General features: G+C 33.2%; 30 protein-coding genes and 2 long non-coding RNA genes across 58 annotated transcripts in view; 16 read left to right on the top strand and 16 right to left on the bottom strand.

Moving 5' to 3' along the window:
• Window positions 1-2407: 2407 nt before the first annotated feature.
• Window positions 2408-4263, bottom strand: LOC124957827 (protein atonal). The gene has a single exon (XM_047515205.1). It carries the CDS (start codon window positions 3605-3607, stop codon window positions 2804-2806), a length of 804 nt encoding a protein of 267 aa, XP_047371161.1. The 5' UTR covers window positions 3608-4263; the 3' UTR covers window positions 2408-2803.
• A 22232-nt stretch (window positions 4264-26495) lies between these two features.
• Window positions 26496-29406, bottom strand: LOC124946940 (WD40 repeat-containing protein SMU1). Of its 4 annotated transcripts, none has more exons than XM_047488399.1 (8): window positions 28553-29406; window positions 28413-28479; window positions 28193-28336; window positions 28017-28131; window positions 27285-27927; window positions 27091-27192; window positions 26676-27012; window positions 26496-26597 (listed from the first exon to the last, which is right to left on the bottom strand). In XM_047488399.1, the coding sequence occupies exons 1-8, from the start codon at window positions 28576-28578 to the stop codon at window positions 26499-26501; spliced, it is 1533 nt and encodes a 510-aa protein (XP_047344355.1). In that variant the 5' UTR covers window positions 28579-29406; the 3' UTR covers window positions 26496-26498. The 4 variants fall into 4 exon arrangements, with proteins under 4 accessions (XP_047344355.1, XP_047344356.1, XP_047344357.1 ...); XM_047488400.1 differs by having other exon boundaries at window positions 29190-29405; XM_047488401.1 differs by lacking the exon at window positions 28413-28479 and having other exon boundaries at window positions 29190-29404.
• Window positions 29125-34953, top strand: LOC124946939 (insulin-degrading enzyme). Of its 3 annotated transcripts, none has more exons than XM_047488395.1 (14): window positions 29125-29365; window positions 30075-30271; window positions 30333-30833; window positions 31199-31401; window positions 31475-31723; window positions 31806-32198; window positions 32290-32399; window positions 32492-32636; window positions 33274-33384; window positions 33452-33572; window positions 33685-33891; window positions 33962-34254; window positions 34363-34572; window positions 34632-34953. In XM_047488395.1, exons 1-14 carry the CDS (start codon window positions 29298-29300, stop codon window positions 34875-34877), a joined length of 3054 nt encoding a protein of 1017 aa, XP_047344351.1. In that variant the 5' UTR covers window positions 29125-29297; the 3' UTR covers window positions 34878-34953. The 3 variants fall into 3 exon arrangements, with proteins under 3 accessions (XP_047344351.1, XP_047344353.1, XP_047344352.1); XM_047488397.1 differs by having other exon boundaries at window positions 29131-29582; XM_047488396.1 differs by lacking the exon at window positions 29125-29365 and adding an exon at window positions 29629-29939.
• Window positions 34954-35838: 885 nt separating this feature from the next.
• LOC124946942 (protein krasavietz) lies at window positions 35839-38549 on the top strand. 2 transcript variants are annotated; one of them, XM_047488405.1, is made up of 7 exons: window positions 35839-35992; window positions 36621-36692; window positions 36914-37194; window positions 37281-37585; window positions 37746-37989; window positions 38072-38291; window positions 38392-38549. In XM_047488405.1, the coding sequence occupies exons 2-7, from the start codon at window positions 36632-36634 to the stop codon at window positions 38538-38540; spliced, it is 1260 nt and encodes a 419-aa protein (XP_047344361.1). In that variant the 5' UTR covers window positions 35839-35992; window positions 36621-36631; the 3' UTR covers window positions 38541-38549. The 2 variants fall into 2 exon arrangements, with proteins under 2 accessions (XP_047344361.1, XP_047344362.1); XM_047488406.1 differs by lacking the exon at window positions 35839-35992 and adding an exon at window positions 36079-36260.
• A 593-nt stretch (window positions 38550-39142) lies between these two features.
• LOC124946941 (serine--tRNA ligase, mitochondrial) lies at window positions 39143-41205 on the bottom strand. 2 transcript variants are annotated; one of them, XM_047488404.1, is made up of 5 exons: window positions 40916-41205; window positions 40334-40730; window positions 40000-40228; window positions 39718-39885; window positions 39143-39616 (listed from the first exon to the last, which is right to left on the bottom strand). In XM_047488404.1, exons 1-5 carry the CDS (start codon window positions 40991-40993, stop codon window positions 39310-39312), a joined length of 1179 nt encoding a protein of 392 aa, XP_047344360.1. In that variant the 5' UTR covers window positions 40994-41205; the 3' UTR covers window positions 39143-39309. The 2 variants fall into 2 exon arrangements, with proteins under 2 accessions (XP_047344360.1, XP_047344359.1); XM_047488403.1 differs by having other exon boundaries at window positions 40000-40730; window positions 40916-41053; window positions 41167-41185.
• A 155-nt stretch (window positions 41206-41360) lies between these two features.
• On the top strand, window positions 41361-43645 carry LOC124946943 (oxygen-dependent coproporphyrinogen-III oxidase). Of its 2 annotated transcripts, XM_047488409.1 has the most exons (3): window positions 41361-41705; window positions 41835-42140; window positions 42198-43645. In XM_047488409.1, the coding sequence occupies exons 2-3, from the start codon at window positions 41858-41860 to the stop codon at window positions 43025-43027; spliced, it is 1113 nt and encodes a 370-aa protein (XP_047344365.1). In that variant the 5' UTR covers window positions 41361-41705; window positions 41835-41857; the 3' UTR covers window positions 43028-43645. The 2 variants fall into 2 exon arrangements, with proteins under 2 accessions (XP_047344365.1, XP_047344364.1); XM_047488408.1 differs by having other exon boundaries at window positions 41835-43645.
• LOC124946937 (adhesion G protein-coupled receptor A3) lies at window positions 43338-50047 on the bottom strand. 4 transcript variants are annotated; one of them, XM_047488393.1, is made up of 14 exons: window positions 49905-50047; window positions 49379-49589; window positions 49151-49294; window positions 49008-49079; window positions 48858-48929; window positions 48595-48666; window positions 48422-48505; window positions 48009-48338; window positions 47785-47921; window positions 46864-47715; window positions 46519-46765; window positions 46161-46454; window positions 44356-46065; window positions 43761-43924 (listed from the first exon to the last, which is right to left on the bottom strand). In XM_047488393.1, the coding sequence occupies exons 2-14, from the start codon at window positions 49564-49566 to the stop codon at window positions 43909-43911; spliced, it is 4218 nt and encodes a 1405-aa protein (XP_047344349.1). In that variant the 5' UTR covers window positions 49567-49589; window positions 49905-50047; the 3' UTR covers window positions 43761-43908. The 4 variants fall into 4 exon arrangements, with proteins under 4 accessions (XP_047344346.1, XP_047344347.1, XP_047344348.1 ...); XM_047488390.1 differs by having other exon boundaries at window positions 43338-46065; XM_047488391.1 differs by lacking the exon at window positions 48858-48929 and having other exon boundaries at window positions 43338-46065.
• Window positions 49905-56965, bottom strand: LOC124946938 (DNA-directed RNA polymerase II subunit RPB2). Its single transcript, XM_047488394.1, has 10 exons — window positions 56765-56965; window positions 56221-56622; window positions 55986-56140; window positions 55738-55896; window positions 54432-55651; window positions 54135-54357; window positions 53597-54058; window positions 53178-53520; window positions 52821-53079; window positions 49905-52715 (listed from the first exon to the last, which is right to left on the bottom strand). Exons 1-10 carry the CDS (start codon window positions 56781-56783, stop codon window positions 52430-52432), a joined length of 3528 nt encoding a protein of 1175 aa, XP_047344350.1. The 5' UTR covers window positions 56784-56965; the 3' UTR covers window positions 49905-52429.
• On the top strand, window positions 50216-52806 carry LOC124946944 (E3 ubiquitin-protein ligase TM129). 2 transcript variants are annotated; one of them, XM_047488410.1, is made up of 6 exons: window positions 50216-50659; window positions 50729-50978; window positions 51072-51261; window positions 51330-51524; window positions 51593-51741; window positions 51834-52806. In XM_047488410.1, the coding sequence occupies exons 1-6, from the start codon at window positions 50428-50430 to the stop codon at window positions 51955-51957; spliced, it is 1140 nt and encodes a 379-aa protein (XP_047344366.1). In that variant the 5' UTR covers window positions 50216-50427; the 3' UTR covers window positions 51958-52806. The 2 variants fall into 2 exon arrangements, with proteins under 2 accessions (XP_047344366.1, XP_047344367.1); XM_047488411.1 differs by having other exon boundaries at window positions 50226-50629.
• A 227-nt stretch (window positions 56966-57192) lies between the features above and the next one.
• On the top strand, window positions 57193-60087 carry LOC124946945 (uncharacterized protein C3orf18-like). 2 transcript variants are annotated; one of them, XM_047488414.1, is made up of 4 exons: window positions 57193-57436; window positions 57875-58214; window positions 58872-59015; window positions 59069-60087. In XM_047488414.1, the coding sequence occupies exons 1-4, from the start codon at window positions 57423-57425 to the stop codon at window positions 59072-59074; spliced, it is 504 nt and encodes a 167-aa protein (XP_047344370.1). In that variant the 5' UTR covers window positions 57193-57422; the 3' UTR covers window positions 59075-60087. The 2 variants fall into 2 exon arrangements, with proteins under 2 accessions (XP_047344370.1, XP_047344369.1); XM_047488413.1 differs by having other exon boundaries at window positions 57194-57436; window positions 59083-60068.
• Window positions 60088-60168: 81 nt separating this feature from the next.
• Window positions 60169-62565, bottom strand: LOC124946946 (ABC transporter F family member 4). The gene is made up of 3 exons (XM_047488415.1): window positions 62199-62565; window positions 60971-61210; window positions 60169-60883 (listed from the first exon to the last, which is right to left on the bottom strand). Exons 2-3 carry the CDS (start codon window positions 61190-61192, stop codon window positions 60752-60754), a joined length of 354 nt encoding a protein of 117 aa, XP_047344371.1. The 5' UTR covers window positions 61193-61210; window positions 62199-62565; the 3' UTR covers window positions 60169-60751.
• A 1295-nt stretch (window positions 62566-63860) lies between these two features.
• On the top strand, window positions 63861-69740 carry LOC124946980 (E3 ubiquitin-protein ligase COP1). Its single transcript, XM_047488508.1, has 7 exons — window positions 63861-64194; window positions 64281-64552; window positions 64993-65316; window positions 65426-65725; window positions 66481-66544; window positions 66894-66933; window positions 67594-69740. Exons 1-7 carry the CDS (start codon window positions 63967-63969, stop codon window positions 69678-69680), a joined length of 3315 nt encoding a protein of 1104 aa, XP_047344464.1. The 5' UTR covers window positions 63861-63966; the 3' UTR covers window positions 69681-69740.
• A 212-nt stretch (window positions 69741-69952) lies between these two features.
• On the top strand, window positions 69953-73209 carry LOC124946981 (cytosol aminopeptidase-like). Its single transcript, XM_047488509.1, has 7 exons — window positions 69953-69956; window positions 71441-71599; window positions 71708-71882; window positions 71966-72290; window positions 72356-72624; window positions 72700-72878; window positions 72974-73209. Exons 1-7 carry the CDS (start codon window positions 69953-69955, stop codon window positions 73207-73209), a joined length of 1347 nt encoding a protein of 448 aa, XP_047344465.1.
• A 1008-nt stretch (window positions 73210-74217) lies between these two features.
• LOC124957890 (mediator of RNA polymerase II transcription subunit 28-like) lies at window positions 74218-78150 on the bottom strand. Its single transcript, XM_047515384.1, has 4 exons — window positions 77586-78150; window positions 77052-77403; window positions 76808-76992; window positions 74218-74746 (listed from the first exon to the last, which is right to left on the bottom strand). Exons 1-4 carry the CDS (start codon window positions 77643-77645, stop codon window positions 74525-74527), a joined length of 819 nt encoding a protein of 272 aa, XP_047371340.1. The 5' UTR covers window positions 77646-78150; the 3' UTR covers window positions 74218-74524.
• Window positions 78151-78677: 527 nt separating this feature from the next.
• LOC124946611 (putative pre-mRNA-splicing factor ATP-dependent RNA helicase PRP1) lies at window positions 78678-83187 on the top strand. Of its 2 annotated transcripts, XM_047487497.1 has the most exons (10): window positions 78678-78826; window positions 78949-79190; window positions 79303-79655; window positions 79739-80433; window positions 80510-80740; window positions 80828-81047; window positions 81273-81395; window positions 81483-81673; window positions 81750-81912; window positions 82003-83187. In XM_047487497.1, exons 3-10 carry the CDS (start codon window positions 79460-79462, stop codon window positions 82128-82130), a joined length of 1947 nt encoding a protein of 648 aa, XP_047343453.1. In that variant the 5' UTR covers window positions 78678-78826; window positions 78949-79190; window positions 79303-79459; the 3' UTR covers window positions 82131-83187. The 2 variants fall into 2 exon arrangements, with proteins under 2 accessions (XP_047343453.1, XP_047343452.1); XM_047487496.1 differs by lacking the exon at window positions 78949-79190.
• A 962-nt stretch (window positions 83188-84149) lies between these two features.
• Window positions 84150-86490, top strand: LOC124946616 (grpE protein homolog 1, mitochondrial). 2 transcript variants are annotated; one of them, XM_047487508.1, is made up of 4 exons: window positions 84150-84327; window positions 84764-85190; window positions 85271-85354; window positions 85465-86490. In XM_047487508.1, the coding sequence occupies exons 1-4, from the start codon at window positions 84239-84241 to the stop codon at window positions 85570-85572; spliced, it is 708 nt and encodes a 235-aa protein (XP_047343464.1). In that variant the 5' UTR covers window positions 84150-84238; the 3' UTR covers window positions 85573-86490. The 2 variants fall into 2 exon arrangements, with proteins under 2 accessions (XP_047343464.1, XP_047343465.1); XM_047487509.1 differs by lacking the exon at window positions 84150-84327 and adding an exon at window positions 84583-84620.
• On the bottom strand, window positions 85729-92861 carry LOC124946610 (DNA mismatch repair protein Mlh1). The gene is made up of 10 exons (XM_047487494.1): window positions 90388-92861; window positions 89267-89526; window positions 89138-89201; window positions 88868-89067; window positions 88562-88790; window positions 88267-88468; window positions 86974-88189; window positions 86825-86888; window positions 86528-86726; window positions 85729-86461 (listed from the first exon to the last, which is right to left on the bottom strand). The coding sequence occupies exons 2-10, from the start codon at window positions 89377-89379 to the stop codon at window positions 86169-86171; spliced, it is 2580 nt and encodes an 859-aa protein (XP_047343450.1). The 5' UTR covers window positions 89380-89526; window positions 90388-92861; the 3' UTR covers window positions 85729-86168.
• On the top strand, window positions 90370-94196 carry LOC124946612 (heat shock 70 kDa protein cognate 4-like). 2 transcript variants are annotated; one of them, XM_047487498.1, is made up of 5 exons: window positions 90371-90705; window positions 91178-91276; window positions 91349-91569; window positions 92094-93338; window positions 93463-94196. In XM_047487498.1, the coding sequence occupies exons 3-5, from the start codon at window positions 91365-91367 to the stop codon at window positions 93942-93944; spliced, it is 1932 nt and encodes a 643-aa protein (XP_047343454.1). In that variant the 5' UTR covers window positions 90371-90705; window positions 91178-91276; window positions 91349-91364; the 3' UTR covers window positions 93945-94196. The 2 variants fall into 2 exon arrangements, with proteins under 2 accessions (XP_047343455.1, XP_047343454.1); XM_047487499.1 differs by lacking the exon at window positions 91178-91276 and having other exon boundaries at window positions 90370-90705.
• LOC124946615 lies at window positions 93157-95915 on the bottom strand. The gene is made up of 3 exons (XM_047487507.1): window positions 95079-95915; window positions 94456-95009; window positions 93157-94363 (listed from the first exon to the last, which is right to left on the bottom strand). The coding sequence occupies exons 1-3, from the start codon at window positions 95770-95772 to the stop codon at window positions 94298-94300; spliced, it is 1314 nt and encodes a 437-aa protein (XP_047343463.1). The 5' UTR covers window positions 95773-95915; the 3' UTR covers window positions 93157-94297.
• A 658-nt stretch (window positions 95916-96573) lies between these two features.
• On the bottom strand, window positions 96574-109398 carry LOC124946613. 4 transcript variants are annotated; one of them, XM_047487501.1, is made up of 7 exons: window positions 107998-109398; window positions 105158-105301; window positions 104855-105016; window positions 104503-104679; window positions 103616-103876; window positions 100308-100594; window positions 96574-98628 (listed from the first exon to the last, which is right to left on the bottom strand). In XM_047487501.1, exons 1-7 carry the CDS (start codon window positions 108275-108277, stop codon window positions 98467-98469), a joined length of 1473 nt encoding a protein of 490 aa, XP_047343457.1. In that variant the 5' UTR covers window positions 108278-109398; the 3' UTR covers window positions 96574-98466. The 4 variants fall into 4 exon arrangements, with proteins under 4 accessions (XP_047343457.1, XP_047343456.1, XP_047343458.1 ...); XM_047487500.1 differs by having other exon boundaries at window positions 96574-98631; window positions 107998-109397; XM_047487502.1 differs by having other exon boundaries at window positions 96574-98631; window positions 103733-103876; window positions 107998-109396.
• LOC124946617 lies at window positions 101556-104039 on the top strand. Its single transcript, XR_007100139.1, has 3 exons — window positions 101556-102413; window positions 103002-103054; window positions 103150-104039. It is a non-coding gene; the product is annotated as an uncharacterized LOC124946617 (long non-coding RNA).
• Window positions 109399-110545: 1147 nt separating the features above from the next.
• LOC124946982 lies at window positions 110546-120018 on the bottom strand. Its single transcript, XM_047488511.1, has 18 exons — window positions 119802-120018; window positions 119300-119381; window positions 118775-119214; window positions 118060-118693; window positions 117827-117951; window positions 117195-117419; window positions 117028-117127; window positions 116057-116956; window positions 114924-115978; window positions 114581-114747; window positions 114378-114504; window positions 113540-113731; window positions 113278-113422; window positions 112276-113196; window positions 111453-112180; window positions 111022-111185; window positions 110779-110934; window positions 110546-110699 (listed from the first exon to the last, which is right to left on the bottom strand). The coding sequence occupies exons 1-18, from the start codon at window positions 119960-119962 to the stop codon at window positions 110608-110610; spliced, it is 6414 nt and encodes a 2137-aa protein (XP_047344467.1). The 5' UTR covers window positions 119963-120018; the 3' UTR covers window positions 110546-110607.
• A 1551-nt stretch (window positions 120019-121569) lies between these two features.
• Window positions 121570-134521, bottom strand: LOC124946614 (multiple epidermal growth factor-like domains protein 11). Of its 2 annotated transcripts, XM_047487505.1 has the most exons (11): window positions 133894-134515; window positions 132796-133691; window positions 131824-132010; window positions 131436-131562; window positions 127081-127261; window positions 123489-123615; window positions 123139-123374; window positions 122559-122867; window positions 122258-122497; window positions 121790-121934; window positions 121570-121701 (listed from the first exon to the last, which is right to left on the bottom strand). In XM_047487505.1, the coding sequence occupies exons 3-10, from the start codon at window positions 131913-131915 to the stop codon at window positions 121894-121896; spliced, it is 1353 nt and encodes a 450-aa protein (XP_047343461.1). In that variant the 5' UTR covers window positions 131916-132010; window positions 132796-133691; window positions 133894-134515; the 3' UTR covers window positions 121570-121701; window positions 121790-121893. The 2 variants fall into 2 exon arrangements, with proteins under 2 accessions (XP_047343461.1, XP_047343462.1); XM_047487506.1 differs by lacking the exons at window positions 121570-121701; window positions 121790-121934 and having other exon boundaries at window positions 122284-122424; window positions 133894-134521.
• A 3439-nt stretch (window positions 134522-137960) lies between these two features.
• LOC124957766 (angiotensin-converting enzyme) lies at window positions 137961-170653 on the bottom strand. 3 transcript variants are annotated; one of them, XM_047515055.1, is made up of 13 exons: window positions 170431-170650; window positions 170122-170332; window positions 169058-169285; window positions 167081-167239; window positions 166896-166992; window positions 166143-166286; window positions 165883-166074; window positions 165706-165803; window positions 165316-165610; window positions 164074-164416; window positions 147092-147232; window positions 141822-141988; window positions 137961-139682 (listed from the first exon to the last, which is right to left on the bottom strand). In XM_047515055.1, exons 2-13 carry the CDS (start codon window positions 170155-170157, stop codon window positions 139537-139539), a joined length of 2046 nt encoding a protein of 681 aa, XP_047371011.1. In that variant the 5' UTR covers window positions 170158-170332; window positions 170431-170650; the 3' UTR covers window positions 137961-139536. The 3 variants fall into 3 exon arrangements, with proteins under 3 accessions (XP_047371011.1, XP_047371013.1, XP_047371012.1); XM_047515057.1 differs by lacking the exon at window positions 141822-141988 and having other exon boundaries at window positions 170431-170653; XM_047515056.1 differs by having other exon boundaries at window positions 170122-170650.
• LOC124957768 (proline-rich protein 4-like) lies at window positions 141433-152347 on the top strand. 2 transcript variants are annotated; one of them, XM_047515063.1, is made up of 2 exons: window positions 141433-141487; window positions 150776-152347. In XM_047515063.1, the coding sequence occupies exons 1-2, from the start codon at window positions 141479-141481 to the stop codon at window positions 151892-151894; spliced, it is 1128 nt and encodes a 375-aa protein (XP_047371019.1). In that variant the 5' UTR covers window positions 141433-141478; the 3' UTR covers window positions 151895-152347. The 2 variants fall into 2 exon arrangements, with proteins under 2 accessions (XP_047371019.1, XP_047371018.1); XM_047515062.1 differs by lacking the exon at window positions 141433-141487 and adding an exon at window positions 149906-150462.
• On the top strand, window positions 155304-157203 carry LOC124957767 (proline-rich protein 4-like). 2 transcript variants are annotated; one of them, XM_047515061.1, is made up of 3 exons: window positions 155304-155633; window positions 155746-156004; window positions 156091-157203. In XM_047515061.1, exons 1-3 carry the CDS (start codon window positions 155622-155624, stop codon window positions 157062-157064), a joined length of 1245 nt encoding a protein of 414 aa, XP_047371017.1. In that variant the 5' UTR covers window positions 155304-155621; the 3' UTR covers window positions 157065-157203. The 2 variants fall into 2 exon arrangements, with proteins under 2 accessions (XP_047371017.1, XP_047371014.1); XM_047515058.1 differs by lacking the exon at window positions 155304-155633 and having other exon boundaries at window positions 155688-156004.
• LOC124957967 (tetra-peptide repeat homeobox protein 1-like) lies at window positions 158863-160252 on the top strand. The gene is made up of 2 exons (XM_047515592.1): window positions 158863-158874; window positions 158957-160252. The coding sequence occupies exons 1-2, from the start codon at window positions 158863-158865 to the stop codon at window positions 160250-160252; spliced, it is 1308 nt and encodes a 435-aa protein (XP_047371548.1).
• LOC124946627 (repetitive proline-rich cell wall protein 2-like) lies at window positions 161777-163403 on the top strand. The gene is made up of 2 exons (XM_047487535.1): window positions 161777-161788; window positions 161912-163403. Exons 1-2 carry the CDS (start codon window positions 161777-161779, stop codon window positions 163037-163039), a joined length of 1140 nt encoding a protein of 379 aa, XP_047343491.1. The 3' UTR covers window positions 163040-163403.
• LOC124957769 lies at window positions 170328-195329 on the top strand. Of its 3 annotated transcripts, none has more exons than XM_047515064.1 (4): window positions 170328-170537; window positions 188545-188674; window positions 191953-192051; window positions 195132-195329. In XM_047515064.1, the coding sequence occupies exons 1-4, from the start codon at window positions 170343-170345 to the stop codon at window positions 195155-195157; spliced, it is 450 nt and encodes a 149-aa protein (XP_047371020.1). In that variant the 5' UTR covers window positions 170328-170342; the 3' UTR covers window positions 195158-195329. The 3 variants fall into 3 exon arrangements, with proteins under 3 accessions (XP_047371020.1, XP_047371021.1, XP_047371022.1); XM_047515065.1 differs by lacking the exon at window positions 170328-170537 and adding an exon at window positions 180151-180663; XM_047515066.1 differs by lacking the exon at window positions 170328-170537 and adding an exon at window positions 180688-180833.
• Window positions 195330-202721: 7392 nt separating this feature from the next.
• Window positions 202722-203658, bottom strand: LOC124957770. The gene is made up of 3 exons (XR_007103730.1): window positions 203519-203658; window positions 203018-203134; window positions 202722-202843 (listed from the first exon to the last, which is right to left on the bottom strand). It is a non-coding gene; the product is annotated as an uncharacterized LOC124957770 (long non-coding RNA).
• Window positions 203659-240394: 36736 nt separating this feature from the next.
• LOC124957805 (trypsin-2-like) lies at window positions 240395-242962 on the bottom strand. The gene is made up of 7 exons (XM_047515143.1): window positions 242776-242962; window positions 242176-242279; window positions 241988-242082; window positions 241751-241910; window positions 241398-241508; window positions 241180-241329; window positions 240395-240697 (listed from the first exon to the last, which is right to left on the bottom strand). The coding sequence occupies exons 1-7, from the start codon at window positions 242864-242866 to the stop codon at window positions 240431-240433; spliced, it is 978 nt and encodes a 325-aa protein (XP_047371099.1). The 5' UTR covers window positions 242867-242962; the 3' UTR covers window positions 240395-240430.
• Window positions 242963-270201: 27239 nt separating this feature from the next.
• The window catches only part of LOC124946489 (headcase protein), a 134053-nt gene continuing 117120 nt past the window's right edge, over window positions 270202-287134 (bottom strand). Inside the window, exon 6 of the mRNA XM_047487237.1 lies at window positions 270202-287134. This exon is cut by the window's right edge and continues 766 nt beyond it. The gene's annotated coding sequence lies outside the window, so the exon portion shown is untranslated.

Genomic DNA, 287134 nt, shown 5'->3' on the forward strand with positions numbered 1-287134 from the left:
TGTAAATATCTCCAGCGAACAATTAATTATTTAAGGATGTAAGGAGCTTCATCACGATATCGCTTTGCAAAAAAGAACGGTAGTTGCTCGTCCAAGCAAATGACCAGATCGCCAATGTCAAAATACTTCCGTCGATAGAGGGTGGTTTAGCGAGAATAAGAGAGAAAGAGAAGAGACGAAAAGGATTGGAGAGAGAAGGACGAGAGGACAAACGACGCCGCATCGTTGTCTGATCGTGGAGATTGCTTTATTTGAGAAGCGGTTTAACTTAAGCACGCTGCACGAGTAGCCCTAAACTCTCCGCAAATACCTAACGTCGTCTCGTCTCGAAGGAGGAGACCGCATTAAGGCGTAACGCATTAAGCATCGGAATAATGTAATCTTGTGGTTGGAATCAAGCGATAAATATAATCGGTCCGTTGAAATTTGTCGGTAGCGCGCATTCAGCCGAATCCCTATCTCCATCACTGCACCTGTGTGTGTGTTCTCTCTTCCTCTTTCTTATTCACCTCTTTAGGAACGCCGGATGTATCTGGTTTTATCGGATGAAGTCGATCAAAAATTTTGATCTCACTTTGCGATATCCGTCTTGCATTTTTAATTCTACACGATAGGAGTTTTTTTTTCTGTTATCGTCAAGAAAAGTCTTTCGAAGATCAATTCAAAGAAGAAGAAATATAATGGTTCTCACAAAAAACGAGTTATGAACTCATGATCACTAATAGAGATTTAAAATAAAATTTTTCAATTTTCTAATTTTCTAATTCAAAATAGTTCCCATTCGATTTCAGCTCGGGTCGCACAAAATTTCATTTCACAGTAAACAAGAACAGACAAATCTATAAAGGAAAGAAATGAAGAAAAAAATAAAATGTAAAGAGGAGTCGAGCGAAACGATGCGCATCCACTTATACGTTCGGCCGAGTATTACAAAGCGACCGATTCGGTGCACATATAAATCAGTCGACTTCCGACGAGGACGTACAACAAGCCGCTATTCTCTCGCGCGACAAACTCGCGCAGGAGTTGCAGAATATCTTTCTCTTTCTCTCTCTTTCCCTCTCTTTCTCCTTCTCTCTCTCTCTCTCTCTCCCTTTCTCTTTCCCTCTCTCTCTCTCTCTCTCTTTCTTTCTCTCCTGTGGGGTAAGATCGATCGTTCAATTTGAAGCTCACGGCTGTGGGATCGTTGCTAGGCAGGGTGGTCCGATATTCCTGTCGAATGTTTGACGGTCACATCGAATAGCCCGCTTTATCGGAATATCCACGTTTCAACCTTTGAAGTCAAGTGTAGACTTTCTACGAAAGATCTTTTTGCGATCACTCGCTTGTTCTTTTACAATGAAAGTATGTATAGATTTTCCTAAAATTAGTTATAATTTCTTGCGAAAACTTGTCTCGTAAATACTCATAAATTATTTACGATATAATTCTGATTTTCCAAAGATAATTATTGGATATTCTTGTATCGGAGATATTATAATTTACTTCTTACTCTAAAAATTCCTTCAAAAAAAGAAAAGAACAGCGGTAGTTCTATGTAAAAGCAGAATACCAACAACTTCCCGTGTAGTAACTCATTTGGATGGTAATTTTCAATGCTTTTCAAAATCACGGGACTATCATTTCGTTTAATTTATATCTTCTGTCGTGTAAAGATACTCATTGAGTTCCTAGTGTCGTAAATTTTATTAATACCGTTATCGTTAACCGATGCATTTTGAATTGTAAGAAGAATAATTATTACATAATTCTATTAATGTTAAATTATTAATTAATCAAAATTAGATATTATCGAGATAAATAAGAAACCATTTTTGATTGCATTTTTAAAACAATGAGAAATTTACTTCGTTCCTAGATATTCTACATTTTTTTAGATAGATATCCTAGAATATCCGCTTAATATAATTTGTTGGAATCACGTAAAGTCATGTTACGAGATCACCCTGAAGCTTTTTAAAAGAAGAATGTAACTTCATAGATTCACTTATACGATAGACACAAGTGATATTTTGAAAATTTAAATATTTTGAGAAAAAGAGAGCTTCTTTGCTAGAGGATACAAAGAGAGTAGGAAAAAAAGACGGGAGAGAGAGAGAGAGAAAGAGTGAAAAAGGAGTCATCGTCATCGTCATAGGAAGAGAATACTGCAGGTTCTCAAATTGCGATGAAACCGGGCACCAAAGTGTCGCGCTGGTTTCGTATGACGGCCGGACCACCGATGACGATGATGTTCCTTCTTGATCGAACATTCTTTAACTTTCCTGAAACTCATTAATTTATACCTGTAAATTTGTTGGAAATTGATTTTCTTCGCAGAACTCAGAACTTTGTATTGTGAAATTTTCTTCTAAAATTATTAGGAGAGAAAAGGGAAAGTTTTACAAGATGAAATTAATTTATCTGCAAAAATTTTATTCACAAAAATATCACTTTGTTCTTCTTTGTCACTTATCTCAATTACAATAAATTATATGTTATGCTATATAATACAACGTTTAATTAGTTTTATTTATCGCTTAATTAGTCAGACTATCGTACAAAATATACAAGTTATCGGTGGGTGATAGTATATACAGAGGATATGATTGATATCTGTAGAAAGGTTGTACGCGTAATGTTGCCTGCGTGATCTCGTTTTTAAAAACAATTCATTATCATTCGATACCCTATTGTTCAAGATAATACTGATATTTTCGTTTGTCACAAAGTATATCGATTAATTCGATTGATATTATAGATATCTGATTTGTTAAAAATTCGAAAAGAGATTCAAGATGAAGCAACTCTTATCAAATGATCGTTATTGTAAAAGATCGTAAAGCGCCGTGATGTAAGATTGTGCCATTTGAAGAGTTTCATATTTGGATAACTGCCTATCATTTCCAAGCGAAGGTAGATAAGCTCTCAACCTATCGAAAGCTTTGTTAAGATTCTGCATCCGTCTTCTCTCTCTGGCATTGGCAGCTAGTCTTCGTTTCCTAACCGTTGTAGAGCTAACATATTTGCCTCGTCTCCTTGTATCTCGTCCAGAAGAAGTAGGATTACCGGCTGAATCAGGACCATCGCTTGTCTCTTCATTGTCTTCGCTATCAGCATCCATTGTTCTGTCCGAAAGACCACTAGAGTTGCTGATGACGCTTCCACGACAGGATTGAGCTTTATCGTGTTCAGCTTCCCCATCAGCGTCCACATCCAATTCTTCTCCAAGATCTACGGTGTCCAAACGCGAGGATCGTGTTTTTCCAACCACGACACAACCAGTACTATTAGCCATTCTCTTGGTTGTATATCTTTGGTCTTCCGCTGCCCCGGATAAAAGACGATAGGAGGGACCTCCGATTATATTAATTTCTGGTTCCGAAGAAATCGAGAGTGTCGTAGCAGGACTGACGGATCGTACACTCGCCGTAGGACTTGGAGTGTGCCAGCCGTCGCTTCTGTTACTTTCATATAACACGCAACGAGGTACAGTCAAAGTGCTCACTGGAGGCAAGCCAGACTTTGTTTTGGTATAATTCGGTAATTCCAAGTACGTACATGTTTCGACTTCATCCTCGCGTGGTGGAAACATATAGCCGTAACGAAACATTTCCTGAAGTTCCATAGTACGAGAATCAGTATGATATCACACTGAAAGCTCCTCTTCTCTTTGATCTTGATCGTTTGCACTGACCTTAGATCTTCTATCAATAAATGATTCAGTCTAATTGAGAGACAAAAAATTTAAAGCTCTTCTTTTTTATTACACTACTTGAAAAAATAGTACCATACACGAGATCAAAAGCCTTTCCGATAATCTTAAACGCGTACACACCGAGTCGGCCCTCGGGGTGATTCTGAAGTCTTGTGAAAGCGCGCCAGAGACTTTATGCATTCGAGGAGCAGGCACCCTTGTGGAGCACGTGCCGCCGAACCAATCGGAGAACGTCCAACATCCCCACCACATTTTTAGTTAACTCTTAAGTGCGGACCAGGCCCTGTACGCATTCGGATACCGCAACAGGTGGCCCGGCGCCTACGATGGCTACACGAGAAGGGAGGAAAAAGAAAGAGAGATCGTCAATGTAGGCTTTGCGTTCTCTCGGAAAGTCTCACTCTCTCTCTCTTCTCTCTTTCTCTCTCTTCTCTCTCTCTCTCTCTTTCTCTCTCTCTCTCTTTCTGTGTTAGAGTGCCATCTTCTTTGGGATATTCGTTACTCGTTGCATAGATCGTGTGACTCCCGATGAAATTCTTCGCGTGAAATTCTCACGGTCTATCGATCGTTTTCTCACTTCAATACAGACGAATCAAATCCTTTGCTTTCATCAAAAGATAGTAGCTAGAATTGTTTAATATTAATATCGATAAAATAATAAAGAGTAGATGGTACTGATAGGCTAAAAATTATAGTGCTTTCAATATGTGATTAACTTTACTATGTCAATTTTTAATCAGACTTTAGTTCAAGTTTGCCTAAAGAAAAAGAATAACTTACAAATTTCATATTTTTATAAATAAAAGGATTAACAAGATATCCATTATTAGTTTTACGGAAAATCTTAGTGTAACTACTTAGCTCTGGTAGCGTAAAAAAGAAAGAATGCTTATAAATTGGTTAAAATCTACCTCCGAAGAATTCGGTGCTCACAGGCTGCGACGGCTCGGACCGAGCCACAGAGTACAGGTCCATCTCTTGCGTTCACCGAGCTCAGAAAAGAAACGAGGATCGTATCTTGCAAAAAGGGTGCAAATACCTTAGGGACGTAAGGTCCAGTTACATCTTTACTCGCTCAATTAGCGAAAACAGGTAGGATAAAGTTTGTGGCGAGCATGAAGGTGGTCTCGAGGCAACCCGATCTCTCTGTCATTCCCCTTCGAGGGACACAGCCGTCTTGGATTTCGAGATCGTCCGAACGCCGTCCTAAAATTCTTCTTAAGTAGCGGAACGATAATCCTCTACTTAAAAACCTTTCGTACTTTTTCGTACACCTTCAACGAGAGCGCGTGAAGGAGCGCAAGCAACAGCCACGAGCTTCCTAAGAAAAGCCTATGCGATTTGTCCACGATAACTGTTCCTTGCTTTTTCTTTTCTTTCTTGTTTTACCTTTCTTCGCGAATTCATGATTCTTCCTTGTTCCTTGTCGACTTGGAAGGAGTAAACCTATACAGGTGGTAAGAAAGATGCTTCTTAAAAGAAAAAAATTGACCGGCCGATTTTATGAACTTTCTTCTCTCATATCGATCGTCGCGTAGCTTCGCGAGATCTATTTTTTTGCTTAGACAGGCGTGATACGAAAATCGATCGGTTTCATTTAATATCATCTCGTTTTGGAATAGAATCGTGGCGGAACCAATAATTAGGACCACAAGACGTAAGTCCCACCGCTTGCCCTTGCCCCGTACAGCTATAACTTCACCCACCTTTCTCGTCTACCTGCGTGCTTTCAGACCGAAACATTCGCTCAACCCGCTCCATTCTGACATGCCGTCGATTTAGCTCGGTCGAATTCATCGGAAGGATCCAACATTTTCAACATAGACCCTCGGTGCAACCTCTCTAATGTAAGAACAATAACAACCGGGATGTACATCGGAATAGCATTTTTTTGGAAGCTACAAATGAGCCTTTTAGAAATTAGAAGAGTACAATAGAAGCAAAAAGGGGGTCTTTTAGAAATCGTAGGAGTATGATTCTTAAGAAGAATTTATAAAATATACAATAGCTAGATAACAAGATACAGTCAGTAAGTTTCATATTTATTCAGTTTGTAAATGTTTTCAAATTTGTTATCTTTATAAATTTTATTCATTATAATCTGTGATAAATATAAAGTAAACAAGTATTTAAAGAGGAAAAACATATTTTACGCAAGGCTTATAATCAAGATTATAAAAAAAATTTTACTTTCTTAAATTTCGGTCAGAATTGCGAGGAAAAATATAAAGTAAGAAAGGAAGAAAGAAGCCATACGAGATGGGAATGGAAAGATGCTGGAAGAGAAAAGGATGAGAAAATACTGTCGGAGGCGGCTCGAAACAAGGTGGGTCCAGCCACGGTGATACGCCCTGGGCGTGAGTCCAGTAATTAAATACAAAGTGAACTCATTTGTGGAGCTCGGTGGCAAATAACATGTTAGCCGCCAAGTAGAGCTAATTTATGAGTGCGCCGTATGACGCACCAGCTCTTGGCCCTCCACGAAGTCAATCTTTGCCATTTATATGTTATAAGATCTACATTTTGTTCCATAAATATGCATTCGACCAATAGAGATGTAATGGCCATCGCGGAAAAATTCTAAATCAGAACGGACTGCCTGGAATTTCAAAGATTAACATTTATTTCTACTTTTCTTTCGTTCTTTGTTTTCCTCCTCCTTTTTCTGCTTTCGATCTTTCTTTCTTCTTGACGAATTTACCCATCTCATCAATAATTCATCAAGAGAAACATGCCGATATGGCCCTGAAATACGTGATTTTAAAAACATACGAACACGTCCGACGAGAAATCAAGAAGAATAAGATCAATAGTTCGTGATCGAAGAGGGCTCTCGATTGTTTTTTTCAATCGACAATAAAAATTTTATAAAAACTAGCATACATAGATAATAAGATTTATCAATCCATAAACATCTTTTTAAAAACTATGTAAAATATTTTATATCAAATTTAATTCTTTATTCTTTAATTTACAAGTATCAGCGAGTCATACATTTAAGGAATAAATTTCGTGTTATCAAAGATAGCAAAATAGATGAGGTATGTTGTCAGACACGAGAACAAACCGATTCTCGTTTCATCGGGCAGTTATAGTTTCTTTCTTGCCGTGTCTACCATCGTGTCAGACGGTCGAAGAAGAAGAGGACGGAGACTCGTAGAGGCCCTGTTAAGGAGAATGCGTGCCGCGCTGATTCTCGGAATACAATTATCGCATTATCCGGTTCCGCTTTGAAATTCCTCATTTTGTCGTTCGAGGTGCGGTTCGCCGTCGCGGGAGCCATCGTTATACGTTGTTAAAGATCAACAAGCGTGCTACTATGCGATGTTTTCGAATTATCTTTCATCGAAAATGGGAAGAAGAAGAAGAAGAAAAAGAAGGAAATGAAGAAGAAGAAGAAGGAAGAAATGAAGAAGAAGAAGAAGGAAGAATGAAGAAGAAGGAAGAAATGAAGAAGAAGAAGAAGAAGGAGGAAGAAAAAGAAGGAAGAAATAAAGAAGAAAAAGAAGGAGGAAGAAAAAGAAGGAAGAAATGAAGAAGAAGAAGAAGGAGGAAGAAAAAGAAGGAAGAAATGAAGAAGAAGAAGAAGGAGGAAGAAAAAGAAGGAAGAAATGAAGAAGAAGAAGAAGGAAGAAATGAAGAAGAAAAAGAAGGAAGAAGGAAGAAGAAGAAGAAGGAAGAAATGTAGAAGAAGAAGAAGAAGGAAGAAGAAGAAGAAGAAGGAAGAAATATAGAAGAAGAAGCGTAGGGTCAGTTTTCGTTCTCCAAGTTTCTTTTATCCATGTCTTGTGATGTGAACCTAGTAATAACGGCACGGATAGTAAATAATAAACGAGAGACGCATATAACCAACTGAGATTGATAAATAACAGAGAAGCGAAAGGAAATCTTATTTTCGGCACGAGATACATTCAAAATGTGTCTAGTTTCGTTTTCAGGCCAATATCCCAGTCGCGATTTCGACGTGTCATTTCAAGACACTACATATGTATCTTTCCTGCGTGTTTCGCAGAACCATAGTTAGACTAACTATGATAATAACAGACACTTTCGACAGGTGGAGATATATTTCGCGACTATTTTGTGAAAAGGAATTTGTCGATCCTTTTAAATGAGTTACTTTTAAATAGCTAGGTAGATATATTTTCTCTTTACCTATGTAACAAGATACAAATTTGTTGGACTAAACACCTTGACTTATTAACCTTGTTAGATAATTTAGGAATAGTTAAGATGATATATGCATATTTCTTTTCTTCCCTTCAACGTCTCACTACATACATAGTATTTTTATTGTCAATGATATTTAGATTTAAGATCATAGATTTTTTAGTTTAGAATTCTCAAAAAGTTCTCGTTTTTTTCGTTAAACAATTCTCAAACATATTTTTCACACAGTCATGCTTGTCTAGCTATAAGATGATAGCCCAATGTGTCTTTGACATACGATCATCTTACCAACCATGTTTCGATGTTGATCGTAAAAAGTCAGTCTTGCGGTTTCGAAAGAGAGCCACACGCATTCGTCGAAATCATAAAAACCAACAACATTAGGAAACAACGAATCGTTTGTCGGTTGGTAGGGGTGGTCGATTCGGGACAGAAAAGTCGTAACCTCTTTTAAAGTAGGATAGCTAGTTTGTGAGCTGCTGCTCCATTTCCCTGAAAGCTTCGGACGATTAGCGATTACTACCAGCCTGAAAATGGCATATCGGTATGTGCTCAAATCACTAGGCGGCGACGTGATGCGATCAGACGCGGAGAATGGTGGACAACAATGGACGAAGAGAAAAGAAAATAGTTTCACCGTGAAATAAAGTTATTGTCCATAATCGGTCGCCCTAGCCGGATAAGAGGCGCCGACGGCGATGCGAAGCATTCACTTCGGTGGTCACCACCGGACGTGCTCGCGTTTGGAGACACCAATAGACCTCAATTTTTGGTAATGTACATCTGTCTTTTAACAGCTACCAGGATATTTTTTGCGCTTCTTCTAAAGAACTTACTTTTTATGTTTACTTCTAATTCACAGTACGAAATATTTTTATGATTAGAAAAATAATGTAATTAAGAAAACAGATATTTAACTACAGAGAAACAAAATAGAATCCAGTTGTCATAGGAAGCTATTTAAACAAAGAAGCAGGACCAATTACACACGACGCGTGGCCACACAAGGCCCGGTGATTTAACATTACAAAAAAAGAAGGTAAAAAAGAACTTCAGTGTCGTTACGGACGTAATATATGTATTGTAATATAGTAACGATCTTCGTTGGTTAGAACCGCAGAAGGTAGTCGTAATTAACTTAAGCCTAATAGAGCGTTTAGCGTAGGTTAGTTTGAGGTAGGTTCGTCGTATTAGCATAAATCATGGAGTCAAATTCCTGGCGGTAGAAGGAGTGGTAGTTTATCATAGTTTAGAAATGAAGGGGTTACCGCTCTGATACACGTCGCTCGTTATTATGATAGTGCTCGAGTCAAATGGGTTTTCCAAGATGATCCAACCGACGTTAAAGTCTCTGACGAGACTGCATATATCTAAACAGTTGAATGTTTCTCAATGGCGCGGAAGCAGCATGGTTAACATGGTATTGAAATCTAGACATTCTTATATTATTACAATGGTCTAATGGAATGCGGTTTTTTTATTCTATTAGATTGAACTATTTAGGGTGAAGTAATTGATAGTAAATGACAATTGTTGCAGAAGTTTCAATGTCAAAAAATTGACTAATACTCAATTATTACATATGTTTATTTTTGAAATTATTGAATGATTCTACGGATTTTTAAGCTTTAAGAATAGAATAAACTCCAATGAACAAAAAAATCGTTATTTCTGAGGAGTAACGTAATCAAGAATGCACATTAATATGATAACCATAAAATACTCCGCGAACGTTATCGATCTCGAAATAGCGGGCAACAGGATGCGAAGACTGCTTAATATTCAATATATAACACAAAAATTGAATATAACGTTACCGGTTGATTGTTCGCGAATTCTGCATGCAAAATTTAATGCGCGTGCAAGCGACTTGTGTGGTCCCGCATAATATACAAAGAACTTCGTTCGTTCGTTTAGACCTTAATCTTTCAAAAGAACAATTCAATTACAAAACGAGAAGCACGATAGAATAAAAAAAAAAGATAAAAAAGAGAAAATGTTCTTCTTATTTCAAAAATTCGCTGCGCGCCATTGAGAAAAAAAATTTCACCAATATATACTGTGAGAAAAAGATCTACTCGTATCGTTTCCACGCCCACTGAGAATGTTTCCGAACTCAAAAGAATGGGTCGCGCGTGCTCGCGACAGAAGAAGAAAAGGAAGCTGGAGAAAATCGAAAAATGAAAATAATTTTTCGACTTTTCGATCGGTCAAGCGCTTGGCATCCATGCGCACGATTAAAGAAGGTTCTGCCGGAAAAGGGTTTCCAATCGGCGAGAAAACGCATAAGGTCGTATCCCAGAATCCCAGGTCGTATCCCAGGATGATGGTACTCTCGCCCAAAACCCATAAAAACGCCCATCCTCTTCTGATTAACGCCGCTTTAGCGTCACGCAGAATTTTCTTTTTTCGTTTCTTCGAAAAATCAAGAGAGGGATAATTAAAAGAATACATGTTTCACTTTTTTTCTTGGATCCTGACGTAGCTTTTATTTTATTACTATATTCACCAAATCTTAAGTAATTATCATGTATACTTATGAAAACTATTGTAAGGAACTTATAGAAGGATCACTTCTATTCCACATGACAGATCACATCACTCGAGTTTCGATCCACTCACAATCAGCAGAAAACGAGTCTTATTAGCAGCGGAGACGGAATAAACGGAACTAAACGTTCTAAACGATACTCGCACAACACAATGCAACAACAGCGATCTCGCACGAATGCAACGAAGAAATATTTTCGAGTTTCTCATTGGCAAAAACGCCGAGTAGCCAGCAATTCGGACTGGCCATAGAAATGCTAACGCACCTTAGAAACTATCAAAGGGACCGCTTTTGAACCAATGATCGATCGTGTCCGAATGGAAGAAACGTTGTATAGTTGGAGCTCGCGTGCCGATGCCGCTCATTGATCCGCGGCATGAGAAAGTTCCAAATTAGTACTATAACGTTTTTACCGTACCTCTCGTTTCCTTCCTTCCTTTCATTCTTCTTCTCCCTTATTTCCCCCAAGAATTCGGAGAATTGACAATATAAGAAGTCTAAAAACAAATTATGTGTTAAAAGCTGATGCGAGTTGTGCCGTTGTACCATAAGCAAGAATACTTGAATTATTTTCTCTTGATAGAATGTGAGGATCGATTAAGAGATTTCGCGCGAATATCTTTTTTATCCTATACATATTACCGTTAAAAATCGGATATCAATTTTGATAAGTCTTCTTACGTAGATATTGTCATATAATTATTTTGCTTTAATATAAAATTTGTTAAATAATGTACTAATCAATAACGTCCAAGTGTGTACATGAGTTACTTCAATATTAGAAACTGAATAAATTAGATTGCTTATCTGAAACTCATTACTTTCAAATAAAGAACGTACATAATTTGTCAATTATCACTCATGGTTTCACGGACGTCTGAAACAGTTTACGCGCGAGCCGCAACATTCATTAGCATAATCTTCGAAAACGTCAAGTGTTCGTACCACGGTCAGCCGTCAGCTTATAATAACAGGTGGTTCGATTGTTAGGAATTAAATTATCGCCTGGGGTCGGCACGCATACAGTAAAAATCGATAATCGATAACTTGGTAGCCGAATGAACGAACGTCTGCACGTAAATCACAAGGGACGAACCATCATAATAGTTTAGCTTCCATGTTGCACATTCCTAGATCGTGAAAAAATATCCATAAATTTTTATTGCGTTCACTTTATCGTTAATTTACAAGAAATTTTATCTATTTTATTCCATAAATTGTCTGTTAATTTTCAAATTATTCGCCGAAAGATCATTGTCTTTAAAATATCCTTCCCTGCAGGGAGAGACTTTAAGTCATTTCGTATTAACATAATTACCAGCGAATTAGAAACAAGCAAATGTTTCACACCTTACATAAATCATCTAAAAAACGAAAAGTTAAGAAAGTCACGACAGAAAAAAAATTAGGAATTATTTAGAAGAAATTATTAAAAGATTCATACTGAATTTCATAATTTCGAATTAATTTTATCCTGAAGTCGATAAATAAAACTTACTTCACATGACTTAACGCATACGATCAACTTCGAACGTCGATTGAAGAAGAAGAAGAAGAAAAAAGGCATAGAAGATGACAGACAGAACACAAGTGTCAAGTAGAGGGGGATAAGATAAAGAGAGAGCGGGACAGAGGTGTGTGCCATAGCTCGCGTGTTCTCAAAGCGTGACCGAAGAAGAAGAAGAGGAGTCCGACGGTTCGGTCGAAGAAGAAGCAACGATCGGAAGCAAGTTAAGGGCGGGGAATCGGAATCGAGGACTGGCAGCACGCGCCAGCCACACGCCTCGAGTCCTCCGGCCGGTCGAGCAGCCCTTCTTCGTTCTCTCTTCGCCCTCCTCTTCCTCCACCTCCTCCACCTCCTCCTCTTCCTCCTCCTCTTCCTCCTCCTTCTCCTCCTCCTCCTTCTCCTCCTCCTTCTCCCCTTCCTCCTCTACTCTACGTTCTTCGTTCTTCCTTGCGAACGCATACACCTGGGACAGTTGGCAGGCGAGAGACAAGAGTCCGAATCGTCTACTAGACCGTGTCTTCTTTTCCTTCGCTTCGTACGAGAGAAGTGATGAAGAGAGAAGCAAAGAAAGAGAAAGAAATAGGGAGGGACGTACGAATCAAAAAGTTACGTGCGAGAGAAAGGTGTCAGAGAAAAAGAAAGAAGACACAAAGAAGAGTGAGAGAGAGAAATAAAAAGAGAGAGAGAGAGATATTCCCTAATCGTCGACCTAATCGTACCACCAGCATACCCTTCGAATCGATCCCTAGATTACCGTCTTTCTACGCACGTGCGTTTGATCGAAACTTTTTTCTGTATCTTTCTTTCTCTTTCTCCCTCTCTCTCTCTCTTTCTCTCTCATCGAAAAAAGGGAAACGTACTACGTACGTAACATAAAGACGTTAATGGCGGAAAGGAAGTCGCGGCGAAGAAGTTTGGTAGATACCTGATTTCCTTGGACGGTAGTTTGCCCGGTCGGTAGATTAAACCCTCAAGGGAGAGCGGGTGCAGCCTGCTGCTAGCCGTATGCTCTCCATATGGCCCGGTCCTCCCTCAAAAAAGCAACCCGTGCAGCTCGAGCTCGCGAGTGCCTTCCATTCACCCTATCGCTTATTAGACTACCTTTGAATCCCTTTGTGACACCTCATCGATCGCTACTCCGTAAAGAAATCGCGAAGATCGAACGTCATTGATCTTTTTAGTATAATAATTAGCCTCAATATCTCGAGATAGATTAGTAGAATTGACCTGGGCGAACTATGTCTTGTAAATAATAAATAGCAAATAGCTTCTTTTATTTTCTAATCTAATCCGAATGTTAAAATTGAAACGAAATATTAATTTAGTTCTACAGCAATGAGAATTATAATTTTGTTTGGTATATTCGTTATTTCGTATGTTTATTTTTTCGTCGTTGGAATTGAAATTGATAAAAAAGACAAATTCGTTAAGTTCTCACGAAGTTTTAACGATAAAACAGGGGCCTAAACGCCGTGCGAAGAAGGCGGAGAGAGAAAGAGAAAAATACAGAGATAACGAGAGAACCGAATATATCGGAGCCGCCCACATCCGGAGGTTGCAACGGCATTACATCGAACACCTTCGGTATCATGGCACAAAGAGTTTGTTGGTTTTACTCATACGGCTAACTACGCATTTATCCTGCTCAATCTGGCATTCTATCATAAATTGAGCGGCAGCCATAAATTCACCAAGCCGTCGGCCAATTTCGGATAAACGTGGCCATGCTCCTCAATATGGGAAAGAGGAACCAAATTAACGGTTCTCTTTTCGATCCTTTATCAATCTCCATATGAAAGAGAACGTCATTTCATCAGATCAATTGAATTTTCACTTTGTCTTTGTTTTTTACAATATTAGATAGTAATAAAGGAATGAAATCAGAAAATAAAAACACATATCTAAACACATATATATCTAGACACAAGTGATTAGAAATCATTTAAATCAAATAAAACTAAAACGATTTTTAAAATCTAAAAATTATATCGATATCCATAAAAATCCATCTTTCTGTTTTATATCTCAAGAGAAAGATACGACATCCTCTTCTGAAGGATTTTTCAAAATTAATATTAGGAAACTATATAATAAACGAGTTTCCTTTCCGGTACCTAATCGTCAACCCTAAAAGAGAACCACGATTTACATTCGAGCAAGTTTGAAAAGAAGAATTGACTTTCTCGTGAACGTTTTGCTCGTCCTTTTTTAGATAAATAAAAAAAAAAAGGAAAACATGAAGATTTACCCTGTCTTGAGAACACGAAGATCGATGTCTTATCGTTCTCGAGATCCAGATACGGAGGCGACATAGTAAAGGACGACAAGAAGGAGAAAACAAAAGACTGAGATCTTCGTGAAATGGTACCATAAAATTTCTAGCATTTAGGAACGACGCAGACCGATCCGATCCGATGATAGGAATGCCTCTACGCGTTGAAATAGGTGCGAAGAAGGTCTTTCGAAACGGCGACATCCAAGATCATCTCCTCTTTTTCTTTTTTGTCCGCTCCTTTTCTCTCTTTTCTACTCTTACACAAAAAATTTACCTGACTCTCTTCATCTGTGGACAGTGTACGATCAGATTACGAACGAAAGGGGGACTTTGAGAGAAAAGAGAAATTTACAGATCCTACTTCGTTTAACAGACCATCGACTCTACCGGCACCTTTGCGATCCGCGGATCCTTCGTCCTTTTTTTTTCCTTTTTGTTACTCCCTGAAACATTATACATAATCAATGAGACGATGAGATAAACGACAAGAAACATGCTTGTTCGTTAGGTTATTCGCTGTTAACGACTTCCTGTTCGTTGGAAAAAAGAAAAACAAGAGATTTTTTTTTTAAGAACTTAAGAGATGGATTGATCACTATCGACAAGTAAAACACGAAGTAGTTGTGTCGAGGGTAATCACTTGATATATTAAACTCGTTTCTTGATTCATTGGAATCTTGTACCGATATACTTTTACATTAGCTTTCTTGATAATTAATCATCTGTTTATAGTCACACTTCAGTCATTAACTATAACATGATTTGTTTTTGATTTGTTTTTTTGTCTATTAAAGTTACTTGAAATGAATGGTTTATTATTTTATCCATCGAAAGGACACAAATTATATATATGAATAAAAAATAACAATGATATTATGTTTAAACGATTAGTACAATCGTTGATATGCTAATATAGTAAATTTTCGAAGAGAACCGCTCATTTGTTCTAACTAATATTAGTGGGCGGTTGAGAGCCGTGGGCGGGCAACATGGTTTTATCACTCTTTCGAAAGGCTTTGTCTTATTGCCGATGGTCAAGACCACCCCGCATTTTAAATTTGCCTTCCAATCTTCCATGGAAGACAATACCTATATACACTTTCCCTTTTTTCATTTTTAGTCGTCCGTTATACAAACAATTTTAATGATATCAGTTCAGAAAAATATCCTAAATCAGCGAAAAGTTTGTTAGAATCAAGCTATAGGAAAAGTCGTTAAACTTTTATCATTAGTTTATTACCGTAATTCATGTAAATGAATCTATTGTAATAGTTGAGAGGTATACATGGGCAGTGATCACGTTAGAACGCAAAATAGATTAAGATTTTTAGGATATTAGCGTTTATTTTGTTTCGCTTAATTAATGCTGACAAATGGAAAATACAAAAAAAAAATGAGAATCAAACTATAGCGCGTGTTGTAGATCTTCCCTCATTAGGACAAAACTTGCTCTAGTTATCCGTTTACGATTGTGTGGACCATCCACAGATTTGATCGCGAAATCTTAATGCGATACTAATAAAAATTATCTTAAATGTAAATAGCTTAATTTTCACAATACACAAGTTATTTATCCAATAAGTAAAGTATTTAGTTATGGTTTAAAGAAATATAAAAAGATTGAATTAAGGAGAGAAAGATATCACTGAGTCTGTTCGATCGGACATTAATTTGCTTGTTATCGAAAGAATGAAATCTACGATAGAATCCTCACAGCCGGAGAACGCAGATCTATCGGAGGCAGAGATCTATCGGTGGGTTGAATATTCGATCTTATGATACTTAAGAAGCTTGTACGGAACCCATTTGATTAAAAAAAGAAACGATTGGAATTTTCGTTTATCTTCATGCGAAACAGGTGGATCCTTTAAAGAAAAAAAGATATGCACTGGCATATTCGAAAATGCATCCTCGTTGAAAATTAGTTTCGTCAAAGGAGCGTCTTATTTTTCAGGAGGCATAAAAGGGGAGCCACGAACTCACGATGCGTATAATTCGTTCGGTTCTCTTGCGTTATATGCGGACGATTTCACAGCAGTCATTTGCCCTTTCTTTTATGAAAAGTGGTGCAGAGAACTTTTTTCCCGTTTATAGGAGGGTGATCATCTCGAAAAAGAAAAAGAAAGATCGTATAGAGATAGGTGGGATCATCGAAGGACCACCCTGATATGTACACTGATGAGAGGAACCATAATGAAAACGGTGTCCGATGTCTCATCGGGAACATTGACACCTGTAAATGTCGTTAATGTATTGGGCATCAGTAGCAGTAAACATCGTTCTTGCGACTAAACATATTCTGAAACACTGTCTTATTTGATTATTAACAATACAAGATCTTTGTAAACTGTTGGTTGTATCTCCAAAAAAAAAAAGCATAGTATCTAGCTCATAAATAATTTCTTTATCATAAAAAATATCTATATCATGATTAGGATCAAAATGAAAATAAAACAAGTAGTAAATAGAAAATATCGAATCAAATGCCATACAGCGAAAGACCTATTCAGTCTGTGTAAAAATATTGACGTTTAAAGACACGAAATAAGTGCCAGTGCTCGACGTAAAATACATTGAAACGTTTTTACCGGTTGCATTTAACTTGTCGAAACGATGAGCTTCTTCACGTACCGCACGTACGAAATCATTCGTTTTGTAGATCGTTTAGTGTCATACTTTCACGAGTACGATCACGCGCGCATTGAGCCATCAAAACAGATATATTGAGGAAGAGGCGGAACAGTTATTACAGACGAATGGTTCTTCTCTTTTTCTCGGTTACAAATCAAATAACACTTTACCTTGACCGACAGCACAAACACATGGCCGCAAACGCAACGCACAAGGTGAATGCACGCGCCGTACCAACAATAAATGTAATTTAGTTTTTCATAAAGACTTTCATGGGAAAACATATATTTTTTATTTTTACATGATATTGGGGATATTACATCTACATATGTCGTTCTATATAGATAATATAATAAGATATTACATATATACATGTTTGTATATTATGTGTATATATAACTAATCACGATTTGATATAACGCAAACGATGTATTACGAATCATGTCTGACAAGCGACCGGAGGAAGATCTGAGAAAGGGAGAAAATTATCCCGTCAAGATATTAAGACGAAAATAGCAGAGCAACGTCCGCCCACGCTCGCAACTCATTATAAGCTCGAAGGTGTGCGTCTACGACTTCTTTGACCCCGTGATCCTGTTTTAACACCTTTCGGTATCGTTACATTGTAATCCGGTAATTGCCGACCGGCAGGGGATTGTCATAATGTTAACTGGACTGGTCTCGGTCTATACGAAAAAGAGCGAACTTTTTCTTCATCCTCTTCTTCCACGCATCGTCGATCGTCCGAAAAGAGGCAGAGAAGGAGAGAAAGTGAGATGTTTGTGGTAGCAAGTATCATAACTAGCGTGATTATTATCCCGAAGTATGTAATCTCAAGAAGCGTCGATATAGTCAATAAAATCTGTAATATTACCGATAGATTTTTACTAAGCCATTGAAAATGAAGCAAAATATTTCCTCCAAAAATAAATTCTTTTTAACTTTTAGACAAAGAATATATTTAAATAGAGAATTATTTAAAATAATAACACTCTGATCAAATGATATTAGGAAACACTTTACGAATAAGAAATCGCAGAAAATTCTTATGAAAAATGATGAATACGTTGTGAAATTAAATTTTATAAAGAAAGAAAAATATTCCATTTTGACGATAACTTCCGTTAACGATATCGAAGGAAACGACGCATTGTAAGTGTTCTTTTGATCGATTAATTTGCAATTAAGTTTCGCCACGTGTCTCCCATAGCTAGAAGCGGAAAGAACGCATGCACATTGAGCACACGTGAGCCGCAACACGTGTATGTGGTAACACAGCTGCGAGGATTCACCTCGGAAATGATCCTTTCGCGTATCTTCTTTCACGATGCGTAGCTGAGAAAACAAAGTGGCAATTGCAAAGAAATAAAAACTGTAGAGCTTCCCTTTTGCTACAAATTTAACTTACTACTCGATCTATGAAGGCTTATGTAATTTCTATAATAATTTGAAGAAGAAAAGAGAACAGGGCAAGATTTTTTGAAATAAATTCGATCTCGAAACTCGATCGAGGCCGTAAATTTCTTCCTCTCCGGATCTCATCAGCGTTTTAAAACAAACAGCTCCACCCTTTTCGACGAACCATAAGACGCGGCCAATTCGATAATCAAATAACGCCGATTCGATCGAACTTTTGGCTCCATATAATTAAAGGAGATATAATTAAGGTAGACTCTTTTCGAAGAGAGAAAAAGAGAGTGAATGTATTAAGCTATTATTGGTTATTAGCCGCTTTATTAGATTAGGCTATCGAAAGAAGGGATGGTACCACGAAGGAAAAAAGGAAATACGTCATCAAGCGTGTTAAATTTTGTAAGGATTACTCATGAATGAATCATCTGATGAGATAAAATAGTTCTTTATGTCTCGACTTAAGGATGAAATGATTTAAATGAAATGTGTAACATAAAATCGTAAATATATTTATTGACTGTATCTAAAAAAAAATGAAAATCATTGAATCGAGAATAGCAACGAAAAAGAATTCTATTCATCTGAAGAATCGGACTTATATGTATATCGAAAAAACGATTGTGGAATATTGTTGAATGGGTCGAGTAAAAAATAAACGTTTGTAATAGAACGCAACCCGCGAGAAAGTCTTGCCGCGCTCTACCTTAAGACGCCGATCAGGATCCCTTCGTCAAGATCGATCCTCCGTTGAACAGAGAGCCCAGGACCCTTTCTCGCGCTGCTTTTCCTTCGTGAAACGTCCACACGAAATGTCTCGTGAAAGGAGGCCCTATAAAAATGCCCTCGTCGTTGTCGGCGTGTTAGAGAAAGAGAGAGAGGGAGCTGGGCCACGAGGCCGTGACTCGAAGCACAACACTCGAGTCGCGACGAGAGATCGATCGATTCTCCTTCGAACTAGAAAGAAGCATACGACCACCTATATATTTAGCATATCCCCTATAACTGACAGCATGTTATTTCACCAACAAATAATACGCAAGGACCATTGTGAATCCGAGCCGAATAAGTGTGTGTAAGAAAAAGAGAGAGAGTGAGCACTCGAGACTGAGAGAGCACCCTTAAACGCTTTTAAATACGCGCGGACGCTGCTTCAGGAGCGAAGAGGAAGAGGAGAAGAGAAAGAGGAGGTGGGCCAAGGAAAAGGTCGATCGGCTGCAATGGCTACGTCAATCTTCTCTCTCTCTCTCTTTCTCTCTCTTTCTCTTTCTCTCTCTCTCTCTCTCTCTCTCTCTCTCTCTCTCTCTCTCTCTCTCTCTCTCTCTCTCCATCTCTTTCTTTCTTCTTTCTGTTCCTTTGCTACCTGCTAAATTACTATAGCGTCGAGAGACGACGATCGTTCGAGGAATACTTTTCTCTTTGGAGGCTCCAATTATCGCACGGCGTCGATGAGCACACCCGTATCGCGTTGAAGATACGTCGTACATAGGAGAATGGCACCCGGACCTATTCTTGCCGTCATTCTCCGAAGCTTCTCTACTTTTTCTTTTTCATTTTTTATAGCCTGTGCTTCTGCCGACTATTAAGTGTTAATCGTTCCGACGGTCAGATCGGGAAGAATTCATCAGTTAGGTAAAGATATTCGTTTTATACAAAATATATATTTGTATTTTTCTTTTCATTATTCATTAAAGTATTCTTCTTTTATATCCCTTCCTCTCTTTTCTCTTCGTCGTAAATAGGATGATTCGTTCATTCGAATTCACGCGACGCTATCGATCAGATTAAGAACAATAGTATGTTGGTTAAATCGCATTGTAAACAAACTGCCATCTACATTAAAGGGTGAGAAAGAGAGAGAAAAAGAGGACTATTGAAGGTGAGGAGAGTAGAAAGAGGGTCATTATCCCTCTCAAATTTCTGCTGCATGCGATGGACCAGAAGGAGAAGAGTTTAGCCATCGTTCAACCGTCCCTCACCCTTGCCGTCCATTTGCCCTCTCACCGTCCCTTCCTTCCTTCCTTTCTTTCTGTCTTCCTTTCTTCCTCTCATCCTTCTTCTCTTTCTCCTCCTTCTCTTCCTTTACCTGCGCCCGTCCTGTCCTCAATCTCGCCGCAATCTGCAATTCCCACGATTTCTAACTCGAGACATCCATACGGAATGAGTGCGTGTATTATATGCAAATCCTTAAATATACGAGCATATACATTAGTAATAAATATATATTATATCTGTAAAATAAATAAAGTTTACTTATATTTTGTAGCTATACATACTGTGTAAATATTTTACATCGTGAAAAAATTGTATTTATTTTCAAAAAAACGAACGTAAGTCAATCGACGGAGTTTAGAAAGATTGAGAACTTAAATAACAAAACTTTCTAAAAAGATGCACCGTAGGAAAGTTCATTGATATGTAAAGATATAATGTTTAATCAATAGAAACGATATTGCTCTATAACCTATGATATCTCGTGGAACACTAGATATTCAGCTAAACGATCTTCTGATATTCTAATCCTTTGAAGGATGCTGGTCCCACGCAAAAAGATGCTGTTTCGCGTCACAGCAAACAGGATTACTATTAGTTCCATTTAGCGAATATTTAAAATCGTCAGACACTCGTAATATACTTTAATCCGATCTCTTTTGCAACATCCCGGCTCATTATTCAGTCGTATATCTCACGAGATTAGGAGAATCGAAATGAACTCGGCACCTATTCGTAGTTGAAAACGATTCCCGGACTCTCTTATTGTGATCCAACGATCGTCGATTTTCGTTTTTGTATATATTTAAATCACCGGCTAACAGTAAAAAAAATAGAAAAAGAAAGAGGCAAAAATGAGAAGATGGGCAAACCAGAGTCGACTCGGTTGTCCTGGATCAGGTCAATCGAATACGCGTAAGCCGATTATTACTGAGAAGAGTAGAGGAAGAAACGAGAGGGGAAATGGAAATGGAGACCTCCTTCGACAAAATGTCGCGTCGACGCGTTCGTAAATGTGCACCCGTTCGATAGGTCGTTTGGTTCTCTTAATGCTAGATCTTGTTGTTGTTGAAATAAACCTAGATCGTCACGAATTGTATTACCAAAAAAAAACGATATATAGATTTTCAAATGATTTTGACTATAAAGTAATATATTGACTATTTATTATTTAGAACATATATCTATGTATTTCACGAAAGTTTGTAAACGAAGAAAAAAATTAACATCGACGCATCACTCTTATATCTATTGGAATTATACCGCACTGACTAATTGCTTGAAGGAAAATAAATCCAGTCACCTTCTTTTCGAAGGGATTAACGAGGAGGAGTCACGGGACTTGAACGTCCAAGAAAGGATCACGACCCAAATTTGAAATTTGTATTAGTTGGGTGAAGAAGAAGCGATTAGTGGCTCAAAACCACCGCACATTCAAGTCCGACCTACGTCGAAGACAGAGAGTTCGTCAGAAACTCGAGCTAATTGACGCCAAAGTGGAAAAATTGATTTCCAGGACGCTCTTCGGCGCATAGAACGGCTACCGGGAATTGTTTTCGATGGTCCAGATTTTTCCTCCAGAGTTATTCGTTTTAAGTATCTAAAGTCTAATTTTATCTCGTGGTGCTTGTGAACTCCCACGGTATGAAAAAACTAACAAAAAAAAATAAAATGACTTCTAAATAAACCACTTATCGTGAACAATGCCCAAAAACAAAATTTGTTTTCATACTTCAACTTCCTTTTCAATTTTCAATGGCATAATTTCGAGAAAATTATATTTGAGCTATGTTTGAAAATAAGAACAGATTTGGATATAAAAATTTTTTTAACAAATCCCATGTAATAATAAAAATATTCTTATATAACATGATACATTATTCTTATATAACATTCAATAATGAATATTTAATGAAAATGTGTATAATGAAATAATGAATGTTTATGTGAAAGGGGTGATTACGAATAGATGAATCTTTAATGTAAGAGTACGGAACGACCGGAAATGTCGGCGTCATGACATTCGTTAGAAATCGAACTCACCGTTCGTAGTTACACAGCAAAAAAGCAGGAATGATTTTTCTTAGGAAGATGTGGGGGATCTTGTTTCCGAAAATTAATATTAGACGATGGAACGACGGTACCCTAGTTATTAGGACCTACGAAGTGCCTTTTGAAACGAGGGGGTGGCGCCCGTGATTCGGGGTTGTAACAAACTTTCCACGTTCAATGTTCCGCTTTCTGTAGCTTTCACATGTCAAACCAAAAGACATATAAATGGTAAATGTAATTTTACTATATATTCACATATGTATATTTACACGTAATAATTACAAGTATAATTATTACATTTCTTAGAACGCTAATAAATTCTATATTTGTAGCTTCCACACACTTATAAAAAAGACGTAGTATATTATCCATTTTTAAGGATTAATTCTCACCAAATGAATGTTTTCTACCAAACCGATTGTTCACGGTCAGATTTTTACATTAATTTAGCCTATAGGCCTTAAAAAAGAATCTGTTGCAATTCTGGCAGCGATCAGAGGCCGTCGGCAATTTGTCTGACACCAAAGAGAATAGAAGGGAAACAATCGTGCGCTCTTTTCGAAAACAATTCGTGTATTGAAATCGGCAATACAATGGACTTTTTGGTGGTGAGCACCAGGGAGCGCCCGATGAAATAACGAACCAAGAGAGAAAGCGAGAGAGAGAAAGAGAGACAGTGGTGGTTATAAAATAACAATGCGGCACCCTCCTGTGTGACCGACAGGATCCTTTCGATCGGCAATAAGATCCATTTTCTCAGCGTTGAACCAATTTCGTGCCGCTTGATTCTTCCATAATGAAACATAATTGAAATAAAGAATCTAGGAGAAAAATGTAGGATACATATAAAATGTTCAAGTATTTATTTTCCAATAATATTTTTAAACTATCGAGATCAACGAAATTCATGAATTCGAAGCGAAGTCCTCGATTGAAACAACCGGTAGACCGAGCGCAAAAAGCACGTACTTTTACCGAAAACCTAAAATTACACAGTGCATCGAAGAGGCGCCCCACATTCTGACGCTTGCCAAATTTCAGCGGGCCATGAACGTACCTCCGTGATCCCCAGTGATTATCCACTTAAATCGTGAAGTCGCGAGCAATTATGTGGGGGTGCTAGGGTTAATTCGATAATTGCGAGTAATTACCACCTATCCGCGAATGCAAATCCCTTGAGATCTCACCGCGGTACTGAATTTAGGTATGTTTGAAACTTTCCATATTATCCTCCCACGAAAAAGGCACCAATATGCTTACACTACATGACTGTGAATTATAAAAAGAAAACCTTTACTTCTGTTTTAGTTTTCAACTCTACAAGTTGAATCAGAGAATAAATAATTTCACAATAAAACTGTATCTATTATGATTATTAAATAATCTAATAATTTAATTTTTCTTAATTAAATAAACAATCTAGCTTTAAATATCCATTTTAAAAGTAATAAAATATCAAGATTACGTGAGCTAACAAAGAGTTAATAGAACGCTTCTTCGTTGCGTACGCGAAGCCCACTAAATTCTCTTTTAGCGGACACGTGGCTATAAGGTTTTAGTGTCGAGTCACGAATCGTTCTTCTAGAATGAAGACACTAGTCCCAAAATGTTTTCTATGAAATTTCCGAGGTAAATTCGGTTAAACTTTGATAAAACTGATTTCTAAGCATATCATTCTCATTATCATCACCATTGATTAACTGCGATAATGACATCATTTATACTCATAAACGAAAGATTAACCAGAAATGTTTGATGAAAATAAGTTAGAAAAAGAGAAAGAATCGAGTCAAGTTCATTCGGTCGGGCGCTCAGACGAAGGCTAAAGAGGGGAGAAGCACGCGTCGGCCACGCTCCCCGTGCACACACCTGGGGCCAGTTGGCTAGCGAGAGGAGAGACGAGACTCCCTTTCCACTCTAGGCACAACCAATGTCCAATTATTAACAAATTATGATCGCGAAATTGGACATCTTCCGGAAATACGGGAACGAGCTCAAAGCATCCTGATCGTGTCGGAAACTTGCTCTGTCGGTAAAGAACGAAGAAAAGAGTAAAAGGAAAGCACGAGCGGGAAATTTGTTAGCGTGAAACGAATGGAATGATGACACGCGACCGATATTTTGAGAAAACAATCAAATTTCGAGAAAAGAACAAAATTTCACGTTAATTCTCATCGCGATTTTAATGAAACGTGTCGGTCAAAAATGTATCGTTTTATTCGAGAAATTATGATGCATAAGGTTTAAAAAAACTTGTATAATATTAAAAAGAGGAAGTTGAGAGAAAATCAGTCAAGCGAATGTCCTTCCAATAGATTCTGAATTCGGTCGGACGCAGTTCCTCTCATATGATGGGCTTCGCTAGTATTGTGATCATTTTGCAACGTGACTTTTGTTTTACAAAGATCGATGAACGAGAGAAGATCAATAATAATTTGTCTTTTTAACTATAAACAATGCCGACAGGAAAGGAAGCGAACTGAGCATTCCATGTCAAGCATTAAAGTCGCATTAACTGAAGTCAAACAGGAAAAAAAACGGTCTTCCGGTCCTTTAGTTATGTGCTGTTACACCTTACAACACGGAAATCACACGGGAAAGCCCAATTTTTCTTACGTTCCCAATTTTGCGCCTTTCAATTATAGACAATCGCTTTCGAAAATTCATTGTCATTTAGAAATTCACTAAATTATATACTAAAATATGATTACAAATAAATAGAGGAGAGAATACATCAGTAATTTTCACTATGGATTTAACTTTTTGATTTAGATGCATTTAGAGATGAAGATTAAATATTTCAATAACAATCATTTCAATGCGTCGATTTTAATAAAGAAAAAAAGAATAACGTTTTTGTTTGAAGGATCAATCGCATTGTCGATGAATATGAGTAAAAAAATAAAGAAAAAGAACGGATGGGATCTCTTATATGAAGAAATTAACGAGTTCTCGTTTAGTCTCGCCATAAAACGTGCAAAAAAAAGGAGTAACGAATCGGTGCCGGTTTTGGCGCTCTCTAAGACGCCTGAATTCGGCGATCGTGCGCCTGATAACCCGGTTAACCCTACCAGCCCGTTATTATAATATTTGCCGAACCGAAATATAGTAATTGCTTATTTGTTCGAGCCCAATTACCGCGTGGCCCGCGCACGCCCATGGATTCTCTACGCGGTACCTAGTATCTTTACGTGTTTTCTTCAGCTATACAGGGTGAGTCTGATTGAACTGAGACAAACGGGCTATAATTCTTTTCTAAACGAAAAAATAAATATTGCGCGATTTTATGAAATCTAATTTTCTGTACAACTATCATTTACTTAGAATCAATATACTTATCGAATGCAATTATATCTGATTTTTGAACACAATTATATTTTTTTTAATTCGATTGATTCTTTTCATTATTTTATGTGTAAAAATATTAAGATAAATTTGTCAAAAAATGAATATTTGGTAATATATTCGAAGTTTTATGTTAAAAATCTATTTTATATTTATATTATATTATATACCATTAATTTTATGTAATCATTAAAAGCACCCTATATATCTGATACTTGATCAATTCAACCACCACCCACTTCTACAACTTGCACCTATATATTCCTTCTTTCTTTCCATCCTTTTTTCTTTTCTTATTTTTCATCCACCTACCTACCTGTCCGTTTACTCCCGCCCTCGCCGACGACTTGCCGTAACGATTAGGTTCAAACAATCAGATACAGCCGGATCGGCACGTAATGTCTATTATTGCGTTCGACATCAAAATAACGACACGTTAGTTTGAATGTTTCAAAGATATTCGACGTTTCCTCTACGGCAGAACGTGCTTACGTTTATTTTTTTGCGAATTACTGGTTTCATCAGAAGAAAGAAAGAAATCGAAATTTACAGGCAGAGTAATTTTTTTACTTTTTCAAAAAATTCGTTTTTTATTAAACGATCCATGACACTTATAAAACTGCTATATCTTCGGTTCTTTTTTCTCTTTCACGGACACAATTTATACATTCATATACATTATTTATTATTCATTGATCATTGACTGTATTTATAATATAAAAATTAATAAGATACAGTAATACTATTGGATCATAATCCTTTAAAAGAAATGAACCTGCGTTCACTAAACTTTGAAACATATTGTGATCTCACATTACAAAGATAGATTTAATCCAGGAAAAATCAAAAATGCTTACATTCATTCTGTTCATGGCTTCCATAACTTTAATAATCCATCTTCACTGTATGAACATAACAAATTCTGATGAGGATGATGCGCTAAACCGATTACGTCCTTATCATGTACCTATGATCATAAAAAATAAAAAAAAAAGCATTAAAACGGAATTTATAAATGAACTTTCATTAATAATAGATTACTTACATTAAGAGTTCTCTCTAATTTGCCAGATGATGTGGAAAAACAATAAAGTACGAGATCTTCGCCAACACAATAAATGAATTCACCGCGTGGACTTACAACCGTACATACAAAGTCTCCACCTTCTCGTTTACCACTCGAAAATGACCTTACTATCTGTCCTTGCATATTCATAATAACTACAGTATTTGATCGATTACAAACAACAAAATGTTCTGGATTTCGTGGAAGAGGATGTACACTGTTTACTGTTAAATCGGCAGCACCCAAAGATTTATAAGTTCCTATGCACTCTGTTGTTTTTAAACTCCAAACCTTTACAGTACCATCTGAGGAAGCACTATGAAATAAAAGATAATAAATTTGTATATATGTATAATAAATACCAACAAAATTGTATTGGCAATTATTTTAGTACCTAATAATATTATGACCGTCAGGTGCAAATACAACCTCATTGACAAATGAAGTGTGCCCTCGAAATTCCTTAAGAGTTTTACCAGACTTCAATCCGTGTATTCTAAAAATATAGGAAATAAAATAAAAAGATAGTATATCTAATGTGAAACAAGTGCTAATATAAATTTTTATTATAAATTTGCTTTTATCTACCTTATAGTGGTGTCAAATGAAGCTGACAAAATTTGACTATTATCTCTACTAAATTGTAAACAAGTAACGCCTTTTGAATGTGCTTTTTCAAATCTCCTTAGACATTGACCACTTTGTACTCTCCATACTTTCATTTTTCCATCTTGCCCACCTCCTGCTAACATTTCACTATCACGACTAAAAGACATTGATAAAACAGCTTGTTCCATCATCATAAAATTATCTTGAGCTTGATATTTCAAATCTTTTCTTATTTTCCCTGTTGTGAAATTCCAAACTTCGATAAAACCATCTACAGATCCAGTGACCAAATATTGACCATCTGGTGAAAAACGAGCACATTCTACATGTGATTTTTGTCCAAATTTGATTTGCTTCGATAACTGTGTAGGGTATTTTTCATCCTCTTGATCTCTCACTGCTGCTTTTCCTCTAAATAAATCTATCGTTGTTCCTGGTGGCAATAAACCTTGATGTTGTTGCCATTTTAATGCTTGACCCAAAAGAGCAAGCAATCTGCTAGAAGGTACTACAGAAACTTCTCCTGCAAGTGCAGTTGCTATATAAGCTCTTCTTTTCTCTTTTGTACTTCCATCTGGATAAGCTTCACGTGGATCAAAATATGAACGAGCAAGCAGATTCTCTATATAATTAAATAAAAAATGTTATTTGTAGGAATTAATATATAAAAGAAGATGAAAATATATATAAATAAATATATTATCACTTTACCCAGATGTATGTATCTTTCAGGTTCTTGCTGTTTCATCATAATCATAGGATCTGTTTGCCTTAACAAAGAACGTGCTGCTCCCAATTCTCTCAATTCAATTAATTCTAAAACAACCTTTTATACGAAAACAAGTGAGATAATTAAATTATTTTATATATTTCCAGAAACTACTTACCTGCTCATATAAATCTATCAGTTTTTTATCAGGTAACTTCAAAGATTGTATAGCTTTAAGCACTGTGTCCCAGTGACCATTATTTATATCAGCCACAAATCCATCTACACTATCCACTGTATTAAGTGATACTCCTGTTTCCTCCTGTCTCATTACAATCGTATATAAATAAATAAAATAAATAAATATAAAATATAAATAAATACAATACGTCAAGTACCTGTAAAGTTTGTAATGTTTTTACAAGATTAGATTCTTTCAAATATTGTTGTATCAAACGAATCACACTGAAAACAAATAATTTGATATAATATTCACTCTTATGATAACAAATAATATCGACATAAATATATTACTTACTCAGCAGATTCTATTTCAATAGACATTGTATATTTGAAAAATAATTTACATTAAAACAGATTGTTAATTCGGTTATGTTGTGTCAATAAAATACAGAATACATTCAATCATAAATATATTCTATAAAACGAAACGATATAACAAGGTAAAATTGAATGAGCTAAACTATCGGTTAAAAGTCTATTCTGATTGGATTATACCGCTCATGAATAACCAATGAGAATACAACCGTGTTATGCTAAACATACTATACATAAAGTTATCATTTTCAATGTGCGTAAAAGTAATATTTGTAAATCATTGTAAATATATCTTCATCAAATAAAATCATTTCTATAAATGATGATTTTAGCATTCATAATTCTATAAATTCTATTAAAATCTATATAATATCGATAAAATTTTATAAATAAAAATTATTTTTAATACACTATACTTTTTATCCATCTCTGCGACAAATTCGATATCTCAACATTGTATTCTACCACAAGTAAAAAATAATATTTTTAAATTAAGAATTCTTATTTAAATTCTATAAAAAAAATAAAATTTTAGAATCCATATAAAAGTTATTTAACCTTAAAAAGACGTATTCGATAGATCCAGAAATCAAATAACATAAGATATTGCAACTTACTTCATGCATTGACTAGCATTAGATATATACGTTATGTATCATCAGAACGCACTTAGGCTTTTCTCAATAACTTTTTAATGATTGTTCCAATTAAATTCTTTTTGTCAAATGTTTTTCACGCGTATATTTAAATGTCGTTTACTTTATGTATCTGCTCAATCTTTAATATTCTTCAGGTACGATACTACATGACATACAACATACATACATACATACATACATGCATGCATAAACAACATACATCCGCGTATCTTTACCTTGTAACTACCAACGTCGTTATTCAAATATAACCTATATAAATTATCCTTAAGTTGTGTTGTCGATCATACATGCTTTCCTTGTTATAATTATTCGTGTTAATATTTTTGAGTGGATATAAATATACAACTTAAAGTAAATATTTAAGAGAACTTAGAATTTATCGATTATATAAACAATACTAAATAATTATAACCAATCGTTTTGTTACATATTGTTGAAAAAATTAAAATCACAAAGATACATTTTTAACATAACATGACATTGATTATTTTTCATTATCAAGTATATTCAAATAGAATTATCAAAAGAAACTATTTTAAATGGTAGTTTATTTATAATTTTTATACGATTATTTCAAATAAATTATTATTATTATTAATCTTTAAATAACTACTTGCTTTTTATAATCTACTTTTTATTAATAATTATAATAATGTCATCTCTTCAACAAAATGAAGAAACTTCACACACGGAATTTATTATTGTTAAGTAAGAATTTACATATAATGATATAATAATTAATGTTATTATATGTGAAAATATATATGAATGCAATAATACAATATTTAACTTCTTTGCGTTTACTTTACATTTTATGTACTTTAAATATATCATAATTTTTAGACGTAGTTCTCCAGAAAAAAAAGCATCATTTGCAAACATGCCAGTTCGTGATTATATTGAAAAACGATATGAAATTATCAAGTCACCAAATGATAAAAGATTATATAGAGGCTTATTACTTTCTAATAAAATGAAAGTATTATTAATAAGTGATTCAACAACCGATAAAAGTGCTGCAGCTATGGATGTTAATATTGGTAGTTATCATAACTCACGAATTCATTATATATATATGTATAACATATTTTTTATTTTAAGGTTACATGAGTGATCCAGATGATCTACCAGGTCTAGCTCATTTTTGTGAACATATGTTATTTTTGGGTACAGAGAAATATCCTCAAGAAAATGATTATAATATGTTCTTATCTCAAAATGGTGGTACAAGTAATGCAGTGACTTATATGGATCAGACTAATTATTATTTTGATGTTACTCCAGACAAATTAGAAAATGCTTTAGATCGTTTTGCTCAATTCTTTTTAAAACCATTATTTACTGAATCACTAACAGAATTAGAATTAAATGCTATAAATTCTGAGCATGAAAAAAATATAACAAATGATTCATGGCGCCTTCGCCAAGTGGATAAATCATCATCCAATTCTAATCATCCATTTTCAAAATTTGGTACTGGTAATAGAGAAACATTAGATATTATACCAAAACAGAAAGGTATAAGCGTTAGAGAAAAATTACTTGAGTTTCATGAGAAATATTATTCTGCCAATATTATGGCTTTATGTGTTCTTGGAAAAGGCAAGTAATAATAATGTGATATTCTTTCCTAGAATTAGACTATTTGCTTATTAACACCATAGATACTATAGTAGTTTTCCACTAAAAATGAAGAACCATTATAGTGACTATATAAAAATATAACTTATTCAATTATTACTTTATAGTAACGTAGATAGGAATAAATATATAATTGAAAACATCAAAATACTTCGATCGTGTTAATAATATACTTAATACACACTCCGTGGTACTAACATAGTTAAAATACACTTAGCGGTAGAGCTGTCTATACAGTGATATAGCTACAAAGCCAGCTCAGGCGTAGCAAAAGTATTAAGATATATATTTTTCAATATCAATATAATTTTACTTCCATTAATTAGAGAGCTTGGACGAACTTGAAAAGATAGTAGTGAATCTGTTTTCTGAAGTAAAAAACAAAGAAGTAGAAGTACCAGTCTGGCCTGAACACCCTTTTGACAAGGAACATTTCCAAACTAAATGGTACATTGTACCGATAAAAGATTTACGAAACTTAAATATGATATTTCCTATTCCTGATATGCAAAAATATTATAATGCTGTGGTAATCAAAAGGATTATTAAAATATATTTATGTTTTTATGATCATATTTTTCTAATTTATATTTATTCTTCAGCCAACACATTATATATCACACTTGTTGGGACATGAAGGAGAAGGTTCATTACTTTCAGCCCTTAAAGCAAGAAATTGGTGCAATTCTTTGGTAGCAGGTAGACCAGCATCTCCTAGAGGTTTTAGTTTCCTGCATGTTTTTGTTGATTTAACTGAAGAAGGTATTAATCATATTGATGATATTATCATGCTAACATTTGCATATATTAATATGCTTAAGAAAGAAGGACCAGTTGAATGGATTTATAAGGTATAAAAATAATTTACATTTATTTATATTATGTTTTATATATTACTTGTAACTTTACTATAAAATATATTCTGATTTGTAGGAATATCGAGATATTGCAACAATGAATTTTCAGTTTAAAGAAAAAATTTCACCACAAACATATGTGAGTTCAGTAGTACAGGCATTACAGGAGTATCCTATGGAAGAAGTCTTAACTGCAGAACGTCTTTTCCCAGAATGGAAACCTGAGTTAATTAATTGGGTAATGGAATATCTCATACCACAAAATATTAGGGTACAAATAGTTGGAAAAATATTTGAAAATATAGCTGATGAGACAGAAAAATGGTATGGAACCAAATTTAAAAAAGAAAAGATACCATCAGAAATAATTGATAAATGGGCAACTTCTAATTTTAATTCAGATTTACATTTACCACTTAAAAATGAGTTTATACCAACCAAATTTGATATGAAACAATTACAACCTGATGTACGTAAATAATATTAATTTTTTCTTTGTTTCACGTGAGTAAATATGAATATACATATTGTATTATGTAATAATTCGTTTTTACTTTTAGTTAGACAAATTCCCTGTAATTATAAAGGATACTCCATTATTAAGAGTGTGGTTTAAACAGGATGATGAATTTTTAATACCTAAAGCTAATCTGATTTTTAATTTTGTGAGGTACAATATACATTCTTTCAAAATGATATGCGAATACAAATTCATATTTATAAAATGACACTTTTTTCTTATAATTTTCTGTATTTCCACAGTCCACTTGCATACATAGATCCTATTAATTGTAACTTATTATACATGTTCGTACAATTGGTTCGTGATTCTCTGACTGAGTATGCATATGCTGCACATTTAGCTGGTTTAAAATGGGAAATAACCAATAGTAAATACGGAATTACGGTAAGCTAACTTATTCATTAATTACATATTGTTTGAAATATATTATTAGTAATACTTACATTCATTCATTTAAACTTTATAACAATCTAATTTCTTGTTAGTATATAGTTATATATAATCATACAAAAGTATATATTTTTCTAAAAGTGTCACAAAAGTAGCTAGTAATTTTATATATTTTGATTTTAAATGCATTAGTAGTATAAAACATTATATTTCTAATCCGTTTTACATAAAATAATACAAATTATCCATGTTTCTTCTGTAATGAGCAAATAAATATTTAGTAAAAATAAGATAAAAACTTTTATTAATATGTAAAAAAAATATATATATTAAATTCAAAAATAGCTTTCATTATTTATATAATATATCCATATATCCAATATGTACAAAATATATCCATAGAATAATATTTTATACTATGGTCTTTTTTTTCTGTATTTTACTCTAGTTCAGAAACAAAAAATATATATCCTGTTTGAAATATTTTTACTATATGGGTTCTTACAGAAGAAACGAGGAATTTAGAACAGTATATTTTTGAGTGGTAAAAATAAATAGCTTCATCCATCATTGACTTTTAAAAGAATAAAAATATAGACTCAACCAGAGTCATTATTAACTATGCCCTCAGCTATTGATTGGAGGCTATGATCACAAGCAAAGTGTGCTGCTAGAGAAGATCATGGATAGAATAGTCAACTTTAAAATTCAACCGAAACGATTTGAAATTTTGAAAGAAAATGTATGTATAATTGCATATATTCTAATAACATTAACTACAATATATTAATATAATATCAAAATTTCAGTATATTCGAGGATTAAAAAATTTTGGAACTGAACAGCCATATCAGCATGCAGTATATTATCTTGCTATTTTATTAGCAGATCAAGTATGGATAAAAAATGAATTACTAGAAGCAAGTTCTCGTAAGTGTACATTTAATAATTATTCTGTTATAAATCTGTCAAAATTAATTCTAAATTTGTATATATCTTAATTTATTTTGTATTATATCTATATGTATGTATATTTTCACAGATCTAACAGCTGAAAGAGTATTAGAATTCATACCACAGTTTTTAAGTAAAATACATATAGAGAGTTTAGTACATGGTAATATGACAATGTCAGAAGCCATTGACATGGTTCACATAGTGGAATCAAAATTAATTACAACCATACCACATATGGTACCACTTTTACCAAAACAAATGGTACTCAAGCGTGAAATTAAATTAGAAGATGGTAATATGTAATATACTTATAATATCTGATTTAATAATATTAATTTTATCACACTTAATTCAATTTATAGGGTGTCACTTTTTATTTGAAGCAGAAAATCAATTTCATAAAAGTTCTTGTACTGAAGTATATTACCAAAGTGGTCTACAATCAACAGAATCAAACATGTTACTTGAACTTCTAACACAAATAATTTCAGAACCATGTTTTAATATCCTAAGAACAAAAGAACAGCTGGGATATATTGTATTTAGTGGTATAAGAAGAACAAATGGTGTACAGGGCTTAAGAGTTATCATTCAAAGTGATAAACATCCAAAACACGTAGAAAAAAGAATCGACGAATTCATGAATACTATGTTGGTAAGTTCAAATTTCAATAATGATATTTTTCATCTATAATTTCTCTTAACTATTTCATCTAATGCTTCAATAATTTCTTTAAATTTTTCTATTTTTAATGAAATATAGAATCATATATCAACTATGTCAGAGGAGGAATTTAATAAACACAAAGAATCATTAGCGGCGCAACGTTTAGAAAAACCTAAAATGTTAACTTCTTTGACTACTGATTTTTGGAATGAAATATCATCGCAACAGTATAATTTTGACCGTGCAAATATTGAAGTTGCTTATTTAAAGACTATAACACAAGAGCAAATTCTACAATTTTTTAAGGTATATATAATTATTAAAGAAATTATCTATTATTACTATTTCATAATCTATGTTTACAGGAAGTTGTTTTTAATGAAACACGACATAAGTTGAGTATTTACGTAATTTCCATGACAGAGGATGGTGCAGGATCAATAACAGAAGAAATTAATGAGAAAAAAGATGAAACTTTAAGTAATGCAACTATTACATCAGTTAAAACAATTGATGACATTATGTCATTTAAAATTAGCCAACATTTATACCCGCTATTAAAACCTTTTTGTAATATACCTAGAAAGGGTACATGCTCTTCTAAATTATAAAAATGTTAATTAAAATAAATTAATATATGTATACTTAATACATTAAATCAATACAATTGGTTAAAATGAGTATTAATATTTGCATTTTTCATTAAATTTTGTTTCATTTTCTTTTTAATGTAATGGATCAATAGCAATATAGTCTACAAACATTGTCTTTTTAAAAATTATGCTAAATCCTTAAGTAAATCTTCTTGATCTGAATGAAGTAAATAAATGAATGATAAAAATTTCTTTTTTTCTTTTGTTTTAAGTTTTAAGTACAATTTTCAAGAGATTTGTCAAAGGCAAATCAAGGTCCACTGGCCAACTTCGATTAACCTTAATCGACATATATGTAGTACTATATATATGTTAATTAATGATTAACTCTGTAGCAAACAATAAAGCCATATATCGTTTTTAATCTATATTTTCATAATATAAATAACTATTTAAAAATTGTATACATAGTATGAAACAAACAGAATATTAATTAAAATAAATTAAGAAAATATATATATTTCCATACTACCTATACAACTTTTAAGTGGTTATTAAAATCATGAGAATATAGGTTAAGAAATATGAGAGTTAGGTTAAAAAAATAAATAAGAACAGTTAAAAATCTGCTATTGGCTACATTAATAATCGAATTAATCGTTGATTGAAGTTATTCGAATCAGTCGAAATGTGCCTAATCGAGGATTTGTATTGTTTGACACATTTGCACAGGTTAAGCAGTAATCAGATTATATTGAGGATTAGACAATACGAATAATAATCAATTAGACTCGCATATAATGTGATGAATATGTGATTATTAATCGATTCAAATATCATTTTATATTATTTTCTATGGCTTAAATTGCACCAATCAGTGATTGTTCTTTGGAAAGAATTACATCCTATTTTCGATCATATTTGTTCCCTTGAACACTATAGATGGCGCAGAAGATATGTGATGGCAAGTTTGTAAGTATTGTTTCCTTATTTCTAATTTGCTAACTATAGCTTCTTCCCTGACTGATTCTCTTTGGTTTCGCTGACCTCGAGTGTCCAGAGTCCTCCTTGAAGCACCTCATATCACTCATACGCCTGTAAAAGAGTGGTTCTACGGTTGTACGTGCTTTAATGTAAGCAAAATTTAAAAATAATCTTCTTTAAGGCGTATCGTGTATTCACCGTACAATTCGTACATTCCACAAGGTTAAAGGATTTTCAGAGATTTCGGCCATCGTGATCTGTCTGCGCGACCTTAACCTCAGACTTACAATACTCCGATATTTATACGTGCTATGTTATATTTTTATAATTAATGAATGTTATTGTCGTGTGTGATTTTAACAAGTTAAGTACAGAGAATTAAAAACATTAGTACACGCAATTTCTTGAAATATACAGGTAATAACTTGGAAGTTGAATATTACAGTTATACACGGTCATTAGAGCGTCGTTTGTGACTTCTAACAACTCGTGTGACAATGTCTGTACTCATCTATAGAATAATTTTTTTCTTCGCCAAACAATAATACAAATATAAAAAGTAATATACACGCATTAAATTGTATAAATGAAAGAATGTTCTCTTAATTTTTTAATACTTTGTTTTTCTTTATGAAAATAATAAAATAAAAATAAGATAACACTGAAAGTATAAGTATTTCATATATAAAAATTGATTACAATTTTTAGTATTATTTGAAACTTTTGCAAAAGAAATCATATAACGTCTTTGAATAATAATATTATTTATTATTTCAGAAGGGTATTGTATGAGTCAAAAAATAGAAAAACCAATACTATCTGGTCAGCGCATAAAGACCAGAAAAAGAGGTAAAATCTATTTATATATTTTTCATACATTTGAAACAAACAATGTTTGTTCTTAAATAATTTCTCTATTAAGAAAAAATGACATGCTACATGTAAATATTAAGTAGTAAATCATATATTAATCAATAACAAATATTTAGTGATAAATGTGTGAATTGATCACTGAATATTTAATGAAGTAAAATAACAATATCATCATTATATTGTTTTATATTGAACAGATGAAAGAGAAAAGTATGATCCAACGGGTTTCCGAGATGCAATTTTACTTGGTTTGGAGAAAACTGGTAACGATTTAGAAGCAATTTCTAAGTATTTAGATTCAGCTGGCTCCAAGTTAGACTATCGTCGATACGGAGAGGCTTTATTTGACATCTTAATAGCTGGTGGCCTCCTTGTACCAGGAGGTTCTATAGCTCAAGATGGCGACAAGCCTGTTAAAACAACTGCCTGTGTTTTTGAACAACCAGAGGATATGGAATCTATGCGGAATTTTGAACAGGTATTAATGTATTTAAAGTAATTCATATTAATAAATAAATATAATATATAAAAAAAAGTCATACGTTATCATTGTCGTATTAACAGGTCTTTATCAAGCTTATGCGGCGTTATAAGTACTTGGAAAAAATGTTTGAGGAAGAAATGAAGAAGGTGTTAGTTTTTATGAAAGGGTTTTCACCTAAAAACAGAATCAAGTTAGCAAGAATGACAGCATTATGGATCTCTAATGGATCTGTACCACCCATTGTCCTTTCTGTTCTTATAAACGAGCATTTGGTTAAGGACAATTTAGCATTAGACTTTTTACTAGAAGTCTTTGTGACTTGGAAACAAGAAAAAGGTCTGCCTAGTTTAATGACTGCGCTCAAGAAAGGTGGAATTGAAGGAAGGTATAATAGAATTTGGTTTACTAAAATTTCAAAAAAGAATACTCATTAAATTAGCTTGATATCACTTTAAGTGAAAAGGAAAAGTAATAATTATAAACTAATCAATATTATTCTCTTTTTAACTTGATTAAAATATATAATATTATATTTCAATACATAGGTTAATGGAATTTGTGCCACCAAATAAACGAACAGAAGAATATTTTCGATCTGTCTTTGAAGCTGTTGGTTTAGCTGACATAGTAAAGCTTCATAAAGCTCAGGCAAGTCAAGAAGCAAAGAGGGATTTGCAACAGTCTCTTATAGATGATCTAGCTAACAAAAGATCTATGAAGGATATAATATTAGATGTCAAAGAAATGGCACAAAGAAGTGGTATACCTGAACATGAAGTGATTGGATTGGTAATTGCAACATTTGATATTTTTATTGTTTATATACCTTCTATATTTTTTATTGCATTTTATTAAATTTATGTATTTTCAGATTTGGAGCGTTGTAATGACTCAGGCTGAATGGAATAAAAAGGAAGAACTGGTAGCTGAACAAGCAGTGAAACATTTAAAAATGTATACTCCACTGTTTGATGCTTTTACATGCACTGCCAAATCTGAGCTTGCTCTACTTCTTAAAGTCCAGGAATTCTGTTATGAGAACATGTGCTTTATGAAAGTCTTCCAGAAGATCGTCTTACTCTTTTACAAAAGTATATTTATATATAAGAATAGTATTATTTCTTCTGATGTTATATATATTTACAACTGTTAACTTATCTAATAATAAATTCTTTTTGATATAAATTTTAGCTGATGTAATATCAGAAGAAGTGATTCTGAAGTGGTACAAGGAGGGACACTCTGTCAAAGGAAAAATGCTCTTTTTGGACCAAATGAAAAAATTTGTAGAATGGTTACAAAATGCTGAAGAAGAGTCAGAATCAGGAGAAGAAGATTAAACGATAGATGTGAATATAATTAGTAACTATTGATATTAGGAATATGTAAAGTTTTTACATTCAAGAGTTTCATTTTATTTCAGAAAAATATAAACATCATTGCCAATAAGTAAATTGCATTCTGTCCAAAATAATTGAGACATTTTAAATAAACGATGAAATTACTAATACTACATGAAGAATTGAAAGGACAAACAACAAAGCGTGGAAATCGGACACACTCCAATTAGACAGATGCAAAAAGATGTTTAAATTGTTAAAAGAAAGAAAACAACAATGATAATATTGACTACCAATTAGCGTGGAAGATGACTTGTAAATTTACAATGTCTCTGAATTGTATTACTTTAAGAAAAAATATTTTGTGTTACATTTTTATAACTCCGCCATAAAATATATACGGAATAACAAAGAAATTATTAAAAAAAAATCTTTATCCCTGTGTACGTACAATTTTCGGAATCCCATCTTTCTTTGTATGATAATATTGTATTAGTTTATAGAAAATATACTATCAGGTGGTGTGTGTTTAAGACTTGAAGTTTCAGTGAATCCTATTTTCCTACAAAATGTAGAGTTGATAAATCAGTGACATAATAGAATTATTCAAAATATGGGTTTATTAAACAAATAATATACAAAATATTAATTTTTCATGTATTTTATTAATTTTATATTTTTAAGGATTTATATATATATCATAAGTTCTTCTCTTATAACTTAAACTGTAACAATGTAACAATATCAATTATACCACTTTTCTGAACTCTTATTTATATATGCTTGTCGATGCAATTGATTGTTTTCGTATTAATGTTTTACCGTTCATAAATGGTATCAATGGTTCCGGAATTTTAATACGCCCATGTTCGGTTTGATGAGTTTCACATAATGCAATTATCATACGAGGTATTGCACACGCTGTACCATTTAACGTATGAACATGAATAAATTCGCCATTATGTGATTGATATTTTATATTTAATCTGCGAGACTGATAATCTGTACAATTACTACAGCTTGACAATTCACCAAATAGTTTTCTTCCAGGCATCCAACCTTCCATATCTACTTTCCTGTTAAAAGCATAAATTTTTAAAAAATTTATAAAGTTTATAAAGTTTATAAAATTAAGAAGCTAAATTATTCATTTATTCTAGGTAAAAACATAAACTACCTATAAGCAGAAGCACCCAATTCATGAGCTGGCATATCAAGTATTTGAAAATGTAATCCTAAAGAAGAGAATAAATCTTCCTGTATATTTTGTAAATATTGAAATATTTCTAAAGATTTGTTTTGTTCAGAGCAAACAAACATTTCAACTTTGGTAAATTGATGAACCCTGAATGAATAAAGAAAGTAATAATTCAATAATACTTACAATAATAATTGATCATAATAATTATTTCTTAATTAATTATTAATTATAATTATGAAAGTAGATGATATTTCTTACCTATATATTCCTTTTTCATGTATAAGGCTTGATATTTCTGCTCTATAACATCTACTAATAGCTGCCATTTTTAATGGTAAATCTTTATAAGAAAATTTAGAATTTATCAACTTTGCAGCTAATGACATCTCAGCTGTTCCTGACAAACTGTAATCATCTCCATAATTTTTACTCAAATTATATATAAGTGTTCTTGGACCATCTGTTAGCAAGCCACATCTTTTTATGACTTCAGTTGGTATGATGTCCGGTACAGACACAAATTGAAATCCATGATTAATTAACTTTCTTACTGTATAATTGATAAGAGCATTTTCTAATTCAGCCAATTCACCTTGAAATATATAACATCGACTTCCCATTAAAGATCCCAATCCTTGTGTCCTCATAAGTTTTAACTTTTTAGCTAAATAAGAAAATTCTTTTGGCTCAAAATTAAATACAGGCTTAGATCCACATAGTTTTAATTTGTGTGGTGTATTTCCATATTTAAATACAACTGAATCTGTATCATTTGGTATTTTACTTAATTCATTTAAAAACATTTCACGTTGTCCTGTTTGCTTAGATAATTCAAGAACTTTATCTATGTTACCAATTCCCTTCCGCTTTTTCACATTATTTATAATGTATTCACGATTTAAAGGATTGCATAAAAATTTTATATTATATTCTGGTTCTGGCATATGTAATTTTGTGTCTTCAATGTTCTTTTCTGTTAAGTTTTTAAACTATAAAAGAAACGTTTATAATAATTTTAAAAATTAACTTTTCAAAATAACAGAAAAAATCATTTCAAAACGAATTGTATTTATCTTATTATTTTTCTAAGTTTATATATAAATATGAAACAATGTATACAAATATTTACTTATTTTTAATTTATGTAAAATTTTTAAAATTATAAAATACACACCTGCGTACAAAATCTCCTCATCTTTATTAATTGTCGAAATCCTTCTTTCAATTTCATTTTAACTTTTGAGTAATTCATAATAACATTAAAATATTATGTATCCACAGATTATAGATAGATAACCTATATATGAATTCTCTACTTTAAGTAGAACATCGTGTATATACAATTGTATTATTAATCAAATTTTTAAATCACATATAAATAAATAGAATTTAGATCACCACAAATAAAAAAAAAAATTCTCTCACATTAATTAATTTCTTGCCTAAGATCTCTACGAATTAATATGTATATCAATTAATGGATAATATATAATATAGTCCATTTTATGTATTTATTTATAATTATATAAATAAATAGTTTTAAATTCTATTATAGATATAGATATAATTATATAACATTAATATAATCATATTCAGAAATTGATTTCCATCTTCAAACTTCTAATTATATATATTAAATGATTACATCGAGATTATATCGAGGTTTGATAGCGCACTTATGGACAAAAGAAAGTTTAAGAAAATTATTTTAAAATGATTTGTAATAAAAATATGCAGTGTAATTTTATAAGAAGTATACAATAAAATATTATTGTATCCTGAAATCGAACAAGTTATAATATAAAGTTCTTTAATGTAATATAACTTTTTCATAAGATTTACGATATAACCAATATTAGTTGGTATCAAATTCTTTATGTTATCGAAACTATTGCCTATATGTTTAGAATATAAACGAAGGCAGTACTTTTTATGTAATTTTTGTTCTCCAATTATAATATAGTGTAAGTGTAATGTTATAATTTATTATTTATAATCGTAAATATAAATTTTAATATCAATTCTGTAGTACATATTAAAAATATGAACTCTAAAACAAACTTGTGTATAATAAATAAACTTTTTGCTTATAGTTTTGTTACATTAAAAGAAAACCATGGCTGCTAAAACAATATTTAAAAATTGGAGCAAATTTCATGGCATTTTATATAATCATTTAACTAGATCTCACAATAAAGGAACAACTTTAAAATTTCTTGGAGCAGGTGTTGCAACTGGAATTGTATTGTACAATGTAACTGGTAGTAAAGTTATTGCAGCACAAACTGAATTAAATATCACAAATTTTATGGCACAACCTATTACTTCTGTTGATAAACTACAAGAAAATTCTGATGACATGAAAACAAAGATGGAACTTCTAATCTTAAAAATACAAGGTGATTTTTGCAAACAATTAGAATCTTTAGAAGATGATAATTCCCATTTCAAAGTAGATCGTTGGGCTAGAGCAGAAGGAGGTGGTGGTATCACTTGTGTTTTGCAAAATGGAACTGTATTTGAGAAAGCTGGTGTTAATATTTCGGTAGTATCTGGTTTACTACCATCAACAGCAATACAACAAATGAGAGCACGAGGAAAACAAATAGATGAAGGATCTTTACCATTTTTTGCAGCTGGTGTAAGTGCTGTTATTCATCCACGTAATCCCATGGTTCCTACTATACATTTTAATTACCGATATTTTGAAATTGAAAATAAAGATGGTTCAATTCAATGGTGGTTTGGAGGTGGTACAGATCTAACACCTTATTATTTAAATGAAGAAGATGTGAAACATTTTCATAGCACATTAAAAGAAGCTTGTGACAAGCATAATTTATCATATTATGCGAAGTTCAAAAAATGGTGTGATGATTATTTTTATATTAATCACAGAGGAGAATGTCGTGGTGTAGGAGGAATCTTTTTTGATGATTTAGACATCCCAAGTCAGAATGAAGCATTTTTGTTTGTAAAATCATGTGCAGAAGCAGTTATACCATCTTATATCCCACTGGTAAAACTACATAAAAATGATGGCTATGGATATGCCGAAAGACAGTGGCAATTGTTACGCAGAGGAAGATATGTAGAATTTAATTTGATATATGATCGTGGTACAAAATTTGGATTATATACACCTGGTGCTCGGTATGAAAGTATTTTAATGTCTTTGCCTTTAAATGCTAAATGGGAATATATGCATGAACCTAATCCGAATTCAGAAGAAGCAAAACTTGTAGAAGTACTTAAAAATCCAAGAGATTGGTTAAATTTAACATAAAATTGTTTATTGTCAGAAATTGATTATATAAATTAATTTGATGGGGAATTAATTTTAATAATATAAAGAATATATATTTTTAATATCATACACACACACATATACATACATACACATAATATTGTGCAATAATAATATTGTGTGTAACTATTTTGCTGAATAATTTTAATCTTGTAAAATATAGTTGGTAATATTTCTAAGATAGTATTTTATATTTATGTATATAGAAAATAACAAAAATTATGCATAAACAAGCGTAACGTTTATTATTATTTAAAAAACACATGAAATAAAAAATAAAAACTCTGTCTTCATTAAAAATAAAAAATTATATATTAAAAAATATACAAAAAAGTTACACAATGATAATACTTTTATAATTGTGAAGACAGTCTTAATTATGTACACACGTTTATGAAATAAATACATTTTACATAAAATAATGTATACAAATAATGCAACTGCTTTGGCACGTTTACTGATAATGGTAATCAAGAATGAAGTGTATATATAAGTTTTTACCTTTTATCTTAAATTATTTAAAAATTGAATAATTTCTTAATTATATGATCAATATATCAATTTTTAATAAACATATGACAGTTCATATATGTAAAATATAAAAAGCAAAATATTCGACAGATCTCTTTTATATAATTGAAAATTAACATACAATAAATATAATGTTTACAGTATACACATAAAAATTCTTATTGCATTATACACTTGTTTCTTTTTTCACTATAGATAAATGATTTACTGAAGCATCTACATATAAATCAGTGGCTACACTTTCTTGTACATTTTCGAAAATTGTATTCGTTGGTATATTTTCTGTTTCATTTATGGATTCAAAATTGGTGCTCATCATACATAAATTTTCAGTAGATGCAATATCTGTCAGACAATAAAAATTTGATTCAACATTTTTCGTTAGTTCGTACGTACTATTATTTTGTTCTAAACTTGATAGATGCAATTCTTTAAGTAAATGGAAGTCACATTTTTCATTACAATTGGAAGTATCAACAATATTAACTACATCATTAGAAATTGATGATTCTATATTTACTAATGTAAATGCATTGTCACTGATAAAACTATTTACTTCTGTCAATGATTGTTCTGATTTACTATTTAATTTTTTGGATTCAGGAACTGTATCAAAGAGATTAGAACTATCAATATTTGCTACATTTGTGAAAGATGGTTTAGAATATTCACAATTCTTAGTTGTAACATCGTTTAATGAACTGTGATAGTCCTTTTGAAATGGTTTAGTATCATTTAATGGAAGATTATACATGCTCATAGACTGAAATAACCACCTCGTAGTTGGCTTTGTTTGTACTTCTAGATCACTATCATTAATTTGGGAATATCTTCCAGTGTCTAGCATTTCTGCTGTTTCACAGATATCCGGTAAATTTTGATCACTCCTTTCACTTGTCATTTGTGTAGTAGAATCAATCTCAGAACTATACTCTAAACTACATTGTTGTGAAACACTCTTTAGATATTTCTCTTCATCAGTTTTTATGTCTGCATCAGATTCATGAGTAGTTACAGATTTAGAATATAATCTTTGACATGAAGTTCTTCTTGAAGAATCCGGTAATATATTGTTTCTTGTAAATTCATCTTGCAATGTACAATCATTGTTTACCTTTTTTACATTTCGTACAAGATTATCTTGTCCAATAACAAAACGCATTGGAATATTTCTTTCTTCAGAGATACTATCACCACTATCAGAGAGAATATTCACGTTCTTCGTATCACTAACTGCTTTCAATTCTACATGTATATTTGTATTATTTACTTTAGCACTACTATTTAAAATACTTCGTTCAATATTACTTTCCACGTTTACAGTAGGTCGGGGTATAGAAATGCAACTACCACCATCACTTGTGCCACCACCATCGCCTTGTTTTCTAGGACCAAGATTATTGTGTTTTGTATGTCGTCGTTGTTTCTTAAAAAATTTCCTTGCCACTCCACTTTGATGTGGATTATAAAACATTTCAACACATGTTGCTCCTTGTTCTGTGTAAGTAGTTACAGAGTTGTTTGATCTATATTGTTGACGATGTAATACTAATAAATTTACATTGGGCACCTTCTTTGCTGTGATAATTAGAGGATCTTGATTACTTACAAGATCTGTAATCTTTGAAGTATTACATGTATGAGATCGGTTTGCAGTCTGTCTTGAAGAACTCATAGAATTTGTATCAGAAGTCACTTGTGTAGCTTGGGAATTAGAAAGAGGAGCTACAATATTCTGTACTAATGGTTGCGTTGGAATAACATGATTTGCGTCTGATACGCTCCGCGTTCTACAACAACGATTCTTTTTTCTTTGTAGCCAACAACGCATTTTCAACCATTGTGATCGGACATCATTACGTGCAATTCCGTAAAACAAAAATATAAATATACCAAGTGAACTAACAGAAACGGCATAAATAATTGCAAATATAATTTCTACAAAAGGAATATAAGAGTTGAAAGGTTTTATAGTCACTGCAGCAGCACTAAACCAAGATATTAAATATAATAATAAGATTACTGTCTGGCCATTTAATTGTGCTATCTGTGAATGTTCCGGATCTTCAACATCTGAGGAAACTGTTTGTGTACTATGTACGCTATTTCTATCTACTGGACTTATATTTGGTTCAAGTAACTCTAAATCCATATTTTCCGTAGCCTGAGTACTCTCAGATAATTGAGCATTTGTATCTATATTTTGAAGAGTACATCTAATTAACAAGTGAAAAATGATGATATAAACAATTAAAATTCCAGCTGGTATAAATAATGCAGCAAGTGCAGGCCCAGTTGTAAGGAAGCAATATGAATATCCAGCATATTCACGTAGATTAATTGCACCAGATATTCCACAGATTATTAAAGCTATACCCCACCCAACCAAATAAAGACCTAATAGTGGTTTAGGTATAGGTTGATCTGGAGGCTCATCGTCTGATATAACATCAAGGTCAGATTTTGACAATTTTTTATACATGTTACTGTGAATAAATATAATCAATTTTTAATTTTTGAAATATAACTAGAAATAATAACATTATTCATAGTAAAAAACGCTATAACAGAATGTACTCACCTAGCAGATGTTGCCATCCATAACAGACAACTCAGTGATAGATAATGTAAAACAAGACCAATGCCTTGACAAATTTGAATACTTTCAGTTTGTTGAATACCAACACTATAAATAAATGATAATAATGCCACTGCAAACCAAGTGTTAATAACGCAGTGTTTTACTTTCTTTGGCATATTGATAGAAGAGTAACATACAATATATGTTACTGAAGTAACTAACAAACATATTATTATAATGAAAGTCCCAACATATATAGCAGGATTTGAGTATTTAAATTTGGGTCCATTGATACTGAAAACATATATGTTAAAATTCTGTATAAAATGATAAAATATACAATAAAGTTAATAATTACCTAAAACCATCCTGACTAAGATATGAAACATCTTGTAAAAGTCCATAATATCCTAATTTATTACATTGAAATACTATTAAATTATTGAATAAATTTGATAACTGACATCCATCACTAATCCAACCACCAGACTCATTCAATGTTTCATCCCAAATTACAGGTTTTGGTTTTTTACCAACATAATGATGCAAAGGAGCTCTTAGCATAATATAAACTGGCTCAGATAAATTTTTTAATGTTAATCCAACTGAAAATAATGATACATATATAAATTACTGATCAAAAAAGTATATAATTTGTATATTAAGAATAATTTAAATTCAAGTCAATTTTCTATTTGCTTACTCAATTTGCTGCCGATTACAGAAGTTGAAATATCCATATTGTCAGTATTTACAATTTTAGGAAATAATCTATTATCATTATACATTGAAATCATAAGTTTATGAGATACTATGGTATCTTGTACATTTTGTAATAATGTTGCTGGTAACTGAATTGAAGCTTCAATTATTTTCTCTTTTGTGTTGACAGGAATTGTTCTGTTATTTGTTGTACAATGTAATGATCGTTTATCTAAATCATTAATTGGATTAATATTAGTATACCAAGTGCACATTAATCCAGTGAAACTATCACGCTTAACTCTAAATTCTTCCAATGCTATATTGTTTTTATGCATTTGTATTGTTGGAGTGAATTCCGTAATCGTTTCTACAGCTTTAATTAATCTTGTGCATGATTTGTAATTAATTTCAGCAGTCGCCAATATCTCTTTTGGTAAACTTAATAATGCTTCAACAACATCAATAAGCATATTACCCAATTCTTTTTCTTCATCCAGAAAACTTAAATAATTTTCTATTGTCAATGTAATAAAATTAATTTCTATAGGATCAGTTAATTTAACACCTTCGCCAGTGTAATTTTTAAAACGTTTTGCTGTCTCTAATAAATTGCCTAATGTGAGAGACAGATTTACTTTAGAAAATTGTTCCAAAACCTTAGTAGTGTGAGATACAAATGGACACATGTCTGTGTTTAAATCTTCCCAAAATCCAGATGCATTGCAATGATATGTTGCTCTCAAAGATACTTGCATTAAATTTGATAAGAGATTACCTTCACAAGGCAATTCTGCTTTCCATCCTACTACTGTTCTAGGCCATGTATATATTCCTTTATTATTTCTAGTTACTGAAAGAAAGATTTATTATTAATAGTTTATCGATAATATAAATGAAGAAAATAATATATATTTTATACCTGCTAAAGGACAATAACGAGTTTGTTCCGATATAACTATTACACTAATTTCTTTTGATCTATTTCCATTCATAGAAGTTAAAAAACAATTCCATTGTCCATTGTGTTCATCCTTTACTGGAACAATACTAAGAGAACTAAATAAAAAGAAATAGGAATTGTATTATAAATCAGAAATATAACGAATTGTGTATAAGAATAAAATCTGTGATATATAGCATTACCTGTCAACAATACCACTGTCAGAAAGATATCTATTTTCGATCTTAATATTAGGCAAACTACTTTGTGGATCTTTATATATATCCAGATCAAAAATTTCAGTGGTTGTATTAGGATACCATAACCAATTCAGTCTTGCATTTTTATCATCTATAATGCTAGGTGCTCTACACTTTAAAGTTATTGAATCTCCAGCAAAAACTATTTGGTTTTGAATTGGTCGCAATTCAACAGATGGTGACGCCCATTGGCAATGAAAATTTTCTAAAAATCTAAACTTTTTTATAAGTTGTCCTTTGATATTTGTTGGTGATGCACATTTAGCAGGTGGACTACAACAGTAAATACTAATTAATATTAACACAAAAAACATAAGACACATATCTTAATTTATTTAATTTTTATAAAACTTTACCTTAATCTGATAGAAGTATTGTGAAGCCAATAACGAAACCAATACAGTTCACAATCACATTTCCATGGATTATTGGATAGATCTCTATATATAATAAAAAAATTCTATCAAATTTGGAAATTAAATCTTATTAATATTAAATTATCAGTATACAAATGTTTTCTTTTACTTACAATTGTTTTAGCAACTTTAATCTATGAAATGTACCTTCTTTTAAAGTTGTTAGACTATTTCCACTTAATTTTCTGAAACATTTAATTTTCTAGCAACATACTTTATTAAAATAATATACGCATGCACCATGTGTTTGTATAAATAAATTGACCGATGATTGCATACTGAATAGAATTATAAAATATAATTCACAGAATAGTGCTTAGCAGAAGCAGCATAAGTAAAGTGACATATAGGACAAGAGATGCAAAATCCCACTTACAAGCGATCTAAATTCAGCAAATCATTAAATAAAGATGGCATCACCATATTTATTTTATTTCCAGATAAATCGCTAGTAAAAAAAAAATAAATAAAATATAAGTCAAAGGAAGCACTCATGAGGATATCTTTTCACATATACTTAACTTACAGTCTTCTTAGATTAGACAATCGTTTAAAGGCATAGGTATCTATTGTAGAAATTTTATTTTTACTCAAATCCCTAAAAATAAATTTAAAATTACCTCTTTAAATCAATATTAGAAATATTATAATCTAATTATTTTCTCTTACAATCTTTCTAAATTTTCCAAGCCATTAAAACATTCTTCATCTATTGAAGAAATTTTATTTTTTGACAAATCTAAACGTTTCAGATTTGTTAAATTCTTAAAAATATTAGCCTCTACACTAAGAATTTCATTTTTACATAGATCCCTATAAAAAAGTGTTTTAAATAAAATATGTTAAAATACGCTCCACAAAACTTTATTTTGCGATTAATAATGAAGTAATATTTACAATTGTACTAATTCTACACTGACTTCATCAATATTGATTTCTTTAATTTCTTGTATATGTCCTTCACACTTAACACGTAATCCCTCTGCTTGTGCACCAATAAGTTTACACATGCATTGTTCTGGACAGGGATGACTTATAATCCCACTTATTTGGACCAAAATTAAAAGAGAAAGGACACCTTTCATGTTTGTCAAAAGTTAGCCTTTTTCTGTATAAAAAGACTTTAGATTAATTAATACTTAAAGATAAAATGAATACAAAAATACTGTATATAGAAATATACTCTTCGTATTACATCCATTCATAATATTTATTAATATTTTTATAATGAAAATAAAAAAATGTAAAAATATACATATGAAACGACAAAATAAAAATTAAGATATTCATATAATTCATAATTACTTTGTATATGTTTATAAAAATGCTATTGTTCATTTCTAATGATAATTATTCGATAAAACATTAAAAAAAAAATAATAATATTGAAATAAATAACATAATGGAAAAATGTTTCACTTACGGCATTAAGACTTGGCACTTATGGCATTAAGACTTGGCACTTAGGCCAATAATTCAATCGTGTCTTTTACATTGTGTCCACATTTCTTTCGTACATCATTTTTAAAATCAATGTTTGTAATTATTATAAAAATACACAAAATAACCGAACAGTATTTCAATGATCGGAATGAATTCTTCGTACACAAATGTCATGTAGCAAACTGCTAAACTCAACTGAACTTCAGTCTTAATCTCTAAACTCATTGGATGCCTTTCGAATATACTATTGTATGTGACGTTAAAACATCCTCATGGCTGATTGGTTTAATTTAAAACGACATTTTTGATTACTTTTTAGGGAACTATAATTTTGAATGTTTAACAATATGATATTCGGACAGATTTCTAATTGTTATGTGTATTGTGCGTATTATGTTCGAAAAAATTGTCGAAACTAAAAAAAGTGAAATTGAATCAAGAGAACTTTTACAATTTCATGATTTGATTTTTTTGTAAACAGTATTATAGATTTTTTGTTTACGATGTCTACTTATTTCTTTTATACACTGTTTTATTGTTTAATATCTGGTTGCATTATTTATCCGCCAGTGGAATTTGTTTCTACTGGTCTAACGATAAAGACTATATTTGCAAACTGGTTGGGTAGTGAAACTGAATCATTCATATATTATCACATTAGAAGAAGTGTAATTACGTTATTCATACATTCTTTATTGCCATTTGGTAAACTTAATTTTCCTAACAAATATAAATGTAAAACAATCAATTTTATTTGTATTGTATTACCGTATCATAATGTAATTGCATAAATTTTGTTTTTAGGCTATATTTTAGGTTTGATATTATTTGGTCATGTTGATGCAGGAAATATACAATTGTTCTATCAAAGCCCTCTATGGTCAATTCTTGTTATTGTTACGATAGCAGGACCAGCATATATTTTATATACAATTTTTAAATGGTCAGAAAAAAATTGGAAGATGCATCCAATAGTACAAAATCTTTCAATTTATTGTGATGATAATGCTAATTGGATGTCTGTTGCGTCTGAGATTGATACAGAATATAGAAGGTTGATAATTTTATATAATAATTATTAAACATTCATATAAATTTTATATATATTATAGGATTGTGTTGCCCATAATACCTGAACTTGTTTCAGAATAGATAAAATTTTAATTGATACAAGTAGTGTAACTAGAGTCATTGTAACAGATAATTGGATACTTAAAATAACTTCTTATAAACTATTCATTGCACGGCAAAGTGATACTGCTTTAATAATAAGCAAAAGTGATACTCATGCCATGTCTCATACAGCTAGGGGTGAAGTCCAGTTTATTAATATTGAGGTATCATTTATTTATTTTTTAAAGTATATATTATTCTTTATTGAATAAAAACAAAAATGATGATGCAGGTCAAACCTACTAGGATAGGAGCAGAAGCGTTTGATATAAGAATAAGTACATTTACTTTCAAGGATTTCCAAGACAAAGTACAACAACCAATAGTCATTTTACAAGATGTTACTTTTCATAAAACACTATTAGATAGATTTATTGATGTCTTCAAAGAACAAGCATTAGAAAATCCTTTTTATGAAACTGCACAGGTAATAAATATTTTATAATATATATCAAATATTTAATGATGTATTCTATTTATTGTTATATCTTATAGGAATTAGAGAATTGTATTGGATGTATGCAAGTACGATCCAATGTAAAGTTAAATAAATGTTGTGGAAATATTACTGAAAGACCAAATTCTGATGAATGTACAATTTGTCATTGTCGACCGATGTGGTGTATTGAATGTATGGCAAAATGGTTAGCTCTTCTGTTCAATTTCTTATTAGAATGCATTTTTCTTTCTATGATCATCTTAATTTCTAATTTACAAATATTTATATTAAACACAGGTTTGCATCAAGACAAGATGAGAATACACCAGAAATATGGTTATCTTCTAAATGTACTTGTCCTGTGTGCAGAGCAAAATTTTGTCTTTTAGATGTATGTCCTGTACAAACTGTAAATCAGTAACATATGGAGTATAATTATACTAATATATGTTAATATATTAGATCAATATTAAATTCTTTCTACACAGATATATTTTTTAAAATATTAAATTAAGAATTTATAATTTTTTATATGATAAAAATATATTTCTCTCTTATAAATAAGAACGTAAATAATAGCAACATGTATATATGCAATTTTGGATTTTCAGATTAGAAGAATACAAAGTAATAAAACTATTTATGTAACAACTCATATTTTAAATGAAGATATGTTATTATGTGATTTTTTGTTTTTATTTATTCATAATACGTTGATAACAGTATACAGATTTTTTTCTTTCTCATAGATAAATATAATATCAAATTTTAGATACAATTTTGTATAACAACCATGTATTTATTGTACTTAAATTTAACTTAAAAGTAATTATATAACTAGATATTAACAAATAATACTAAAGTAGTTAAAAAAATATACGCATTAAATATATTTATGCTACCATTAATCTTGGTGCAATATTCATAGCCATTAATTCTTGGAAAAGTAATTTTGCTGCATATGGTAATCTAACTTGTGAGATCTGTGTTTTGTTCTTACAACCTTTGCATTCGAATGTATTATTACGTAAGTTCGCTATCGCGATTAATCCACAAAAATTGCATATATGAATTCTGTATGGATCAGAAACCTCAAATAAACGCTCTCTCAAAAATTGAGCAGCACCATGTGAAATTTGACAATCACGTTCCATTTCACCAAAGCGCAATCCACCATCTCTATAAAATTAATACAATGTGATTATGTACTTTTTTTTTTTATAAAATAGTAAACATTTCTTTGATAAAATAAAGCTATAGAAATTTGTAACTAAATTTACTAACCTTGCTCTACCTTCCATTGGTTGTCGAACTAAAATCTGTACAGGTCCTCTTGCTCTACTATGAATTTTATCATCCACCATGTGTTTCAAACGTTGATAATAAGTTGGACCTAAGAAAACTTGAGCATTAATTTTACGCCCAGTATGTCCATTATACATAACTTCATTGCCTCTTAATTGATATCCATATTCTTGTAAAAGCGTAGAAATTTTTTGTACATTGACCGCATCGTTAAATGGAGTAGCATCACCAATTTCGCCTATATAAATACAATAAAACAATATAAATTACATGAAATATTGTTACTATAAAAAAATATTTTATTTTTTTTTTATAATCTTTTATGATAATATATACCTTTATTTGCTGAAACTTTTCCTTGTATACATTCGATCAAGTGACCAATAGTCATACGAGATGGAATAGCATGAGGATTAATAATTATATCAGGCGTAAGTCCTTCACATGAAAATGGCATGTCTTCTTGTCTGTATTGGATACCACAAGTGCCCTTTTGTCCATGACGCGAAGCAAATTTATCACCAATTTGCGGTATACGTACGCTACGAACTCTGATTTTACAAAATTTGTATCCTTCACTATTCAATGTTAGCATCACTTGATCTACAATTCCAGTTTCACTATTACGTAAGAAAGTAGATGCGTCCCTTTTCGTAAACCGTTTAGTTGTACTGTCCAACTATAAATATTTATAATATATAATTAAATACAGATGGAATATAATAATTTTACATTAAATAACTCCTAATATTTACCTCGTCATCTGTTTCTGGAAGAGTAATAGTTTTGCCTATCACAACATCATCACCTGATACACGAATACCAGGAGCAATAATTCCATCGTCATCTAATTTATCATATATCGCATTGCGCATTCCCTGACAAGTTTGTCGTGTAGGTTTTTCAAACTGTTCTTCCTGATCACCAATTCTTTTAGATTCAGAATCCTTGTAAGATCGGTAGAAAACAGACCTAAAGAAACCTCTCTCAACTGCACTAGCATTTAAAATAACACTATCTTCTTGATTATATCCAGTATAACATAAAATAGCAACTATACTATTAATCCCTGCAGGAAGTTCTCTGAATCTAAGATATTCCATAGATCTGGTGGTAACCAATGGTTTATGAGGATAATAAAGTACATGAGCTAATGTATCCATTCGCACATGGAAGTTTGTTATATAAACTCCCATAGCTTGTTTACCCATAGCACTCTATAATATATAAAAAAAGATAAATATTTTATATCTAAAATATAATTTAAATATTGTATAAAATTATAAAACTTACTTGATAAGTATTCCTAGGGCTCTGGTTGTGATCAGGAAATGGAATAATGGAAGCACAAACTCCTAGAATCATAGCAGGATGTATTTCACAATGTGTATAGGTTGTACAATAAGCATATTCCTTTTCTTGCCTAAGGTCTTCAGGTGACATAGCAATCATGACAGTCTCTTCTTCAAGTGTATCTATATATTCTACTACTCCACTGCCCACCAATTCTTGCCATCTACAAAAAATGATTACAATTAATAAAATTTATCAAAAAGTATAAAAGAGAGAAGTATATTTTTCCAAGCATACCCATCATTGTTATAATCTCTTTCCTTTAACATATCAATGTGTCTTTTTTTTAACAATAAGTTTTGCCCCTCTACAATCAACAGAGGCCTACTGATTCTTCCAGCATCTGTATATATTCTTATCTCACGATCTCTAATATCTCGGATCATTGATACCTCAGACACAATGATGTCCATTTGTCTTCTTAATTTACGCAAAGTAGCCATTAATTGATCTGGATCTCTATGGATTCCAACCCAACAACCATTGACAAATATTTTTGTTGCATCAGCAATTGCACTTGGTGCTATTTCTTCTAAATTTTCCATAGACCATTCTTCCAGAAATTCTAATATCGGAGATGGTTGAGATCCAACGCTAATATATGCCATCAATGCCAAGTTTTTAACTAAACCAACAGCTGCACCTTCAGGAGTTTCTGCAGGACATAACATACCCCATAGTGTATTATGCAATTGACGTGGTTTTGCAAGTTTACCATCCCTTCCAATAGGAGAATTTACTCTTCTTAAATGTGATAAAGTTGATGCAAAAGTTAATCTATTTAATACTTGTGAAACTCCTGCTCTTGCTTGATGAGCTTTTTTTTGATCTCCCCAATTACCAGTTGCCAGTGAATACCTCAGACCATCGGTAATTATTTTTGTTTTAATAGCAAGTTCAAGATTAAAATCTTTTCCACGATCTATAAATTTCTGTGCATATAGACGTACTTCTTTCATAAGATTTTTGAATAAACCTCTAAATAAAAATGCTAATAGTGGTCCAGCTAAATCTAATCTTTTATTGCCGTAATGATCTCGATCATCCAATTCTCTTCGTCCTAAAGATGCTGATAGTAATCTATGTACCATATAACCAAGAAAATAGGCTTTTTTTGTTTCACAAAAATCACTGATACCTACATGAGGTAACATTTCTTTTTGTAGAATTTCTCTAGCATATTTTATACGTTTTTCTTTTGTTACTCCAGGTCTAGCACCTCTTGTACCAATAAAATTTAAAGCTACGTTTTGTTCTTGTATAACAAAAGCTTCATCTAATGACGGCTTTACCATCTCCATCATTTCAGGATCATCAAAGTCATAAATAATATGCTCCAGAATATCACGATCAGCTACAAAGCCAAGTGCACGGAAAACTATCATAATAGGAATTTCTTGCTTAATATATGGTATAATAGCTATAATACGTTGCCCAATTGCTGATTTTTTAATACTCTATAAAAAATAATTATTGTTATTATTTCAAATTATATTATAATTACTTCATCTAAAATATCATTCTATATTACTACAATACATACAGCACCACTTTTCGCCATCATGTTAATCCATAATGTAGAGGTAGGACGTGAACTATGTTCCAAACAAGATCTTATCTCAGCTTTATATGCATATTTACCATCCTTCATACTAAACACATAAACTGTATTTGTTGCCATTTTTTCTTGTGCTATAAGTACCTTGATAAAAAGTACACAAAAATAACATATTAATATAATAAATAAACTAGAATGATAAATATATTCAAAAGAGAAATATTTTCAAATACTTTTTCAGATCCATTAATAATAAAATAACCACCAGGATCCAAAGGACATTCATTTAATTCTGTTAAATCACGATCTGACAAACCAGCAAGGAGACAATATTTGGACCTTAACATAATTGGAATTTTTCCTATAAATGTTTTCTGATGCTGTGTTTCTGCAAATGCCATTTCCAGTTAGTTCTGTTATATTTGTTATAAGTATAATCTAATGATATTATTAAATATAATTACAAACCAATAGGATCTTCACCATCCTTTTCAATAGTTTTAGTGATATCAACATATAAAGGTGCTGAATAAGTTAAATTTCTAAGTCTGGCTTCATTTGGCATCATAGGTGATGGTGCACCATCTTTTTCCCAATGTGTAGGTTTGGATAAATAAATTTGTTCAAATTTCAATAAATGTCTGACAGGATTCTCTATTTCTCCAGAAGTATGCTGAGCTTCTGCTTGTAAATCAATTTGCGGAGAATCCTCTACGATTCGCTGAACGGACATTTCTATGAATTCATCAAAACTGTCAAGTTGTTGACGTACAAGACCTTTTTCATCGAAATAAGCATTAATAACAATCCAACATGCTTCTTGCCATAATTTCGAAGAAATTTCTTCAGCATCTTCATCATCATACTGATCTGTATAAATTATTTAAAATTATATATAAATTTATTGCTGATTAAAATTCTGAATTTTCATTTATTCAATGTTAATAATTATTAAAAATAACAAGAGATCGATAAAAAATTGAAATAACATTCTTTAAATTCTTGCACTCACCATCTTCGAGAGCATACATATTGTTTTTTAAAAAATGTATCAATGAGTTTGAAGAAAATAGTAAAATATAATAAAACGATCAGAAACGAACACCAGACCGTCAATGAACATCACCGAATAACTAAATCGATCTAAATGATATGGTGCGCAACATTCATAAATATATTAAATATTGTAGTTTAGGAAAGGCAAATTGAACTATACTAAACAGTGTGCCCAATAGATCAATGTAAAAAATTACAAGATCAAAAACTGAGAACAAAAATATCACTAATAAAATATTACTAAAATTTAGTGTGAATCTATTTCTTGAATCAATATGACTATTATTTATAGTTCTTTAGATGCTTAACCAATCAAATATCCTAAATCAGTGATATGCAATCTATGCAACCAATATAATTACATTTCTTAGCTATGTAGGGAAATCTGTAAAATTGCTAGTAGTTTGTCTCGTATATTCACGCAAAGCAGTTTTGTAATGACTATTCATCTGTTTGTTATTTAGCTAAATGTGACGATAATATTTGAATATAAATACAAAATTATACTTTTAATAAATGCATTGAATGATCTTAAATCTTACATTAAATTTACTTAGACTGTTTTGTTGTGTGATAAATTTTAAAACATTGAAGGTCATTATGTATTGATCATAATGATGCAACATAAGTGTGTTTTATTCGTTTTTTTTTTTTACTAGATTAGATAAACAGAGGAATTATATTTTATTTGAGTATAAATTTATCCTAAAATATAAAACTTATTTAATGTTATGAAGTTTTTAAAAACCAATGTGTGTCTTGAAAAATAATTTTTTATATAAATTTTTTATATATAACTTGTATTTTTACAATATTTCAATGATAATAATATAGAAATATAACAATGAATTAAAGTAACTTTTTTCGTTGTACATAATATTCATTTATAGATATTTAATAATGTCAATAAAGTATTTTCAAACCAAAATATTACAAAATAAATAAAGATAGTCATTAAGTTTTTAATACTATCCAATTTGGTAGATCTATAAAAAAGGATTAATTTATTGTAAATTACAGTTTTATTAAAAATAAATAGTAATGTGTATCATAAATAAATTCATAGTACTATGGAGAATATAAAAAATACCACAAGTTCGCTTTTAAAAATAATATCATTAAATGATTTGCCAAACATTGAAACAGACTTTACATTGAATAGTACATCTGAAACAGAAACAGAATTTTCACAGCAAATTAATAATGTGCAACAATTATGGAGTTTACCTAAAACAACTGTGAATTCATTGGAAGATAAATCTTTAACATTTAACATATCAAGGAGTACTGTACATGTTTCTACAACAACCTTACAGTCTACTGATGAATTTGGACCACCAGAAGGGATAGAATATATTTTTGTACCACTTGGTGTTATGGTCTTCGTCATTGTATTATCTGCTGTGGTATGGACCATAATGTCATTCATTATTAACATATTTTTATCACATATACCATCTCTTTATTTTATTGCATTGGAATATAGTTTGATCTTTACCGCATTTTGTAAGCATATCAAAAAGTAGTAATAAATATGTTATAAAGTATTAATTTTGTTATAAATAAGCATGTATTTCATATTTAAATATCATACATTTCATATATATAGACACACACTCTCAGATATACATTTTTTAACAAATTTCTCTCTTTTGAATATATACTTTAAACAATAGATGTAAATAATATGTATTTTATCCATGCGTATTTTTTTGCTCTTTGTAATGTTAGAATTAAATGATGTTTCATACTTATCTTGGTATTTATTTTTTTTAACATCCCTATTCATTATATTTTTATTATAAAAGAAATATATAGTTGAAGATTTATCTTATAAGTTAAATATAGTAGAAATGGAAAAAATTATAACATTTTTTTATATATGTACATATTTATTAATAATTCTAGAATGAATAGATAGATTAGAGAAAAATCATACCATAGAATATATCATACTTTTATCATTAACTATAATCATTATGAATCTTTTTATGTAGCAATGTGATATTGATATATCGCAAATAATATAAAATATATATTTGGAAACTACAATCTTTTTGAAGGTATTTATTATATCAAGAAAACGAAAGTTGGAGCGCTTAAGACATAGACTAATGCCAATGTACAATTTTGATCCTGGAGAAGAAGAGGAAGATGACTGGGAAACTGAACTATTGGATGAATGTTATAATAATCATCAAAGACGAGTGTGTATATATATAACAATGAGTGAATATAAAAGTACATTAAATATTAAAAGGACTAATTTTACAGCAAGGATACCAATCCATGGACATAGATGATAATGCTGAACTTTTTGGTGATCATTGACAAGATATCAATTACTGTTTGACCAAATTTCATTTATCTTTTATGCATTAAGAATATAGTTCATTAAAATATGCTTGATATAACAGTATTAAATGATGTCAAAAAATGAAATGCAGATATATACAAAAATATTATATAACACAGTTCATAAAATTTATAGTTTTTGTAATTAACTACATTTTTCTTGTATCTTCTAATGCAGCTTTTATAGAAAACAATGTATTAAAGTACAAAAACAGTATTTTAAACTTTTATCTATTTTATCATAGTAAAAATACAACGTAAAATTGTCTCTAACTCTAGTGCCTTTCGTTGTCTAAAAAAGCTTTATATTATTTTGAAATTTACTGATTGTTATTATCAATTACTCTCATTAACAAAGTACTGTGATTATTATCTATTGCGAATAACATTGTAACCATATATATAATTCACTCTCCTATTTTTCCTGATGTAACAATTATTACATAAATATATTCTCTGTAACATAACAAATTTATATTTATAAAACTTAATTTGTATCTGTTTGTTTAACAAATTATATGCATATAGCAATTTTTATACATCCAAAATTTTAACGATTATTGGGCATGCAAATCATTACTGAAATTTTATGTTATATGTTTATAATTAAAATACTAATTTTTTACATTATATAATTTGTAATTTTCAAAATTAATAGTATATATGCAAAACGATTCATATAACTACAACTATTCGTAAGAAATATTTTAAACGAAAAGATCTTCTGCAAATCGGAGCAAGAAAATATTTCATAAAATAAAAATCTAATTCAAAACCAAACATTATAAAGAAAAGAATTTAAGATGACATGTATAAGATATTGTTACAAGTTTTAAAAATAAATTTTATAAAATAACAATAATGTAATTGCAAGTACTTGTAAATATATACTGTTCTGCATACAAAGTACTTTATTAAAATTTTTTATCAATAATATTGAATTAGAAAGGGAATTAAAAATATCATTAATAAATTTCGTCAGTAAAAATGACTTAAAGATAAAAATAATAAGAGTATTTCATGAATTTATTTACTTTAATACAAATTTGACATTCACACATATGCTTGTTTCAAAAATGCTAATATTCCCTTGTTTGTGTTCTATCTCTTATAATGGTACATCATCTTGTGTTATAGAATTATAGCATAAGATATAGAAGTAGAGGAGGTAGTGGAAAAGTGATGCAAGACCATATAATATATCTTATAAAATACAAAAATTTTAAATGCATCTAGGAATTTTAAATTAATTTATGAAACATAGATATCTTGATGAAAACTTGACGCGATTAGAACTTACATTTTCTTGCAATTAAAGAACAATACATAATACAAAAAGTATTTTAGTGGACTAAAATTATTTCATATATTTTATACATTTACGATCACTTCTCCAAATGTGAAATATGCAAATATATAATATCCCAAATAATTTTCAATATACAAAATCTTTCTTTTTAGGAAATTATTTATCATTCTCACTAAATTTACTTTTTGATATTTTCATAATAATATAAAAAATAATTTTAACACAAAGATTGAATAATTAGCAAAAATGTTTTAGATAAAACAGATGATTTCATATTGTTCAATTTTCCTCTTCTTCTTCTTCCTCTTCCTGTTCATCTTCTTCTTCTCCAGTACTTTCAGGTTTCTCTTCTACTTTTTTTGGTCTACCACGTCCTCGACCTGAAGGAGCTATGCCTTTTGGAGGTCCTTGCTATAAATTAAAAATTGTTATTTTAATAAATATTTGATTGTTATAGAGTTTATCTAAAACAAAAGATTACAATTTATGTTTACATACTTTTTTCTTATGCGAACCTTTCGGTCGACCTCTACCCTTTTTAACAGGTCCTGGTGGGGCATCATCCTCATTATCAGATTTTGTTGCACGTACTGCATTATATTTTTCTGAAGTTGGTCTACCTCTCTTTTTTGGTTCTTTAACAGTATTCTTATCTGTTTTCGCTGGCCGACCTCTTTTTTTTTTCTGTTCTTCCACAACAGGTGAATTGTCGTCTGACATATTTAGCGATATTTGTCACTATGAAAACATAATCATACATATTAATTAAAGAAGATATTGCTATCTATATTTCAGTTAAATATTTTTTTTTTCGATATAGTATTTATAAAACTTCTATCAGCAATTGCATTTTTCTTATTTAAAAAAGATTAGAAATTATATAAAAATTTAGAAAGTACACTTATTGATTTTCAAAAGTCTGACAATACTATTAATTTTTCAGTATTATGTAATGTTGTAAATATAAATTCTTAAAATAAATAAGTAAATATCAATCTTCCGTTGCGAATTAGATATTTTGTACACTTCCGAACGAAATTCTTTCAGCTATTGAAGGTAAAGTATTTATGAAGATTTTTAGTAAACATTTTAGTTTGATTATAAATTGAATTCATAACAAAATACAGGAAAAAAAAAAAAATATATAATTTAAAAAAATGAATTTGAAAAAGAAACAAGAATGTAATATATTATTATTTTTCCAGATTTATATAGATCTCTTTCGCACGAAAATCTTGTCTGAAATTTCCGCGCCCGCCATTTTCAAAATCTTTGAATAAATGTATACTATTTATCCGTCACAATATTTTGTCTGAAATTTATCTTGGATACTAAAAATGTCTTGCATTACATATTCAACGATTTTTAAATAATTTTTGCAGGTAGAGAATGTCGATAGAGTTTCTATCAAAGTACATTCTAGTAAGCCTCGCCTTACTACTGGGGACGCCATGGCCGACAAATCATGGCATCACGCAAGAGTCGAGAACCTCGCATCCATCTACTGTCTCTTTTTTCCTCCCTCGTTTATTTCCACTCCCACCCTTCGTTTTTTTCTTTCGCATCGCAAAAAAGTGATTTTAATATACTTATAAGTAATAACCCAAAAATTTTCGAAAAATAGACGAAAATCGTTTTCGATTTCATCAAGGTATAACAAAAATGGATAGGTTTAGCGGCGCAAATAATCCGTTAATGATCACGTCATAGAACGAAGCGGACTCACCTCGGAATTTGCGTAGTGTGGCGGACAGACAAAGGCGATTGCCGGTGCGCGCGTCGTGATATGCCGGTTACGAGAGACACCGTGCGTTTCTACGCTATGCACTGAAGATACACGGTCTTTCACGTTAAGTCGGCAAGAAGCTTGACTCTTTACGCTCTTCTCTTTTTCTCTTCCTCTTATTCCCGCTCTCTCTCTTTTCCCTTTCTTTCACCCTTCCCTCTTTTTCTTTCACTCTTCTCTTTCAGTTTTTCATTTTTTGATAATAGCGCATCGTTTTCTTCTTCAGGCTATGCTTTGTATACGTATTACAGAAAGCGACTCGTATACAACTCCCTGCACGAATAGCGAGATGCGACTGATCCAACCGAAGCGATGCATCGCGCTCCGATTCGCTATACGTCTATGAAGCTTTCCCCCTCTAACATGACGCGCTAACAGATTCCCGCCAAAAAATTGCAATCCACTGTAAAATTAACGTTTGACAATGTAGAAATTTACATTTATCTTTGATACTGTTCTGTAAATAAACGAATCATTTTTTTACAAATAATAAAACCGAAGCCTATAACAAATACATTTGATGCAGAATACAATCGTGAATAAACAAATATGGTGTAAGGTTAACGATTTTGCCTAACAGTAACCATATCACAATGGCGAGCGTCCACATTGATTTCACATTTCTTAGTTGAATTATTAATAACTGCATATTATTTTTCCTATTTTTTATTAATCAATTGTATCTACTCGGCAATAATAAATTATTTTTCGGATTATAAATATGTTATATAAATAAGTAGATATGAATAAATAATTTCTTTTATTGCTATATAATTAGTCGAATGCAATGTATTCAAATGATTTATTCGTACATTGTTTTATTTTTGCAATTAAATATCTTACATACAAAAAATTTATTTTATACAAATAATCTGTCGGACCTTCAATCTGTTTTGAATATTAAAAATATTAGTATAAATAAAAATAAAAATGTTATAAGTTTAATCCAATTTATCGTACACACATGATATAAACATATATTTATAACAGATGTATGATGTATATATACATAAATTAAAGCATTTCAATAAATATGATATAGTAAGCTCGAATCACATATTAGTGTAATATGGCTATTCTTTCTGCGTCTTTGCAGCAACGGTTCTTTTTACAAGCTAAAATTGGTTGAGATCATAACCAATACAAATCGAATAGTTTTCTGATTAATTCATTGAAAGAATTAGCCATTAAAGATAAATTGTCGTTATAGCTTGGCCTTACCTTTACATTTTGGATTATTCTACAACAGCGACCTCACTTTCCACAAAAATACCTTTCGTCGGTATATGTTTAAGAGATGATTATCAAAAAATTTTGTAATTGTCCAATATTTTACAGTACTATCTTATGTGTATATGAGGAAAAAATATATCAAAAAAAAAGTAACAACGGTCAGTAATTATGTATGCTTATACATAAATATATAAAATCTCCAAATTTAAATATCTAATTTAATATTAAACTCTAAAATATTTTTGTGTTCAATAAATAATTGTATTAAAAGTAATTATATAGTTAAAGATAATAACAAACCAATTAAAAATGTTTACGACATATTTTGTTTAAATTGTTAGCGTCAGATGTCGCTTCACGAACAATTTTCTCTAATTGATTCTTTAAGCCATGATATATGTTAATATTAGCAAGATCGAATTTGTATGTTGTTACATTTTTTGATCGTAAGAATTGTGAATATTATTGTTAAAATATGGCCAACGCTGTTGCTAATGTACCTGTATCAAAAATCTTAAAAGACAAAAGTGCCTGTGAAGATGAACCAAGGAAAAAGAGCCGAGAAGATTGGAGAAAAGCAAAAGAATTAGAAGAGGCAAGAAAAGCAGGTACAGCACCTGCAGCTGTCGATGAAGAAGGAAAAGATATTAATCCTCATATTCCTCAATATATTAGTGCAACACCATGGTATTTTGGAGCACAGGTATTTAATATTTTTTAACTCCACTGTGTTATTGTATTATCCATTATTGTTTGATATCATATGATTACTACAATAATAATTCTTAGGGTCCAACATTAAAACATCAAAGACCTCAACCTGAGAAACGAAAATACTTTAGTGGAATAGATGAATGGTATAAACGTGGTGTAGATACATCTAAAATTGCAACAAAATATCGTAAAGGTGCTTGTGAAAATTGTGGTGCTATGACGCATAAGAAGAAGGAATGTATGGAAAGACCCCGTAAAATAGGAGCGAAGTTTACAAATACAAATATTGCACCGGATGAATTTGCACAACCTGAACTATGCGTTGATTATGATGGAAAAAGAGATAGGTACGTAATATCATGTTTTATAATTAACTTTTTCTTGCTATAGTCACTCAAAATTAAATGCTTGCTGTATATTGAAAGTGATTGCAGTTTCCTGTTAAAATTCTGTTTGAATTAAAAACTCTAGGACAACATAATATATCTTGACATTTCCATGCCAACCAATGCTTTCCTGACCTATATTCAGTTATAAATAGATTTATTTTGATTTCATATAACTTGAATAAAAAATTAATAATTTGCATAATATAAAAAAGTAACAAATGTTACAGTGTACGGTAAAATTTATACTTATGATTCAACCGTCTTATACAGCAGCAGTATATTGGTAGCCAATTCTGCCATAGTAGAAAAGTTAAACTATTTCATTTGTGTAGATTTATGTGCTTATTAATTTAAAATGTATTTTGTTTATGTATTAAAGAATCTAATTGTTTATGTAGGTGGGCTGGTTATGACTTGTCTGAGCATAAAGCTATTGTTGAAGAATATCAAAAAATTGAAGAAGCTAAAAGACAAATGCGCGCAGAGAAACTCAATGCTGAAGAAAACGATGAACAAGATTCAGACAAAGATGAAGATAAATATGTGGATGAAGTTGATATGCCTGGAACTAAAGTTGATTCTAAACAACGTATTACTGTTCGAAATCTAAGAATTAGAGAAGATACAGCCAAATATTTGCGTAATTTGGATCTCCAATCTGCATATTATGATCCTAAAACTAGGTCTATGCGTGATAATCCTTATGCAGGCACAGATAGAGAGTATGTTTTATATTCCTACTGTTTATTATATGTTTTATATATAAATTTTCTTCTATTACATATATTATAATATATTTATTTATCCATGATGAATATTTTGTTTTTGCAGAGTGGATTATAAAGGAGGAAATTTTGTACGTTTCTCAGGAGATACACAGCAACATGCAAATGCTCAATTATTTGCTTGGGAAGCACATGAGAAAGGAGTTGATGTACATTTACTTGCTGAACCTACAAAATTAGAATTATTAAAACAAGAATATGATAAGAAGAGAGATGAATTGAAAGATAAGGCACGAGAGAGTATTATCAAACGATATGGTGGTGAAGAACATCTTCAAGCACCACCACCTTCACTCTTATTAGCCCAAACAGAACATTATCAAGAATATTCTAGATATGGAAAAATGTAATGAGTTAATAATGTAAATAAAAAAACTGAATATAATTAACTTGTCTTCTGGAATAATTATATAAAGTTAAATTAATTAAGTTAATATTATCGTAGTTAATAATATATAATCAACATGTATCTTACAATACATATAGGATCAATGCAAATTATTACAAATCTATAACTTTAATGGCGAGAACTTCTTTATTGTATAAAGTATAAATAAACATACATTTTACATATAAATATCAATTTCTAAATAAATTATATTCTTAAAAATATATAAAATAAATATATTTTCTCTAAGTTCATATTTATTTTCATAAAAAATTTAGTATCATAATTAATTGAAATTTTAACAAACCGATATTAATTTAACCATACATAAATAATTAAAATAGTTATAGAAACGTGATGATTAAGAAAATTCTCAAATGAGAATAAACAATAGATCTATGAATCTATTTTACCCATTGAAATTATCGACTGAGTAACAAAGTTCTTCCATCTTTCGTAATTTTTCATTGGTTCACAATAAAATTACTAAATGAAATTTCTTTTATAAAAAACTAAGCAAATTGAGAAAGAACTATAAAGCATCAGAAACGGAAGTGTTATCTTATTCTAATTCATATTAACTGAGCAACGAACGTAGACGCGATAAACTTATCTCAGAAGAATCACAGTATAGATATATACATATATACATATATATATAATGCGTATTCATAATGTTCTCTTGAACAAATTATGGCGTTGTCTCTTATCAGGGGTAAGGGTCTACGGTACACAAAGACGCAGTTACTGTTTTTCAAAACTTATTCAACAATGAAGGTGATTATAAAAGTTATTTCTGTTGTTAAAAAAATGTTTTACAATTATTTTAAGAAATTGTCTAGCTAGTGTTTTTTTCGTGCTAGTTCATTGAAGCATAGATTGTTAAAGCAGAACATGCTTATTTTATCTACACGTTTTTATTTATTAGCACAATTATAAAATTAATTATATTACAAATAAGAAAGTAATAGTATATTATTTATCTCTTAAATAAGGTATATTTAAGTGGCATAAAAATTTCTTATCTTTATCAAAATTCAAATAATTATGTTTATTTAGCTATGAAACTTAATTACATAAACGATTTTATGTATTTATATAATTGTAATGTTTTATTTTTCTATAGAAAGGTTTGGTGCTTGGAGTATACGAGGCAGATGATGAAAGTTTTACACTAACTCCTGCAGCAGCTAAATACAATGAACGAGTTCAGGGGAAACTATTAAAACATATTTGCTTGTAAGTTTAAAATTTTTTATTGTGCCTTGTATCTTTAATAACATATATGTCAATTATTTTTAATATAATAATTAATTCAATTAATTTATTTTATTGATTCATTTATTTTCTTTGTAGTATATTTAAAAATTTACGTATCCTTTTTTATACATATGGTTATCTAATTCTACGATATATGCTTTCTTTTAACATTAAACTGCTTCATTAATTTGTTTCTTACAGTTTTTTCTTTTTTTTATATATATATATAAATGAAAATATATGTTGTTTTATAAGGTACATTAAGTATTCTACTATGAGAAAACAATGAATATAAAGCATTTTCTACAGATTGTATAATCTTGCATCTGATCTTTCACTTATATATATTTGATATATTTAGTATAAATATATTTACATATATTCTTCACATTTCCAGCCTGAAACAATTGTTATAATGCTGCTCGAGCTGTATTCTTAAGATATAAAAATTCTTTCCTTCTTTTGTATGACAAATTTTGTAAAAAGTATTTTTTTAATACAACTTTCAATATAGAGTAAATTATTTTTATTTTTAGAGCTCAATAGCATTATTTTGATTGTTTCAGGAAAGACTAGACTGAGCAATGATGCAAGAGTAATGTCGTCTAATGGGGATGGTAATTTAGGAAGTGATAGTGGGGCAGGAAGCAGTAGAGGTATAGGGGAATCTAGTAGAAATGCGAAGCATCACTTCCATTCCAGCAATATTTTACTTGGAATTGGCAGTTCGCTCGAAGACAGAAATAATGATTATCAATGCCCAATTTGTTTCGAATTAATTGATGAAGCACATATCACTCGTTGTGGTCACACCTTCTGTTATCATTGCATTGTGAAGTCCTTAGAAGCTAATAGCAGATGTCCTAAATGTAGTCTTGCTTTAAGTCAGCAGGATATCTTTCCTAATTTTTTATTAAATGAATTAGTAACAAAATATAAAGCGAGAATCAAGGGCCTTTCAGAATTAGGCTCTTCGTATGTAGGAGATGGAAAAAATAGAGTTGTAGGAACAGAATTATCTGTACTTTCGCGTGATGGTTTAAGAGATATAGTTGCTGTAGAAAGTGCTCATTTAACTTTGCCTGATGTAAATGTAATGTTAGAAGTATTGACACAAAGAAAGCATTTACTTGAAGCTGAAACATGTGCTATACAAAATAAACTTCTACATGAATTTTTAAGACATTTGTTACAACAAAAAGAAGAGCAAAGAAATCAGTTACAAAAAGAGATGGCTTTAATTAAACGAGATATGGAAGAAGTTGAAAATATTCTAAAAGATGTTCAAAATAAATGTCCACGTGTAGAAGATTTGAAAAAATCAAGTGAAAATGATACAGCACAAGTATCTGCTATCAGACGGGAAATGATTGGTCTTATAGATATAATTGATTCAAATATGGTAAAACCTAATGAAAGAGTAGTGGGAAATGAAACATTTGCGAACCCGTCTGGTAATCAAAAACAAATTGAATATGGAAGTAGTTCAACCTTAGCTATTCGTAGAAAAAGAATGCACGGTCATTTTGATGATTTTGTACAATGTTACTTTCATTTACGTGCTAAGGAACTATTACTTGGACATAAACCTCAAAGTCAAACAGATGTAAGTCATAGTACAAGTTCTGGCCTTGATATTTTTCGGGAAAATCTGGTAAAATTTTCCAGATATAATACATTACGACCATTAGCTACATTAAATTATTCTTCTGATATTTTTAACAATTCTACAATTGTTTCAAGCATAGAATTTGATAAGGATAATGAATTCTTTGCGATAGCTGGTGTCACTAAACGAATTAAAGTATTTGATTATGGAGCTGTAATACATGATACAGTTGACATTCATTATCCTAGTATAGAAATGGTTTCTAGTTCTAAAATTTCATGTGTTTCATGGAATTCTTTTCATAAAGGAATGTTAGCCTCATCAGACTATGAAGGAACTGTAACAGTGTGGGATGCTGCAACAGGTCATAGAACTAAAACTTTTCAAGAGCATGAAAAAAGATGCTGGTCTGTAGATTTTAATGATGTTGATACTAGACTTATAGCATCTGGATCAGATGATGCAAGAGTTAAATTATGGTCTTTGAATACAGATCATTCTGTTGCATCATTAGAAGCGAAAGCTAATGTTTGTTGTGTAAAATTTAATCCTTGTAGTTCGTGTCACTTAGCATTTGGATCTGCTGATCATTGTGTTCATTACTACGATTTACGTAATATGAAAGAAGCTTTGCGCATTTTCAAGGGACATCGTAAAGCTGTATCTTATGTTAAATTTATTAATAAGGAAGAGATTGTATCAGCAAGTACTGATTCACAACTCAAAATGTGGAATATCAATAATCCCCACTGCCTAAGATCTTTTATTGGACATGTTAATGAAAAAAACTTTGTGGGGCTTGCCACAGATGGTGATTATGTAGCTTGTGGTTCAGAGAACAATGCACTTTATGTGTATTATAAAGGACTAACAAAACAGTTATTCTCATATAAGTTTGATGCTGTGCGTAGTATATTAGAAATTCAAAATCGAAAAGAAGAAGATTTGAATGAATTTGTCTCTGCAGTTTGTTGGAGACAAATGTCTAATGTTGTAGTAGCTGCAAATTCTCAAGGAATTATCAAAATATTAGAATTTGTTTGATTTTAATTAGTACATTAATGTGGAAGTTATGCTATAAGATTAATAAAAATGTTCAGAATTTGTGCTGATGTATTTTCGATATGACCTAATTTATGCTCACATATAAACAACGAGGCAGGAAAATTATTCTAAATATTATAACTTACTACAGGTTGAAAGAAAGCTTCCTATTATAAAAATTTTTATTATTAAAGGCTATCTAGTTCAAAGAGGTATGTTTTGAATATTGACAGCACAAATACTTTTTTCTATTTTATGATCAAATTGAAAATATGGGTAATGTTACTTACAATATTTACATCTGGATATAGTACCCTTAGGTATAATTGAAAATATAGACTGAATGTTAACCATAAATGGTTGCTAGGAATGTGGTAGTAATGTGTTTTGGTGTATACTAAGTTATAACTTTTAAATATCTTTCTTATAATGTCACATTAAATTGTTAATGTAACTTACACATGCTTCTTACACATTGAATTTAAAAAAACTTTTTTCTTGGCAATTGTTATGGAATCAACATTGATTTAAGTATTTCTGTATCTCTAACAAAAGTATTATAAAATTTCTGTGACTGAGAATCATAATTACAAATATAACTTAGAGGCATAATGCCCATGTGAAAATCATGTTGGCATGTATACAGAGTGAGTACCTAGAAAATTAAGTTTATCAAATGATTCTATTTAAAATCTTAATGTGCAGTTCATAAAAAAAGTAATTGATGCATTTAATGTCAATATATATTTGATGTTAATATACATTATGCATAGTACATAAATATATACTATTAATATCAATTATCTAATATACTAAAGTAGCCTAATTTAAATAATAAACTAAATAACTGGAATATATAAATTTTTATGAGCAAATAAATATAAAAGTATAAAAATATAATTTGTGCCAAATTTTATCATAAGACAAAGAGAAATGATTTGCACAAATTCCTTGAAGTAGATTTTACATTTAAGGAATAGCATTTTTAGTATACTTTAATAAAAATAATTAGGCTATATTATTCTCATATTAAGTTCCTACTTAATTCTGGAGTATCATATACTTTGTTTAAAATAAATATGAGATTTCCTATATATCAGATTGTCTTACTTTGAAAGAAATTATATATTATGAAAAATTTTAACATTTTTTCTAGATTCACTTTAAAAATATATCAAATGAAATCCACTGACGAAATCATTATATGTATTACTAGATGTATATAAAAACATATATATAAACTATATATATGAATGTTTACCATGAAGTATAATCTGTCATTAAATCATGTGTATCATTAAGAACAGGTTCTTAAATAGGTCTAAAATGAAAGTGGTATACAAAAAGCATAAACAGCCAATTGTGATGTCTAGTTTCAACGTTTTTATTTTAATGCAGATTAAAATATTTTATTGAAACGATATTGTTGTAAATCACTATATAGTTTAATTTTGAAGGCATAATTATAAATGTGGTTATATGTAGAGTAATGATAAAAACTTATATTCTAAGGCATATAATGTAAAAAATAGTATATTTTTAGAATATATTTTAAAATTGCAAATAATATAGCATATGACTCATGTCGAAAATGCCTAGATTTTATTGTAATTAATAAAGATATAAATTCTGTGTGTGTCTCAATTGATCTGTAATATAATTTACTTAATGCATGTGCTCATCATCCTTATCTACCATTTCATTGTTAGAATATGTATAAATAGTAATAGTGAATAATTGCTTATACTGCTACAGAGCAGGTCCAAAGATTCCAAAAGGTCATGCTAGAGTGTTTTGGGGTTTGGACGAAACGGATTATACTGGCGTTGCAGTAGTTGGCTTGGGAAAATCGAATCTTGGTATCAATGTATTAGAAGAAATTCATGAAGGAAAAGAAAGCGTACGTGCAGCTGCAGCAGGTATGATTTGAAATTTTTTTATGTTCATGATATTTATCGTATTTTTTATAAATTAAATATCTGAAATGTAGATTATTTCATACATATAAAAGTTATTATTTTCTGTAGCTGGCTGTCGTGCGTTAAATGCTCTTGAAATAAAAGATATAAATCTAGAACCATTAGGAGATGCAGAAGCAGCAGCAGAAGGAGCTGGTCTTTGTACATGGTATTATCAAGGTTTAAAAAATAAACAAAAACGTGAAACATTACCACAAGTTTCTCTTTTTGGCGAAGAAGGCCAGTGAGTGAATCATCTTAACAAAATTAATTTACAAGTTATACATAATAATATAAATTGATAACATTTATACATATGAATGACAGAAATGAGTGGCAGAAAGGAATTATTAAGGCTTCAGCACAAAACTGGGCACGAAAACTTGCTGATACACCAGCTAATTTAATGACACCTACAATATTTGCAAATGAAGTCTTTTCGACTCTAAACACATTAAAAATCAGTGTGAAGATTCATGACAGAGAATGGGCAAAACAAAAAAAGATGGGCTCTTTCTTAAGTGTATCACGTGGTAGTTGTGAGCCACCTAAATTTCTAGAAATTAATTATAAAGGTACTGATAGTAATGAGGCTCCAATAGCGTTTGTAGGTAAAGGTGTTACTTTTGATGCTGGTGGAATTAGCATAAAGGTAAGTTATTTAAATATGCTAAAACTATAAAAAATGAAAAAATATTAAAAAATAGTATTCTTCAGCCTTCTTCTGATATGGATGAAATGCGCGCGGATATGAGTGGAGCAGCATGTGTAGCAGCATCTATAAAAGCAGCTGCAGAGCTGAAATTAAAAGTAAACATTATTGGTTTAGTTCCACTTACGGAAAATTTACCATCTGGATCTGCAACAAAACCTGGCGATCTTGTTGTTGCAATGAATGGAAAAAGCATTATAGTAGACAATACGGACGCGGAAGGCAGACTTATACTTGCAGATGCTCTTTGTTATGCTCATGAATTCAAGCCGAAGTAATTCTAATACTTAGCTTAAATTGCATTTGTATTATTGCGTATATTAATTATTAATAAATAAATTTATTATAGATTTATTTTGGATATTGCAACATTAACAGGAGCTATGAGAATCACGCTAGCTGGTGCAGCTACAGGTGTATTTAGTAATAATGCTGAACTTTTTGAAACTTTAAAACAAGCTGGCATGTTTTCTGGTGATAGGATGTGGAGATTTCCACTGTGGCAATGTTATACAGATGAAGTAACAAGTAAGAAATTTGATAGTAAAAGATTTATTTAGCATCTATAATGGAAACTGAATACTTTATTCTGCTGAATTCTTTATTTACTTAACACTTTTCAGAAAAAGTTAAAGCAGCAGACGTTAATAATGTTGCAAAATGTAAAGGTGGCGGATCCTGTACTGCCGCAGCTTTCTTACGTGAATTTGCAGGAAATGATGTTCCATGGATGCATTTAGATATTGCAGGAGTAATGGGTCCTGGAAATGATGAGTTACCATATATACCGGCAGGAATGACAGGGCGTCCTACTCGTACCCTTATTCAATTTTTACAATTGATTTCTTGCACTTCCTAATTTAAATTACAATTGCAAGATTATCTTTTCTATATATTGTATACGCGTGCATATACATACATAAAAGATATAATATAAAAATAATCCAATATAATATGTACATTAAAAATGAAACTGAGTGAGGTCTATTAACATGTATAAAATTGACAATCACAATTTTATATCTTATTGTTAATGATTGAATACCTATGAAAGTTGTATTTATATCATTTTATAAGATGAATGCATTTACAGTACAATTATAGATTTTTAACATCATTGCATGTTCAATTTTTTTTTATTTGAAATAGCATTTTTTTTTAAATCAAACAGATTTTTAAATAAAAATCGTATACTATTTTTAGTACATTTTTTAACTAAATAATGGACTTTGTAAGAAATCAATAAGATAATGTAATATACTTGTGTGCATAATAAAACAATAACTACTTGTTCATAATAATGTAACCAGTAGAATTAAATGAACAATATATAGCGATTATAATTAAATAAATGTGCTTACTATTTCTGTTACGTACATACATACATACAACTTCTTACATCTTCGATATTTAAAAATTCTTTTATTAGTTAATAGTAATTATAAATTAAAGAAAATAAAATGATATTAATTCATATATATCATCGCATTTCTATGGTATAACTTTCCTTATGTACAATACTTGTCAATTTTATACGCAATTAGAAACTCTTTATGATTTATTCTGTTTTATAATAACATCGTTGAATTCTTTTTAATTTGTTATGTTTTTAAAGATCAATACAAATTGATATAATTTATAAATCATTGTAAACTTTATACTTAATATAGAACAAGTACATAGAATAATCTTTGTATATTGATAATTTTAATTCGTAATAAAGCAATAAAACTAGTACTGTTAAAATATGTTATTTCTTCGCTGTGTGTGTTGATACCCTGATATTTATAAATTATTAATTCTATAAATCTGTACATAAGTAACTTCAACACACAATATTCTAGACCCGTACCACAAGCTGCAAAAGTGTTAATAAAAATCACTTTAATTGTTATGAAATTCTAAATAATACAAGATATGAAGGGAAAGGTCTAACATAACTTTGTGATAAAAATTAATTGCTAGAAATATCCTCATGTACATGATGGTGGAGGCTGCTGCTGTTGTGAGGGAAGGGGCGCTGCCGTAACAGCTGCGACTACGGCAGCAGCAGCATAGGACGAAGGGTCCGATGGGTCGAGAAGAGACGGCGGTGGCGGTAAACTTCCTCCTCCACCTCGTCCTCTTCCTCGACCTCTTCCTCGACTCCGACCACGGCCCCTCCCCCTTCCGCGTCAACTCCGCCTTTCAGGCATCCCTATGTTGCTCGTTGTCTTTTCTAGGAAAGCCAATGGGCCTTGAAGTGCACTACTTCCAACACCACCAACTGGAAAACTTGTAGGTCTACCACCAGTTACTCCTACTCCACCTTGAGCCATGAACATGCCTTGCTGTCCAACTGAGACGCTGACTCCTTGAAGACTTGATGTTGGTGGAGGACCTGTACCTTGTTGCACCTGAAAATCCAATTGATACATGAAAAAAGGTTTCATTGATCTTATTTTATAAGTTATAACTGAATATTTTGTATTAAGCTTATTTGAAGGGTTTAATTGTAAATAATACAAGTTTGGTACAATGGTAATTTTGTTGCAGGTCAACATTTTTATCATTTAAGAAATTTTTTCTTATACGCAATATATTCCTAATTTCAATTTTCTACTGAATTTCTCTACATGCATGCATATGCACAGACAAATAAGTATGTAGATAAACATTGAGATAGGTTTTTATGGTAGTTCCAAACTGATAGGATTATACAGGAATGACAATATTTAGGCAAGGAAAATGAAAGAAAGCACAATGTTTTGCATGAACAGAGATTTATTCTGCAAACTTCTACTTGCATGTAAAGACAACATAAATAAGATATATATATATATATATATATATATATATATATATATATATATGTATATGTATATGTATCAGTATATATAATATATAATATACTGATATATATATACATATATATATATATATGTATATATATATATATATATATATATATATATACATATATATCAGTTTGCAATTATTTAGGTAGATGCAAACTTTTCTTTTCAACTTCATACTACATCTACTATCTAAATATAAAATTGTGTATATTCATACATAATGTATTTTAAAGCATTTGCAGCAGGAACTTTACATGTAACTTTATGCTACCCCATTTAATAGACTTTTAACTTATCTTTATAACCATTGAAATTTTGTTTGATAATCCTCGATTTTGCAAATGCATAATGCATACATGTTTACATGCAAGAAATAATTTCTTATAAATAGAGAAGTCTTATAAATATACAAAATATTTGAAATCACACATACACGCGCACGCACACACATGTGTGTCTCTCTCTCTCTCTCTCTCTCTCTCTCTTTCTTTCTTTCTCTCTCTCTCTGTTGCGTGTATATAAGTGTATGTGTGTGTGTATGTATCACATATGTGCACATTCGCGCGTGTATATGTATAAATACAACGACAATGACAAAGAAAATGTACTAACCATGAGATAAAAAGTGTAAAAAAATAGGAGTTTGTCTGTATATATTTTTATCTATACCAAAATATGTGGAGTGGCACGAGTTTCTTTTTTAAATCTACAAATGATATTCGTATATACAATAATTTGTGAGGGTATATAATTGAGAGCTTATTAAGTCTGTTAATGTAAGCAGCCATACCCTATGCATAATCTTATATTTTATTATTGCCTTTATCAGTTTTATTATGTTAGTTTTGGCTAAACATTTGTACATATTTTTATATTAGTTGTTTGGCACCATTTTACAACAGTGATACTTTCTTTATATAGAGTTTATATTTTTGTATTTTTATATCGCAGTTAATTATAAAAGCACTTTAAATCTTTTGCATTATATATTACACTTCTATAAATAGGAATTGTATAAGGCACTGATTACATACAACAATAATATAAATTTTTTGTTCTACATCAGGACCATTCTATATATTGTCCTATGTAGCCTATACATTAAAATAAACAAAATAGATTCTAATATCTTCATGAGTATTCCAATCAAAATAATTTACTTAACAACTATTTTTTTTATACATATGTACTTTTTTACACATACGTATACATGCATGATTTGGACATATATTTCTGTTCACATGTGCACCTATATTTAAATTGTAAGAAATGATATAAAAACTTAATTGAAGATAATAAATATGCTGTTATAGTAAAAATGAAAATACTACATTGAGTACAATCTTATAATGCAAATGAGATTGTAAGATGCATTTTTACCATTAACAATCTTAAGAACTTTTCAACTAAATTAGTACTCATTTATATGAATACATTATATTTCAGACCCCTTCCCATTATTAATCCAAATAATTAGAAGTATACTATATTTGTTGGTTGATCAAATGTAAATTTTATATTAATTAATGTTATGGAATAATTTTTCTAATGCCTATGATTTTTACTACCTGCTATAAAACAGGATTTATGACTTTAGGTTTAACGGTATTACTTAAGTACCTGTTGTTGATGAAGTTGCTGTTGTTGCATTTGATGTTGTTGTAGATGTAATTGCTGTTGTTGTTGTTGCTGTTGTTGTAATTGTTGTTGATGTTGTAATAATTGCTGTTGTTGCTGCATAGTGGATCCTCCACTGCCATTTCCAGTTTGTTGATTCTGACCACCTTGAGTTCCATTTGGTAATCCTACGAATCAAATAAACTGTTATATAAATCTAAATAAAATGCGAAAGCATATTATTTACCATTAGGTGCAGGTCCTTGTGCAGGAGATTTAGCCCATCCTTGTAAATCTGATAATAAATTTTGCCAAACTGCAATCTTATCATAATGTCTTTTAATTAAATCTTCTTTTCGTGCTAATTCCAGCCTTAAATCAGAGATGTCTTCTTTTACTACCAATTCTGGTTTTAATGCTGATAATAGAAATCTTTTTTGTAAAAAGAAAGCTTCCATTTGTCTAGCCAAATCTGTAAATCTTAAAGTGACTTGGTCTACTTCACAACGAGCTTCTTCTTTGTCTATTGTTAAACCACTGCTTATACCCATTCCACTGCTGCTTGATCCTTCATCCTTTGTTAATATACTTAAACATTGCTATAAGTTAAAAGTTTTATTAAAAACTTTACTTTAAGCAATTAAGAAGACAAAAATTTTAATAAATATTCAAAATATACATAAATATAAATGAAGATTTATTTGTATTTTCAATAATATGAGTAGAACAATAAAATGTAATAGAAAATAAATTACTTTTAGTACAACATCAAAGAATTTACCTGAAACGCTTCTTCAAACTCGTCAACTAGGTTACCATTACCATTGGTTGGTGTTGCCATTTTGATTGCTATTCATATATAATACTTTCTATATAATGTTTAAAAATTGTATTACTCCTTTTTCTCAATAACCAGCAGTTATATTTATGAGCTGGTAAATATAAAAATTGAAGTTGATTGTGCAGTTGCTCTAATTTTAAATTCATAACCAAGAACTGCTAAATTCGTCTTAAGTCCAAAATATTGAAGTTGACTCAATGAACTTTTATAACATATTAAAATCGTCTAATTAAATAATATTTACTTTATTTTGCATATTAGAAAAAACCAGAAATTAGAGATTTAATAAAATATTAAATCTTTTTATCACAGAAATCTTATGTGATAGTGCCACCTAAGTTATTATTGTTTAATACAACTTAGAATAGTTTGCACAAAATATACGTTCATAGTAGATATAATATGAGCAAACCTGGCTGCTAATAAAGTTCATAATTACAGCAACGTTATCTAACCCGGCTTAGGCACTTAGGTTAAAGAAAAACTGGAGACTGAGCTGATTCATTTAGTAGCTTCAACTTCAGTGATCGAAGCGCTACCTAGTGATAAATTTTTTACTTTTTTGATTTTAATCAACTTTTAAAACTCGAAAATCTGTTCGTATGTACAACATACATACATACATACATACATACATATATATATATATATATACATATATATATACATGGTGCGCTAGATATCGTTATCGCTCATATTTGTTATTGTCATTAATTTTCTTTAATTCTAGGTATTATGAAAACTGAACTAAAAGTATATGTGTTGCATACGAAGTATGAGCTTTTTATCATAGATACATATGTAGGTAAGCTTTTAATATACCTATCTTTTCATTCTCACCTGAAAGATATGTGTATAATGTTTTAATTAAATTTATAAAAATTATTTATATAAAATATTTGCATATTTAGATATTTATAAATCTTTAAATGTAACGTGCAAAATTCTAGAAATTAAAATTTAGATAACTGCGCAAGCGTCGTATTTCCTTTCATCTAAGTTCACGGTGTACATCTACAGTCACGGTTTCAGGTTTGGCTTTGGCCTGTTGGCTTGCCATTTTGTGACGCCTCGGAAACGATTTCAGGTAAACAGTTTCTGCTGTTGCTTGCCTGCGAGGAGACAAGAATTATGTCGAAACGTAGGATTGATGTTGTCGATCCCTATATCAAACGAAGAACGTAAGTAATACAAATGTTGATTTAATTTTTAAAGAAGAAAAAATTTAATGGTGGATTTTGCCATGTGCATTGTTACTCATTTTTTGGATACATAGTGCTATGTTACATATGTGTTTTAACAGTTTTAGATTGTATTTTCGTCTGTGTTAAAAATTATCATTTATATGAAAAATGAAAGAAGAGAATTAATTTTACTACAATATCTTAGAATGTAACAGAAAAAGTATTCTATGTCGTCGATTGTTTGCTCTACTCATTCGTAGTGGTTCTCAACCAAGTTTATTTTGCACGATTACCGCGTGCAGCCGATGTCAATATACTAGTTATAAAATCGAAGAAGATACAAAGACAATCATAATAGATTGTTAGTAATGTGTCTTATTGCAATGATGTTATGCATTCAATCTACATACATGTATAATTATTTTAAGTCATTTATACTTTTGGAAATATAAAAAAGTTACTATTGTTTTTAGAATTGGATCAACATCTAATAATGTGCCTGCAGCTCCTACTGACCCAAAAAATCAAGTTCAAATTAATCCATATAATGGACTTCCTTATACACCACGCTACCATGAATTTTATAAAAAGAGGATAACACTACCTGTGTTCGAATATCGTGTTGATTTCATGAGGCTTTTAGCAAATCATCAATGCATAGTGCTTGTAGGAGAAACAGGATCAGGAAAAACTACACAGATACCACAATGGTGTGTGGAGTATTCAAGATGTATAGGAACTAAGGGTGTAGCATGTACTTCACCAAGAAGAGTAGCAGCAATGTCTGTTGCACAGAGAGTCTCAGAAGAAATGGATGTTTGTTTAGGTAAGGTTTAATTAAATATTCTTTAATTTATACTTTATATGAATTTTCATATCCAAATATTTAATAGTATTTATTTTAAACAGGTCAAGAAGTTGGATATAGTATTCGTTTTGAAGACTGTAGTTCTCCAAAAACTATGTTGAAGTATATGACAGATGGTATGCTTCTACGTGAAGGCATGTCTGATCCTATGCTTGAAGCATATCAAGTAATTTTACTTGATGAAGCTCATGAAAGAACTTTAGCTACTGATTTACTTATGGGTGTTTTAAAAGAAGTGATAAAGCAAAGACCAGATTTAAAGCTTGTAATTATGAGTGCAACTTTAGATGCTGGAAAATTTCAACAGTATTTTGATAATGCGCCACTCATGAATGTACCTGGTAGAACACATCCAGTTGAAATTTTTTATACGCCAGAACCAGAAAGAGATTATTTAGAAGCTGCTATTAGAACAGTTATTCAAATACATGTGTGTGAAGAAGTGAGTGGAGATCTACTTTTGTTTTTAACTGGACAAGAAGAGATTGAAGAAGCTTGTAAAAGAATCAAAAGAGAAATGGATAATTTAGGTCCCGAAGTTGGTGAACTTAAGTGTATTCCACTATATTCAACATTACCTCCAAATCTTCAACAAAGAATTTTTGAACCTGCTCCTCCAAACAAACCTAATGGTGCTATTGGTCGAAAAGTTGTAGTATCAACTAACATAGCAGAAACATCATTAACAATAGATGGTGTAGTCTTTGTGATTGATCCTGGGTTTGCCAAACAGAAGGTAAATTTTATTACCAATAATTTTCGTTTATTATTTACCGAGATACATTGATTGATTAGTGGACATGTTTTGATAGGTTTATAACCCCAGGATTCGTGTAGAGTCACTTCTTGTATCACCAATTAGTAAAGCTTCTGCACAACAACGTGCTGGTCGTGCAGGTCGTACTCGTCCAGGCAAATGTTTTAGGCTGTATACAGAAAAGGCATATAAAAATGAAATGCAAGATAATACTTATCCAGAGATTCTGCGATCAAATCTTGGTAGTGTTGTGTTGCAATTAAAGAAGTTGGGGATCGATGATCTGGTATTTTTTATTATAATATAAAAATATTTAAATGAAAGTATAATAAAATAATAAATATTTAATATGTTCTTACACTTATTATCATAGGTACATTTTGATTTTATGGACCCACCTGCACCTGAAACTTTAATGAGAGCACTGGAACTTCTCAATTATTTAGCAGCTCTTGATGATGATGGAAATTTAACAGATCTTGGAGCTGTAATGGCAGAATTTCCTTTGGATCCACAATTAGCCAAAATGTTAATTGCTTCTTGTAATCACAATTGTAGTAATGAGATACTTAGCATTACTGCCATGCTTTCAGGTAAAGTTTTATAACAATTAGAAATATATTAATGTTATTAGTTAGCAATTAAAAAGAGAATTTAATATGTATAAAACTTACTATTTATATGATTTTTTACTACGAGTAAGCGTTAAGAAATTATTTTAGATGTAATTAAACGAATTTATAATAGTAAGAAAAGAATTAGAGTCAAAGTCGTGGTAAGTTAGCATGGTAGTGTATTGATGAATGACGTTGTATTAGTCCCACAGTGTTTTGTGAGGCCAAATGAATCAAAGAAGGCAGCAGATGATGCAAAAATGAGATTTGCCCACATCGATGGTGATCATTTAACATTACTCAATGTTTACCATGCTTTCAAACAAAGTAAGTAAATTTTTATTTTATTTTTTTTCTGTTGCTTTTTTTTGCAAGATATTTTTAACTAAATATTGTTCCTTAAAATTATATTAGATTTGGAAGATCCACAATGGTGTTACGACAATTTTGTCAATTATCGATCTTTAAAAAGTGGAGATAATGTCAGACAACAATTAAGTAGAATAATGGATAGGTTTGCTTTGAAACGCACTTCTACTGACTTCACGTCAAAAGATTATTATATAAATATAAGGAAAGCTCTTGTGAATGGTTTCTTCATGCAGGTATTAATGCACTATATTACATTACTATAGATACTAATCACAGTTATAATAGTCTGTATCCATTCTTTGAAACTAGGTGGCTCATTTAGAAAGAACAGGCCATTACTTAACAATTAAGGATAATCAAATTGTACAATTACACCCAAGCACTTGTTTGGATCACAAACCAGAATGGGTGATTTATAATGAGTTTGTACTCACAACCAAAAATTATATTAGAACAGTTACTGATATTAAACGTAAGAATACTCCTATTTCCTATATGAAATATACAAAATACAATTTATTTTGCGATAAATGTTTACAATAAATAAAATTTATATTTTTAGCTGATTGGTTACTAAAGATAGCACCACAATATTATGATCTACAAAACTTTCCTCAATGTGAAGCAAAGAGACAATTAGAAGTTATTCAAGCCAAACTGGATTCAAAACAGTATCAGGAAGGATTCTAACCTCTATACATGTTAGATATATTTAAATATCACATAACATGGCTGAAAATTTTCGATCAAATAATTTATGATAGAGAAGGACATGTAATTGATTGGATTATCAAAATTTAAATATGTCACATTACTGATTAGAAAATGTGACTTAAAAGTAAAGTTCCTTTCTCTTCAATTTCATCTTATAAAATGAGATGCAAAAATAGAAATCAAGAACATTGCGACTTCATAAAAAAACGGAAGCTTGGATGCTATAACAAATAAAATATCCGCAGCTTAAAATAGGAAAGAAATGGAAAGTAACAATCTATTGATGTGGATCGCAATTAAGACACAATTGAATGATAAATGATTATTTATGTACATTTAATAAAATCTAGTGGTTAAGTGATTTTACCAGTAGAATTTGTTGGAAGACATTTACACATTTCGAATGTCATGCTAGGAAAAATAGATTAATTTTTGTATTAAATGTTAAAGGAATACACCAAACACAGAATAAGTGAACGGTTACTTACGTAATTAAAAAACCATTTTTGTAGCCTGTAGCCAGAGAATTTCTATCTTGTCTTCGTCTCACTTTTTACCTACAATATGTGTAGGTTTTGGATATTAATTCATCGTAATGTATCAATCCCTTTCCCTTTTCTCATACAATGTATTTATTTAATTTTTCTATGTTGAAATGTACGGTTGCTGTATTATGCACAAGTACTGTCTATCTCGTGCACGGCTACGCTGCTATGGTTTAGTTATGAAATATGTTACAGGGTGACAGACAACGTTACTCGAAAAGCAGTGAGACATTTAGAGGAACTACAATAAATGTGATAGTTATATTACACAAAGGGGGACCCAACTTATAATTACAAATTATCAACAAAAAATAATGAGAGGAGATAACTTTATAACTTAATATAAAAGTTAGCTCTGATTAAAAAAAAATCAAATTGTTCTAATTTATGAGTATTAGTATAATGAAAATTACAAGTTGCTGTTATTTTGTAAAGAAATAATTTTCAATATAAAGATTCATGAATTATATAATTTAAATTTTTTCATACATGACATACATCTTAATAATTATAATTAATAAAAATATTACATTTATTATCAATACTTTTGATTAATCTTAGTAGACAAAGTATAAATAGAAAAATGTATGATGTATGCTATGGAAATTTATGATCCAAATTTTCTAATTATAATAAGTTATGATTGTAGTTAATTATGACTTGATATAATAAGTTATGATCAGTTAATCAATTGAAGGTAAAAATTCTTTTCATATCATAGATTATAAGTAATTGATAAATGCCTTTATAATACTATTTCGATATTAGAAATGAAAATGTTAGATTTTATTGATTCAATTAGATTTGTCAACGAAGTAAAAGAATTTCACATGTCCTTACTTTTTTAATTCAGCATAGCTGAATGATAAAAAATATGAGATTATATTTATCTAGTATGCATTATACAGTACAAAGAATATACGGTACGATGTAATACATATATATGTACATATATATATAATATATGTATATATATATGTATATATATATAATATGTATATATACATATATATATATATATATATATATATATATATATATATATGTATAGTGTTTAAATTTATTTTGTGAACATAGATTTTGATTACAAAATTAAGGTCTCACTGTTAGTAATAATTGTCTTGCTACACTGGAATATAATTATTTCATTTTTTAAATAAACAGTAATAATATTGCAAAATTAATAAGGTATTGCAGTAACCGCCTTTATTCTCACAAATGCTGTTTTATTATATTGTACCACTTCATTCCAATAAAATAACACGATTATATATTTGGCTTTTGTTTAATTAAATTCTCGTGAAAATCATTACTTTAGATTTTTACTATAAGAAGAATATTATAATCAATATATCAAATTGAAAATAGATATTGAAATTAATTTATTAAATTTATTGACTAATCTTTTTAAGCGTATAATAATAAGAATATATATTATTTCGAAATTGTGATTTTAAAAAATGAGAACCACTGTTAAAGCACAAGACTCGTAGTATTTCATCATTCAATATACACTTTCGTTAAAATCTTCTGAAAATCATGGCATCGATCACGATACCGGTAGCAATGAAATTTGCCCGTTTTTCAACAGATATCGTATATCAAATGAATAAAAATTCATTGCTCAGGTAAATATTTAGAATAGTGCATCATAAATATGACCAATCAAGTTCGATTCCTTTTATAGTTAGTTCTTTTCAATGATATTTGTGATGTATGTAAGGTTAACTATTAGATAATCTATTCTTATTAGTTGATTATTGCTTATTATTTTATTTTAATAGTTTAATTTTACTGATTTTTGTAATAAAAAATTAAACAATACAATTAATACCGTGTACGAAATGTATAAATTAGTTTGATTATTTGTTTGATCACTATATGGTGTGTGAGTGTGCATGATTAGTACCTGTGAAAAAATGTTAGTCAGTGAAAAAATTGTAGTCAGTAGAAAAGTTTAGCAGCTCTTTTTGCATATTTACATTATTTTGCTATTTTGTTTACATTAATATATTTACATTAATTTGCTATTTTATTTTATGAAAAAAATTATTTTAATTCTAGGTTGTCTCGAACATCTCGCATTTTTCCTTGGCAAAAGCAAGGATACAGTACAGTAACTGAAGAAAAAAATAACGAGGGAGGTGCACAAACACCATTGCAAGAACCAACAGCGACTGAAAAAAAGTTAAAAGGAGAAATGGAACTTCTCATCAAAGAAATAGTGGAGCTTAAAGAAGTAAAAAATACTTTAGAAGATAAATATAAGAGAGCATTAGCTGATGGAGAGAATCTTAGAGTTCGGTTGACGAAGCAAATTGAGGACGCCAAACTTTTTGGTATTCAAGGTTTCTGTAAAGATCTTCTAGATGTAGCAGATGTGTTAGGAAAAGCTACTGAAAGTGTGCCTAAGAGTGAATTAACAGATAAGAATCCGCATTTAAAAACGCTTTATGAAGGTCTAATAATGACTGAAGCACAACTACATAAGGTAATATATAATTAGTAAATACAATATATTATAATATAGATTACATAATGCAAATAATTACAGTAATATATTGATAACAGGTTTTTAAGAAACATGGTTTAGTATCCTTAAATCCTATCAATGAAAAATTTGATCCAAACCAACATGAAGCATTATTTCAACAAGTAAGCAATTTTAAGTAAATATAATATATATAACATATAATATGTATATAATAGATATTCTATCAATTTTTAAATAAATAATATATAAATGACCTGTTATATTTTTTTAGGAAGTAGAAGGAAAGGAACCAGGAACAGTTGTAGTTGTATCGAAGATTGGATATAAACTACATGAACGGATAGTTAGACCAGCATTGGTTGGTGTAGCAAAAGGATAACTTTTATATACTTAAAATAAATTCTATAATATGATAGATTATATAAACATGATAATTTGTTAAGTGATATAAAATGGAATGACATAATATTACAGTAATTTAATATAGAAGACATTTAATAGATTTACACAATGAAATGAAGTCATTAAAAATATGTCGAGTTTATGACAACTGATAAACAATATTTTTTATTTATTAATAGACTGTTATACAATGTATGTTTCATTATGAAATAATTCTAATTTTGTTTACATTACAGCATTGCAAAATAATACTTAACATTTTCACAAATCTGTTGATATTTTTTTTAAATGTAAATGAATTTTTACTTATTAATCAGTATAAACAAATATATTTAAATATTTTATATGATCAGTAGAAGATTATAAGCGGTAAAAAGTGTAACATCTCTATATAATATATATTTTATCGGTTCTATTTTAATTATAAAAAATAAATATCAATGAATAAGTACCAATAATTATAAAAATACTACAAATTCTACGTAAATGATGGAAATACGATTTCCATATGTGATAATATATATGTAACTGCTAATATCACAGGTAAAAATATGGTATGAAAAAATTTATTACTTAACATCTTTCAAATACTTTGTATAAATTAGGTAAACTGGCTATTTGCAATATAGTTGAGTCATGAGCAAAATGTTTTGGAGGTAATAAACTTTCCTTAATTGCTGGATATAAAATATGTTCTGTAACATATTTCCAGTCATGTGTATTATGAATAGGATTCATTTCACTGAAGTATTTTGCTGTTTCTCTGCAAATATTTTGGAAACATGGCTGTTCGGTAGTCCAATCAACCTCTGTTGATAAGCGCAAAATATATATTGGTAAGCCTCCCTCAAATGGAAAGTACTTATCTGAAAATAAATATATTATTTTCATATAATATCGTAGAACAATAATTAACAATATATCATTATTACCTAATAATATTGGTAATGATTTTAAATTTCCTTTTTTATCTATGACTATAGAAAAATATTCTTTCATCATATCTGCTTTTTCTAATAATAATTCTTTCACGTTCGTAGCTAGTTCTTCTTTCGAACCATCTTCTTCCGTCCATCCTGCTTCTTCAGTTTCTAATCCTAAGATGGCTAAATCATATAATGATATTGGATCCTAAAAATAAATAAAAAATAGTAAAAAGTAATAAAGAATCATAGATATTCTAATATTAAGATATTTTTAATAGAGAACTTATTTTACATGCAACTTACTGAGAATTTTATGACACCATAATTAGCAAAATCATACAGCATAATTTCATAGAATAGTTCCTCTCTAAGTATATAGAACAAAAATTGATTTTTTAGTTTTAATTATATACAGGAAAGATATCAGATATGTATCAGAAAATTATACTTACGCTAATTTTTTGGTATTGCATATATATAAATTTACACCACTTTGTATCAATGTAGATACTTCATCAATACACCCAACAAATATTAAATTTGATAAAATTTCTCTTAATCCTTGGTGACAGTTATCTTCTACTTGTTTTCTTAATTTTAACACACTAGTTAATTTTACTTCTCTTCTAAAATTGTTTACAGAATAAGATTTGAATTCCTGTATTGATTTATTTTCTTTAGTAACACTTTGTTGAGATATGCAATCAATATTATCTGTAGTACATTGTTCCATTTTATTATCATTATTTTGTTCTTGTATATTAATAATTGGTTTTATTTGTGGCAGTTCTCTTTCCAAATCTTCAATATTCTTATTACCGAAATATTGATATACTCTTTTACGTGCATTTTTTGCAATTGAATCATTATATTTATTTATTTCGTATTGTTTTTCATTACATGAATCATCTGAATCAGCTTCTGACATTAGTAAAACTTCTCGGTAAGTATTCAGATTAATATTATTAGTAGTAATAACACTATTATTTGATGTAGATGCAATTGCTTCTGATAAAATGGGTTGTGTTGATTGATTTGTAATAGTATTTAAATGTCCAGATTCATTATTTTGTAAATACTTTTCATGTAATTCACTATTTTGTTTGAGAAATGCATTTTTGTTTGTTATATCTATCTTTTGTACATCTACAGAAATATTATCTGTAACTACATTATTTTTAGTATCATTTGACATTTTTAATTCAAGCACTTTTTCAGTTTGAAGATTTGATTCTGTCGTTTGTTCAGAACTATTACTTCTAGCTATTTTCATAGCAGTATTTATAGTAAAATTAAACTTATCAAGCTTTTGATCAGAAGAATCAGTTCTGATTAAATCTCTTTGATGTATTTTCTTTTGTTTTCCTGAATTATCCTTCTCAAATTCAGGTAGAACTTCTTTCAAAGTTTCCTCAGTGACATCTACTTTTGGTAAGCGTGCCTGCAAGTAAAAGGTTCTTGAAGCACTATCACCAGCTAACTTTTCATCCAAAGCCAATTTTACTTTTTCAATTATAGAGTCTTCATGAAGAAACCTAACTTCATGTTTTGTTGGATGTACATTAACATCAACATTATTTGAATTAATCTCCAAGGATATGTAACAAAATGGATGAGTCTTTTTTGGAAGATATACTGTATATGTCTCCTCTAACATTTTTTTAATTGCTGCAATGAATAACATCTATATTAATAGGATAGAAATTTTATATAAACTTTTTAAATTATGTTTATAATATACTTACGGGTAGATTCTACAAGACGGTTATTAATAAATAATAAAAATATCATCCGTTTACTTGTGTAATTCGGATTTGTTATTAGAGCATGCATTTTAAATTGATAACTTTCATCTTGAAGCTCAATCTCTAATAACTCTCTTGCCACTGGATTTCCATATAAAATTCTTATATTATTCATTTTAGTAGAATTATGTGTTGTTCGAACCTTATAATAGTACAATAAATTTAGATATATAATGAAATATAAATATTATTTTAAATATTTTTAAATTAAAATAACTTTGAATAATTATTTTACTTGTGGTGTTGTCTCTCCATGTTTTTTTAATATAAATCCAACTTTGGGATTATGTATAGCATATTTTATTACCACATCTGTAATTTTAGTAAATTCTTCGGATACATTGGACAATGCTTTTCGTCTAGTTGCAACATTGTAAAACAAGTTTTCAATAGTTATTGTTGTACCTTGATTACCAGCACATGGTTTTGGTGGTTCTTTCAATTTACTGTCAATATATGTTGCTCTAAAATATTAATTCAAGTATAATAATAATTATTCTTTCATTTCTCTTCATTTATCATTATAAGTAAAATATAATACCTATATGCACATTTTTCATCAGATGTTTTAGTTGTTATAGTTAGAAGAGCAACATGACTAATACTTGCTAAAGCTTCTCCACGGAATCCAAATGTTGATATTGCTTTGAGATCTTCAAAATTTTGTAATTTACTAGTAGTAAATCTTTCACATACAATTTCCATGTCATCTTTCTTAATACCTGTACCATTATCTTGAATCTGTAATGCATATACTTATACAATAAACATTAATATCATTTTAATATGCTCGATAAATTAGTATAAATACCTGTAATAATTTCAATCCTCCTTCTTTCACTATTATCTGTATATTCGTGGCTTTAGCATCTAAGCTACGATATAAAAATACATATAATGATAATAGAAATGCAAGGAATTTACAATATTAAAATATTACCTGTTTTCTATTAATTCCTTTAATGCATTTGCTGGTCTCTGAATTATTTCACCAGCTGCGATTCTATTTACTACAACTTCATCTAATTTCATAATTTTGGCAGGTAAATTCATTTTTATAAAAATAAATGAAACTATCCAAATAAACTTTTACAACAAAAATTTTCGAAGGTTATATACGGCGAGTTGACTTGAAATGTTCTTCGTTCCCGCCAGATTCATACGAACTATACCAAGCTTCATGGAGCAGCACTAATGTGCCTTTTATTTATTAAATGCCAATCGGAATATGTAATAAAAGTTTTTTTGCTCATTAGTTATTTTCAATATTGTTATATTGTATGTATAAACATATGTGTGTGTCGTGTGTGTGTATATAAAATGCAAAATATTTATATTTGAAATATTATATTCGAAGTTTATTTTAAATTTAAGAAATTTCACGAAATTGGCTAAATTTATTTTTATTTCATAGTTATATATTCAGATACTATGATCACAGATTGAAAAAATATATCTTGATTGATTTTTATATAGATAATTTATGTTCGCACCATATAATGTATCGATTGAAAAAATTTTTAACAGCCAATACATCTTCGATGATTATCTATAGTATTTTAAGAAATGTAGTTATTTGATATATAACTTTGATAATTTACGCCTACGAAATTTCATATAAAAATTTCATATTTTACATATAGGTTATCTTTATTTTTATCGTGAATAATTATATATATATATATATATATATATATATATATATATATATATATATATATATATCATTTTATCGTGTTAAATTTGCATTTCTTAATATAGTTTCGGATTATACATAGAAGTTTCGTTGTATATCGTACTAGAAACGTCATGAACGTTCATGCATGTAACAACACAACACATATTTATTTCTATTCAAGAATGCCTTACAATGTATAAATAACTAAAAAAATTCAAAGGAAATAAAAAGAACATTATAATTGTTATATAAATTCGTTAATTTTAATATTAAATAAGTAATACGATGTCCGATCATTACGGAAAAGTTGATATTTAGATCAGAAGAAATATTTGGCGCAGTAAAGAGAAATGTTTTTCGCGATGTTAATTATAGCTACGAACAATTTACGATATAACGCGTCCCAGTACTTTCATCCCTTTTCTTGCTTCAAGACAAACGCAATTATAAGCTATACATATATACATATATACTCTATATGCATGCCAAAGCCTGACCACCAATGGCGAGCCAAGATCATCGAAATGGACATTAGGATTGGTCGGTCGAAGAAACTTCTCGAAGCGGGCGATTCAGTCTATTAAAACTTCCCCGTACGGAAAAGTTACAGAAGTCTTGCAGCCACGAGTGATAAACGTTGTCTAAGTATTCGCGACAATTTACAGATTATCATTTTTATTATCAAAAAAGGAGTACAAAGAGTAAGTACATTTTATTCGTTTCCGTTTTTTATCCCTTTCCTTCTTGTTTTATTTTAAATTTCAAAAAAGTTGGGTATTTGGACAATTTTTGTTGGATCAATTTTTTATCATAAATGTTTTATCATTCAAATTTGATCGAAATTGTCTACTTTCTTTCTTGTCTTCTTTGTTTTGTGAGATTTAAGTAAGCAAAGGATGAAGATGAAATAGAATATGTTCTTCCTTTTATATTCAATACTTATAATGAGCTTTGAATGAAATAGTCATTACGGAGATCGATAAATCCTATTTGGTCGACTGTGTTTAAAATTTCATTCTAGGTGATATCGTACAACGTATATTTGGAGACAAAAAGAGATATAAGATAAAATTTAATTCGATCATAAGCCTTATTAAAAAAAAAAGAAAGAAAAAAACAAAAGAAAAATGAAACATTACATAATCATATCTAAATTGAAAGTGTTATTTTCAGTTCTCGTAAAGTAGAACGAGATTCGAGAAACTTCGACTCAAGTTGATGCTCGAAGCGTATCTACGTAAATCAGTATAAGAGTTAGCTGACGAAAAACAGGTTATTCTTAACTGTCCGCGGGAATATATGAAAACAATACGATATAATATATTTTTATTTGTCTTTCGACAGAGACAAAGTGTGAATCATGTCAAAGGCTCCGGCGGTTGGAATCGATTTGGGTACTACGTATTCCTGCGTAGGTGTCTTTCAACATGGAAAAGTTGAAATTATTGCCAATGATCAAGGAAATCGGACTACGCCAAGTTATGTAGCCTTCACCGATACTGAACGATTGATCGGAGATGCGGCAAAAAATCAAGTTGCTATGAATCCAAGTAACACAATTTTTGGTACGTATTTGTGTTGTCATTAAATAAGTTGAAATGAATTAACAGTTATATCTTAGTTTTGTTATAAATTTCTCAATTATGACGAGCAAACATAAGTTTTCTCACGTTTCGAAAAATCGATGTGATTTTCATTTTTTAATTAATGATTGCATAGATATTACAAAGTAAATGAAAATTTAATCAACTTAATTATCGATGATAATAATTGTATCAAACGTATTAAATACGTTTTGATTTTCTTTATTTGTTACATGCTCATGTTAACGACCTCGTGCAATAGTATAAATGCAACACACTATGTTGTGTCGTGAGCACGTGATGATCCAAGATCAGCGTAGTATTTATTCGTTTTGTGACATATAGTATCATTGCGACATAGTATTATAACTCGTAGAAAAACTCAGCATGTATTTTTAATGTTTCTGGAGAAAAAATATAACGTTAAAGACAACATTTTACCTTCTTCGCAGTACAATTTTTTTGGAATAATATTTCATCATTTTTAATTATTAATCTTTTTTAAGATGCGAAACGATTGATTGGTCGCCGTTTCGATGATTCAACGGTACAGAGTGATATGAAACATTGGCCTTTCATTGTGGTGAATGACGGAGGTAAACCGAAAATTCAGGTTACATATAAGGGCGAAGTGAAGACTTTCTTCCCAGAAGAAGTGTCTTCGATGGTCCTGACGAAGATGAAAGAAACGGCAGAGGCTTATCTCGGAAAGACTGTTACCAACGCCGTTATCACTGTGCCGGCTTATTTTAATGATTCTCAGCGGCAGGCAACGAAGGATGCCGGTGCAATAGCTGGTCTGAATGTTTTGCGTATTATTAACGAGCCAACTGCTGCCGCCATAGCCTATGGTCTTGATAAAAAGACGTCAGGCGAGAAGAATGTGCTGATTTTCGATCTTGGTGGTGGTACTTTCGATGTTTCCATTTTGACGATCGAAGACGGTATCTTTGAAGTGAAATCGACGGCTGGCGATACTCACCTTGGTGGCGAGGACTTTGACAATCGTATGGTCAATCATTTTATCCAGGAATTTAAGCGAAAGTACAAGAAAGACTTGAGTAGCAATAAGAGAGCTGTTAGACGCTTGAGAACGGCTTGTGAGAGAGCAAAGAGGACCCTTAGCTCATCGACGCAAGCTAGCATTGAAATCGACTCATTATTTGAGGGTATCGATTTTTATACTTCTATCACTCGAGCTAGATTTGAGGAACTATGTGCCGATCTCTTTAGGAGCACTCTAGAACCGGTGGAGAAGGCTTTAAGGGACGCGAAAATGGACAAGTCACAGGTGCATAGCATCGTCTTAGTTGGTGGATCTACCAGAATACCGAAGATACAGAAACTCTTGCAAGATTTCTTTAATGGCAAGGAATTGAACAAATCTATTAATCCTGATGAGGCTGTGGCTTATGGAGCCGCTGTACAAGCCGCTATTTTGCACGGTGATAAGTCCGAGGAGGTTCAAGATCTTCTGCTACTTGATGTTACGCCGTTGTCCCTTGGTATCGAAACCGCTGGCGGGGTTATGACGACTTTGATTAAGAGAAACACTACGATTCCTACGAAACAGACTCAAACGTTCACCACTTATTCGGACAATCAGCCAGGTGTACTAATTCAAGTTTATGAAGGAGAGAGAGCTATGACCAAAGACAACAATATCTTAGGAAAGTTTGAACTCACGGGAATTCCACCAGCACCGAGAGGTGTGCCACAGATCGAAGTTACTTTCGACATTGATGCCAATGGTATGTTAGAGAAGGTTTGCTTGAACAATTTAAATCAAATAGTCAATCAATAATAATCTTATACATGTTATACGTTCTTTATCATGTATGTTATTTAATATACGTTTTTTATTTAATTTTTCAGGTATCTTGAATGTCTCTGCGATTGAAAAGTCGACTGGAAAAGAAAATAAAATCACGATTACCAACGATAAGGGCCGTTTGTCAAAGGAAGATATCGAAAGGATGGTAAATGAGGCTGAGAGATATCGGAATGAAGACGAACAACAACGAGATAGAATCAGTGCTAAGAATGCTCTCGAATCTTATTGCTTCAACATGAAGAGTACGATGGAGGACGAGAAGGTGAAGGATAAGATAGATGCTTCAGACAAGCAGAAGATTCTTAACAAGTGCAACGAGGTCATCTCTTGGATGGATAGTAATCAGCTAGCAGAGAAGGAGGAATTTCTGGATAAGCAAAAGGAGTTGGAGTCAGTTTGCAATCCCATAGTTACTAAATTGTATCAAGATGCTGGCGGTGCTGCTGGTGGGTTTCCTAGCAGACCTGCTACTGGTGCCGGCGGTGGCGCTGGTGGTGGACCCACCATTGAAGAAGTTGATTAAAAATCATCTCATTATATCGAGCATTTTTTTTTATTATGTCTTTTATAATTTATTTATTTCTCCTTAACTCTTTGAAATGAACTAAATTTGATACTTGGTGGTGCATACATTATTCGTGTGAATCTATACTATCAGCTCCTTTTGTCTTTATATGTATTTTTTTTGCTGAATATGACCGTCACTGTACATGTTTTTATTCAGATAGTGCTTGAGAATATTTTTTTAATCTTCAATAAATGTTGTTTTTAAGAATTAGATGTTGAGATTTATCCGACTCGTCCTTATTTTTATTAGGATTACCATTGAATATTATTTATCGTTCTATTGATTCTCATTAATGATATTTATTTGATTTAAACGTTTTCAGGTTGATAGAATTGAACGAGGATTATCAAGTAAGTCGTAATAACACCTATGAACTAAAAAATATGAATTAAATTACTACTTGATCAAAGAATATAATGAAATATTAGGATAATTTGTTTATATTGATCGAATCCGGTGGACTTACACCAGTCAAGAGAGCGTTGTTTATTTCAAAGAAATCGCAGGCGGTAAAAGAGATTGGTTGTTGCTGAAGTTGATTCGAGAAATCATTTATTTCATTTCTGACACAGTCACGTTCGATATTTGACCGTAACAGATTTTCCATGCTGAAGTAGTTTAAACCGAATCTACCGATGTCGAGAGAAATTCGTCGACGATCTTCATGTTGCTGTTGTTGATGCATTTGTAACGAATAATCGTGTTCGTTGCAAATCGCCAGAATAGACGACGGTTTATCGCGATCCTTTTTCTCATGATTTGGAATGATAGAGTGTATTAATACACCTGTCTTCTTGAATTCTCGATTGGTTAGCGTACATACCCAGCACATCAGCGCGAATTGTCCTGCATAGATAATCCAAATGATGTTATTTATCAGCATGAAAGTGTAATTATGCTCAACAACACTCATGTAAATTCGAAAGAGCGTCGCAACGACCATCGTGAACGAATTGGCCGAGCAAAGAAGAAGTTGTACACCATGTATGTCATTTATGAGAGTCACCAACTCGCAAACACCTACGGAATTAAGTTTTGAGATTAAAATATTGACGATAAAAGATCTAATTTTTCTATAATCTCATTTACCATTGTGTAATTCTCTTATACGACGAATCTTGAATGCGATTAAGGAGGCAACCAACTTGTTGTCTAGTAGCTCAATCATTCTATTGATCTTTCTAAATCTATTACAGATCACGTAGACGACGGTATCGAAAACGAAACTGTTGATTGCAGACTGAGCGATGGTATAGTACAGAAGGAGGTCGGAAGCGAATATCTCTTCTGGTAAAGTGAAATAGTAATAGAGAGCATGTATTAATAGAGACACTGGTCCCAAAAAAAATGTCAATATGACGGCCAAGATCTGAACCGTCTTAATCGATCGTTCATTCATCGATACCTCCCGTATGATCTTTTTATTTAATTGTTCTATTTTATTCATTAGCAGTGGCCACTTCCCGTAATGGCTGATGCCATGGAAAACGTAATAATAGGATGAGACATAGCACATGACCTTGTTCATATAATACATGATCTTGTAAATATCGCTCTTAAAAATAGTACCAAAAGTGAAAAAATCAATGGCTCCGTATGCGACGATTACCGTGCAGATTCCAAAATGAAGAACGCGAACGATTATTGTAACAAACTTTGGTAATCTTTTCGGACGGGCTATACCAACTCCCAGAAACCAAGAGACATAAATTATCACGCGTAAAGTTTCTTCGGTCATCGATGTCGTTCTTTGTTCAACTTGCACGCTCATTTCGTCTTCCATTTTGTCGAATGTTTAAAACAAGTAAGAGTGAGATCACTTGAATGTCGCGTTTATTTTTCAAGAATACTGGATGGTTTGATACTAAAGCTGGTAGGAACGTTTACAATTTTGAGAGAACGTAAAAATCATGCGTTATGACCTCGTGTAAAATTTACAAGATGGTGATAAATTTAGTCGAAAGGACTTCATCGCGCCCTTTTAGGGAAATTAAATTTGGTTTCTGTATAGTACTACGCACGAAAGACACGCATTGTTCGTTCGTTACACGCATGTATATGTATGCATATTGGAAAAAACGAGCTTTATTTGCCCAACGACTATATTACAATTTTTATTATACAGTAAACATTTAAAATGAGATAAAACGATAACGTGTTGGTTGTACATCGACCTTTACAAATCATGCGGCAAATCGAGTTAAAGTACTTTTGGAGATATGCGGACTGAGATATATTCTTATTTCTCTTTTTGTCATTTAAATATCTTTTTTCTTTCATTAATGAATAATTAGCAGCTCTCGATCGACGACGATCTATCGGGTAATATTACATTTTGCTTTTTTCTTTTTGGTTTTTTTCTCATTTTCTTTTTTTTAATCTTTGTTTTTATAAGTGCGATCGTTGCCAAAGACGCATATATATAATTTTGTGTGCCTGTTGCTTCTGTTTCCTTTTTTTTGCTTTTTCCTTTTTTTTGCTTTTTCCTTTTTTTTCGTATTTTTGTTTTTTTAGATGGATTATATGTGAAGATTCGACTTTGCGATTGAAGTGTATGAATTGCGGTCTAAGGATTTTGCGAGGGATTCCTCTCCAATGGTATATATATATATATATATATCGCTCTTCTTAGTTTTTTTCGTTTTTTTTTTTTTTTTTACTCTTATAGGGAAAGGCAGCGTGAAATTATTCGAACACGGAACGCGTCGATATACATTTTGCGACGACCCCGAATTGGTTTCTTTTTCGCAAAATAATTTCCTCGGTTCTACGCGTCGTTTTTTTCTTTTATATTAAATGATTCGAAGAACGAGTAGACTCGCTTTTTACATGCCGACACTGCTTAGACTGATTTATTTGAAACGACGGCAGTTGTGAAGAGACGAAGGACGATCGCGATAAAAAAATGATCGGAGAACATATTTTGTTTTAATAAATAATTAGCAATATGTTTGATAAAAAAAGAAAAAAAGTAGAAGAGAGAACGAGAGAGAAAGAGAGAGAGAGAAAGACAGATAGAGAGATAGAGAGAGAGAGAGAGAGAGAGAGAGAGAGAGAGAGAGAAGGAGAGAAATAGAAAGATAATGTGAGATAGAGAGAAATGACAAATTGGTAGAACGATCGTACAGAATTGCGAGTAAATGCGTGACTCTTGATAATTAAGAAATTGGTGTACCGTCAGTTGACATAAACTAATGTAAAAAGAGACCTTCATTTTTATCCTTTTTTATCAAAACAATCTTCTCGATGCGTTTACGTCTCTTGATAAATACTAAATATATAAAATAAAAGTATAAAAATAAAAGAACTAAATGTTATCAAATATTTTCTAATAACTATTCTCATACTTCAAATCGTTTCGATATAAAGTAATGAGATCGGGAGATTTACTAATAGATCAACTTCTCCTTTTTCATTATACAGAATGAACCATATTGCATTAATTATTCTAATGTGGTGATGAATCATTATCCAGTCGTTTTCAAACAATTAAATATCTAACGATAAGTGATTTTAGAAGACAAGTTTAGTCTCGATTTTTCGAGAAAGAGAGGAAAAATGCCTTGTCAATCGTCTTTCCATTGACGCAAGATTTTAGAAGAGTACGCAAAATGATATTCAATTTGCATATATTCTCCATCATTACCGTTTGTCCATCAAATACCATTTTTCATTTGATATGTCGTTTAATTATCGACGAAGAGCTGAAACGTTAACTGATACGACTTACATGGCCCATGTAACCACGATTTACCCATACGGAACAAGTCGATATATTATATATATGTATATGGATATACTGCATATAAATATTGTAAATATGTTACCGATACAATATAAATAAATATATATTATGTAGTATATGAAAGGCATATATATATCTATATTATATCTTTTGTTTCGTGTGGGTTATCTAAGAACACATGAGATCGCTCAATAATCAATCGCGCAAGGATTCCATAAAAATCTTTTTTCTCACAACGAAAACGTACGTCGTCCACAGATTTTATGCATATATAATCTGTTGTTGTTCTCTTCGAAATACTGTTTCTTAGATAATGGTAATTATCATATATCATTAATATTGTAATAATAAGATAGAAAAAAAACAGATTGGTGCCGATGCAAAAACGACAGATATTACTAATCGCGTTCCTTTAAAGGATCTAATCTTTCATGAGACCTTCTTCTTCTTGTTAATTCGGAATAAAACGCTAGTTACTTGAAGTTGCCTTATTGGCATACTGTTTTTAGTACGAAACTCCATTTTATGACGACGCCCGTTCCGCATTATTGTTAAGCATTATTAATAAGTCGAGCGTTCGTAAATGAAGCTCGACGAACATTGTTTTTTTGTTTTTTTTTGTTTTTTTTTAAATTAGTCACGATTTTATTAATTATATTTTCTAATTAGATCGAAAGATGTATCGTTCGATCGTTTCGAAGAATCACGATAACGAAGACTCACAATCTCGATCTATACTTGAAAAATGTCTACGGAGGCGCGCGGCGCTACATTCGTGTCGAAGATGGATGTTGTCGGGATTGCGACAGATGAAACGTCGACTTTTCTGGCCACTGCTTTCGTCGTTGACAATGCTGTTTTCATCGTCTCTGGTGACTCCGAAGTTGTCGGTACCTGCTGCGATTTAATTATTTAATCATTTTGATCGTTTATATTTGTTGTGGATACTAATGAATATTATTTGTAACTTACAAGGAAATATCTCAATCCGCAAATACGGAAAATTATGAAACTTTATGCAATATATAAAACATATATAGATATATATTATTCAATTCCTTTTGTTCAAATTCACTCTAACGGGAATAAAATTTACCCCTGACAATTTGGTTGTTTTTTTTTATTTTATGTTGTAACTAGCAAACTGTAAGAGACAGAAAAAAATTTTAAGACAGAAGATATTTCTTTTAATTAGGACTATTATTTGATAAAAGATATATCAATTATTTATATGATTAGAAAAAGATATAAATAAATACTTCAATAATTTCATTGTTCTAAAATTCATTGTTTTGCGTAAAATCTTAATCAGTAGTTTAAACGATTATGAGACACAACAATACTTTTTTTTAATACAAATACAAGTTTTGTTATATTGATGAATCGTCTTCCTTGATAATCGAAGAAATTTTTGATCCCATTGTATCATATGTATACTGCATGTTTTTCTAAAATTTATTATGACATTGAAACATACATTGAAATAGTAACATTTTTTATACAGTTGGTCCATAATCTGTGGCACAAGACAAGCTAAGGAGATTCTATGGTTCAAAATAAGAAGAAAATCAAGAATAACAAAATTACTTTGGGGGCATCATTTTCGAAGAAAATGCATTTAAAAATTAGTCGAGTACATATGCACGTAAAGACTGATGTTACAATTTTTATTACACATTGTTGTTGTGACTATTTTGTATGATGCTTCTCTCTATACAAGAGATAGTATATTAATATCTCTACGATACTATATCTCAGATGAAACATCTATTTGAAGAATTTCACCACCATGAAGAATAATTCATAATATTCGCATCACATATGTATTTTCAAAGTTATCTAACTGAACTTCAATTGCTTATTAAACTTTGTTTATTAAAAATTGCACATTAGATTGAATTGCATTATTTCACCTGCTTCGTGAGAAAATAAAATAAAAATTCAATAATTATGTTAACAGTAAAAAGTTCTAGTAAAGATAAGTTATATTAAATAGTTCTCTTTTTCCCTATATTTCCATCTAGTATATTTACCTACTGTGTAATGTGCGGAACAAAAGTATATGAAATAAATTATATTACTTTTGTTTTAGAGGAATACTGTTTGTCACGTACATACGTATGATACAATAGGATCCAGAATTTTTCGATTGTCAAAAAACATCATTCATTGATACAACAAAACTTGTATTTTTATTAAAAGAAAATTACCGATTAAGATATTACGTAATAAATGACTTTTACAAATAATTATTAATATCTTTGTTTAAAACTTTTTTCTTGTTATATAAATATATAATTAATAAATCATTTATGAATAGTTCTCATTAAAAGAAGTAACTTTTGTTTCAAACATTTTTTCTATTTCTTATAGTTTGCTAGTTACAATATAAAATTGAAAAATAGTTGATTTTCAGAGGTAAGTTTTACCTCTTTATAGTCAATTTGTATAGTAAAAAAAAATTTGGTTATACATACCTATATATATTTTACATATCCCCAAAGCTCTATAATTTTCTGAATTTTCGTTTTGGGGATCTTCCCTTGTTAGTTGTTTCTAAGATATTTACGTACCTCGTTGTAAAATACTTCTTTACCCTCTTCGACTGATGGTAAAAGTTCGTCCGTAGAATGAGGAGTTCTAGGACTTGGTGTAGGTGCTATTTGTTGTTGCTGTTGTTGCTGCTGTTGCTGTTGTTGTTGTTGTTGCTGCTGTTGTTCACGTTGTTTTTGTAACCTCAACTCCTGGAGAGCTTGTCGTTGCTCTTTTTCATTCCGTTCTTTTTCCAGTCTACGTGCACTATAACTACGAGCCGAGGACGTTGAACTGTGAACCGATGCTAAGCTAGGTCGACGGGAACCTGCCAAAAAGAGGATCTAGTGTTGGTTCGAGAATCGAAGACTTCGAAGTTGTGTCTTTGTTTTATCTAAGATAGTTCTTCTATGACTCCTAGCAGCCGAAAAAGAAAGAAAAAAGAGGATTCTAGCGCATCGGTTTTTGTCTAATGGCACGAATTATATATATATGATGCGTGAATCTAAGATATTTCTGTAAGAATACTAATCAAGCGAAAATAAATATCGCCCGTAAGCCATCATTGTCGTACAGTCAAGCTTTTTACACGCTTTCGAAGAATGGTGAGAATTATTATCGTATATTTATTTTTTCATATCGATATATATGGATCGTCGGACCATCGTTTCGCGTAGTAACTTGGATAGACGGAACAGGTTCGCAGAGACATGTTGGTGTGGATATCGTGTGAATGAAAAGTGGAGCACAAGTGGCGGGGAGAATTTTACCGAGCAAACAGGCAAAAGGCCAAAGCGGAAGCACACATCGTTTATATTTCATATTCGAGTGCTACGCGGAGACTATCGATTTTATATGTAGCTATTAACGTAAAATTTCAAGTCTTACAAAATTATTCTAGTAATTTTCGTAATCTTAATAATGTTTAGTTCGTTTTCTATTACTATTCTCTATTTTTAAATTAATATATTTTCATTTAATGATCTTACGTAAAAAGAAGCGTTTATTTAAAATATTCGAAAAAGGATTTTCGAATACTTAATTCACCACTGTTTCAATCTAAAATAATATTTTTCTTTACAAATGGACATCATTTTTGTTTTGAGAAAAGGAAATAAATTTTTTTTCCATCATTTTTTCTATCAAAGCGTGACAGCATCTTGAGAATCATATGTGCGGAAATTGTCTTTGAAAAGCAGAACGCAACATCCGTGAAAAATGAAAGTTGAAAATGCATACATCGCTCGATCATTGCTGTTTTTTTTCATTTTTAAATGGCGTATAGGAATTATTAATTGATAGATATAGCGGAAAATAATAAGAGATATAGCGAGATAGATAGAGAGAGAAAGAAAGGAAAAAGAAGGAAAGAATGAGAGGGGGAGAAAGAGAGACAAACAGAAAGACAAATAGACAGAGAGATAAAGCTTCTTCAAAGTCAAACACTTTGTTCCACACTACATATGTATATGAAACGATAACGAAGCAGTCTCAATGTTCGATCGATAAAATTTCATTGACGTTTCCGACTTTCGAACGTCAAACATTGTCCATCGAAATATAGGAAAAGCAGATTTTTAATGGTACATCGAGAAGGATCCTAATAAGTGGAAGATGAGAAATAGAAATACTATTGAAATAGTTTGTCGCAAAATATAGTGAAATGTGATATGAATGGGGTACCAGAAAAATATTTTTATATCTGTATCTTTAATTACAAATCGTTTTCAATGTTTAAAATAAATTGGTATATTATGGAGAAATGAGAGAAAAATCAGAGAAAAGGAAGAAAGAGGAAGATATAAAAGAGATATAAAAGAGGGAAAAAGAAAAATTTCGAGTCACCTGCATTACACGATGCAATGCAAAAGAAATACAAGCAGAAAAAAAATGTCGTACATTATAAGCCAGTTTTGTGAGGTTCATGTTTTGACTGTGAAGAAGATATATTGATATAATAATCTCGCTAGTTCGAGACGCAGAAGATGCGTTAAATGCTACATACGTAAAAGCTGACTACTCTAAAAAGACAAAGTCGTGAATGACTTCTCCTTTGTTCGCCGGTTTCTCGGTGAAAATATTAAACCTTTTGTCCTTCAATTTATTAATATTTTTAAATAATAATTTTGGATTCACTAAACGAATAGGTAAAATGATCATAATTACATCGAACTTTAAATCTACATAAAAAAATAACAGTTTGAATCGTATATAGAATTCGTGACCGATAATTTTCATTTTTTTTATTATACCGAGAAACTGGCCGCGAAGCGTTCCATGCGATTTGTAATTATATTAAATGCGTTGTGTGTGCAGCGAGCTAGCTAGTGCGTAAAGATTTCGCGTCTCTCTACAAATCTTACCAGAAAACTTTCGTTCGTTAACGAGCAACGAAATCGGCCGCTGCCATCTTGCTATCTCGTAACACACTCGCGAAGCACACATTGTGACGCACACTTTCCTTATCGTGTGTGTAAGGTTTAGTGTTTTTTTTATAAATTACTTTTTTATTTATTTATCTATCGTGGATGGATATGTCTGTATTTTGCTGTCGTGTAAACACGATCGAGAGCGATCCATTCGTCTTCTCGTAGCGATATTCCGGATAACTTCCAGCCCTATCATAGTTTTTTTAAGCGATCATCATGTGTGGCTTGTGTGAAAGAGATCGGTTATGTTTCTTTCTTTTTCTATTTTATGTTCTTTTTATATCTTTTTTCTTATTGTTTTTTTAGATAGAAGAACGTTGCGACCGATGGCCCGTCGTGGAAATAACGGACAAAAAGCTGTAAATTTTTTTCTTTCTATTATAAACAATATAAGATCGGTCGCTTTTTAGACGTATAACGGAATTAAATAAGCCGCATTCATTTTCTGCTTTAGTTAAAAGGAATATTCATCATGATTTTCTTAAAATAATTTGGAGAAATAAAAAAGAAAATGAAGATTAAGAAATCTATGCGAACGATCACAGGTCGATCGTTGAGTTATATAAATTAGAAGATCTAAATCATGTGATTGACTTTTGGCTGACCAGAACTTGAGGAGAGTCGGAAATGTAACTGCCTAGATTAGCAGCGATTTTTCTACGACACACACGTATACATAAAGAAACGATATAGAAGGAGAAATCTCCTTGAGATGCGAAGATTTTTTCAACGCCATTGCAAAAACGGCGTCATCTTCGTTGTCGGTTTCATGAAGCGAGTCACGTTAAAAGACAGAGAGAGAGAGAGAGAGAGAGAGAGAGAGACAGAGAGAGAGAGAGAGAGAGAGAAAGAGAGAGAGAGAGAGAGAGAGAGAGAGAGAGAGAGAGAGAGAGAGAGAGAGAGAGTGTGTGATCGTCTACCGAGGCCGTCGGACGATCCCTCAGCTACGTCACTAAGGGTACGTCGGTGCTTGTTTCCGCCTTTGGTCGCCTGCAGGTGACACGATATAAGCAAGATGGCGGCGGCTCGTGCCGCACCTGCTCTCGATGTCGGTACCAGCGGACCGCGACTACCACCGCTGCTAGGCCTCCTGGTGAACGCGCAGCTCAGCGATCCGCCGCCTCCGCTTCTCTGGCTCGAACGCGAAGATGGCCGGCCACCGTGCAGCGTCAGAGGTATACCTAAGGACCGTTGAGAAAGAGAGAGAAACTCTAATACTTTTTCCACCTTCCTTTTTTGTATTTCCTTTTGTTTTGCGATGAACATGACGAGTTCAAGATGATTGTGTATCTTTTTTTCTTGAGAAAGTATGAATAAAGAAAATAGATTTTCCATTTTTTCTTCTTGAAAGTTTTTATGTTTTTGTCCTTTTGAGAGTCCCTAATTTAGCGTTTCATAGTCACGCATACGTTCTGGCTCGATATCCAATGTAGGTAATGAGGTGAGACGAGAATAGATGAACTTCGGTACGGCAACCATGCTTGTGATACGATATAGTTCGCTTTTATTGATTTCTTATAGGCTATAAGATGGATGCTTTAATGGAATATGTAAGTATACTCGTGATACGAAATTGGCGCATGCAAATAATATTCAGTTAATGATCAATTATAAATAAAACTCATCGTTCTGAGTTTTGAAAAGATGTTAAGGAAATCTCTTATTAGACTACGATAACGAACAATGATGATGACGATGACGGTGACAGTGGTGCATGTACGATATAGCTATATGAAATGGCATGCGATTTTCAGGCAAGCGAAGACAGATCAATGTTTTCTTTCGCGATATATTTTAACTAACTTACCTGTATCACTAGAGAATAGCATAGGTGGTGCATGATTCGCGTTAGCATAATGTCGTGGTCTTGAGTATCTCGCACGGCTGAATAGTTTCAGGACAAAACATATCATGCCCGTGAAAACAGCTATGCCAGATGCTATGCAGAGTAGTGTCGGTATATCTGTAGTTATCAGCACGAGATCTGTCAAATGATGAAAGATTTATGAGAGATCTTTAATGTTTCTTTTTCTGATAAACGTCGTCGAGGAGTAAATATAATTTTAAGACGTTCGATCGTAGACACGAATTTTTAAGAGACGCTACGAAATTTTGTGTTTTTCATTTAAAGGATCGGACAGCAAGCTGGCACTGCTTACCTTCGGCGCAGAAGACCTTCTTTGTTGGTCTGGACAAGGTGACTCTGTGATAGCCTTCCTCGCAGTCGCACACCGCATTGTGCTGCACCTGTGTGCATGTCGAGTGTTGATCCGTAAAAATGCAAGTCGCACGGTAAAAACACTGCTCTCCGAGTCTTTTCGCTGAAAGAAGGTGAATTTCTTATTAACGTTTTTTATTTGAGTGAAGCTATAATTATTTATAGCTATATTTAATGTTAAGAAAGCTAAGCGTTCGAAGAAGGAGTTTGGAGAGGTAACGAAATTGTGGAATTCATCGCATACGTTTGGCACATCCTTTGCTAGGCCCAAGACGAACGGGGTAGAATTTTTCACACTCGCACAAGCCAGTGATGGAATCACAGATCACGTGCTGTAGTTCCGGATTGCACGTAAGTTCGCACGGCGAGCCCAGATATTGGCCCTTCTCTGTAAAAGATACAGAAACGACAGATATTAATCTTTGTATGTAGGAGAGTTATTGATCTGGAATTTAATTTTGAAAATTATCAAGGAAGATAGGTTGAGGATGCAGAAGAGAAGCATAGCATCGAGTCGTCTGTAAGTTGTAAATTAATAGAAGGATAATTGTAGCGTTCGATAATGAATTCCTCGGCAGTCCCATCTCTTTCTGTGGTAAACCGAGATATTCCTGCATTTCGGTTTTGGTGTCAGCGTGTCTATGTACGTATGCGCATATGTATATTGCAGAGTCTTTGCTGAACTTTGCCATTTGCCAAGGACCGTAAGCTAGTGTGCACGTATTCTAAACGATTAAACGACCAGTAGAATAAGTCCGTGTATAAACCGACCAATATGGAACTTGCCCAGCGGCCATTCAAAGTTTTCGTTCTTAAATTTTACTAGCTTGTCAGTAACGATATAACCTAATCGAGGGAATACACCGAGGAATTTCGTTGCTCTTTCTCCGATTGTAATTGGACATAAATCGGAGAGTTATTAAAGCATATTGCGAGATTTGTTCATATCTTTGAGCGGGCATTTTGCCAACTCACTTACATTCGTTTTGCCATATCCCGTACAACTATATGTTGTTATTACGTATATTAGTCGTTGTAGTCTGCGTAACAACGGATAACTTTATTGGCACGCTTCCACAGAATAATATTATGTTAATAGGATGCATTCGTTCGTAATTAAAGGTTCTTGACCAAATCCTTACTTCTGTCACGCAATGAATTATTAATATTTCATGAATTATCATCAATTTATTTTCTCTATTGAAAAATTTCTACCAAATTAATTTACTTCATCGAAAAGTTCTTTAACTGGGACGCTCGATAAATTGATGAGAATCTTAAAATCTAAATACTAAATGAACATTTTTGTAGTTTGTAAACATGTCATTTTATACAATTTAACAATTTGCATCTTTCTAATCGTAACATATTTCGAGTGTAATGTCGAAAGAAAAGAATACGTGGAGTCGTTCTTTTTAGCCTCTTTAACTCTCTCTTTTTTAGAAAATAGTGGAAATACAATATTTAAAACTATAAACGCGTCAAATTAAAGGCAATTGTGATCCTTCTACACGCTTCTGCATGTGGAGCTTGAGCGCTTGCAGCATCTATTAAAATCAATACCGGTGGCGTGCTTGGCGCGAAAATCAAGAAGAGCATTCCTTTCTTGGTACTGAAACTAACGCAAGCGCAAATCCATGTGCAAACTGCGCACTGCAACGTCGTTACTTTTTTCGACTCTGCTTCAATTATCAGAATATTATATAACTTTGCATTCGTTTTCATTATGATTCTAAATAAAATTCATTTGATAAATCTGATAAATTTTCAGTAAATTTTTAAATTGTTTCAGTAACATTTTAATAGTTATTAATAGTTATTAATAGTATTTAATAGTTATTAAACTGTTGAAAATATTAATCATATTTTAACATATGAAATATCGCTTAATAATGATAAATATCATATTTAATTAGTAAATATGATTTACTAATTAAATTTGTAGAAAGAAGTCGATGAAATATTCACGAAAGAGAAACAGTTTATGTGAGTCGTTTGCGTGAGTCGAGATTGGGGGATTATTTGAAGTGGCTTAGCTTCAAATTCGTAAAACATTGTCTCGCGAATTGGGTAGAGAATGAATGTTTATCGAATGAATGTTCTCGAGAAAAGTAGCACGATTTTTATCGATTTATAGCAGGCGCAAAAAAGGCAATGAAGATATACCTTAGGTACATCATTCGTTCAATCTTTTTTGTTCCTGTAGAAATGAAATAAAGTCCAAGAGGTAGGAGGAGACTTTATTGATCGTAAGGATACCGATAGCCTTCTATCGTTTCGGCTTGTCGTACTTTTAATTAAAATTTCAAGGCAAATAAACGATCGATGTTAGATTTCATCGTTGTTAATGGAAGATAGGATGACATAATGTGCCTTTAGTCACGTCTTTGAGAACTAATCGTCTGTAAAATAAAATAAAAAATCAAAGATCGAAGATCATATCGATTTTCCAATGCTTTATAGGTTACACTTGTTTATTTTTTAACTATGAAAAGGTATGATCGTAAAACTTTATTTATAAGTCAAAAATCTATAATTGTTCAGAGAGGATTGTCATCGAAGAATATCTTTATGTTTCCTATGAAGCAAAAGACTTCATTTTCTCTCATTTTACATTTTTTTCTGACGTTATTTTTTCTGAACGTGAATACACGTAGCAAAAGCTAATAACATGGAAGACATCACAGATTATTTCCGTTTGTTGTCAAATTTTTAAAAAGGACCTTTGTAGAAAGTTATTCTTTTCCTAGAACTTATCGAGGTCATCGTTGATGGTAGTTGAGTGTACTACTTTGTCACTACAACCGATGGGCGTATCGAAAATAATGATAAAAGAGGAAAAGACTGAAGACTCGGGAATGAAGAAAGGAATTTGCTGATAAGAACAGCTCACCTGGAACATAATTGATTCCAGCTCGAGGCGAAAAGAATGAAAGAAACAGATGAAGAAAGGAAGAAAGGAAAGAACACTGAAAGCAGTTTTCAATAGTTTAGGATTACAGTAAAAAGATTAAGAGAACATTGAGGAGAATTTTAGATGAATTTAAGAGTAAATAAAAGGGAAAGGCGTAGGTGATTACTCACCTGCGGTAATATTCGCCTCAAAGTAGTCGTCCAGGTCGTCGAGTATCTCGCCGTCGTCGTAGACGGCGACGTGGTCGTCGAGGTAGCTCGATGATTCGTGCACGTCATCACCTCCCACCTGCCGTCGAGAGATTCGAGGACGATTCCCCGAGGAAGAACGATCGGCAATAGTGGTAGTGATTAGATTCGAGATCAGGAAGATGATGCTGCAGCCGAATAGGAGCCAGGAACGACAGGAGAAGCGGGTTGGAAATCTCAGGGCGGAGGGAAATGCGCTCATCGCCCCCGCGGCGCGAGTCAACCCCCGAAACCGAGCACCGCTGGCGCATCGACATCCTTTCCCTTCGCCCGTCCCCTCCCCCACTTCTTCCTCTTCCTCTTCCTCTTCTTGCTTCTGCTACGAGCCACCCTCGCCCTCTATCCCGAGACCGGCACCTTATGTCGTCGGCTGAGGGAGTGCGCGAGCTCCTCCCTGCTCTCCTTCTCCTCCTTTCTCTCGACTCACTTTATGCCTTCTTTTTCTTCTTCTTCCTTTTTATCTTCTTCTTCTTTTTCGATTTTTTTTGTACTCTTATCCTTCCTTCCGTCGTCACGTTGCGTCGTCGGAGTAACTTTTCCTAAACGTAGGTGCAGTTTTATTGTTTTTCGGGAATAAAACGCGATCTGAACGCAGACGTTACCACGCTGCTCCAGCAGCGAGTACACTCTGATCGAAGAGAAACCGCTCGAAACTGCTAGTTGCGTCTTCTCCCGCATTGCAACCCCACCGACACGGCCCTTGGCTCCCGTTTAACGCCGCTCACCGTCCGTCACCCGCCGACCACCGACCGTTGCCTGCAGCTGCGCGATCTGCTCGATGCTCTCTGTTGCTTCGCATTGCGATCAGGGAGGCTTGTTTGTTCGCTCGCTTACTCGTTTACTTATAATATTCGGCACTCTTCGGATGGAGATGACAGACGATAAATGATCGATCAGAGGTCTCGGAGAAAGTATACTGATGCGGGTTTTTGCAAATATAGTTTTCTGCGATATTCTTTATATGCGTAACTAATTTTTATGTCTTTAGTATTGCATGTGTAAAACTCGTAGTTGCAGCCATATATTTATAGTCTTGTACTGATCACTTTTCGAATTTGCATATATACTTAAATTCAGAGAAAAATATTGTATAATTCAATAAAAATTCATATAGGACATGTTATTGAATTGTTTTCTCTATCTTCACTTATTTTGCAAACTTATTGAGTGCTTTCTTATAAATGATTATAGCTCCAATCGTCAATTATAAATTTTCTCCATTAAGTTACGACTTTCTCTCTTTCACTAGGGTATAGAAAATTTTAATAAGTTAAAATGTCGGTTAATTATTATTGCATAAAATTATACCATATTTAAATTCTATTGAAAAAGTGACGATTTCCACGAATAAACGTTCTGTGTTCTAGACGCCAATACTGTCCATTGTTTCTGGAAGAGACATTATTGAACTAGAATAAACTTGTCGCATTGAAAGATAAAAAAGTACACGAGCAATGATTTTTCTCTTTCTTGATCGTTTCTTTTTACGATCTATGGCGTAACGTGCGAATATGAAACATATAGAAATAATCGAAAATTATTTGATCGTTTTAATATTGTAGCTAATAAGGGAGGATCCCCAACCCGGAAATTTAGAAAATTATAGAGCTTTATATACATATATATATATATATACATATATATATATATATATATATATATATATATATATATATATATGTATGTATAACGCAATTTCTTTTTATTATACAAGTTCACTCTAAACTTCATCTTTAGAAATTCGGCTATTTTTAGATTTTATGTTGCAATTAGCAAACTATAAGAAATAGAAAAAAAATTTTGAAATAAAAGTTACTTCTTTTAATAAGAATTATCATTTTATAAAAGATTTATCAATTATTTATATAATTAGAAAAAAGTTATAAATAAAGATATTAATAATTTGTTGTAAATTTTGTAAAATGTATAATGTATTGTAAATGTTGTAAAAGATATCTTAATCAGTAGTTTAAATAACTATAAAATAGCATAATAATTTTTGTATTTATATTAAAAAAAATATTATTTTGTTTCATAATTATTTAAACTACTGACTAAGATTCTATGCAAAACAATGAATTTTAGAAAAAATTATTAATATATTAATTTTTTTCTAACCATATAAATAATAAATATATCTTTTATCAAATAATGGTCCAAATTAAAAAAAATAACTTCTGTCTTAAAATTTTTTCTATCTCTTACAGTTTGCTAGTTACAATATAAAATGAAAAAATCATCGAATTTTCAAGTGTCTATTTTATTCCCTTGGAATGGATTTGAACAGTATAAAAAATTGAATAATGGATATCTATATATGTTCTGTATATTGTTCAAAGTTTCATAATTTTCTAAATTTCTGAATTGTAGATTGTAAACATAATAATAACATATATAATGTATATTTATAGGTTTATACATATAGATATGTATGTGTACATACGTGTAATAAACAATCTATAAAATTACCATAATATTTTCAGTTATGTTGATATAGGATTTTTGTTGACGCTCGAGAAGACTTCTAATCTCTTACACATGCCATTGTTCGATTAGATAATCTTCGTCTCTAATTATCAGAGTATCATTATCATGTATCAATGAATTAGTTTGCTCGTTCGGTACTAAAGAAAATAGAATTTCATTATATAAAAAGAGCTAATTATTAAATATTAAAATAAATATTAAAATTTTTAGAATTACATAAATTCGTTGGTTGTTTTCGACATTTGCGAATGATAACATATCCACTTATAGCTGCAGCTAGTATGATCGCTATTGTGATTGCTATGAGCAACTCCGTTATACCAAAAGAGCTTTTTAGTGTATTATTATGTGGTCTCCTGTAGCATGGCAACTCTGGAAACGCAGGATAGCTCGATTAGTTTTGTATTTTCACTTTGTGTTGCAATACAAATTGCTAATTGCTAGCTGTAGGCACCGTACCTGTACCAAGGAAACAAGCAACTGTTGGTATTGTAAGTGATTCATTCGAATGTACGACGAAACACAATGTCGTATTGTCAAGGGAGTTGGAACATTGATAACAAAGTGGCGCGCTATCGTAGCTTTTCATCAATGTGCTATTCGTCTCATTTATGATTGTAAGCCTATTAAACGGTTTGCATTATCGATATTTATATTATCGTTTATAAAATATGTTGGACAAAATACTATTTTATTCTTTCATAATATTCTATTAATTTTCATTAACAAATTCTTTTTAGTGGCGTTTTAAAGAAATGTTCGATAATTCGTAGCAATTAAACGATTAAAACTTAATATTTGTCTTAGGACAAATATTTTCTGTTCTTTTTATAAAGAATATAAAAAAGGTTTATTGCATTTAAAAAAATGCATGTTCTTGTGATACTTACGAAGAGAGGAGAGTCGAGTTGAGAGTTGTTTCGTAAACGCAGAGACTGGCTGCGTCACAATTTATACCGATCCATCCAAAAAAACAAGAGCAAGAGTTTTGTCCATCGAAGCAAGTACCATGTTCACTGCAGTTTTGAGAACACATCAAGGCACAAGCTGAAATATTGTTGTTTTTTATTTCGAAATAACCTTCGTTACATCGACAAGTATTCGATGCCATGCATGTTCCATTTAGACAAGAATTTTCGCAAAATGGCTCGCAAAGCGTTTCGTTTCGTAGAAAGAAGCCCTCGTAACAAGTACAAACGTTTGGTTTGGTGCAAGTGCCATTGATACAAGAAGAATGGCAAATCGCATCAACACATCGACTCTCCTCGTTTTTTTTGTATCCCTCGTCGCAGGTGCAAACATTTGGAGTCTCACACGTACCATGCTCACAGTTTATATCGCAAAAAGGTTGACAAATGTATTTACCTTGTATATTCGTGTTATGATACGTATTGTTGCATATACAATTATCAGGTGCGTTGCAATTGCCATTCAGATCACAGATTTTTTTACAAATTGATGTACAGGGATAATTATGTATGTTGTCTGGTATCACTTGTACCAACATTTTATCATATCCTTCTTCACAGATGCAAACATCAGGAAGGGCACATTTGCCCTTCACGCAATCTTTCTCACATATCGGAACGCAAGTAGTGCCATTTTTGTTATTCGATACCTGTCGTGAAGATCGAGATCGTTAGATTTATTTTCTTGTGGTCCACAATAAAAAACTATTTATTTTCTTAAATTTTCACGAATAAGATATTCTACCGCATTAATGTTGTTCGTTGTATCATTTTTCCCAACGAAACGATATCCTTCATGACAAGTGCAGCGATCAGGTGCGGTGCATTCAGCATTGAAACCACAAGGAGAGGTGCAAAAGGGTTTACAGATTGTCTTTGTTTCATCGTCTTCATCGAAGATGAATCCTTCGTTGCATTTGCAAATGTTCGGAGCAATGCAAGTTCCATTGAGACATTCAGGATCGCAATGTGGTTCACAGACGTGCACGGAAACGTTCGAAAATTTGTAGCCAACAACGCAGCTGCAGATTTCAGGTGCTATACAAACACCCATTACACACGATTGACTGCAGATTGGCTTGCAGTTACTTTCGTTGATTGGCTCATATCCGATGTTGCATGTGCAAACGTTGGGAGCTGTACATGTTCCAAAGAGACAATTGTGTTCGCATTTTGGAATACAATTGAACGAATCGTTGACATCGAGTTCGTAATCGTCGTAGCAGCTGCAGATGTCCGGTTCGACGCATTTGCCGTTGATACATTCGCGCTCACAAATTGGAACGCACATTTCCGATTCGTTTGATTTCTTATATCCAACATGACAAGCACAAGTATTCGGTTCAGAACAATAACTGTTATTAGGATTGCACTTGTCTTCGCAATTGGGACGACAAGTGTAGCCATCGGAATCTATGAAGTAATCCGGAGGGCAAACACAAACTTCGGGTTGAACGCATTCTCCATTCCAGCAACCATTCGAACAAATCGGTTTACAAATATGTTTCTGCTCTGTCGATATGGAGTATCCTGGAAAGCACTCGCATACGTTTGGAGCTTCACATAATCCGTTCTTACAGTTTGGAAAGCAATCCGGAATGCATTTATTTGATATCTCTTTGTATCCCTTGCAGCATTTTTCTTGTGTGTGATATGTCGGATAATACTGGAAACGACAAATCAATCACCATGTTGATTGGTGTAATTTTATGAGAATTGATTCATACGAACACGAGACGATACTCACTTCAATTTTATAATTAATGCGATGTCTTTTCTGTTTGTAAATTCCCAGTACACGGTGCCAGTATGTCTCATAATAAGGAACGTTATGGAATTGCATCTTTCTATCGTTAAAATCGATCAAATTTGATTTAGAAATTAAGCTCAAACTAAAGATGATTAAATAGGTTAATGATATTTCTTTCAAAAGAATCACTCACTGGGCACTGGTTGTTCATCGATGCAATCATCTAAAGTTGATAAAGATTTATGCACGTCTTACTTACGTTATGATTTCCAAGCAAATTGACTGGTCGTTTATGTCTTTCCAAGGAAATAGAGTCGATATTTTTGGCAGGTCGACCATCAAATAAACGATGACATATAAGGATGCGATATTAAATCTCATGTTCATGAAAGATATGCTTGGTACTATGATGGAATAATGTTTGTCTGGTAGCCAGAGAATATTTTCATGACTTTAAATATCGTTCATTTTATCTTACTTCGGTTCTTTGTGAAATCATTCAGTGTTATCCAAATGCGACAGGATGCTTTCAATTATCGTTTCTCGGAAATTCTTCATATAGTAGAAAATAAATCACCGGAAGCAGACTATCTTGGGTTTTATTCTTTATATTATTCTTTTTCATTATTTGATGAAATTTTTAATGTTTTTATACTGTTGTTTACTTTAATTTCGTTTATGTATATAATAAAAATGTATTGCATGATGTACGATCCATTATTATTTAACATAGCTTATTTATTTATTTTAATGATTTTATAATTTCAGGTATAACATTTATATAAAAATGACACAATTATGTGAACAATATATCTTGCGCAGATTCACGAAAGAATTTCTATTTTTTCTCTCCTTCTATTTCAATGGATCTTCGATGGCACTATTATTAAAGGTTAGTGTTTGGAAAATAGGTTAGGAAAATTGGAAAGGATAGTGTTTGATATTTAAAATCTAGGACGACTTATCTGTAATAAGAATATGTATTAATAAATTGATATAAGTACTCTGTACAAATTATTCAGTTTAAATATTAATTTTAATAATTAAATTTACTATTTCATATTTCTTAAAATAAAAAAATTATTTACTTACTCTTTTAATTTTTAAACTTATAACAAGCAATACCAATCGAAGTGATCATAATTAAAATGGCTACTCCCCCAACGGCGATGCTAACTTTTATAACTTCTCTTATGGGACTATACGTTATGTAACACATTGAATCTTGAAAATAGAAGAAATGTGTGACATTTAAAATTCCTTTTGGCTCATTAAATCAAATTAATTTTTTGTCATATACCTGCGTCGACGAGACATACGGCTGAGTAATTTTGTTCCCTGAAGATATTGTATTGAAATTCGAAACAAATTGTCTGATTATTGACTTCGCTCAAGCATTGCTGGCAGGTTGGATAGGTTTCACTCATTAATATCTTTGGATAATTTTGTTCTTTTATAATTGATAATCTGTAGGGAAGCGATAAAAAAATATAATTTGTAAGTCTTGAGTTGAGATTAAACTTTAATGTTTCATTAGAAAATACGTTTAAAGATAAAAGCTCAGTAGATATGTTGTACATTTTATTCTATTCAAGCTTGAAGTAAACCTTGGAATAATAGGAAAAGACAAAGACAGTACTCACGTTTCATATGCTTTGTATTCCTCTAAAATGTCGACTATACAAAAAGTCGGCTCTTCGCAGGCGGTTCCATTCCATCCGAAAAAACAATCACAGTTACCTTGCTCATCAAGACAAATGCCATTCTTGTTACAAGCATTTTTGCAGGCGTTAACGCATATTGAATCGCTATCATTGCCGTTCTTTATAAAACCGTCGTAACAATGACAGTCATTTGGCGCTACGCAATTGCCATTAGTGCAATTATTTTTGCAATATGGTTCGCAAGTTATATTTTCCTCCGTTAATACGAAGCCTTCGTCACAACTGCAAACTTCTGGTTCTGTACAGGTTCCATTACCACAATCAACTGAGCAATAGGCTACGCATGAGCCGTTTTTGTTGTTAATGTAGCCTAGTTCACAGTTACAGGTGTTAGGCGAAGAGCAGATACCATTTTTGCAGTCGAATTCGCAGATCGGCTCGCAATTCATAGAATTGTTATCATAGTATGGATGATAACCTTCTTTGCAAAGACATCGTCCTGGGACTTCACAAATGCTGTTAGGAGGACAAGCAGGCTGACAGTTCGGTTCGCACTTAGACGAATTCTTTTTGTTTGTTGTTAAAACATAATTTTCATCGCAAGTACATACGTTAGGTGCCGTGCAGCTACTATGCGACCAACAAGAAGGTTCGCAGATTGGTTTACAAACATTGGACTCGATAGAATTCAATTTTTCGTAGCCTATATTGCAACTGCATTCATTTGGAGTATTGCAAAATCCGTTAATACATTCTTCATTACAAATCGGCTCACAAGTGTAAGTTAGATTATTATTCCCTATATTATCTATCGTTAACTTGTATCCATCATTGCAGATACATTCGTTAGGTGCCTTGCAATGGCTATGTAATGAACAAGTGGGATTACAGACTGGTATGCAAATGTTGTTTATATCGGAATGTTCATATCCTAACAAGCAACTACAGTAATTTGGTGCCGTACAAAATCCATTAACGCATACATTTTCACAGATAGGTTTGCATATCGATTCTTCATCGAAGTAAATAGCTTCCTAAGAAAAGAGAAAAAGATAACAGATAAAAATATTTTTCCATCGGTAACCATTTATCGGTATAGTAGTTCGTCTTACGGTGTTATCGGCGAGCGAATATCCCGCATGGCAGGTGCAAATATTAGGTGCGGTACATTCTCCATTTGGTTCGCATGGACTATTACAATGAGGTATGCAAATGTGCAAGCTTGTCTCATCGCCTGTCACTTGAAATCCTTCATGACATTCACAAACGTTAGGATGTTTGCAAAAGCCATTAATACATGCCTTTGGACAGATCGGCTGGCACACGTTCATCGAATCGTTAAGAAAGCCATAACCCTCATGGCACATGCAAGTTTCAGGTGCGATACAAATACCCATATGACAAGACTTACTACAGATTGGCTTGCAATAGCCTTTCTCGTTTAAAGAATAACCTTGATCGCAGGTACAAATTCCTGGTGCGGTGCAAGTGCCATCTACGCAGTTGTCGCATACTGGTTTGCATGTGAACTTATCGTAAAGATCTACAGAGTATCCCTGATTGCAAGTGCAGGTATCAGGTGCTGTGCAGTTACCATTGATGCACGGTATGCTACATATAGGCACGCAGGTCGTGTAACCGATATTTTTTTTATTTTCGTATCCTTCGCGACATGTACAGACATCTGGCTCCGAACAGTATGCAGTTTTCAAATCACAGTTTGGATTGCAAATAGGTTCGCAAGTAAATTTGTCTAACTTCATCTGATAACCAGGATTGCATGTACAAACGTCGGGTGCCGTACAATGACCATGCACGCAGGGATGTTTGCAAACGGCCACGCAAACTGGGTTGTGAGAGTTTATTAATTGGTATCCCTCGTGACAGGAGCAAATGTTAGGTCTCACGCAATCACCGTGACCACAATCATGGAAGCATATGGGTACGCATTTCTCGTTCTGTTGCTTGTACATGTCACAGCATATTTTCTCTGTTTTCCATGCCCAGTAATACTGAGAAACGGTAATTTATTTATTTCATGATCATCCGATCATCTAGAAAACATTAATGAGAGTTCTCTTACCTCAGTTCTATAGTTCCATCGATACTTTGTTGTGTAAAAGATTCCCCATTTTTTTTCTCGATAACTTTGCAGGTATGGAACACTTTCCGATTTTCTATAACTGCAATGGAAATATAACCGATGCGACGTTATCTCCGATGAAATCTGGCAATAAAAGTTTGTTTTACCTGACGAGTTTAGTGCAGTATCCTTGATTGTTAAGTTCAGAATTTTCTATAGAATATTCGATTACCACGATGAATATACAAAGAAGGAAGAAGAATAACGAATTCATTTTTTGATCTTTTTCTTGTTTAATATAATTATTAATAATTGACTTGTTATTTGTTTTTATAATTTTATTGTGTATCGTACAAAAGACTATTGGAGAGTGACACGTTGTGACTTTGCTTCTACTCATCAGGCATCATATCTCTTACTATCGGTAACAAGCAGGATGTTACATGTCACTTGTTATCACGGTTATTTTAAACTATTCCAAAGATCCTTGAATACATTATAACCTCTTTTTTAAACCGAATAGAAATTTAAAATGAGATAACGATCGATGTCACGTATACACATTTGGAAAATTACATATACAAATCACAATTGTAAAAACGGAGATGGGATTACGATCGATAAGATCTTTTGCATTTTGACCAGAGGGTATAAGATTCATTAGTTAGAATATTATATTCTTGATAATAATCTCTCCGAGTTGACTCGACTCTGTTCGGTAGAATTGTTTGGATAATAGCAACGTCGTAATTTCGTAAACTAAGCTTAATTTTAAATTAATAGCGTTTCCGATATCTACTGACTGCTAGGTAAAGGTTCCTTGGAGGATTTTGGAACGGTGCAGGATGCGTAGCACAGGTATGAGAAAGAATCGATAGATTTCCATCGACGCGATTTGAATTGACCACTTTGTAAATAATATTTCTAATTTTTTAGATATAATAAAGGAAAAGAAACTATTTAATTCAATTAATTTAACTTTGAATAATGTTCTGTTCATCTCTTCCTTTCTACTTCAGGCAAAGGAGTCTAATAATTCGGTATACATCTTTGTCTACCTTTGACACCGAGATCTTTTTTGTAGCCGGGATTGCAGATACAATGATTTGGTGACGTGCAGACTCCGTTGGAGCAACCACCAATGCAAACGGGCACGCATCTTGTTCGCGTCAGATCATTCTGTTCGAATGTGTAACCGTGTCTGCAGGTGCACTGATTGAAACCAGTGCATTCGCCATTCAGACAAGGTAAATCGCAAATAGGCTCGTATTGGTTACCGGTTGGTTGATCGACCGGTCGTCCGTGTGGTGATTGATTAACCGGTTGTCCATAGGTTGGTTGATTAACTGGTTGTCCATAAAGTGGTTGATCCGGTTTCCCATAGGGTGGTTGATCTGATCGTTTATCCAGTAGACATCGACCCGTGTCTGGTTCTGATTTAAATCCTGGTTCGCATTGACAACGATTGTAACCAATACAAATGCCGTGATCACCGCAACCGTATCTACATTGATTCGATACGGGATCTGGCGAACATCCACCATTTGAGTTACGCACGTAACCTTGGATGCAGTTGCAAATACCGGGTGAGATACATTGACCACCGTTGCAGCTATTCTGGCAATAAGGAATGCAAGATTCTCGTTCATTCGGTGGATTGGTATACCTAAAAAGATCGAGATTAGGCATGGGCTTGTAGTAAGAATCTAGATAAAAATTATAAGAAGAAAGCCATAAGAAAGCTCACCCTTCATAACAAGTACAAATACCGGGTGCGGTACATTCGCCATGGGGGCAGCCACCCTCGCAGACAGGAACACATTCCTGAAGATTGTTTAATACGTAACCAGATTTGCATCTGCAAACGCGTGGTGCGATGCAATCACCGTTTCTGCAACCACCGGGACAGATCGGCCTGCATTCACCATTCACTTCGTCATAGCCCAATTTACACGCGCAAACGTTCGGCGAAAAACAATAAGCATCTTTTTGACATGACTGCAGACAAACAGGCATACAGACTCCATTTTCAGGAAACCAGCCGGATTTGCAAGTGCATTGATTTGGCCCTGTGCATTCGCCACCGAAACAACCTTGCTCGCAATGAAAATCGCAGTTGCCATTCGTAATGTTACGCTTGTAACCCTCGCAGCAGTCCAAGATCGTTATGAATCCATGACTATGAGCCTGATTTTACAGAAAAGAACAAAGAAGTTCTTTCTTCAGTTTCAGTTTTAGTACGAACATCACAAATGAAAACGAAAATACTCACATAATCCTGATTGTCCTGTGGCAAAGGGATTGTATTGTAAGGCACTCCGCTAGTAGTATTATAAGCCAATGCATGATTGTATCTAAACATGAATAGTGTTTTTGGAACGCATATAATATAAATATTCTCGCGTGTCAGAGATTGCCTAACATTCTCTCGATAAGTAAATGAGAAATGCGTGAAGGAGTACGCATCATGCAACCTTGATCTCGATTTGTATTTTTTGCGAATATTTTATTGGCAAACATTCTACTTTATTTTTTTTTTTGATTAACATTTATTCAGTATCTTATAAAATTTCAAAAGAGTTGTATTCTTAGATTTTTTAAATCACATTATACGATATACTTACATAGACACATAGTATCATAATGTTTATTTGAAAGATAACATTATTTCAATACAAAAATATACATTACATGGTTTATGAGTGAAATATTAAGGAAAGAATAGAAAATCAAACATCTTCGTTCTCGAAAAGAGTTACAAATGTTTCACTTACGGTACTGTTTTGTAGCAAAGCACATTATTGTTGTTCCCACCGTACTGATTAGCGCTCGTTGGATAGCGAGGACGATGGCCACCTTTGACGCCGTCGACTGCCCAGGTGCCAGCAACTACGAGAGATGCGAATAAAATCGTACCGATCAGAAATCGCGTCATGTTGAATAAAATGCGATCTGAATAAGACTGAGATTTACATACGTCTTTCGTGTTTTCGATTGCTCTGCTAACGCAATCTATTCGATAAGAACAATATACAGAGGTCATCATTTTTCACATCTTTAGCAAGAAATTGTATAAGATGTTTCTAAAATAATGTCATCAAATTTATTGGCTTAATCTAATAATACAAGGCTTTGTACTCGGTATTATTCATTATATTGTAGATACGTTCCAAATTATTTCATATATATGCAACTGAATACTTAGGACCTCTTTTAGCTTTAAAATTTTTTTAAATCTTACAAATTTCTTATAGATCATCTTAGAAATAACTTGTATACTACATGAGCAATTCTGCTATTCGCGGAAATGTTTATTGATCTCACTGTGTCTTGGTCATATGTTGAAATTATTCCATCTATCGGGATTTTTAATCGAAAAGGAAAAAAAGAACTTCGCAATATAAGGAATTTTGATTGAAGCATTATCGCTTTTTTATGCATCAATACAATTTTTTGGTCTTCCTCTTATTTATTTTCTTTTTTTCATTTTTTGATGATAACTGGGAAGGACATAGGGTGATGAGATAAGATTCGAATGCATAATGACAGTTACACTGCCCTAGTTTTCATACATCGATAAGGAAAACTCATACGGAATTAGTCGAATATATCATAAATTAGATACATACATATGTTATATAAAAACGGTTTTAGTTTTCGTTATAATAAAAAATTAAAAATATAATAAGATATTTATACGAAGTAAATAACATAATCTATTCTATTGTATATATACGAATTTCGAAATTTTCGATTTTGAATTTTTAATTACGAGACAATATAAAATAAGTATTACATTTCTGAAACTACATCTACTGTTTATCTATAATAACGAACACTGACGACTTCATTACAAAATCCTGTCACTGATAAGACTGTTTATATAAAATGATGATTACGAATAGTAATTAGAAATATTAATCATCTTCAAATACGACATAACATTTTATCTCTCCTTCAAATAAACAGCGTCTAGTTTTGATTCAATGCATGTAGCTCGAAAAAACACTTGGACGTAAGCTTATGAAAAAGAAGAAAAATAAAATAAATAACGGAATTAGTTTCTTTGAACTCTACACGTTTCACTGAGTAAATTTATTACTCGTAAGGAAGTGTATTACTGTTCGGACTGTTAGGGAACAGTCATCGTCGTTATTTAATTTTTTATTACTTTCTCGAATCAATAATCAATAATTTACGTGCAACCTTGCGCGTTCAATTGCTATGCGTAAAGACGAAAACCAGTTAGGTCAGATTTTTCTTGGAGAATTTTGTTTTGAACACATTTCTGGCACGTATATATGTATATGCATACATATACTTTTCTGTTTATCCACACCTAATATTTAATTAATGAATGATTTGTTTTATTTCATATGTATTTCTACGAAGGAAGGATAAAAAGAGAAAAAGAAAGAGAGACAGAGAGAGAGAGAGAGAGAGAGAGAGAGAGAGAGAGAGAGAGAGAGAGAGAGAGAGAGAGAGAGAGAGAGAGAGAGATAGTCAAGTAGAGACTTAATCATATTCGAGCTGATCACGTGCTTTTACGCTCGCAGAAGCCAGTCGATTGCAAAGGAATCTCGTCATAGAGGTGTTCGCCGTTCGACTCGAAATCCGTGTGTAGGCGTAGCAAGGTCGTCGGTGGCCTGTCATAATGATCTTCTTGCAGCAGCTCTGAAATAGGGAAACGGTGAAAGTCGATTTAGAACATAATTTCGATTATTCGTAGTATAATTGTTAAGAATATTTCTCTTTAGCTTACCACGAAGATGACCGGATATTCGAAGGCCGATCGTTGCGGTACCATTAGCGTAACTATTTACGGGTTCGATGTTTATACTAGCTGGTAAGATTGTACCGACTTGTTCAGAATTTGAAAAGAAGTCTGGATTCGTACGTACAGGTATCTCTTAAACATTATCATAATTTGTTAAATATTTTGATAGCACTTGTGTGCTTGTGTAGGGATATGTAAAAAATATTAAAAGCATAACTATTGACATATTGATCCTTGAATTTCAAGGGATTTAGTTTTTTTTTAATTCAAATTCATTATAAGGTAATCTTTGCAAAAACGAGCAAAGTTATTAAAAGTCATCAAGTGAAGGTTTCGAGAGAAATGATTAAAGTCAAGGACGTACAGATTTCACTGGCAAGTTTTATCGCAAAAGGAAGCGTGAATTACGTATCAACAGAGAGAAAACGTCGTAACGTCATTGACATAACTTACGAGGTAGAGCACTATCAATGATCGTTGAAATTCTTCTGGGTGGTCGTTGCTTCTCGCTTTCATGCTCACTATTTTTCTCCTTTTCGTCGTTGTAGATAGAAAGTCGTACTGTCTCAAAAAGTTTTGTCCTTGTGTGTATGATCGTCATAATTGCGATTGACATTAGACTAAGAAATACGATCGATGCGATAATAATCAACGCGACATCCAATCGGATTGATGCCGCTGGTGTAACATTTTCTGTCGAAAAGGCAAAATACAAATCGACTTCAGCTTTATTTTTTTTTACGTATATACGAACCTTTATGAATAGTTTTGACATAATCAGTTTTCAGTGGTAGGTCATCACGAAGTTCTCCCTTTTCCTCCAAATGTCTCAAAAAGGTATCCTTTAATGCGAACTTACTTCGATCTTTTGTCAAGATAGTTTTTTGTCGTTCCGGAACAGAGACAAGGACGATCAACGGTCGAATCGTGCTGGTGCTCGTGATATCATTTTCTTGATTATGCGTTTTAATTTTAACATTTGAATCCGTTTGAGAGATTGGTTCGCTGTTCGTGTTTTCGAAACTACTATCCGTGCTCGATGGTGTAACATAATTATCCCATCCTATGAACGCGATTGTTGGAAACTACTTGGGAACTAATAAAAGCTCTTACAGTATCTAATCATGATAATTAAAAGTTATACAGAATGAGTCATGTAACTTGGTATCAGTCACTACTTTGTCGATTTTAAGGTCGAAGGAAATAAAAAAAGAATTTCTTGTGTTAAGAAATGATAAGTTCACAAAAATATTATTTTACGTAATTCATTAATTTATAACAAGTTACAATGATTCGTTAAGAGCTTTTATTATCATCGTATAAAAAATGTATACCTTCTTCCACGATATGGTCGGTCGTCCAAGAAAGGCCCGTCGTTCTTTTTTTGAATTCTATGATTTTCGTACTGAATAATTGAACTGCATTTGTGGTTTTAGATGTAGAATGTATGTCGGTAACTGAGAAAGTACAGTGTCCGGTTTCAGGATGGCAATGGTTAATATGTCCCTTACAGTTGCAGAAGTTTTTACATCCTCGACCCCAGCGTTGTGGTGGACAATTTTGTTCACATCTAACGATAAATATTATGATCATCCATATTATTCTATTTAAAATAATTTATAGAATACGATACAAATGTTATAAGGAAACGAAACGCCGTTGAATAATAACGATTCAATATTACCTTGGTCCCCAGAAACCTGATGGGCAACAAGTACCATTTCTGAAATCGCAAATAACATCTTCGGCGCATTCGCATTTCTCCATGCACTGCACGCCCCATAATCCTGGAGGGCATTCTAGAAAATAGTCTGAAAGTTTTATTCTTTGGACGTTTATAATTATACTTGACGTTCCAATATTTATCTATTTATTTATATGTATTTCTATATTATTTTTAATTGTTGAAAAAATTTTTCAAAATTCAATAAAAGATTTCGGTCTTATTTTATCACGATCGAACAATCGTATTTAAAGTTTTAACCGATTTTTGTTTACTTCTGTAATGTCAATTCTCTTTGAATCGTTTCGAGTCGAGAGAGTTCCACTGTGTTCAAGCTTCTCGAAACTCGTCGGGAAAGTGAGGACTTCGTAACTTCCGTGCATCCGTAACTTTCAAAGAGTCCTCGATCGTGGATATAATATTTATCCAGACGGATCGCGAGTGCCCACAACGCGTTTTAGTAACAATATGCGTGGATCTATTGAAATATGCTTTGGCAATAACAACAGATATACATAACGGACATCGAGCAAAGAATATTCTTGCTTCTTTCAGGCAAACGCTATTACAAAACGTGTATGCGTAATGTGAAAAAACGTTCTATTCTTGGCTTGCTATCGCTTCTACACGTTTTTCCTTCCTCTCTTATTATGCAGCGTCATCGTGGGAAATACGTCTCTTCACTTTGAAAGAATCGACATCAAAATTGTTGCTTCAATCGACTCAACGCGAAAGAAAGAAAAACAAGTTTAAAATTTACACAGATTAATGTGCATCAATTTTAATATGGTCGACTTTCTAAAAGATCTTAATTTACTTATTTTTTTTTACTCGTCGCTCAAGGTTTTTCTCCTTTAGCCTATCAAAATCAAGATAGGGATGCAATTGCGAAAGAGATTGTTTCTTATTACTCATAGCACACCTTCGGTGCTACATATACGCTAATTATTCACATTCCAGCGTTTAACGCGACATTAACGTTTAGACTATATGTGCGGCATGTTCTTTATACAGAAAGAAAATTGTGACATTAGAATGAGATGCGTACTTTTAAAATGCTGTAAATTGTTAAATGGATCAAATACTTTTGCGCAAGAATTTCGCGAATTGCAAAAAATTGGTCTATTCTTGGACTACTCCCGCTAACGATACTATATATAAATTTATAATGAAATATGTTGAATAACGCGTCTAGAATTAATCTTTGAGTGATTAGAGTTCTTTAATTAGTATAAATTTCGCGTTAAATCTGAGAATATTCTAATATTCGAAATTTTCTTATTATTTTAATAATACAGCTGTACATTGTATATTCGTATAGATACGAACGTCAAGTTAAAGAAAATATACTGCAAGTTATCATGGACGGCCAAGCCATTGACTTTTTTATTAAGAAATCGTTCTAGCAACGATGACGTACCGAGCGGAAAAACTCTCGTTTATCGCGATTCGCGTTTGAACACGCGTATTTTAAAAAGCATTTTTTTCTTATTTTCTCTATTTTAAGTTGCTTTGGCAATCTTCATAATTTGGGAAGGTCGGTTCGTTTCGCCGAGCGTGAAATTTATTCGTCCTATCGTGGTAAAGCTTTGTGTGTTTTATATTAATCGGATATATTCACAACTTCGGATTGTTCTCATTCGAGCATCGAAAATGTTAACAAATAAATTTGCGAAAGCTGCTACACGAAATGATTGTTTTTTAGCCAAGATTTTTCCACGATATTTTTAAGCGTCGTAATGAAATTACGCGTGTTCCTGTAAATTATTTTCATCAGAGGAACGGCGGATTATGCAGATTTCCTTGATTATCCGACGTTAATTCGAGCTTAGTAGGTTAGCTCGAAAGTATTGAATCCAATCTAAACACGTCAGAGTTTTGCTTTGTAGTATCGTGTTTCTAATGTTACTCAACGTCGATGAATTTGCTTCTCGCAATCTTGTCCCTTTGCACGCTGGACCGATTTAACCAATCGATCATGTTACGATAGTTGTGAAAGGTATCATTTATATATTATATTTTTCAATATACATATATCTACATATCTATATACGTAATAACTAATTCAATAACTTTTCATAAAATAGTTATATAAATATCTTAAGACGAAAATATCATTTCAAAGTAGCAGGATTTTCAAATTGAATGATTTATTGTATAATCGTAATTCATAATCGTCCAGTATGAAATTTATAATCATCCATTTGGACCGTTACCAAACATTAAAGTATTTCTGTTGTGTAAGAAAGTCTGCGAGGCCCGATTGATGAAATGATGATTCTATAAAGTGTTTCATTTTAAACAATATGACCAAATATATCCCATTTTATTGATTGTATAACCAAATATTTCAAATGAAAATTGCTAGGTTTCGAGAGGGAAATATAATTCATATTGCAGATATTTCGTAGAGAGTGCTGTTGTCAAAATGTGAAAGTTATAACAATATTTTTAAATGGAAATGGATATTTCAAGTCTATAACAAAAATAAGATAACAAAAATTATAGAAAATATCAATATAAGTTCGAAAGGTATCTACATTATACCTTTTTATTGATATTTCAATATCAATAAAATATAAAGTATAAAGTTATAGCGTCTTGAAATTTAACAAACTGTATAAACGCAATAATTTCATTAAATTTCCTATAAACATCTGATAACCAATGAATTTATTGATAAATTTTTTTTCTTGTTTTTTTTTTTTATCTATTTATTTATTTTTATTCATGCATTTTTATAGTTGCAATTATATAAAGCACAATGCTCTTCAACAGTCATAAAAAATATTATTGTGATTATACAGTTTATTAAACTTCAAGGCGTTATGACTCAATGAAATATCGGTGAAAAGGTATACTACAGGTATTCCTTGAATTCGTATTGATATTCTATATAACACTTGCTCGACTGAAAATATCGATTTCCATTTAAAAAAAGATGTCATGAGTTCCGTATCTTGACAATAGCGCTAGTTACAAAATAACTGTAATAAATATTATATTTTCTTTTTAAAACCTAACGTCTATTATTTGAAACATTCATTTATACAACCAATAGGATCTGAGATATTTGTTCATATCGTTTAAAAAGAAATACCGTGTATAGATCCTATCTTCTTTAAAAATCTCCTCATTATTTTTTTTCTTCTTTTTTTTGCTCAAATAAGCGGTGCTAGAATTTAGTATAGAGATATTTACATCTATATCTGATTTTTTTTTTTCACTAAGCTGTGTTATTAGAAGGCGTGAAAGAGAAAGAACGAAGACTGATAAAGAGGTTCGATGCTTGTCACGGTTGGAAACGGTGGGAGATGAATGAATAGCGTAATCTTTAAAGATATGAAACGGCAACTTTAATCTTTATTTTGTTTTATTTGAGAGAGAAGGAGAAATATGCGGAAGGAAATAATTATTATCTCTAGTTATACAAAGGTATAGAAGTTTGGTATTTCTTAAGTACCTTATTATAACTAATCTAAATATATTAAACTTTTTAATGAATATTACGTTCTATTATACTTCTATTGTTTTCCATCTTATTAAGACTCACCTTTCGAACAATCCGTTCCTTGATATCCTGGATCGCATTGACATTTGTTCGGTGAAATGCAAATACCCGCGAGGCAGTTCTCGCAAAAAGGCACACAGCTCGCGTCACCGTCCTTCTTGTCACGAATTTCTAGTTTGTAACCCTCGCAGCACTCCTTCACCTTCCTGGTCTTGATTTCCGACTACAAAAGAATTCCATTCATTCAAACGCTTATCTGAACATTTCTATCTTCTAGATCAACTGTCGATTGCTTCGGTGTACTTATATCGATATCTTCGACATTTTATCGATTTGTTTCATTTCCCGCGATCGAGTAATTTTCTACAAGAAAATAGTCTTAAGATTCTGATTCTGAAGAGTAAGAGGGAAAAAAAGAGAAAGAAAGAGACAATGAGATAGATAGATAGATAGAGAGAAAGAGAGAGAGAGAGAGAGAGAGAGAGGAAGAGAGAGAGGAATAGAGAGAGGAAGAGAGAGAGCGTATCCGTGTAACGGTTTAGTAATCTCTCTTAAGTGGATATCACTGGAGGAGGCTATAATAGATGTTTATAAATAACTCGTTAAAGACGGCAACTACGTTCGTTACATTCCTTGTCCATCATCTTTTTTCGTCCGATCGTAATTTTATTCTGCCTTCGATTACGCCCACGTATATAAAATATACTATTGCATATATTACGAAAAAGTCGAAGTAAAAGGATTTGTTGGTTTGCATATTATTTGAGGAATTTTATAGTAAAATCTTCGTATTTACGTAATTTTATATGCTTGATTTCATGTATGTAGTAACCTACATGTTGCTAAACTCAAAAAAACAGTCATCCTTTTTTTTATGCTTTTAAGATCAAAAGTAATAGATAGTAATATGTTCTAATTTCTGAAAAGAAGAATTATGAAGTACTACTTTTTACCTTTGTGAGCAGAATGTACTGATCCTTTTTTGAAGATTAAAATCATGTCTATCTAATTGCAACCTATGCTACTCTGTCATTGTGCCGATTTTAAAGTGAAAGTGGAGTAGTCACTCTGCTCTATTACGGAATACATACATACATATGTATGTATGTATGTACTTTCCATAGATTTCAATATACTTACTCAATTATCTTATTTATTTCTGCTTTAATATTGGTTAAATTATATTTTTAAATATTGTACACTATTTTTAAAAACAAGAATTTTTCATTTATAATTTTGTAGCAATGCTATCGAATGAGAAATTTCATTAAATCGTAGTTAGACGAATCCTGTTGATTCTAGTTATTAAATCTTGAACGAAAAGTGAACCGTACTGGATATAATGAGAATATATCGTAATTTCTCCTAGATTTTTATTTTGATACAGTTAAAGGGAAGGGTTAAATGATCTTATCGTCGAGAATAACGTAATTTTTGACAATTCGATACAGATTCGAAATTGATCCAAGTGATTGAATTTTTAAATCCTGAAAATATTCTCGTCCCAGTTAATTTCAGCAAAAAAAATTATAAAAAAGAAAGAATGGCATCACCTCGATTACGTTATTCTCTTTATCTTCAAAGACCGAACTATTTAGTTTTTGTTCTTTTCATTTACGACTTCTGATCATTCCATTCTCCTGTGTTTTTCGAAAGATTCTGTCTTTTTTTTACAGGAAAAGTTTAATAATTCTTCACGTTATTTTCTGTAACGATCTTTTACGCGTGGAAAACGTTTATGGTTGTACTTTATGTTACAAGGATCTCTCATTCTACGAATGCCACGGTCGAATAATTATCTATCGGTGAACGGTCCAGATGGGCTGTTAAAGACAGAAATTTTGTAAGAAGCTCGTTCAATGTGCATGACTATTACAACCTAGAATTACGAATTACGTTATCGATTCGATTCGTTTCGTGTCATATCCAGCTTAGCGCCGCGTCTCACAATACTCATGCTAGATGTAATATCTGCTCAAGATTTTGTTGTATGTAAATAAGACCTTCGCCAGTTGCTTGGCCGGCAAGAGGCCGATGAAATTATGAGAGCGTGATCAATCTAATACTTTAATATGATTGTTTCGTCAGATGCATTTTTCATCGAACTAATCTACTTAAATTCTTACTTTTCTCCTTTCTTATGTCGTTTCATTTATGTTCTTTTATATGCGTTCTTCGATGTAAGAAGAAATCACTTTGTACAGCATTAGATCATTATCCTTTTAATCGTCGAGATATAATGGATCCGATAAAATCGTGCACTGTGTTCCGGCACGACGAGAAAATTTTTCTATCATTTTTTTTTCTTTTACTAAATATAAGACGAAGAAATCGTGTTGTTCGTATAGTCCAAGTTTAGACAAACGTTTGGTATATGTTGTGTACATTTCCCGTATTAATCCTCGTTCATATGCAATAAGGAAAAGTTCACCGTTATTTAATTGCAAAAGTTACTTGAAAAATTAAATTCTCGATGTTTCTAAGATATCGATAACGTAAGTATCTTATGTATAAATAACAACAAGAAATGCAATATATTTGAGACACAACTTTCGTTTGGAGTACCTATTCTTTCTATTTATATGTTCGTGAAGGAATGCCTTGTACGATCCAAGATTTTTCATTTTTAGCTCGATTACCTTCTCTTTTTTCTTTTCTTTTCCTTTTATTAAATTATAATATGTGGGCCGATTATGTTATGTACGAATCGCATGTTCTTTAAATTCTTCTGGTACTTTACTTTTGGCAATAACTTTAACGATATAGAGAAATCGAATCGAATTAGGTTGCAAATCTTATTGTGCAAATGATCTTTCACGAAAAGATCAATGCGTAGAACATAAAAAAAAATCTGCTCTTAAATCCACTTTTTTGTCTCACACGTAACAAACTCTCCTTTCTCTTCTTTCATCTTTTAAGTTATCGTATATCTTGTCAGGAACACTTCGTCATTCAGATAATTTTTGCGATTAAAACAAAAATTTAGGATGATCATATTTGAAATGCAAAAATGATGAGCCACGTAGGTGTCTTCCTCTAAAAATTTGATGGACTCATAATGATTTATATTCGTAAATTCGTTTCTCGAATGTAGTTACATAAATACTGAATAAAATGAATAGCCTTTCGAAATTCTAGAAAAATACGTGGATGAGCGTTTTACGTTTTTAAAAAATCACATGTCTCTTATTGGATAAATGGAAAGAACTTTTGAAACGGTAAGATATTTCGTGATTTTACAGAAATAATATATCCAAATACTAAAAAGACGTGTAATATAGAGCTGATAGTTGAATAATAATATTCTGGACTCGTAAGTTTTTTCGATTTATTGAGAAGCCTATACTGATACGTTTAGTATAAATAATATATGTATGTATAAAAATGCTATGCATTTATAAAAAAAATTCTGAGATTAAAAAAAATATGTCAACAAATTATTTCATTGTATTTTTTTTAACTCGATTTCATAACTTCTCTCTTATCCTTCGCTCTATGAGCTCCGTGCCTACAAGGCGCGGCTCCTTCTCTTCCTTTCTTCGTTTCTTTTTATTTGTTTAATTAGACATTCGAAGCAGCCGTTTTCCCCGTAAGGCATAATTAACGCATTCGACCACGCTCGAGTTAACGAAAGAGATGACGCTGAATGAAAAATACAGAGAAAGAAAGAGAAAGAGATAGAAAAGAACGATAAAAAGAAAGGAAGTTTCATCAAACATGATATGAGCGATTTTATCATAAGGAAATATTTTATAATTTTGCGTGTCGTAACTTTTTCTTACACACTTATTTGCATCATTAATTGTTTAATCGAACGACTTCAGCCTAATAGACCATCGAGAGCCTCTCGTTAAGTGTCCGATCGATTTTCTTGTTATATAACGTTTCGAGGACACGTTTACCGTACATATCTATGTATATCGAAACGAGCCGAGCTCCGAAGCTTTCTAGGAAATGGAATGTTTGCTCCAGTAACATCGAGCTCGACGCTTTATACGAAAGTAACCGGTGGAATTACATTATGCTGTCTCTATAATGAACGGATTGCTTGATTAACGATACAAGCGAAGAGAGAAACAGAGATAGAGAGAGAAAGGAAGAAAGAGAGAAAAAGAGAGAGAGAGAGAGAGAGAAAGAAAACTTAGACGTAAAATTCTTAGAGGCACATACGTATAACACGGGTATGCTTAAGACATTAAGATTGGATCGAGAGAAGTTTCTTGAATCTTTTGGCATTAAATAATGATTCTTTTTCTTATTTTGTTTCCTTTCGTTATTAAGGGATTTTCTATAATGTATAATTTTATCTATTACGTCTTTAAGATTAGTACTTCTTTAATATTAATTGTCTAAGATTATCTGATAGTATATGATTTAATATATCTGATGTCGTTTACCTTTATTCGATATCGTTGTCTCATTTCTGTTCGCGTTCTAGGACATCTCGGTGGTACTTGTAGGCACCACGTAAATGTGTTTACGACTACTGGTTGTACGTATGTTTCCATCGAAGTGACCGTGTAACTGTAACGTTCGATTAATTAACCATTAACCTCTTTGGCGATTCCCTTATCAGGACGGCTGTAGTGCCACGCGAACGCGACAAGGTGAACATGGAATAGAATATCTAGTGAAGCTAGCCAAGATCAGTGTTAAGGTTCTTTCGTATCAAAGCTATTAAGCGAGTAGATATAATTACACCTTTTAGATATTATTGATTATAAGAAATTTAATTAAGTATACACATTTTTCTCTCTCTTCATTATATGTTTTATAACTACTCACTTTTCAGTTCTGGTACAGATGTGGTCAGTCGACAACGCATATGACGCTTTTATCGTCCAGAGAAGAAACAACCACTTTCCAAAGACGTTCATTTCCAGATACGGCAATACTACTTAAAATTCATAATTTCTTTCTTAATTATTCTTTTCAAATAAAGTTGATTAGTTTTCCCGAATGAAGATTATCCCTGAAACATGAAATTCATGTGAACAAATAAAATACGAGATACTTCGTTTTTTGAAAGCATTAAGGAAGAATGATATTGATCTTGTCAATGGTCTTTGAATACTTATGAGATATCTCGTTACTATCCGTAATGCGAGACGCGGTAAAGGTGCAATGTTACGCTTATTGCTTGTTCTTTGGGAGAATAAAAGGAGAAAGGAAGAGAGAGAGAGAGAGAGAGAGAGAGAGAGAGAGAGAGAGAGGACAGAGAACCATTGAGATTTTGCTAGGGAAAGTGTGCCACCCGCAAAACTCGCGACGGATTTCCTGGTAGAACGGTAGAAACCGAATGGTTGGGGAAAGTAGTAGAACAGTGGATAAGGTAATTTGGAGATTTTGAAAATATATTTTATGGTAATTAAAATTTTTTATACATAATATTAGTTATGTCAGAAATATTTATAGTAAAGATAACGAAGATTCTATTGTATTTTTCGTTAACAAGTTACTAAATGCATTTCGCATACTTTATCTGGCATCATGAAACATTCGTAACGAAGCCACAAACACATAATTCTGCTGGGAGATCAAACATACTGATAAGCTATTTTAGATTCGACGCGCAGTACATTAAGCAAATTTAACTGTACGTTAGCGTACGCTATCAAATTTCGGCCGACAGGACGCACGTGCAATAAACTAATTTAAAGTTAGCAATATTTGTTCCTTCGTATGGATCTAACGAGAACAGTGAATGATTTATCACACGTGCTATATTAGAGCAGTAGAAAGTACATTGATACTCACAGATAGACAAATGAAGATTATCGTGGGAATTGAAACGGGGACGCTATTTAATTTTTTAAACCGATCGTGGTCATGGCACCGGAAACACTGAGGTACGACATAAATACGAGGCGCGTCCGTTTGAGGGATCATTTTCAAAGGGTGTATTCCGACGGGAAGTACGGACTTGATGGATAATTCGAGTAGGCACGACACTTACGAAGGGGACATCTTAATCGTTTTCTTATCAACGCTTGAAGAAGAAAATGAGCGTTACATTCCACCGCACCTTTTCTGTCCGATACTATTACTGTTAACTGATATTATCAAGTATTTTTCATACATTACATGTATTAATTACACACATACTCTTTGATATTTCCCTGCGTCGTGTCAGGTGCATTTTCACCTGAAGTGTTTTGACACTTTCGAAATTAATTTTATTTTACATAACGATCCGTCCTTAACCTTTTTAATGTTATGATCTTGTTCAATAAAGGCTGTATCGTTTTTACGTCGTTCTTTTTGGTTCAACGAATGGATTCGTTGTAAATGAACAAATACGTTCAAAACATGTTTAATTATGTGAGATAATAATTAAAGTGTTTTGGTGCGCTTTAGAGATCGTTGTATCAAGCGACAAAGTTGTGTCGGCTGAGAGAAGAAAAAAAAATATCTCGGTGACATTTAGAGTCACCGAACGTATATACGATAGCTGTATATTTCGTGAGAATTGCTTCTTGATCTTTTGTATGATATTCCATATACAGAATCGCGCGCATTAAAAAACCAAATCGAATTCACGTTTGCATGTTTCATGTCTACGAGAGTATAATTCAACTTTCTGCCGTTTCTTCTACTCTTACTCCCACTCTTTTTTTGATGCGTCAAATGTGTTCTGGTGGGGATTTTTGAATCTAGTCGGAAAATTAATTAATGAATATACCAGTCTCAAGTAGCCCGAATTAAAAGCTTCCATGAATTCGTATTCGTTACTTTAATTTTATTATTTAATATTTCCGTTAACGATAGCTCGGAATAACTTTTATTATTTTGTTAATCCTTTTATCGATATCGTTTACCAAGAACGTATCTGTACTTTTTAATAATCATACTTACGTTCATTGATGTATGCAAATATATTAATGATATAATCCAAACAAGAATCACTATTCTTTATGAAATTTTTTATAATTGCTTGAGCCACTAATTGAAACTTATCATTATTGGTACTTGACCTCTAATGAAACTATCGAATCCATTTTAAAGGAAAGAAGAGAAATCACAAATATTTTGGGCTTGTCAGACGAAGTTCGTACGTTGGATTCGCGAGTTGATTCAGAACTGCTAGCAGAAACATAACGAACAATTGGCGTGGTCGACACTTGGAATGCACTTGTGGCACAATGAACTCCGACCCTCTCGCAACGATCAGGAGGATGACGATAAAGACGGGATACGAAGAGAAAAAAGAGGGATCGGCTTATTTCGGAGGGGGATACGATTAACAGAAAGGGACGAAAAGGGAAACGATACTCCAAACAACGCTATGCACATTAAGGATATCCTGTGGAGACAGATTTTGCTTGAGAAATAAGAGTTCCTTTTGTTTGTTTCTTTACTTTGTACTTTCGCTTTTATACATATCCTTTAATCTACCGTTCGTTTATATAACGGATTTTAAATTCCTGTAAATATTGATAGTACCGAGTATTTTTCATCATGCATATTACATATGCTATGCAATCTATATATTACGAAGATTGTTAAAAGAGATTCTAATTAAGAACATAATTGGATAACATGTAATAAATAATTACTTGTAACTATCTCTCTGTCTAGTACCTTTACTTATATGTTAAGAGAACGAATGAAAATTATTTCAATGGTAGTGCAAGATATTTTACTCAAAAAAAAAAAAAAAAAAAAAAAAAAAAAAAAAAAAAAAAAAAAAAAACAAAAAAACGTTTATATACGTGCATCGAAGAAAAAAATTAAAACGATCGTTCGATTTTAACGATCAATAGAAAAACTCGAAAGTACTTTCCGAATAGTTCGAAGGACAACGCTCGAACATTCAAATCCTCTTATTCTAACTCGTTTTGACTCTTAGGAAAGTACATAGTTACGTTTGAAGAAAAAGAAGATAAAATCCGAATAGACAAGCGAAAGTGAAGTTGGGCTTCTCGTCGGTTGTCGGACTGTGACTACGAACAAGCAGACTAGTATAATAGGATGATTGGTCAGGGCAATTCCCTCTTTTCTTCTTCAATTCTCGCGGCACGCAATGAACCGGACTCTCAACGTTGCAACGTTCAACGAGCTATCGGTCGTTTAATCTTATAAGCCGAGAATAATGCCTTCCTCCTACGGACATAGACTAATTAGCTGTCACGAAAGAACGATCGGTTGTTCTCCAATGTTCGAATAGTTAATTCGGCTATAATTTGTTTAAATTTATAAAATATTTCGTAATTCGCATTTCAATGAATATATAATTTCGAAATAAGTAAACTTTGAGATAAGAAGATTTTCGGTTTTCTTATCTTATTATTTACAACATATGAAAATGCAATGTAACGTGTTTTTTCTATTCGCCTGATTCCATTTTCTTTAAGACTACCCATTTTTATTTTCTCGTGAATTTTTTTTCGAAGATGAGATTCGATTGATATCATTTCGTGGAAATATTTCGAGAGGAGAAGTTTTTAATTTATTCCTACTACTTGACCTTCATGTTCTTTTATGTTCAACGAAAGAATCCTTTCGCGACTTTAGCGATGAGACGATAAAATTAATGTAAACACTGTCGTCGACATAATGTCTGGATTAATTTCTTGATTGGTTTATATATTTTGTAATAGTCTTATAAAATTAAACATTATGGAGGAAGTCTAATAAATCTTCACTTTGGATTATTTCTTAGATTTAATTGTAAATAAAAAATAATAGCGTTTGATTCGAGAAGCCACAAATTGAATTTATACGAATTTCGTCGTCGTGAAATCGATGTAAGTATAATCGACAGATTATAGTTACGATATTAAAAATAGTTAAAACGTTTCCGTTTAGAAATACTAAAAGCGAAAGTACTTTTTCTAATTTTATTTATATAGTTGTTCCTTTTTATTTAATTTCTTCTTCTATCTATCTATTTATGTAATAAAACTATTAACGAAAGGCTGTTTTGGGGTTTCTCTAGTTGTAAGAATATTTAATAGAATTGACGTTAAAGATAAACGAATAAGAAAGTTTCTCGTAAATACCATACGAAAAATGAAATTCGATCTAACAGAATATTTTCTTGTCGATTTTGTCTGTTGTTATCGTAACGTTTTGTCGATGTACGGTACCACTTTTTGTTGACAAAAATCAACATATAAAATAGAAAATACATGGTTGAAAGGTACCTCTTGCATAACGATTGCGTCGATTAGAGATCATTCGACGTAGTCGTTCTGAGATCGTTTAATTAACGCCTTGGCGGATTGCGTGATCTATACGCGATTTGTAAGAATTAAAAAAATAGAAAGTGAGATTCGAAAAAAGTTTCTGTCTATAGATGTACGTATAAACTTATCTGCCTTCTCATCTCATTTGACTATTAAAGAAGACAACGTATGAGATCATAAAGACGACTCGTTAGAGATACGATTGATTTTACTTGTCTTCGATAATGGTCTAAAGTATAAGCACAAAGTTATTGACTATTAATAAGAAATTAATTACATTCTTTTACCATATGGGTAATATATCGAGAAATTTTGTTTTCGTTAGGTAAGTGTTCGATAAATTTATTAACTTGTGCATTAGTATTCAATAAATAAAATTAAAAAAACAATTTCGAACGGAACGTAAGAATTCTACTCTTCTTTCGGCCTTGACTTTTCGACGGAAATTCCAACAACTATCCAAACGACATCATAAAAGCGACATCATAAATTCCAGCGTTCAGAGCAAATCGTTCGAACGATATTAATAAGACGATTTTTAACATTTTTGAAAAATCATATTGTTCGATTTTATTAGGAGAAGTTAATAAATAAGCTCGTATTGAATATAGCAGTTTACTTGAAACGACAATTTGAATAATGTCGTTTATCACGTTATGGATATATTCGAAGAAAAATATATGAGACACATTTAGAAAAATGAAGTAGGCGGTCAGATTATATTGTTTGTTAAAAAATTTTATTTTTCTATGGGGAGACAGAAGAAGCGGAGACAGGATCCGAGAAAGTTGCTCGCGCGTGGACTCGATTGGAGACAGTGACATTGGTTAAACAACGCCGAGAGCTGTGTGATATTACGCAAGGTGAGCATTGTTTCTTTGTAACGAGCCATCGTAATAAGTCTCATTATCTTTCTAATAACTGATATTAACTTAGTGGATATATCTTTGATATGTTAGACTTATGGGCCACTAGTTTCATGAAATGAGCATACATTTAAGGTATACGCTCTAATGATTGATAAAGATCCGCGTTTCTCAAAAATGCGATTACAATGCTTCGTCTTTTATTATATTTTTTAATCGTTTACGCGAGAATATATAAAGCGGATTTCTTTTATTGAACATTTCTTTCAATAATTTTATAATTAATTGTTAGTTATTCATTGAAATCAAGCGTATCGATAAAGTGATCGACATTAAAAATGAAACGTATCAATAAATCCGCCTTAATCTCGTTTCGTTGTTGTGGAATCGACGAAGACTCCTTCATTTCCCGTTACTTTCTTTTCTCTTGAAAATAACTTTCGCGGTCGATCGTAAGAATGCATGCATATCTCAGCATACATGTTGAAATCAAAGAATGATTATTATTTGGTTCGAAACAAATGAAATTGGTTCGTTCTTATTTTTGACTACTTCAGGAATTTCGATTATTTCTTAAAGAGATAAAAAAAAAAAAAATGAAAAAGAAAAAAAAGATAAAAGTCAGCATCGGTTTCGAACGACGCACTAACGTCAATGTTCCTTGCGTGTATCCGTGAATGGTGAAAGTGGCTGGCTGCTAGCTGACCAATCGGTTCATTGTGCGCGTTGCAGACGTTTCGCGGAAAGGGTCGACTTCCCGGTCTTCCGATTACGCAAGTGGACGAACCAGTTTTGGGCCAGGTCGCAAAACTCTTCCTTTCTACTCGATGTCACCCTTCCATTCTATTACGCTCGAAGGAACCTTAAATACTTTGGTACCTTCTTTATTTTCATCTGTACATGTATTTGTATATCTTGTAGCTTATTTTTAACATTAATTTTATATAATTTGGTATTACATTAAGAGTATGTACGATTTCATGATATTGAATAAATTAATTTTGAATAAATAAATAATCATGTTATAATTATTTTATTTTAATCTTCAAATTCTTTTTTTATTTTCGTTTCGCAATAAGGAATCGAGTGGGCGATTTAATCAGGCAACCGATAATGCGTTTCACACATATCCGTAAAATCGAAATTGCGAATAAGAGGAAATCTAGTAGACCGCTATCATTATTAAAAGAGAATTGGCTTGTTCTGCTCTAACGCCAATCATTCGAATAATAGAACAAAGTTCTCATTTATCACGAACGTTCAATCAGTCGAGCAGTCATCCAACACGTTCGATCTAAGAACACTAACGAATTACGTAAGTATATGACCAAGAGCATATGTGGAATTGATTCAGTCATTAAACATGATGATAAAACATCATTTGGTTAATTGTATTATTTTAACGCATTGATGTGACATACTTTTCAATAAAACTTTCTCGACAATATAATCGATTATGATTCGTATCTGTTCATTTTAAAATAAGTAGTCGAAGAGAACTTCGAATCACCTATGGACTGTAACGGATCACTTTGAATTGTCGTGTTTACTCGACTTTATGAAAACGCACGTATCTCCAACTTTCCTTGGCTACTTTTTCGACATTCCCGGGATGCTCGTCGTTTCCGCGTCTTCAAATTACGAAACTGGGCGAACCACTTTCTGGACATCTCTTCCTGGCTACAATTGTATTTCACCGCATGAAAGCAGCTATGGTGTCTGTGTCTCTCTCTTTCTTTTCTCATTCTCTTCCATCCATCTTCGAGAAAGTAGTAAGATTTTAAACGCATGTAATTGCGAGAAACAAAGTCATTCGAGCAAATGACAAAAAGTACGAACGCGAATTTTATACTGACGAGATCGGATAGCAGGTTCCTGTATGATTTTCTTGCAATGATTTCTATCAACGGATAGAATATTATATATTGTAACTGCTTTTCCGATGTAATGATCGATGCAAGAATAGTTTGATTGTATATTGTTGAAATTGTAAACAAATGAGACTTGTATAGTTTTACGCAATTGTGAATTGATTGAAATTATTAATATAATAATTATGAGAAAGTCGATAATTTTATTCATGTTTTATCAATGCTTAAATCAAGATAATGAAAAGTGCTGAGTATATTGATTACAGATGAGCGTGGAACTAAGACTTATACGCTCGTGTGACACACAAACATACATAAGTTCGGCACATACGTTATATTAGAGAATTACATAAGTATTTTGTGCACCGAGTATTCATTAAAGAAAGATCAAACTTAATGATCAACGAAATCAATATTTCTTTTACATTGGCCCCTTTGATTAAACTTCTTGATTTCAACTTCTTTATTCTCACTTTATAGTTCTTAGGCATATACTTATCCATTTTTAGTAATGTTCATAGTTCACATGTTTAGAATTTGTATTCATGTATAGAATTTGTTAATCGATTTCTTTCAATAGAGGAATACCGCAATTAAAAGAATGATCGTTGTTTTAAGTACCCGAGACGTTTCGAACATTGAAAATGCTGAATTGTAATAACCACTTCCGTATACTTGTAGTCCGGCTGTTTCTATACTACGTTTACAGTAATCGCCATCTGAAACAATAAATGAAAAACATAAATCTGTAGAAGTTTTTGTTTGCGCGATCGATTTAGTCGGTTGTTAATCGGTATGATCAGGATTGTTTCAAAAACCTTCTCTTTGGTCTTTAAAATTGCTTATAGTTTCGCAGTTCAGTAAATTGATCAGTTATAAAGATCGAAATATCTATTTAAATAAATATCTATTCGAATGCCCATTAGACCATAGTTATTTATAGTAATATCGGATACGTTGATTTTTTTTCTAAATGTGGATTAAATAAATATTTATAATATCGAATACTTTAATCTATATATCAGTCTTGTTGGTTCATAGATTCAGATAATGTTCGACTTGAGGATCGAATGGGAAGCTCTACGAAACTTCGGAATTCGTGCGATCTAGATAAAAAAAAACTCGAGGAGATACGATAGGAGTCGCGGGATAAAGAGTCGAGTGGTACTCGTTTCTCGGCCTACTTCGATATTACCGATTTACACAACGTATTCGTTTGAAGAAACTTTCCAAGTAAAATTCACGAGGTAAAAGAATCAAAAGGGTTCTTCGCGAAGTCGATCGATACAAGTCACGTACGCATCTGTACTTTCCATCGGAATCGCTTATGAGGAGACGGTCTTTTCATTTTTCTTTCGACATTCGATTTCAGCAAGTTTATATTCTCTTCATATATATTGCAAATATTCATTATACATTTATTTCCATATGTACTAAATAAGAACACTACATAACACGTTAATTATTTGTAAAATCTTCAACTCCATCCTTGGTCCAGTTTTATAGTTCCGTGAATATAAATTGTCGTTACTTTTATCGGAATTACCATTAGAAAATATTTAACTTCCAACAGAGTAATATTTATGGGACAGTAAATAGTGTGTTGTGTGTATAATATGAGAACCTCGTATAAAGGCTAACGGACGGTATTCCATTTACCATTCCTAGAATCTGTGACTAGGAAATCAAATTTAAAAACTTTCCTTTAAAATCGATTTACTCTTTTGGAAAGAAAAAATTGTAAGATTAAATATCAACATATACGAATATTCTTATTCCGTATAGCTGTATAGACGAACAAAGATCTACGTAGAAGGGAAAAGGAGAAAGGAAAATCTACGCTTGGCATTCCAAGTCGAGGAGGAGTTCAGAAGCTCTGCTAGAATCGAGAGTGAACGCAATTTTGACGTTGGCTCACGTAAGAAAATACGGAAGAGGTGCGCGCGCGCGCGTCCACCAGAGTTCTCTCGCCATTCACTCACTCGTTTTGTTGCAGGATACATACATGCAGGAACGTCCGAGGTGCGTCACTGACTGAATTGCATGGATGGTTATGAGTTTTTAAGGTGCAACGTGCAATGGAAACGAGAGTGGAATTGTCGAACGTGTCTCACGACTATAGTTTCCCTCCTTTCCTCTCTTTCTCTCTTTCTCTCTTTTTCTTTTACTCCATTTCTATCGCTATCACACCTTTCTTCCTTCTCACACTCTTTTACACTACCAGAGACTACTCCGATTTCGAAATTTTTCAATCCCACGGATCCCAGAACTTTACGATCTGTTATCTAGATCGGTGACCGAGCTCGCGTTTCTATGTTTATACGGAAATAAAATCGATCTGTTTTGTGTTTTTTTTTCTTTTTTTAATCCTGGCATGAATAAATTTAAAAAGTATTTTTCTTAAAAATATGAAATATTGATCATCCTCGAAACTCGTGCAACGCTCCACATTACAAATTTGTTGGATAGTGCTAGTTACTCAAGTTCGAATTTGGTGAACGAGTGATCGCATAAGATGAGAAAGGTACACTAGCTCGATAATTCTAATAATTTTAACGGTACAGTAGCGTATCGTAATTTAATCGTGTGTGTCGTCACATGAAGGAGTATTTGTAGCGTTAGCCGGTAAGTAGTACGTGGGAATCGCAACCTTCAATCTGTTACGGTAGGATATTGCATAATTTGTAACAAGTTACTAGTAGTGGTAAACACGTCACGAGAATTAGATTTGTACATTTTACGTGTAATAGTTAAAGGAAATATGGTTTATAAACAAAATAAAAAATAAAAAAGATTACAAAAAATGTTGGATTAAATTTAATTATATGAGATAATTTTTGTTAAGAAAATTTTCTTACCGTAAGACCAACCAACAACCTCACCGGTTCTCAGATTCTCTGTTCTCAACCAGTCCTCGAGTGGTCTGAAATATTCTCTTAAAGCGGATCCATCCAATCTGTTCTCTCCGATCGCTTGTTCGAGTGTTTCTTGCCATGGCATTGATGAGCCCTTTTCCATCAAGTTTCTGTGATAAACGGATTTATTTCGTTAGAAACTTTTTTGATGAATTACGTCGATTTATATTATATTTTCTAAGATGGATACCTTTCAAATCACATGCATACATGAGTATATTTTGATATATTGACGAAATGTTTTCTTATATTCGGAGAGAGTATTAATTAAATACATTTTAAACAGTTTTTATTTTGTTTGTAATAAATCGAAACTTTCCAGATTCGATATTTACATGGCATCTCCATACCACAATAGAACTTGAATCGTTTCTCAAGAAAAAGAAGCGTATATACGCGTATGCGGTTAACTTCTTATCGAGAAAAAGTAAGAAAGGCGTTGTTCGCACACACTGTATAATTAGGCCCATCCGTGAATAATTAGATCGAGCTACATTTACTTACCTAGTCCTGCGATGCAACAATGCGTAATTTTATAAAGAAAATCATCAGAGGTTTATACATATATGTACGTAATGAGTGAGCAACGAGAGAGCGTGTTTCATTTTCTTTCGTTTAAAATTACTTGCTTTGAATCGTATAGTCGTTGAGAATTCTACATATCCAATTAGGTTTGTGCGAATTCTACGTGTTAACAAAATAATCTTTTTTGTTAAATTAATTCTCTGGGATGGCTTCTTTTTTTATTCATCATAACTTTATAATACTAATAATAATAAACTTTATAAGACTAAATAATAAACAAATTATGCGATTACTTTTAATCTTTCTATCTATTTTTCTTATAACGTATATATTATGTTATTCAATCGTGCTCTGTTCTTTATTATAATTTTATTCATGGAAACATCTTCTCTCAAAATTTTTGTTATTTGTCGTTCATATTTGTTTAAAGAGATGCAATGATGCCAAATACGGACACGAATGTATCGCGTTGGATCGAATATAAAAAAAACCTAGAAAAATGAACGGATTTTTGTTCAATGTATAACACAATTATTTAATAATACTCGACAACTTTGAGAAGTAAAAGCGATGAATTACGATGTAACTGGACCGATTCAGCGAGAGAGTCGTTCTCTGTTATGATGTGACGTCTAATTCTGTTGGCGTGCGTATAATATAAACTTGCTTTCCTTGGAATTTCCTTGAAATTTTCCTCACGTCGATGTCTACCTCGTTAATATTTCTGTCTTTGCACGACCTCGAAATTTTGTTTTGTTGAATATCGTAGTCTATTTTCGAGCGTGAACATTCGATTAAAAGATTTCATAAAAAAATCTCGTATTTGTATCGAAATGAAACAATTAGAAATTTATTGATTCATCATATCTCCTAGTTCTATTAAACAAGCGTTTTCCTTTACGTAGAAACGTCGTTCGAAGTCATTCAAATAGAGTCATTCGAACGTAATTTGAAACATTTGAAATCGTTGCACAGTATACTGCCGAGAGAATGGTGCAATTTTACTCGATAAAGATGCTTTTTAAGAAGCCGCGAAAAGTATAATTTCGTTCGGTAACGAGCTACAAAATAACAAACATTTCTATTTTTTATGGGTTTTGATATTTGCTCTTGAGAATGATCGAGCAAATGAGAAACATTAAAAGTGTTAATATCAATGTTTTCTCGAGCTTTTACGATCGTTCGTTTTTTTCTTTTGAAGTGAAAATATGAAATATATGATTACATAAAACAATGATAAAAAATTAATATTATATAAGAAATCTTTTTTTCTTATTTAGAGTAGAGAATTAAAAAATTCTTTTGGGAAGCAAACAAAATGACAATTATACAAAAGTTTCTTATCAATATTAAAACGACATACAATACATTCGTCTATACGTTCTTAAGTGAGTTCCGGTTCTTGTATATAATGTAGAAAAAGAAAACGGATAACTTTCTTCGTGGGAAACTGTTCGATTGGCAAAAAGGAATTCGGTATGTCGGGAAGGTTCCCCTCTCTTTCGTGAAACTAATTTATGTTGATCTCATAATTTCCGGTACTCGACGAGGAGTATGCTCGTGTCTCGTGCTCGTGCTCGCGCGCGCCTGTTCTAGCGAAATCAGACACTTTCTTACCGTCGTAAGAATTTCGTAACACGGGATGCTGAGAGCATGGCTCGTTATGCGTGTCGCATGTGCTGTTAGCATCGATCGTACGAACGAATCTTTTCATACCATCGAGAAAGCTTCTACCGATTTGTAATATTTTTTGCAAATCAAAAGAATACCTTCCAAGATTTAATATAATTTTATAATCTATTTCTTCCTTCTGCTATCGTATACATTTATAAATTTGTATATTTATAATATTAATATCATATCATCTCTATTGGAAGATAACAAACGTTTAATTAAAAAATAAAAAAAATTACGTTCAATCTATCGAGGAGTTTATCGTTCCACTCGAGGAAGCTCGAAATAAAATCGTGTGCGTTCGTGCGCATGCTGTTACTTACGCAGTGAAAACGGAAATGTAACCTGTAACAAACTGCTTACATTCTACTCTCTCTCTCTCTTTCTCTTTCTTTCTTTCTCTTACTTTCTCGCTCTCTTCGAATGTCTCCAGTTTCTTTGTTTTTTACATGGACGATCGTTTTACACATATGGCGACACATAGAGTTTTTTTTCTTCTTCTTCCTTTCTAGTTGCGACGATGATTGTTGAAAGTTATTTTTATATTTGATTATTTGAAAATTAATTTCGCGAGCTGTATACTGCATAAGACGAGAGTTCTAAATCGATTTTCAATTACAGAAAGTTAAGGCGATGCCTTGGAACAAGTACATATATATATATATATATATATATATATATATATACATATATATATATATATATATACATATATACATATTATGTATATATATATATATACATATATACATATTATGTATATATATGTATATATGTATATTATGTATATATATGTATATATGTATATTATGTATATATATGTATATATGTATATTATGTATATATATGTATATATAGATATGCGACTAATCCGTCACTCTTATCTAGTCGTTTCCAAATTCTACTTAATTAATCCGTAAAAACATTTTTTTTAAGTCGATGACTAATTGATTTATATCTGTCTTTGTTTTTCTTCCAAAAAGAACAGATATATTCTTACCGCAATAATTTTAATCTATCGTTGAAAATGGATCATGTAAGTAAATGATTATAATTATTTATTTGCTTAGTAGAACGATTGCTATATACATCGAAATTTTCGGTCCAACTTTCACGTCTTTCTTCGTATATTATTACTTCGATTTCGTTTCGTTCTTTGATTTATTTACGTTGTATAAGATATCGCTATGTAACAAGATCACCTTTAGAAAATGGTATGATAGACCGTAATTTCGATAGTTTCATCTTTGTGACAAAAGTCGAAGGACGAGAGTTGCTGGCTATCCGCAGCGAAATTGTGAAATGAAATAAAGGTTTTCCTCTCGGTGACCCAGATAGACATCGAATACCGGAGATTGCCGCCGAAGTAGGCGATCTGATCGATGATCGATCTGACGGTGATTATTGTGAGTCTCCTCGATAGATTGGATTATTCTTATACTACGTACTTTTCAGTCTGTAACCTTGGCTGATTCACTTCCCGTTTTATGTAGAAATTGTATATCTATAACTACATTTACCTATATTATATACGTATAATACAGTAATTAAGAAAAAGAATATTATCCTTCAAAGTATTTCGTAATTTCCTATGATTAATACTTTTTGTCAATTAATCGTGCAGATTAGCTTTAAAATGAATAGCATCACGTACTTATTCTTTTATAAATTATGAATCATACGAATTTTAAGAGCGTTTTGAAAAATCGTCTTATTTATGTCATATCGAAAGAATGCTGTTCGATTTTGTTGTAATATGTAATAATGTGTTAAAATCTACATGGACAAATAGATTTTTGTGGCTGGTTTGTCGTATCCAATGAATTTTAACCTTGAATTTTAATGAAACTGAAATGTCAAGACCCGGGTTAAAACGGTTGGCCTAACTAGATTTGGGTAATAATTTCGTGGCTTTAGCTAATTAAGGCAAACGATATTCACAGATATCTGACATTTTAAAAATCGGTCTACGGCAGGATAATAGATCAACGAAGATGAGAAATATTTGTAGAAATGAGATAATCATGTTATGCATATTTAAGTAGTATATAGATATAGATATGTGTTGCCTGAAGAGATGACTGTAAATTAATTAAAAAATATTCTACCAAAATTCATGATCTAATTTACAAAGCTAATTATATACCAATATTTTGATTATATAATAATTGTACCAGAATTAGAAAGTGTATCGGTGATAGATATCTTGATTTTATTCGTTTTTTGATTTGACGATAAATAGAGGTGTTCGGCCTAATGACTTTTTTCATTTTCTTTCTGCTTTTTTAAATTTTATTATTTACAATCGCACGATCGCGTACGGCAGCAGAGCGTGTAAATGAGAATGCTCGTTTTCCTCGTGAAATGCGCTCAATCTAAGCAGTTCCCGCGATTTATCGCTTTCCACCATCTTAGAAGGAACCAGTGAAGGTTCGAAGTTTCCAAGTAATGGACGTTGGGGATGGAAGAGACGGTATCATTGAACCGTTTCTTTCTCCAGTTTCCCTTCTCTCGCTTTGCCCATTGTCTTGTTTGTCACGATTCATATTCTTTCTTCTTCCTTCGTCCGCTCGGAGAGTTACACGAATGCGTTAGATAATTTTATCGACGCGAGATCGAGACACATAATAATAAGAACATTGCTTCATTGTACGGAAATATTCGATGTAAATTCGTCGGATCCATAGGCATAAATAATACAGTGCTTTGTCTGAGAATTTCGATTACATAAAGAAAAAGTTTCGTGAATATGTTAGGTGACGTTTCAAACAAATAGTTGAGAATGAAATCATAATAGAATTTTGTCCTATACCTAAAATATGTTTTTTAAACACATTTCAAAAAATGAAAAAAAAAAATAGAAAGTAAAACCGAGGCTTCTTAATTTATAAACGGGTCTGGCATTTTTCTCGTTTCGTACTTTCATCGCGTGAATATTCACCATTTATTTCGTTTCTCAATTTCATCAGAATTTTTATATTATTCGTATAATATTAATATGAAGGTATATTTACCCAAGAAGTCTTCCAACTTCGGGACTTCTATAAAAGTCACATTTATGCAGTGGTCTTCGTGGATCATCGGGAAATCTTTGGCCTGCAGCCTGACATAGAGCACGGTAGATTTGAAACTGAAGGATTCCAGCCACGAAATTTCTGTAAATATAAACAAAACGATGTATCGATGGACACAAAAAAGTAACTTGGGTATGACACTTTCGAATGGTTGAAAACATATTATTTCTAATAAAGTGCATGAGATTATCTAAATATAGATATGTAATTATTATGTTTTATAAATGTAATATATAAATAATTAAAAAATTTTTATGGCGAAGTTTTTGATAAAAATAATATTTGTCAACGAATTATAAAATCCAATGATTTAGCTTGAAACGTTTCCGTGGATTTTGAAAAATGATTTTCAAAGTCAGGGCTATCGAGATGAAGCTCTATTCTCGGTCTCTTTTCGTCGAGTAATTCGATGCCATCAATACTTATCTTTCTCTAATAGATTGATTCTACGATAGCAAGAGAGAAAGAGAGTGTCTATATATGCTTATATATACGTGTTTGTGAGATGGGGTCATCCTGAATACGAGCACGCGAAGACATCAGCGTTTCACTGAGATTCCTCATCGGCAGTGACCTTTACGTAATGGCGATGGCGGTAGATCGAAATCGCGAATGTCGTTTCTACTTTCCACAATTAAGGTATGATTTTAAATGGTTAAGCGATCATTTTATTACTCGAATATGTTGCGACCGATTTTTCTCTCTTTATTTTCCCTCTTTAACATCCAATACATATCAATTTTCGACAATGAGCTCACAATTTTATTGACTTTCATTGTCTTTGAGAATTAGGATGTAGAAGTAGTTAATTAAGATCTTGAGTTCTAATTGGGAAAAATTGAAATAACATTTAATTTATTTTGCATTTTTTATATCTATATACAACATTATCATTTTTTCGCGTAAAAGAATATATAATTTGTGCTCTTTTGCGAACGTTGAAAGTAACACAGTGACGTTTTCATTTTGAATTATACTCGATAGCGTAATATCAAAAAAGAAACCGAGGAAGCGAAAATATGTCATTTAATAGAATCAAAGATCGTTTGAAGTTTTATTGAGTGACCTTTCGCGAACGTGCTCATGTTTCTAAGAGAATGTAGCCGAGTTTACTCGAGGTATTATAAAAACGGTGAATTTAATTTGATCTTGATTTCCTTGAGGGAAAGAAAATATAGCTGTCTCGTTTGTCTTACTATTAGATCAGGTTTACATGCATCAATGAGTTTGAGATCTTCACCGTGAATGGCGAACCGTGATTCATCCATTTACATTGATGATCCAGCTCCATTCACAATCGGAAATCAACTAGAAAAATTGTTAGATCGTCGATAATTCGTCCACGTTTTTTCGTGCTCAAATAATCTCACGATTTCAAATGAATGCGTGCTTGCCAGCTTTAAGGAGGATGTTACCCGAGTTATATTGATATTTTTTACATGTTATATATACATTTTACATCGTTGCTTTTTACGCCTTGTAAACATTGCGAAAGTCAGTTGCGTAAAGTTTGAGAATTTTGCCAGTTGTACGATTCTAAACGCGGAAGTCGTTTAACGTGGCTGGTAAATTTGCAATAGAAAATGAAGATCTTATAAACAGGAAAATAAGGTGCTGAAATGAAATACTAAATGAGAATGCAGGAATTAGTAGGATTGTTCCGGTTCTTTTATTAATCATGCTAAAGTATTCACGGCGAAAGGTTGGGTCGTTCTTTTGCATAAATATATACATATGCATCTATAAATAGAGTAATAGTTGCTAAGTAATTACGTAGTATAATCGTAAAAGGGGTGATCATAGAATATCGGCAAATTCTGATAAAGAAAAAATATTATTCGAATCTTTTCGGATATGACTTATTCATAATTCTCGCTTTCATATAAGAAAGAAATAAAAGCATATCTTACACGGTAGAAAATAAAATGGGGATCGTAAGGCTCGCCTCGTCGATCCCACGAAAGGGAGTAATGGTTTATGTAGCGGTGCGATCGTAGAGAGATAAATCGTAGGTGAGCTTGTCTCGGGGTATGTAACGTGCCATAACTATAGCACGATAGGCAAACGGCTCTTGCTTCTGTCTAGAGCCGTTTGCCTATAGACGTGGATATATGTATCTGTGTATCTGCGATCTGAGTTAGATGAAGGAAGAAACGAAAATGAAACCGTGACAGAGAAAGAGAGAGGATGGTTGATGACGTGGGAGTCGATTCGTGCCGATCGTTGGACTTGTTTCATGCGATCGAGAGCTAAGAGAAAAATGAAATTCTCTTTGTACATTTTGTTAGTACAATTGTTTCTTAGATTACTGCTAATATTACCTACATAAAATTAACTTAACTCTAAACTAGTTTTATTAAAGAAAATCGAATATTTATAACATTTGAATATTTTATTATCTCAACTTTTTTGAAAATTTTCCCTCAGATTCAACGCATAACGTGGGAAGATCTCATCTATTTAAAGATATGATAGTTAACTAGAATAGTCGAATACTTGTGTAGGAAGGAAAGAAAAAATGATCGAAGAAAGGAAGCGGAGATAGAAGTCACGTTGACAACCAGAATACGGACTTTCGCTTTTTTTTTGTAAATCTCTTAGAATCAAAAATATTGTACTTATTACGAATCGGGAAGATCAAAGACATTTGTGCAAAGCTTTCAATTTTTTAATTGTTATTGTCAAATGTATACCTCCTTCTGGAAAGTGTCTTTTACTGAAACTTGTATTATTGCGCAAGAATCACCATGTCAAGATGCATTGATTCTATTTATGTGCGATGACTACAAGCTTTACGATTTATACGAAGAGGGAAGAAAATTCTGAGATCGATCGGTAGCAAGAGAGAGGCGCGAAATGAACGGTTCTTGTTGGACGAGTGTAATAGCGATTGGAACGAAAGAATTCTCCCTCTCTTTCTTTCCATCATTTTTTGTAACAGATCGAAATATAGAAAAAAATATAGACGACCACAACGACAACGACGATAACGATGACGAAGAGAACGAAATCTAAAAGAGAAAGAGAGAGCGGGTGTGTATGTGGGGGACCAATCCCTATCTCTTTCGCTCTCACTCTCTCGCTCGTTTCCTCGTTCGAGTCTGTTCCAAAGGGGAGTGGTGGGACCATCGTCGTTCGAAGTGAACAAAGAGGTGTAATGTGGGGGGTATATGGCGTGCTCTTGGGCCCGGGGTCCGTATTGCGAAGGCGAAAGTGTGCCGTGTATATAAGGCCCCGAACGAACGGCAATCAGCATCCAGTTCACTCCTGGACGTACCCAGAACATCGTGAGAGCCAAAATGAGAATCCTGGTACGTCGAGATTATCCGAGAAGCGGTCCTTCGAGAAACGCGAGAGCATAGATCGACTATAACGCGTCAGTGAAAAGAACAGGCAAAAGTTAATTCAGAAAATATCGGAAATATTCGGGAAAGTGACGATCGATTTGGTGGAAAAATAATTCGCGAAATAAAGCTGATTATCGTTATTTATCGTTAATTTGTCTGTCAATTGTCTCAATTATTCGACCAATCATCCGTTTTGGAAAAAATCGTAAATCTCGGTATTTTCGGAATCACCGATCAAGAAGATTCGAACATAATCGAATTTGTCCATATTTTTTAGATCTATTTAGCGGTAGTCGCTCTTATATTCTCGGTCGTTTGGGCCGAGGAAGCCGGAAAAGCGGCGGAAGACAAGAGCGTGGCATCAAAGAAGCAGGAGAAGCGTGGCCTTCTTGGTCTTGGATATGGCTATGGCTATGATGCTGGATATGATGTCGGATCGGCTGGACATGGTGGTGTGGAATTGGGCCACGGATATGGTGGAGGATATAGCGGAGGGTACGACGGCGGATATGGCGGAGGGTATGGTGGCGGATACGGACACGAGCACGTTAAGACCGTGACCGTAGTTAAGAACGTAGCCGTGCCATATCCCGTGGAGAAGCACATCCCTTATCCGGTGGAGAAGCCAGTACCAGTCCCTGTAAAAGTTCCAGTACCACAACCCTATCCGGTAGAGAAGCACGTGCCTTATCCAGTGAAAGTTCTTGTCAAGGTCCCAGTCCACGTGCCGCAGCCTTACCCTGTCGAGAAGAAAGTTCCCTACCCAGTACACGTTCCCGTAGATAGGCCCTACCCTGTCAAGGTCTTGGTCCCGCAACCCTACCCGGTTGAAAAGCAAGTACATGTTCCTGTAAAGGTCCCAGTACCACAGCCCTACCCCGTTGAGAAACCCGTTCCCTATCCAGTCAAGGTTCCCGTCCATGTACCAGCACCCTATCCGGTCGAAAAACTCGTACCCTACCCAGTGAAGGTACCAGTTGATCGTCCGGTCCATGTCCCAGTTCCCAAACCCTATCCAGTTCACATTGAGAAGCCTGTACCTTATCCAGTTGAAAAACCAGTGCCCTATCCCGTAAAAGTACCTGTCGATAGGCCCTACCCAGTGACCGTTGAGAAGCCCGTAGCCGTTCCAGTGAAAGTACCTGTACCTCAGCCCTATCCGGTAGAAAAGCCAGTACCATATCCGGTGGAGAAGCCTGTACCATATGCGGTCAAGGTGCCAGTCGACAGACCGTACCCGGTACATGTCGAAAAACCGGTACCATACCCAGTTGAGAGACCAATACCGGTTCCAGTAAAGGTACCGGTAGCTGTACCAGTCCATCACGGTGGTTACGAGAATAGTTATGGTGGTTACGAGGGTGGAAGCGATGGATATCACTATGGTCATCATTAATCGATCAACAGGCATAACTCCCTCATCATTAGTGGCTTCTAGGTCGAGGACGATCGACGACGACAACGACGAGGAATCAGCTTGATATCCAGCATTTCTCATAGTATATTATGCATAATAGGTATGTTGTTGGCGTCGTCATCGTCATCATCGTCGTTGAGCTGCACTTCGATAGACACGCACTTGTACCTGGATCCGATATCTCGATGAGAGAGGTTCGTTACGAGTTTGTATCGGATTTCGATCGTATCCTCGAGATCGGTCGCAATAATAAAGAATAAAAAGAAATCCGGAGCCCGCGGCACAGCGACGTGTGCCAAGCTAAAGAGGGAGAAAAAAAATTAGTTAAGATGCTCGAGCTTTTTAGTGAAACGCGTTCTCTCCCTTATCTTACTTTTGTACCGAGATAGCAAAGTATGTATTTTTTTTTATATAAAATAATATAATTGTGACAGAAAATTACTCATGCTCTCATTATTTCTTTCCTACTATATTCCTGTATCTCTTTTCGTTTTATTTTAAGTAGTTCAATGAACATTGAACTATTACAAAATTTATATAAATATGTTGAGAAGATGACAAAATTTTCTATTTCCTATTGAGGGACGTAACGTTACGTAAGATCAATGCTTGAAATTATTACATTGCCACACGATGAAAGAGAGCCATTTGAAAAGCATGTAGAGAGAAAAGGATGCGAGCAACGGTGACGTTACCTTCTTTCACGGTACGTGCAGCTTTCCAATGAAAACTTTCGTTTTTCGAGGAGACTTACACATCGATATGTTCGTACGTATGTATATCTTGAGAGAAGTGATCCTATCGGTGTCACGAAATTGAGTGAGACATCGCTGACCCACTTGATGGCCTCTGCCAAGTTGTTTTCCTTAAAATCGATAAACGATTACCCTCTCAACTCCTTACTCTTCGTGTGGCCATCATTTTTATGCATCTCATAATTTTTCTTTTCCTTATTCAGTTTCTGAGAAATGTACGAGACTATCGACTGCAGACGGTGCGTCTTTCTGACCCAGTTTTTACTTGGTATAATAATAGAGATGATACGTTGAAAAGAATTCTATAATTTACAAGCTCGCGTAATAAATATCATACCGAAAATGAAGATAAGTATAATGGAAGCGATGGAAGCGTAATAATGTCAGTTAACTTCGAATGTTTACTTGACGAACATCGATGGTCTTAAGAAATATGTTTCATGGACGTATAATATAAATATATATGTATTAAGAAAAGTCTATGTAAAATTAATGCGTTTATGTAAAAATATACGTAATCATTATTCCGATCTTGAGCATTCAATAAAACGTAGGAAGATTGAAGGAAAAATATCTATCGGTCCTTGCTCCACTTTGCTCGTATAAGAGGAATCAAGACGATTTGATTGCCTTTGCCACTCGATTTACAAGTGACTTGTTCATGGAAGAGGTGTTATGTAATCCGACTATTAGCGCACGCGACACCGAGACAGAAAGTAAGTCTTCCCTTCGTCACGAAACGAACGAACCTTCCGTTAGAAGCTAATTCCTTCCTCTTGTCCTTTTATTTACTTACGATACACGGTTTTACTTTTATCTATTTCCCCTCTGTTAATCTTTTTTTCTCATCAATTTCCTTTTATTTGCTAATTAATTTTTGTATATAAAAGTAAAATATTTAACAATTCATTGACAATGAATTAGCGTGTAAAATGTCGAATGAAATTGTTAATTTTTTATTATACTTCCATCTACATTTTATTTATTATTTTTTACCGACTGATCTATTACGGTGACAACAAGAATCACTTGATGCGTCATGTCGGTAAGAAAGTACTTCTCACTTTTCAACGGACGCTAATCCTTGACTTGATAATACTGTTTCCTTCATTTAATTAAAAATAAACAAATAAAAATTAAACATTTATATAAATCAAAATTAATGAAAAGAAAAAAATATTAAAAAAAAAAAAAAAAAAAAAAAATTCTAAAAACGAAATGTTCACAGAAAAGAACAGAAAGGATATTACTTAAAATATAAAGATAGCAATGACAAAATCAAAGCAATTAAAATAGCTAAACGCCAAAATTTGTGTTCATCGTGGCATACGCTGTATTTCTTATTGTATAATAGAAAAAAAAGATATTCCTTGATCCTTTAGCTTGGTTGCTAAATATCCGGTTAGTATGTGTCGAGAATTGACTACAAGATAGATACAATACGTGAAGTTCGAGATAATATGGTACATCATGATACCTAGGCTTACATTGTTGGAGATAATATTAAATGCGAAGATAATCATGCCTTTGAGACATCATGCCTACTTGTTGAGGTAAAAGAACTGAGTTTCTTCGTGAGAAGTAAACGTACGATTTCTTTTTTACGGAAGCTTCTTTAATGTGAAAAATAATATTCTATTTTGATTAAACTTTCTTCTATTTTCTTTTTTTTTGTAATTAAAGAAACGTGATTTAAGTAAATAATTATTGTAGATAACTAATGTAAATAATTCAGGATAGAGAAGTATTTTTGAATATTATTTTATGCAGAAGACACTCTTAGAGTACTTTTAATTTGTGTAAAATTTTCCAATTCTGTTTGTAGAAAAACATATATTTAAAGAAACACAATAAGGGGAAACATACCATCTGGGTATTTTAATCTTAAGAAAGTATAAACGCTGTTTATACTTGGCATGGCATGGTAAGGTACAATTTGATCATTCATAAAATTAAATCTCATTTTATAATGAGAAAACAAGCTTCTCGCGGAATCTAGCCAATTGTCAATACTTCGTGCTCTCACCGTGGCGTGTTCTCCTATCATTCGAAGGCATCGAATGAGCGATCGTGATCGTGTATGTACCGTGCAGTTAATTACATCTATAACACCATTACCATAAAGCATTAAATGCTTGGCACGAAACGAGATTTCGCTCAGCGTATCTAAAAGAAATTTGAAACGTATACTAACAGCGATACTATCTTCTATCTGTCGAGAAACTGTGAAATGGTTCAAAGGAATGCAAATGATCTTTTTCATATTATCAATTGCCATGTTTAAATTATCATTGAAAAATATTATCGATGATATCGAAAGAAACATATGCATTTAAAATCGTAGAAATGTATGTAGCATGGGGTTGATATTAGTATTAAAAATATACTCTATATTTCTTTGTTACTATTTTTGTTATATTTTTCTATTTGTTATATCTTTCATTGATACGACTATACAGAGATAAATTCTCTAAACAAGTTTGATAATCGTCAAGAATATACTACGCCGAGCCGAGAAAATAGAGGTTCATGAAAAAGATATGTCCTGTTTCTATCGACTACTCGTTTTGATAGAAAACGAGTAGTCGATAGAAACAGGACATATCGTCTACGTATCTCTCGTGCATCACAATCCGATGTTTTTTTTTTGGAGCGACCAGGCTTGTTATCTCCAAGTTTAAGTTTCACTCTTGACAGCTTCCATCAAGAGTACAACGGCTTGAAAATGCGAAAGTGGTTTTATTCCCCTCTCACAAGATAACCAAGAACAAGAAAAAGGTGCATGTGCAGCCTCTGGATCAGCGGCAACGTTGAAGACGTATATAACGTAGAAAGATCGCAGAAACGATCTATTTTATTGTTCTTCGTGGCTTAAGATAGCTACATATATCTAGAAAGGAACAAGGAGACGCGAAAGAAAGACGAAAAGAAGCCTTGAAGAAGTTTCCTCAATGGGTTGTACGGTGCGTTTTTCGAGATTTAAGTGTCAAGATGATTTCCTAATGCGATTGTGAAATTTTGGTGTTAATGGAGGTGATAGAAATCCAATCGTTTATCAATTTGGTTCTTCGACAGAGCCACGCAGCGATATTCCTGGCGTTTTTCGTAGCCGCTGCTGTAAGTAGTCCAGCTCAATCCAATTACCAGAAAAAGATCTATTTCTACGAAGATGTACCCGTTGAAAGGTACGAGCAAAGAGTCTTTTACGTTCGACCACAAAGATTCATAAACAAGAATAGACGAAATTATCTGAAGGAGGAGAAATTGCCCGAATATAGAGAGAATGAATCTATGTCACATAACTTTGATTACAAGGATCCTATTGCTCTTCCATGTACGTCAACTTCATCTTATTCGATATTTATGTTTACTATTTCGAATTATAATAAATTACTAAAAACATAAACCATTTATCTCTAGCTGAACAATACGACGATCATAACGAAGAAGATTATAGCGAGGAGAATGGTTATTCATTGGAGTCACACGTTCCTGAAGAAAACTCACACGAGAGCCACTTTCTGGGACATGACTTAGATGAAAACGTTCACAAGACGATCACAATCATTAAAAAAATCGCCGTACCGTATCCTGTAGAGAAGATTATACGATATCCTGTGGTAAAAAAAATACCATATCCGGTAAAAATACCAGTATCGCAACCCTATGCAGTAGAGAAACAAATCCCTTATCCCGTAAAGATTTATGTAAAGGTTCCCGTGAAAATTCCGAAACCGGTACCTGTGATAAAGGAGGTACCGTATCCGGTGAAGATACCAGTTGATCGACCTGTTCCTGTTAAAGTTTATATACCAGAACCCTATCCTGTAGAAAAGAAGGTTCATTATGAAGTTAAAATTCCAGTTCCGAATCCCTTTCCAATTGAACGAAAAATACCAATTCCTATAAAGGTTCCGATACATGTGCCACAACCCTATCCAGTCGAAAAAATCGTGCGTTATCCTGTGAAAATTGAAGTTGAAAAGCCAATACCGGTACCAGTACCAAAACCGTATCCGGTTCCTGTTAATAAACCAGTTCCTTATCCGGTCGAGAAACCAGTACCCGTTCCAGTGAAGGTCGAGGTGCATAGACCGATTCCAGTACCGGTTGATAAACCAGTACCGGTAAAGGTCAAGGTGCCAGTGCCTGCGCCCTATCCGGTTGAGAAGGAGGTGCCTTATCCGGTGGAAAAGCCAGTAGCTGTGCCAGTGAAGGTACCGGTCGAGCGACCGATCCCTGTTCATGTGACTAAGCACTTGCCTTATTCCGTTCCTAAGCTTGTTCCCTATCCCGTTAAAGTTGAAGTACCTATAGCAGTAGACGACGATGTCAACGAACATCATATAGTCAGATCTGAATATTATAATTCTCACGAAGAACGATATCTATAAATTATTCTTCATAATCCATGTGATATAAGTTTCCTCGTTCATATTCCTTTCGTAAAAAAATGGCATTGCTACTTTATGATATCATGACGTGGACTATCTGAAGCTTATGATTATTTTTGTTATTGTAAATAAAAAATCATGTTGATAGTATACGATTGTAGAAAGTTAGTTTCTAGAAAGTAGCTTTTAAAAAGAACATTTTAATTAATTGTAAATGTAAAACCGTAATTATAAGTTCTTTGACTTGTCTTAATGGATTAGTGATGTAGAAGACACAAATGGCGCCATCTTATCGAACTCTATGAAACATTAATCTTTCCTTAGACAGTGACTAATACCGGTTGTTGGAAAAGAGATAATCTATGTTATTTAAATAAACAAGTTTAAAAAATTTTTGTAATTTTTTTTTACGTATCCTATCCCATATAAATAATATTATATTTTTTTTTCATTCTCTATTATTTACATATATTTTTAAATAGAATAACGATGGTTTAGTTATCTGCAGGCGATAACTCATCATTTTGTTCGAGTCACATTCACTATAATCTCACATTCTACGGTGTTAATTTCGAGAAATTTTTCCATTTATCAGATTCGAGAACCTAAGATTACTTGCATATCATTCTTTTTAATAGAATAGCATTAAAAACAAAGAGTTCGTTTATCATATCATTAATTATGATACACCTCGATGGCTTCAGTAAGATATATCAAATTTAAGCGGAAGGAAAGTATGCTCAGTTAGGAAGCAGCAAATAGCGTTTTATCGAAGCTCATTACAAGAGATATTGTAATTATTATCATTAGTTAGTTCTAGGAAGAAACAACATTTTAACGCGTATTTCTCAATCTTTCTTATAAAGTCGAAAAGGTTTTAAAGAAGTCATGCGACACATAGAGACAATTAAGAGATATTACCGGATTAGTCGAGCGAGAAAGTTATACGCGAGTTTGTAAAGGCATAACGGATAGAACTTTTACACCTGTTTCGGTTTCACTGCACTTGATACATGAGAATCTGCAGAATGCCTTAATGAATATTATATAGTAAGCGAAAGCGCTAGTTTTGTAATTTCATCAAACAAAAGGTGCGATAGCCGTGAAATGAATCAATGAGGAAATGATTTATAAAATATTTTCTTTTTTTCAGAATTAAAAACTAGAAAGGGAAAAGAAAAATAAATGATGATAATATTCGTTAAGAAAAATAGATAGTATTCTTATTTAAACCGGATGTTCTTCACCAAAATGTACGATCGATTTTACGACGACTCATAGAAAGTATTCGTATACTTTTGTCGTTAGCCAGGATTATTATTACTTTTAAGTAGTCGTCATAAAACTGATGGGCTAAAAAAATATTGCGGAGCGACGTATACAAATGTATATATCTCTTCCTTACGCATTAAATGCGTAATACGATTTTGTTCGATCCTGTCTTACCTAAAATTGTAGTTTTCCATTAATAGTTCGATAACACCAATTTATCACACGTAGCTAATTCTTTACTGGATGCATGCTTCTAGTTATTTGCTCAAAGAATTTCAAATACTTTCAAAGACATATTACTTTTCGTTACTTGGCAGGTAGCGTTGCAAGTATTGGAGTCCCATGAAAAAATAATGGCGACCATTTAGGCGTGGATAATTGTCATGAACACGAGCTTGTACGGACTATAAAGGTCCAGCAGGTTTAACTGGGGAAAGTGGTTCGCGGTGTATAAATAATAGTCGGATAGCACACCGTTTCGTTTCAGTTTACATTGATCTCTAGTATCGATTCGATTCATTTCATCATGAGTCATCTGGTACATTCATTTCTATATGAACTTTTTAAACATTTATCTTATTCATAGTAGTTAATTAACGAAACACTATTCCAAAATACAGGAACAAATTCTGATCGCCTTCTTATGTCTTGGAATCATTTTAACATCCTCGGCCAATCGAAAAGAAGATCTCGAGAGGGCAGCAGAACTAGCAGTAGAGAAAGCTGCTGAAAGGGCAGCGGAAAGGGCAGTAGAGAAAGCTTTAGAAAGTGGGAACACAACTACAGAATCAAAAACAGTTCGGGAATCATATTCGAGCGTTAGAAAAGATGGAAGTCAAGAGAAGACTAGTAACGAATATTCGAGTATTCGATACTCCGATTTAGGAGACGACGAAGATATAGAATCCGATACAGAGACTGACACTGATGACTGGACTCATTCGAGAAGTAGCTGGATCGGAAGACAGGAGTTTTGGAAAAGAAGCTTCGGAAGCGATTGGATAGGCGATCATCAACATGGAAAAGTTAAAACGATCACGGTAGAGAAGAAGATACCGGTACCAGTGACGGTAGAAAAGAAAATACCATTTACAGTTTACAAACACGTGCCCTACGAAGTTAAGGTTCCTGTACTTCAACCCTACACTGTTGAGAAAAAGGTACCCTATCCCGTGAAAGTGTTCGTGAATACGCCCGTAGAGATACCGGAACCGTATCACGTCGAGAAACAGGTGCCTTACGAGGTGAAGGTCGAAAGACCTGTGCCGTACAAGGTCGAGGTGCCGGTACCACAGCCATATACCGTTGAGAGGAAAATACCGGTGGAGGTGAAGGTACCGGTGCCACAGCCGTATACTGTAGACAAGACCGTGCCGTACGAAGTAAAAGTACCTGTAAAAGTACCAACACCTTACGAAGTCGAAAAAAAGGTTGCCGTACCTGTCAAGGTCACTGTAAATCGACTATACCCCGTTCCAGTACCCAGACCTTATCCCGTCGAAGTTCAAAGACCTTATCCCGTTGAAATAAATAAACCTTATCCCATTAAAATCAAAGTTCCAGTAAATGCACCCTATCCTGTACCAGTGGAGAGACCTGTACCAGTACCGGTCAAAGTACCACAACCTAAACCCTACACAGTTGAAAAGCCTGTACCCGTGGAAGTGTCTAAACCATATCTAATACCGATTAAAGTCCCTGTAGATAAGCCTTACAAGATTTACAATGAAGCAAACGTACCTGTACCAGTTCCGAAACCTTTCCCTTATTGGGTCCAAGTCCCGCTGCCGGTTAAGCTAGGTAGGCAAAGAAATGGACATCATTCCGCAGAAGCTTTCGCGAGTAGGAACAATTCGACGGATAGTAAAAATACAAACGATGCTTCTTATAATTTGAATATGTCCTTGAAAAGTTGATAAATTATAAGTAGTTTGATGAATTTATCGAATAATTTATTATTTCTTATTGTTAAGCTGCGTAAATTTTTGTATTCTCTTATATGGTTTTACGATAAATTTAAGATAGATTGAAAAGATTAACGTGCTTTGTTAAAAACGGCATATATGTATTTTGGTACTTTATACTTGTATCGAATAAAGATGGAACGTTTCGTTTTTCTTTTTCTGTGATTCCTGTGAAATAATTCTTTGACCTTTCTCCAATAAATAATTCTTGCGCATTTGATTTAGTCCGTTCTGTAAGAAGTAATAAAGCGAATTTTGTTATTGTTTGTTGATGAAAAAAAAATTTTTATTATGTTAAATGTGAAAATTATTCGAACAAAATTAGCTTCATTCTATATTTCCTCAAATTATTCACGGACTATCGAAATTGTTCTACCATCGTGAATTAATGATAAATGAAAATACGTTTATATATGAAAATTCATGATAAAAATAAATGAACAATCATGAATAACCAGAACGTCTATCACGAATTACATCGGAATATAAAAGATAGCTTTTCATCTCGCTTGGCATCACTCAACTTTTCCCCTATCCCTTCCCTCGCTACTCCTTATATTTATCCTTGCGTTTACTTCCTAGGACTCTCTCTTTTGTATCAAAGTTGAGTTCCTCATTTCGGTTGAGAAGAGCCATGCTGTTGCGAATGCTTAAATGCAAGTGTGCCGCGTCACGAGACACTTGGGAGATATGTATAAGTGATCAGAGTAGGGAGACGAGAAAGAAGAGATGGAGAAATGGGAAGGGGAAGCAGAAAAGGAGAGGAAAGGGAAAAAGAAGACTTCTAGCGAAGAGAATGTATGTATACGAAAAGCTTGGAACGGATCAAAAACGTAGAATAGAAAAGAAAGATATCTAAATGTCCTACAGATTGCTGGGGGAATACATTATAATATTTAAACGTAGTTGTCCAGTCTAATATACTAGAAATAGTTAAGATCATTAAATCAATTATACTTTACCTATAATTTAGAAAATTAGTTAGGCGATAGCTAGAATGGAATAAATCATCCATGGTTGTCTAATACGACATTACAATTTCGAATATTATAGAAATGATTTAGATGGTTAAATTAGTTATGTACTAATGTAAAAAATTAGAGAATCAATTAGGAGGTGGTTGTTGCGTTTTAAGTAAAATCGCGAGTGGCTTCCTAGATATCATTTACGCAACGTTCGATAGATCGCTCGAAAGGGAAGTAAAACGAGAATGGAAACGCACCAAAGCGCGTTACGGAATCATCGTCGCGTGCATTTAAGATTTAGAAAAATGCCTACGCGTCTACGTGAACGTCTACGGAGTGTAATAGAATGTTCGCGGTATAACAGACGTGGTGTGTTTCACTTTTCCGCAAGTGTGCAGAGGGGCTCCCCGTTTTATGTCAGGGGAAAGCGGTCTATAAAGACGGTGCTACTTTCGGGGGAAGTATTCAGTAAACTCTGGACATTGGCTGGGCCGCGCGAGAACTGAGAATCATGAGAATTTGGGTGAGTTTTCGATATTCTACATACATATTCTCTAATCGATGGATAGTTATAACTTATTTTTTTGATATTTTATTGATTATTCCCGAGAATGAAAAAAATTAATTTCTAATCAATTTATCGCAGCACATTATATTTTTTCTTGGCCTCCTGACTTTGGTGGTTTGCGAAGAGAATGAGAAAAACATCATCAAAAATAAAGACGCCGAAGTTGAAAATAAGGCCAACAGTGCTTATACCGAGAAACGACAAGACAAACGCGGACTCAGTCATTTAGAGGGTGGTTATGAGGGCCATGACAGCGGTTATGGTGGTGGTGATCATGGGGGTGGCGAAATCTCTTCGTCGGGTGGAGATGGAGGTGGATACGAAGGTGGATATGGAGGTGGTGATGATGGTGGCAAGGTCAAACAAATAACTATTGTGAAAAACGTTAAAGTCCCTTATCCAGTAGAGAAGAAAGTACATTACCCGGTTGAGAAAGAAGTTCCATATCCAGTCAAAGTACCGGTACCACAACCATATCCGATCGAAAAGAAGATACCTGTACCTGTGAAGGTTCTTGTAAAGGTGCCCGTTCATATACCACAACCGTATCCAGTGGAAAAGAAGGTGCCCTATCCTGTGCATGTACCGGTCGAAAGGCCGGTACCTTACAAAGTTTATGTACCACAACCGTATCCGGTCGAAAAGAAGATACCGTATCCGGTGAATGTACCAGTGCCACAACCGTTCCCGATTGAAAAGACAGTACCATATACGGTAAAAGTACCAGTCCACGTACCAGCGCCCTTCCCAGTGGAAAAACCAATCCCGTTTCCGGTCGAAGTCCCAGTCGAGAGGCCCTATCCCGTACACGTACCGAAACCATATCCGGTGGCTGTGGAAAAACCTGTACCGGTACCAGTAGAAAAACCAGTGCCTTATCCTTTCAAGGTTCATGTGGAAAAGCCTGTGCCCTATCCAGTCGAAAAACCGGTACCTGTACACGTTAAAGTACCAGTACCGGCGCCCTACCCTGTAGAAAAACCTGTACCGGTTCCAGTCGAGAAGCCTGTGCCTTACCCCGTTAAAGTACCAGTCGAACGACCAGTCCCCGTTCATGTATCTAAACCGGTTCCTGTGCCAGTAGAAAAACCAGTACCGGTTCCCGTGAAAGTACCGGTTCCGGTACCTGTACATCATTATGAATCCGGTGGTTCTTTCGAAGGATCCAGTGATTATGGATCCAGTTATGGTGAACATTCCTACTGAGAGCTTTTAATTTTTTCAGATGCATAAATTATATTTTTTATTCTTTTGACGATGGCGGACCGCCGACCATGATGATCGTCTTCTTGTGAGAAATCTTTGAGAAGGTTGCTCTCAAGAATACGTCCAAATTTTTTTTTGCTCGAGCAACAATGGTCGATGATATTTATTCGTCGAGCCTTTCTTTTTTTTCTTTTGTATTGAGAAAAGAACGCGAATGACATTAGTATTCTTTTCTCAAAGGGCACTTATATTTTTGGTAGATATAGCCGATGATGTCACTTTAATTTCTAAGGAATAATATAACACATTTGATACAGTCACACTTGGTGAGTGCACTATGTGGAAACGTTTGTATATTTTTCATAACGGCGTCTTTTGTATCATCTTTTTCACTTCTTTTGAATAAAACCAAAGAGAAAAGGAGAATGTCTTTTAATGATATACTCATTATGTAATCGCAATTACCACCCTATTATATCCTTCACGCTCGATTGTGAGTAAAAGTAGACAATTTGATTTGGCATAATATTTTAGAAATCTTTACATGAAATGTAAGCTACTATTTGCCTAATGAAATGTTCCTAATTAACGTTCAACTATTAACATGGTAAAAAACTTTCATAGGATTAATAAAGCGTAGGATAGCAATCTAATTTAATATTCTTTGACAGAGATGAACTTTATATATCCCGTTTCTACAATAAATTAATAGTAATGATAGCCGATCGAAATTTATCGTAGCTCGTACATCAGATGTAGGTTTTAAGTGCGAGGAGAAAGGCTGTTGATCGCTACTCTGGTGAAAACGAAGCACAAAGGAAAACATACATCTATCGAAAGTGAAATCATTCGCTTTCAGATTTTGATGCTCTTTAGGTAGGTACTTACATCGTAGATGTTATAGTGTTGAAATCACATAATAGTGTGATTAAAAATAAAAGTATGAACGTCACCAGATATATATGCGTGTATGCGTGCATGAACATATATGTGTATATATTGGATATTATGTTAATAATAATTTTAAAACTTACCGAATATATGGAATATTAGCGGGAATGTGATACTTTGCACCAGGGTCGAAATCATCTTCGGATCTGAGGACAGGTGGTTTCACGCCGCTATATTGTTCCTTCAATCTGTGCCAGTGACAATTATATTCTTCTCGGTTGATGTAGCCACGGAAAATGTCCCATCGCCATTTGTCCACGGCGAGGCTGAACGGAAGAAGGACCAATTTTTCCATGGCCAAGGAAAAGAGATAATTAATATCAGCCGCAGGCTCGTCGATGTACTTGTTTGCTAATCCCAAAGTCTGAAGATGACGCGGAGTAGCTACACTCAGTGCCACAGCTTCACCGATAGCTTCGTGGAAGCCTATTTTTTAGATACAATCGTTTACGTTAGGTTGTCTGAGACAATTGAGTAATAAAACATTATTAGCCTTAACCTTACTTTCTTTTTTACAAGTAATAAAATTAGGTTTCAATAAAATTCTAGCTGATTAGTTACTAGTAAACGAATTTGGTAAAAATACAATATATAGGGTTTCCTATTTAAATGCTTTGTTCTATATGTTATAAAATTCTTAAATTATTGTATAAACGTCACGGTTCGATTATCGAAGGATATTATAAATTCTGGACTTAACGAATTAAACATTATCGTACTGTTTCTTTATGCTTGATTTCTAAATTTCATATAAACCCAGTTCGATATATTGACTTTTTCAATCGATTTCCCGTGTACCGGGTGGCAGTACGTTCCGGTGAGGGCGAACGACCGAGCGTTGCGACGGTGAAAGCGTGATTATACTGTAATAAAAATATTTTAACATCCAACGTCTCTTAGCTAGTAGACCGTTCGCTACGAGAGCGAGTTTATTCGTGAAGCTCGCGAATCTACCTCGAGCGTATCCGTTCGGCTCTCGCTTTCGCCCTATTACTTGTAAAAACAGTAGTGTAGCGAGAGCCTTGGGCCTACCGGAAGTGAAGATAGAACGGACGAGATGTTTATGTAATCGTGTGTCGTCCGTTGTGTCTTGGACAGTTACGCTGACCGTTTTAATTCACTCGAGTGTACTCATGTTGTTTTCCTTGCATAACTATTATTTCGATTCAAATTATAAATTACGATTGCAAATAGTATTTATTCGTGTAAACTCAAAGTTTAAAAAATTTGTCAAATAGCTCTAATGTATGCTAACGGCATTATCTTATTTATTCTTGATTTTTATATAAATATTAATGTTTTTGACAATTTTATAATCTCAATACCTGGATTAGCACCATCTCGAAATTCACGAGGAAGTCCACTGTATCGTAAAAAGTACTGAATATGAGCCATCTCGTGATGTACGGTGATGAGATCTTTCATGGTAATCTTCGTACACATCTTGATCCTATAATCTAGACGATTGCAGAAATCCCATGCCGAGGCTTGACAAATCAAGGGGTGATTACCGGGATCGACGATAATGCTGCCTGCCCAGAATTCTGGTGGCATAGCGCTCAGGTTTAAGGATAAGTAGAATTCTTCACCGATTCGGAACATATCTATCGGCGTGTAACCCTGTATTTATAACTGTTTATTGTACTGCATATTCGTTGAATAAAATTTAAATGTTTAAAAAAAAGTAACGATTTGTGAAAGTATATTGTATATACCTGAGCTTGCATTTCTGGTGTAACATCTAAATAGTTTTTACCGGGGTAAGGAATTGTTATATCTTGGATGTTCATCCATGATTGAGCCCATACATTTCCTGTATATATGTTACAATAATTATGAATTTAAAATGTTATATTTAAATAACGTCTATAAATATATATTATTGTTTATACCTAATACGTGAGAGGGAAGTGGCGCGTGTCCACTGATTTTTTCAGGTCCATATAAATCTCTCAACTTTTTCCTAACGTAAGCATGAAGTTCTTCATAAAGTGGTCTAATAATTTCCCATACATTTTCAATTTCTTGCTCAAAGTCCAGAGATTCATAAGGGAACATCCAATACTGTGCAGCATCCGAAAAATCTATACAGGACAACAATCGTTATTCATATTTAATTTTTATTTGTATTATTTTCTATAAAAGAATTTACTGTTTAATTTGGCTGCTTCGTTGTTTAATGTTACTAGTTGCTGATAAAGATCTCTCATTGGAGCACCGCTACGTCTTCTCCATTCCGTCCACACGTATTGCAGTTCATCCCAATTTCGACTTTTCGCCATGATTCCAGCGATATCTTCGAAGTAAATATACAAAATAAAACAATTAACACTTTTTCATTTAATGCAATTGCTCGTCGTCATGAGTTTTCACTTTATATTCGTGATTACGTTTGTATTTTTCACTTTCACGATGATAGATTAGCCAATTTATTTTATTCTTTTCACAATTCAGGATCTATGAGAAATCATTTTTTATCAATACTTCTATAACTAGCACAATTTAATCTTTCAAGAAACGATAATCGATTCGTTTTAATTTAAATTGTATATATATATGTTGGAAGAAGAGAGAAAATTGTTTGTGGATTATATAAAGGTAAAGAAATTGTGCGATGAAAATGGGAAGATAGTACCGAAGATACATAATTAATTTACACCTATAGAAGCTATAAGAGATCGACGTTACACGAAGCGGAAGATATTTTGCATCGAGAGAGTTTCTTCTAGGATTTCTTTGATTTAATGATGTTGAAAAAATGTAGCGAAAATTTTCTTTTTGTAGTCTTTCAAATTAGTTTGATGAATTCTTGAATTGATTGAATTCTGTAACTCGCAAAATTTTTATTTTAACCATGTGGAACAAAATGAGTAGAGTACATTGCTCTTAGAGTATATTATCTTACCTGGGTACAAACGAAGTCCACAATTAAACGGATCGTTGTACGCGCATATGGTCGCTCCATTGTAAATTGCGAGCATATCGTTAATTATTCGATTATACTGTAACGACAAAGAGAATTTAATAATGTACATTTTATTGCTTCTATTAGAGAAATGAAAATACATTAAATTTGATTACAAAACTTACTCTGTCTAATTGGTCTAAAGGAAGAGCCGATGGACCAACTACGGAGAGATATCTTAGTCGACGTCTTATTATTGGATCCCTTATATTGTTGGTGTCAATTTTAGAGATCAACTGCCAAGCTTGATTTTGAAAATCAGCGTACAGTTGCTGGGCTTCGAGCTAAAAACAAAGGTCAATCGATAAGTAAATATTGAATATTCCCAGTGAGTCTTGTGAAATTAAGATAATTTAATCTATCTCTCTTCCATCGTGTATTTCCGTTCTTTTTCCGTAATAAATCACGAAAGAAAGTTTAAATATTAACTGACGATTTAAAATCGTTACATCTTCGATTTCACCGAGCGTAAGCGTCTTATAATTTTATAACATATTCACCGATCAAGCCTTTCTTCCTCGTATGATCATTCATCATTTGGTGAATATAAAAAAAAGCGTTCCGTGTTGTTAATTCATTTAAAGATCGTAGCTCACGCATAACCGAACGGAGTCGCCTGTCGGGAAATTCTGGTTTACCGTTAGAGATAATAACCTTATCGTTGCACTTCTTCGTGAATTTAGTACATACAGGGAAGCGGAGATTATACGTAATATGAAAGTAAAAGGCTTTCGAGATAAATAAAGTTTCGAAGAAAAAACGAATAACATTTAAGTTTTTTCTCTGTTAAAACGAATTGCAAAACTTATAATAAAAAGTTTATTTCTGGATATTAAGTAAACTTCTGAATTTAAGAAAAAGAGAATAATTGTATGTAATCTTATACAAAACAATGATAAGTTATTTAGACTCACTAATGGGATGACGATGAAATTCTCGCCGAAGGAAGACCAGTGAAATCATATAAGTACAATGGAAAACAATAATGAATATGGTGGATATATATTTTCCATATTATTTCGTATCTTATTTTTTATAAATTATTTAAATAAATTGATAATTGTATCTGTTCGATTTCTATCTTAATACCGATTAAGATACGGCGGATGTAAGAGAAGAAAAAAAATGAGAAGACTTACTCCCACTAACCATTATTGCTGCTATTTTTTTTGTACGCACTAACATAAGCAGAGGCACTTAATTATCGTAACTTTTAACTTCATCACACCGTAGTCACGTTCATCGGATTTCACATTCTCAACACGTTGAAAAGGCGGGTATGATTTTTGATGTATGAGAGAAAGAGAGAGAAAGAGAGAGAGAGAGAGAGAGTGAGAGAGAAAGAGGGAGAGAAAGAGAGAGAGATTACTTGATTGTACAATGCACGATCGTTTGGGACTGATAACAATAGTAAAACATGAGAACATTTCTCACGAAGGCGTTTGGCCTTTCTTGTACAATGCTAGTCCGCCTGCTGTGTCATAGAAATCTATCGTACACGAAATTACGATTTACTATGGACTTAAGGAATATGTATAAGACCAGACACGCGCGCAAACTTCTTGAAGGATGAGGAACGAGAAAGAGAGATAGAGAGAGAGAGGAGGTCGAGGTCTTTTCGACGAAGATACGAGCAGGTGGCTTATTTTCCACGGTACTTCGGAGGCACGTTGAAATTTAACTCCTTTCAATCTTCGCCACCTAAAATTTATTGCTTTAAGATGGTTAATAAATACAATGAGAGATATGCTAACGGATGATTTACGATATTACATAGTTTCTCTTTCTCTCTCTCCCTCTCTCTCTCTCTCTCTCTCTCTCTCTCTCTTCTTCTCTTCTTTTCTTCTTTCTTTAGTAAAACTATTTCGCATTAAAAGTTATTGCAACGTAAAAATACGAGCGGTACGTGTTAGTCCCGAAATTTATTATCGTATTATTTCCAAAGTTTCGAATGTATGCGGGTGATCGTCCATATGTAGGACGATCGATGTCGAAGTTTTGAAAGGAATCCAAGGTATAGGATAGAAAAAGTTTCGTTGATAATTCAGTGAAATGAGAAATACATATAAGCTAAATATAATAAATTGTAATTTGAATCTTACTGCTTGCAATTGCGTATATTCGTTGATGTCGGTTTCATAGCCCCACTGAGCAGCTACATTTGCACTGCATCGTTCAGCACCGAGAAAATCTAATCTCGCTAAAATATTTCTGTAATCCAATTCGTTTGAAGGAAGTTGACGTCCAAATCCGTCGCCATTTGACTCACGCAGATCCAATTGTGCACTTACAAACGATAAGAGAAAGAAAAAGAGCGCTGTGGACGACATCTGAAAAAATGAATTGTATGCTATTAACGAATTTAATCCTATTTTTGTTTCCCGATTAACAAGAAAAACATGATGATGGAACAAATAGAATTAAGGATAATAATAATTAAAGAAGCAATTGATTCATTTCTATTTTTTCGTAGAGGATGAAGAACCTAAACATGTTGAAAATAGCTCGATTGATCGTTATTGTTTGTCCTTGATTTACAAAGGGTAGATCAGAAGTAGAAATGTTTTTTTGCTATACGTTTTCCCTATCTTTAAAGAATTTAAGAAAGAATACGATTTGACCTTGACAAATTAAAGTATAAAAATTGCAGCATTATTTTATATCATTTAGTTACGTCGTGAGTAAGGCGTTTACATGCAATTCATCTGTTGACTTCACGGTCACTTGTTACGTCTTGGCGTTACGTATTTCCTTTTCACCATGAAACACGGCAACTCCTTATGCTTATACATATAGGTAATAGTAATAGGAAATTAGGTTCAAGATTCATTAGTCTTATTGTTTACAATGTTAACTATCGGAGGATTATTATTTCTTGTGCTACATAAATTTCATTCTACTTACAAAAAATATAATGAAAATAATGTTATTATATAGGCAAACAATGTTCTTGTGATAAGCTTTAATGTTTTAAAGGATTACTAAATTAAATATATGATCTTAAAAGCTTAAATTTTAGAAGCTTAAATCTCAAAAAATAACTGAACTTCAACTCAGACAACAAACAGAAATTTATTTAGAAATGTTATTTCGACTTACAATTAGATCATTGTCATAGTCGTCAATAAATCAAATTCAAATTAATAGATTATATAATTGAACTTACGACAATAACGGACGTTGACCATCGTACAAGTTCCATTATCTGCACTCAATATATCAGGGTGAATGTTCACAACCGATGATCATCAGTCGGTCCCGAATCGACCTCGAAAATTATCTTCTTAGCACCTTCTTTAGGAATCTTGACACGTCGAAGAAGAAGACGCAGCACACGGTCGACGCGTTTCGTCAAGTCGTCACTAAAAGCCTCGTGTCTGCCGGCAAATGTACATTTATTCCTGTGAGGTAGTTCGAACGCAACCACTAGGAGGTCATCCGTGGTATGGAAGGTGGGGAGATGCGTATTACTCACACCTTCCAGGATCCATACAGTTTTTCTCCTTGTTCGTTTCGTCAAAGACGAGACGCTGTCCTACGTTGAACGAAGAAAAAGATGAAGCGGAGAAGAAGAGGGTTAAAGTAAGTAGAAATAAATGACAAAGAGCCATGGATGAGACGAGAGAAGAGGGCTAACTCGTTGATTGCGACAGCTTTGAGTTCTCACGTTGACAACGGCCGCTCGACTGATACTTTGAAAGACTGCCATTGTTTACGGTAGCACGCGCCTTACTGCCGAAGAACTCTTTTCCGACTCATGTTAATAGAAATTTTGAAGTTATTTTCGTATAAGTATTGATAAACATGAGTCATCGTTGACCTCTTTTCTTTTCTTACTTAATGAGGTGATAAAAATACTATTATAGATTAACCAATGGATCTAATTCTAATAAATAAATATAAATATATATATATATATATATATATATATATATTATATTACTAGATTTAAAATATAGAAGTTTTATTTATTTTAAATCTTTTTATGTAATTATTATTATATCGAAGGTTTATTGCAACATAGATACAATGATAGTAAGGTGTCGATCACGTTTCCAGGACAATCATCATTAATCGTTCTGCTCGATCTACCTAAACGATATCAAGGTGAGTTCAGACAAGAAAGTATCGAAGAGCCTAGATCTCTACGCTTGGAATCACAGAAGATACGTGTTGATCAGACTTTATTTTATTCTTTCGTGACGTAATGATTTGAAATTATCAATTTTGTTTTTAGGTGGAATTTTCACGTCTATTTATCGTTGATTCATCTGATTATATCATTCGTTCTATATCATTTATATCATTCATTCAATCCATAAAAAAAAAAAAAAGAAAATGAATGAAACATCAGTAAATTAAATCCTTACAAATTATTTTGCGATTTGACTCTTTCACTGTAATTTTATGTGTTAGCAGATGATTCATCGTTCACATAACCGTACCATCTAATTACATGATTTTATCTTTTCGCATTGATCTCACACGAAGTACAACGGTTCGTGTCGAATCTTTTTTCTCAACTTTATCGATATTATTTTTCAAGGTTCCTTTTGATATTACTTCGATTCTTTTTACAAACTTCTCGTGCATTAATCAAGATGAACACATATGACTGCGGGTTTGCATGGACAATCAAATTATGTGACTAGTCGTTTCATCGTAAAATGCAAAGTATAAACAACCAACCGCGCCTATTTACAAGTCATAACGAGGATTGTCTCACGATCTGGAATGTATGTTTATCCTATATACCTGACTGAGAGAATCGTCTAGGCTAGTTTAAAAGTCCTTGAGAGTTTCAATGCATTAAAATTTCTACACGCGTTATATTTTATATATTACCTATATACCGAGCGATCAATTTCAATCTAATTTTTCAAATTTGATCTGAAAGATTCAACTCGCTCAATATCAGATATCGTGTAATTTTAAAAATGAAAAAGATTTTGTTCTCTGTGCACATAGTCGAACACGATAATTCGGTTTCGTTTCGTTGCCGTCGTAGAAACTCACTTATTCCGGTAAGACGTAAATTTATAAAGAGAACGACCGTGAAATTAAATTAGCTGGTTACAGAAAGAAATAGCAAAGAAAGAGAGTGAGAGAGAGAGAGAGAGAGAGAGAGAGAGAGAGAGAGAAAGAGAAAGGTAGAGAAAGATAGATCGTGTAATTTTTCGTATTGGGAATAAGTAGTTTCAATGGCAAATCGTAAAAAACACGATTTAAGAACGCAATGAACATGCAAAGTGCCTCCGTTGAAAAGCGTAGGCCTCCTTCTCGTGTAGGTTGGGTTTCGACAGTGGCTAATCTCATCGAGAGATAACGCTCCCACCACGATCGTACAGGTCTCACGTACCGGCCGCGATTCTGGGTTCAAGTACGCTTGAATCTTCAGCACACCATTTACACACGATGCAACGGTGCGTTTATTATTACCGTCCTTTTCCGTTTCGGACGAATGTCTTGTTCTTTCCTTTTCTCTAAACATCTTGTTATTCGTTGAACAATAAACATTAAAGAATACATTTATATCTTCGTTATTCATCGATTCTCCTCAAACATTTTTTCTAATACGGTGAGAATCTGTTTATTCTTGATTATTCAATCTTATCAAATTACTTATTGTAAGTTTTACTCGACAACATTTAAATAAACGATTCGATTTAAATATCGATGAATTGTTTTCGTTTATTCTTATTGTATTATTTTTATGAATGATTTTATATTTATTATAACTTTATCACTTGACAAATTTGTACGATTATAATATAATTGGATAATTTTCTCTTATTCTTATTCTATCCGTTTCACTAATGATTTAATATTTATGATTTATTCAATCAAATTTAAATAAAGGCTTATGATATTATTAAATTTGTTTGTCCTATTTCCATTCTATTTTTTTTTTATTAATAATTTCATATTTATAATGACTTTTACTCAGCAAAATTTAAATAAACGTTTACATTTATTTCTTTCATCTTCATTTTCTTTTTCTTATTGAAGATTACATAACATTATACAGAGCTCTTATTATAAAGTCACGTTTGTTAGCAATGAAAACGTGGGAAAATATGTAAACACATTATTGGTATTACACGATCTCACTAGAAAATTATGCGTAGAGCGAGAATATTCACAAGGGCGATCCTCGAGATTATAGATACATTCAAATCTGAAGATCGTCCTAAGAAAAAAGGAAAGAGGAAAATTCGAGCATCGATTTAAAAGATATTGGACGAACATATTTTTTATGATTACAATGATTTCGTAGGCAAAGTTAAGTGCAGGAAGTAAAGAATGTCATTTGATTGTTCGATAGCCTTCGAAATAATATTCTCGAACAAAATTCAATTATTCTCCTTTCAAGGATTTATGTTATATATTAGCTCAAGTTGAGATTGTTAACAAGAATGACATCTTACAATGTATATCCATAAATATTTAATATAAATATTTTATACTTATATAATGTATGAATATATTATATTTATATATTATAAAGTCGACTTAAACGAAATATTCACGGTACATTACGTCAACAAGGCGGAAGGCGTCGTATGATAATCGCGAAAGTTGGAAACGAGATTTTCATCCTTTTATCTTTTTTCTTCTATTTTTGTTCTTTCGTCGTTTTCTACGTAAATGAGAAGTGAAACTCGATTTTTAAATGAATGCTCATAAGTATATGTATGTATTGTACACATGTACAAGTTCTTTGTTATTCTAAAAACTTTCTATATATATATACACGCATACAAAAATAAATAAATATATACATCCATATTTGAGTGAAACGTAATTATCTAATAATAAAATAATTTCGAAGCTTCAGATTATAAATGAATTTATAAATAAGACTACAGGAACCTTAAGAATACATCGAATTCTTTCGCTGAGTACATGATTTTTCAATTTAAACTAACATAACACTTTTCTTTCTGATTATGTAATGAACAACGAGATTACGGTTTCTGCAAGTTCTTAAACATCACACCGATTAAGTAACAAGCTGATTTCTTTTTTTAATGTCCGCTCTTTTTATTTCATCAGTCCCATGTACCTGCACGTCGAATAACTTTTAGGAAGATAGAATCTGTTTCGTCTCATAATCACGCGTCATGAAAGTCAAGGTTATTCTGGAAAAATGAGAACTTCTTTTCTCGAATTGTCGTTAATTGTAACAGAGAAAAGATAACTTACTCTTTAATAGAAGTAATTAATGACGATGTTACGAATGTACTTGCTAAGAACTCTACTTGGTGAGACAAAGGATAAAGTTAGGATTGTTGCGATGTTAACGAGCTAATAATTGTAAATATGTAATAATCTAAAATGTAAAAGTGTTAGTTATGTACTAGATACATCGTAGTAATTGTAAAAACTAATTTTTGTGTAAGTCATCGAAAAATCACAAATCAGAAATTCTTCGTCGATTATTATTTACTCGTATATGCGAGATAATTCGAGATTCGTGAGAATTTTATTAGTCATATATAATGCATCATAGTTCAGTTATAATTATGTTTTTCTAGAATGTTTGTAATATTATGTTTCGTTCGTAAGAATTGATTTAATATATTCATTTCTATATATGCATATATATATATATATACATATATATATATATATATATATATATATATATATATATATATATATATATTTATATATATATAACTTAAAATTTATAATCTAAAATTTTATTTACTTATAGTTAATATCGTGAAATATTGTTTTTTTTTAACTAATTGTAATTAATAAGATAAAAATTATCTATTTGACGAGAGAAGTATTTGTAGTCATGATTGTGTATAAGAACGATAACATAATGCTATCTAGTGGAAAAGTTGAAAGTATGACTGTACAAAGTTATGATCTTACCATTACTAAATAATGTTTTCTGTATTACCGACAAATATTGTGGAATAACGAAATGGTAAGTATAGGGATCTCTTATGCTCTCTGCTTTATCGTTCGGTGTTATTTATATACTAAAATAAATAACTGACACTATTTATAATTGCAAACATAGTATCATTTATGATAATAATGTATTATATTAGGAAAATTATTTTGAGCGATCAATTTACTTTACAATTTCCAATTTTTTTAACATATAAAGAAAGAAATATGGCTGATTAAATTCTTAAATATTTTGATTAATGTTGAATGTAATTCACTTTTCATTTAGACATAGTAAAATCAATATATATTTTCTTTTCATTTATAGGAGTATCCATAATTTAATTTATATTTTATAATCAAAGAGAAGAAGAGGTTGAGAGCAAAATATGAATATATTCGATATTCATATTTTGAAAGTATCATTTTGAAAGTATTATTTATCGGTCGTTGCATATTCTAAAATTATTATTATGATGATGACGATGACGATGACGATAACTATGATGTAATCGATGTTCGAATATGTAGTATGCGCTTAATGGAATTACATGTTACGCAAATCCAGATCACTTCAAGTTTATCACAAGTTGAATAAGTTTTTTTCTCAAATAGATCGTTTCACATAGTTAGCTGGATCTAATAAAATATGCAACTATGATAAATTTCTGAATCATTTGATTAGCAATGAACAATTAAAAATTATCAAGGTAATGGTAATATGTAATTAGTGAAGCGGAATGTGACACGAGTCGAGATATTGTTCCATGCGAATAAGAAATGAAAAATTGGCTCGTCACACTAAATGAACGTCCTCGAATCATTCGCATGATCAATCTTGAACTCGTTAAATTATTTGTTCTATTTATGCTCGACAATTTTTGAAATTATTGTATCGATATTTTTGAAACTATACGTATATAATTATATACGTACGAAAATGTATTGATCGTGAAGAGATATTAGTATATAGGATCGATCCTACATACGAACAATCCTTAACTTAAAGTAAACGTGTATTACGAACCAGATCATGCGTGTCCCAAACAGTTTGTAGTATGTTCAACCTTGAACCACGTACACACTCGAACAATCCTTGATACGCCGGAATCGTTGTAATGTGATTTATAAGAGCGTTCACCTGCGAACTGGAATCAATGTTTCCTACACCAGGATATACAGGGTGTTTCAATTAAAGTATAATACAAACTTGTTCTCTATTGGTGGTGCTTTAGAAGAAGCAAATTATACCTTTTTGTTTCTAATCGAATCGATTTTGAGACATTATTTTGATTATCAATAGCACTTAAGATCAAAAGCGCATTTTATTAATAAACTCCCATGAAAAAATGATATTACTCTAACCACCGGAAGTGGACACTTCGAGTTTCCGCTAAAAGAAAGATTCAGCTCATGGACACTCAATGCGCGTGACGCACAGAGAGTAAATTGCTGGTTTATTAAGGAAGGCGGAGTTATCCGCCGAAGGCGTAATTATGAATGCACCTTTTATGAGGTTAAGACGTCACCTTCAAACGTGGTCTGCTCATTAGCCGTTTTTCCTATATCTTCTCTTTCTTCCCCCTCTGCATCATATGTGTATACAGAAGCACGTTTTTTCAAAGATGATTCGTTGATCTTATGTCTCCCTTCATTTTTTTATTTAATTCTTATTAGCTATTCTTAATAATTTTTTACAAAAAGATCCTTCCTGATGAACATAAATAATCATATGGCTTTGAGTTTTTCCATCTAACTAAGCAAATAAAAATTTATTTATTTTTTATTCATTCAGTGATCTTCGCAAATGATCTTGATTCTTGGAGTTTGTTCGGTCTATATATCCGGTCTCAAAAGGTTTCCGCATCCTTCCTCGAAGTATGATCGTAATATATCCATAACTGAATGGAAATTATTCAAGATTAATTACTTCTCGAATAATATCGATTTCATTACGATACTGCACTGGTTAGCCTTCATTAGCACTTTATCAATGATATTTCTTCTATCCTTGCTACATTTTCCTCTCGTTCCCCACATGTTTCTTAGGAAAAAGTATGGCCTTTTTGTCACAGTAAATTGGATACGCGTTTCGTCGTACGAATTCATGCTAACTATCCACATGACGTTCTAACAAATAAAGTCACGAATAGCTAATTACGTGAAACGCGTTCCTAAATCGCAAACGAATCAATGCAAGTGATCTTACTTGTCTTCCTATCCGATAACTTCTCGAACGCGATACAATTAATTTACATAATGCATTTCCTGCACGTCGTATGATCGATCAGTTGAAATAATTTAGTTCGATCGTAAATAAAAAAAGAGAGAAAGGACGAGAGAGGACAACATTTATCCGAGCTCAATACCTATTTGAAATGTAAAACGAACAGGATTAATTATAATAGTGTTTAGACTTGAAGATTCGATTAAGTCAAATAGTAAGAAAGAGGCAGATAAAGAGAGAAAGAGAAAGAGAGGGAGAGAGAAGGAGAGAGAGAGAGAGAGAGAGAGAGAATTGATTAATACTAGTATACGTTTTATGCAATATAAGCAACTAACTTCCATCTCGTCATCCTCTTTAACAGCATCGATAAAGGTCTCTTTTTAGACTTTCATAAGAGAGACTCGGCATAGCGAGATTAATTGTTCTCCAATTTTACGATGACGCGCTTCTGCTCTTAATTGGCCCGTCCTCGACGATACGACGTTCCTTCCTTTTTTTTTCTTTTCTTTTTCTCTCTTTACCACTTACTCACCCTTTCCGTTTACCGAACGATCGAGGCTTTGTAATAGGTAGGAAATGATCGACAGTGATCTTGCATGATATCGAAAATACATCGAAGGTCGAACATGGCGTTCGAGCGAGACGATAATTTATCGACGAGAATGTTTATTTAACGATATTTCAATTTTTGTTGGCCTTTATTAATTTTTTGTTGTTTCACATGAATGCTTCCAGTGAACACTCGATATTCGCTTAGATATCATTGGATTTCAATCTCTCTTACGATTTCGTACTAATTTTTCGAATTTCGCCTTTGAACAGCTCATCGAGAGATCGATGGCCTGAGACGATCATAGAAAAATGTTTCCACAATCGTGGCACGAGTGCTATTGTGTTCGCACACGATTAGAATCTCTGCGTTATCTTGAATCTTGATCTTGTGGTGTAAAATTACGAGATTTCATCGATTGCTTCGATGTTCCTTTAGTTATAAAAATTCCAACGCGTTTTATTGTCTTGATTTTTTTAATTAAATTATTTCATTTCTATTCTCTTCCTGAAATTATTTTCATTGATTTTTGTATCATTCTTGTACCTTCCTAATTCTCTTTAATCTTTATTTATTTTTTATTCATTATCAATACATTTTCGTATAAGCTGTAATAAGAAAAAACTCGGATTACGAACGTATTAACTTTTTCGTACAACGTTTGTAGATTTCTGCAATTTAGAAATAACAAAAAATTCGAGAGAGTGTCGTTTTTCCTTGGTAACTTTTAAAACAAGAGTCGAAAATGTCACACCTTTCAATTTTACGTTCAAATTAATTAGAATGAATTTAAGCGATTAAGGTCGAGTGTTCGTTCGTAATTCAACCTTCCAACGAATCGGTTACGTCTCGCTACGAAAGACGTGTCGGCGATATTGGAAATAGCATCGGTGTTTCTCCTTGCTCGATGTCCCGGCTGAAAGAGCGCTAATTAACGGGTTAAGGTTAAGAATTCCATTCCTAAAGAAGGTCAAGAAATCATTGCGTTTCGTTACTTGAGTCACGTCGACATTATTGACGATTCATATGACTTTTCCAATAAAGAAGCGCTTTGTATATTTCGTTTATCTCATTTTTTTTTTCAAAGAAAATATAAAGAAGAAATAATTTTATAAAACCTATATCTGAATAAAGATACTTTTCTTCTGTTACTGTTATAATCATTATGCAGGTTACGTATATATATATGTGAATTATGGCCCGATACTACCGTCTGGTATTATGCAAGAAAAATAGATTTTTCTTTAATGGAGCAACGCTATGCGATGCGTCCATGCAATTAATCACTCTATTACTTTAATCATCGTTGTAACGCCAGATGACACCGATCTACGGGAATTGAATTCCTCCATCGCTCGCGGTATTTCTGGTTAACGTATCCAAGAAATCTTATTACACCATATGCCTTTTTGCTTTGCTTCGATCAGATTTATTCGATCGATTACTCTATTACAATAATTGCCGCATCGTGTTCCGAGTTGCGGCGAACGTGACTATACGAACGGTGCGAGACAAGTCTCGTGGGACACGAGACGCGTATTATCACGTTTTTGCTGATTGTAACATGACGAACCTAACACGCGCACCATTGTCTACCCTATAGTTATGTAAGTTTTTCATTCTGGTTATTCTTCGATAAAATTGTCTTATTGTGGAAGACGAGAACTTTCAAAAGGGAAGACGTTCCATTGCGATAGATTTTTTCTCGATTTGCTTTTGTTTCGGCTTTTGAATCGTTGATCAACCATGAGATCATCACATTTATCGATAGATCCGGATTCCATCGCGGAAGGAATTATCCGATTAACGATTGTTAAAGCTGGACACTGAAAAAAAATCAACATTAAAATGTACATGATAATCAATAAAATTGTTGACAATAATCGTCATTCGAAGACGTAATTGGAAAATCTTTCGATCGATATGTTCGATTTATCAAGCTGACGTAATTGTCGGATGACGAAGAATTTCGTGAAATTATGGTAACGCGGTGGTATCGGTATTCGTTCACGAGTATGAAAGAAAATTATAATAAACGATATAAAGGCAAGAAGTAATTCTTTAAAAGGAAGAAAATGGTCCAATTTTGACAATTTTAAAGACAAAAAAGGAAAAAAGATCACACTTTGGTAAAATTCTAATATTTAGAATATTATTAATTTAATTTGGCAAAAAAATAATAAAATATAGTCGACAAATAAGAAAATCGTTTATCGACTTATCTCACCGAATGAAAAGTAAGAAACTTGTTTGATTTCATCCTTAACCTTGTTTATCTTTCTCTCCCTCTCTCTCGACGAACTTTAAAAAATCTATCGAAAAAAAATCAGCGAAAGTGTTTCTTCTCGATCGAATGTTCTTCTTCGTATCGAAGTCTAAGGTCACCTTGACCATCAGAGGTCTTCTCCGGGGAGAGTACTTCTGCGGGTGTCCAGTAGGCAACGCTAGTAGGGAATAAGAATGGGGGAGGTGGGTCAGGTTGGCCTCCACAGCCGACATATAAGTCCCAGGATCGGCCCCCACTTCGCGTCAAACGGTCGGACACGGTACGGAGGCGAGCACAAGCGAGCAATTCTTTGACGTGCATCAGCTAACTTCCATCCATTCTCTCCTGTATTCTCCCGTAAAGCGTGCTCTTCGTTTTTTTTTCCTTTCGTTATAGTTAAGTCTTTCAATCCCCACTCCAAGTTTCTTCCTCTCCGTGCCGGTTATCCGACCACTAACAACAGTAGCGACTCCATCGACACCCCGAAGAACGTAACCCTCTTGCGAGTACGCAAGAGTACATGCGAGCATAAGCGAGTACACGCGAGAAAACTCCTCGAACGATATCACCAGCCAAGTAGCCGGTGAGACGGTCAGTTAATATCGACTACAGTTAACGAGACTTGGATCTTAGTCGTTGGCGTGCCGTTGCTTTCAGTCGACGACGGAACAGCCACGCGGAGAACATTTCTCTCTCCTTCTCTATCTTTCTATCTTTGAAACGGTGCTCGAGTGGACTGCGAGGCGCCATGAAAATCGTAAGTAAATCAGTTCCACGCTGTACTTCCTAGCGTATACTACTTACACTCACTCCAGGAAGTATTCGTACATTTCCTGAAAGGAATTCTTTCTCTTTTTGTAGTGAACGAAGTGTTCTGAAATTGTCAATCTTTAGAAAATCAAGATAGTAACCGAATTTGATATAATGGTAATTGTTATAATTTCATAATGTATTGTTTTATTGACAAAAACTTCTATGAAGAAAGTTTTATGAATATTTGTTGAATCCTAACATGTATAGTTTGATGTTACATTTTAGAAGGTCTTTGAAAGTACTCTTCGGAAAAGCTAAAGATACGCTCGCGAAATGCACTGCTAGTTTGCTTGCACGCCATTGCGGACTAGGTGTAGAAAAGCGAGTGCAGCAGCCCGATTCATCTTGATGGCCGTATAAAAAGGCATATAGCAAAGTGTATCGTGTTTCACCTATTTCATCTTGACTTTCTATATCCACTATTCCGGAAGACATTGATCGTAAAACGGAACAACTATATACCGCGGATCTTTTCGACTTCTTTTTTTTTCTTATTTTCTTGCGATCGAACATGTCGATTATGTTCGATCGAAACGCATCGAGATGATGTAACGCATTGTCTCAACTGATTCTAGTACCCAGTGGATCACGCCGTTATATCGACGCACGTAGCTTTAATGATAGTCGTAATTAGTTTTGTTTCTTTTATACAATCAATTGTGGACAATAACCAACTTGTAATGGTTGAGTACAATGATTGATTGATTCGACATCGCTAAGTGAAAGTTCCGGAATCATTTTCGTGAAAAAATATTTTACTTTCGCTCGTCACAAATCTATAGTTTTTTTTTTTTTTTTTCTTACTTTTCTGTCTTTTTTGGGGAGTAAAATTACGATCAAGGTTATTCGTTCAGATGAATAGAATATTTTTTTGTTAGATAAAAGAGGTTTTAAGACAATGAATTGTTCGATGAACAAAGTTATTGTATAAATCGATGAGACGCGTTTTTTCGATTTATACGAAAAAACATTTCAGAATAATGAATCACTTGATAAATTAAATCATTCGTAGAATCTATGAACGGCATTTTTTCTAACGAATATACTCATTTCATAAATGGATCCATTCGTTTCAATACGTAAAACAGAAAGCAGTTTAGATAATGGATTACTGGATAAAAAAAAATCGTTTAAAAAATGAACAAACAGACAGGAATAGAAAACATTTCAAAGGAAAAAAATGTTTGATAAATATTCTGAAGTTCTATTGTAAGGTCGAGTGATCTATTGAAATCGCTTCGAACGTAAGTAAATCCGTCGAGTCGTATACACCTCTCTAGTTAAATTTTACGAGATAGTTATTTTATACGATAAGAAGGCGACAAGAGACGACGGTTAGTTTCGTTATCGTCGTTGGTGACATGTTCTTTGGATTGAGTTAGACGGGTAAAAGAAGGAACGTAGAATAGGAGAATAGGAGAAACGGAAATCCGTAAAATCTTGTTCATTCACCAGAGTTCATAGCCGTCGGCGAGACAAGTTTGCGTCCTTGCCGCAGGCCCAGTTACGATGAAGTTTCTTGTTGGACGAGTATACGTCTACTAATCTAGATTTATTTTTATTTATCCATAATATATAAATTGTGAATTTGATTCTTAAATTACATGGATTTTTTTTCCATGTATTAACTCGATCCTTTCTTCGAATAATTTTTTTCATTCATTCGAACAACCTTCGATTAACTCTATAATTACTCAAGTGAAAATGTATAATAGCTTGCGAAATTATTCATGAGGGAATTAATCCCTAGATATTAAACATAAATAGACATGAACGCATCGAAGATATTGATCAAAATAAAAAAATTCTTTGATGTTCGCTTTGTTTTACTACGAAAATGAAAGAGAAAGAGAAAGAAGCACACGGGATGCGTGGCTATTGATTATTTACACGATTTTCTAAATATTAATCTAGATTGCATGGTCTATTGAGAAGCCCAAAGTCGACCAAGAAAATCCATACTGCTTATATTAAATTCTAACGTATATTTTGCAACATTTAGATTTGTATCAAATATTTCATCGTTTACATTTGATTATTTCAGAGAAATAATCGTCTTTGAAATTAACGTGAGTTAAAATTTATCATATTTGATTATAATTTGACTTTTGTGAAAAATAATAGATTGCACAGACTTTTCTTTTGAAAGTTCGATAATGAATGAACGCTCTGTTTCCTTAACAAGACTTTTCTTACACTTAAATTTTAATACTTTGAGACACAGAATTTTGTTCCTCTACGTTCTTCAATGTCGTATAAGAAAATGTCATAATACGCTAATGAAACATTTCCTCGCATCAGTATGCAACGGTCGCAAAAACTTCATAATGATCTACGATTACTAGTTTGAATTTTATGCGAGTTCTCTTTCTCTCCACTTTTCTAAGGAGCAATAATGTAATTTTTTAATCGTTTAATACATATTGAAGAAAAGTTATTAAAATAATATTATGGATGTAATTATCCACACGAATATAGTAATGATAACGTTTACATTTGCAAAAAAAATACAAGTACGTATATTTGCATAAAAGTGTTAATAAAGACTATGTATGTAAGTGTCGAAGTTACGCGCTAGAGTAACAAATCACACGTTGGATCTCGATATCGATACGGAAAATCATTTTTTCCGTATTCGTGAGCGAGAACGAGAGTTATATACGTCGTCGGACGAGCGATGTAATTCATCGATAACTGTAAATTATTCTCTATGAACAAAAGCTAGCTATCAGTCTGTCGAGCGTTATAATAAATCACCTGCTCGAAAGCATGATTTCATCGACACTTTACGGTTCCTTTAAAGCTCATTCTCTTATCGGTGTTAACTAACAAAGATCGAGAGCAGATCGGATAATTAATATCGACTTTCGAACCAGTCGTTAAGTACAATTTTCGAATCAAAAAGCTATTAGCGTTGGCTTTCTATCGTTCATCGCGATGTATACTGTTACGTCAAACATTACGAATTTCGTTAGTATTTAGTTCCTGGCGAGATTTGCATGAAAGCATTATAGATCGAAGTTCCTTTTAGGCTCCCCGGAAATTAGAGATTATGTCTTCCATGAAATCGATGATTTCTAAGATAAAATTTATTAAGGATATTACGAAGAACTTGCTTGATGTTGTTACAAATAAAGCGATTTTTACGCTTTGTCGATTGATCGAATTATATCCAACTAAATCCTTAAGACTCATGCAATTTATATGACATTCGAAGTTTACTAATTTTCCATATATTATCCATAGTAAATGATATTTCAAATTTTATGTCGCAGATTATCGTATACGGACACATAGAATATAATATCGTCGATATAATATCGTATTGATCTTTATTTTTCGTTCTTTTTATACTATTGTCATCTAATATTTAATCGCACGACTTCTTCTCAATTATAGTTACAATATAGTTCGATCGTATAGACAAAGGAGAAAATCTTTGCAGCATGTCAGCGATATTTTAACGTTCAAAGCTATCCCTTTTATTGGTTCCGTTAAGAGATTGGTTCTATAAGAGAAATGTGACGTGGCACCTTTTGTCGGTTTTTGTGCCAACCGAGCGTGACGATTTGCACAGCATCGAAAATAACCTTCTCTTTTGTGCGCGTGCGCACTTACGTGTGTCACAAAAGATTTAATCCAAAAAAATATTTGCTCCTTTCACGAAATATTTGAGAAAAAGTAAGGATTCTGTAATAGAAATAGCTACATGTTCTTTCCCAATGTTTTAAAAGAAATGCAATTTCAAACTACATATGCACGTATACATTCTTACGTAAACTTTTCACGCTAAATTGTGTACCGTAACATAGAAAACTGTTAAAGAGAATCGATGGAAAAAATCAATTAAAAAGTGATATATTCATGCGTGTATAGGATATTCGTAAAACGCGAAGAAAGTTTTTACGAAGCTTTTTTCTAATCAAAAACATTCAGTAGAAAAGAAGCATTTTATAAATTAAAAAATTTATAAACGGTTATGTATAACATATTGCTTGATGTGACGTAAAAATTTTTATAAATATACTCGGTATATTTTGCATACAAGTATGGACATCGGAAAAATGATAAAAGTACAATAAAAATTGTTGGAATTATACGATGTGATTTTCGATTAAGTTGCCTATGGTGTTTTTATAATCAATGATACGAATTTTGTAAGAGTTAACGAAAAATACGCACGTATATGTGTATGTACGTAGGTATCTATCGTTACGAATTGCGCATTACACCTGCTAGAGCGTTCCACTTTCTAATTGTAAACGACACGTCGTTTCTAACATCTTCAACCCTCTTTGTCTTCTTTTTCGTTATTTTCGTCCTTATCCTCATCCTCATCCTTTCGTAACATTTGGCTTACTACCAACAACTGAAACGTTTCCAATGACTAAGAGACTGTGTCGGAGTTGTTTAAAAGAAAAAAAAAGTACAGTGTCTATTCTTGTTCTGATTGATTGGTACATGTAAAAAACAATTATGAAATATCATAAAATCTAGTAATTAAAGGAAGTCTAACCAATCGTGACGAGATCAAGAGTAGGAGTGATAGAAAGGGGAGGGGGGGGGGGTAGGCGATCGGATGTACAAGGCAGTCGAGAGGCGAGGACCTTCGTGAAATTCCTTGACGATATATAAAATGAAGGTGAATGAAAGTTGCCGCAACGAGGAGCGTCGAGGTCGCGAAAATTATCCCCTACTTGGTATTTTCCGGTATACGAATTGTCTTTACAGTTTCGCAAATACTAGTAATTATTATTATAGGTTGTATAGATTGTATAGGTATTGTATAAAAATTTTTCTTTTGAAATATTCGACTTTTTATTCCTTCAAATTTCAAGTCTAGATCCTTATCGAGGTCCACATTGTTCATAATAAAGTGCCGTTTCGTTGTTCGATCTTAATGACTGGTTGATTTCTAAGATATATTCCAGTTAACATGTATTTATTTTTCATCATAATCGTTACAAAATAACGAAAGTTAGAAAGCAATGCCCATAACAATTCTACATTTCTTTGATAGCGTTATCTTTAAGAAATCGACTCGAACTTGTATATCTTCTTTATTTCATATTTTGACCTTTCCCCTTAATAAAATGGTGCAAGTATCCGGAACGAGAACTTGATCGAAATATCAAGCCAGCAAGATTATCAATATTCTCAGTCTGAGTACATCGACTTATTACAATGTCACTACTGTATTGCACTTATGTCAGATTCTATTTATATACATGTATACCTATAGAAAGCAGTTGGTCGCGCGCGATAGGAAAGGAATGACGAGCTGCTGTCTTTGATAGAATAATAAAGCTTTTGTACGCGTTTCTTCTCGTTACGTAATAGTGGACGACGCGTGGCTTCGAGATGGACGCAATATGGTTAACTCGACCTACGATATTAATGGTCTATAGGTTCCTACGGGAGAGATTTACTTACATATACACAGACAAAAGAGGAGCGCGTTTGTAAACACGCTCCGTTTCACTTGGCGTTAAATGCGGAAGTATTCGACGCTAATACATAGCTCTTACTAAGTATCTGTGTGTAAGTTTACTATCTAATAGCTCGTATAATAAGCTTTCCAAGATGATTTTACCAGTGGCCAATTCACTCATAAAGGATATAAGGTTCTTGTTAGATACAAAAAAAAGAAAAATATAAATTAATTACATAGATATTTTAAAGCAATTTCTTTAACGCTCAGAAATATTCTAATCTTGGTTTTTATTAAAATTTTATGATACATTGAAGATATTAATCTTATTGACATTTCGTAAAAATCTTCATTTTTCTTTTTCATTTACAAAATGTTCTTCATTTACTTCCGAGCGACTTTCAACAGCAAAATTAAAAGACGTGTTTTGCCAGACATCACTGAAACAAACACCAACTTATTTCTCTTCCTTTTACCGACATAACTTTTAACGGTACGAAGGACACTTTCGTGAAAGCCTTCTACTCGTTATATATTCACATAACTGGTATCGACCATTTTTTTGTAGAATAGTTTTTGAAAACTGGTCGCTTTATCTTGAAATTTTATTAGCAAATTTAACATATATCAGCGTATCTGTACATTGAGCAGTCTCAGAAGTGATTGATTATTAATCATTTTTCCCATTATCATATTGCAATACTCCACTTTCACATGAAAAGTCGACCAAACGCGTCGAATCGATTGCATTCTATAATTCTTAAAAATCGATCAGAACTGGAAAACAAGGAACTTATATTGGAGTTATATGAAACAGCAATCGGATTAAAATGGTTATCCTCTTCTCGCGAAATTGTAGTTACGCGTACGTATGTGTTTTTCTTCATAAGTTATGTTTGGGATATCGCTTTGGCATGATCTCGCGTCACGGTGCTAGCACATGTATGTCAGCGCTTCGAGAGTGACCTCGTGCCTTTGTAGAAACGAAGACAAGCTATATCAACTAATTTCTTTAAAAATGGTTTCCAAAAGGTCACTTTCCTTGCTACTAATATATATTAAAATAGAAAATTTAAAACTTTCTTATAGAATAATTCGCATAAATGGAATGAATTTTCATCTTAGTATTGCCTCGACTGAAAAGAGTCCGTGAAAGAAATACTTTTTGGAAAAATTTGAATGGAATTCGCAACATTTTAATGATTCCATTCGATGGATTTTTTTGTGCGATTATCCCAGCTCGTGCTCACATAACATCAACCGAGTCATTATCGTTCATAGGATTACCGATGTGATTTTCCGTCCAATCCACGAGCAGATCGTAAAATTTCATTGATTTCATCAACGGCTTTACGTAAGGCTGTGTATCTTCGAAATGAAGACCTTCCGACATTCTTATTGCCGAGTAAGGAGTTGATATAATTCGATTAACGACAAGAGACTTGCGATTCGAAATTCGATTTCAAATTGGATTCGCATAGTGAAGTTAACGTGTGGCATATGAGAATTATGTCACTTCGTAAATTTCACAAGCGATTTCTCTGGAGTAAATTGATAGATGTTACCAATATTTATATAATAGTTTACTGCTATAGAACAAGATATAAAATTTTCTGAAAGTAAGAAAATGTTAATTAAAGTATGCAATATGTGTCAATTGATCGTAGAAAACGTACAAAATTTTACAGGCTCATTTGTAAAAAGTTGAACGGTATGATTTCGTTATATCATCGTAAATTTCTTTTTAAATAGCATTATGTATACAAAACGTAAATTAACGTTATTAAATCGTATAATTTAAGAATTATATTTTTGCGGAAAGAAATTAATTGTTTTCAATTACTCAAAGAAAGGAAAATAGTACAGTCATTATTCATAGATGTCGTTAATTGAGTTATAGATAATTATTGAATATTCCACATTCACTTCCGATTATTTAATTCAAATTTTTCAAATGATATGATTTTATAATTAAATTCTAATCACTCGAGGTCACCTTCGAGAAATATTTTTTATATCTACGATTTCATTTTCTTCAGCGAATAAAGGGTCAATAAAGTCGATGAAGTTCATGTTTGCCCCTTACGAAATGGATATTATTTAGTGTAATCTTATAGAAGGTTTTAATGATGCCATTTACTCGATTGTTGGTGATAATCGACGGCCGATAAATTGGCTAGAAAGGCGCGTTCGTGAGATTTTGTTAGACTTATCTGTGATCTCAATCGCCTATTAAAAGACTCCTCGACTTCTTCTCTCGTAGATAACTCGTTCTCCTTTCGCCGATTTATTAACGACACCCGGTCAATTCCATCTTCTAGCATGTAATTCCTTTTAGTTTAAATTTTTTACGAAATACACGTTCCTAATTTGGAATTTCTTTCACTTTTCTAGATCGCTTTAATCGCATTCCTAATGGCCATCCTGATGGGTGTCACGGCCCAGAATTATAGGCAATTCTATGCTGGTTTCGGGCCTTACTTTCAACAGAGCGCAGGATTGCGGGATCCAAGATCAAACAGAGGTCAGTTTTAACTATACTGTTCAGTTTGATCGTTCTCATTCGACCGTGAATTTCTATGAAGGTCAATGATTATCCTCATGAAATTGAAATAATGATCGTATCTCTTTCGACGAACACTAACGATGTCATTTTTTATTTTTTATCAATGATCTTAATCTTTGAAAGTATGATATGCTCCAACTTCCAACAGTTTGAAACAAACTTTTACCGGAACAGATTTAACGCTCTCGAAGTCAGGATAATAATTTAAGATCGAGGCACGTGCTGTAGAAGTACACCATCGGTGAAAGGATAAATATAAATAAATGTAGATAGTTGTATGTGTAGTTAATTTTTAATTTATAAACAAATATAGTTCGCAACATATATATATTATATATATTATATATAATATTATATATTATATATATTATATATATTATATATAATATATATAATATATATAATATATAATATATAATATATAATATATATATATACATACATACATATACACACACATATATATATTAATTACTCATGCATTATTCAGTGTATTAGGTATATTGCATTCATATCTACAATACAATGAATATGTGTATGCATGTAATTATCTTATCAAATTATCCCTCAGTCTTGCTGTGTCGTGATATTTGAAATCCAATTGAGTCTATAAGTCAATTAGAATCGACATTTTTTAAGCGATATCGACAAATCTACCATTATATGTACAATATTGCTCAATATGAACAGATATTTAATCAAAATAAGCAATTAATTTTTCAATATATAGTCTGTAAATATACTTTCTGTTTATCTTAAAAAAAATTACTTGTAAGTAATGTAAATGTGACTGAAAATATTATCAAAAAGATTTTTTTACATATTTGTTTGGTATAAGGAGGGATATTATAATACAGTGACCAATTTTTGTTATAGATCGAGTAATATGAGAAATTTCAAAGTCAAATTCATTTTTGTTAATAAAACCATATAGTTCCTTTTAAATAGTAAGATAGCATTTAATGAGATTATTTATTATTATAAAATGTTATTAATTTTGTTTTAAATTTGTTAATTTCTTAGGAGCATATATTGCTATTTAAGCGATAAGTGATAAGTGATATTAAGCATATAAGCGATACAGACTTACACTTCTTAAGAAATGACAGAAATTTATAATATAATTTATGACATTTTACAATAATAAATGATCTCATATGGCACGTTGTTGAATTTCTTTCAACAAATACTATCGTATTATATTAAAAATATCGTATTATATAAATAATTATATTAAAAAGAAAAATATATGATTCCATTGGAAAAAGTGAATTTGATTTTGAAATTTCCCCTATCTCTCGAATTGCAAAAAGAAATTGGCATCATATGATGTCCTTCTCTTTATACCAAACAAATTTATAAAAAATGTTTTCGATTGATTCAACTCTTCACGAGATATTCCAATTTTTTGAACTTATAAATTATGACAAATTAACAAATTTTACGTGGATTACTTAAAAGGATATGTAAGGAGTTACAAGGATATTTCCTTTACTCGTTCGTATTCATTTACAATGGTGTTCTGCTGTGCTAAATTCATCATTATTTTATTATTTGTGTTTTGTAATCGACGATCTGATTTTATTTTCGGCATGATGTTATCGACTCGATATGTTATATATATAATTCAGGAGAGAAAGAGAGATATATGATTTCTTTGGTCGGTGTTAAAAGTATAAGTCGGAGTTGGATCTCGTGCCAAGTTCAAACGCGTTTGCTTTTCTAGATATTGTCGATAATATCAGCTAACGTAACGTAATATTTCATAAAGACAAACGTTTATTGACAGCAAGTCCAGTGTTATATGCTTGAGTGAACAAGATCGACACGAAAGAAATTGTAATACAAAAACATAAAAAATTATTGTTTATTTTAACGCTCGAATTGGTAAGAATCCTTTTGTATGGAGTTCTATTTTTTTTCCTTTCTTAGATCATCCAAAGGATCTTTAATTTAATTCGATTATCTAAATTATATCCGTTTCTTCCGATTCACTTATAAAACACATTTCTCAGTAATGCTTGCGCGTGATTAATAATACGTATCCAGCAACTTTCCTGTTCCTAGGTTTTAGAAAAGATTGACGTTAAGTTTCTTTAAATAAATGGTTATTCATTAAGAAAACGTAGGAAGAAATAACGATAAAATGGAAACAAACGAGCCGAAGACTTCTTTGCAAGTTTTGTAGTCGTGCACGCGTGTCGGTTGTGCACAAAAAGAATGGTATAAAATTGGTAAAGAATCGATCGATCGTTCTTTGAAAGAAAAGATCATAGAAAAAGAGTGAAAGAAGTTTCGGATCACCGCCGGACAAAGATATAGGGGTTTGATTTATTGGAGCGATCTACGACCGTGAAGGCTGAATATCCTTCTTTGAGTTCGTTCAATTCTTTGTAATAGGATTTTTCTTCAGTGAATGAACGAAATATGAAGAAAGTATTTATAAAACGAAAAGAAGAAAAATTACTTTTTCATGTATCAAATAATTTTATTCAAATCTGTTTATCTATTCGTTCGCATGTTCTTTGATTGACGAAGTTAATAACTATCGTAATATCGACTTTTTTCCACAGTTACAATGTCAATCGTTGCATTTGCTTGGCTTGTATATCTTGTCGATCATTAACAGCTAACATATCCGACATTGTAAAACATGTTCTTATACGCATATATGTGAATACGATTTCGTTGCAAATCTCTGCATTATAGCATTGTCACGAATAACGATATACGAGACGACCTTTGCAATTTCCTCGCTAATGAATCAGCTCCCAGAGCGCGTGAAGAATTAATCTATGCTAATCTATGAATCTACGATATCGACGTAGATAATATTCAAATTAATCGTCTCGCGTTATCGATTATAAATTATGATATAAATTATGAAGATTGATAGCTAGGATCTATTATTATTATTATTAATATTATTATTATTATTATCATTATTATTATCATTATCATTATCATTATCATTATCATTATCATTATCATTATCATTATTATCATTATCATTATCATTATCATTATCATTATCATTATCATTATCATTATCATTATCATTATCATTACTATTATTATTATTATTATTATTATTATTATTATTATTATTATTATTATTATTATTATTATTATTATTATTATTATTATTATTATTATTACTATTATTATTAAACCAGTTCATTAACAGCGACCTCAATAATCTTTAACATTTCTAATTTGATTTTAATTTTTTTTAGGTCCAATTCTTTTCCCGCCTGGTCCAGAACCGAACCGCGCTGACACGAGCGGTGTGATCGTAGGTGCGAGTGGATACGGATTCGTACCACCGAATACAGGTAAATCCATGAAGAAATAATTAGCGAAATCGAATTGACAATCCTTCGCTGTTCCTCTTGAGATGCAAAAAGGGAGTAAAAGAAAAGCAACACAGAAGGTGATAATTCTCCGTTTGTAAATAATAAATCCAAAGATGGTATGATAAATGAAAGAGGCCATAATAAAAGCTAGAAAGGGATGATCAGGGAAAGAATGTATCCACCTCACTCGCTCCATCTCTTTGACGTACTCGCACCAGTTTGTCTTTATCCTTGTGCACTTAACTTATAAATAAAAACACTATTTATTATCCCTCACACTAGTGAAATAACTGTCGTTAGTAACTTTTACCTTTTCCTCTCTATTCCCAATAATCATATATAAAATATCGTACATATGTACCTGTACAAGATGTCCCATTTTGATTAAACAAAAAACCCTGTATGTTATACTTGTAAATTATATGTTTGTAGTACTAATCATATTATCTAAAGATTCTGTTATATATTTGAAATGTTCATCAAGCGATCAAATTCCCAAAAAAATCCTTTAAAAATATATTAAACAAATGTGTTACAATTAATCCAACATTGCATCCTTTATCTTAAACAAGATCGTTCGAAATGGGATTTCTTTAATCAATGGTTAACGATGGAATGAAATTGATAGATCCGTACTTTCATCTACGATTTGAATGAAGGCCAACAGATATAAGCGTGTCTGAAAGGATTGATCCTTGACGTATCGTGAACATACTCATGTATTCTCGAGAGAGCTTTATATTATGTATATATGTGAATGTACATCTGGCATTGTATATGTACGTAAAAGCATTGCATGTCTATAGACAAGGATATCTCGTGTTCATGATCGTGAACCCATCTCTTCTTGTCGAAGACGATAGCTCGTTTCCTTATTTCACTTCATCCTCCTTCGAGACGTTATAATCGCGCCAACAACGCGGAAGAAAATCGTTTCGATGTTCAAAGCTTTAACCTTCAAGCGCTCTTTCAACTCGCTATTTCGACAGCACCACAGTCTCGTTTTTTTGCGAGTTATTTTCGACTACGTCGAAGTATTTGGCTTAATGATTTAACTAACTCGATTGGATATTAACAAAATGACTTAACCGAAAACATAGAGGTATCGATAAAATTTAAAATAATATCAGGCAGGTAAGTTGTCTAGCGAAGAATGTTAATTATTCATAAAGTACTATAACATAAAAGATAATGACACCTGTAAAAGAGTAGTAAATACAATGAAATAGTAGTATGAAGCAATTAATCGCGTACTTCCTGAATTCCCATCCTGGTATGGGATTAATTCGAAATACCGGTTTTTGCGAAGGTGAAAAGAAGAATCCTGAAAGAGAAACCTTGGAAGAGTCTCGCACCCGCTGGTCGTGGATCAGTGAAAGTGCCGTCAGTCAAACTCGTTTACGCGTAACGCTTCCTTTCGCGTTGCCATTACGTGAAACGTAACAGGTGTTATGAGGTCGTTTAGGTCAACGACAAGGTCGACTTTTTTCGACGGGTGCTTATTACGTGTTCTTCCTCAGACAAGATCAACGTTTGTTTTCACATTTTTATTCGGTCAAGTTCAAATGTAGATTGAGTTTTTCATTACTTGATTATTCTATTAATGTTGTTTCCTTTTTTTCTTTTTATATATCCGCTTGAACAGGTTCTTTTATAGAAAATATTCCAATGATTCCAAACGTAAAAAAAGAAAAAAAAAACAGGACATTCGAAAGCATCCAAGTTAAACGGCGTACCAAATCTCTTCTCTTTTTCGAGACGCTTTAAACTCGACTCGCATTTAATTACGCGACACGCGTAAAGCTACGGCTCGCCCTTCCGGACGTCCTTGAAGGAAATTTATCCGAGGGTTGAAAGGAGGGCTGAGAGAAAAGCGAAGCTCGCCTTCGCCAAAGCGAAACTCGTAATTTAGCGATATCTCTGTTAAGTACTTTTTCACGAGACGTTAATTCCAAAAGCGGAAGTTTGAACTCGCGAAAATGGAATAAGAATATCTTTCCCTTCTTTTTCTTCTAATATATAGGGTGATCTACGTGACCGGGAGTACCCCGATAACTTTATAAATATTAACTTTAGTAAAGAATCATATCAAATTTATGTTCACCAAAGGCGTCATCGTTAATTTGTCGTAACTGAAGTTGAAAATATCAGACAATATTCCTTCGGGTTTGGTAGAGAAGCTTATCGGCCTTGGAGATCCGTATTATAATCAACTCTGGTTTTTCTCTTTCTTTTTTCTCCTTCTCTTTCCTTCCCTCCCCCCTCTCTCTCTCGTCTCCCTTTCGACGTTCGAAACCTGCTTGACTTTATATTGTTAGAATGTCGTGGTCGAACATACCAACTCGGTGAAGGGAATCCGTGTATCAGTGAAGCATAGGACCAGAAAAGCGAGCACTTACCAATCAAAGGGAGAACACGCGAAAGGGATGAGGTCAATCATGCTAAGAGAAGGAAGGTGACGAGGGTGCTTGTAATTAGTAGCTTTGAAACTCTCCCCGCTTCTCTCTTCCTCTCTTGCGCTCTCTTAGACTACCCTCTCATTATCAACGGTCAGGTATATCTCTGACTTTCTCATTGGTGTTCCTCCTACTGTCAGTTTCTGTTAACTCGTTTAACGGACTACTCCTCCAGCCGTTAGCGGATTACGTTGAATTCGTCTTTGATCAAGTACATGAGTTTCTCATAGAACGAGAGCGAGCTTGTTCTTTGTATCGAAAGGAATAGGTAGCTTAAGTTGCTTCATAATGAATTTTATAACAAAGAACGATTTTCTCACGTTCTAACATTATCTAACAATGAAATAATTGAAAGATTATGAAAATAAAAGCGATTAGATTACTATATCTGTTAATTAAGAATTAACATTTCGAGTAAAAATGTATGATATTTTACACATAACTCAAGATATGATATTACTTAAAGGTTAAAAAGAAACATTTCAAAGATAAATATCTGTTATTGCTTTCCGCATACACGTAATCATCGATAACTGTATACGGATACCGTTTTATGAATTGACTTGTCTATTTCACACGACGCGTTCTTATCGTTTGTTTCAGGCTTCCTAGGTTATTACTATTATTAAATCAAGCTGAACAAGATGGGATAATGAACATAGGTGTTCTCCTAGAAGACAACAAAGAAGTAGTATGGAACTATCGTGTCGCGATATGCTCATTTAACAAGCGAATATATTAAGAAGTACGTAAAATTAGATTCTTGCCATTGAGCAATGAACATGGAAAAACGAAGGAAGAGAGTAAAGAAAGATCAAAGTAATTAATTAAAGTGCAATTAATTCGAAGTCTTAATATCAATGTGTACCAAAGTTACATGCGTCAATAGCTGTGAATGAAAGTGGTAAATCAAATAGATCGATACCTTTGAATATAAATTTGTAAAACAATAAAATAACTTATGCTACTTTGATTCTTATAGCTGTTGATTCACAAGTTTGTAACCGCTCGTAATTGTAAATTAATTTTTTAATATCTTGAAGTTCATATTAATATACTTTTATTTATTTTTATTATAATTAATAGTAATCGCGCTTCGATGGTGCGAAGTAATAGCACAGATTATATCCGTCCAAACTGATTGTGCTCGAAATGTTATTATTATTGTAGATAGAATAAATATTAATAATATATTTTACAAGTGTAATTGTTCATCGATTGATGAAAAACCTTTCAGAGTTAAGAAAAGTCAATTTATCCTATTTTTTGAAATGTTTATATTGTAATCCATTGGCTATTAACGAACAACTAATTAATACTTGAGTCATATTCGAATGCTCTCGCGGTGCTTATTTCTTAAATCGAGTTTGAAGGTAAATTATTCGTTATTTCTGAAACATTGAGTTAAAATATGCATCATTTTACATTTACAGAGAAAATCTTGTCTTAGAAAGATTAGACCATGATCATTTATCGTAAAACTGACGCTCGGCGTCTTAGGAAACGGCTAAAAGTGAACGGATAAGTTTATCAATCAGATTGAATCGATAACGAAATAGTAATAAGCTGTAAATAACCATACATTATAATGAAATAAAAATTAAAAAACAAAAAATTCTTGAAAAATATGTTTCTCCATGTGATCCGTTTCATTTTATCCGTCCCAAATTTGTATTCCTTTCGTTTCCATAAAGAAAAGCGATTCTTAGAACGCAATTATCGTATGTTGAAAACGACTTTGATATGGATTGATGTATAGAAAGTTCAAGCGAATGGATCTACATACATACATTAATTAAGTAATCTGACGTCGCAATATGTTTCAAATGAAGCTGCATAAGAAAGCTAAAAGTGCAAAAATTAGTTTAGAAACTCGGTTATAGATCAAACGTCTCATACAGAACATTATTGCACGACAGTTGACGAATAATTGATTGAATTATATAAAGATCGTCGGTACACAAACGAAATAAGAACATAACAAACGAAGAACGAATGTTAAACGATTATTAAATGCGTCGTAATGTTTTTATTTACAATAGTGAACAACTGACTTTGAAATCCATCTGATTCGTCTTTTTCAAATATTATGTCTATGCGATTTCTCTTTTATGCTTACGTCCTCATTGGATGTCGTACGATGAAAGAATCATCATGTAAGTCGATCATCATTCTGTCTCCATCAATACGATGATAAACGAAGACAGTATATTCTATGATCACTTCCAAATTCGATTTCAAATATTATGATTGACAATGTCGTATTTATCAATCATAATGTTTGAAATTTAGATCAGATTGTATTTTGTCGCATCGCATGCATAATATGTGAAGAAAATATTACTGCACTTCCTAACGCTTCTCATTACTTTTATTCTATGTATATAATATTCATTATTATTCTGTAGCGATTCCAGATAAAATCTAAATGGCTTAAAATGGTTAATGATATTCTGATATTATTAACATTTTTGTAGATGGACACGAAAAAATCATATGAAGATCAATTTTTTTTTTTTAAATATGATCATACGATTTTTAATGTATTAATTTTTAATGAAGCTAGACATTCTTTATGAAAAAGTATTAATCCGTATATGTCGAAAAATTATTAGTCTGAGAAATATTTTTATTTAAATATTGCTAAGAAACCATTACTCTTTCTTACTACTACCATTTATTTACTATTACTCTTACGTTTTAGTAAATGTGTATGTGTGTGTGTGTGTGTATGTGTGTGCGTGGATTGTTTAGCAATATTTAAATTAAAATATCTATTAAACTAATAATTCTTTGATTTATATCTATGTAGTCTCAACTTAATCTTTGAAATTCAAACCAATTTATTTTTTGTCGCATTGCATGCCCAATAAACTAAATATTACAGCATGTTTATCGCATTTTAAATCACTTTGAGATGTCTATAATAACAATGTATAATTTCGCGAAGTTATTGATTTTTGAAGTGAAGAAAAGGCCTATTTTAGTGTCGTAAATAATACTCGACAACAGGTTGTATATGAACACTGTCGCATTATCATACTACCAACTGATTTTGATTGGTTGAACAACAATAATTTTGTTGTTAAGCGACATCTAGTTAGAACGTAGTCATAAGATATAACACACACGTTTGAAGTCCCATATTTATACATTCGTATTTTGTAAGTCTTACTTCATTTCCTCGCTAAAAAACTTATTACTTCACTCCAAATTATTACTTTATACTCGAAGATTTATTTTTGTTAAAAATAAGTTATATCTAATATAGAATAGTTGTACTTATAATTGTAACTATATTAAATTATTTTATAAATGTACATTATATAATTTATAAATAATGAAGAAAATTGGATTATAAAGAATTAATGAATTAACGAATACAAATCGGAATCCTTGATTGAGATTTCGTAATCAAGTCATGGTAGAAACTGTCAACTAGCACGACAAGGAGGAATGTATGACTAACTTCTTAGAGAGTAGAAATGCATGTAACGGAAATCATACAAATAGGTGTATCGAATGACAAGATAAGCCACGAAAAAAATAATCATTCAGTGCTCAATGATCTGTTATTTAAACACGCAAAACCGGTTCAAATGAAAAAGGTGAGTATAACCACTAACTTAGATAATATTCAAAAGGTTTTATTATGTATGGATATATATATCGAATAATCGAGCTATTGTATATAGTATATTAACGATTTTACAATAAGTTTAATTTATAATTATATGATGCAAAATTAAACATTAATTTTGCAGCAAAAAATGAAATAAATCTGTGTTGTATATATACATATATCTTTCTTAATTTTATATTAATGTATATGTATATGTATATATATATATATATATATATATATATATATATATATATATATATATGTCAAAACATCATTTAGTATTGACTTCTACTTAATTTACTACGATTTTCAAACGATTGTTTTATTACCCTGTATATATTTTCACATTTCTCGAATTCTAGATACAAATGCGATGAAGTAAAATACGACTGTTTTGCGAGATGAATCGATCGATACGGTCGAAAATTTACTGCTTCTATGTAATTCACTTTCTTGAAAAACTAAGAATTCGCCTGTACGTTCCGTAAAGTAGCATTTGTATCGATATCGATCTGCAAAGCACTCCCGGAACATTTATTGCGTCGTAAGAAAAGCATCGTTCGTTACAATGAGACTATAGTAGGTACTCGCTGGTGGTCGACCATCGGCAAGATTCGAAAGCGTGCAGAAACGGCCAACCACTCAGCCAGCTGGCGTTTTATTCCTCCGTGTGCTACGAAATCGCTTACCGATGTAGCCCGGAAAAAGCCTGGCTGAGTCAGCGACTTGATTTCCTCTTCGCGAGATTCGTTAAACGATTACAACTACGAACGAACGATTTAAGAACGATGCAAATCACGAGAGTAACGGAGAAAAGAAGAGAGAACGTGTTAACGACCATGATCGATCTTAGTCAACCGTGAAGTATAATCTACGAAATGAATGCAGATAGCTTGGTTCGTTGACGTTTTTCGTGGATCGATTTTTACGTCGTAAATGAACAGACGTGTGTGACTCGTCTGCAGTAAAAGGGAGCGGGAGCAACTGCGAAAACATTACTTTAGATAAACAATATTTATTCCAATTTCTAATATTATTCTTAATATTAAAGATAATTTTTTTCACCTTTGGTGAAACTATATAATTTTTCTTTAGATATTTATAGTATTTGCCATTCTCTTATCTAATAATAATAAGGGCACAATAATTATAAATTACAATTAAATTACATAATCCTCTTATCTTCTCTTATGTCTATCATTCATAATCTCTATGGAAAATCGAAATGCGTTCTATAATTTTTCGCACAGTGGTTTGCGACATCTTATCTTTTATCCGTGAATTTCTTCTCAGATAAATTATTTTTGCTTTAATTTTTGTTCTCTTCCTCTCTTTCTCTCTTTCTCTCTTTATTTCTCTCTCTTTCTCTCTCTCTCTCTCTCTCTCTCTCTTTCTTTAGATATCGTCGTGTCGAAAAAAAGGGAAACAAAGAAAGGACAGAGAAAAATAGAAAATAGAATACGTTGAGGTTGCGCAAAGAAGCGCGAAGATACTTTGCAGGCAGTCTAAAAGGGAAAGTGAAAATATTCGATCGAGAGTATAAAACGGCTTATCTCAAGCGTAAATTCATATAATTTTGGACTCGATTCGAGATACACCGGGACATGAGACGTGTATTTGACAGCGTGAAATGCGCGCTATCAATGTTTTCTGCTCGCGCGACCTCCGCTACCTTCGTTCTTCTCAAATATCGCTGCTTCCAGTCTACCAAACAAGCCTTCGACAGATTATATCGAACTTTTACTTCAACCGATGTCAGCTATTTGCTATTTACCTACATCGAATTCATCGGAAATCTTTCAAGGTTTATATTTTTCCTTTGGTCGAAATACTAGATACAAATTGATCATTGATAATTAGTAATGATGATCGCTACGATGCATTAAAAATGATAATGAAATATGAGATCGTTGAATTTAAAAAATATAGACTAACTCTTCATTTACATTCTTTACATAAGAGATACGATTACATCAATTACATTGCACTTTGTGTAATTTCGTTATATCAGTGTTAATATTGTTAAATATTGATTCATTAAAATTTTATAATTATTGATATACATTGTTACGTATTAAAAATCTCATTGTCGTTTCTCTTGTTGACGAATAGTTTTCTTTCGTTTCGTCGTTTATAGATCGTACGATTTTCGCTTCTTTGAACAAAAAACGAATCGTTACTAGATAACATCGAATCGAAGATTCAAAGTGAAATAGACAGAGAAAAAGAGAAAGGAAAAGAGAGAGAGAGGGAGAGAAAGAGAGAGAGAGAGAGAGGGAGAGAGAGAGAGAGAGATAGTGAAAGAGGGTTTGAAAGAAGGCACAATAGAAGGTTCCCCAAGCCAGCTTTTTCTATGGAATCACCCTCACTTTCGCTCTTTACACCTTTCCTCACTCAAATAATTTAGATCGAAATCTTTTCATTTACTTTCGATATTTCTTTCGAAGAGCAACGAAGGAGAAGGATAAATATATTACGTATAGAAAAACCAATGCAATTTATGCGTGACGCGTAAGCTCATTAAGAAGTTCTTGCACAGGAAATATCGAGCCTTTTCTCGATTACCTTAGAAAGAAAAGAAAGGGGAAGAAAGAAGAAAAGAAAAAATAAATGAGAGAGAGAGAGAGAGAGAGAGAGGGAGAGAGAGAGAGAGGGAGAGAGAGAGGGAGAGTAACAATGGTAAAGCTGAATGAATTTACGTGCGAAGCCGCTCCTTCGTGCGACCCTCCGAGTTTGCCTTGATTACGTATTCACAACCTTCGAACGAGTTAATGATAACATTCCAAACGAATTAAGGTGCAGTGAAGGAAGATTGCGACTCGTCATCGGCCAATATCGGTCCGCCATATCTTTACAATTACGTTCCTTTTTTTATAAAGAGAAAAAAAATGGACATTTTTTTATAATAAGGAATTTTTTACAATAAGGGACATTTCTGAAGACACATTTGTATTAATAAATGTTTAACTCTGATGTAACAGTGCATGGATTCGTCAGATACATAACAGATAAATAAGATTCTATTTTATATATGCAGCCACAATAATTACGCATAAGACGAATACATTATATTCCTGTTTGTAATGATGGAAAAAGATTTTCATATATAATATCTCTGTAGAGAAAATCGAAATGTCTACGCACAAGAGTAAATATTGTGATCATTAATAAGTTGGATATTGCAAACTGCTATGGTTAAGATTGGTAGTCGGATAGAATTGTGGTATAGCAGACATTAAGGACGCTGTTTTATGAGAAAAGAAAACGAAGGAAAGAGATTTATGAATACTTTGTGCTTGGACCGCGAACATGTCCGGAGAACATCTCGATAGACTCGACTAAACAAGTTCGAGTAATCTGTATCAGTCCACAACGTTAACGAGTTTATCGAGAATCTATTACTTTTACGCGACGTATACGCTAATAATATTTCTATATTTTTCTATTCTCTTTTCTTCTCTTTCCACGCAACCTACGGAATTGGACGAGGTCGCGAGAGTTTATGATCGCGAGCACGTTTCTTTACGCTCGATCGAACGCATTCTTTGATGGATCGGAATGCTCTCCATGCTGCGGTTCGTGAGTTTAATGAGAAATGAGTTTACACTTTGTTGGTCTGATTATCGTTTGCTTCCCTTTGAATCTCGTAAACAAGTATGGTTTCGGTTAAACCGCCCAGTTTCATAATATATTTCATTTTGTTTACTTCATTAATTACTTAAATAATGATGAGTAATCATTTGATTAAAATAATTGAATTTAGAAATAATAAATATTAGAGTATTAGAATAATTGGAAATCAAATTGATAAAATTTTAATACTTAAGGAAAGGGATATATAAGAAGAAATTTAAAAAAATATATGTATATATATATAAAAGAAAATATTTCAGCCAAAATAAATTATTCTTTCTTGTTTGATATTTTGGCATCATTGAAATAAAATAATTAAATTTAGAAGGCTAATAATTGAAACAGATAAGACTTTATAAAATACATTTATTTATTTGATCCAATCGATGTAAAAGTTATAAAATTCTATCTAATCTAATTGCAATAATATGATAAGAAAATATACAGTATGATAATATATTACATGTAGATATTTAATACTCACAGAAATCTTAATTTTTTTCTAATATTGAATATGACCATTAACGAATTTGTATTAATGACTTATACGCGATAATAGATACTTATTTAAGTCATGATCGATATTTTATTGAAATAGCGAATAACAATTTAAATGTAGATTTGCGAAAGTTGCGATAAGAAATGACATATGTAGGTAGTAATGTAGTATGAATGCTATCGATAAAAAGAGTATAACCGAAAGTGTAAGAGAACGGTTTAACAAATGCCAAGACACGTTTTATTTAACATCTCGTGTAAGCAGTAGACAAAAGGCGATACTAGAATCTAGTAGGATTGATTTCAACGTTTGCGTTATTATATTATTACATAATGGTCTAATCGCACGCAAAGAACCCACATAACTAATAGAGCATGAAAATATGCCTATCGGAATATGACTGACAAGTAAAGAAGTCACAGAAATGTTTATTAAACCCGCATCGTGTCTATCGATAGAGTGCCATTTGCGAAATGAATTTGATGAGCTCGTTCTTGTAAAACAACGTATGTAACGGTTGTCCGAGAATATTTGACAAGTACATTCATCGAGTTGGATCTATTATTGAAAAAATAGATTTGTGTAAAATGTTCGGAAAAATAAGACGGGTACCTGCATATGTGATATCGATTTGAACGGACATCTTTGCTAATATTTGCCAAAGATGAAGAAGAAAGACAGAAAGTTACCTAAGCGATCGTAATAGAAAATTACTAGCTGTAGTCTACTTACGAAATAACCGTTCCACCTTTCTGTTCGTAATTGCTTATTGTATTATAAGGAGCAGTAGCCTGACGATCGTTATATTGGTTGAAACTTATTACGGATGATGAAGAAAACAGTCAGAACCTATTCGGAAATTAATAATTTCATAAGAATTTACATCGAACATGCTTTTTCACACCGAGAAAATAGCGTTATCGTATGTACCTAAGCAAAAACGAATTGAACGCGAAGACAAAAATTTCATCGACGTGTTCCAGACTCGCTCGTTTCGCAAGTAACACCCACTTTGTAAGATACATCGCGGTCGATCGTTCAAATAAAAAAAAAATAAAAAAAAAATAAAAAAAAAAAAAAATAAAAAAAAAATAAAAAAAAAAAAAATAAATAAATAAATACAAAGAAAAAAGTATCGGCAGAGTGTTGAAATAAAGTTGGCGAACCTATTCCAAGACTGCCGCAGTCGACAGCTACTTCGAAAGCCTATCTCGAAACGTTGATAGTTCTTACCTCGGTTCTGACAGGTGTCGGGCAGATTGCCAGCTTCCGAACAATTCGCACGGAGTACTTTCGAGCGCAACGAAAGTCGCCGGAGCAAACTTTGCTCCGTTCTCCCATTCCTGTAGCTCACGATGTTGACTCGAATGAACGATAGGATAAGAAAGACCAGCATGAAACAGAGCGTCATGTAATATGCATGCATTTTTTTGTGATAATACGTATATGTGTGCGTTTTACGTACGATAAATTTTATTATTCCTAAAGTTATTCTACGAGTCTCTTCTACTCAATGGAATTCGAAAGGAGGAAATTAAAAATGTAGACGTAAATGGGAGGGAAACTTCGTTGAGAATATTTCGACGAAAATAATGAAAGAGAAATATATGAAAACGCACGATAATTATACATAAGAGATGTTAATTAAAAAAAAAGCTTATTCGATTGGAAAACTCATTCGCGAGATAATTGGAAAACTCTGGAATATGCATTAAAGGAAAGAAAGAAAAATAGAGAAAGAAAAAGATGGAAGGAAGAATGAAAGGAAGAATGGAAGGAAAAAGGGTACAAATTTTCATTTCGAAAGGTATATACGAGAACGTTAAAATATGAGCCGATCTATGGACGGTTTCATGATCGGATTATTCGTAGGATAGTGATACTTCTTCATAAAGTCGTCTTCTATGCCGTTTTATAAGTAGTGTATGAAAGAAGTAACGAAATTGGATTGAGCACGGATCAGAACTCAATTGAAGCGAAAGTGCACGTATGTAGCCGGTTTACCATCGTCGTGCAACATCGATCCGAATCGACTAACGTCGAGACGACGGTTTCTTCGGTTACCAATAGGTGCCACCTGCCGCATGTGACTTACGGACAGTTCTTCGGTTCGAATACCGATTGTGTCGAATCGTAAATGTTCTGCAAGCTATTCCTACTTTCTTCATATTCCAATAAAATCAATCTCGATTCAATTTCAGATTTGTTTTTTAAGGGATCGGCTTCTTGAAACATAAACTCTCCTCTTTTTATAATCTATCATGGTAGAAATCTAAAACGACATCCATATAAATATATGATATTGCGAGATATAATAGGTTTATCACAGGGTTCTATTCAGAGTGAAACTTTCCCGATTAATTTTAATCCCTCAATTATGATCGTCATTTCAGACTTTAGCGGTGACGTTAGCCGGAAGACCAACAGACGTCTACCATGTCAGGTCGACGACACGAAATCACGTTAGCGAACGAAACGACGAAGCCCGTCAGTTCGCTTCGGAGTTGGAAAGGTGATTGTGGAGTCGATGGTTTTAAGCCCTTGACGCGATTACGTTCGTTTTAGGAAAAGCATTATGCGGTTCACGATTTACCTTGTTGTTTTCATCATCTAGGAGGTATTTTATTGATGCAAGCGAAGCCTTCAAATTTCAACATTCAAAATAGCTCGATATAATGATAATTATGTGACAATTATACGTGAAAATAATACAAACGCCTTCGGTATCCGACTTTTCGGGACTATATATACTTTTATCTTACAATATAATATATTAATATGTATACGTGCATATATAAATATTTATATATATACACGATTGCATTAAATAAAATATCTGAGATCTTAAAAACAAACTGCATGCTCCTTCGTGAAATACTTGTAATAATATAATATAAACGATGAAATATTTGACATACAACTATCATTAAAATAACAACTATTGGATTTATTACTATAGTGATAAATGTGTAAGGTAAAAGAAAACGAATACTTGTGTATTAATTGTCGAAAATCCTAAACTAAAAACAACATATAATTTATGTTTATAGGCTAATAGGTCTACTTTTTCCAAAATATTAAAAATTTCAATATTGTTATAAAAATAAATCAATTCATCATAAAACTAGATTAAAGTCATAATATATTTTTATGAAAATATTTGAAAATGATTTTAATCTGTCTTGTAATAAATACCTACTTTTAAATACCTAGAAAAAGAAAATTTAATATTTGTTTAACGAATCAACTTTGATATATTCATCATAAATTTAATTTTTATTAATTGTAAGTTGGAACTTTTCAATTCACATGATAATCACATAAATGGCCAGTATTGTACCGACTGTAATACATACCGACAAGTATATACCGACCGCATGTCGATATTACTCGATATTATAACAGGAATGATATATGTGGTAATATCGATATTATCGATCGATAAATCATTTATGTCAATATCGTAGATATTAAACTTATAGATCACATAAAGAGGAAACATTAGCTGATAATATGAAAAGCGAATTTTTAATTGGATTTTCTATTTCTTTTGAAAGTATTTTTATATAAAAAATTAATTATACAAATTGTAAATTTTCTATATTTATTATATATTTGTATATTTATTACTAAATTTTGTCAGCATATGTTTTTTTTTTTGTATAATAATATCTCATGATTAATAAATTTTTCTTCACATAATTATCGAGTGACTTACTACGTAAACAATCGTAATTGGTTTAAATTATAATCACTTTTAAAGACAACTGTACTTAACATATTTTAATCTAATGAGTTAATACATTACGTCTAATTTATTATTTTAATCTAATGAATTAACATAACATTTTATCTTTATGATGAAATTAATTTCATAAATATTTGAAATATATTGAAAACTTATAAGATTGATCATACATTTAATGTTCTATTGTTTGTTGTGCTTTCACTTTAATTTCTATTTATTATACATTTTAATTAAATTCGAATCTCATCACTACAATAACAAATTAAATATTTATTACTGTAATATTACTTATCTCTGAAATAATTAATCGTTTATATTACATTATTACAAGTGTATGTGGTGAGAATTTGGTTTAACATGTTTACTATATTAATAAACACATAATAAAATAGAATTCAACGAAATCGATAGAAGTAGAAAGAGTGCAAAGTATCTTTTTAGAAAAGGCATAACGATGGTTTACATGCTACATCGAGGCGGACAGATTTATGATAGCAATTAGTGCATAACATCTTACGAGCAGTCAGCTGATGTTTATTAGCTATTATCGTTACTTTCGTAATACGATTCTCATTTCTCTTCTCCCCTTCTCTATTCTTAACGTGATACGACGAATTTTTACTGCCCACCACAAACCATACATTATGTTGCTTGTTTAGTTTTACGATATCTAATGTTGGGATGGTTGGAAGAAGCTTTGGAAAGAGAGAAAAAAAGAGAACGTTCCTTGTGGGACAGGTAACAGAGAAACAATTAGTACCAAATGTGACTCGCTCTATTGTTATTATTATACCGCCTGAAATCATATACTTCTCGTGAATCTTCTTCTCTCTTATTGCACGTTTCTCTTGTCATCGAGTATTATTGGCTAGGAAACTGACCATAGAAATTTTTTACGTGTATACACACAATTATTTAAAGATATATCTTTTTGAATTTTTCACATTATTTCATTCGAGAAAGAAGATTTATTGACAAGAGCCTACTTTTTTTTTATTGAACTTTTTTTATACTACATTTGGTCAGAGATATATATTATTGATCTATATTGCTAACAGTCACTTAAGAGGAATGAAACTTCATTTCCGGTGAAATTTCTCTCGTCTCTATATCGGTAAGTCGTGGTCCTCTGGCTTATCGCAACGTCGACGACGTTCTCTATGTACTTTCATCTAATCACTGGCAGTAATATTAATAAATTGTTCCCTCTGGGGGTGTATTTTCATCCGTTCTTCCGACCACCCTCTACCTTCATCGACGATGTTATTATTGTTTGCCTACGCAGGGTCGGAGTCGACGAAGAACAATCTCCCTCGTGTCGATCTCGCGATAGCGAAAGCCATGGAGGGCAAAGAGATTTCCCTGTAGATTGGAATAAAGAAATAGGAAAAGAATCAGGAAGAAAAAAGAAAGAGAGAAAGAAAGAAAGAAAGAGAGAGAGAGAGAAAGAGAGAGGATACAATTATTTCCCTGAATTTCATATTTGTGAACACGATTTATTGTTAAGTAACGTAATAACCGATCCAAGGGCAAATCCTAAAAGCCTAATCTCAAGTTACGAGGACCCAAGAACGATTTAGTCAATCGCCATAATAACGCCATAATATCGCATCTTGGCGCGACTAAAAGTATCGCCAGATACGATGGGAAGCCTTTGATAAATGAGTATCGATGAACGTCGATGAATTTTGATAGAAATAATATGTATCTTTCAATCGATAATAGCAATGCTCGTTTGATCGTTTTTAGTATAAATGAAATTCGATTGGAATAACATCTCGAGAAAAATATTTTCGTGATACTGTTCTTTTTCTTTAAGAAATACATACGTTCAAACACTTTAGACCATTAGATTTACTATGCATAAAAGTTTTCGCGTTTCCTAAGAGAAGAGATAAATATATAGAAATACATATACATATGTATGCATATAAAACGCTTGGTAAGAGGTACCCGCTCGTAGGACCGTTTTATCTGCAGTACTTTTACGACAACATTTTACGACGCTTCTTTGTTTCCGTGAAGATTTTCCCCCAGGCTGAAACGGCGGAAAAAGGAAGCGGATAAAGGCCATTGCCTTGGCCCAACACCAATCGCATCCTTTTTTCTTTTTCTTTCCCTCGTCCCTCTTTCTCTCTCACTTTCCCTTTTTCTCTTTCTTTCTTTTTACCACAGAACATTGCATCAAAATCGACCTTGTTTGGATATTGATCGATGGTTGTATCGATAAAATTATAAACAAGTTAACGAGCAACCAAGAAGATATTTTTTCCACATTTTGTATCCGCTATCTTCTCAATTTTTCTCTAAACAAACTGAACCTTCGATGATCAAGAAAACTTAATGGAAAACTCACATTACACAGCTACAAAGAACCTTACTTTACTTTAGAATTTCTATCCAGATGTTAGAAGTTATCGAATTTATAAGATTTACATTTTATGAGATAAAAAGAATATACGATTCCATTATGCTGCTATTAATAGGAAATGGTTATTTCATGTCCCACGAAAATTTAACTTTTCTCGTGGTAGAAAAATAAAAAAAATTGTTTTGTTTTCACTCCTATTAAGAAAACATTATACCTTCTAATTTCTTCTTTACAATTTTGTTAATTTATCCAAAATTTTTTGTGTACTTCCGTATCATTTTATTTTTAATCAAAATAAATTTCATGTATGTTTATCACATGAAAATCTCCTTAATAAACAAGTTAAAAATTTATAGATTCGTATAAGATTAAGTTAGAAGTTAATTTATCTGATGATAATATCATCTGTCTCGTTTCATGTGTCCGATTGATATCATTTATCGAAAATAGCTGAAAATACAGGGCGGTGTCGCGATAGAAATGGAAGAGATAAATGAACTATAATTCGATTAATCTCACTTGGTTGATTTTAATCGACGAAAAACACGAATATGCGCTCAGTCTCGGAGAAAACCAATGATCAAGATCTCTTGGTTCACGAAAAAGAAATAATTACCGCGGCATGTTCAGGAAGAGGGGGGCGAGACAGGCGACATTTTTATCGTGCCTTGAACGTCGTCCACAAACCAAGCGTCACGCGAAAGAAAGGTTGGAAGACGTAGGAGGTAGTGGGTGAATGAAAGAAAGGAAAACGAATCCGTTTCATTTCGTTGCGTGGAAGATTAACGATTCGAAAAGATAACTTGTCTATTCGAATGGATAAATGTAAAAGAAAGTCTTCCTGTGTACTAATATCAATTCTTTCACTCTCATTTTCAGTTCTTCTCTTCTTCTTTTTTTATCTTTCCTTTTCTCTATGTCAAGAAAGACAACGAGGGTCATGGAATCGTGGGAGAACAGACGGTACGTCGTCGAATATGGAAAGGGATGGAAGAGAGAGGGAGAAAGAAGAGAAGGATGAGTAGAGTAAACTTAGTTTGCGAGACAAATGACGCCGCGGATTTCGGAGAGAAATTGTCTCGAGATCCCTAGAGAAGAGCCTTGAATAATCTTTCTGTTTGCGTTTGATCCTTCCTCGGGAATCGATAAGTAGAGAGTGGTGTGTATTAATTGATACCATCTCAGGAAACGCAACAAGTACGTCCTTGGGGAATACGAGTTAATATTGTTCGCAAAAAATAGTCTTTAACATAAATGAAATACGGTTCTTTTTCTCAAAGGAACAGCTGCAACTGATGGATCAAGTGGTAATATTTTTCAGAGTCGACTATAAAAGTACAATATTATCATATATCGAAAAGTGGAAGAGAGAAAGAGAGAGAGAGAGAGAGAGAGAGAGAGAGAGAGAGAGAGAGAGAGACAGAGAGAGAGAGAGGAAGAGAGAAAAAAAGAATAAGGAAAAAAAGAGTAAGCGAAAGTTGGTGAGGAACGTCTGGGACGGTCGACGCACCCCGGTGGCCAGTTCGAAGCCCGAAGCCAGTTCACTCGGAGCAACCTTGGATGAGTTTAGCGTAGCGCTGGGGGTTTCCCGACGGCGGCGGTTGTCGACTAAGGGAGGGTAGAAGAGGACAGAGGAGAAGGTGGGTGAAAGTGGGTGGTACTACTGGCGCGGGGAGTTCGTTTCTAGAGCAGACGAATCGATGCTCGGCGGTAGGAGCAGTAGTAGTAGTAGTAGCAGCAGCAGCAGCAGCAGGAGCAGCAGCAGCAGTAGCAGCAGCACTAGCGGCAGAACCTTCTCCACCTCCGACTCCCTTTCGCAACGAGTTCAATGTCTCGCCCGGGCCGTAGCCTCGCGACTGGCGCGAGCGGACGGGCGGGGACCGTGGCCGTGGCCGTCGACCGGCGGCACTGACGGCACTGCCAGCATTGCCAACACCCGCCTTTAGGGATGGCGGCCGGGGGTGGAGGCACCTCTCCACCTGCCGTCGACCTCCAGCCGACTCCCATCCCCTCTTCTACAGCCGAGCCGCGATGTTTGCCCGGCGTTTGTCACCGTCGGGAGCAAACTCTCGATCGATCAAACCGGTCAATAAGAATTTTCCAACGTCGATTCGAACGATATTTGATAGATCTCCTTGCATTCAATGAGCTACCAATACTAGTCTTCGTTTGATATCACATTTTTCAAATACTAGAACAGTTTCGAGTTTAAGAAGGAAAATCTTTCGACCGGCTAGAACGAAAAACGGCAGATCCGATAAAAACTTTCGGCGTATTCCAAACAAGCAAATATACGGCGATCTCTCTCACTTTTTTCGATACGATCAAAGTTCGCCTATTTCGAATTCTTTACAAGCGACGGGCCGCGAGATATTGTCCCGCCGAGAGAGTTTCTGCTTCTCGAATTTTGCTATGGCCCAACCCCGTGAATAATACATATTATTGCGTCAGCCAAATGTACCGGAGATGGGATTCGATGTTTTTACAGTTATCGCCGATCGAAAATAAATCCTTGAATGACTCCAAGTCGTTTCTGCTCGACTAACAAACTCTCTCTTTTTCAAACAAGAAACTAGAAAAAAAGAGAGGAATAGTGCGTCGAGGTAGAAGAGCACGTCTGAAATCGTTACGAGGGAATCGAAGCAACGTGATGAATTAACTAGACGCTTAAAAAGCCTTGGTAAATTGGTTTTCGATAAAAAAAAGTCGAGTGAAAGAGAGAGGGGGTGGAAAGCGATGGTGAATGGAGAGGGAAGGAGGGAATCGTGGGCGTTCGCATCGATCGGTCTGCTGCGAGAAACCGACTCAGCCCTTAAATATATGATCTTGTCTAGTCCGGGAACAAAGTACCTTCGTCAAACTTTTAAATACACTTTTTTCTATTATAATCTCTCAACTAAGACGTCGTCATCCTCGTTGTAGCCATCGTTGTCGTTGAGATAGAGGAAGATAGAACGAGCATGCTGTCGCGGAAATGAGATTTATGAAGCGAGACCAAACTTCTGCCGTAAAATGAAAATTCACCCACGATCCCTTCTCGGCCTTTTTGATTTCTTGCTCTCCGAGTCGACTTTTAATCGTGGGCATGCCACGGAAATCGAGAAATGAAGGAAATCGAAAGAGATGGTCGCGATTTTCGAAGGAGAAATAGAGTGGATATCTCTCTCAACTAAAACATCGTCATTCTCGTCGTAGCCATTGTGAAAAAAGAGAAAGGAGAACAGAGGTTGAACTCAATCTTTAAAAATCTGAATTAATTTTATACAATAAATAAAATTTGTTGTTCTTTCCTTGAGATGCCTAAATTTATCGGCGGAGTTGTTTCATTTGAGCTTTCATTGTTATAGGAATAAATGATTGAATTTTACAAAGGAAGAGAGAGTGTGGATTTATCTTTACGAAACGAAGACAGAACTTCGTGCTTCGTGATATTAACACAAACGTTGCAATTCGACGTTATCCGCGTGTAAACGATAAATAAACCGTCCACCGTGTGATAATATCGTTCTCGAGTCCTTTCTACTTCTCTCAGTCTTAGTGTACATTGCTGTTGTTATTACTACTGTGAGCTCTCGTACCAGCTATCTTTGAGTTCTCTTTGTAGAGAAAGACCGAATGAGAGAGAGTCTCAACACCATCTACACGAAAACGTTATGGTCTTAAGGGTCTATCGACCCCGCTCTCACAATGCGGAATTCCTCAAACGCCTCGGCCTTTTATACGATAAGACCAGGTCACGATAAGATTTTTATGTCCCTGCATGCGTTGTCGGATCGCCCATATATCTCAACGCTTGAACAAATGGTGGGCGGTTCCGGCACCCTCTTTCACATCCAATTCCTCCTCTAAGGCTTAGAAGTAATAGGCTCGAACGTCCAATTTCCCAAATACATGTACAAGCTGTATCCGTTATGATTGAAAGCGTATTAAAATCACGAAATTATATGTATATCAAAAAAATTATTGTTCCACGTTCAGTTTTTTCTTTGAATAATCCAAATCCCTCCGTTTGTTCTTTCACATGTTTTATTATCACTTTTTATAAAGATAAAATTCTTGCAAAAAGTATTAGAAAAAAAGAAAGAAATAATAAAATTTGTTTAAAATTAGCTATGTATATGATTGTCTTTACTTATTCCTTTGCTACCTACAAGCCAACTTTCAATTCGCTTCTCGAGTACGTAAGGCACGTAGCTACGAAAAAAAGGGATGAAGATATTGCGGTAGTGTCCGTCCATCTGTGTCGTATCTTTAAAGTATCTGTGTATTTGTGTACATGTTGATGTCCAGTTAGGTTTGTATGTATATGCTTACTATGGTGATATAAAGAGATGCTTCACCGGGTGGGATAAACGTTTAGAAGGTGACTGATGTTACGGTTACAACATCGCCCTTGCTTGGACACCCCATGGGAGATGATCGTAAGACATTGGCACGCGTCATCGGACGGCTTTACGTCTTCCGTACGACGTTGTCCCGCTTTCGAACGACAGAGTAATCTTTTATTCGATGAGAAAATGAAAAAGAAAACGGTTTCTCTACTATTTCTCTTTTATCTTCCAATGTATAATGATTCGCCGATAAAACGATTGAACGTGATTAAACTTGCTCGTTAATATGGTCCATTGCTTATCACCGAGTCAAACGATGAGTCTAAAATATTGGTACATGTTGTTGGAGTATCTTTAAAGTTCTACGGCACCGAATTTGCTGTAGATTTATAACGTTTTCTCATCGACCTAACATCGGGAAACGCGTCATAAATGTGAAGGTCCAACGAGGGAAGGCGAAGGCTTTAAAGGGGGCGAAGGGAGGACCCTTTATTAATGCAAACTCTTGTTATCCGTGTAAAGTCGTAAAGTGCACGGCTTCTGCACCTACACAAGTTCATAACATAGGAACGATCAATACCTTCGGCTTTACAATCACGAAAGGCTCGTAACCAACCCCCCTGAGAGAGAGAGACTCCTCGTATTTCGCCATTGTGTAATACAACGTTGTACTTCCTTAATTCCCTTATTTATAGCCACCCTCTTCGAAGTTCTCTTCGAGAACGACTTCCGTCGAATCCATCGATTATACGAGCTATTCCTATTTACTGAAAAAAAAAAAGAGAGAAATACGGTTAACCGATCAACGATGACATTTCGTTAACGCACGTGTATATACGAAATGTTTCGTAACCATGGAGAATCGACATAAGATTTTTCTTTCATTTTATCGAACGATCCCTTCATTTGATTCGAGCAATTTTCGGAGTAACGAAAGAAACGTGAAAGGTCTCGTGAGGAGAGGCGACCCCTCGATCTTTTCAAAAACAGATTTAAGAACTTCCAATCGGAGCTGTCCTTGATCCCCGCGGGAAGGTACGACTCGCGTTTTTTTTAGGCACGATAAGAAAAACATAATGCTCAACGCACGTAATGCTCAACGAAGGGTGTGCTACCACTATCCATTGGACCATCCCTACTTTGTGAATTTTCTTAGATTAGTTAAAAAAAAATGTGATCTTCGCGAAAGCCACTCGTCCTGGGATCCCAGTTAAGAGGAGAACAATTCAATTCCAATTTCTTTTCTTCTATCTTGCATCGTTTGCTTTCGGTTGACACCCTTATCGGATGTTTTGCCGAATGGTTATCGATTTAGAAGTCATACCAAAGAACAGAAACGGTTTATCCTTCATTTCAATTTTCCAGGCTTTATCAAAATATTCTCTTCAGAGAAGATATTGAAATTTACTTGTTAATTTATATACCATTGTTCCAAGTTGGTGATCGCTTGAGATTTCTTTCTTTTCTATTCTTTCCTTTTTGGTAATAAAAAGAAAGGGAGAAGATGAAAGTAAAAGGCATGAAAATAAATATTCGAATAACGGTGGAATTGCATAGAAAATTGCGAAAACCTGGCACGCCAAAGTCATTTCCAATGGCCATGGCTCCTCTTTTATCCTTTTTCTTCCTTGCAATCGTAAAGTCTTTTTGCCTCCTTTACCTCTCATCCGTAGGAACGGCAAAGTAGCTCGATATATACGAGAATTTCGCGGGCGGTCGATGGCGTGGGCCGAAGAGCGGACGGTAATAAAATGTATAACATTAATGAGGTAGTAAAACTAAATCCAATCCTATCGTCAACTGAAATACTCAGTATCCTGAAGATAGCTAAAACCAGCCAGCGAACTGAAAGCTCAACTTAAATGTTATTTCCTTCTTTTAAAGACCATTTTAGTTCTTTCCGTAAGAATCATTCATTTATAAAAGAGATAAGAATACATTCATACGTTTCATGGTATGAATGTCAAAGTGGAATAATAGTTACGATATATACATATAATCTAAGGAGAATCTAGGAAATATTTTTGGTGACTAACGGGCAACATAAATCGAATTCGAATTCGAAAGGCAACTATATGTCGAGTGGCATCGAGTAGCGTTGAGTTAAACGAAGAAAAGTATAAAGGTGTGTTCGTGGAACGAACACTAGTCAAAAGGAAACGCGCCGAGAAAATGAGAGAGAAGACATCGAAATTGCGGAAGACTATAACAAAGAAAATAAAGGATGGAAAATGCAACGTTCTGTATACAAGAAAACGTCGTTTTGTTATAAAGGGTCCAGAGTCTCCTCCTCTCTCATCAACTCTTTGCAACCTCGTAAGATGACATTACATTAATTTCACCTTTACGAAGGAAATTCGTTCTACATGATGGCGCATAATAGTGTCCATGCTTCCTGACAAGGACTACAAACAAACTATATAAGTATGAAACGTCTAGAACAATGATTCTTTATCTTTTTGCCGTGCGACCCGATACATATTTCTGATGATACCGCATCTTAAATGTTTATAATATAAAACTTTTAAGAACCTGATAGATTAGCGTTATACGTATTATTTTAAAGATACGACTGTTACTGCAATATTTATACAAACTCGCAAGAATGTTCTGTTTTTTGAGAGCTTTTTGGGTATCTCTTACAAATTTATCATTTCGCGATTTATTAAAAATTTAACACGGCCAAATGTTGGGTCACGATCCATAGGTTGAGACTGGTTTACAAATCATTGAGCATTTATAAAAAAAAGATAAATAAGATAAACAAATATACATACATACATACCAATAAATTATGAAATATCGTTTTCGTTAAAATATAATAAAAAATATATCGATACTAGTTGTGTTCAGTTATTCTTTTAAACGCCTCAATGTTCTTTACAAAAAAGGAACAAAGGTATTAAAAGATCGATCAATTGTCAATTTTTCTTCCTCACATAAAGCGAATACACAAAAGCATACTGGACGCATAAGAAAGTGAATAACGATTTTCACGTGCAGCATCGGTGCGGCACGCGATCCTCTCATCAACAACACTTGGTGCAATCTGGTGAAAATACAAAGTCTCGAATAATCTTTTTTTTTTTGTTTATAAGATTGATATCGAAGACTTATCCTTGTAATGCAATTGAACTGCCAAACTGTTTCATGAAATCAATGATTATATACGTGCAATTCTATTTACTACTATCACTATTAGTGTTAAGAATCGAGGTTTCTTTCTTCTTTGGAATGCAATTTGTATATTTTACATTAACCTTTTAATATATTATTTTTTAATATTTTAAAAATTATTAAGAAAACATTATATTTAGACGGAAATATTAAAATAATTATATTATCGTAATTTTTATTACGAAATTTAATGAAAATCTAAATCGTTGGACATGTATTATATTGCATATTTAATTATATTAGAGATTAATAAGTTGTTATTTCGCAACCACATGTATTTAAAAGATCACTAGATATAGGTATTATATATAATAATATCTTAGATATCGAAATGAAATCTCTCTAAATCAAGATTCATTGTTTTCGAATAGCTGTACGTGAGAGATAGTAGAGGCACTTACACATTTCAAAGAGAAGTGGGAGTACTGGGAGAGTCTGATGTACGGAACCGCATTTACCTCCCTTGGATTGCACCGCAGCTAGTCCCTAACCACGCTGGAATTAATTGCGCTTGCTAATTACCTCACGTCACCGAAACAACGGAATCCGTTATTAGTTCCGGATACCTTGATCTTCCTACTTTCAGTCAATTGAAATATAATGGCAACAAATGAGCAAATAAAATCAATTTTATTTTCTATTGCCGAACAATTTGGATATATCGATAGCATGCAATTCTAAAATAATAATTTAGTAGGTATATGCAAAAATTAACAAATATATATGTCTATAACATAGAGTGATAATAAACTAAGGATTTTCTTGCCCCAGTTTCCCTTCATATACTGACCAAGTTTAAGTTCGGCGAACAATAAGCCCGGATTTACCTTACTAGTTTCACACACGTTATTCTCGAGGCTTTAGACGGTGCGTGTAGGAGGACATTTACAGGGCGGCACGTGTATTCTCTAGAGCAAAAGGGAAGAAATAGTTTCCCTTGAATTCATAGCAGTTAACGGTGCTCGGTTTCCATTCAATCGGATTTAATTCCGCACGACAAGAACAAAAAATAAATAATAGAAAATGATCGTAATGAACAATAGTCTAAATAAAACAAAGATTTAATTTTCAAGAATACAAACATGATAGAGACAATTTAATAAAGATTTTTTCTTTACCGTCTGATTATAAACGGATATTCAAAACGTTTATAAAATATTTATTTGGACGTGGGGACAGCCAATACACGTTGTTTACAATGTGGTGATAAAATGGACGAGGCAATTTAAAAAAACGGAAATGTGAGTAGCCATCCAATCAGCAAATACGCGTCACTCGTTGGATTCTCCGTTCGACGTTAGGTACGTTGGCCTTGTCATTTGCCTAATCGAAAATATCGAAGTCCAATTAATGCGAGAACCGATCCGGTACAAGCCGCGTAAACATGACTGGATCAAAAGCTTAGTCGTCCAATAACGGATGAAACCAACCATTTTATCTCTTTCTCTCTTTTTGACATGCGTTTCGTATAATGAATCATGTATACATCCATCGTGCTTCCCGACTCGACCAATTTCGCCATGCCGATCGAACGCAAACATGTAATAAAGTGTCTCTACTTTCGCAATCTCTTTTTCACGAAAAAGAGAGAGAGGAGAGAGAGTGAGAGAAAAACAGACGCTGAGATTTTTAACCAATTTTATCAGGGCTCCAACAGCTGTTGAAACGGTTTCCTCCTCTTTCATTTTTTCTCTCCCCATTTTGTTTGCTCAGAAAAAAAATGTCATTCGTCGAAGCAAACCCAGTGTCTGTACTCTTTTGTCTGTTTGCTCTAAGATAATTCAGTCATATTTGTCCAGACGAGAGATGAACTTTCGAAAAGTCGCTGAATCGTGAAACAAAGCATTCATTTTCCATTCATTTAACTCATTTATCTCTTTTAGATTATTTCAATCCTTTTTTCGACGATTTGGATATATTTCTTGAATTCTTTTCGTAGTAAAGTCCGTCGTATCGTGAAATATTCGATCGTAGTAAAGGAAAGAGCTAACGATGGCGGTTCGATTTGAAATTCAAACCCCTTCGCTTTTCCCTACTCCCTCTTATCCTCTTCGAAGCCTTGTACAACCCGTAGCCTCCGCCCTTCTCGTCTGATATTCTACATGGCGTCGAAAGTAGGGGTCCAGAACCGCGAAATACGGTAAAGTTTTATTGTTTCGAGGGTAAAGTTATGACACTCTCTCTCTCTCTCTCTCTCTCTCTCTCTCTCTCTCTCTCTCTCTCTCTCTCTCTTCTCTTTACTATCTTAAAATCCACGTCGATACTTTGAGAAGTCGCTGAGCCGTTCAATTTTTTAGGAGAAAGTTGAGCTCGGTGTATGTCAAATCAATCTACTTTACGTTCTTTTTTTAACGACTTGAAATTTGTATGAAATTCACAACCCAAATACGTACAATATCACTCTTATAAATGTTTTTACAAGTTTTGACAAAGTGTCAATTATATTCTAAAGTATATAGAATAGCGAAAAAAAAAATATATCACGAAACGTAGCACGCGATTTATTATTGATTTGAGAGGGAGAGACATGATAAAGTGCCGATAAAAGCGTAAGAATTCAATAGCGAATACCAGCTATTTTCATAGAAAACCGATTGACTGGACGCGACGCGACGCGTCGGGGAAAGTTTTTCGGGAAAAGAAGGATGTGGGGAAAAAAGAAAAAAGAAAAATAAAGCCGAAGATAAATCGACATATGAGCTAGTTCTGCGAGAGACATCTACGATAGGTTGCGAATCGTAATAAAAAGAAAAGAAAAAAATAAATCCACTACTATCAATTCGAATTTCATTTGAATAATTCATCTAATTCGCATTATGTGTGACCTCAAAAATGGAATTCCATTTTCGTGCACGCGTCCTTTTTATCCTATCCGAGAAACGAAAGTGAGGGTTAAAGCGACACTCCTCGTGTGAATCTCGAATCATCGAAGAGAAAAAAAGATATGTGAACGGACAAGGCTAGTATGGGGAAGCAGCCATTTCTACAAAGAAAGATTTTCTTTCTGGACAGAGATATTTGAATTCCATGTTCACTTACAATTACATCTTCAATTTGAAACCTAGTCTATTCTTATTGATCGATTCGTCTATTCCTTTCGAATGTTCCACCTTTCGATAAAAATTGGTATGAAAAGTTTTCACGGTTTGTCATATATCAAATAATACTAATATCTATAATGTTCTTTTCAATAACAAATGATTTTATTATAAAATCTTTGTGATAATAATATTATTGTTTCTTTTTCTTTTTTTGATAATTCTTTATTAAAATATTACCCGTGTTTATTTATGATCAATTTGAGCATACAGAGAAGAAAGAAAAGAACATTATTACTTGTTTAAAGGTTCGAAGGGCGGCCATAAATTATGTACATTTCAAAGAGAAACAATGACGAGGGGTTTCGTGAATCAAACCTCCGGCCCTGATGCTTCTCTCTTTCTCTCCCTCTCTTTGTTCGTTGGTTCGTTGTATCGATCACCGTTCGTCCATCGGTATATGCTAACTACACGAAATGCGTCTAGACTATTTTTATGTTATACGAGCTTGCAGAAAATAAAGGAAAATAATGGGAAGTCGTATGGTTGGCTCAGTCCTCGTTTTAAACTTCTGTACTTTCCCTTTTTCATGATTTTACCTTCTCTCTGGTCTCTTTGCCATCTCTGCATTTGATTCTCTTCTTTTTTTTCCCCCCGTTAAACTTGGGAATTGAAAAGCGAACTCACGACTTCGATTTCACAGGAGAGACCATTTTTTCCTCTCTTTTTCTTTTTATCTGCTTGGCAGACTAATTTTCAGCCACGTAGAGAATGAAGTCTACGACGGCAAGTTGATACTTTTGTGTGCCAGGAATGGTCTGATTAAAGTCACTCTTTTTCTCCTTTAGACATACAGCGAGATTGATCAGAAATGAAAAGGTATTTCGTTTCCTTTTGCCCAAATTATTCCTTTTTCAATACTCATTATCTGTTTTGGAGACAGTTCCATTCTTTTTTCTTTTTTTGTTTTATTTAATAATCGTTATCATCATATTTCCATTTAAAAGTATCATTTAAAATATCCCTATCGTGGAAATGTATCAGCTCGATCATATACTTTCGGAGACTGGACGAGTTCGTGTGTATTCAAAAGGGACGAGGATAAACTCGATCGATATGTAAAATTCACTCTGGTGAACCGATAAATCCTTCGCGAAGGAACTCGAGCGACTTGGTAAGGGTGAGAGGTGAAAAGGACCGGGAGAAAGCTGCTCCGAGATTTATACCTTCGTTCTTCCTTTTTCTTCCTCGAAGATTCCGAATTCGATCCGTAAACGCGTTCGATCCTCTCCATCTGACCTTTCCTCCTCCTGCCCTCCTGTCCCACTAACGGAAGTCGTGACGTCGTTCCTTCGAAGACCCTCTCTCTCTCTCTCTCTCTCTCTCTCTCTCTCTCTCTCTCTCTCTCTTTCTCTTCCTCTTTCTCTCTTTTATTAACCCCTCGAATTTCGCTTTGCCCTCTTTAACGAAGAACGCCCACTGAAAGGACCAGCTGAGTGTCAGCGCACGCAGACGCTATTTGCTAGGACCTTTGTCCGCCTTTTCGACCTCATGCCAACGCCATTCCTTTGCAGAAACCAACACCAGACACCCTCTCTCTATCTCCATCTCTTTCCTAATTATTTGCCTCGACCCCGAATCGCGCGACTGTCGTACGCAGAACAATAATAAATTCTGCGAAACGCCAAGCTGCTTCGCGTGTTTCCCTCGACGAGAGAGTTTCCAATCGCGAAAAATAACCACAATAATTTTAACATTACTTCTACAAAGATTAATATCAGTTTCAGTATCTAATAGTAATTTTTAATAAATTTAATGAATGAAAAGAACAAAGGAAAGTTAATCATCGATATTTCAAAATTTATAGTTACGTATATTAATAAGAATAACAAAAAATAGAAGTATACGAAAGAACGATAGAAGACGCATCGAACTAACGAGAAATCATTGTCATTATGCATCGTGAGCGTTTTAAGAAATTCAAAAGATTTTCAGGATAACGCTTTCACTCTTATGCCGATAAGTTGTTCGTCGAAAGTGGGTGACAGCACTTTCACGAGAACAAGAGTGATATCCGCGTGGGAAAAGGCCAGGCTTGCTACCCTCGCGGTTTCCGCACTGGTTTCTACCTTCGAATGTAGCACGAGTTTTTGCTTTTCATCGCACCCAAATAATATTTTATTTTTTGACCTTCATTCGACGTAAACTATCGTTACTTTTCTATATACCTAATTCCATACATCGCTTAAAGTATAATATGTAGATAGAATACAGGTAGCCAGTTTGATCCCGGGAATCTTTCGTATTGCTTGTGCCGTTGACCGAAATTACTGGCTACCATGGTATATAGCACGCAGCTGGGAAGACAAAGCCGACCCGGGATTACGGGTACGTCGTTATTATTATATTACGGCTTTCGAGCTTGGCTCTAAGGAGAGGGCTCGAGCGTTGTTTCGATAAAACGGTCTAAGAGGAGTAACGAAGAGAGAAATAGAGATAGACGGATAGAGATACTAGACGATCTCTTCGTCTATGTAATGCCATCTCTCGGCGTTCTCGAGTTATATCTTTGAATTTACGCAGCTATAATTCAAAGTAGCGCGGTGCGGTGCGGTGCGTTTCCTTTGTGATCGAGGGAGCCTTCGGCCGCGGTATGAGCCACCCTTCGCCACCCTTATCGAGCCCTTGCTCGTCCTTAGTCTCCTCCCAAGCTCCTCCGAGAGCTTTGCCTCGAGACTCGGAATACTCCGGAGAGGAAAAAGGGCGAACTCCCCGAGCGTCGGATGTAGTCGACGGGACAAAGAACCTGACCCCGTTGTTGCGTTTCGACCCTCTCCTCCTTTTCCCTCCTTTTAAACGTCGAAAGATAGCCGACGGTCTCGAGGTTAAACTCGTGAATTTACGTGACAGAGTTTTCTTTCTTTCTCTGTCCTTTCTTTTGCTTCTTCGATCCAACCAAGGTTAAATTAAGATATTTGTAGATAAGTATGTTTATCTCCATGTTAATTATTATTATATACGAAATATATACGAAATTTTGTTCCTGCATTATCATATTATCGTTAATGTATATATTACAATGATGTTATACGACTCAGTTGTATAGAGAAATAGAAAGATAGTAAGTCATAACCCAAGCGAGTCATATAATCGTTCGCCCTGCTCGATGAAACCGCATCCTGCATGCGAATTAGATTTAGGTACCCGTACCATAGACTTCACTCCTAGATATCGCTAATATTTCGCTTTATGGCACATTGTGAAGGCTATTACAACGTAACCTCACTATGAAGTTAATGTTCGAAGGACGTATCGCGTAAGGAGAAGCTGGCCCACGCCATTTCTCTCTCTTTCTCTTTCTCTCTTTCTCTCGTTTTCTCTCTCTCTCTCTCTCTCTCTCTCTCTTTCTTTCTCTTCGTCTCTCTCTTTCTCTATAAAGCATTTCAGATGCGTCCGAAAATTGGCGCGCTTCGTTCCCGAACGATCACGGGCCATGGCATGAATCGTAAAAACGTTCGTGGCAAGTCACGAACAGGGCGAAGACGAAGGCCCATCTCTCCTTTACGGGATCATAAATTAATCCGTAGAAAAACTAAAAGAGAATCTAAGAGCGATTCTCTCCTCATAACTCGAACTCACCATTGTCGTTGCTCGTCGTTTTCTCGAACAAAGGAGATTATCAAACTAGACGAACTTATCGACAAAATCGAATTTGGGGACGATCTATCTATGAACTTTTATGGATTCCGATGAGCTGAATAAATATAAGGATAAAATAAAAAAGTCTCATTCTTGTGAACAAAGAACGGAATTCATTTGTGAAAATATTCTTATAAGGTAGAAAAAATCATAAGATGGGATACGACGCTTTGTCTCGAAGAAATATTTTTTTCATTCGCCTTTATCCTTCTTTTTTCCCTCGTCGAATGAAGGAACGGATCTTTGAAGGGATGGACCAAAGAGAGAAAATCGTTCGAAGCGTTCGAGTAAAAACGTAATGTTACCGCCTTTCAAGGCCCCAAGACGGAATTGAATTCGCGTGCGTGCGTGTGTATGCGTGTCGTGGTCTGCATAAACAGACTAGAAGAAAAGAAAGATGAAAGGAAATGGTCGGGTGGTAGGTGATGGTAGTTTAAGAACGAGTGCAGTCAAGCGACAAAAGAAAAAAGGGACGAGAAGACAAAACTGATGTGATGAAAGTGGATAAAACAGAATTAACCGAAAAAAAGGTTCAAGAGAATCCCGTCAGTAAAAAAAACGAAACCCTTCTCGTTCTCCTTTTTCTCTTTTCTTTTTTCTCGATCTATCAAATTAGTTCTTCGTACGTCTTTGTTGCTTTCTCGATGAAAGTACCAAAAATTTCTATCTTCCTTCATTTTTTAAATCTTCAAATTTCGTCTATCACTATGCATTCACTATATATTTGTATTGAATCAATTGTATCGAATTTAATACAGTAAAATAACCTTCTCTTTTCCTCTGTCTTATCATACGGTTATGTTACAGTCGAAAGCATGCCGATAACAGAAACTACCATTCCGATTTTTCTATCCGTTCGTATCTCGGAAGCTAAGATGATCCCTTCGATCTTAGCAAGTTCCTGCGTTCGACAGGTCACTGTGCTAAGGACACCCCAATCATCTTGGAAGATGGTTTTTAAGATGCCCTTTGTCGGTCGAACAAAGACGAAGCTCTTACTGACACGAGTTATTATTATTAGTCTTCTTACTGAAAAACTTTGTTATTAGTGACGTTAGCAACGGACAAATTTCGTAGATTTGTAGAATATAAAGGACGAAAAAGTAAAGAGAGAGAGAAAGAGAGAGAGAGAGAGAGAGAGAGAGAGAGAGAGAGAGAAAGAGAAAGGATTACGATAGACAGAAACTGAGAAAAGGGCTCGTATATTTTCTTACGATCCACCGTCCACCCTCCAACATGTCTCGTAAAATTGAATTCAGAAGCGGTTTGCTCGGCCCTTCTCTCACGTAGGGCAAAGGTCGGAAGTTGATTTTCCCCGAGTTAACCGCTGAGAGTGACAGGTCGTCGGAAACGGAATAAGTTTGAAAGCGCAGAAAACTTTGGGAATGGCAATCAGAAGTGTTGAAACGCACGTCTACTCGTGTATGTAGAACGTACCATTGACATAGGAATTTGTCTTTTCGACAAGTTCGACAATTTCTTTGCAAAATTTTCTTCGCTGTGGGTTACCCCTTTCGGATAAAGTGAAGCAACGATGATATAAAAAAGATTCAGTCTGATAACGAGACACGCCTACTTTCCACTAGGGACTTCGAAAGCAGCCGTTGATATTTAAAAAAGTACTTTTGCATATTCATAACTGAAACGTTTACAATTAAAGATACTATATTGAGGAAGGAGGTAGATGGGCAGGCGAGCTTAATTATCCGCGCGGGAAGGAGTCGGAATCAATTGAAAACGAGTTTACAGTAATCTCCATCTTCGTTAAATGAGAAAAGTTACCGTTCGTTAGCGAGGGTGCGGAGTGCCATCGAAGAGGAAGTGGAATCCACGCCGTCGTCATATACCGTAACGAGTTTCGTCGTTAACGACTGACTGCATGATCAAATACAAACCAAACATTTTCGCGAATATAATATTTATCTCCGTATGAAGAATTACCGTCGAAAAAATTAATAGCGCTGAAAGAAACATTGATATATTTATTTTCAATAAATATGAAATTGAAATATTTAATCGATTTCAAATATTTCTTTCACGGAGGAATTTTAATCGGTTCTCACGACATTTTGGAAGAAATAAAAGGAGAGAAGTTGAAGAAGATAGCTATATCGTTCGCGCAAAGATTGCCTAATGAATCCACGCTGAGACAATGGGGGAAGAGATTTGGTAGTTTCATTCTCTTTTCTCGTCTTTCTCGAAGCCTCCGGGACTGATCCATTGTATGAGAGGACTATTTCATTACAGCCAAACAGAACCGAACCTCTTTTCCAAGACATTGTCGTTTCTGATTAATTCAGAGAGACGTCCGAAGCCATGGAACATCCTTACTTTCTTTTTATTATTTTCTGTGTATTTTGAAAGTATTTGAAATGTCGTAAGAAATGCCATAATAGTTTTTCGTTCTATCAATAATTGGCCAACGATGACGAAATAAAATGTATTTCATCTATATCTATGTCTATCGCGAGTTTATATCAAAATAATATCTACGGCTTATGATACGTTTTTTATTTTCTACAATTTCATGAAATTGATGATTAGAATTGGATTGAACTGAATTTTCGTTACCACTGTTGCTTCTTTATAGCGTGGAATCATTCTAGAGAGAGAGAGAGAGAGAGAGAGAGAGAGAGAGAGAGAGAGAGAGAGAGAGAGAGAGAGAGAGAGATAGGCCAGTCCTCGCCCTTGTTATAATCTTCCGAAAATAAATCATCCCTGTGCTACCCTTCCACCGAACGCCCCCTTTGTCCCTCGTATGGCCGATGCGAGTAAATATTCAGAGCGTCTGTGTATAACATTTATGATAAAGTTCGGCCGACGCTTTATTTATTATTCATGGATGAGATTGGATATGGCAGGGGTGCTAAAGAAAGAAGAGAGAAGAGAGTGTAAGTTCGTGCTAGAGACGGTGAATTTCACTTATAAGAAAACGACGTTCGAATTAAAAAAGTTTTCCTTTAATTAATACAACTGTTGGCTTGAAGTGCATTTCAAATTACTTCGTCCTTTCTTTTGCGTTTTTCTTCTTTTTCTTTTCTTTCATTTTCCTCTTCTTCGTGAGTTCAAAATGTTTGAAAAATGCTAAAAGATAAAAGTCATTTGTCAAGAAGAATAATCACTTCATTTAAAGCTTAAAAAACTTTTATTTCGATTCGTTGGGTATTAGATATATTCCTATTTTATTTTTATATATTACCGTTATAACTCGTGTTACCTAAAATTGATCAAGACGAAATATCTATGTAGCTATTTCTCTCACACACCAAAACGCTTTTCCCTTTTCCCTTTTGATCCTTTTCGTGGGACAGTTTATCGTTCTTCGCTTTCCTTGGCCTTTTTACATTGCTCAAGCCAAAAAGCAGACGTTGGTAGGGTATATGAGTTACTTTCCTCCTAAGAAAAACTTCATAAAAATAACGATATTATGAGTCTCGCAAGGGATGCGAGGTCCAAGGGGGTGGCAATTACCTCGGCGCTTCTCTTGCAGCCGGTTAAATATAACACCGTCTCCGGTGCGACAAGATGCTCCACCCGGTCAGATATATCATATCTGATATTGCTATAGTCTCAGGGAACTCCTGAAAGCACCAACAGTACACTACTGTCGTCATCCTATCGGCGGTATTGCTACCACTATTGCCCGAACTGCCTTCATCCTCGTTAAGCGATATCTCGAAAAACACGAGCTTCCATTCTTGCGCAAAAACACCCCTCCCATTTACGAGGTCGGTAAAAAGCGTGCTAAGTGAAACGTAAAGCTGATGTTATTTTTTAAAGTTAGAGGATAAAATTGGGAGATCTGCAGGGTAAGAAAAGGCCAAGTTTCTATTATCGATCCTTCTTTTCGCTTTTAAAATTTTTTAACCGATATCTTTGTATAGCAAGCTTAAGTTTAAGCTTGCACATTTTCATAATAAACATGTATTTCACATTAATAACTAAAAATATTTCAAATATTCTTTATACAGAGATTGAATTTTTTCTATAACGTGTACTATATTTTAAGAATTTTTAAAACTTTTGAAAATCTTGAAATCGGAACCGAAATTACTTGTCGATCCTCATTGCAAGTAACCTCATTTTTATATAAATTTCAAGTCAATTCGTCAATCCCTTTGAACGATAGAATGCTACATGCTCATACACACTTAGATTTTGAAACAAAATATGAAGGTCCAAAAAAGTTGAAAATGATCTGTTAAAATTTTCTTCGTGTCGAAAGCATAAAGAATTTCCTATAGTCATGCGAAAAATTTGTTACGATTTTGTTAAATTTGTTTATTTATTTTTGTTAGAAACAAGAAGAAATAATAAAAATGTTTTCTTATTTCTAAACTAGAAAGTGCTTTATTTTTATCGTCTGGTATAAATCGCACAATTATCGGACAAGCACGATACGAGGACTAACCGCAGACCCAATGGTAGTTGTGACAAAAAATAAAAATTGTAACGTGGTCTGGGCAGCGAAAAAGAACGCGGGAAATACGATATGCCGGTGGTAATAGTCATACCAGCAACAACGATGCCGGTTGTAGCTGTGAAGAGACCATCATGGAAAAGATAAAAGCGAACCCAAGCTCATACGGTGGCTCTAATTATCGAGAATTTACTGTCCCGGGGTTGGCCCACGATCGACCAAAACCGTTTAGATAACAATCTCGATAACATAGTCGGTCCAACGAGGAAAAAGGACCTGTTCTATGGCGATTTTCGCACTCACCACAAAATTGGTGCCCATCGTAAAAAAGAATGTCGCGTCTCCATTAAAACTGTACCTAACTATAAAAAGAAAAAAGACAATATCGTTTATCATCGAACAATCGTTCGCTCGTCAAAACGTTGCTTTTGAAGTCGACCTTGTGTACATTTCAAACTGAAATGGAAATTTCATTTGTAAAAATCGAAAGAGAGGGAGGATCGATATCATGGAAATTTAATATACAGGATGTCCCAGAATAAATGAGAAATATTTTAGTGGTGATTTCAGTACATCTAGATAATAAAAAAAGCTCATATAAACATATTAGGCGGACCAGAAAGTAATGTCGCTTTCTTAAATTAAATTCAAACGAATAAATTTTTAATAAGTTTTTATTTTTAATCACAATCAAATATCGACATGCGCAGAAACGACATTACTTTCCGGTCCTTCTAATATATACTTCACATTGAATCATTCATCTTTCTTTTCTAACATTTTGTACTAACTTCAATTTAAAAAAGAAGATATAGTGTGTTATAGTCTTGTAAATTATCGAAGATTTTTGTCAAAATATCTGGTGAACTAATCATTTTTCGACGTTACACTTTGATATTTTTTTATTCAAAATGGTACAAGAAGTCAATTCATATAAAAAAAAAAATTGTAATTCTATTTAAAAAAATTCCGATGAACTTGAAATCTTGTAAAAAAAAAATGATTTTTTAAGATTTAGATATGCCCCTTCAAATAGTCTAATTTTTTCTTTTTCTATCCATAAAACCATAAATAACGAAGATATTTATATATGTTCCGATCTAAATGCCTCACCTTGTATAATAATTCAATTAAATTTTTCCCGATACCGAAAGAGACGACTTCAAATGTTTCAAGAGTTGTTTCGAAGTTTTTCGGTTAAGCACAAAAAAGTGATTGTCGAGCAACGAGACGATTACGAGACGACGAGGACGACGAAGGAGGGCCAACGAAGGATCGGCAGAAGGGTCGCCAAAGAGAGTGGTTAGGGACGCTGGTAGAAAGAATTGTTACCACGCCGACATCGCTGACTTTTGACAGATTCGAGGGAATCTTCTTTATTTTTTTGCGTCATTCTAGAGACAAAGAATAATTCTCCGGAACGGTTCCGTGAAGAAGTGTCTGCATCGAGATTGAGATCCAGGAAGGGTGGCTAAAGAGTTTTGAAAATGCTAATAAACATTTTCTTTTTAAATATACAAAGAAAGATTGTTGCATAAGAATATATTTTTTGTTTTGTTTTAATAATAAATATAATATTGAGAATGATGTATAATTGCCCGTAACCGTATTTCGATTATATAGGTTTGTACGACCAATGCAGTCATATTTTTACATTGTGTTTCCACTGATCGTTCCTAAATGCGTATCGATCGATCTAAGTTTAAAAAATCGATGCAAGATACTTATAGAATTCTCTTTAGCTTCTAGCTCCTAGTTTCTAATTCGGCGATGAAAAACGATGCACGAAGAAAAATCAATGCCGACTTGATACGATAGTCAAATCATCCATCGTATCCTCATTGTACGGATGCCTCAAACCAAGAGATCGCGAATCTAAACTGATCCTTGCCATCAATCGATCTGATTGATTTCGTATCAATTGAACATGTATCAGAGTCATCGCCCAAGTAATTATCGATAAACAGAATATTCGTTACATTAAATTAAATTTATTATTATTTTTTTTTGTAATAGTCGCATTAGTATCACCATGTCATATCATATTATCGAATCTATATTCTTTATATCTTTCTATCCAATGATACCCTGGCTCACCATCATTTACTTATTAGAAATATTACTCAGCTCAAAAGAAAATATTCTACAGTCGCTGTTACCGTTATTATTACGAATTGGGTTAATCACTTGCCAGGCCAGTTTTAAGAAAAAAATCAGCATTGACGAAGTCATAGAACATGGCACCGTAGTAAAGTTTAAAATCACTTAATAAAAGTGCCTGCTTCTGAACTCTTGCGTGTCCCGTACTAACTGAGTCATTATGCGTGTCTCTCGAAGATATTTCACCCGAATATCCGACTGAATGAAAAGGTACTACAACGAAGGTCAATTCGCCACGCTTCTCTCCTCTAATAAATCCCATATCCTAGCGATCCTATCGATTTGACATGTGAATTCGAAAAAAGCGCAGTAAATTTCCTACATTATAACATCTTCGTAGCGAATTAGTCAATCTTATTTGTTTATGATAACGCGAGCATGAACAAGACAATCTATGTTTCCTTATAATAATTAAATCATCAATATTAAGGATATTGTTGGATAACTATCATGATCATAAATTTTTTTCAAACTATTCATAAGTTGGTAAACGGAAAAACTGGTGAGAACAATAGAACAGAAGAACTGGCATATCATGTCAAATCAATATCACAATTGCCGAATTTAACGAAATATAGAAATTATTAGTTGTTACTAAATACCTGTCTAGAGCTCTTTTATCTATATTATCCTCGATTATCAGTAAATTAAATTGTCCATTTTCTTCATTCTGTAAAGCTAATCGCACGTATATTAATCGGAAGATAGTTAAGATCACCAATTTATAGTAAATTTTTATATAAAAATTCACACTACAGCTATATAACATTGGTTACAGAAAACATTCTTGTCCCATACAGTATCTATCACAAATATTCGCAATCTATTGCTTCATTCGAACATATAGAGTCTCGAATGCAATAAGAGATGATTAATATCATAGAAGAAAAGCAAAGCAACATTAGTAACATTACTCATCAAACTTTAGTAACATACTTATCTGTCGTTATTATCGAAGCAACAATCAATTTAACCGTTCAACGGTCGATTATACTTTCTTTTTCCTTTTCTCATTACTCCTCTTTATTTGTTTCTCTCTCTCTCTCTCTCTCTCTCTCTCTCTCTCTCTCTCTCTCTCTCTGTTTCTCTAACAGAACAGAGAGAGGGCATTGTACAAAAGGGCTTGTTTTCATGGTAATTGCTTTCATTGCGAAATTGCATTACGCGATGTGGTGAGCGCCTGAAAGCGAGCAATCCGACAGTGATGCTGTCGAGAATGCAACGCGCTTTCAAGGGTTTCACTTAGGGAAAACAGTCTCCGTGATGTGTATCTACAATACATGCTATGTACTGTAGATACGGTATACATGTACGTGATATGTATGTAAAGCAGGTAGAATATGTGTACAATACATAGATAAAACAAGATCGATATGCTAATAATTAAAATTTGAAAGCTAGATAATTAAAAAATTTGAAATCAAAATAAAATGAATATTTCTTTCTTAGTTAATAAAATACCGAATTTTATATATCAGTACGAATGAATTATGAGTGCTTAAATTACGTTTTTTTTATTTCTTCCAGTGTAACTTTATTCCACAACGTCTGAACTCTTTTCGTTTAATCCATCGAGTCTCATTTTATCCTCAAAACTTCATATTTCTCTTAAACTTTGAGCGTCATAAAACTCTCCAGTAATGAGAAATTTTTGAGAATTCATGACCGTCCGTAGCGTAACGAGAAACGTTTAAAAATACGACTCTTTGTTGGCGACACGAGGCATTGAGAGGGCTTTCCGAAGGCACGAAGCTTCGTTTCAGCGCGTTGCCATTTCCCTATGCAAAGCATAAAAGAGTTTGTGGAATTTTCCCGGTTTCTCTTTCAATCTGTATCTGTCTTTTCGAGTCCTCTTTCCAACAATTTCATAATTGGAACCGACGATTCCGTCGCTTTCATGATAACGAGGATATTCTTGGAATACAAATGTTCTTTTTCAAATGTGACTAACTCACTATTGTTTGAAATTATCAAGAGCGAAATTATTTTTCGTTATTTCCGAGAGTTTATATAACAATCAATTCTATTATTTTTCATGAGAAAGCTACAAATATACACGGTTTCAAATGATTTACAAAAGTATTTCAATTTTTTAACACGTATTTTAAAAAGTGTGATCGAAAAATTTAATAAAGAATCGAATTCATTTTTTTTCCCCGTTATCTTTATCTTTTTAATCCCAACAATATTTCGCTAGGTACGTAACCGAATTCGACGGTCCCTCTGAGAAGGAGTCGTGACGCATCAACGAGGATCAACCCCTCTTGGCACGGAAAAGCTCTATGACCAGGCGCAGATCAGCGCGAGCACGAGTTTTTACGAGTCAGACGCGACAGTCGCAGAATAAGAAATTAAGGGGTCGTGCCGAACGAAAGAACTCCAGGAAAAGATCCAGAGAGGAAGAGGGAGAGTTAACTCATATGTCCTACCTTTTTCTCAAACCCTATAGGAAGCGAGGTGAAATTTTTGAAAAAAGAAAAAAATGAGATTGCAAGATAAAGTAATGTTGTTAGTTTGGGACGTTATACGTTCTTCCCCCCCCCCACCCCTCTCTCTTTCTCATTCTCTCTCTTTCTCTCTTTCTCTCTTTGTCTTTCTCTCTTTTTCTTTCTTTCTGTTGTTTTCTATGTGCGTACCTTTCTTACCGAGGCAACTTTCGTTCCAAAGGAAAGAAAAATGGCGGTTCCAGAGAAGGAGAAAACGTCGTTTGCCCCCTTCCGTTTTTCATAACGACAGGAACACGCGTATTGGATGAAAAATGTTAGCGAAAAGGGTCAACAGCCAGACGGCCTTGAATATTGCGATTCTAAAATGGAGACAATCGTTGCTACTCTTTTCTCTCATTGTCAGTTATTTCTATGCGAAGGTAAGAAAAATTATGAGTTTGATGGCCTCCATAGAATACGTTAACGAAGAATTTTTTTCTTCCTTCTCTTATCATCTCTCCTTCCTTTATCTACAATAAAGGGAAAACTTCAAATAAAGGTCGAAATGCAAAAAAGGGCCGGTAACCTCCTCTATTCCATTTTCTATGAGATGCAGAAGTAAAAAGAGAGAGAAAAAGTCGTCCACTAGCCAAGGACAAGCTGACAAATGGCAAGGATTTAAGCAACGCAACCGCTTACGAAAAACCTGCGTTTTTCATCGCCGGAAAAGGGCGGTTACTTTAAGTAATTGCATCGCTATGCTCGAGAAAGAAAGAAGAAGATAAAGAATAAGGAAAAGGTAAGGAAATAGAATAAGATACAATAGATCTAATGTAATTCACTCTAGAAAAATCGTATCTAGAAAATCGAAGAAATTCGATAGAACATTCCAATAAAGATAGGTTACCCTAACGGTTTAAAAAAATTAAAATTTTATTATTACATTGAAATTTAAATCTTTAACGAAATTGTAACAGTGTTGTGAAATTGCAGGTCTGTACGTTATTATTAAAACTACTAAATACTACTAAAACTATAGTTTCCTAACTGGACCCATACATATCTGAATGAATTTTTTAATTCGTTGATGTATGAAATCTTTTTTCGAAATTGCGCCTTTATAAAATAAATCACTTGTCAAAAGATCCTTTCGTGCAATTGAAATTATATCGATTGAACAGATTCTGTTCGACCAGAAATTGGTCAGGAATGTTTTGCGAACAGAGGTTGACGTTAAAGCGCACAGCAAATAACGAAAGCAATATTTCATCAAAATATATTTTTGTATTATTTCAAAAACATATAATTCTATAATACAAAAGAATGTGTGTATAGACACATTGATTGTTTAACTAACAAATCTATAAAAGCATGCTTTTTTGATGCCATTACAGTGGCTTCCCTTAAATAATATACAGAGGATAACATTGAAAGAATACACAAAGTCATAACGTTTTGGACTGGCGATTAGAAAGGATTAGACAATGGAAGTAACTATAAACAACCTCGCTTACCAGAACTAATACCAACAGAGTCGTTCTATCTACCAAGAAAGTTTCTTAATGTCTTCGCGAAAGATCTTCTAGCGAAGTGTCGAGAAAGAGAGAGAAAGAGAGAGAAAGAGAGAGAAAGAGAGAGAGAGAGAGAGAGAGAGAGAACGAAAGAGCCTCGGTAGACGAGAGGATTCAGTAATACGAATTTCGTAAGAAGCATTAAGTTCCGCAATAAACGCCACTGAGAAATGAACGGCGAATCGTGCGGAACTTCTTGCGGAAGTACCGTTAAAATTGGCGGAATATCTTGAGGACTCACGGATAATAACGTCAAGACATTAGACAGCTCCAATCCCTTAAATAAATGCTTCGTACAGATCGTTGCCGAGAATTTAGAGAGTGGTCTAATATTTTATATGACACATGGTAAAAGCACGCTTGTATAAAATCAGCGAAATTTTAAGAAAGTCTATAGACTAGGGCTTGAAAAGCACCAGTGCTTGAGAAGCTATTGAAAAAGTGCTTGTTTGTCACCTTCTAATCAGAAATCTATTCCTTAAAATGAAAAAACATGAACATTCACCTTATGTGATTTTGAAAAGTTTTTTGATATAGATAGCTTAATCAGACATTTTTTCTCATTTCTGTAATTTCTATAATTTCTTTGTGTATACTTAGATTTATATGAGAAACATAATAAAGAAGACATTTCTTTATTTTTAAAGAATGCAGAATATAGTAATAATTTTAGATTACTAACCAGATCGCTTTTAGCTTAAAACAAGTATTTCTTTTCTATTTTTTTTTTTTTTTTTTTTAATTTTAAGAGTATATAGTTTACTTGAGTAAATTAACATCAAAGCCACGATATATATATATATATATATATATATATATATATATATATTGTGGAACTTTTTACAATCCCACTTCTGAAACTGTGAGACTTTTTGTAATACCACTTCTGAAAACTATAGGCGTTTCTATATATTCAGAGATAACTGAGGTTAATAAAGAAATAAAACAATTGATATTTATTAGGAAACAATAACAAAAGAAATAATATAATATACAGAATGTTAATCTTTTCCAACACGGATATACTACAACTCTTCTTTGGCCAGAAATTACTAACTCACGCGCTTGTTTTCTCCAGACTTTCCTCTCCGTTGTTCTGTTCTCACGTACGCCCCGTTGTATTTTTCTCCGCTCACATCCGACATACGCATTCGGCAATCCTTGTTACTCTTTTTCCTATCTCTTGTTTTGTTGCTCATCTCACTCATACTGTATCTCCATTTCATTTTCCCTCTCCCAACCTCGGCCCCTTCTCTACTTCTTATAAACAATGTATCTTACCAAGGACAGACCACGCTTTGCCGACTGTTGATTGACTTATTTACCTCATATACGCACACACACAGCTAACTAATTCTCGACCTTCCATCTTTTGTCTAATTCCCGACAAGCGTATCTCACACACATATACAACTAACAAGATCTAGAATCTTCTACCTACAATAAATACAGTTAATTAAAAAAGTCTCCGTACACCGTATTAAAATTTTCTTAACATTATTTCTCTCCAACCGGGATGTTAATAAATAAATAATTTTTACTTCAGTATATTCAATTACATGACATTTATTATTAATAAAAAAGAAAAAAACATATTTATTTATCAAAACATAAAATGAAGAAAAAGACAAAAATAACAAAAATAATATCAGAAAAATCTCCGTACAAGACTGAATTTAACAATTATACTAAATACCAAAAATTCAGCAGGATGTTTATAAACAAAACTGAGACAGTGTTTCAAAATCAAGTACAAGTTAGTTTCTCTGCCAAAAAAGAGAAAAGATCATACACGATAACATTTTTCCGAAAATGAAAATACCGATAGCAATTCGCGAGTTAATTGTAAAATTAAGAGAAGAAGGCAACATTAAGAAAAATTGCACAAATTGTAAAGAAATCATACTCTTCTGTACAGTATGTTCTTGATAAATATAATAAAATTGAATCACTAAAAAATCGACGACGAACAGAAAGACCTCAAAAATTAAAAGCACATCATAAACGTGCTATTTTGAGAACAATAAGATATGATCCATGTACAAGTGCTCTAAATTGGTAGATATAATTGAAACTGACTACAATATTAAAATAGTACCTGAAACTGTTCGAAATGTACTTAGGAAAGCAATGGCCGTACAGCCAGAAGAAAACCTTTCATAAGTGCAAATAATAAAAGTAAACGTTTGGAATTCGCAAATTCGCATATTAACAAAGATACAAATTTCTGGAATAATGTTATATTCAATAATGAATATAAATTTAATATTGTTACTTCAGACGGATACACTAAAGTCTGGAGAAAACCAAATATATAAAAGGAATGTAAAAATTTATGTCCAACAATTAAACATGGAGATGATTACGTGATAATTTGGGAGTGCAGCCGATGTTGGAAATTTAACATTTATTGATATATGATTTTATGAATTAAAATGTCTACCTCAATATTTTGAAAAAAAATTTAAGTAGTAATGCGATGAAATTAAATCTAAAAGAGTCGTTTATCATTCAACGAGATAACGACCCAAACCATACTACAAAAAGGAATGGATAATGTTCCGAAGTAACTTCATACACCCCCTCAATCACCTGATATGAACCTCATAGAACATTTATGGAGCCATATTAAAAGAAACTTAAAGAAATATAATATTAAAAATAAAAAGAAATTAAAATCCGAAATTTTATTTGAATGGAATAATATTCCACACAGTGTGATTGACAAATTTGTTAGCACAGTACCAAGAAGATTACAAGAGGTAATTAAAGTAAAGAAAGAACCGACAGATCATTAATTTAAGATATTATGATTAATAAAGTTATATATATACGGAAACTTTTTTGACTTTATTTTTGTTATGTTTGCCTTTTTCTATATTTTACTTGATAATTAATTTCATTATTTTACATTGATAAATAAATGTATTGCTTTTTCTTTTAACATTTAATAATAAATGTCATGTTTTTAAATATACCGCCATAAATATTGTTTATTTATTAACACCCCAAAGATAAACAATGTTAAGAAAATTTTAGTTCATGCACCTCCAAACCATCACTCAACCACCTCCATGTTTAATTGTTGGACGTCTATTTTTACATTCCTTTTGTATGTTTGATTTTCTCCAGACTTTAGTGTATCCATCTAAAGTAAAAATATTAAATTTAGATCCATCGTTGAATATACGAAGATAGTTGACTAATATATCTGCATTATCGACTTTACCTGGACTTTTGTTAAATAATCTAACAAATTAATGAAAATAAGATCGATATATAGTGTTTCGCGAATTTCGTTGCTTTTAAACGTCACAAGAGAAAGGTTGATGCACGGCAGCCAATTAGCCGTCCATGTTTCCCAGAAGATACCGGCGACTCTTGGGTAAACGCAAATAAGCGACTTGGAAATTTTCAAAGCTCCTGAAGTTCTACAAGAAAGCGCGTGGCAACTGACGACTGAAAGAGACACCAAGGAAAAGAGAGAAAGAGAAAGAGTGAGAGAGAGAGAGAGAGAGAGAGAAAGAGGGGGAAAGAGAGAGAGAGTAAACTGAGAGCAAACGAATGGCAAGGAAAGGAGACAAAGATAAAGAGAAAGAGAGAAAAATATGGCAAGTTTACATTTAATTAGTCGGTCGCCGGTAACTATGCTTGAAAGACCACAGAAGGAAGGTTCGCTTGCAACAGCGAATCGCCCATTTAAATGCCCTTTTTCCGCTCTTCTTGCCGATAGCTGCTAGCGAGCTCCCTAGTCGTTCTCTTAGCTTGTAATTGCCGCATAGAAAATGAGATTCTCCAATGTCTTCTTTCCTACTCCTTGCTCTCTAGACCCTTCTCGCATCTTCCGATAATTTCCTGTAAAGTAAAGTGAACGTTCTCCGAAAAAAGTCCCATTGTTTTCTTTTTCTATCGAAGAAATTCAACGCTAAAATAAAGAGAATATAAAGAGAGGCTAAAGGATAGAGGTAAAAAATATATATATACATAGAGAGAGAGAAAGAGAGAGAGAGAAAAAGTCGAAATAAAATGATTCAAAATTATATTCTCAAAAAAGTGATACTCTAAGATTTTCCAATTCATCATTAGAAAGATTTCGCTTAGGCTGTTAATTAGATCGAACGATAATGGCAAAATTATTCTCTCTCTGTCTCTCTTGATCTTTCTCTGTCTCTCTATCTTTGTCTCTCTTTCTCTCTCTCTCTCTCTCTCTCTCTCTGTCTGTCTGTCTGTCTCTCTCTCTCTCTCTCTCTCTCTCTGTCTGTCTGTCTCTCTTTCTCTCTTTCTCTCTACCAGACTGGTTGAAGGGCCGAAGATCAAAGACATACCAAAAGCGAATGGTCGCTTTTCCCTTCTAATTATGGAGAATTTCCCCGTCAATTTACACATCTTGCTGTCAACGCTTCCGACAATATCACCAGCTAAGGGTAGAAAGTAAGACGAAACTTTGAGAACTCTTACTATGTTTTTCTTGGAAATATCAACTCGACGATACGAATAGTTTGATTTCTTCAAACTTTGAGTTTTATAATATATATATATAAAAGAAAATAATATATATATATATTATTTTCTTTTGATTTCAAATATATTAATCAGCATTTTTGTCAGATGAAGTAGAAGGAGGAATAACTCCTGTTTCTCGGTCAACGATTAATGGTCATCTGCAAAAGCAAAATGGCCACGCCTGCCAGAGCAATTAGGCAGCTTTATAGCCCGTGAAATCAGATGCGACCGTTCGCATGGTCCTTTATCTCGACAGTATCCGTATTACTAAGACACGATATTACCTTTGTAAAACAACCAATATAAATAATATTCCTTGCTAAAATATGTTTTCTATTTTTGAATTAAATAAAAGATATTTTAACAATTACTTCAAATTTTTTTTTCCTCTTTCATGATTTTTATATATTTACGATACTCGTCTAGTTTATTCTTATTATGTTCGTTTCTATTCTTCCCACACTTTTCGGTTCACTTTGTTGGATCCTTTAATAAATATCTCTCTTACTCTCTCTCTCCCTTCTTCTCTTTGCAAGCTCAAATGCGTCTAGAAGTAAAGGAAGTAAGGAAGGAAACCGGGCCCACGTCTTGAATAGGCTGCTACGAATCGACCCTTCTCGTACATTCCCCTCCTTCGTTCTCGTTCAGCTTCGATTCGCGTTCGACAAGTAATTAGAGGAAACTTCGCTTCCTCTCGAGGGTAGCCGATATTCAACTTCTACCCCTCTCTCCCTTTTCCTTTCCTTCCTCGAACTCGCTCCTTCACCGAACTCGCCAATAGGTAGCTACTTGGTGCGTAAAAAAGATAAACTTTTAATTTATTTAAAACTCGACCCCACGACTGTGGTCAAGAGAGAGAGAGAGAGAGAAAGAAAGAGAGAAAGAGAGAGATAGAGAGAAAGAGAAAGAGAGAGAGAGAGAGAGAGAGAGAGAGAGAGAGAGAAGAGAGCAAGAAAGAAGCTTTTACCCTCGGCTCTCGAGCCATGCATATACACTAATGAATTCTTATTCGATGTTAGTATTAAAGAGGTCGCGAATGGAGTTGGTAAGCTCTTTCATCGAGGGACTCATACATAAGCTATGTTACGGGCCTGGAACGAAAATTGTTGGAATGGTTCTGTCCGTAAAAGATGTTCTTGCCAGTTAAAAAAAGTTTTTCCTCTCTAAGAATTGGTTGAGGGGACCGAAAAATATCGTAAATAAACGTTCTATATTCATTAAAAAATTTGTTTCGATTTGTAATCACGTTTTTGATTTCAAATATTAATAAAAAATAAAAGATTAATTTTACTTAGCTATATATTCGGTCTTAACGTTTTCGTTTTATATTTTCAACCTTTCTTGAACATTACTATTATCTACCGCTAGATCTGATATACCTTTGAAACCCTTTCGATAGTCGACTTTTAGGCTTCCCCAAAGGATTATCTTTCGTGAACGGATGTCCACTTTATGCTAATCGAAATGAACATCGAAGTGAAGCTTTTGCATCGAATGTCCTCAATTTTCATTTATTTCGTTTCATGCATTGATAAAAAAAAAAAAAAAAGAAAAAAGATTTGGCAGGACGTCGATTCTAAGATATTTCATTGGAGTCGAACGTATTTTCGAGCAGGCCTTGGGAAATGAGAGAAGGAAATACGCACTGGGAACGATTTTTCTTGGAAATGGCAGATAGTAATATCACTAATACATTTTTCGAAGTAGTGGCTGAACAGTCATCTCGACCTCGTAACAAGTAGCTACTAACTTTTTTACGCGTTCTCACTGTCGTAGCTTTCCGTTGGAGATCAAAGTAAATCCGTCATCGGATCTTTGCTTTCCCTATTTCTTCTTTTCTCTCTTTCTCTCCCTCCCTCTCTCTTTCTCACTTATAAGTTTCATTTCTCTCTATATATTTCTCTTTTTTTATATGCCACATATACATTTTCTATACTCATATACGAGAGATTTGTAGCATCAAAAAAATTTTCGATTCACAACGATCAAGACATTAGTTTTACATTCGTCTTAATAATTTATTAACTTAAAACTTTATTAAGAATAAAATGTCAGGTCATAAAGTTACTGAACTTTGATTAAAACGTAATAAAATTAATCGGCCACCAGCATTATTGGAATTAAAAGTTTGTTATTGTTATTATTATTATTTTTTTCTTTTTAAGTAGAAGAAAGTCCATTATTCCTAAGATGCGAACGATCTTACCTTATTAATTTATCGACTCGCGGTGGAGCTACCATCCCGCAGCTTGGAATACTCGCAAACTCGTTGCGACGAGGTCCCGTCGCGTTGCGGAAATATTTCAGAGAACCCCATCTTCGTGAGTACGTCCGGCTCAATTAACGGCAAACACAGTCGAGGGGTGCGCCTTTTCTCCTTGCCTTACTTTTATATATGAAACTAAGAGGGAGGATAAGGGGGAGAGAAAAGTAAGTCCGTGTATATTCTCTGAGTTAACGTGTGCCAGGGGAGACACTTTTGCATATCAACGATGATCTGTACTGCCACCTTACAAATTAATTCAAATAATTTTCGAAATGAGAATTATTATAATAATTTAACATTATCGTGCTATAAAATACATACTTTATACCAATGTATTATAAAAAAATTTTCGAATAATTTTATGAGAAATAAAATAAATGCAGCGAAAATAAATTCTGATTCAGACAAATAAATTATAAAATTTTTAATGATTTATTACTGAAGTAATAACAATTTCAAAAGATGTAACGAACAAAGTGAAACAATCATAAAAGTGGTTGAGTGCGTCTTGTCGGCAGCATTATAAAAATTATCAGAATCATAAGAAGTGGATTTCATATAACCTAAGGGATTCTTTATCCAGTGTTTGTAATATAAAACATCAGTGTAAATTCCAGGAAATTTTGGTCTTGCGCAGCCCTCTCCGGCTGAAACGATACCCATTAGAACACCGTTGCAAACCATTCCGCCACCAGAGTCACCCTGCGAAAAATAATTATGATACTTTAAAAAACTTTTCCCCAGGGAAAAGAATGTACATCAGAAGAAAAAGAAAATTTCATTTCGGTACATACGTATACGAAAATAGATATTAAAATATTATATATATATATATATATATATATATATATATATATATATATATAATATAAATGAAATAGTACTGGTTTATGAACGATAATAGTAGAAAATATTATTCGATAGAAATAGAAATCGATCGATAGTTGTTCGTAAAGTATATTCTTTTAGCTTAATAATTGACTCCTTTTTTGATCAACAAAAATTTCGAGATAAACAATTGAATAATGTCTCGATAAACATCATAAAGTCAGTAAACAATTAATGTAAAAGACAAGTAAGTAAAATATTTTAAATTTAATAAGATAAGATTTAATTTGTAATGAAGATCAATCGATCGCGACGATTTGCATTCATATATACTTTAGCCAAATCGTATTTTTTACCTGGCAAGCATCTTTCAAGCCTTCAATATAACCAGCACAAAACATTCCTGGTGGTAATTTTGTTACTTCTACGAGGAGATTACGACAAACTTCCGTACTCAAAATCGGCAAATCCACGTACATCAAGTCGTTGGTCACATGTGGGACGTTCTATCGAATTTTAAATAACTTTCTTCATAATAATCGAAGTATCAGACATATTTTTCAAACAATCTCACCTCTGCAGGATAGCCCCATCCTGATACTTGACAGATCGTACCAGGTAGAACTTGATCCTCAGCCAAAGGAATCGGCTTCAATTGTGCCGTAAATTTAAATGGCATTTTTAACTATGGAAAAAAAGATATGCGTAAGACGAAAGTAAAATTAAACAGAGTCATTGTACATACATGGGTGACACAATGAGATCAGCTTACATTGCCTTATAAATTTTAATCCTAACAATGTCGGTAAGAAAAGAAAGATAAGATTAAATGTGAACTTTCATTGCTTCTTTGTTTATTTATCGGAAATGTGATAGCTGCGCGTGTTACAAATAACGAATTTCTAAACACTTAAAATATCTACATACCTGGAGTATAGCAATATCATTTTCGTAAGTATCCTGATCAAATTTTGGATGAAGTAAAATATCTTGAACGCCCTTGTTCTGGCCAGTCTTTGTCGTATGATCAAGTTGCATTTCTCCCCCAACGACGACAATGGTCCAAGGTTTAATGGGGATTTTGTTACTAAATAATTTATTGATTTTCCATTTTCTTTCAAATGCTTTTTGTAAATTTTCTTATAAGAAGATATAACTACTCACAGATACATGCAATGTGCCGCTGTTAAAACGAATTTCTCACTGATCACGCTTCCGCCGCAGAAATGATTTCCAGACCAAGTGCGTCTCAATGATACCTACTTGCATTAACGTCTTTATCCAATGATTTTTTTTTTTTTTTTGTAAGAACAAGATATACATACATATATCGACTCAGTTGTGATACATACCTGATGCGGAAATTGACCAACCGCTGCTTTTGTTCCATTCACTATACGTCCGGTAATATTGTAACTGGTTATTTCAACATCATCGTATAAACTAACTCTTTCACCTGACAAAACGCATGTAATAAAATAAGACAAATAAATATAGATATATACGTAAAATAAACAGGTAGTTATAAATTCCATTCTATTTCAACAAGCGACAAATAATTTTCCTTAATAATTATACTTCGAACGTTATCTTCTCCCTCGAATAAAATTTCAATCATTGCTTGTCGATTGGACGATCAATTAAGATAATTGCAATTTTCGTTGTGCCCTCGGTTTCTCTCAAAGCGACGTATTTTCAGTCGATTATGCATATTAACTTTCGACATAAAATAATTACGTGGACATTTCGAATTTTCATGATAAAATCTCGTGGACAGTGCACGATAGAAAAAGTGAAGGGAAGGAGAAAAAAAATATCGAGGAAAAATGCTTGCGAATGACGTGGGACAACATCAGGAGAAAATTAATTATTCGTTTTATTATATTTTCATATTATGCAAAACGTTTAATGCGGGCTTATAAAATCCATAAAAATTTCAAATTTTTACTCACCTTCTATGGCGATCGTCTCGTAAAGAAGAAAAGTAACGATTATAAAACGTAAAAACTGTGAATATAAAGGGTAAAGCAAGTGAATTTTCATTTTGCAGTACTTAAAGTACTCGATAAGAAAATCACTAAAATAATAGCAGTTCGTCTAGAATGTAAGACCATACGATACTGACGATTGAAAATCTTCTGCTATCTGACATTCTCAGAACGTTTAAAAAAACGTCTATTATCGTAACGTGATAATCAGTTATCGCTTATAGCATCTTGCTTTAATTTTTATCGTAGTGCGTTGGTAATGGTAAAAAGGTCATCATGAAAAAAATTCAAAATACGTTCGTTAACAAATTAATTGTGTAAATATTTGTATGTTTCGTTGAGCTATCAAATTAATTAATATAATATTTGAACTAGAAATAATATGCAACTAATAAAATTACTAATAATTTATAATGCAAAACATCAAGTCGTACAAAATTTTTATCTATTTTTTTAGTTTTGAGGTTATCATAAAACTAACATTTACGTCTTTGCTCACCCAAATAGCCATCACTATACTGGATCTTGATTGTTCCATTGACACAGATCTACGATGTTTCCCACGCACGTGTACGTACACACGTACAAAAGATTTGATCGTAAATCGAGAACGCTCGGTTTATCAATTATCATAATCGTAGACCAAACTAATTATAAATTCGGTGGAATATGAAGAACATATTGATATAAAAATTAATCGAAGGCTATCAGCATTACATGATTGTATTTGAAATAGTCAAGATCTTTTATTATTAACAAAACAGTGTCCGTTAACAGTGTGACAATAGACGTCGAGAAAACCGAAATATTTTCTACTCTTCTTCTTTTTGTTTCCTCTATTTTTATCCGTCTTTTCGATCATCGTACAATACATTTGAGGATTACTGTCGGATATAGAAATTTGTTTATTTTCTTATCCTGTAAAATATGAGAATATTTTTTTTTTTCTTTTATTCAGATGTCATCCGTATGACCAATCTCCAATTTTTTTCTCTGAAAAACGAGAAATGAAAAGATAAAAGTATTCAAGATGTAATATTAATAATCAAAAACAGTGAATAAAGTTGATAAAAAAAACCCAAATGAAAAACGTATCAGAAATGGATCGATAGATGTTTTATCGCATATCAATTATCGCGTTTATAGAAAGAATCTTGTAGAGATATCCCAAAAATAATTTCAATTAAATGTTTCTTATCGAATAAAATTGATATCTAAAATAATTGTACGCAAAATGATACAAATAAAACCTTTTACAAAAAATCGAAATCATTAGAGAGTAAAAAAACATGACACTACTTCAATATATTTTAGGGATAGCTTCTTTCAAATTGGTCTCAATTATCTATCTCTCCAATAAAATGACAAGATTGATACGAGATAGGATATTGCGTATAATATAAAAAATTCTAAAAGAAAGAATTTTCTATCTGCTTTACGTTCCCAAGTACGATAGTGCGATGCTTACAAATAATGGTATTTCTAAAGTAGGATAATTTTTCTCTTAGTTAAGGTTATTCATTGGAAATACCGCTAAATTGCATGTTCTCAACAAGTATCTAATATGCAAAATACCCTGCATTTAAGGTACCATCGACATAAATCAGAGCAAAATATCGCTGGCCTTACTAAGCTTGCGAAACGTTTGTGTGCAGTTCTTAAAAAAGAAAAGAAAAGAAAAGAAAAGAAAAGAAAAAAAATAAGATATAGAAAAAATAAAAAAATAGTATCGATAAATTATACACCTAATATAATAAATTATATTATATGTCCTTAATGTTATGAAATATATGGAAAAGTAACTTAAAGAAAAAAACAAGGAAACAAAGGAAAAAAGAGTTGTGAATGAAGGATAAAGAAATAGAAAGAGAAAGAAAAAGAGAGAAAGAGAGAAAGAGAGAGAGAGAGAGAGAAGGAGAGAGAGTGTACAGAGCTGATAGCAGGCATTTCCCATTCCAACCAACATAAACTCCCATACAAATGCTACGTACAATTTTCGTGCATCCGACGAAGCTATTACAAGATTCGTGGTCTTGTCTATGCACAGAAATCGCGTTAGATCGGACGAACTGCGTGTCTTTATACATATCGAGTTCAACACACTCTTCTCCTTTCATTCTTCGCTATACCTATTTTCACAAACCTGAAAGTTCGAATACATTTGATGTTAAAATACGCGCCGACGGTACCTACTCCTGTTAATAGGTAGAGAGACGGTCGAGCACTTAGACGAAGGTTAATAACGAGCGAGAACTATAGTCGAAAGCCTACGAGCTTTCGTGGTTTTTCTTCCATCGGTGATGAGCTTTTACTTCCTTTTCAAGTAGCTACAGTTCTTTCAAAAAGTGAAAATTCAATATAAAAATGAGTTACTATTTGAAATGGAAAATGTTTTCAGAAAATATAAGAAGAGAGAGATGAGGAGAAAAAGAGGAAAGAATACATTGCAACAAAATATCAGGAACACATTGCAACAAAATATCAGGATATTTTATCGCAATCAATAGTAATTAGTAACGCACGAGAAGCACAAAAAAAGCGAAATATATACCCCGTGTCGAGTTGATTGCGTTTGACGGGACATGCCATAAACTTATTGCTCCTCGTATCTCATCCACGTGTATGTATATGGTATGTATGTGCTTTCGTATAACGAATCTGTGAAGGTAAGGAAAGTGGTATTAGTAGATAAAGCCATGCGTGGGCGACCGTAGAGAGTATGGCCGAGGGTACTCTCGATCTCACTCGCGAAATTTAAAGGATCTCTGCCTTGGGGCGAAGGCCTTGAACGAATATTAAGCTGATCACATACATCGAACAACGAAAGGTCTAGAGTAAAAAATGTTTCCATTGTTCGTAACCTTGAATCGATAACAGAAAACGTGATGTAGAAGTAGACGATTCGATTAGATATTTTGAATAAACAATGAAACTGGCGAAATTTTATTTGATGAATGATCTATTATATACTATAAAAATATTTATGCTTCTTATAAATTAAAAATTATTTCTGTTCTTACATTTATTCTTCTGAGAAAGACTACATAACTCTCTTTCTCTTTCTCTCTCTCTCTCTCTCTCTCTCTCTCTCTCTCTCTCTCTCTCTCTCTCTCTCTCTCTTTATCTATATCTATTTCTTTATTCTTTATTTTTATCTCGTCTTAGCTGATACACCATCTTTATCTCCTTTCTGATGCCGCCCACTACTACTACTACCGAGTCACTTCTTTCTCTCTCACACCATTTTCCAACATTCCTTCCACTCCCTCGTCTTTCTTCCTCCACAAGCCAGCTCTGCTACTACCTTCTATGAGCTTCTTACAGCCGGATCGCGGAATCATTCTCGATGGTACCGAGGATAATGTTTATGGTACATAATGATAAGGAGTGCTATGTTAAATCTAACCACTTGGGGAATCTTTCGATAGATAGCGCAATATTTATCCTCACTAAATTTTCTAACGTCTTAAATAATTCGATATCCAATGATAATATTGCAATTATTTATTTGCAAATCAAAGAAATAATTAATTCGATGACTTTTTCGATTTGTTCACTTTATTCCATTAAAATAATATTAATTTAAATTTCATTCTTGAATCAATATAAAAGGGAAAAGTAAAATGTTCGTTCATGTTCACAAATATTTAAAGGAATAAAGTATATACATACATATACAAAAACAGGTCGTCAACATTATTAAATAATTCGAAAGGAAGAAATGAAAAAGTGCATAAAGATATTCTTAAACATTTCAACGAAGTTCAAAACGGAGTAGATGTATCTAGCTACGAGAAATACTTTGACCTTGATAAAGTGGCGAACTCACGACCCTATTCGTCGGAGCCCTTCTCTCCAACACACAGACATATAAAAACATGCACATTCATGCTTGAAGACCGTTCCACGACGCTACCATCCGGTGTGTGGTGGAAGGAGGAAGAAGGTAACCTTGACTGGAGTGCAAGCAGTTAAAGGGCCGTTCAAGGCCTACCAGACGATCCCTCTCTCCCAGTCCATCGTCTGGCTTGGCTGGTCGTTACGCTTCGCCAAGTGGACGATGGATGAAAACTCGCAGAACGGAACCTTTTCCATTCCCCGTACAAATACGAGTTCGCCTACAGCAACCACCCATTCACTCTCCACCTCCTTTTATCTCGCTCGGAGAACAAACTCCAAAAATGCGAGTAACAAGCAAAAATCTTTTCCCTTTTCTATACATTGTTTATTCTTATTCAGCCCATTAGCCTGTTGAAAATTTAATCTTTGAACATATTCTTTTTCTAGTAATTATATTTTAAATAAAAAATCTGCTTAATAAAGAAATTTTATGGACTATATCGAAGCACTACTTTATTTAATTTATCTCGTTAAAGATTTCATTTATTTTATTAGAAAAAGAAAAAGAGAACAAGAAAAAATGAAAGAGAGAGAGACAGTTATTCCATGATTTCCATTTTCCTTTATCCGTTTTATTAAAAATTTAAAAAGTTATTTTTTTTCTAATTAATTTTTGGCAGTTAGGCAGGGAACAAGGGTGCAGAAAAGAACAACGAAGTATTTTAATTAATCTCTACATCGAAAGATGAAAAAGAACACATCTTCTTGTCGGAATTATTTCATTTCCAGTTGTGTACATGCTATGTATGTATGTACATACATATACCTCGGTTAAGCGAAATTCAAGCGACTTGTACTCGACCCAACCGCTTTCACTGAGTTTGCGATAGGGCGACGGTTATCGAATTCTACTTCAAAGTCGTTCTCTTTGTGCCAATACGCATCCCACGTGGCTGAATTTTTTATATGATTTACCATTTCCGTCCCTGTGTTGGAGCGTATGCAATGAAGAAGATAGAGAAAGAGAGTATGAGAGAAAGAGGAAAGAACCGAGAAGTAATGCGACATTTCGAAAGCATCTTCGAGCCCTTTTCCCTAGTGGTAGGCGTGCGGCTGACGGCCCTTTGGCTTGTACCTCCTTGAGAAAAGCCTTTCTTGATGTAAAAATTGGGTTGCGTCTTTCCACCTTTTTGGACAGAAAGACTACCCTCCAACACTCGAAAAATTGCGTTTGTCGTACCTTAACATCTTATATATAGATCGTAATGGTTTTTATTCCATTCTTCCATGTCGACCTAAAGAGGGGTCGACATTTTCTCTGGTTCATAGATTATTTTTGTGCTCGATAATTATGTTTATCCAAAAGAAATCGATTTTTAGAAAGCACTGATTGACGGATCGTTAAAGAAATCGTGTATAAAAGAAAAGAAACTGTAGACTATATAAAAAATAATAATAGCACGTGCCTCGAAACATTTATTTCTGAATCGGTAGGCGATGGAGTTGCATAAGAGATCGGAGAAACTGCATCGAATTTACTCGCAGTGACTGTACCGGGTGCCTACAAAAGGTCGTGGTCGTGGAAGGTGGTTGTTTTATCCGTACCATGGAGGAGAAAGAGAGAGAGAAAGAGAAAGAGAAAGAGAGAGAGAGAGAGAAAGAGAGAGAGAAAGAAAGAGAGAGAGAGAGAGAGTAACTCGACTTCTCTCGCATCTGGTTTTGCTCGTTTGCGGTGATACTCGCGGCTGGACCAGTCTTCGGTCGAGAGTCACGAAGAAGGCTGGTTACTCGTCGGGACTAGACAGGACATACTTATACTCTCCGAGTCTCTGCTCGGGATCGAGGTCACGGCTGCGAGGCCTCTCTATTATGTAACTCTGAGAGACTTTGAGAAATTACGGACTCGTTAAACCGAAATGAAATCGTTTCTGGATTTTTGATTTTTTTTTTAACAAAAACTGTATATTTTTTCTTAATGTTAAATGGAAAAAGCACTGTGACGTCGTCAAAAAAAAATTTTTGTTTAATAAATCAATATGTTTATAAATAAATTCTTTTGTATCATTAATAACTGTTGTAAATATATAAAAAATATGTATCTCATATTGTCATCTCTATTTACTAATTTATATTACAAACTATATTGTATTTTATATTTTGTCCTTGCTTATGTAAATTAATAGAACTTATAATTTTTATTTTATTTTATTAAGATTTATTAAATTATAAATCCAGTCTCGTTTCTATTTGTCTAAATAAAATTAATTTATCGCTTTATGTTACATCTTACAATGACGATATTAAAAACATATTTTTGATATATTTATAACATTCCCATTCAAAAAAATCAAAACTCAAAAATCGTTATTAAAAATAATTATTAACAATTACTAACATTTTTCTAGAATTATAATGTTTAACAGAATATAAACTTTTTGTTAAAACATATTAGTCAGAAATATCAGCTATTAGTAGATATCCAATTTACAGTATCTCGAACAAAGTAATATCGAATATCGATATGTTCTGATCACAATGGAATTGATGAGTTGCCGTTAGCTTCTGTTAGCTTTGAACAGCATTATACAATGTTAATAATACATATACTTACATTTAGTAATTTCTGATTGTAATGTTTTTAAGTACAAAGCTTCTTTGTATGGATAATACTTAATACTTAATACTTATTATATCGAATATTATAATTCATTATTGCTGGCAAGAATATTTATTATCGAAGTTACACTATTCGCTATTTACAATAAATTCTTAAAACTATCCTATTATGTGAATCTATTTATTTTTAAATTATAAAATTACGATCGTATGTGTGTATATAGTATATTTACGATATGATCCTACAATTGTAAACTTGTCTAACAAAGGAAGATCCCAAACCGCAAATTCAAAAAATTATGAAACTTTGGTGATATATAAAGTATGTATAGATATATATAAATTTTTTACTACTCGAATTCATTCTCGACTCATAAATCCAGAATATTCAGCTATTTTTCAATTTTAAGTTGTTAGTAGAAAACTGTAAAACATAAAGAAAAAGTTTTGAGACAGAAGTTGTTTCTTTTAATTAGGACTATCATTTAATAAAAGATTTATTGTTTATATAATTAGAAAAAATCATAAACAAAAATATTAATAATCTTTTTCTAAGATTCATCCTTTTTACATGAAATCTTAATTAATAATTTAAATAACTATAAAATATATAATACTTTTTTTTTTATACATATACAAGCTTTATTGTATTGATAGTGTTCCTCAAGAATCTAAATTCTCTTTATTGTATCATGTATCGTATATGTATCACATATATACTGCATTTTTCTTTGTAAGAACCAAAACATTTCGATATATGATATACTATATCATATAATATAATCGAATATAATAGAATATAATAGAACTATAATAGTTCTACTTCCTTTGTAAAAATACGTATATCGATGCACATGTTTTTAAAATATTATGAAGCATTATTATAAAAAAAACTACATCCATGAGCTGCACTGAGTTATCAATCTCTACTCATGAAACATTACATATCCATGCATTAGGGTCACATATAAGCGATTGCATACAATTGCCCTACAATTATTACAACTCTGTTAACAGTTCATATTTCGATGTAATAATTTAAGTACGTGTTTTTAAGTTTTCAAATATTTAAAAAAATGGAAACAAATATATGATGATATATAATATTTGATAATATCTGAAAAAAGTAAAGTTGACGGAAGGGATTGAGTCATAAAAAATATAGAAAAACAGAGAGGAGTAAAAGCGTCGATTTTCATACGTGTATAAGCATATAAATACTAGTATATGTTGTATAATTCATTCCTATTGCCGATAGGACAAAGAACACCAGGCGATCTTGTCCAAATTGAATTGCCATCGCTCGCAGTTGTGAAACCACCGATCTATCGACGGACGAAACGAACAAAGCGGTAAAAATGGACGAAACGACATATATATATATATATATATATATATATATATATGTGGTACCTATACAGATACAGATAAAGGATATACACGAAGGATGACATGGTGCGTTTTCAGTCGATCCACTTTCCTCTTTTTACTCCTCGCACTACCTCTCCGGTCCCTCTTTTTTTCCTTCCCTTTTCGAAAGATAGACATAGAGAAAGAAGGAGATAGAGCATAAAGCAAGCGAGAGAAAACCGATCCGAAAGTCGTAAGCAATCGCTGTCTCCTCGAGAAAATCCCAGGGGAGCGTCGAGAAGCGATATGTCTCCTTCGCGTTTATGCTTGAAACGAGCGGAAGAAAGAAGAAGATGCGTCGACGAATTCACCGTGATTCAAAAACCGTGTCTTTCCATCGTTTATCTTGATATGGAAAATGCACTATCCCTATATGGTCTTCTCATCGTATTTTCGATTTGATTTATACATTAAATCTATGATCGATCGAGAAAAGTCTAGAAAAAAAAATTATTGAAAGCTAAAAAATTAATTATATATCGATATTCCTTTTATTCGATTGTAAATGATAACGAATAACAAATAAAGTGTGTATTTAATCTCCATTTGTTTACAAAGAACGTTCTCGTAATATAAAAAGACAGAGAGCAAGAGAGAGATAGATAGATAAATAGATAGATAGATAGAGAGAGAGAGAGAGAGAGAGAGAGAGAGAGAGATTTGCGTTTTAAGAAAAGACGTAGAACGCGATGATGGAAAAACATTTCTCGATGAATCGTCGCGATTATTTTCATATTTATTCTCATTGGTATTTATCTTTCATGAAGTAAATAAACACTGATAAAATGCGAGAAATCTCATATCCGTTATCTATCTTTTTTTCTTTCTCGCTATCTTTATCTGTCTCTCATTCATGTCGTTCGTTCACTAAATATTTTCTTCTTCTAACTCATATGTCGAATATACGCTAAGAATTGCCTCCATACAGCGTTACTGCTTATTGTTCCGACGTTCTGCTATAATAGAATCGCTTTATTATGGCACGATGAAGTTGCTTTAGAATGTGTATGAGCATGTCAGTATATACGTGTAATACTGCACTGTCTGACTACGAGTGAAGAGATCGTGACTTGAACTAAAAGATAGAAAGAAAAAGAAAGAGAGAAGAAGAATGTTTTTCTTCAAGCTTAGTGAACTTTCTCAATATTTTTCATTATTATTCTCATGATATTTTATACCTTAATTAAAATAAATTAACGAAACAGGGAAAGCAAATTCAAAGAGCTATAAATAGCCAATAATGTATTTATTGATTACAATGATAATTAATTTTACAATTAACATTTTCTGAATAAATGGAAATGATAATTAAATTCGATAAAACATTAAATTATTGAAAGAATTTTCTGTTCGAGTAACAACAATTACAAAGTAAAACGAAACGCATTTTGGTACTCATACACCGGTCGCAGGTGTTAAATGATCGAATCGATCGATGTTATCAAAAAGGTACCATCATTTCGATATTTTAAAAAGAGATAAGCTCTCGTATTCGGCAAAAGAGAAAGTCATGTCGAGGTGAACGTCCTCGAATTTTTTGATCTCGCACGTGAACCAAACAACGAGGTAAGCAGAATAATTTGTCCTCTTTCCTGTGTCCGAACACACCTAACTTTTCCCTTTCTCGTTCGTTCTCGTTCGTTCGTTTGTTCTCTTGTGTAATCATATTGGCCCGAATAACTTTACCCTTTTTTAATTTCACAGTCTGCTCGATGAACGGTAGTTCGGGTTTTATCCGAAAAGCAGACTGTGATGGACGTGCGAAATTTCACCATGTGCTGTGTTCTTACAAGTCGAATCCAAAAAATCCATTGTTACTTGCACGATGTCTTTCTCCTGGGCCAACGATAAACTCCTTACATTATTATTATTACTTTCGTGTCTCTCGAAGAGAACAACGCATTCGAATATTCTCGAAGGTGCGGCGAACGAAAGTCACGCCGGAGAGTTCGTCCATCGTAAATTCAGTTCTTGCGGTAGAAAAATTGGAAAATACGCATACGGGAGTCAGCGGCAGATGTTCGTCATTTTTATTTCTTCCTTTCATTTTTTCCTTATCTTTTTCACGATGCTTATTACCGTCCGCATTCGTTGTTTATTACTTTTGCATTCCTTGATCTTTTCATTTCGATATTGTACGTATGCAAATACAATTTTAAAACTCTAATTATTCAATATATTTAATAATAAAAGTTGACAATCTTTTAATCCAATTTCGATTTTCATTTCCATTTTTTTCATTTTTCCATATTTTTCATTTTTCCATATTTTTCCATTTCTCTAACATCTTTCTGTAAATGTCAAGAGAAAAGGAAGGAAAGAGTTCGTTGATCTCAAGCATATAGACGGCACATGCGAGGCACATGCAAGTCACATGCACAATAGCTGTATATTGTACGTATATACAATATATATGCATTGCACATACAATTAACGTCGACCACATCCCTTTCCCCAGCAACGCACAGCCGGTGATCTCGACCCTTACGTAATATCGCGGAATGCCGGACGACACGTATAATGTAACGCGGACGAACGTTTATTGCGCTAACGTCTCGTCGAATGCGGGCTAGACGCGCGAGAGAATGCATATAATTGGCGCGGAAATTACGTGGAGGGTCCGCTACGACTATTCGAAAGAGAAACATTCGATATATAAACATATATATCACCTTTCTTCTGTCTTATTTTCTCTTGCCTTCATCTCTCTCTCTCTCTCTCTCTCTCTCTCTCTCTCTCTTTGTCTTCGCGTCCATATTTACATATTTTATATTTCTTAATAAAAATAATACGAATTTAAAAATGTAATTTGTCACGCATATAACCACGAAGGACGATTTAAAATTTACTGTCCAATTCTCGAGCATTTCAATCGCACGTAATTAAGTATTCACGACACAGTTGACGAGTTCCCATCTCTTTATCCCGATGGCGAGCCGATTTTACGAGATTTTTATTAGACTCTGAAAAATGTATCTCAAGATTTATTAGACTTTTAATTTATTTTTCAGAATGGAAAGTATACACGCGAAGGCACGAATGCATAAAGGCATACTGTCCACCAGAGAAAATACACGAATGTACGTCCCACATCTATAGATGCAGGAGCAAATTCGTCTTAATTCTGTTGGAGAGCCACTCTCGACGAGTTTCCCGGAGGCTTAGCCGGCAATGGGATTACCCGCTCGTGGAAAAGCCCCTGTCGAATTTATCGCTCGGGACTTCGTTTAGCCGAGCCGCGTGAATGAAAACTTATGCCACCAACCGAGATCCAAGCTAAGGGCCAGCTATTACCAAAGATACGAAAGATCCTCGGATAAACGGCAGGACGATATAATCGCTTTCGAGTCGAACTCCTTTCTCATAAATCAGTCCTACGACCTCCTACGTTAAGCTATTAACTTGCGAAAAAGATACGTAGTCAGGACCCATTTTCCCCTAAATCTAATTTCCCTTCGAATTTTTTCCGTACGAAAGAAGATTTAATTGCTACCTGCTCTATCGATGGGTATAATTTATTATATTGGTGAACTAATAAATTTCTAATTAGAGTTAACAAATATCAGTTTACGAAGAAATAAAGAGAGTTTTAAAAGAATAGAAATGATTTTTTATGTGTTTCAACGTCTAACTACTATCTTGTAAATATTTCAAGGATAGGATACAATAGCTTATCGAATTATTGAAATATCCAATTTCTTTATTATTCAATGAGATATTACCTGCCAACGTTCTTTGCCAATAAGTCATTCTTGCTTGAAATAAATGGCAATGTAATTAATCTTAATATTAGAGAACTGAGTCAATAATTAACGGCGTGCGTGTGCTCACGAACTGTATTCCTTGTAGGACAAATTACGAACGACGGATTTCTCTTCCCTTTCCTGCAAATAGATACAAATGGCCAAAGGTGTCTCTCTGTTATACGTTTATTTATGGAGTGTAATACGTGATTCGTATGCGTGCGATGCATTACAAATAGAAATGTCGATAAGTGTGAATAAGAAAGAATGAAATAAATTCTAGAAAACGATTGTTCTATTACTTTATGTTATATGACTACAATAAATTAATTAATTTTATCTTCAACTTACACAAGAAAATTCCTTGATATTGGATTTCCCAATCTTTATACGAATCTCGATTTGGATTTTCCCTTCTCGACATTTGCGATAACTTGACACTATCGGTCGCACGGTGAAGAGATAACAAAATTCCTGTCGTCCATGCTCTAACGTATTACACCTATGATAATGTATTTCCGCATTATATAATTTAAACAATTCAAAATAATCTCTTACATTTTTACAAATTTACATTTTTCAATTTTTCCTCGAACATATGCAAGATATAAAAAGAAATTCTCGTAAACTTTCTCCCAATAGCTTTAGAAAGGAATGTTTCATTATATCGTATTACTTCTAACTTTTGGCACTCAACCAATCAGGATTATATTGCAGAAGCTTATTGTATTTCATCGGTAGACCTTTTCACTTTCCTTCGTCATTTCACGATAAAAGAATTCCTACAGATATACCCGAACAAATTTCATCGAAACGACAAGAAAAGAAGTGATAGAGAGAGAAAGAGAGAGAGAGAAAGAGAGAGAGAGAGAGAGAGAGAGAGAGAGAGAAAGGGAAAGGAAGAGAGACAGAGAAAATCCATATCGAAAATATGTATATACACATATCAAGAACTAACACTAAAGGACTTCCAATAAAAACGTGTCAAATAGGGAACGATGAAAAGCAGCTACTAAGATCTCCCCTTTTCTGGACGATTAAACGAGAGCAAGAAAACGCGTGACAGATCCGCGGCAGCACTAAAATCCTTCTAAGCCGTTCGTGGTGTCTTATTGCATTTATCTCTCATTGGACCTTTCCGCTTCGGGATTTCATTCTGCAAAACGAGACTCCCTTTTACAAATGTTACAGGGCTGCGTGTTCTCTAACCCTTCGGATCAAAGAACAAAGAGAGAAAGAAAGAGAGAGAGAGAGAGAGAGAGAGAGAGAGAGAGAAGAAAATTTATTGTTCTAGAAGACAAACCCTTACAAGTTCAAATGTCATTTAAACATGTTAAACTTGTCTAGATTTAAATGATCCACCAAAATTACTAACATAACAAACGTCGAGTCAAATTGTAATTATAACCATCATTGTAATTCTTGAAAAGCAGCCAGATAAGAAAATGGTCCATCTTTTAAGAGATAAAGAAGGGGGAAGGTTCGGTGTCGGATTAGATTTAGCCATTGGTAGATGGACACGCGTTCACTTCATAATGACCGAGGGATCCATTGTCCGGTCGGTGGAACGTCGAGGGTCGCTTCGGTCTCTAACTTCAGCCCGAAGGTATTGGCGAGCACGAAGGGACGACGATCCACGTGTCCCAAGCAGTGTTGTACGAGTTACAAAGTCATTGTTTGCGACGTCGTTCGAGCTTCCCCAGAGACGGCAAGATGTTATTTCCGACGGTGGTTTCCTTCCACCGACGTGCTCATGCTTACGAGAGAGAGAGAGAGAGAGAGAGAGAGAGAGAGAGAGAGAGAGAGAGAGAGATAACAGAGAATCTTCTTGTCTATTGGCGATCTCTATCTCTCTCTAATTTCGTTTGTTGTAATTTCATATTAATATCATAGTTCAAAATATATTCTCATTATTGAAAATGGAATAATCTAATATTATTCTCTAATTGTTTATCATGAAACAATTCGTGTATATGTAAATCCAAATGGAACGTAAGACAATCTTGCATTGGGAAAGAACAATGAATTCGAATGACGGGACGCTAACGCGACGCATTAGCAAAGAGAAGAGAAAAGAGAAGGGAAAACGGTAGTGAGAGTAACGGACAAAAAAAGAAAAAAGGTTGCGGATGGCGCGCAAAGAGAGATGTATACCGATGAGAAGTACCTTTAGGTAATTTAAGTAGGAGCCAGCCGAATAGGAATTCGGATGGCGCAGCTTCCGAAACAAAGGACTCGGCTTCGCGAATAACGTCGAACAACGTCGAAACGGGCCCTACTGCGAGACAATACCCTGAAAGTTTAGCCTGCTCGCACGACGAAACGCAAGCAGCCCTAGAAAAAAAAAGAAAAACTTTTCCCCCATCGATGCCCGGTGAATGCTAAAGGTAGGAGAAAAATGGTCGAAAGAGAGAATGCAGAGGGAGTTTACACGGCAGAAGGACCATCTTTTCGATGGTACGTAAGGCTTATTGTCGAAACGATAATGTACCATCCCATCGACGAGAACGTAGGGTTCTCGTTCAAATCTCGTCGAATCGCAATTTACAAAAACCAACGTTAAGATTGATAATTTCCATTGTGATATTAAAAAGTAGTTTTCTCTTTTATCGTGTCGTATTAATATCTATTAACGACAGATTGAATGCTATAGCTTTAAATTTTGTAGTTTATACGGAATATGAGCTTATCGATTTCCATAATTCTTACCGAACTTGTGCTTTTCATAAATTTTAGTTAAATAAAACCTATGGGAAATCGAACTTTCTCTCTCTCTCTCTCTCTATCTATCTATCTTTCTCTGTATGTGTTTATTGACTTTGAAGAAAATCAAATGAAACTCGCACGTGACTCCTACTAGGTAAGTGACATAACGTGAAACGCTAGACGTAATTCCTTTTCCTTAAAGCAGCCACGGCAGAGTACAGCAATGGTAACGGCAACAACGATAGCAGCAGTAGCAACAGCAACAGTAACAGCCACTTTCAAACTCGATCCGTTAACAAGCTCGCATTATTATCGTGCGTATTGGCGAGGTGTGGCACAAAGGGCACGTTCGTAACTACGCAACTCGAAGGTTCGCACACGTATCACGCGCCCACGCTCGAGTCAGGTGCCTCTTGCTAACAAAGACCAATCGAGGAATCGATATTCTCTTACTTCCATTGAACATCTCCTGTTTATCGCATTTTCGATTATTTCATATGTAATAGTAATACCAATTAATAAGAAACATTATTAATTCTTATTCTTTTTACTTTTTAATCTGTTAGAAAGAATAATTGACGATGAGATATAACCAAAAGTTTTACAATTTTAATAAAATAATATTCGTGTACTCATTTATCCGCAAACAATTTGATTATTAATAATCTTCATTAACTCTCGCTTCCCGATTGAATCGTCGACGTTAAGAATATTTTCGTCGTTCTCCTCCACTTCTATTGATATCTCTCATCTTCTCTGATCGTCGACCCTTCGTAACCATCCTCCATCGACGTGGGAATATTACTCGATATGCCACCCTGTTACGAAAGTTCGACGATGTAGTCTTCGGATGGAGATCCTTTCCTGCGGGAAAGCCAGGTTAATCGAAGCTGGTTAGGGGGAATTGAGGGAAGGAGAGAAGCGAAAAGAAATGAGGAGGGTGGTGTAAAGTTCATTCGTAAGGAGATATTTTCGAAGGAAAGTCGCTTACTACGGGACCGAAGCGGTTAATTGAAAAACACGAAGAAGAGTCTGATATACCTGAATTTTTTTTCGCTCGTGAATCATAGTAATTTCGGTAAACAAGTTTTTCATCTTTTACGGTCCTTCTCTGAAAAATAAAAACTTGTTTCTGTACATTTTATCTTGTATTTCCATTAATTTCTTTACGAATATTCGACTTTTTATGAATCATAACAATCGAATCGTAAGGAAGATAAAGGACTAAAGTTATATAAGAATGAGAAAATTCAATTCATTAAATTTAAGCGGAAACAGCTAGCAAATTATTCGTCCAAGATTTATATTTGTTAATCGATCATAAAGGTAATGGAAAATACATCGCCGCATAGTTTTCTCCCTCTTTCTCGAATCCGATTAATTTCGCTAAACGATTGAGTCCGAGAGTTAGCAACGAAGAAATGGCGGGCGGAAGATAAACGAGATCGTTCTAGAGACGATCGCACGTCAAAACTTGTTCCACATTCTTCGTTCGACGATAATCTTCTCTCTTAAACTCTACAGACTCTATCTCGGTGATGTAAGAATGAGAAGAAGTCTTGGACGCACTCGAAGCAGTTATCTGAACAGTTTTATCTACGATACTTGTTTTCTAGATGAGCCAATGAATTCTATTATGAATCAAGAGAGATAAATAGCTAAGTAGATAGACACATTATTATAGCTAGTTTTAGATAAAGCATTATAGGAGTAGCAAAAGCGATAAGATAAAATCTAAAGTAAGATACACGTGGTAATCAGCAAAAAAGATATTCCATAGAAAAAGAGAGGGAAAGACAGTATAGCCTTTGTAGGTAGTAAGATTCCGGTGGAACAGGAATGTAAAAATAATCACGAACTGTAGATTCACGGCACGTTTTCGACCAAGATAGTAGAGAAAGAGAGAAAGAAGGGTATCTCGGTCGTGTGTACTCGAAATGGCTGGCCAATTACGGGACGGCCTTGTCTCCCGTAACCGATCTAACGACCGATCTAACGACTGATCTTACAGAGTATTCCTCTGCGAATTTGACCTCACGATGTCGCTCTACATAAGACGTCTCAGAGAGAAAAAGAGATAGAAGAATCACAGATCGTGGCTCGTCCGATGAATACCGATGGCAGTACTGCTCCTGCAAAATCTTTTCCCTCGAGAGCAAACAGTAATTCCGCTTGGTCCTCCTCTTCGCTAACCATTGCTCGGATCGGAATTACACCATGACGAAGGCCCTTGGATGTTTTTCCTCAATAAAAATACGCCCTTGTAAATGAAGCAGAGTCGTTTCATGTTCTCTCTCTCCATCTCTTTCTCTCTCTCTCTCTCTCTCTCTCTTTCTCTCTCTCTTTTTCTGTCTTTTAGATCACGTCGAACAAAATTATACGATGTCTCCGACGAACTCGCAGTAAAGAGATTGACTTACGAGAAGCAAAGAAAGAGAGGAAATGAGAGAGACATTTCGAAGGAAGAACAAACGAATGGAACAAACGAATGAATGAGAAAGTAAATCTTATCCCGGGAACATCTATCAAATTTAGGAACCATTATTCAGGATAGGAAAGTTTGAAAGAATATTGTTCGATGGCCGAACCCTTATCCTTCTTAGCATCCACGAAGAGATCTTGTAGGAAAGCCAAACCACGTACTTCGGGTCTCATACCTGCAGTAAGCTCTACGTGGCACCGGGAAACTTTGCAAGCGAAACTGATGGCGACTACGCCGTTCGGCCAGCCACGCAACGACGAAATAAGGTTGGTGAAGAGGTAGGATGGTATGAGATGGAAAGTCGAAAGAGGTTTTCCTTCGGACGTAGGAGTCTGCGAATTATTAAACATAACGGTGAAATATCGCGTCGGGTATGTTGGTTGCCATCTTGCTCGTTCATACTGCCGGGGGATGAGGCGAGGGGGTAACAACGTGATGTGATTTCGCAAGAACGCTCGACTCGAGAGCAGCAGAAGCCTGCATTCTAAGGTGCAGCAACGAGCACCGATGTATTCGCGATAAGTCGAAGAAACGCGAGAGCGTAGCTACGTTCGTTCGTTCACTCGGTCGATCGAAGAGAATGGAAATCGTGTCGATGCGAGAGATAAATGACGAGAGATCGGAGATCACTGATACCTTTTTGATCGATAATATATGGCCACTCGTGTTCATCTATCGTTCAATTGTGATCTGAAAAGAGAGGAGAAAGGATCGCGTTTCTTATCGAGTCTCGGGATTCGAAGTTCTGTTAAGGAAAGAATTCTCGCAAATCAAACCAAGACATCTCTCCAAGAGAATTTCTTTGTCATTCTACCGCCTTAAACGTTAGAAAATTTCTTCCTATAATTAAAAAAAAAAGAATATCTTCTTTACCTTCGAACAAACCTTCGTAGAACTTAACATGATCACGAAGAGAAACTATCAAGCAGGCAAGAAGCCAAACGGAGTAAGACGATGCCAATAAATAAACAAAATCCCACGAGACGTCTGTCTACAGGTGTAGGAACGTGCTAGCTAGCCAGTGATAGTATCATAGGAGAGGTCGAAGGGCAACTGCAGTTACGATTATAGGAGTTTTGCGAGTCCCTCCGAGAGATCTACTCTGCGCCGAATTAGTAACTCGTGACGTGATCGTTATCTAGGTTCTTACAAGATAAACCGTAATGTTACTAAACGCTATGATTTATAATTTTTCACCTATCAAATTCCATTTCTATATCAACTTTAAAAAAGAATTTTAGTAAAAGTTAAGTTCTTAAATGTTCTCTTTCTCTCGCACTTTCTCTTTCTTGTTTGATTTAAAAAAAAAAAAAATAAAGATAAAGATAGTAGCATGTATTCAACTATGTATAAAGTAATCGTTTCAATCCAATTACGTTCGGTAATATCCGAAGAGAGAGAGAGAGAGAGAGAGAGAGAGAGAGAGAAAGAGAAAGAGAGAGAGAAGAGGAAGAGATCGTAGGAGAAGCAGAGAGTCACGTCCGCGTTATCCGTTTCGGCATCCTCCGTGCGTGAGTCTTGTTACGGGGATTGGCCAAAATCCACTGGTGCTAATGGTGTTTAATTGACCCTCGTGCAAGTGTCAATGGAACGTACGGTCGCTCTTATGAACGTTGCCTTGGACACGAGCGTATCGTGCTCGTTTAAGCACGGAAACAAGCCGGTAGACAGTTAATTTCGATGAATTTTAAGCCGATAATTGACGAGTGACATGCTATGCACCCGAGCGCGCCGCTACATTACACGGTCGTTACGCTAATCGTGACGACGAGATTACTATCCGATATGGGCGAATAGAATATTATTAACATCGTTCATGAATCGACTTATTCACTAATCATTTATCTTTTATAATTACGTATTATCAACGTAACGTTTTTTAACTTTTAAAAATCTTCCATTTATAAGTTAAATTTTAAAGGTTAAGCACTCAGGTTATTTACTATGGATTCGTAAACATTATCGCGAGATCTTGTAGACAGTTTGTTTGTCGAGAGAAACGACATTGTTCCCATAGGACTAGCTAACACTATTACCATGGGATTTGTTTTTGGGGTTAGATCGGACTTCCAAAGGAATAAGATAGAAGGTAGACCCTATTAATATAACGCCTGTGTATCATAGCTTCGCCGAATTCGCCATTGTCATTAAGGAAGATGCTTGTAAAGATAATGTACAAAACATTGCACTTGAAAATAACATAAAAAATATTAATACCGTGAAAAGATTGGGTTTGAAAATAACATAAAATGTAATTAACGTAAATCGTTGAGTGAATCTATTGATATTAGTAAATAACATTTATATTAGATGAAACATATGTATGTTCGAAGAAAATGACATTCCGCGAACTAAACTCTTTCTCTAGATATTTCTTTTTTAAAGTCTATTTGATGTTAAACGCAACAAGATACTATCTGAGAACAAAAAGCATTTTACTTTCAAAACCATCTTAAATATAGCGACGTAGAAATAAAATGAAATCATCTTCGCCCAGTAGATAGGTAGGTTGGTAGGTAAGTATGCGCCATTCGTTTACACAAGAAGGACGAATAAGGGTGCGTATCTCTCGAGGATGAGATATAATTATATAAACAATGATGTCAGTCTGCTCGGTAATAATGACAAGAACGGTACAGCTCATCTCTCTTGGGAACGACCCACGGAAGAGGTGCTTCATTAAATACTTGGAATCCTGAGAGAATTATTCCACCCTAGCTAAAAACTGACATGACAAAAAGAGAATGATCATAACAATGATTATAGCCATCCAAGTCATCGGAATGTTAACTAAATAAATTCGATGTTGTGGTTAGCACTAACTATAACAGTGAAATTTGATAAATCGTTAAGCTGATAAAATACCATCAAATATTTTTTTATAATTGTCGTTTTTTCATAAAACAATTATAACATAAAAATTTACGAAAATTCTAGATTCGAACAATTACAAGCAAGTATATCTTCCGTTCCATGTGTTTGATTTACAAAATATGATTTTACAAAACTAATTTAATACAAAGATATAAATTTCTTAGAAACGAATAAATAAAAGCATATTATTTGATTTACATGATAAAGAAAACCACGTATTATTCTAATGTAATATCAATTAAATACATTATAAAATAAAGAAACAAGATTATTATATCTACAGTTAAAGATCACTTATCGAAAAAGATAATTTTATCGGTATCCATTTAGAACCGTTAATCTATCAAAAAAAAAAAAAAAAAAAAAAAAAACTCAAGTTAACTGATATGAGAAAAATGTATCATAACGGTCAATTCACGCATTCTGTTACGAGTCTAATAAAAAAAATCACGAAAAAGAGAGAAGCAAACAAAGAAATGATAAAAAAAGAATCGATAGAAGGTCGAGGCGTCAGAGTAAATCGAGAGACGGCCTTAACCTTCCCTAGGGAAAGCGTTATTAATGACGAAAGGGGGTGACAGATAGCCTCCCGTCGCGTCTTTAGATTTGCCAGTAGAGTCAGTCCCCCAAAACTGACGCGGGATGGCTAATGACGATTAATTCAATGTCTTCGCTCGAAGCACACAAGCGGGGACGTCTCTTCTCGGTTGGAACACGCACGACAGGTTTCAGGGACTTCCGTTAGGAAGGGCATACGTGATCGCCCTTATAGTCGCCCTTCGGGCCCCCAATTCGCTTCGAATCAACCGAAATGAGTCGTTGGACGGATCATTAATCAGTCCAATGAATGACCATCCATGACCGTTCGTAATTGATCTTGCTAGCACGCCACCCTTTCCATCCTTCCTTCATCATTTCGTTTTCGAAAAGTACGATACATTTAAGTATCATATCGTAAGATACTATTAAACTTTGAAATTTGACTATTGATCGAGCATCCGTTTGAATAATAATACATCACTCGATATAAATGGATATTTTCCTACGGTTAAAAATCCTACACTCTCTTTTTAATTTGGTCACCTTCGAAGGGCAATAATTAAAGTCTACCCTGAAGCGTTATCAATATATATATAATCGAGATATCTGAAGAGCAATACTTTATACGTCCCTATAAAGTAATTTTCTAATCTACAACACAATAGAGATTTTTATATTTTCTCTGCAAGTTACATTACTTCGAAGGAAAATTTAAAGTTTCCTTCATTTTCAACTCTTTTCTCACTTACAATTTCTAACTTTTAACATCGATAATTATCACAGACGATATTTTTATTGTTTATTCGAGAAAATGCATTAATTAATCGATATAACGGTATATAATTAACAAGATCATTGAAACTAAGTAATATAATTGAAATATTTTGAAAAAGTAACGATATCATCCTTGGGTTAAGTTATTTGCGTTATTAGAAGAGATCATGCAAAAGGAAGAATAAAAAGAATTTCCTCTCGCTTATCGCCAGAAAAAGATCGAAAACGACGTAAAAATGTGTGGACGGGTCTTTTGTAAAGCAACGAGAAGAAAGGATAGGGACAGGAAGAAGAAAACGAGGGTGGAAGAAGATTCGAAAGCTCGGCACGCTGCCGAAAATGGTCGGAGTCAAAATATTTCTGAAAGCTTCTCGTAAAGCTGTCTGTCGTAAAAGCCGCGTATCTTCGCGCCTATCGGTATGTACGGGAGCGGAAAAAGTAGGAGGGTATTTGTCCCTAGGAAAAGAAGCGAGCTCAACGTCGAAGGGTAGAAAGGGAAAAGCGGCTGGTGCGCATCGTCAAAAAGAAATGGCCTGTGCACGGTGGCCGCGAGAACGTCGCTCGTAAGTATTCGCACGTTTTGCCGCCATATTTATGAGCTCGGTTTTGCACTCGTCATGTATATATACCTATGTAAATATATAGCTTAGTATATGTATGTCAGGCGAACTTTTTATGATTATGAGAAAGCGTGCGAGTAATTTATTCCAACGATTTACGAAGATTTAGTGAAAAAAGAAAATGAATGACTTATTTTTCAAGTAAACAGTTACGAAGTCTATTTTTTGTAAATTTCGAAAAAATTGTTCATTGTTATTATGCAAAATGAATAATTTTATTTTTTTGATCCTTCCAAATTTGCAAAAACCATTTGGAGGCAAAAGCCACTGATACACATATTTGCGAGTATGTTTGAGGACTCGAAGGGAGAGTACGAAGAAGCGCGTAAAGGGATTCTATTTCGTATTTACATGTTTCGGCGAGTACCGGCCGATCGTAAAAGCACGTCTCTGCTCTCTTGAAAAGCATGGTGCGGAGAGAGGAGAGAAAGATCAAATGGATGGACATTGAAAGCAACGAAAGGGAAGGCCAATGCTGTATCAAGCAACTCCTGTCTTTGATGTGAGAAAGTAAGAAAGGGGCTCACTTGCAGAGGGCTGGAACCAATAGCGTAGATCGAAAGGCCAACATTTAATAAAATTTTACGTTTACAAAGATGACATCCTCTTTCCCAAAAGGTGCCTCAAATTCTTATCGTTTGATCCGTTAAGGTATGTTCCAGATAAATTTTCAACGATTTCCTTTAATTTCACTTTCATTTTTTCCTTCCGGATTCTAATCTTTCGACTAATCGAAATTTCAATTATACAACATTCGTCTTATTTATTTTATTACGTTGAAATACATGTTTATTAATGCAATATATATATATATATATATATATATATACTCATATGAAAGGAACGTTATGTCACCCAGAGGTTATACAAGGTGAAAGCCGAGGTCGAGTAACGATGAAATTCTAGACCGTTCGAAAGATACTTGCGATCGAAGGGGTCGACCCGTCAGCCCGTTCCAAATCTAATTTCGATCTCTTCTCTATAATATCCTTCGAGTTCTCTAGCCGAACCTTCCACGTATTTCAAACGTCTACCCCTCCTTCTCTTTCTCTCTACGAACGATGAATATCGAATTGAAGCAATTTAAGGACAGGAATTTAACTAACTAAATTATACATGCAAGAACACTTCGACGAAATCGATCGTTCCTTTTGAAAACTGTACGTACATACGTAAATGATAGAATGACATTAAATTCAACAAAAATAGATTTTTTTGATTCGGAAAAATTTATAAGAATGGGAATAGACAGAGTGGACGTGGAATTTAATACGAAAGCGATCAAAAAGAACAGTGAAGCCATCAAAGAAGAAAATCGACTTACGTGTCCGAAACATCGTAGGACATCGGAGTAAAAGCGAACACGCTAAATTATTAAATCGACTACGAGGAGCTTGTCCTCGTATTTTACTTCGGCTCGGCAAAACCACGACCCACTTTCTCCGAAGATCCATGGTATCTCGATAAATAAAGAAAGAGCGTTTGACCATACGAAGGAGGTTGCTTCGAAGAAACGACCTTCTTCGAAGATGAAGTCAACGTACGAGGCGAACTGACAATGAGTCGAGACACCTTGCTCTCTCGGCGACACTTGAACCATCTAGAGATAACGAGGAGTCGAAGGAAGAGGTAGAAAAGTAGAAGGAAAAGAGGGAAGAAATTGCAGGAGAGAAACTCAAGAGTCTAGACAAAATCGAACTCGTATTGTCCGAGTTTCTAGTGCTGCTCGAAAGGCCGACCCTCGACCACTCCTACGGGCAACTCTCGACGAAAAATTTCCAGTACAAATTCTATATGATCCTAACAGTAATGAGAGAGAGAGAGAGAGAGAGAGAGAGAGAGAATGAAAAAGGGCGAGGGAGGGAGAGGGAGTAAGTAGAAAGAGGAATGGAGGAAGCAATGGCCTGACCTTTTCTTGGGTGTGCGTAAGCGTTTACGCGGCTGTCGTGAAAATAAATTATTCGTGATTAACTGTGAGCAGCCTTCTCTCTTCTTTTCCTCAAAGTTTGCACATTTGCCTCGAATTAGAATTAGTTTTCGTGCGAAGAAACATAGTAAGAGAAAGAGTTGAAAGCGAGAGCGAGAGAGAGAGAGAGAGAGAGAGAGAGAGAACGAATGAAATTAAAAAAAAATTATTACCATGATTATAATAAAAGCATAAAAAATGTCTATGTGTTTTGCTATTCACAAAAAATTAAAATGTAATTGTAAATGATCTTTTACAAATATAGTTGTCAATGTATTGATAAAACACTCGTGTACATACACCTACATAGAGATAAAAGGTAGGAAGATACGATAGTAGCTCAAGGCAGTCTTCCGATGGACCGAACGAGGGATGCATACCAAGCAGCCTTTTTGCTCGCCAGCAAATTTGTCAATGGACCCTTGGATGCTGGATGAGTCCTCCCTTCTAAAAATGGGCGGCCTGTCTCTCACCCTTATCGCCATTATGTCCTGTCTATCATTCTCGTATATTCCACCACGCTTGACTGCTCGAAAACGCAAAGGTTGCGATGCGAAAACTTTTTTTAGATATGAAAAAAATAAATAATAGAATTTCATATGAATTCGTGTATTAAAGAGCAAAATAATAAAACTGTATCTATATAAAACTAATCTATAAGATTATAAAATAATTATAATATAAATTTATAAAATTTAGGTTATTGAAAGCTGCACACCTCTTTACGAATTATTTTACATATATGGCAAAAACGAAAGCTCGTCAATAATCATACTCTCGACTAGCGGAATAATGACCCAAAAAATCAATTTCTTCATTAATCTCGAATCGAGCCAATCCAAAATCTTGGTATAAGCAAAATATCAAAGAACTTTTCTTTCCTTTCCTCTTATCCGCTACAACACGCTGCTTAAATTCCTCATATTTAATTAACTACAAGAAACCGAACATTGAGAAGTTCGTTCTAGGCTATAGTAATTTATAGCAATGGAAACAACCGAGAGAATCCTTCTGTCTGTCTATTTGCCTCGTTGCTTTCCTTCGGGCTTACCGTAAATCTCCCTCGTTTCATCTTGTTTCTTGATTTTCGTTTTGACGACAGATGTTCATATTTGTTTCCTTGTGGCTCATTATTGTTACATCGTTCATCCTCTTTATGGTTAATTATATTTCGTTGTATCTGTTTTATTATAATTAATTGTATTTACAATAATCTGCAATGTCTATATAAAGTCAATTTGCAATACGTAATAATGTAAAGCACAAATGGAAAATAAACTAGATAGAAGATTTCAAACTTTGTACTCACCTTAAATTTAATTTTGTATATGTAGATACATCATCATGTATAATTAATGTTATTTTAATATTTGTATAGTAAGAAATAATTTGGATGAAGAAAGGATGTGAATAATATTTATAATTGTGGAGAAATTGGATTTGGTTATGGTGGTCGCAAAATTAAATAAAAGACATCGTACAGTTTTTTTCTGCATTTCATTTCATTTCACCATTATCTTTAGAATAATGGTATTAAAAAATGTTTATTAATATAATATGTATACTTTCCTTAAAATCATCATACTCGTATTCTCATAGTGTAATAATCATAATATATAATCATTATAATATATATATATATCTATATTTATTTATTTATTTATTTATATATATTATGTTTATGTGTTTTGCATATAGAGAATAGTCAATTACATAGTAGGTTTGCATAGGTTTTTAGTTGTAATATTTTTGTTGTTGTTGTCGTTTAAATCTTTAAAGGTAGGTATTCTTCTTTTGTTACTAAAACATATAAAAGCGATATAAAGCTCGATCCTCACACGCTCTATATATATATCTATCTGTGTGTGTGTGTGTATATATATTAAATCGCGTCTTACAAGTTTTCTTTTTTTAAAAATTGCTGTCTCTTACATATCGAATCATTCTTTTCCTTTATTCGCCCTTTTATTCCTTCCATGTCTTATCGTCCTCTAATTAAATCTAGGCGCGTATCCGTAATGCGTTTAATGCTTATAATTAGTAGTACGTGTAAATGTGTTAAGAGTGAGTACTTCTCCCGTCCCTTTCGATTTTTCTCGACCGCGCATAGCTCGCAAACGTGCCGGAAAAGGGAAAGGAGAAAAAAAATAAAAAGAAAAAAGAAAAATAATATAAAATATACATGCGGGGCCGGCCGTCTGATCGAGTCGATCGAAGAAGGACGCGCTAAGTATGAAATAAAAAAAACTGTCAGGACCATATTGACCGTGTCCTCTCTGCTCTTTAGACGAGCGTCGATTTATATAATTAATTCATTAATTTAATATAATGCAAACTGATGCTTCGCGACGAAGACGCCGTGTTTTCCATTTATATCTTTTTCTTTTTCTTTCATAACCATTGAAACTATAATTATTATTCTCATCATTCTTATCGTTGTCATCGTCGTCGTCGTCGCGAACTCTTCGTAAGGTATTCGAAATTCGTGCCATTTCTTCGAGATTTTACGTATTCTCGCATGTATCTCGATATATAACATACATAAGTCATTGAAATTTGTTATCTCTTATTTTCTTCTCTTCATCTTTCTCCTCGAAAAAACGGCTATCGTGTGATTTTTCTTTTTCTCTTAAGCACTAACTTTCGATCTCGACAGAGCTTATTTTATTTAATAATATATCTTTTTTGTTTTTTTTTTTTTTTTTTTTTTATCTTTTTATTTTCTCAACCGTAAAATCATCCCTCGTTACTTTCTGCTTCTTTTTTTCTTCGTGCGTCTATCTTCCCCTCAATGTCGCTGGCGGGGTCCACCGGCTTTTTAAACTAACTCTTTCTCTTTTCTTCTCATTTTTCTTTTGGATCTTTCATATCTCTGCTCGACTAGGCGTCATCGTCGAGAGCGTGCCATAATTCGTAAAACGCGTAACTTTTCTCTCTTAGATATTTTTTTACTGTTTCTTTTTTTTTTTCCTATGATACGCTTCCAGATTCAAATTACAGAGAAACTATTTCGGAATCGATTAGTACGCCCAGCGTCAATCCATCGATCCCGAAATAATGCCTCGCTTTGTCGAAAAATTGGCCATATAAGCAGTCACGTCCACTATTACTTTTATCATTAGGATAACACGCAACTCGACGACGCGCGTTCTTTGACGCGATTCAGAAAAATCTACATCACTAAGAGATAACTTCGACTGTTTTTATCTTTTATCTTTGGTTTCTCACGACGAACTTTGATCGTGCTCGAATTAAAACAAAAAATATTTTTGTTTAATTAAATGAAATGAAATAAATTTTTCTTTAAATTATTTTTCTAGTCGTAACAATATATGTAATGTATAAAAAAAAGAAAAATCAATTAAAATCCAAAGCCATCCTTTTCGGCTTTATTGATTTATATATATATATATATATATATATATATATATATATATATATACACAACAATTGAGATCGTTAGAATTTTTTCAAAGCAATTACTATATTATTATTGTATTTCTTCTCGATGAAAAGCGACGAACAATCGTCTTGAGGAAACGCTCTATCATTATATAAAAGGATTTCATTGTTGACACGCGATCTTCGCCCGTGACAGGGAACCCGCCAGCTAAAGGTACAGCGTAGTATCTAATAACCCGAGTTAGACTCTCGCCTCAAGCCAACCAAACAAATATAGTCGCATACAATTACAATACGAATCATTAAATATCAACTCTTATACTCTAACGACAGAATGATAATAATAAGTGTTGTCCAGCAGGCTCTCTACTAACATTATAGCGCCGCCCGTATGTGTATTACTATTTTTACTAGAAATATTCTTTTCTCTTTCATTATCGATATTCGTGCTTGATACGATTTTACTTTGTTATTTCGTTTTTTTTATTTTTTTATTTTTTTTATTTTTTCCTTCCGTTCTTATTGATACGATCGAACGATGTTTCGTTGGTCGATCATAACTTACAAGAGACTGTCCGTTGAAGACCTTTGTTAAAAAACTTTTCAGATAAACGTGAAATCGGTCTTGTTCGATTACTAGCTATGTGAATATAAACGAGATATGAAAGTGAAGATACGAATGATGGAATCTTTGAATTAATTTTTGAATCCATCAACGTGTCCTGATGGTTGATATATATATTTGAAAATTCCCACCCTAAATGTGTCATGTTCTCCGTGCTCTTTGGCATTTAAACGAATTATAAAAGAAGTGATAAAAATTCGATAGCGTAGAGTAAAAACAACTGCGAGCCATTGACTGTCTTTAAACGATAAGAATGAAAACTTCGTAGGAAAGGTTCAACGGGCCGCAAAACGAGTTTTTCCGAACATTTCTTTCAATTCCAAATAAAAATCCAAATTTTTCAGACGAACGTATATGATAAAGACATATACGTCGATTGAAAGAGGCTTATAGACATTCTCTCCATGCGATTAGAAAATTTCTCTCTAAATTTTGATATACGGATGTCACTCATAAAGCAGTCACGTTTCTCCTCTCTTTTGGTCGACAACGACGAATATTATTAAAAAAAAAACACACCTGTTCTTTTTTTTATTATTGTTGTTATACTTTCTATTTACATTTTTACGTAGCTCTCTTCCACTCATCTTCTTTTTTTGTCGAGCACTTTTGAATAGATTTATATCAAAAATATATATATAGTATATATGTATATATTTCCATAATGTATATTATTATTAATAATGTGTATACGTATCTCTCTCACTTTTTTGTCGACAACCGTTGACCGTCCACCCAGCCCTCGAGACAAAACGTACGGATATTCGAACGATCAAGGAATTCTTGAAGATTCGAATATGGAGTCAACTGAGTCGACGGTGTCTGGACGCGTTTATTTTTTTCGACGTCTTTATTCCCCTTCGACTGTTGGTTTTAATCCTTGGTGTTACTCACTATCTTTAACGTCATTCATTGGATGATCTTTTATCCCTATTACAATTATTATTACTATGTTGTCATTATTACTCTAATCGTTATTACTAATATTACAATTTTTTTATTATTATTATTATTATCATTATTAATCGATATAAATAAATGAATTCGTCGTTGTCGATCATACAAAGTAGTTCTTACCACAGAATACAAAAAGAAGATAGAAAACAAAAAGAAAATGCAGAAAAATGTTGTAATCATTTTCTCATGAAATTCGTTGCACGGACATGGGCCGTCGGTATTGTAAATTATTTATTTTTTATTTTTTCATATAAGCAATTTATATAGATTTCTCTATTTTGTAAAATTTCTATTTTTCGATTATTACTCGTGATAAGAGATCAGTCTAAAAAGGCATCGGAATAATGAAATATTTTTCGAAATATGTGTTTAAATAATCAGCATGAAATTGTATAAAGTTTCAATATCAAAAATGTATATAAAAATGTAATATTTCGGAGAAAAGTGATTATTATTATTAATATTATTATTGTTGTTGTTGTTATTATTGTTGTTGTTGTTGTTATTATTGTTGTTATTGTTATTATTATTAGGCTGAAATTGATTATGTTTCTCGAGTCTTATTACATGGCAGTAATGGTTGATTCGATATTTCGTTTATTTCATTAAATATGTATATATCGTGTATATGAAGTGATTTTTTACGATTATCGATTTCCCAAAATTCGGAAATATATTGGCGACGAGATTTTCGCGCTGTCATCTAGGCCGTAAACGAAACCCTTTTTTTTTTCTTTCTTTCTTCTTTTTTTTTTTTTTTTTTTTTTTTTCCTTATTTTTTTCAACGTCAATATATTGAAAATAAAAGTTTATATAAAAATCGAGGGAACTCTAACACATTTACTTTTCGTTTCTTGACAATGCTCCGAATTCTTAAAAATCGAAATATCGTAACATCCTTTTTCGCCATAAGTTAGTTCCTATAGTTTCTTTTTTGACACAAACGGACATCTTTTATAATCGACTCACGATCGGCTGATGGTCAGCATATTAAAGTGAAAAAGGGGTAGCTAGAAAGAGATAACTTTTCGATAGTAATAATAGTTAATAGTAAGTAATAAATAGTAAGTGATAATAGTAGCAGTAATAGTAGATTAGTAGTATCAATAGTAGATTAGTAGTACCAGTAGCGGTAGAATAGTATAATAGTAGTAGCAGTAGTATTATTATCGGTTTCCCTCGAATATATCGCATCCTATCGTATTTAGATTCATCATGCAATTTAAACACACCGAATTTCTAACTACATCGATATTTCGAAATCTTATTACATAACTACGATATAAACTTCTCGCGAATTCATTTCCTCTTTCAATATGCCTTTCTAGTATGCGTTTTAATATGCTTTTTCTTTGTATTTTTCTTCTTACGCCATTTTGTATTTCAGAACAGCCCGATAAACACGGAATAAGTTTTTCGAAACTTTGTATTGAATCCGGCCATTGTCCAACGTCGTCATATATAGTTCTTTATCCTAAATTTTAAAATCTGGTTTATTATTTTGTTTTTTTTTTTTTTTTTCTTCTTTTAAGAGGTATATCGAGAAAACGTCGCTCAGCCGCATCTCAAATTGCTTTAACGGCAATCGAGTCTTTGACACGAGTACTGTTATTTTTCATACGAATAGATTTTGTGTCTTCACATATGTGTTCCTGTATCTATACGTAAATATAAATATCGTACCACGATATAAATATATAACGTCAATGGCCCTTGCGTAGTCTTGGTAAGATGCCGAATCACGTACCGTATAAATAAACTTCTAAAATTTTTATATCGTTATACCATCATTATTATTATAATTATTATTATTGTTTATTATTATTGTTTATTATTATTATTATTATTATTATTAATATTATTATTATTATTATTAATAATAATAATATTATTATTATTTTATACCACCAGGGAAAACATCATTAAACGTTTATTTTTTTTCTTTCCTTTTTAAATCTAATATTTAATTCCATCTCTTTCGACACTTTCTTTCTATCCACTATCGCACCTTTGACATTCGCTCCACCTTTCTTTCCTTCGATAATAATAATTAATAATAATAATTCCTCTTTTTCAATTTTCATTACTTTTCCGTTATCTTTGCATTCCTTCTCCCATTATTTTATTTCTCAAACTTTGTTCTTTCTCGCCTCATAGTCTTTCTTCTTCGTTTTTATATTTTAGTCAGCGTTCGATATAATTATCCATTAGAAAAATTTGTACTCTTATGTGGGGGAGGTAATCGAAGGACACATCTGCCACGCTGCTTTTTTCTTCCTAACTTGGGAACATTTTACTTTTTTTATCTCTCTTCGATACCGATTTTTCCTTTCCCTTTTTCATTTTTTTTTTGTTGACTCAGAAGAAACACTCAGGACATTGGTAAAATGTCCCGTGATAGAAGCCAGTCAGGTTCGCAAATTGGAATGCGCGTTCAACCACGAAACACAAAAAATAAGATTAATTTCAAATTCAAAAAATCTTTTTCTTTTCTCTTTTTTATCCTTTTTATTAAGAAAAGACAAAGAGATATTGCAACAAAAGGAATTTTCTCTGTTCATTGCATTTCGATGCAACCCGAAGGAATACGATGTTTGCCGAATGCTCGAGACGTCTGCCAATTAAATTAAATGTACGTCCTTTGTAATCATTGCCGGCTAAATCCAACAGAGTTTCTTCTTTCTAACTTCATCAATGATAGAAACGTTTAAAAAATACCTACGTTCAAAATACTTTATAAGATTTAATTCAAAATATTTTCATATAGAGAAAATGGTGATCTATTCAAATCCAATCATTTAACATTAAAACTATTTAAATGATTTAACATTTCTTCTTTTATATTTATTGAAATCATAATTGTTAAAATAATATTAATTGGAATTATAATAAAATATAATATTAACTTTAATAATTACGACGGATACTGTTTTTTTTTTTTTTTCAAGTATTCATCAACTTGATAGATGTATGTAAAAGTTCTAGTGTTAAAATTTACAACAATTTTTTGTGAACAATTTTGTTAAATTCAAATTCCTTTTTGAAACAAAGAAAATTCTTTATAATTCTTTATGATCGAGTTAAACGAGGTCATACTGTATAATACTATTACTCTTTTTTTTCCTCTTTCTTTGACTGTATCTATATCAGAAATATATTGTAAATGAAACTCGCAGTTTCGTGGTTGCACGACCTTAAGTGCGCTCCATATCTCTCTCTTTCTCTCTCTCTGTCTCTGTCTCTCTCTCTCTCTCTCTCTCTCTCTCTCTCTCTCTCTCTCTCTCTCTCTCTCTCTCTCTCTCTCTCTCTCTCTCTCTCTCTCTGGAAGAGATGAAAGTGACTCCATAAAAAGAAAAAAAAAAAAATAAAAAGAAAACGGAAGAAGTTCTAGTGGTCAATAAATCATAATAACACGTGGATCAATAGCCACAAGGACAAAAGAAATAAGGGAAAAAGAAAACGATTTTTTTTGTATGGATTTCCATACGGCAATGCTTAAAGGATTTTTTTTTTTTTTTTTTAAGGATAATTCATTCGCACTCATTCATTCATCATTCACTCGAGACTACTAAATAAACGGAGTCGCGCTTACGTTTTATCTCTAAAGATTTTTATGCTGTGCCTATTTTTTTCTCTTTTTTTTTTTTTTTTCACCACAATATGACGAATGAAAATTTCTTTTTTCCATTCGCTTTCGCTTCTCTCGACTAAAAAAAGTTGTCGAAATTGACAAACGCAAGGGAAACTCCGTTTGTACAAGCTAAATTGGGATTTTTATAGGCTTATTACTTGTGCTTTTCCTTACCATGAGAACAAAGAGGTTTCCTATGGTTACGTGCGAAGATCGATGCGAGTTTACGAATCGCATATGGGGAAAAAAGACACTGCCACGTTTTCCACGACGCGATCACGACCTGAGATTTAAAAACTATTAACGCATATATGTGTATGAATATATAGATACATTTCGTTAAAAAATCAAATATATCAAACTGTACATCTATGTGTTTCTGTTTTTCTCTCTCGTTTTTTTCCTGTCTGTTTTCTTGTGTATATGTATAATATGTATATGTGTACGTGCATATAATAATTCTACCTTTAATGTGCTAGGAATAATATGAAAATCGATCTTCATGATCTACCTAAAGATTCCATCGAAAAAGCTTCAACTTTGCGCGACCTAAATCTTGAAAAGTTCTTTTTTATCTTTTCTTTATTGTTTTCTCATCTTATATACTTTATTCATTTCTCCAAATTTGGCCTCTCGCCTTCCGAGATCAAAGACTTCGTCTCAAAGAACGAACAAAACTGACGAGTCCCGGAACAGGGCAGTAAGACATGGGAAGATTATTGCAAGTATTTTTTCTTTCAATTATCTTTCCTTCTCTCCATTCACTTTTTCCATGATCAAATAATCTTTACATATCGTTCGTTAGCCATCATTCGTGTCACAACCGCCCTTCGAAATATGCATGTCTACGTAGAAGAAGAAAATAATATCAAAATTTGTTATTCTTTGTTATAACAAAGACATAAACGATAAAAGATAAAATTTATACATCGGATATGCGTGAGGCGTTCTTGAAAAAGTCGGCAAGTCATTTCTTCTTCATTGACCCGATAAAATATACGTTATCTACTGGAAGTAGCAAAGTGTCATAATAATTATTAAGAAAAAACAAACTAAAAAAGCAAGGAAATAGACTTCTTACGCTAGAAATACGTTGAATATATTTAAGAAGTGTGCTTGAAATATCCTTAAACGTTAGCGTATCGCTTTCGAATACCACGTAGCCAATTATGGTCTCTTTCGCGACATAGGCTTCTCGAAATTAGCCCGCTCGTCGTTTACAAACGCGTGATAATTACGAATGCCTCTAGTCGCGTCTTATTACGAGTTTATATCACTACGATCGAGTTCAGACAGTTGATTTCCGATGGAGCGGCAATTTATTATATCTATTTTCTTTCTTTCTTTCTTTCTTCATCCTCTCTTTCTCACTCCCACTTCTTTCTTTCCATTTATTTATCTTTCTTTTCCTTTCGCTCGAATCATTTTCTTCTGACTTTTTTCTCTCTGTTTCTCCTTCCTTTTAAAAAACATTTCTTCCGCATTTGTCCCGTTTGGTCCGCACTACCAGCATGATTAAATTGCTTTTGCGTTGCAAAATGCATGTTTTTTTCTACAACGATTCTTTTAGATCGCTTCCATGCTTGCCGTCCGATCGGTTTCTCCTTTCTTTTTCTTCAACTTATTTTAAAAAGACGATTAAGTTACTTTACGAAGAGCTAATGAATGATTTCATTCCTTTATATTATAAACTTACTTATAGACTTAAGAGTTGTGTGGGGCTATTAAGAGAATTCGCCTTGGCCTTATTCGATGCGCTGTGTGTATGTGTGTATGTGAGAAATTGGAAAGTTGATTGATCCAAAAAAAGAAAAAAAAAAAAAAAAGAAAGACAAAAACACGATCAATCGTCGTGTCGTCGTCGTCATCGTAATCAACGTCGAGGATAATTATCGAAAACGATCGAAATTTTTATGTTCGATCGTCTTTCAAAGCTTTTTCGGAAGGTGCTACTTTGCTGGACTCGATCTCATTCAAAATTTTCTCTATAATTCTTCATCTTCTATTTCTCTTTCTTTTTTATCGTCTCCATTCAATTTTGTTGTCCGTAAAAAAAACCTAACGGGCTAAGCGGAGGCGAATCTCGGATCAATATTATCTACGTTTATCGCCGATTTCCATTTTTTTCCACTTTATTTTGACACATATAAAAATTCTACAGCTTACAGTAACGCGCACTTAAAAACTAAACTTAATTGGCGCCTTAAATCCGATAAAGTCTAGCGTATCAAAAAACTTTTTCTCGACCCTTCCCTTCCATAACCGTGATCGACTAGGAAGTTGATCGCACTTAAAAAAATAGGGTACAAAAATTATTCATCTAAATTTTTGAAATCTTAGCGAATCTAAATTTTGCTTTGTTTTTTTTTTTTTTTTTTTTTTTTTTTTTTTTTTCTTTTAGTTATCCGTTTCGTCCTTTCTTTTTTTCTTTTTCTTCTCCCATTCCCCATCCCCACCCTTTATTAAACACAGCCGAATAAAAATGCTCCAAATTACGATCTACTAAATTTTTACGAAACTCTTAATTTAGTCCTCGTGTTAATTGTCTCTTTTTCTTATTCCTCTCCTCTCGTCATGCTCTCATTACTTCTTCGAGACAATCTTTTAAAAATCTACCCTTCGGATCCGCGCCTTTGTTACATTTAGCCTCCTTAAAAAAAAAAAAAAATAAAAAAAAGAAAAAGAAACTTGTCGCGCTCAACGATCATGATTACCATAGATAATTTATTAAAAAAATTCTTTCCTTAATACGTCCGAAGAATTCCGAAAGAAGGTAAAGTCCGAATCGTAATTCTGGAAATCTTACTCGTCGAATATCCGTCGAATATTATTTATGCTTCCCTCCGTCAGAATCCTCACGCGATTGGTGTTAATTCTATAAATTTACGTTTTGCCGTAATCGAATTTCTTATAAAAAAAGCGAATCATCGCGTTGCAGTCTTACACGTCGTATTTGTGCATATAGCATATGACGTATACGTCGAGAAATACATGTATCTCTCTTATCATCGTTGCTATCGCGAGATACATTGAAGATTTCTATTTATATACTGACACGATCATGTACCGCTCACAACGGCCCTAAATTAAAAAAAAAATTTTTTTTAATTTAAAGATTATTAAAAAAAAATTAAATTTTTTTTTTTTAAACAGTCATAACGAATTGTTCGTTCGTAATGACTACGTTTAAATTTACTACTACCAATACCATTCTAATTTCATTGAATTTAATAAGAAAAAAATGGCCGCTTGGATACACCTTTACACACAACGTATACTATTCTATTTAAAACGTACAATATATATTTATATATATATATATATAATATATATATGATATAATATAGTATTACGAATGAACGCTAACACCGTACAGAAACAAAAAGGGAATAGCAACACATTCACACGCCATTCAAACACTAATGGTTCCTTTTAAAGCCTTTTCTAATAATAGGAAAAGTGTATACTATAAACGGGTTTTGGTATTTTCGGGTTTGCATAGAACTACGGGGAGTGTTTCGGGTATGGGTATGAAGGAGGGGATCAATATATGCTCACGCGTAAAATCTTAATTAGCGCTCTAGCGCACTTACATATATACCTTCGTATCGTCATACTATTACTATTATATATATGTATATGTTATATCATGTAGAATAAAGTCCCGAGCGTAGTGCAAGTGCGAAGAGCGAAAACGGATTTGTAGTGTAATATCTTTTTTCTCAACATGTCTTTTTTTCTGACAATTGGATGTAAATGGAGAACGAACGATCGCCGATCCATAATTAATCAATATTCTTTCATATTCTCGTCCGATAATCCTCGCTCCTACGCGCCTTCGAAAATCGTACGAGATCATTCTAACAACAAAACTTTTCTAATATCTCTTTTTTTTCTCTCTCTTCTCCTCATCTCCTCAACTCCTCATCTTCATCTATTTCAATCCAATCAAATATTTCTTTCTCTTCGAGCCGAGTTTTAACAAATTATCATCATAAATTTTCTATTCCCATCTTCATTTATCTAAACTTTTTATCCGCCTCGAAAAACGCGCACGAGCGAATAGCGACCATATATGGCTGTGTTGTGTTTGTGTATGTATATGTAAGTATATGTATTAGTATTGTTAATAACAACATTATGTTCTATGTACATTTGTACCTTAGCCAACGTATCCGATCGATTCGATAAACGGCCGAGCTCCTGAAAATCTCGATTTTTTCTTTTTCTTTCTCAGAAATTATCCGCTTTTTTCGTTTCTCTTCATTTCTCCGGATCGGCACACGCTTTTAGAAATTAAGACAAACCTGGAGCTCGGACTCTTTCAACCGTAAGAGTGTGAAAGACAGCCGGTGTGTGTACTATTTCTGTCATCGACGCCTGGTATCTTTGTCTCTCCAACAACGTTTTCCATCTATCTTCCACTTATCTCTCTCTTTCTTTCAAAGTAGTACTCCCTGTCTTCTCATTAATAAAATTGATTAATACAATTTTTAAACGTATCTCTTACAAACAAAACACACATATCTCTTTCTCTCTCTCCTCTCTCTCTCTCTCTCTCTCTCTCTCTCTCTCTCTCTCTCTCTCTCTCTCTCTCTCTCTCTCTCTATTTTTGCCTTCTATTAGTTTTCTTCCTTCTAATCGCGATTAGTTCTTTTTCTTACGGAACGCAACTTCGAGAGACGAAGGCGCATCTGATTCAGCGTCTTCGCGAGCAAAGGGAAAAACAAAATCGCTCTCCAGTAGCGTCAATCGATATAAAATTTCTTTCTTGCTCTAACGTTTAAGTATTAACAATAATCGGGTAATGTACATTATCATAATCATTATTGTTTCATCTCATTATTATTATTACTATTAAATTACACCATTTAGAGGAAATAAGAGGAATAATTTTCTTCTTGTTTCTTTTCTTTTTTTTTTTTTTTTTTTTTTTGTCATTTAATACGTTTTTTTCATTCTAGCACTCGGGTTCCTCGGATAAAACCGGCTTTTCCTCCTACCCTTTTATCTTCCTTCGATAAGAGGTTTTTGTTTTTCAAGGAATTGCGTATGCGAGGGAGGGCATGAAATTTATAATCTGTGAAACTTAATCGGGACTCGCGACGTAGAACACGCGTGACCGAAATCGCATCGACGAGAAAATGGAAAGCCGATGTTAAACGAATCTCCTCTAATCTTTTCTCGTCGATCCTTCTTGCCAATATTCGTGTGATCCACGTCCGAAGATTTTTTTAATTTCTCTCCTTTTAACTTATCCTCTTTCACCTCCTTTAACTTTGTTATCAGTAATAGGCGCGTTCGCTTATTTCATTTCCTTCTTTTCCATTTTGTACGTTTCTCGTTAAAGTTTACTTTGCGTAAATAATATATAATATATGCTTATATATATGTATGTATTGTTATTATATGGACGAGTACAAAGAACTCGCGATTTGGTTCGACGTTTTTTCCTCTTTCTTCTTCTTTCTCCCCTCCCCCTCCCCTCTCTCTATCTCTTAATTCTTTCCATCCTCATCTCTTCTAATCTTCTGGCTAATCTTCCGAGAAACGCCGAGAAAACATGGAAAAGTCATGAGTGTATAAGTGTCGCCGTAGGCGAGAAATCCTCGTGATGAATCGTGTTGAAAACCATCGTGATGAATCGTGTTGAAAACACATATCGGTTCTTACTGTTGTTCGAGAGAAAAGAGAGACAAGTCATTGTCCGTGGTATACCTTCAAAATATAAAGAATTTGACTCTGGTGCGTGCGTATCATTACAAGATCAAAATGATCAAGATGTCTTTTGCAAGCTTTTTAACGGACTTTGAACCGGTCTTTAAAATTTTCCTCTCGTTCGAACAATCATCTTTCAAAGAGTAGATTTCATTTATTGACAAAAACGAAACAGCAATATATATATATATATATATATATATATATATATATATATATATATATATATTCTTTTTTTAGTTTGTCTAAATTAGATAAAATTAGTTTTCTTGTTTCTAAACGAGCTATGTTTGTATATCTGTTGTACGTACATATTGTACATATGCGTGTGTGTATCTTCGTAATGTATGTGTATATATATTTATAATATATGCACATGAATCTATATCATCTTCTGTACGTATATAATGCATAATGATAACAGTAATAATAATAGAAGAAAAACCATTAATATTTATATCGATGCAAAAACCTACGCGATATTAGAGACTATCTACATGTATTTGTGTGTAAATGTGTGTGTATTTATCTGTATGTATAATATAAAATGATGGTAGGCCCAACTCAGTTATCACCATCACAGACGATCCACTGAATATGTTTGTTAGGTTTTGGAAGATGCTAATGTTAAATAAAATAATAATTAATGTCAAGTGGATTAAATATTGTGGTGAAACGAGTTATAAACGAAAAGAAAAAATAAAAAAGAAAGGCTAGTGCACAAACGTATCCGTTGAATAAACAGAAAAAAAAGCAGAACGTAAGGATTTTGAAATAGCTATAAACGATAGAACTGTACTAAATTAAAGGAAACGGAAAAAAAAAAGAATTAAAACAAAACGGCGAAGCGAAAGGTGGCGAGTTTAAAATTCTACCTATACCTTTCGTCGCGATTATCGATCACAAATAAGTATCACTGTTTCGCGTACCAAAAATTTAATGTACACAGGTCGTACGTAATTCCATTTCTATATAAAAATGGACGACGTTGTGATACATTTCTTATATTTTCGGTACGCTCATTCATTCATATCTTCTATTTTAATTAACGCTCGGACTCGGTATTACCCAAAGGAGAACTTATTAAAAAGAAGAAAACGAATGGACTAACAATAAAGTTTTATATATATATATATATATATATATATATATATATATTCTATATATCTTGTGTTTGTATGTTTATAATTGTAGAGATATGCGAAACTTTGCGAACGTAAAACAAAAGAAAAGCCCGAACTTTTTGACCCACGAAAATTGCGACTACCTGATAAAAAAAAAAAAGAAAAGCAAAAGAAAACCAATATCTCCTATACGAGCGTGTTCGTGGTATTCATTTATTCGTGTTTCTGCAAATTTGTATCGCGCGTAAAAAATCGTTGAATTTATTATCTCTTGAAATATCGTACGAACATTTTCAATTATATTCTTAAAGCATTCCGTCAAAGAACGGGAGATAAAAATTAGTGAAAAACTGCTAACTCGTCGCGCGAGATACATCCTTGACTTCCTACGTGTGTTTTTATTTATTTATCGCATTCGTCGCACGCTGAAAGTACACATTAGATGTGAGTAATACGTATATATGTATTGTATTTTTAATTCGTGTATCATATATATATCTACCTATAGTTGTCTAGCACAGCTGAAACCTTAACGTCCTAAACAGAGACAAAAATTTACGACTCTTTAAAATCGTTATCTACCTCTATTGTTACTATTATTACACATACATATGGACATACATATGCATATACGCATGCACGACATCGCTTTCATACGAATATATGTATGCATAGACCATTTTTGTATGTCGCCTATAATGACGATCAGGGATCTGGATTGGGACTTTGGCGGTGTATTAATGATGAAGCGGCCCAAAAAAATAATTAATTTAAGTAAAATTAAAAAAAAAAAAAAAAAAAAAAAAAAAAAAAAACATTGATTACGCATTATTGCGATTGTTTTCTTTTATACGATAAATAAAAATTCCTAATCGCCAGAATGTCGATCGTTGCTCGATTCATCTACAAGATTGTATTCTATTTTTATCCTCTTAACTACACTTCCTGCCCTTTTCTATCCTCCTGTTCGATCGATCGATTGAGCATGCGAATAAATCTTTGGACGTTGGGTATAATTAAGATGAAGAGAAAATAAAAAAAAAAAAAAGGAGGAAGGAAGAAAAAAAAATAGAAAATCCAAAACGAAAATATACACCGATAATGCCTTACATACATTATTATATCCTATATATTAATATCCAATATATTTTAATAAATTCCACTCACAATTATCGATGATACAAACCTTCATTTCCATACTTTAGCATTGTTTTTCTTCCTCGCTTTCATAATGACTATCTTCTAAACTCTTTTCATAATTCAACCACTCATTTAACCTGTTCTATATAATCCATCGTCCTGAAGACACAACTCTTCACCCTTACCAAATAAGTCAAACATACTCCTGAGATAATATATTTCCGCATGTGTGTATGCATATATATGAGTGTACCCGAGTGTATAGAGAATATTCGGTAATATTAATATAAAATTTGCGATTGCTGGATATCGATAATTAGGTCACACCGACGCGAATTCAAAAATAGTGCGAACCTACCAAAAAACCCACGAGTCTATCTCTCCGTTTTTATCTTTGTTTCTTACTATATATATATATGCATATAATATATGTTTTTATATATATATATATATACGAATAAAACCATCGAAATATGAAACGCTCGCTCGGTTAATTGACGTCGATACCGGCGACTCACAAAACGAGTGTTACAAAAATTTATTTTCTCTCGCATTTTTTCCCCCGACCTTTCTTATTCATCTTGTCTCTTCCGATCCTTCTCTCTTTTTTCTTCAGTTTCTTTTAAAAACGATCTAATGAAGAAGTTTTGAAAATAGCTCAAAGATAAAAAAAAAAATAAAAAAAAAAAAAAAAGCAAACGCCCGCACCAACGGCGAAGTGTAGCAAAGGTGCAAAAAAAACCGTGATAGTAAGTGTACACATCCTGAAAGGGGAATTAAACGTAAGTTTAGATCTTCACCTAGTTTCTCTCTCCTCTCCCTTTCTCTCCCTCTCTCTCTCTCTCTCTCTTTCTTTCTTTCTCAATTTAATTCTCACAAGCTTACAATTACTACCTTCCCGTAAAATTTTCTTGAAATTTTTGCGAGGAACTAAACGAAATGTAGAAAACAACTCGTTCGAACGAAGAGCGATCGTCCGTCTCTTTTTATTATTCTCTATCTATTTTTTACCCTTCCTTTCCCTTATTTTTCTCTTCACTTCTCTCTCTCTCTCTCTCTCTCTCTCTCTCTCTCTCTCTCTCTCTCTCTCTCTCTCTCTCTCTCTCTCTCTCTCTCTCTCTCTCTCTCTCTCTCTCTCTCTATTTATCTCCATCTCTCTCTATTTATCTCTATTTCTATCTCTCATATTTGTTTAAAAAGAGACGTGACAATAGGAACTGCAAATAGTCGATAATTATCGCGTGCAGGCCAGCACCGGCCTTCGCGGCAGCCAACGAAATGGATCATCTCGTCGGTCGAAAAATTGAAAACGGTAGGGAGTGCGAGGCGCGATTTTCTTTTCATTTTTTTTTTTTTTTATTTTTTTCTTTTTTTTTTCTAAAAAAAAAGCGCCCCCAAAAAGGATAAGCTGCAATATACTAGTTTTGTCGACTCGCTGACGACTTTTCGTTTCTCATCTTCCTTTCTTTTTTCATCTTTTTTTATTTATCCACTTCAATAGGAAAAAAAAAGAAAAAAAAAAAGAAAAGGGAAAGAACTACTGCACAGGTTTAGATAGAAAATAGAATATGAATCGGGAGGAGCGGATCATAGGAGAGGAAAAAAAATAAGAGCATGGGAAAAAAAAACTTGTATAAAGGATAAAAAAAAAAGCGGGAATTCTTGTTTTGGCACTCTGAGAAAATTTAGCTTTTTGACGAGAGAAATGGTCTCTCTTTCTCTCTCTCTCTCTCTTTCTCTCTCTCTCTCTCTCTCTCTCTCTCTCTCTCTCTCTTCCTCTCTCTCTCTCTCTCTCTCTCTCTCTCTCTCTCGCTCTCTCTCTCTCTCTCTCTCTCTCTCTCTCTCGCAAAAAAGCGAATAAAAAGAAGTGACTGTATCCTTTCTACGTTTTCGTCTACGAAGGAGTTTACGGCAGAAAGAAAATGATAAATGCAACCTCTTTAATGCGTTAATGCCTCTGATGCTCGAACGCATTCGTTTTCAGACATCTTACGTCTTTCTAACGAAGAAAGGCAAACCATCAGCACCGTCACACCTCGACTATCATTTATGATTCGTTCAATCAATTAAACGAAAGTTAAGAAGAAAACAGAAAGGACCGAGGCGAGGTGTTGTGGTTGCAAAACGAAGAGAAGAATCCTCCTGCATCTTGCATCTCCTTCCTCTTCAATCGAAATCAAAGAGGACCTCCTCTCTCTTTCTCTCTCTCTCTCTCTCTCTCTCTCTCTCTCTCTCTCTCTCTCTCTCTCTCTCTCTCTCTTCCTCTTCCTCTCCCCCTCTCTCTACACTATTATTATATCTTCCCTAAATATAGAATTCTTCCCGGCGTTTAATTATTCATTGATTAATTATACTTTAAAAATCGAATAACGTAAAGAAGATACATTATATACGATCGACTATACTATCTTGGGAAAAATGGTGGGCGGTCTGTGTTTGTGGGACGGCCGCTATTGATGGACAGCAACGACCAGCATCGCCAGAAAGAAGTTTAGCTCCTATCTCTTTTTTTTTTTCCTATTTTCGTATTTTTCTCTCTTTCTCTCATTTTCTCTTATCCTTCCTTTTCTACATTATCAATTCTTTACTCGTCAATTTAACCTTCTCTCCTATCTTTCTTATAATTTGGTTCTCCTTCGTAATGTCAATCCAATCAAACCTTAAAATCTACACGCATACCCAGACTCACTCTCTCTTTCTCTCTTTTTCTCGCACACACATTTTCTTAAAACGTATATATCTATACACTGACTATACTTCGAGCGCGCGTGGACTCTTCGTAGCAGTTCTCTCTTATGCTTTTCTCGCAGAATTTCGTACGAATAAATAATGAGAGATAATATATCGCGTGATCGAAATTAAAAAAGATAGAGAATTAAATTTTTTAGATAGAGTTTAGTTCAAAATTTATTGCTGTCGACCGAAAGGGTAAAATTTATTTCTAATCAATTTCCCTCACCCTCACCCTCTCTCTCTGTCTCTCCCTCCCCCACCCCTCTCTCTCTCTCTCTCTCTCTCTCTCTCTCGCAAATATTACCTATCTGTCATTTCATCCTTTTATCTCATATCTTTTTTTTTAATTCATACGAAAGTTTGCGAGATAGAGAGAGAGAGAGGGAAAAGTCCGCGCAGGAACACTCGACCAATCGAAATTTAATAAACCCATCGCGTGAGTCGTAGATCCTAAAACAAAATCAACATGGCCGCCTTAAACATATAAACTAATAAAATGTAAAAAAAAACAACGTTCTCGATTATCTCTAAGTAACAAACAATAGTTTTTTTTTTGACCTTTTAGTAAAATCCTTAGCCTTTTTGTTTACCCCTTTTATTCTGTTCTATTTTCTTCCTTCATCATCCTTTAGATTTTTTTCATTTTTCTTTTTATGTTGAACCCATTATACTTTTTCCACCTAACGTCGTCGAATAACCTTTTCTTTTTCGTTCCTATGATTACTTTCGAAGCAGAAAATTTGACTAAGATGATCGATGTCAATGGGAATCGATAGATTCTCTCTCTTTCTCTCTCTCTCTCTCTCTCTCTCATTTTGAAGCAAAGAAAAGAACATAACACCGATCACAGGATATCCTCAAAGAATATCAACAGAGATATACTTCGTCAATTTTATATCTTTCTTTCGTTTTTGTTGAATACCGAAATTTGCGCGTTTAAAAGCCCATTTTTTGTCTTTCCTTCCAATCCCACTTTATCTTACGTAGATTTTTCTAAACTAAATTTAACGCTTTCCTTAAACTAGTAGTCCGTAAGATAGTTGTGTGAAAAAGACAATGTTACACGAGTAATTCTCTACGAAACTTATTTCACTAAAAAGATTTAACTTAAGAAACAGCGAAATACGATTTGACTAATAAACGATTTTAAGAGATTTTTCCGATTACACCGGTGAATTACCAAGTGAACAAAGCTACTCTAAACTTAAGTTTGAGACGTTGGCACGTATCGAGACGATGATTCTCAATAATTCCACCATCTCTCGCTTTTCCTCCATCATTCTAATAATACTGATAAATAAAACTCTTCTTTTAACCGCGCGATTAAACATAATTAATCCTTCATTCTATGAGATTCAAGCTTTATGAACGGGGGAAAAAAAGAAAGAAAAACTAAAACAAGAATATGTGATCGGTGTCATG

This window comes from Vespa velutina, chromosome 2 (assembly GCF_912470025.1).
Source record: "Vespa velutina chromosome 2, iVesVel2.1, whole genome shotgun sequence".
NCBI lineage: Eukaryota > Metazoa > Arthropoda > Insecta > Hymenoptera > Vespidae > Vespa > Vespa velutina.

What these genes read in the sequence shown, in the direction of transcription:
- LOC124957827 (XM_047515205.1), bottom strand. Translation starts at nt 3,607, where the DNA reads ATGGAACTTCAGGAAATGTTTCGTTACGGCTATATGTTTCCACCACGC.
- LOC124946940 (XM_047488399.1), bottom strand. Translation starts at nt 28,578, where the DNA reads ATGTCTATTGAAATAGAATCTGCTGA. An exon ending in ATTGAAATAGAATCTGCTGA is followed by an intron (nt 28,480 to 28,552) that starts GTAAGTAATATA and finishes ATTTGTTTTCAG; the next exon opens with TGTGATTCGTTTGATACAAC. An exon ending in TCATTTGACACCACTATAAG is followed by an intron (nt 27,193 to 27,284) that starts GTAGATAAAAGC and finishes CTATATTTTTAG; the next exon opens with AATACACGGATTGAAGTCTG.
- LOC124946939 (XM_047488395.1), top strand. Translation starts at nt 29,298, where the DNA reads ATGTTTTTCACGCGTATATTTAAATGTCGTTTACTTTATGTATCTGCT. An exon ending in ATTACTAGAAGCAAGTTCTC is followed by an intron (nt 33,573 to 33,684) that starts GTAAGTGTACAT and finishes ATATTTTCACAG; the next exon opens with ATCTAACAGCTGAAAGAGTA. An exon ending in AAATTCTACAATTTTTTAAG is followed by an intron (nt 34,573 to 34,631) that starts GTATATATAATT and finishes CTATGTTTACAG; the next exon opens with GAAGTTGTTTTTAATGAAAC.
- LOC124946942 (XM_047488405.1), top strand. Translation starts at nt 36,632, where the DNA reads ATGAGTCAAAAAATAGAAAAACCAATACTATCTGGTCAGCGCATAAAG. An exon ending in CTATGCGGAATTTTGAACAG is followed by an intron (nt 37,195 to 37,280) that starts GTATTAATGTAT and finishes TCGTATTAACAG; the next exon opens with GTCTTTATCAAGCTTATGCG. An exon ending in CGTCTTACTCTTTTACAAAA is followed by an intron (nt 38,292 to 38,391) that starts GTATATTTATAT and finishes TATAAATTTTAG; the next exon opens with CTGATGTAATATCAGAAGAA.
- LOC124946941 (XM_047488403.1), bottom strand. Translation starts at nt 40,993, where the DNA reads ATGAATTACTCAAAAGTTAAAATGAAATTGAAAGAAGGATTTCGACAA. An exon ending in TGAGGAGATTTTGTACGCAG is followed by an intron (nt 40,731 to 40,915) that starts GTGTGTATTTTA and finishes TTTCTTTTATAG; the next exon opens with TTTAAAAACTTAACAGAAAA. An exon ending in TTGGGTGCTTCTGCTTATAG is followed by an intron (nt 39,617 to 39,717) that starts GTAGTTTATGTT and finishes TGCTTTTAACAG; the next exon opens with GAAAGTAGATATGGAAGGTT.
- LOC124946943 (XM_047488408.1), top strand. Translation starts at nt 41,858, where the DNA reads ATGGCTGCTAAAACAATATTTAAAAATTGGAGCAAATTTCATGGCATT.
- LOC124946937 (XM_047488390.1), bottom strand. Translation starts at nt 49,566, where the DNA reads ATGAAAGGTGTCCTTTCTCTTTTAATTTTGGTCCAAATAAGTGGGATT. An exon ending in AGTGTAGAATTAGTACAATT is followed by an intron (nt 49,295 to 49,378) that starts GTAAATATTACT and finishes ACTTTTTTATAG; the next exon opens with GGATCTATGTAAAAATGAAA. An exon ending in TGTAATCGGCAGCAAATTGA is followed by an intron (nt 46,766 to 46,863) that starts GTAAGCAAATAG and finishes CATTATTTTCAG; the next exon opens with TTGGATTAACATTAAAAAAT.
- LOC124946944 (XM_047488410.1), top strand. Translation starts at nt 50,428, where the DNA reads ATGTCTACTTATTTCTTTTATACACTGTTTTATTGTTTAATATCTGGT. An exon ending in CTTTTTATGAAACTGCACAG is followed by an intron (nt 51,525 to 51,592) that starts GTAATAAATATT and finishes TATATCTTATAG; the next exon opens with GAATTAGAGAATTGTATTGG. An exon ending in ATTGAATGTATGGCAAAATG is followed by an intron (nt 51,742 to 51,833) that starts GTTAGCTCTTCT and finishes TATTAAACACAG; the next exon opens with GTTTGCATCAAGACAAGATG.
- LOC124946938 (XM_047488394.1), bottom strand. An exon ending in TTCCAGAAACAGATGACGAG is followed by an intron (nt 53,521 to 53,596) that starts GTAAATATTAGG and finishes AAATATTTATAG; the next exon opens with TTGGACAGTACAACTAAACG. An exon ending in CCAATGGAAGGTAGAGCAAG is followed by an intron (nt 52,716 to 52,820) that starts GTTAGTAAATTT and finishes TTAATTTTATAG; the next exon opens with AGATGGTGGATTGCGCTTTG.
- LOC124946945 (XM_047488413.1), top strand. An exon ending in TCATTGTATTATCTGCTGTG is followed by an intron (nt 58,215 to 58,871) that starts GTATGGACCATA and finishes ATCTTTTTGAAG; the next exon opens with GTATTTATTATATCAAGAAA. An exon ending in ATAATAATCATCAAAGACGA is followed by an intron (nt 59,016 to 59,082) that starts GTGTGTATATAT and finishes CTAATTTTACAG; the next exon opens with CAAGGATACCAATCCATGGA.
- LOC124946946 (XM_047488415.1), bottom strand. Translation starts at nt 61,192, where the DNA reads ATGTCAGACGACAATTCACCTGTTGTGGAAGAACAGAAAAAAAAAAGA. An exon ending in AAGGTTCGCATAAGAAAAAA is followed by an intron (nt 60,884 to 60,970) that starts GTATGTAAACAT and finishes TTTAATTTATAG; the next exon opens with CAAGGACCTCCAAAAGGCAT.
- LOC124946980 (XM_047488508.1), top strand. Translation starts at nt 63,967, where the DNA reads ATGGCCAACGCTGTTGCTAATGTACCTGTATCAAAAATCTTAAAAGAC. An exon ending in CATGGTATTTTGGAGCACAG is followed by an intron (nt 64,195 to 64,280) that starts GTATTTAATATT and finishes AATAATTCTTAG; the next exon opens with GGTCCAACATTAAAACATCA. An exon ending in TATTCTAGATATGGAAAAAT is followed by an intron (nt 65,726 to 66,480) that starts GTAATGAGTTAA and finishes GTCTCTTATCAG; the next exon opens with GGGTAAGGGTCTACGGTACA.
- LOC124946981 (XM_047488509.1), top strand. An exon ending in CGTACGTGCAGCTGCAGCAG is followed by an intron (nt 71,600 to 71,707) that starts GTATGATTTGAA and finishes TATTTTCTGTAG; the next exon opens with CTGGCTGTCGTGCGTTAAAT. An exon ending in TTATACAGATGAAGTAACAA is followed by an intron (nt 72,879 to 72,973) that starts GTAAGAAATTTG and finishes AACACTTTTCAG; the next exon opens with AAAAAGTTAAAGCAGCAGAC.
- LOC124957890 (XM_047515384.1), bottom strand. Translation starts at nt 77,645, where the DNA reads ATGGCAACACCAACCAATGGTAATGGTAACCTAGTTGACGAGTTTGAA. An exon ending in AGTTTGAAGAAGCGTTTCAG is followed by an intron (nt 77,404 to 77,585) that starts GTAAATTCTTTG and finishes TTTAACTTATAG; the next exon opens with CAATGTTTAAGTATATTAAC. An exon ending in ACAAGGACCTGCACCTAATG is followed by an intron (nt 76,993 to 77,051) that starts GTAAATAATATG and finishes TTTGATTCGTAG; the next exon opens with GATTACCAAATGGAACTCAA.
- LOC124946611 (XM_047487496.1), top strand. Translation starts at nt 78,777, where the DNA reads ATGTCGAAACGTAGGATTGATGTTGTCGATCCCTATATCAAACGAAGA. An exon ending in CATTACTGCCATGCTTTCAG is followed by an intron (nt 81,048 to 81,272) that starts GTAAAGTTTTAT and finishes ACGTTGTATTAG; the next exon opens with TCCCACAGTGTTTTGTGAGG. An exon ending in TTACCATGCTTTCAAACAAA is followed by an intron (nt 81,396 to 81,482) that starts GTAAGTAAATTT and finishes AAATTATATTAG; the next exon opens with ATTTGGAAGATCCACAATGG.
- LOC124946616 (XM_047487508.1), top strand. Translation starts at nt 84,239, where the DNA reads ATGGCATCGATCACGATACCGGTAGCAATGAAATTTGCCCGTTTTTCA. An exon ending in CTGAAGCACAACTACATAAG is followed by an intron (nt 85,191 to 85,270) that starts GTAATATATAAT and finishes TATTGATAACAG; the next exon opens with GTTTTTAAGAAACATGGTTT. An exon ending in ATGAAGCATTATTTCAACAA is followed by an intron (nt 85,355 to 85,464) that starts GTAAGCAATTTT and finishes ATATTTTTTTAG; the next exon opens with GAAGTAGAAGGAAAGGAACC.
- LOC124946610 (XM_047487494.1), bottom strand. Translation starts at nt 89,379, where the DNA reads ATGAATTTACCTGCCAAAATTATGAAATTAGATGAAGTTGTAGTAAAT. An exon ending in AAGGAATTAATAGAAAACAG is followed by an intron (nt 89,202 to 89,266) that starts GTAATATTTTAA and finishes TTTATATCGTAG; the next exon opens with CTTAGATGCTAAAGCCACGA. An exon ending in ATGGTGTCATAAAATTCTCA is followed by an intron (nt 86,727 to 86,824) that starts GTAAGTTGCATG and finishes ATTTATTTTTAG; the next exon opens with GATCCAATATCATTATATGA.
- LOC124946612 (XM_047487499.1), top strand. Translation starts at nt 91,365, where the DNA reads ATGTCAAAGGCTCCGGCGGTTGGAATCGATTTGGGTACTACGTATTCC. An exon ending in TCCAAGTAACACAATTTTTG is followed by an intron (nt 91,570 to 92,093) that starts GTACGTATTTGT and finishes ATCTTTTTTAAG; the next exon opens with ATGCGAAACGATTGATTGGT. An exon ending in TTTCGACATTGATGCCAATG is followed by an intron (nt 93,339 to 93,462) that starts GTATGTTAGAGA and finishes TTAATTTTTCAG; the next exon opens with GTATCTTGAATGTCTCTGCG.
- LOC124946615 (XM_047487507.1), bottom strand. Translation starts at nt 95,772, where the DNA reads ATGGAAGACGAAATGAGCGTGCAAGTTGAACAAAGAACGACATCGATG. An exon ending in TATAAGAGAATTACACAATG is followed by an intron (nt 95,010 to 95,078) that starts GTAAATGAGATT and finishes TTAATTCCGTAG; the next exon opens with GTGTTTGCGAGTTGGTGACT. An exon ending in ACAACGCTCTCTTGACTGGT is followed by an intron (nt 94,364 to 94,455) that starts GTAAGTCCACCG and finishes CATATTTTTTAG; the next exon opens with TTCATAGGTGTTATTACGAC.
- LOC124946613 (XM_047487500.1), bottom strand. Translation starts at nt 108,277, where the DNA reads ATGAGCGCATTTCCCTCCGCCCTGAGATTTCCAACCCGCTTCTCCTGT. An exon ending in GCTATTCTCTAGTGATACAG is followed by an intron (nt 103,877 to 104,502) that starts GTAAGTTAGTTA and finishes AACGGTCCTTAG; the next exon opens with GTATACCTCTGACGCTGCAC. An exon ending in AAGAAGTATTTTACAACGAG is followed by an intron (nt 98,632 to 100,307) that starts GTACGTAAATAT and finishes ATTAAATCGCAG; the next exon opens with CAGGTACCGACAACTTCGGA.
- LOC124946982 (XM_047488511.1), bottom strand. Translation starts at nt 119,962, where the DNA reads ATGACGCGATTTCTGATCGGTACGATTTTATTCGCATCTCTCGTAGTT. An exon ending in CTTTGCTACAAAACAGTACC is followed by an intron (nt 119,382 to 119,801) that starts GTAAGTGAAACA and finishes ATTCATGTTTAG; the next exon opens with ATACAATCATGCATTGGCTT. An exon ending in ATTCGCTCGCCGATAACACC is followed by an intron (nt 115,979 to 116,056) that starts GTAAGACGAACT and finishes CTCTTTTCTTAG; the next exon opens with GAAGCTATTTACTTCGATGA.
- LOC124946614 (XM_047487505.1), bottom strand. Translation starts at nt 131,915, where the DNA reads ATGAACGTCTTTGGAAAGTGGTTGTTTCTTCTCTGGACGATAAAAGCG. An exon ending in ATCTGTACCAGAACTGAAAA is followed by an intron (nt 131,563 to 131,823) that starts GTGAGTAGTTAT and finishes CGAACGTTACAG; the next exon opens with TTACACGGTCACTTCGATGG. An exon ending in TCAGGTTTCTGGGGACCAAG is followed by an intron (nt 123,375 to 123,488) that starts GTAATATTGAAT and finishes ATTTATCGTTAG; the next exon opens with ATGTGAACAAAATTGTCCAC.
- LOC124957767 (XM_047515058.1), top strand. Translation starts at nt 155,698, where the DNA reads ATGGAGGTGATAGAAATCCAATCGTTTATCAATTTGGTTCTTCGACAG. An exon ending in GGATCCTATTGCTCTTCCAT is followed by an intron (nt 156,005 to 156,090) that starts GTACGTCAACTT and finishes ATTTATCTCTAG; the next exon opens with CTGAACAATACGACGATCAT.
- LOC124957766 (XM_047515055.1), bottom strand. Translation starts at nt 170,157, where the DNA reads ATGGAACTTGTACGATGGTCAACGTCCGTTATTGTC. An exon ending in CACCAGAAATGCAAGCTCAG is followed by an intron (nt 165,611 to 165,705) that starts GTATATACAATA and finishes TTATAAATACAG; the next exon opens with GGTTACACGCCGATAGATAT. An exon ending in GCTAATATTCCATATATTCG is followed by an intron (nt 147,233 to 164,073) that starts GTAAGTTTTAAA and finishes TTATATTTACAG; the next exon opens with AAATTTCGTGGCTGGAATCC.
- LOC124957769 (XM_047515064.1), top strand. Translation starts at nt 170,343, where the DNA reads ATGTACATTTATTCCTGTGAGGTAGTTCGAACGCAACCACTAGGAGGT. An exon ending in CGGAGAAGAAGAGGGTTAAA is followed by an intron (nt 170,538 to 188,544) that starts GTAAGTAGAAAT and finishes TCACTTTTCTAG; the next exon opens with ATCGCTTTAATCGCATTCCT. An exon ending in GGATCCAAGATCAAACAGAG is followed by an intron (nt 188,675 to 191,952) that starts GTCAGTTTTAAC and finishes AATTTTTTTTAG; the next exon opens with GTCCAATTCTTTTCCCGCCT.
- LOC124957805 (XM_047515143.1), bottom strand. Translation starts at nt 242,866, where the DNA reads ATGAAAATTCACTTGCTTTACCCTTTATATTCACAGTTTTTACGTTTT. An exon ending in GATGGGGCTATCCTGCAGAG is followed by an intron (nt 241,330 to 241,397) that starts GTGAGATTGTTT and finishes AAAATTCGATAG; the next exon opens with AACGTCCCACATGTGACCAA. An exon ending in GCTTGAAAGATGCTTGCCAG is followed by an intron (nt 240,698 to 241,179) that starts GTAAAAAATACG and finishes TATTTTTCGCAG; the next exon opens with GGTGACTCTGGTGGCGGAAT.